This window comes from Euprymna scolopes, chromosome 19, assembly GCF_053919585.1.
Source record: "Euprymna scolopes isolate OS-2025 chromosome 19, ASM5391958v1, whole genome shotgun sequence".
NCBI lineage: Eukaryota > Metazoa > Mollusca > Cephalopoda > Sepiida > Sepiolidae > Euprymna > Euprymna scolopes.
This window is the reverse complement of record NC_136500.1, coordinates 101,199,994-101,434,993: the sequence shown is the minus strand read 5'-3', so window position 1 is coordinate 101,434,993 and position 235,000 is coordinate 101,199,994. Positions and strand designations below refer to the sequence as shown.

Sequence of the window (235,000 nt, the reverse complement as noted above, 5' to 3'; positions counted from 1 at the left end):
GAGGTAGCCCCTTTGAGTCGCTGGCTGCTGCACCCAATAGTGGTGACAGAGATCACTGGTCCTCACCCATCTCCTAAATCTATCACTTGCTTGCTGCAAGACCTATACCCTTGGTACTGGTCTCAGCAGGCCTGCTTTACCTTGTGAGGGGACGGTGTTGGTACAGCATCGCTAAGCAATGTGTTCACTAAACTGAACTAACCGTTAGAGTCAAGGACCAAGAAATACTGGTATGGTATCCAGCTTCACAGGAAGCGTACCAGGGTGGATCAGGCCCTTAATGTTGGCTCACAACTGATCTAGGAGATGGAACACTCTTACAAGAAAATCCTGCGATCGTTTTATCATCTAACGTGTTGCACATGTGTGCACCTGTACAGACCATGTTAATCCCATTGAGAGAGTGTGCTTTGTTCAGCACAAGCAATGACCACTTAAAACAAATCAAAGTGCCGGTTGTTCAGTGAACAATTTTCACTCATTTAAGCCGAAGGTTTGGTACATCGATATGTGCTTTCTTTCTTTTTTTTTAACTAATAATCAATTAATAAAACCCTGTGGCGATGGTGGGATTGTGATGGGAACAGGTGAAGGATGTTCCTAGCATGAACATTGCACATAGGTAGTTGAAGGTAGATGGCCGTTTTTCACAACACCCGCAAGTAATTGTGTGACTCGTGTCCTCCTTTCATAACAAAGCAGCCCTTTATAAGATGGCACTGCTTTCCTCTTCATTGGGAGGGGTCTATAAAAGTTGACCTAAAAATTGTTTACTTGCTCATGTCCCTGTCATCAGGTGCAGATGTCTGGGCATCCAATATTTGCACCCAAATCAAGAATAGAAACAAAATACTTGGAACGAATATGTTCATTGCGACTTGGAATGTAAGAACACTCCAGGATAACAAAACGAACCCTGAACGAAAAACCGCTATCATAGCACGTGTGTTAAGGTATCATAGAATTTCTGTTGCAGCTCTTTCTGAAACTCGGTTTGCTGATACAGGACAGCTAGAGGAAGTTGAAGGTGGATACACTCATTATTGGATTGGAAAACCAAGTTCTGAGAAACGTGAATCTGGTGTTGGTTTTGCCATCAGGGCTGATATTGCCAAAAATCTTGAGTCCTTGCCCGTTGGTATAAATGACAGACTTATATCCTTGCGCATTGCAGTAGGAAAGGACAAATATACCACATTTTGAGTTGCTATGCACCTACACTTAATTCGTCTGATGAGCTAGAGAGGTTTTACTCCTCTTTACGCGAACAAATCAACAAGGTCTACAATACAGGATAAGCTGTTTGTCTTGGGTGACTTCAATGCTCGTGTGGGTAGTGATACACAATTCTGGAGAAATGTCATTGGTTCACATGGAATTGGTAAAGTCAACTCAAATGGTGTTCTCTTATTGTCTCTTTGCATTGAATTCGATCTTTTGCTCACTAATACAATGTTTCAGCTGCCTAATTGCAAGAAAGCCAGTTGGAAACACCCTCGGTCTAATCATTATCATCTCATTGATTATGTCATTGTACGTCGTTCTGATAGACAAGATATAAATCTTACACGTTTTTACAGCATCGGGGAATGTTGGTCAGACCATAAATTGATCTGCTCCACAGTCAGGATGAAAACCAAGCGCCCTGTTTGAAACCAACGTAACTCTTCCATCAAGAGAATTGATGTAGGCAAGTTGAAAGTTAAGGAGATAATGCACTCATTTCAAAAGGCTACTGATGAAAAGCTGTCCTCCGTTGTATGTGCGAATGATATTGAGGCATCTTGGAGAGAGTTTAAAACTGCAGTGCATGACTCTGCTAAAGAGTCATTAGGATATGTTCGAAGGAAAAACCAAGATTGGTTTGATGAAAATGATCCAACTATCGTCCCACTGCTCAATAACATGCATTAAACCCATCAAGTATGGATTACTGACAAAAATTCTTCAGTGAAACACAAGGCTTTCAGAATGGCCAAAAGGTTGGCACAATCTCGGCTCCGGAAAATGAAAAAAAACTGGTGGAAGCAGAAAGCTGAGGCCTTACAAGATGCAGCAGATAGGTGCGATTTTAAATCATTCTACCAAAACCTCAAGGGGGTGTTTGGTCCCATTTTAAGGGAGACATCTCCAATATTTTCGTCGGATGGCATTCTCCTCACTGATAAGAAAGAAATTACTAAGTGCTGGGCTGAACACTTTACAAATGTTTTAAACAAAGAATCGACAGTGGATCGAGGAGTGATTGACGGTATTCCTCAGAGGCCAACCATCGAGGCGCTTGTTGATACTCCATCCATGTCGGAGATTGAATGGGCTGTGAAGCGACTTTCAAATGGTAAGGCTCTAGGTGATGGCGGCATACCTGCAGAAATATACAAATGTGGAAGCCAACTGTTAATCAGGAAACTAAGTGCCCGGTTTTCATTAATATGGGAACTTGGTACCGTGCCACAACAGTTCAAATACGCATCAATTATTCACCTGTTTAAGCACAAAGAAAATAAGTGTGAGTGTGATAACCATAGAGGAATTTCTCTTTTGTCTGTTGCTGGTAAGATTCTAGCTTGTGTAATCCTAAACAGACTCAATGGTTCAATCTGTAAAACTGTGCTCCCAGAAACCCAGTGTGGTTTTAGGGCAGGAAGAGGTACTGTGGACACGATCTTCAGCCTTCGGCAACTACAGGAGAAAGCGAGGGAGCAGAATAAGGACTTGTTTGTCACATTCGTTGATCTCACAAAGGCATTTTATACCGTCTGTAGGGATGCCCTGTGGACTGTTTTGAGGAGGCTTGGTATTCCGGACAAGATGTTGAATGTGATTGTCTCCTTTCACTGGGGAATGGTGGCAACAGTACGATCTGGCTGTGAACAAAGTGAACCATTTGAAGTGTCAAATGGAACTAAGCAAGGATGTGTCCTTGCTCCAATCCTATTTGCTCTTTTCTTTTCGGTGATGCTTGAGACAGCTTTCAGGAACACCTCAGGAGGCATAGGTGTTGAGTATCGATCAAGTGCAGGATTATTTAACCAGCAACGGTTCAAGGTCAAAATCAAGACTTCTGTGCAGACTGTTCTTGACCTCCTTTATGCTGATGACTGTGCTCTTGTCACCCATAGTCTTGATGACATGCAGAACATTCTCAACAGTTTTTCTGGTTCATGTAAGGCCTTCGGTCTTACAATTAGCATAAAAAAGACTGAACTTATTCACCAGCCCAAACCAAACACTACGTCCTCTTCACAACCAGTGGTATATGTTGATGGTAAAGCTTTGAAAACAGTATCTTCTTTTACATACCTCGGCTCTGTTGTGTCTGATGATGCTAAATTTGAAAAGAACATCCAATGTAGAATTAATAAAGCTTTGGTAGGTTGCGACACAGACTCTGGAACAGCCACGATGTGTCTCTTAAAGTAAAGGTGGCAGTCTACAAATCTGTTGTTCTGCCTACTCTTCTGTATGGTCCCGAAACGTGGACCTTGTATCGCAAGCATATAAATCAGCTTCACTCCTTCCATATGAGATTCTGCGTTTTATCTGCAATGTTGGATGACAGGATTGTGTTCCGAATAGTGAATTACTGGAGAGATGTGAAATCACTGGTATTGAATCATTTTTGATCAGGATACAAATGCGGTGGTCGGGTCATCTTGTAAGAATGGATGACTCAAGAGTTCCTAAGAAACTTTTTTATGGGCAACTGACAAATTCTGTCCGTCCAATAGGGCGTCCCCTGCTTCGTTACAAAGATAAACTAAAAGACAACCTGAAACGTTGTGGAATTTCTCTGAGTTCCTGGGAGAGTGCAGCAGAGGATCGCAGAAAATGGAGGAAGACGTGTTTCCTGGGATCCAAAGAATTTGAACATAACCGCCTTTGGCATAGGGACACCCTTCGTGCAAATATGAAGGCAAAACACAAGAAACATCCACCTAAAAATGAATATGTATGCCATTGTGGTTTCAGAGTATGCAGCAAAGCAGGGTTATCTGTTCATTCGAGAAGGCATCTTTGACCTACGAGCATATGAAAGTTCAACATCTGCGGAGGAGTGTGCTGGACGTCTACAGGATTGCAATTACGCATGTGGTGTCACAGATCTTGAGAGCTGCTGAAGATTGCATACTGAACCCTCATTCATCGTCTTCGATGAGAGAATCCAGTTAATAAAATATGTTAAAAAAACCCTTTGAAAAGGAGTTAAAACACATTGTATTTTAAAAAGGAATATATATATATATATATATATATATATAATTATATATTAAAAAGGAATATATATATATATATATATATATATAATTTCAAATGTATTGAGTAAAAAACAATATTTATTTCAAAGTGCACAATACATCAATATAGCTTTTATAATTAAAATTATATAAACATAAGGAAAAGCTCTACACGGATGAATCTACGTTTCAATGTTGTTAACAGTCTTGTCAGACCTTACACAAAATAAATTTTACCTTAATATAAAAAATAAATAAAATAATAATAATTCATAAATACACAAATAAATAAACTAGTATAAACTAAAGTGTAAGCAGATATATCACATCCAGATTAAAACTAGGTCACTAACTAACATAAAGAAAAGAGGACTTCCTCTACAAAAATCGAATAAAGAAAAAGGTCACGTGAACCTCTGCCTGATAAACACGTGATAAACAAAGATTCCATGCAAGAGCTTAAAAAATCCTCAGGAACATTCTATGTAGTTTATTTGTCATATATATTTTCCAAGCTTACTACACAAATACATATACATATATATGATAGCCATAATTTGTTCTTTTTTTTTATTATTTTTTTTTATTACATTTTCACCCCAAACAAGGCACATTGCCACTTTGTTGTAAGGGGCTGCTATCAGGGATATAGGCATCAGGGGTACTGTGTAGGGAGTTGGGCAGCAAGATGTCGGTTCACGTTGCACTTGAACTTCTGCATGTCAGTACAGTTGGGGAAGCAGGAACCCGGAAGGGAATTACAAAGTCTAGCTGTCCTGGGGAAGAAACTACTGGAGTAGAAGGCTTTCTTACATCTAGGGATTTCTACTGTGAAGAGTGCTGCTTGTCTGGGTTGTCGGGGGTATTTACGTTGATGGGCACAAGTGCTTGCAGTTCGTCAGAGCATTCACCGTTAAAGTAGACCTTTGAAAATGAATTAGCTTTATCGCAATTGCCGTTTACCATTGATTTCTCACTGGCAGCGATCATTGGCCTTCATTGAAATTTAAGTGGCAATAAGTCTCCTCAAGATCTCAGTCCCTTTTGTATTTAGCCAGTAGAGGGCAGGTTATCGATTTCTCTTTACGATCTTTCCATCTTCCTTGACCCTTTGCCTATTTGGTGTGGTATCAGTCGTACTGACTCTTCTATTGCAGTGTCTATTTGTTCAATTAGCATTTGTTGCTCATATAGAATAGTTGCCGCCATCAAAGATTTTCGGGTTTGTATTACTATACACATAGATTCGAAAAAGTTGTCAAAAAACAAATATATAACAAATAAATGTTATCAAAGGCAAGATAAGTTACTTTTCTACCTAACTGGATAACATTTTACTGTTTTTATTAAATGTAACGTATTTATTCGGCTCGAAAAACAGTGTTTACCGATGTATTGGAAAAATGCAAATTGCGGCATGCTCGCTGTTTGTTATGGCTTGCAATAAGCCACAAAGAAAAGAGTTTAAACAACCACGTAAAAAGGTTACAACTGAAAAGAGTAGTAAACGTTACCAGGCAGGCGAGGGTCACTCTGGTGTTTAATCCACACTTGGGATCAAAAGGACTATGGTTTATATAATCGATAGAACAGTCCATTTGGAGGATAATTCCCCCACAACACCCCCTCTCAAGCTGATTTTCGTGGTTGTGAAAATCGGTATTTCTTCCTTTTGGGGCAGACCACCAAGGGGTCTGTGCGCTTCCTCTTTCTGCCAGAGCATCTTGGTTCTGACATCCCTTTTGGAGGGTCTATGTCAAAACAGTCATACACAGTTTCAATCACCTCACTGCCGTCCTGCGGTGGTTCTTCTTGATCATTGTAGAAGCGTTTCCTGATTTGGTTCAGGTGCCTCTTATGTTGGAACTTTGGGCCCTGAATGATGTATGTAACATCACCGATTCTTCGTAAGATCGTGCCCTGTTCCCAAAAGAAACGTTATTTCTAAAATGTCTAAAATACATGTTATCTCCGCTCTTAAACCGTTTTGTTGGCATTGTAGAGGTTCTGTTGTGTACTATGTGTTTGGGTAGCAGTTTATCAAATACGGATTTTATTTTCCGTCCAAACATGATTTCTGCTGGGGATCCCACATCTGGCCTGTTCGGATTTCTCGTGATTCTGTAAACCTGCAGAAATTGCTTCAGCCTTTTCTGTCGGTGTACTGGACGCCTTTTTTAATGCCCTTTTAAGCATATCGACGAAGTGTTCGGCCTAGCCGTTGCTTCTGGCATGGTACTGGGGTGTCGTAATATGCTTGACTTAATACGTCTCGCAGAATTCTCTGAACTCTGTCGAGGTGAACTATGTAGCGTTGTCGCTAACCAGACAGTCTACAACCCCAAAGTGAGCAAACAATTCCAATAAAAAATTTGTTGTTGCCATGGTCGGTTTTTTGCATCTTAGTACCTCTAGCCATTTAGAGTAAGAGTCAACTACTATCAGGTAGTAAAAATCCTCCACAGGTCCCGCATAATCGATGTGGATCCCCGACCATGGTTGGCCAAGGTTTATATGTTATTGTTGGTGCTTTTGCAGCCAAAGCACAGCCTTTGCATCTGTTCACCATGTCGGTATTATCTTGGTCAATAAACAAAACTTCTCATTAGGCTTTTCATTCTGTCGATTCCTGGATACCTCATGTGAAAATCCATGAGAATTCTTTTTTGAAGGATTTGGGGGATGACAACCCTTTCACCGTATAACAGTATTTCGTCGCAACCAGAAAACATATCTGAACTGGTGTCACCTAGTGCTAATTTCTGTTTTGTGGTTTGAATGAAATTGTCATTTAGGGATTCTGACTTAATTTCCTGAAGTGTGACCGGCAGTTCGCGGATAATATTGTTTATCATGGTTTTTACATCACTATTAATACATAGTGCCGCGATTACTGAATCTTCAAGAGGTTCCATTTTGGCAGGAATCAGTCTTGATAGACCATCTGCATAGGCGAGTTGTTTTGAGGGGAGAAATTCAATTGTAAAATTATAGTTCAGCAGAATAGTTCCCCATCTTAATAGTCGGTTCACAGTGAATGTTGGAAGTCCTTTTTTTATTCAAAAATGGATATCAACGGGTTATGGTCGGTTTGTAGAAAAAAATGTCTTCCATACAAGAACTGGTGGAATTTTGAAACTGCAAAAAACTCGATCTGAGAATAATTCTTTTCTGCTGGCAAGAGAGTCTGTGATGCGGAAGCAATAGGCTGTTTTGAGCCATTCGGCATGCACGCCCCGACGCCATATTGATTAGCGTCGCTAGCTACTATTATGTCCAACTGCGGGTTGAAATGCGCTAGGAATAGTTTTGAAGTCAGGATTTTTTTTATTTCTTGGAATGATGTCTGACAATCTTCTGTCCACCTTATCCTTTTTCAGCAATTCATTAAGTGGTGCGCACAATTTGTGCATATTTAGGATGAACCCCTGGTAATAATTTGCCAAACCTAAAAAACTCTGCAATTGAGTTATGTTTACTAGTGCCGGCATTTCTTTAACAGCGGTCGCCCTATCTCGGTCTGGGCGTCTGCCATCTTTATCGATTATATGACCCAGGTATTTAATTGTTTGTAAAAAGAATTCGCATTTATCTGCTTTGATCTTAAATCCATAATCTTGTATTTGACTGAATACTTGTCTGATATGTTTTCATGTTCCTCCCTGCTTTTGCTCGCTATGATAATGTCATCAAGATATGCGATTGCGGTGTCCAAGCCGGACAGCATAGTATCCATTACTTGCTGGAATATTGCCGGTGCCACCTTGATACCAAATGCGAGTCTTTCGTATCTGTACAAACCCCGATGAGTGTTAATACAGAGGAGGTTAGCGCTTTTGTCGTTTACCGGAATCTGTAGGTAAGTGTCGCTTAGGTCGATCTTAGAAAAAAATTTGCTGCCATTTAATTTCGTGAACACTTCTTCTGGACTAGGTAATGGATAGTGAAAATCGTCTAAGGAGCCGTTGAGTCCGGTTGCGAAGTCGGCGCAAACACGAATTTCCTCGGACCTTTTCTTTACGTAAACTGCCAGAGCAGCCCACTTACTATATTCAATTTTAGCCAGTATACCGATGCTTTCTAATCTGTCTAGTTCCTGATTTATTTTGTTCAGGGAAGCGAACGGGACATTACGTTTCTTTTTAAACACCGGTTGTGTGCCAGGTTTCAACTTAAAATCTGCGGCCATTTTTGTACATCTCCCCAGGCCAGGAGTAAATACGTTTGTGAATTCTTTTTTAAAACAAATAATCCGTTTCTGCTAGGCGGGTATCTATTTTCTTGCAGAATCTGGATATAGGAAGATCCCAGAGACGAAACTCCTCCATGCTGTCAGAACCGAACAGGTTCTCACTATCTTTTAGCACATACAATCTTAGTTTTTTTTGTTTTCCCCCATAAAATGACGTTTGTAATTAATTCACCTTCAAAATTAATTATATTACAATTAACGGCCGTCGCCGTTCTGTTAGTTTTTAACATAGTCGGCTTTCGTAATATTTTCCACGTTTTGAGATTTATTATTGAAAGATCCGATCCACTGTCTAATTGGAATTTAATAGCCTTGCCGAAAATGTTAACCGTTACATATTTGCGTAGGCTTTCATCTACGACGTCCTTAGTTCTGGTTTGATGTACACGCCCTCTATTCTGAGTTTTCCTACAGTGCAAACATTTATGACCGATCTTATTGCATAAATGGCATCTTTTTGTTAAAAAAATGGGCAATCCCTTACCCAATGTATTCCACCACATCTAAAACAAGGGCTCAGTGCTTTTAGTTTTTCTGAGTTTCGGTGGTTAGTGTCTGTGTGCCATTTCGACGGTTTTTTTCATAATTACTTTTTTATATTCGCGATGCCTGCTTCGATATTTCTTGCATCTTTTTTATAATTTCTACTTTTTGACAATCCTCAGTCAATTTTTGAAGTGTTAAGTTCGGTTCATTTTCTAATTTTATAAGGACTCTGCGCCTGATTTCCGCTTCTTTTCCAGAGGTAAACCCTTGCGCAAACACAAGACATTTAAAATTGTCTGCTGTTAGTTCAGACAACTTAAAGTCATCACAGTGTTTTTTCACTACAGCTGCGTAGGTGTCAAAATCGTCATTATCGTCTTTTACCACATTCAAACATCTTCAATGCTTATCGAAAATAGACGTTTTCGGTGAGAAAAGTTCTGTTAACAAATTTATCATCTTATTGAATGATAAATCTGCTGTTTTCCGAGGCAAGATGTAATCCACGAATTTATCATGCTCAGCTATTTCCAATTTTCGTAGTAGAAGTCTGGTTTTCTTTTGATCAGACCAGTTTCTGCAGTCAATATTAAAAAAAATCTTTATAACGCCGAAAATATAATGCGAATGATTTTTCCCCTTCCTCGTATTTAAAAATTGTCTATTGCGGTCCATATTGTATTCTTAGAAAATGCTGAATTGCTTTCCACGTTCGCATTATTCTTAAAAATTTCTGTAAGCAATTCCTCTGGTCGTAATTGACGTTCGGCTAACTGTTTTTGAACTTCTAATTGATATTCAGCTAACTGTTTTTGAACTTCCTTTTGCTGTTCCTCGAATCGTATTTGACGTTCAGTCCAGTGTTTTTCGGATTGTAACTGACGCTTTGCGGCATCGATATGCAACTTGGTCAAATGTTCCAATGCTACTTTCAATTCGTCCATTTTGCTTTGTCAGCATTAGCAATTTCAAAACGTTTGCTGAATTTTACAAAACCGTTTTATTCTTTCTTATTTCTTTCTCCAGACAATAAAACGAACAGAAAAAACATATATAAAAAGTTCATTGTGTAAAGTTATATATATAAAAAGTTTATTGTGTAAAGAAAAAAAAATCAAGTGTATATTTTTCTCCAGAGAGAAAAAATAATAGCGCCGGATTTTAGCAGCGAAAACCACAAGTGACGAATTCTTTTTCCAAAAGTATAAAAATTTACCTTTCCAAGTCGCTACAAACCTTTTTCTTTTTGCAGAAGTACAGCGCTATCTTTGAAAGTCGTGACGAACTTTTTTTCTTTTCAACTCATTTTTTCCGTAATGATCTGCGTTTTATTTTATTATTTTTTTTTAGTTATCGTGAACCTTTCAGTTGCAAGTGTTATGTTAGACACTTTGTTACGCTTGAGTCCGACGTTGTTAGTATTTTTAGAATACTATTTCAATGCGAGTATTTTTTTTCAATGTCGTAACTGGTCTCGATTTTAGTATGCTCCTTGAATCCAATGTCGTCAGTGTTTAGTTTTTTAGAACACCGTTTTTAAACATGAGTACGTTCTCCGAATCCAATGTCGCCAGTGTTATGGCCTGCAATAAGTCACAAAGAAAACAGAACAACAGAATAGAGTTTAAACAATGTATTACTGGAACAACAACGTAAAAAGGTTACAACTGAAAAGAGTAGTAAACGTCACCGAGCAGGCGAGGGTCGCTCTGATGTTTAATCCACACCTGGGATCAAAAGGTTTATATAATCGATAGAACAGTCTATTTGGAGGGTGATCCCCCCACAACACTGTTGAACACGGTAAGTTTGAGAAAACAAGTTTAAACAAAAAAATTATACAAAATACTGTTAGAAACTCAATATATGTTACCGTGACACAGTAGGACATATATTCGATGGGTTTTAACACTATTTTGTATAATTTGTTTGTTCGAATTAATATTCCCAAACTACTGGGTTCAACAGCGAGCATGCCGCCATTTTACTTTTTAAAATATATCGATAAACATTGTATGATTTAAAAAAGTTTTAAAGTGAGTAAAACCACTAAAAACCTTTCCAGATAGGTAGAAGACTAACTTATCTTGCCTTTGATAACATTTATTTGTTAGGTATTTGTTTTTTAACCACTTTTTCGAATCTATGTGTATAGTAACACAGGTTCTGGAGAAATCTCTCTCTCTCTCTCTCGCTATTGTTTTTTTTAAATATAATTATCCACTGACAAATATATATATAATAAATTCGTATTCTTATCTATTTATCGTTGTTTCTTGATAATGACGTATTGTATTGTCATTGCAGATGACATCACACACAACATAGCAAATGGCATCATATATGTCATAAATCCTGTTTTTGTTTTTATTCAGTGTCATCACGTATGACGTCATAACATATATTTTATGCTATGACATAATTATAAGCAATAGATACACAATATGTGGATATATACACATATATACGTATGTATATATGTACATATATATACATATGTATATACATATGTACATAAATGTATACATATATACATCATACATAAAAATTTACCTTTCTAAGTCGAGACAAACCTTTTTCTTTTTGCAAAAGTACAGCGCCCTCTTTGAAAGTCGTGACGAACTTTTTTCTTTTAAACTCATTTTTTTTCCGTAATATACACTCACTATATATATGTATGTATATATATATATATATATATATATATTGTAATAAATCCGTATCCCTGTTCACAATGACGTCATAACATATATAGTTACATCATGTATTACGTCATTAATATGACGTAATATGCCACACATTACGTCATAGGATATGTCATATGACGTTAACATATAGCATAATTTATGACGTCACGTATTAGGGACTGCTTTCCCGGCAAATTTTTAGCCCTATATATGACATCATACATGACGTCATACATTATGTCATTTGACGTCATAGATGATGCAATATGCTATGGCGTCATATGGCGTCCTACTAACGCATTATATATGCTTTGACGTCATGGTGAACAGACAGGAATACGGATTTATAATATATAATATATGCAACCACGGTCAAAATGGATGTATATATTATGGAGCACCTATAAAAAACTTATATAATTGTTCAAACCTACACATTTATGTTAAAAAGAGTACAGTGAACATTTGAGAGCAAATGTAAAATATTTAACAGTAGATTGTAGTTTTTATTTGCTTTAAAGTCTCTTTCACGATTTATAGCTGAGTTTCATACAAAATGCATTATTATTTTTAAAGTGGTTCATTTACATACTAAAAGTTATTTAATTTTCTTCAGGTATTATTTAATTTCTACCAGTGCTATGATAGTATATTTAATTAAAAGTGCATTTAAAGAAGCAGCTTTTATAAATTAAAGCATTTTTTATAAATTAAAAAGGCACAGATTGTTGTTTTATCTGTTGAAGAATATTCTCAGGTAGAAATTCATAGGTAGATGGAATGTTAAAAAAACAGAGTTTAAACAACGATAAGAAGGTATAAGGAAACAAAGTATTTCAAAACTAGAAAAGGACGTGAAAAGTCTAGACAAATCTTTAAAAAGAGCATCCCTTTCAGATAAGAAGAAAAATTCTTCAGAGTTTGCTGCTGAACTTAGGGAGAATGCAATTAAAAACATATCAGCTCAAACAATGGGCAGAAGATTAATAGAAGCGAGATTAAAAGAATGTAAAGCAAGGAAGAAGCCATAATTGTTTCAGGCCAATAAGAAAAAAAAAAATGACTGGAATTTGCAAAGCTGTTAACTTATCTCAAAGTTTGGAAGAAACAATTGCAATTTTTATGTGAATACACATCAATAACATTTATTTAAAACTTGTAGCAAATTCTCATTTTTTTCATCAGATCTTTAGCACCCCCGGAGCGATTTATGTTTGCCGTAGGCATTTCATCCTAATCGTGTAGTTCAAATTTGGAGAAGTAAGCTGCATGGCTTCTTCAGGCACTGGACTGTTGTACACACGTGAGGGCAGAATGAACTCCAAGATTTATACTAACATGCTGGACTAGGTTTACCAAAACTCTTTGACTAAAATATTCCAAGTGATGTAATCTTCCAACAAGACAATGACTCATGCAATACATCAAAAGTTTCAACAGGTTGGTTTAAAAAAAAGGAATTACAGTGAGAAAGTAGCCCCTCAATCCCCAGACATAAATCCCATTGAAATTTTGTGGTCTCATCTAAGGAAAAGATTGAGAAAGCACAAATGTTCATCAAAAAACGAATTAGAGCCCAAACTTCATGAAGAGTGACAGAAAACCCATTATACCATCCGCAACAATTTGGTTAATGCAAAAAATGAATAAAAGCTGTTAGAAAGGCAAAAGGAGGGCATATCAAATATTAATTGTTGTTAGAATAGATTTATTAATCCGTTTACTTTATTATTCTTTACCTTTAAATATATAAGTTTGAATCATAATGTCGATTTTTCATTAGTGCTCCATAATTTTCGCCATGGCTGTATATATATATTTTTTTTTAACCGTTACTGCGAATCCTACTCTGTTGATAAAACTGAACTTCCGGTTCGATTCATTTCACAGCCACGAATTGACAAAAGATTTCATTTTCTGTTAACTCGATAAGTAAACAAAAAACAAAAAAAAAACATATTTCATTTGTTTATCTTCCAAATTTTTTAATTTACACATCTTTTCTTTATTATATAAGGTCAAAAAAAAAGTTTGTCGCTTGCTATGCTAAAACAAAGTTTTTTTTGTTTTTTATTTTTCTAATTTCAAATTATTGTGATGTTAAATTTGCAGCATATTTCAATTTAACTTTTATTATAAAATGTTTGAGTTTATGATTTGTTTCCTGCAAAAAAAAAAAAAAAAAAAAAAAATACCCTCTCTGAAAAAAACAGGCAAAACTAGCTGATAAAATATGTAAGCCTTCTGGGGAGCTAACCGCTTCAATATAATTCCAGAAACATATAGTGAGAAAACACGGAACATTTTATATATTGAATATACTATATTTATAATTTTTTTATTGTAGGATTCTGGAATTCTCGCGGGTTTTTTAAAATCTCAGTTGACAACATTGCATCATTAAAAACAAAACACAAAATGAATGCCGACGCTCAAAGTGTATACACATTTTGACTCCTCCCTTTACTTAAAAATGCACCAAAAACCAGGAAATTAACCAATTTTAATGAAAATTGCAGTATTTTTCAAATAATGATCGCAGAATATAATGAACTAATTATTTTTACTTAACTCTTAGTGAAAATGTTTTATTTTGTTTAAACAAAAAATACCTTTACTAAAGTTATGGTTTTCAGTAGTAAATAAAAAACGCAAGAATTTATTTTTGCTTTTTTTAAAGCATTGTAATTTGTAACAATAAAAAATAATTTTTACAGTAACATTACGAAAAAAGCCCCTAAAGTCCGTATTAATGAATTCGATATAACTCGAAGAAAAATGAATTCTCGCATACTATTCAGGAAATTAAAGATTCAATTAGATTCCTATTTCAGTCACTTAAATTATTTAGGGTGAAATGAGTTTAGGAATTTATAGCCAAACCTAAATATTTTTTTTTTGGTAAATATCCAGATACGCTACTACAGAACACCGACCACTCTAATTTGTTTGGGGGGGGGATGTGATTTATATTTTTCATGTTTTTATTCAATGTAACCTATTGAAAATCCCTATTTTTTAAATTATATATATATATATATATATATATATATATATATATATATATATATATTGTACTTTAACCTTACAATTGAAAGGTTTGTATTACTGTACACATAGATTCGAAAAAGTTGTCAAAAAACAAATATATAACAAATAAATGGTATCAAAAGCAAGATAAGTTACTTTTCTACCAAACTGGATATATTTTTCGTGTTTTTATTCAATGTAACATGTTTATTCAGCTCGAAAAACATACAGTGTTTACCGATGTATTGGAAAATTCAAGATGGCGTCTGATTCTCTCTTTAACACGGTAAGTTTGGGAAAAGGTGTTATAAATAAAAACCCAGATAAAATACTTTTAAAAACTCGCTCAATATATGTTACCGTGACATAGGTTGACATATATTCGGCGGTTTTTAATAGTATTTTGTATAGTTTTTTATTTATAACACCTTTTTCCAAACTTACCGTGTTAAAGAGAGAATCAGACGCCATCTTGAATTTTCCAATACATCGGTAAACACTGTATGTTTTTCGAGCTGAATAAATATGTTACATTGAATAAAAACACGAAAAATATATCCAGTTTGGTAGAAAAGTAACTTATCTTATAAGACTTTAATAACATTTATTTGTTATATATTTGTTTTTTGACAACTTTTTCGAATCTATGTGTACAGTAATACAAACCCGTTTTTTTTTGTCCGCGCTATTTTTTAAATAGTATTTCCAGGTTTAATTACAATGTTTTTTATTCAATTGTAAGGTTAAAATACACCCTCCCCTCCCCATGTTAAGAATGGCTTTTTAAATATTAACATTATTATTACAACACGGACCACTCTCTGCATGAGTACTGTACTTTCACCTAACAATTTAATAAACAAAACATGGTACTTATGCAGAGAAGGTACCGTGCTGAAATAACGCTATTAAGAAAGCCATTCTTAACATGGGAAAGGGAGAGTGTTCTGTAACTATTTTATATTTTCATCTAACAATTTAATAAACAAAAGATAGTACTTATGCAGAGAAGGTACCGTGCTGAAATAATACCGAAAGTCCCCATGTTAAGAAAGCTATTCTTAACATGGGGAGGGAGTTTTGCATCTATTCTATACTTTCACCTAACAATTTAATAAACAAAAATAGATAGTACGTATGCATAGAAAATACCGTGCTGAAATAATGTTATTTAGAAAGACATTCTTAACATGGGGATGGTATTTTGTAACTATTCTGTCCTTTCAACTAACAATTTAATAACAAAACATGGCACTTATGCAGAGAAGCTACCCCGCTGAAATAATGACGTTATTATTTAGAAAGCCATTCTTAACATGGGGATAGGGGTGTTTTGTAACTATTCTGGACTTTTACCTAACAATTTATTAAACAAAAGTTAAACTTAAAGCAGACAAGGAACAGTACTGAATCATTAACATTATTTAGAAAGTCATTCTTAACATGGGGAGGGAGGATGTTTTCTAACTATTCTGTACTTTCGGTGCTGATGCAGAGAGTGATCTGCGCTATTTTTTTAAATCACATTTCCACGTTTAATTAAAGTTTTATCATTAAGATCGCAAATTATAAAAATATATTTAATAAAATAAAAATATTTTTCATAACTGCGGGACTATTCGCCATTTCCGGTAGAAATTAGCCTTTCACGTGCACAACACGTGGACGACTTTCGAATTACAACAGTTAACTTTCTAATTAATAGATGGGTAAAAAAAAAAATCCCTATTTTTTAAATTATATATATTAAAAAACAAATATATAACAAATAAATGGTATCAAAAGCAAGATAAGTTACTTTTCTACCAAACTGGATATATTTTTCGTGTTTTTATTCAATGTAACATATTTATTCAGCTCGAAAAACATACAGTGTTTACCGATGTATTGGAAAATTCAAGATGGCGTCTGATTCTCTCTTTAACACGGTAAGTTTGGGAAAAAGGTGTTATAAATAAAAACCCAGATAAAATACTTTTAAAAACTCGCTCAATATATGTTACCGTGACATAGGTTGACATATATTCGGCGGTTTTTAATAGTATTTTGTATAGTTTTTTATTTATAACACCTTTTCCCAAACTTACCGTGTTAAAGAGAGAATCAGACGCCATCTTGAATTTTCCAATACATCGGTAAACACTGTATGTTTTTCGAGCTGAATAAATATGTTACATTGAATAAAAACACGAAAAATATATCCAGTTTGGTAGAAAAGTAACTTATCTTGCCTTTGATAACATTTATTTGTTATATATTTGTTTTTTGACAACTTTTTCGAATCTATGTGTACAGTAATACAAACTCACTATTTTCTCCCGGATTTTTGATAAAATTTCCATGTGTGCGTCTCACGTTTGGATATAACAAAAAAAGTTTTTGTAGATTTCGGTGTGCTGAAAACGAATCTGCAAACTGTTTCCGTCGCAAAATATAGTTTTTATGATATGAAGAAATAACTTTTTCGAAAAGTAGGCGATTACTTTTCCATGTAAATTTAACTTAAAATAAGCACCCACTTTCTAGCCAGCTGAGAGTGGGTGGGACTTTTCCCATGTTTATTGGCTAAACAGCTTTCGCTTATGCTCGCGCGTAACATAAACGAAGGCTACGGCTGTGAAATGGAAAATAGTCCCAGAGTTCAGGGGTTATTACCATGCAAAAGAAATCAAACAAAAACCTTTTTAGCCAAGAAACACACAGAAAAATGCCCCTCTCTCAGGTGGTCAGAAAGTGGGTGCTCATTCTAAGTTAAATTTACATTGAAAAGTGATCACCCACTTTTGGAAAAAGTAATTTCTTCATATCATGAAAACTTTCTTTTTGCGACGGAAACGGTTTGCAGATTCGTTTTTAGTACCCCGAAATCTACAATAAAATATTTCATTATATACGAACATGAGACGGGCCTTAAAGTAAAATAATACTGGATTTTTGGAGCAAATTTGTCATTTAGTTGTACAAATATCCTCAAACCAGGTAATCACTAAAAGGGACTCTTAAAAGTCGTCACCTGTATTGAGCAAAAGTTTAAAACCACTGATTATATGTCAGCCTACGTCACAGTAACATATATTGAGTGAGTTCCTAACAGTATTTTGTATAGTTTTTTAGTTTAAACTCATTTTCCCAAAATATCCCCAAACTTAATGTGTCTGATACAGTCTGCCGCCATTTGCATTTTTCAAATATACCGATAAACACTGCATGTTTCTGAACCGATTAAACATTATACATTACATAAAAACACTACAATCTTATCCAGTTAGGTAGAACATTTACTTTTCTTGCCTTTGATAACATTTACTTGTTATATATTTATTTTTTGACAACTTCTTTGTATCTGTGTTTAGTAATACAAACCCTTTTCATTTAATGTAACGTTTAGTCGTCTCGAAAAACTGTTTATCGGTGTATTTGAAAGATACAAATGGTGGCGGACACTGTGGATTACGTTAAGTTTGAAAAAGTGCGTTAAAACTAAAAAACTATACAAAATACTGTTACAAACCCACCGATTATATCAGCCTATGTCATGGTAACATATATTCGGTGGGTTTTTGACACTGTATTGTATAGTTTTTAGTTTTCAACTTACTTTCCCAAACTTAACTTAATCAACAGAGTCTGCAACCATTTCTGTTTTTCGAGCCGATTAAACATTTTACATTACATTAAAACACTAAACAATTATCCAGTTAGGTAGAAATATAACTTACCTTACCTTTCATTTATTTGTTTTTGACAACTTTTTCGAATCTGTGTATAGTAACCCTCCCCCCATCATTCAAATATCAATTACTAACTCACATTTTTGTATACAGAAAAAAAACAAAACATTTAGCGTTTCAACATTTTTGCTACGTTCAGCTTTATCCACTGATTGTTGGTCGAGCCCAAGCCATGATTGACGGTAATCCCAAGGATCAGGATCCATTTCCATTTCTGCAAGAGTAACATTTTTTTTCATTTTCGCTTTTTTTTTTACTTTTTGGAGTGGATTGCTGTACTAAGAATATAAGAAACATGCATTTTCTCTTTTTATTAGAATTTTCCATTACACCAAACTGAGCCACAGCAACGCGTGGCAGGGTACAGCTAGTATATATATATATATATATATATATATATATATATATATGATCTATGTATTTGTATAGCCGCAAGGATTATCTATTATGATTGTCATATACTTTCATTTACCCCATCATAAAATTTACAATTGTTCTATAGAACGTTTCTCAAGATTTTTTCACTTAATTCTGTTAGGAAGCTAAGTATGCCTTCCTCTACCTTGCACGTAGGTTGCTTTTATTCCCTTTACTGCTGGTGCATTCGTTTGTACTGAAGAAATCTCATAGTCTTCAACAGCGCTTTGGTGACATTCCGACCGCTGATTAATTCGCGGATACATACTATTTTCTGTTACCAGAGATTTGTTGACTTCAAATTGAGAAACGCGCGTAAAAGCTTTTATAAAGCTCTTTCTGAAGTTGTCACTCAAGAAGTTGTATAACAATGGATTCATCATGCTATTTGCAAATGTCAGTATGGTGCAAGCATTAAACAATAAAACCTCCCATAATTCAAGACGTCGGCGCTCTCTTAAAATAAGTGTAACTTGAAAAACCCAGTAAGGCAGCCAAAACATCATATAGACCCCAACAACTGTTAAAACCATCCTTGTAACTTTACGGTGGGACTTTTTTTTCTCTTTCGATTTTTTGAGTGGACCAACTGATTTCAATCGTATGATAACCATGGAGTAGAAAAAAGATATCAGTGGCACTGGTATCGTGTATGAAAGAAAAAAGCAGTACCAGACAAATACTTTATTGCCTTCTATTAGTTTGTTGCTTGGCCATGATATCGTACAAGTTTCACCCTTTCTTCCAGGACTGTGCACTGTTTTTGAATATAAAAATGTTGGCATCATAATCAATATGGATAACACCCAAATGATAATACAGAGAATGAAGGAATATTTTGGAGTTCGAAGTGTAACCGATTGGATAGGGTGGCACACAGCCATGTATCGGTCAGCGCTCATCACCGTAAGCGTAAATATACCAGTGAAATAGTTTATTGAGACAAGAATCATGTAGAGTTTACACATACCGTAACCAAAGGTCCAGTGTCCTAAAATGGTTGTAATTATCAAAAATGGCATGCTTAATAAAAATAGAACATCTGCCACGGCTAGATTAACAATGTACATGTTGGTAACAGTTTTCATTTTGGAGAACATAGTCACAACGTAAATAACCAAACAATTTCCTATCATCCCGATGACAAAAACTATAGCATAAAAAATGACCAAAACAATCGGAAGAATATGTAACAGCAAGCCTCTATTTCTTCGGAAGTGTGAAGTACCATTCAAAAAACTGTTCGCTGTATCATTTGTAATAGATTCACTGACATTCTTGAAGAATTCATTCCATGGTGTAAGTGTTGAGATCTTGATCTCTTCAAGAATTATTGACTTGTTAGTTATTAGTGCCATGGCGTTTGTGTACATAAATCGTAATGTTATACACTAACAAGGATAGAAAAGAATATCCTTTTCTCTGTCATTTATGGTGTATCAGTTGCTTCAATAATTGCTTATGTACAAGGCTCCACCATCAATCGAATTGTTTCAATGTAGCCGTAATAAAGATCAAAATATTAAAAAACGATTTCTCAAGAGTTATAATAGTCGCTGCCACTATTCGTTGTCATCGTTGATGCCAGTAATTATTATTGCTCTAGGGTCTTTTTACGTCTTCTGAAATCTGCAATAAATAAAAAACAAAATATTAAAAGTAATAGACAAGTCATAATAGTAATAAAATCATACACTTTACAAAACAAATGGCATTATGTTTTGGTCTTTTCCCATAAAAGTTGACATTTTGACATTTGGAAATACATATAAACTCTAAACGAGATTACGTTTTAAGCATTTAGTTGATAATAAATTATCACAATGCCAAGATTACGTTGAATAATAGATTTCATGATGTTTCGGAATTTGCACAAATTTAATAAAGCCATCATCTTAGAAACTGCATCAGAACAAAAATGACTTGGAAAATATATTATTACTGATGTTTTTCTGACCATCTTCATCAATATGGCATCCATCTTCATCCATATGGCTAAGCTATCTTCTTCACTGAAAAAATTTATGAAAAGCCAAATGGAGGAAATGTTATCGTGCATGCAAACCAGAAGTGTGTTTTATATGTTAGTAACGATCAAATATGAATATCTCGAAGTCTCCAATGTGCATTTGTGCCAGACATTCCAATAGAAACTCCATTTGAGAAACACAGTTTAAAGAGAGAAGGAGGAAAGAAGGAAAAAAAGCAAGATTAAAAAAAGCGAGAAGGAAAAGCGGGAAAGGAAATAAATAGAGGAAAACGTGGGTAGGCTAAGGAAAATCTCTGATGAGGTGATGAAAATATTTTACAGCCATCGATAAACGAAATGGATTTAATAGAATTGAATGATACGGTGCACATTCCTCATTTATTTTTTTCAATTCTTTTCAACTTTTTTCAACTTTTTTTCACTGTTTTTTCAATTTTTTTCCAATTTTTTTTCATTTTTTTTCAATTTTTTTCAATGGATTATTATCGATTGGACACTAAACTACCAAATTATCCAAAAAACAAAAAAAAACGAACAAACAAACAAAAAAGAAAACAAAAGAAAAAATGCAAAACATTCAAGATTTTAGGAGGTTCTCAATTTCTAATACAACATTCTACTAAATCGATCCCATATGTTGAAATAACTCAACGAGAACACGAAACTGAATTATTGCTCGTACAAATTCTGGAAAAAAGTCAAAGCTGTCTGAAAGTGATCGTAGAGCTCTTGTCAGGACTGTGAAATAAGAACACAAAACCATGGCGGCCAAAATTACAACAGAGCTTAACAATCATCTGGATAGTCCTATTTCGACAATAACTGTTCTTCAAGATTTCGTGGGAGTGCTGTCATCAGAAAACAACTTATAATTATTTTCCATTATTTTATCCAACCCCTATGTCAGCCCTTTTAAGAAACTCATTTCTTATCGTTGAACACTTTCAGTTGAATTAAAGTCGGTCAATTTAGCTCTTATGCACAGATCATCGTATAATGATTAGATTACTCTGACAGACGTTAAAAAGCATTTAAAAAATAAATGTTTAAATTTCAACAATATTTCTCGTTGTTAACAGTAGCCGAATGGATTAGGTGCTTGCTAATGAAGCCAGAAATGGCTTTTGTTATCGGTTGCGAATCTATCGACTGGTGTCGATTCCTGAAAGAATGAAACACTAGTCTCTGTAGGTATTTAATAATTATTATAGTATATATATATATATATATATATATATATATATATATATATATATATATATATATATATATACAGGATGGAATGATAAAAGTGTCAACCAAAAGAAAAAAAAACTAAAACTTTATTTTAAAACTTTTATTGAAAAAATCAATTCCGGTAACTCGATTTTGTTGTAGAACTGACATCTATTCAATGTAGCCGCCTTCATACTCTATACGGGCCCAGAACTGGGAGCATGTGGAACTTTTCCACAAGCACCGGTGAAAGCTTGGCAAATACTCGGCGGATGGCTGCGATCAGGCTGGCTTTGGTGTTGTGGGAGGTGATGTTCTCGATGTATGACTAAACGAAGTAGTCAATCAGGTTCACGTTTGAAGGGGGCAGTGAGAGAAGAGTGCAAAATTGTTACATTCCTTCTGAAGCCAAGCCTGCGGTGTCTTTGGACTTGTTGGCTGGCATCAAGTCCTGTTGCCACAACCAGATTTTGTCAGCAGCCACCTGCTTGCACCAGAGTATCACCACACACTTCAGTACATCCAGGTATACTTTGGTGTTGACTTTGAAGCCGACTTGGAAGATGTAAGATGGCATGATGTGGCTCTCACTTGAAAGCACACCAAAAACCATAACCATTGTCAAAAACTTTGTTTTCATCACCGTGGACACGTCCCTGTAATTCATGGCAATCCAGCGATGCATTTTGAGAGTGCTGGAAATGGTTCTGTTCTTGGAGATATGATTTGTACAGTGACGCATCTTCGATCTCGCTTGTTGAACATTATGTTACTTTCAAACATGATAGAAGGCTTTTTTTTTTACATGGTAGTCACCACTCATCAAGACCCGGAAGCCACTCGGGGATAAGGGTTATTGCATGTACAATGGGACAATATGGTAGTAATCGTTAGTAATGGAGATTTGATAAAGTGTTTTTCTTAAGGAGGCGGTTTATCAGGAATTTGTTTATGTTGGACTTGAAGACATCCAAGTTGTAGTCAGGTGGGAAACAGGCAAATGGAAGAAAGTTCCACAGGCATGCACTTCTAAGAAAGAAGCTTTGTTCATGGAATGTATGTTTTGATTTAGGCACAGATAAAGAATGGGGAAAATTATTGACAGTGGTTTCAGCTAGATGGGTGTTTTTCGTGAAAGATTGGCGAGGGGGGGACCAGAAATTGGAGCTCAGACGAGCACTGGCCATGGAAATAACGATAAAACAAAGACAGGTTCGCAACGTCTCTTCTGTGGGAGAGAAGTTGAAGGGAAGAGAAAAGAGCACCCCCCACTAAGCCACAAAGTCTATTTTGTACTCTGTCAAGGCAGGATAGGCTGTTTTTAGCAGCTCCTGCCCAGATGTGGCAGCAGTACTCCATCTCTTGGACGTACTTGGCTTTTATATAGATAGAGAATTGCATTTGCAGTGAGATATCTTCTGGAGCGGTAAAAGGATCCCACCATTTTCCCAGCAACTTTGGCAATAGACTTGATGTACGTGTTCCATTTCAGATCAGGAGTAAAGGTCAATCTCAGAAGCTTGTCAAAACATGGAGCCTCCCCAAGACGAGAACCGTCCATTTCAATTGATGCCAGATGGGGATCAGAGCATTGATGATGTAAAAATAGGAGCTTGGTTTTAGATGCATTAAAAGTAACCAGCCACCTCTTCCCCCACTGTACCATGCACTCAAGATCAGAGGAGAGAGAATCAGAGAGAACTTTGTCATTTACGATGTGTTGCCATAGATGGTAGTGTCATCAGCATAGATGTCAATGCATGATTTAAATATGTGTTTTGGGAGATCATTGATGTAGATCAGGAAGAGAATTGGGCCCAGGATGGACTCCTGAGGGACTCCAGCATTAATACTGTGGGTTTCTGATTTCTGCCCATCAACCACTACTCTTATGAGTCTATCAGAGAGAAATGATTTAATAATTGAGAAACATTTCTAGTTACACTGTAGCTGGAAATCTTGTGAAGCAGGCCTTTATGCCATATCTTATCGAAGGCCTTTGATATGTCAAGAGCAATTGCCCTAGAAAGGAAGCCTTTGTCGAGAGATTAACTAATCCTATGAGATAGCACATCTGCTGTAGATCTAGCAGAACAGAAACCATATTGTGTGTCACTAAGAACGTTATTTCTGCTGAGGTGATTGACTACTTCTTTATTTAATACTAGCAAAGATACCCGTGCTTCGCACGGAGCTTTGTTGCGCACTCGGGTACCAAAATCTGTGGGCACCTTTCCAGTAAGTTGATGTTGTAAGAGCAACGATTGCATAAGGTGATTAACATTTTAACTACCTCTTGTAGTGACTGAAATTCAATCAGGAACTTCACAAAACATTTTCATCAAAAAGGAAGGTTACTTGATGTTACATAGTAAATTTTTCATTGAAGTAATTTTCAACTCTTGCTTAAATTTTATCTTGCACATTCAATACTAAAAACTTACCACAATCAGATCATGTCAGTTTTTCCTCATATCCATTTCTCGAACTTTTCACTGAAGAGCCTCAGGGTAAACTACATTTCTGCTGCTTTGATTTGGAGCCAGAATGTAGAGTTTTTCTGAACTTCCTGTCCGGCTGATGGAGACGTAGAACATACCGTGACTGAAGCAGTCTGATGTCAAGTCTACGCCAATGGTGTTAAATGTCTGACCTTGACTTTTGTTTATGCTCATTGCAAAACACACCTTCACAGGAAATTGGAGTCTCCGGAATTTAAATGGAAGTTCTGAGTCCGATGGAACTAAGGGGATCCTTGGTAGTAGAACGGTTTCGCCTTTGTAGGGACCACAGGAAATGGTGGCCTCAAGTACATTGGTGTGCAATCTGGTGATAACACATCTGGTTCCGTTTGTTGTTTTTGGCGGTTCCAAGGATCGAAGAATCATGATTGGCGATCCAATTTTGAGATTTAAAATGTGTGGAGGCATTCCAGATATCTCCAAAGAGTTTAAAAACTCCACAGGGTAGTGAACAGCTTCATATTCATTAGTAGCCGAATCAACTGACTTGTATTGCTTTGTGTCTCCTGGAAATTCATCCATTATTGAATTGTTCAAATGATTCACATTGCTGTTTAATGGCGAAATAATAGCCCTCTCAGCAAGCCAATCCGGTGATTTTCCATTGTTTTGCAGGTCTGGGTACAATTTGTCTTTCAGTTGCTTCTGATTACCGACACATTTACCAAGCGCAGTTGGAATCTTAATTGTGTCAGGTGAAGAAGTGATAGGAAACTGACCATTACCGATTTGGAGAAGCAATTTTGAGAAGTCTGCTGCAGCTGTGTTATCAGAGATATAGGCTCTCATATTAGTAGTCAGTCTCTTCACTATAACGTGCCTCCAGAGATAGGATTGTTTCAAACTTGCATTGACAATGTTAGCCCTTGTGCCATTTTTAACCACTGGGAGGATTTGACGGAAATCACCGCAAAATAAGGTTGGAATGCCACCCATGGGATTCTTGTTTCCTGTGATGTCTTGCAGTGTTCGGTCAATTGCTTCATAAGCACTCTTGTGCGTCATTGGGGCTTCGTCTACAATGATTGCAGAGGTGTCTCTAATTACATTTGCCAAGGCTGAGTTACCAGTAATTTTGCAAACTGGCTGATCCATTCGATGAGTATCCAAGGGTACTTTAAAAGTGCTGTGAAGAGTGCGGTCACCTTGTAGTAGAGTAGCAGCAATGCCACTGAATGCTGTTGCAAGCACAATCTTTCTCATGGATCTAATCTTTGCAAGGATCAAATTGATTACAAAAGTCTTGCCCGCACCACCTGGAGCATCAAGAAACATCATGTTTTTGTTCATTTCACCTTGTGCTTCCAACATTGCCATGAATGAATTGTAAACTTCTCTTTGAGAATCGGTCAGTTTTTCTTGCATATTTTCTGCTTGTAGGGAAAGTTCTTCAAGATTATAAGTAACTTCACGTTGATACTCTCTCGCGAGTCTTTCATCTCTCCCTTGCGTTGGTGCAGGTAATCCATAGCTTGCCAATGGTTGACCGCACATAAGGAGAACTTTTTCTTCAATTAGACAAAGAGTTTTATTGTAGATGTCCTCATTAAAATCTGCTTCTGGATTGTTAACTTCTTGCCTGTATCTGTGAAGAATGTCTTCTGATATTACATCACGAAAAGCCATCCAGATCTCAAGAGGATTTCTTGGCTCACAGGCTGTTAAAATTATCACAAATAAGCTTCGCAAATTTGAAGGTGATTGAGTGGCACTTGCCTCTCCTATTGCTTGATGCAAGTGATGGTCATTTTCTAGAAGGCCTCGAGCAAGGCACGCTGCTCTGTATGTTTCAAACACCTGACCATTGTATGCTCGCAAATTTTGAAATGAAGTTGGACCAGCAACCTCATTGAGCAACAGGCATAAGAAATAACACTCCCCTGCTTTTGGACTAATCGTGTAGATTCTCCCAATGCATGGTGCCTTCCATACATCATCATTTTCAGTACCTTCAACTTGTACCCCACACATTCTTCTCATCCATTTCTTTGTCGATTTGTTCCAAGTGTAAAACTCAGGGACTTCTACGTATTTGAGACCCCTTGCAAAGTCATCCTCATGGCAGAGTTGAAAAAATGCTGTCAAAGTTGTGGCAGGCGGTGGACCTTGGGCTCGTTCCAGAGCAGTATCAGCTGAGAACATGACACGCTGCCCATTTTCAAGATGAACAGAAAGTTGTACAATTGGGGGGAAATGTTCATGGATGGGATGTTCCAATATCCTCCAGGCCGCCTCTGAACTGCCGACATACCTTGCATTCTGGAACTGCTGGATCTCATCCACAATGTGACTTTGTACTTGGCCTTGTTGGTTAGCTGCTCCATCAGTTCTTTGTAGTTCAAACACTGCTTGATCACATCCTTTATTCACGTATTTGAGGACATATTTGATGCTTTGGATCGAGCTGCAAATTTCTACGTTAATGTGAGCGTTGAACTGCTGAAGGAGGACCTTGTTGTACGGAACAATCCACTGGTTTGTTATTTCTTGATTAACATACCGACCATTTCTCTTCATCCTTATTGTACCAGTCTGGCCTCCATCTTCTGGTTTTCTTCGCCTGTACTTGGGGTAAGAGTCTTGGCCTTGCTCGGTACACTGAAGAAATTCTTTTGGGTATTTTTTGGAACATTTGTTGTCAATCATACATGGACAATTTGGATTAAATGGTCCACAAGGTCCATGCACCATATGTGCCATCACTTTAGCATGAAGATCAGGATCTTCCTCTTTGTCAGGGATCTCTGCAGATATGCAGAGATCCATTTTTTCTGGTAGAAGTTTGTCCTCTGGGGCCTGCCAGGTGAGGATGTGTGCATGCGGCAGTCCTCTTTTTTGATATTCAATACTGTACAGGAAAGCCCTCAACCTGCCAAATCCTCCCTTTTTAATAAATTCAAGTAACTTTTTTAGCTTCTGCCTGAAAACCCTGGCAACAATATCTGGACGATCCTGAGGGTCTTGCCCTTGAAGACAATTTTCTGTAATTTCTGTCCACTTTGGATTTGTTGTGAACGTGATGAAGAGGTCGGCTCGGCCCATTCGCCAAACATATGCCATGGCATCACTTTGACGCTCAAACATGTATCGAGGGCCTCCTGTATAAGTTGCCGGAAGTACAACTCGTTGACCAAACTGTTCTGGATTCCCATCCTCCCTAAGAATTGAATCTCTCAAGTTGCTATAATTGTCAGCTCTCAGGGTCTGTTGCTCACGCCTCAGGAACTGTAAACATTCTGTTTCAATCTTGCAGTACACATCCACCAGCCATTGTTGAAATAGCCTTCGGTACCAGAGAAAATAGTTTCCAGGCCGAGTCATTAAATGGTACGAATAAAATTGCTGTTGGGTAACTTTTCGCCCATTGGATGCCTTCATGTAGATGTTGTAAGATGGAGAACCATAGGGGTACATTAACGGGTACATTAAAGTATCGTAGAGGGGATGTAGTTCGGAGATCCATTTTAATGTATCATTTCTAAAACGCAAGACAATATCCCGGTTAGCTGTTGGTTCATTCTCCATTAATATTCCAATCTCATACGTTGTTGTTGGAGCATTGAATCGCCGTGGATGCTCTTCTTGCGGCCTTCGGTCTTCCCTTATGACAACTTTATGTTCTACCAAGTGTTCTTCTTCAATCCTCTCCTTTGTTGTTTTCAGCTGACAAATAAAGCTGTTGTTCTCATGTAAAAATTCAGTCAGACTTTGGAGAATGTCTCTATTGAGTCTACTGTCACGTCCCCGATTATGTAGTTCCTCTTCCAGACTATCCAAGAAGTAGACTTGAATAAACTTTGCTGTTTCATCTTCAGGTGGTAAAAGACTCCCAATCTGGTGGCAAACCTGGCCTCAAATTCTAAAAGAAGGATTCCACCCATGTACTGCCGCAATTTTGTGACCAAATGATGTCATTGCAAAACAATTGTTATAACTGCGTAGATTTTGCAGAAAATCTTTAGAGATGGGACCATTGCCGGAGAGCAAATCTTGAAGCAACTGAGGCAGTGGTGGAAAGCTATCAAGCACAACTTTGCCAGAAGAACAACAACAACCAGGGGTTTCTCCTTTAAATTTTACAGCTGAGCAATGTTGACATACTTTGTCCATTTTTCCTATATCAGCTGTAGTGAGAGAGTCATTTTTGTTGTAGAGCAATCCTTTTCTATTGCAGTGTTCTATTTCATGGTGTCTCAAAGCAGTCATTCGTTATCTAGCTGCCTCGTTTTCTGTCAATTGCTGGGGCAAAGTCATACTCTTTCTCCATGCAGCCTCTCGTTGTTGCCCTTGGTATAGGCGAAAGCTTCGTTGGGTTTCCGATTCATTCTGATGTTGTTGAGCCACTCTCAACTGACCTTGTGTACGTCTACTTACCTCATATAATTCATTCGATCGTAATATTGCTTCTCTTTCCAGTGCATATCTTTGCCTTTCTTGAATTTCATCTTGTGATGAATTTAACCGCCTTACAGCATGTCTAGTTCTGTCAGCTTCACGTTGGGGTTCTCTTTCCAAATCTGACAGTCTTGCTCTCCTTTCTCTTTGACGTATCCTGTTAAGTTCTAGACGTCTTTCTCTATCTGAATTGTTTTCATTGGAGCGAATTGCAGCAACTCTTAGTCTATTAGCTTCCAATCTTTCCATTCTTTCTTCCTCACTTTCGTTTCTACTTCGTTTGGGTGGCATAATTTCGGGTTTAAACGGAATTGTTTAACGATATTAATGATTGTAAATTAATTAAGCGTAAAGGAAATGTATACTAACTGAAATGGACGAACTATAAATAATATTTCTGAATAGTACAATTATATTGTACCTATTTACTATGCCTCCCCACGGGACAGAGTTAGACACCAGGATCGTTTTTTAACGTGGAGAAAAGGTACAAAAATAAAAATTGTCTCAGTCGTGAATGATTTCTCCTCCACCGAAAGAGAACAAGAAAATGAAGTGCAGCATCTGAAGAACAGATACTACACTTTGATCTTGACCAAAAGGAATGAATAAAAGCGACCTACGTGTGACTCATTACTTCCGGGTGTAAACGTCACAGTCTAAAAGTAATAATTAAAAAAAAAAGTAAATGTAAAATAAATGTAATACCAACTTAGGTTAACTAAGTAAACAGTACAATTAAAACAGTTCTATTAAAACAAATAATTACTAAGATCTAGGTAATTGTTAGTCTCATTGTTATGGTTTTAAAGAAAAAAATGTGTAAAAAAAGTTCTGCTTTTGTGAGTACGTGTATTTCTTTTAAATTACATAACCTTTTTATTTTATTATTTATATCTCTTTTAAATTTATATATTTTGTTAGTAAACTGGAAGAAATTCAGTTGAATAAAACCTTGTTCGTGTTCTTTACGTTAAACTCATATTTTTATAAAAGGTTCATCCGGTTTAAAGAAAGCACTAAGTTTAAATAAGACTGGAAATAACTAATTCAATATATAAATAGAAAAATGAAATAAATATAAGCTTTAAGTCTTAAGATAATCAAAATGTAATAAATTATTTGTAGTTCAACTCTATGATAAGACAGGCTTTCGAAATAGGCTCGACCAGAAAGATTAAATTGGAACGAAATTATAATCTCCGTGCCATTTTCAAAACAACCGCACAAAAGTAACGATATCCTGCAGTTGGTTAAATGACAATGGTTGTAAGAAAAATGTAAAAGAAAATGCGCTTATCTGTTTATTTTGACCTGTTTTATTTAATTAAAAAAAAATTGGCTATAACTGGAAGAGAGCGTTATGTTTTGGGGGTTGTTTAAAAAATAGAATGGAAATAAAGTTAGTTCCGTTTTAATTGTCTTTAATTGCGGCAAGCGCTAACAAAATCGAAAAATCACTGTTTACATTCGAAATGTTAACTTTTATAGGTTTACAGGTTTGCTGACAAGGATGGGGGTGTTTAATACAATTATTTTACTAAATTGATTTTTTTTCATTTAAAAATAAAATTATTTCTTTTTTAATAAAGTTTTATTTTAAAATATTTGTTTTTGTTTATTTATATAAAATTACGATAGTTGAATTGTATTCTTTCAATTATATTGGCAAGTAAAATATAAAAGATTAAAACGGAACGAAATTGAAATTTCCATTACATTTTCAATACAATCCCAAAACATAAAGCTTTCCTCGCCAATGAATTGTTTTGATAATATACGTAAAGTGAAATAAATCGAATATAAAATTAAATGAAAATATATTAAATAATTAAATGTTAAATAGATTTTGTAAATAGTACAGTTGAAATGATTAGAATATTTCCAATATGTAATAAGGTCGAGGTAATTAGTTAAAGAGATTAAATATAATGTGATATGCAAATGAGCATAAGTCATTCGATATGGGGGTGGTTTGTAGACTAGTATATAAAGAAATTAGGCAAAGATTCTTATGTCTCCTATAACAGAAACATCCTAAAATGGGTTCTAATGTTTCTCTACACGGAGAGATCTACCCTCTTACATCCTTTATATTTCGTTGATGATGGAGAGCTGTACACACAGACAGAAACACACGAACCCTATTACTTTATAAAAATATAGATGGATTCCAGCAGCTTACTCATGCCACACAGGAGACTTATTGGTCTGTACTGAGAGGGAGATGACTTATCACCTGAATTCTTAAATACAGGGCATACTGATGAGGTTTTCCAGGGTGTTGGCAATGCTTAAACAGTTTTATAAGTATGGGGACAAGTTCTGGTTGAAGCTTTTTCTATACTATAATTGGAATGCCGTCTGGGCCAGTTGCTTTACTGGAATCAAGGTTCTTGATTAGCTTAGCGACCTCACGTACATAGGAGAAAATATGGGCAGTTGATGGCCTTCGTCACATAGGATAGAATTAGCTGAAAAGTTCTTGGCAAGTAGTTTGGCCTTGTCTGATGCTGACTAAATGATCGTAGGTCCATTAATGATGGTTGGGATAGAACGCACGCTTTTGTTCAGGATTCTATTTGCCAAAACTGGTGGGAACCAAGCAACTGCTCAGCTACTTTGGATGTAACAGACTCTTGCATTTTTTATTACTCTTTTACAGTGGTTGCTGGCAGTCCTGAAAGCAGCTTTAGTCTCAGTACATCTATTACGTTGGTAGCTATGGAAAAAAGGGATTTCTGTGCGCCAAGTGTTTGTTAACATGCGCATTCATGTCTGGACTACCACAGCATGTAAAACATCTACTACATGCTTCATCCATGATGGATCAATGAGCGCGGAACAACTGTTGACCCGAATGTGAACAGTCATGATTGACAACAAAGACCCTGCAGAATTGGTCACCACCTCTGCCAGACGAACACCTTCAGAATCAAAAGCATATTAAGATGACAGAAAAGTTGCTCGCTACAGATGTGGTGGTCTCAATTCCATAGCAAAGGGCTGCTTACAAACGGCCATAAGAGGCGGGATAGTCGAATTGGCCTCATTGTGAGATATGTTGCTTCAGTTGTGGTCACAGTGAACATTGCAATGCCAAGGAAACATCGAATGGAAGGAGACAGGTTAGGATTAGGGTTAGTCTCTTCCCTGAGTAACTGAAGACCAAGAAACTCCCATCCATGAAAGTACATGTAAATGAACAAGAGTGTACGGCATTGATCGATTCCAGGTGCTCACTGATGACGGTACCTTTCCATGCCAGGGATGCCTATGAGCACAATCTTCTAAAGTGGCAGCGGAATAAATGGCTGTTGCCATATCCAGAAGACAAACTTTGCTGGCCAAAAGGTCTAATTCCCTTAATGACGCCAAGGCAAGAGCAGAACCAAAAGGTGCGTTTGGTGCTTCAGCTGCAAATTGATTTGTGAATCGTTGCCAATGCAGAAGTGTACACACAGCAAATGAAAAAGTGGCAATGATAAGGAATAAATGTGCTGCTTCTAGATCTGCAAAAGGCATATTGACAAAATGCTATGGCCGTTTCAAACAGTTATTTTTATGGACAAATGCTTTTGTTTCACATGGTTGGGATTTAGGCTGAATGTGGCGCCATTATAAACACTATCATATCTGAAGACCAAGAAACTCCCATCCAAAAGTGTCACATCAGCATATGTAGATGATATTTTCATTGATGGAAACCTAATTCCTGCATCGCAAATGCAACAAATTTTTGGGACTATGGTTTGGTTTCCAATGATCCGGCTTATCTGAAAAATAGAGCCAAAGTTCTTGGCTTAAAAGTCTATAAAAAAAATGGCACGATGGAAATGAGGAAGTAAAATTCCGGAAATCCCTGATGGATTTTCTCTCTGCAGAAACTTGTTGGTCATTTCTCCGTGCGTGGCTCAAGATGGCAGTTGCATTTATCAAACACATGGCAGCTGCAATAACAAACGAATCAAAAATGCTTTTCTCTGTCATTTATTGGCAGAGACTCTAAGCAGAGTATGATCTCATTAGAGGAAACTGGTGTATGGATGATAAAGAAATTACAGTTTTGGTGAATGTGAGTTGCATAACTACAGGAGTGGTATTGGAAATGAATCGGTCATTGAGTATGTGTGTTAGCTATATCCAACTAACATCAATCTAGCTGAACTTGGCACTGCTCTCAAAGGAGTTTATTTGGCTCTTCAGTAGAAGGTGACAATATTACACTTGGTCACTGATTCGACATGTGTGCACTTGTGGATTTCTGACACTTTAACTGGAAACGCACGTGTACATGAAGGCAGCTGGCAATATGCTAATTAGGTGATAGTTAGGAACCTTGCGATCACTGATGAAAGAATATGGATTGACCGTAAATCTAAAACTCATGAAGTGCTGTCAGAACCATGCAGAACATCTCACCAGAGTGCCGCACAGGTTGATGGATCTGCTCAAGGAAGCAAAAGAGCCGGGTTGCAGAATGGTAGAAGGATAACTGGACGAAGATCAGGTGGCTGACATCTATCATCAAATTGAACATCTAGGAGTGAAGCAGAATTTATACTTCACCAGGTCGGTTGATCCACACGTGTTCAAAGAAATTGCTAAAGCTATTGTGAGAGCTTGTGAAACCTATCGATCAATAGATCCAGCACTTGTTCTCTGGGAAAAGGAAAATCTCAGCAACTGGAGCAGATTAGCAATCGACATAACCCACCACAATGATGATCATTTTGTAACTATCATCGACTGCAGTCTCTCTAGATTTTCAATATGGCGGTGAATGTACCAACATTATGCAATCATTCTGAAAATTTGAGAATGTTTTCCTGAGCGATACTGACAGTCAATAATACTGCATTCACTAGTAAAGATTTTCGAGAAGTTATGAAGAATTTGGGCATGCATTTGTGGTTTTGATGTGCCTACTGGCTGAGTGGAAATGGAATTGTAGAATAATGTCATAAGACTGTTAAGAATATTGCGGCCTAAAAGAATTGCTTAATATTGGAGGCAGTTTACTGCGACAGCATCACACAGAAGGATAACATTTCCTCTTTCATCAGGCTGATGCACTACATAGATATCATATCAAAATAAAGGCGTTGAAGCTAAGCAGTTGCCTGAACCAGAGGTGACTGGAGCAAAGTATAGAAAAGGAGACATCATTTGGGTATAAAACCCACAAGGCAAGTGAATGGCAAAATATAGAACTGGTATGATCAACCTGCTGAAGTGATCAACCTGCTGTCTGTTAAAATTGATGGAATGCCTCGTCATATTAAAGACGTCCAAATAGTAATATGGACACAATTAGCAACGAATACGAATCCAAGGATAGTGAGCATTTAATCTATCTGAGTTCAAATCTGCTGCACAGTGGTTTTGATGCCAATAGACTCCCAACTGATGAAGTGTCTACTGAAACTCGAACTGCAGAGGAGAATATGCATGAGAGTGAAGCTTTCATTGTTCCTCTTGGAAGAAGTACCCGACAGTGCCGAATACTACCGACACCCCTGTTTGTGATCATGAGATTGGAGGAGTTTAGGGAAAATCGTGATTTACCCAACTGTGCTTGTGTGTGCTTTGTAGAGTTTGGTTGCCTAACAAAAATAAATTCAAAATGGCAACGCACAGTTGTTTTGTACTTGACGGTCACGCATGAGCAATGCAGACTCTAGTGACTAGAGACTAGGTTCATAAAAGGAGCCATAGAGGGAACTTAATTAAAAAATGCTTTATGCAGTCATGTGCCTGGTACAAGTATGCACTCCTTATTTTGGTGCCTTGTTGCTATCGCATACTATGAGTACAGGTTCTAGGTAAAATTGTGTTTCATGAGGACACTAGGTCTGTGATCTTCGGCATCTATCCTGAACCTTTTGTCAAATTTTCTTTTGTGCAGTGCCTTGATTATCTTTGCAAAGTTTTGTCCAATGAATGCTCCACTGCTATGTTGATTTTCTCACATAAGCTCTCAGAAGCATGATCTTGAAACTTGGAAATTCAATGTTGTTCACTGCAATATTGCATGAACTTTTGGCGCTTGCATGTATATCTTCTATTTCCACTGACGTTAGCTCATGTACCTTTTTAAAATGATTAGGATAAGGTGACAAGTATGATTGTCACTGAGCACCCCAAGTCAATCATTGTTATTGCCGAAATTTAATGTCCCTAAATGTCAACTGATACTCTTGTAAACGAGAGGTACGTCACTCTGTCCTGTTGAATATTCTATATATGATATGTTTTATAAATTACAGGCATAGATCTTGACATTATGCCGAAAATCATCTTCTTTTAAGTGAGTGCATGGAGTTTCCAGTTGATGATCTATTACTATGGTGGTGTGGGCCTGTGCTAGTGTTTCATTTTTGTTGGTCTGTTAATTGTTCTCAGTACTATGCTGCACTGCCTGTTTGGAATATATGGTTGCTGATATTTGTCTCATTCTATTTGGTGGGTATTCTTGCTTTTTAACCAGCTTGAATAGTCTTCTGATTTCGACTATACTAGGCTCTATGGGGCCGAGGTCTCGGACTGCACAATTCCCATATGCTACCGGCTTTGACACTAAAGAAAAGTTCAATTGAATCAATATTTTGTGGATCATTTGCAATGCGCTCAGCCATGTCTATCCATAGTTTTTACTATGTGTGGGGAAATGTTTTATTTTCTCGCTCATTAACATGGCATCCATTAAAAAATCAGCCAGAAGGTGAAAAAAGACTAAATCTGCGAAAATTAATGTTTATTTTTCCTTTCTATATTTGTCTTTGATGTAAACTGCTACCTATCTAATTGTATATGCCAACTTGCACTTTTTTTTTCAATGCAAATCTCATGCAAGGCTCAAGTGCCAGAAATGAGACATGTGCCACCATGCGCAAATAACAAATAGGCTTTCAATTTCTCGGAGGAAGATATGTCTGTGGAAAATTCCCTGTTTGGCCATTTTTAGGAATTCTTCCGCCAATTTCGGGCAAACTTTTTGCTCCGATCTCACATGAATGGAATATGTCTTGTTGGGTCGGTTATAAATTTATTCATAGTCTAGCTATAATGATCGAATAGTTGCATGATGGCTGCTGCTTTAAGGGGAAGCTATAATCCACTGAGCAATAACCTGCATTGCATTGTTTGATCCTATATCTGTTCCCGCGTTATGGCTTCTAATGTCTGTGATGGCTCTTAATTTTACTGTAACGTTGCAGCATTTTGATTCTTAATAAGGTTCAATAATTGTCCTTCTGTAATCCATGCTGACGAAATTTAATTCATACGTGTTTTTCGTCTCAAAAGGCTTTAGTTTACCATTTATTTCTTTTTATTTATTTATTTTGTGTCACGAACACTCGTTTCTTTCGTATCAAAATTATTTTTTGTTTGTGTAGAGGTGGAATCGAACCCAAGACGCCCAGTTACAAGACCGGAGTGGTCTTGGTGTCACACCTCCATAGAAGCAGACGCCCGCTTGCATAAGAGGCGAGAGCAGGCTACTTAAAAAAGACATTCATGGCAACGAGTGTGCTGGCCAACACTTTACATGGCGTCGCCAATATAGGAAACTACCTACAAACAACGTTGGAATATGGACGAACAAACACAGCAGACATTACTGCAATGGATCTCTAGAAGTGTAAGCCATGTTTAGTTTCAGAACAGTTTCTGATCATTCGTTGTTCTACACAAGTCCTGGAAGGTGACTGGTTTGCAGTATACAGAACAGGAGTTTGAATCCACAGAGCAAAAGATTCTTCTTGTGTTGAGATGGAGAAAACGTATGTGAAATAGCTACAGAAAGTTTAATATTCATGGAACAACTCTGGTTTCTGATTGGTTGGTAATTTCTATTCATAACAATACCAAAAACTATTTCTATATCTATTGGTAACAATACTCCTATTTTTATTTCTATTCATAACAATACACAATTTCTATCTCTATTCGTAACAATACACTATTCCTATATTCGTAACAATACCGCTATTTCTATTTCTATTTAAAACTATTTCTATTTCTATTCGTAACAATACACTATTTCTATTTCTATTCGTAACAATACACTATTCCTATATTCGTAACAATACCGCTATTTCTATTTCTATTTAAAACTATTTCTATTCCTATTCATAACAATACCCTTATTTCTATATCTATTCGTAACAATACTCATATTTTCATTTCTATTCATAACAATACACTACTCCTATTTCTATTTGTAACAATACCCCTATTTCTATTTCTATTTGTAACAATACACTATTTCTATTTCTATTTGTAACAATACACTATTTCTATTTCTATTTGTAACAATACACTATTTCTATTTATATTTGTAACAATATACTATTTCTATTTGTAGCAATGCCCCTATTTCTATTTATATTCGTAACAATACCATTATTTCTATTTCTATTCGTAACAATACCCACATTTCTATTTCTATTCGTAACAATACCCACATTTCTATTTCGATTCTTAACAATACGCTCTTTCTATTTCGATTCTTAACAATACGCTATTTCTATTTCCATTTATAATACCCCTATTTCTATTCATAACAATACCCCTATTTCTATTTCTATTCATAACAATACCCCTATTTCTATTCGTAACAATACCCCTATTTCTATTCTATTCGTAACAATACCCCTATTTCTGTTTCTATTCATAATAATACCCCATATTTCTATTTCTATTCATAACAATACCCCTATTTCTATTCTATTCGTAACAATACCCCTATTTCTATTTCTATTCATAACAATACCCCATATTTCTATTTCTATTCATAACAATACCCCTATTTCTATTTCGATTCATAACAATACCCCTATTTCTATTTCTATTCGTAACAATACCCCTATTTCTATTTCTATTCGTAACAATACCCCTATTTCTATTTCTATTCATAACAATACCCCTATTTCTATTTCTATTCGTAACAATACCCCATATTTCTATTTCTATTCGTAACAATACCCCTATTTCTGTTTCTATTCGTAACAATACCTGTATTTCTATTTCTTTCGTAACAATACTCCTATTTTCATTTCTATTCATAACAATACACTATTTCTATTTTTATTCTTAACAATACGATCTTTCTATCTCTATTCGTAACAAAATTCTTTTCTATTTCTATTCTGAACAGTACACTATTTCTTTTCCTATTCGTAACAATACACCCATTTCTATTTCTTTCGTAACAATACCCCTATTTCTATTCCTATTCATAACAATACCCCTATTCCTATTTCTATTCATAACAATACATTATTTCAATTTCTATTCGTAACAATACACTATTCCTATTTCTTTCGTAACAATACGCTATTTCTATTTCTATTCATAACAATACCCTTATTTCTATTTCTCTTCATAACAATACGCTATTTCTATTTCTATTCATGACAATACGCTATTTCTGTTTCTATTCGTAACAATACCCATATTGCTATTTCTATTCTTAACAATACCCAAATTCTATTTCTAGTCGTAACAATACCCCTATTTCTTTTTCCATTCATAACTATACCCCAATTTCTATTTCTATTCATAACAATACCCCAATTTCTATTTCTATTCATAACAATACCCCTATTTCTTTTTCCATTCATAACAATACCCCTATTTCTATTTCTATTCTTAACAATACACCCTTTCTATTTCTATTCATAACAATACTCCAATTTCTATTTCTAGTCATAACAATACACTATTTCTATTTCCATTCGTAACAATACCCCTATTTCTATTTCTATTCGTAACAATAATCTTATTTTTATTTCTATTCGTGACAATACCCTATTTCTATTCTGAACTATTGCTATTTCTATTCGTATCAATAACCCTATTTCTATTTCTAATCGTAATAATACCCCTATTTCTATTTCCAATCATAACAATAAGCTATTTCTATTTTTATTCATAACAATACGCTATTTCAATTTCTATTCATAACAATACCCCTATTTCTATTCGTAACAATACCCCTAATCCTATTTTTATTCATAACAATACGCTATTTCTATTTTTATTCATAACAATACCCCTATTTCAATTTCTATTCGTAACAATACCTCTATTTCTATTTCTAATCGTAACAATACCCCTATTCTAATCGTAACAATACCCCTATTTCTATTCATAACAATACGCTATTTCAATTTCTATTCATAACAATACCTCTATTTCTAATCGTAACAATACCCCTATTTCTATTCATAACAATACCCCTATTTCAATTTCTATTCGTAACAATACCTCTATTTCTATTTCTAATCGTAACAATACCCCTATTCCTAATCGTAACAATACCCCTATTTCTATTCATAACAATACGCTATTTCAATTTCTATTCGAAACAATACGCTATTTCTACTTGTATTCTTTACAATACTCCTATTTCCATTTCTATTCATAACAATACCCTATTTCTATTCATATTCGTAACAATACCCCTATTTCTATTTCTATTCGTAACAATAAACTATTTCTATTTCTATTCGTAACAATATTCCCATTTCTATTCGTAACAATACGCCATTTCTATTTCTATTCCTAACAATACGCTATTTCTGTTTCTATTTGTAACAACACCCATATTTCTATTCTTAACAATACCCCAATTTCTATTTCTATTCTCAACAGTACGCCTATTTCTATTTCTATTCGTAACAGTATTAGTTTATTATGATTTATTATCTCAACTGAGCATTTATTTTTTATGATAGAAATAGGTGTATACCTATTTCTATCATAAAAAATAAATGCTCAGTTGAGATAATACATCATAATAAACTAATACTCAGTTGAGATAATTAACTAAAATAAAGAAATGCTCAGTGGAGATAATAAATCATAATGAAGATATGCTCAGTTGAGATGATAAATAATAATAAAGTAATGCCCAGTTGAAATAATAAATCATAATAAGAGATGCTCAGTTGTGATCATAAATAATGAAAAATAAATGCTCAGTTCTGATGATGATAAAGAGATGCTCAGTTGATATAATCAATCATAATAAAGAAATGCTTAGTTGAGATAATAAACTAAAATAAAGAAATGCTCAGTTGAGATAAGAAATCATAATAGAGAAATTCTCAGTTGAGAATAAATAATAATAAAGCAATGCTCAGATGAGATTATAAATTCTAATAAAGCAATGCTCAGTTGCGATAATAAATAAAAATAAAGAGATGCTCAGTTGAGATAGTAAATCATAATAAAGAAATGCTCAGTTTAGATAATAAATCATAATAAGAAATGCTCAGTTGAGATAATAAATCATAATAAAGAGATGCTCCATTGTGATTATAAATCATAATAAATAAATCCTCAGTTTCGATGTTAAATCATAATAAAGAGATGCTCAGTCGAGATAATAAATCATAATACAGATATACTCAGTTGAGATTATAAATTATAATAAAGAGATGCTCAGTTGAGATAATAATAAATAAATGCTCAGTTGAGATAATAAACTAAAATAAAGAAATGCTCAATTAAGATAATAAATCATGATGCAGAAATGCTTAGTTGAGATAATAAATCATAATAAAAATGCTCAGTTGAGATGATAAATCATAATAAAGTGATGCCCAGTTGAGATCGTTATTCATAATAAAGAAATGCTCAGTTGAGATAATAAATCATAATAAAGAAATGCTCACTTGAGATAATAAATAATAATAAAGTAATGCCCAGTTGAAATAATAAATCATAATAAAGAAATGCTCACTTGAGATAATAAATAATAATAAAGAAATGCTCAGTTGAGATAATAAATCATAATAAAGAAATGCTCACTTGAGATAGCCCATTTTCTCTCTGAACTGCTTTGATGAATCTTGTTTCCTTGATAGCTGGAAAATTGCCTCTGTGGTACCAGTATAGCAGAATTCCAGTGAAAGATCTGACCTGTTCAATCATCGTTTGATCTGTCTTTGCCCTGTTCACTATAACCTTTGAGGCATTAATCAAACGAACGCTAACCCACACCTCATAAGACTTATTTTTCTTTGACTTACAGTCCATTCTACTACGGATATTTTAATTTTATCTCTGAACATATATAAACTGGATAAGACAAGGGAAGCTATGGAAATCGATTGACAAGGTCTGGCACAAAAGTCTTCTCATGAAACTTTAATCATACGGTATTATTGTTAAACAAACCTAGAAACAGATGATCAAGCCTTTATGTGCTTTAGACTAAACATGCAACACAATATTAGCTACTATTATTTTCTCTACCGCTCTCTCTCGACTCAGGACTGCTCCATAATAAACAAAGTATCTGACAGCATAGACACGGCACTGTCCCTCGACACTAGCGCACAAATACATGTGTTTGGTGACTTTAATGTCAACCACAAAAACTGGCTTGGATTCTCTACTCACACAGATGCAGCGGGAAGCACAACCCATAGCTTCGCTATATCTCACTCCCTATCACAAATTGTTACGTTTCCAACCCGTTTCCCTGACCAGAAAGAACAACACGCATCACTTCTAGATCTGTTTTTGACCACAGTTCCCGATGACTGCATAACGAAGGCCCACAGCCCACTCGGGAACGCTGATCATGCAGTGATAATGGTTGAAATCGCCCTAAACTCTAGACCCAAAACTGAAGAGCCAGTGCTCAAAACAACGAGATATTATAATAAGGCTGACTGGGAAGCCATCAGGGAACTAATTAGAGATGCTCCATGGAAAAATATTTTCTCTCTCCCTGCTGAACAATGTGCAAACGAGACCACTGACTGGTTCAAAACTGCAATCGAAGCGCATGTTCCCATGCGGAAATTTTATAGTAAGCCCCACTCTCCCCAATGGTTTACGTCGACTTGTGCAACTGCCATTGCTCAAAAGCAGCATGCATACCGTAGGTTTAACCGACATAAGTCCAGTTCAAACAGACTGAAGTATATAGAAGCTAGAAATAACGTTAAGAAAGAAATAGCGACAGCTAAGAGAGAATTTACGGAAACCACTAAAAAGCGCATCGAAGCACAAAAACTAGGAACTCGAGACTTCTGGAAAATCTACAACAGTGTAGTAAATAATGGGCAATCAACAATTCCCCCACTAACCAACAATCACGAGGTTGTCTCCTCAGCAACCGACAAGGCTAACATGCTTGCCAGTCGGTTTGCCTCAAACTCCACACTGGACCCTTCCAACCACCCCCTACCTGACTTTCCTATGCGGACAGACGCCACACTAGACGATCTGAAAACCATCCCTGCTCAGGTGCATGCTATCATAAAAAACCTTGACACCTCAAAAGCATGTGGACCCGATCTTATCCCAGCTGTGCTATTAAAAAAGTGCTCAGCCGAAGTAGCTCCAGTTCTCTCCAAACTCTACAACAAATGCCTTAATGAAGCTTGCTTTCCGGGCTGTTGGAAAACTGCTTCTGTTGTACCAGTATTCAAGAATTCTGGCGAAAGGACAGACCCATCAAATTATCGCCCCATTAGCCTCCTCCCACTTTTTGCCAAAATATTTGAGACCATAATTAACCATGCTCTAGTCCATCATCTTACAGATGCTAAACTACTGACTGACAAACAATATGGATTTAGACAAGCCCGTTCCACAGTAGACATCCTAACTGTGATCTCTGAACGTATATACCATTCACTGGACAAAGCGGGGGAGGGCAGAGCGGTAGCTCTAGATATATCTAAGGCTTTTGACAGGGTATGGCAGGAGGGTCTCCTCAGTAAAATCAGATCATACGGTATCACTGGTAGAATACTTAACATAATTAAATCCTTCTTAGATAAGAGAAAAATCCAGGTTGTCCTCGACGGTCGTACATCTAAACAATATGATATAAATGCGGGGGTGCCCCAGGGTTCTATCCTTGGACCTCTATTGTTCCTGATATTCATAAATGACCTCCCCGACAACATTGCCTCTGAGATGGGTATATATGCTGATGATACTACACTCTATGGCAGACACGACAGGAAGACGAATGAACACATTTCTAAAGAAATTGCAGAAACACTAGAGGAAGACCTCCAATCTGTAGTGGAATGGGGACAAAAGTGGTTGGTCGCGTTCAATGCTGCCAAGACTAAACTAGTTTCATTCAATAATTACAAGAAACCCTCTCTACCACCCATAGCAATGGCCAACGACTCTTTATCTGAGAGTCCATCTTTCAAACTCCTTGGCCTAACGTTCACAGGAAACATGAGTTGGAACAATTACATTGAAGGCATTGCCAGGGCCGCTGCAAGAAAGGTGGGCTCTCTCTACCGTGCTAGAAAACTTCTAACACCCGAAAGTATCCTGTACCTCTATAAGGCCACCATTCGCCCATGTATGGAGTATTGCTGCCACATCTGGGCTGGTGCATCTGCTACTAGTCTCTCGCTCCTTGACAAGGTTCAAAAGAGAGTCGCAAACCTGATAGGCCCTGAACTGGCATCTAAGCTTCAGCCTCTGTCCCATCGACGAAATGTTGCATCCCTCTGCCTTTTCTACAAGTATTTTAGTGGTGAATGCTCTGACGAACTGCAATCACTTGTGCCCCCACGACGTGAGCACCCTCGACAAACCCGACAGGCTGCTAAATCCCACCCCCACACTGTAGAGATCCCTAGATGTAAAAGATCTTTTTACTCCAATAGTTTCTTCCCCAGAACCGCTAGACTCTGGAATTCCATTCCAGGTCCCTGCTTCCCCAACAGTACTGACGTGCAGAAGTTCAAGTGTAACGTGAACCGACACCTTGCTGCCCAAATCACTACATAGTACCCCAGTAGTTGTTGCCCCTGATAGTAGCCCCCTACACCAAAGTGGCAATTTGCCTTGTTTGGGGTGAAAATGTAATAAAAAAAAAAAAAAAAAAAAAATTATTGGGTGAATACTAAATGTAATCAGATCCTTCTTAGACAAGAAAAACAAACAAACAAACAAAAAACAAACAAACAAAAACAAAAAACAGGATGCTCTCGATGGACGTACATTCAAGCAACATATAATATTAATGCAGGAGTGCCTGAGGGTGCGATCCTTGGACCTTTATTATCCTTGATATTCATAAACGACTTCCCGGATAACTTGCGTCTGAGATGGGCATATTTGCTGACGGAACCATATTCTATTATAGACATGAGGAAAAAGCAAATGTATACATATCCAAGGGTAGGTATCAGGAACCTTAACAACCTACCCTCGAAAAAGTTTCAGCAAAAACCTAACAGTCAGCCATGGTTCTCTCCAGAATGTGCCGCTGCCATTGCGCACAGAAATCACTTTTTCCACTGCTTCAAACGTAATAGATGTATGGAAACTAAAGCCGTTTTCAGGACTGCCAGCAACCATTGTAAGAAAGTAATAAGGAACGCAAGAGAGTTGTATGCTCAATCTGTTAAGTCCAAAGTAGCTGAGCAGCGGCTTGGTTCCCACCAGTTTTGGCAAATAGCAAACAGAATCCTGAACAGAAGCGTGTGCTCCATCCCAACTATTATCAATGGACCTGAGGTAATCTCGTCAGCATCAGACAAAGCTAAACTCTTTGTCAAGAACTTTGCAGCTAATTCTACCCTTTGCGACCAAGGCCGCCAACCCCCAATATTTCCTCCTGTATCAGAAAACACGCTATGTGATATACGTATATCTGTACGTGATGTTGCCAAGCTTATCAAAAACCTTGATTCCAGTAAAGCAACTGGCCCTGACGGTATTCCAATTATAGTACTCAAAAAACTTCAACCTGAACTAGCGCCCATACTTACAAAACTGTTTAAACGTTGTCTTAAGGAGAATAGTTTCCCATCTCCCTGGAAAATCTCATCAGTATGCCCTGTATTTAAGAATTCAGGTGATCGCTCATCCCCCTCTCAGTACAGGCCAATAAGTCTCCTGTGCGTCATGAGTAAGTTGCTAGAATCTGTGTTAAATACAGAAGTAATCAACCATCTCAACAAAAATAACCTTTTTAGTGACACTCAATATGGTTTCCGTTCTGCTAGATCTACAGCAGATGTGCTTACAGTTATATCACATAGGATTAGCAAATCTCTCGACGGTGGCAATCTTTCTAGAGCAATTGCTCTTGACATATCTAAAGCCTTTGATAGGGTATGGCATAAAGGTTTACTTCATAAGATCGCGAGCTATGGTATAGCTGGAAAAGTCTTCTCAATTATTAAATCATTTCTTTCTGATAGGTTCATAAGAGTAGTAGTTGAGGGGCAAAAATCAGAAGCTCACAGTATTAATGCTGGTGTCCCTCAGGGGTCCATCCTGGGCCCAACTCTTTTCCTGATCTACGTTAATGATCTTCCAAATCACATCCTTACATCATTTGTAGACATTTATGCTGACGACACTACCATTTATGGTAGCACATCTAAGACAGTAAACGACCAAGTTCTCTCCAATTCTCTCTCCTCTGATCTTGAGCACGTAGTACAATGGGGAAAGGAGTGGCTGGTTACTTTTAATGCATCTAAAACCAAGCTTCTCTCCTTACATCATCAACATTCTAATCCACATTTGGCATCAATTGAAATGAATGGCTCTCGTCTTCTGGAGGCCTCAAGTTTTGACAAGCTTCTGGGCTTGACCATTACTCCTGATCTTAAATGGAACACGTACATCAAATCTATTGCCAAGGCCGCTGGGAAAATGGTGGGATCTTTCTATCGATCCGGTAAATATCTCACTGCTGATGCTATTCTCTATCTATATAAGAGCCAGGTACGTCCAAGGATGGAATACTGTTGCCACATCTGGGCAGGAGCTGCTAGAAAGGACTTGTCCTGCCTTGATAGAGTTCAAAATAGACTTCGTAGCCTCGTAGGAGATGTCCTTTTCTCCTCCTTGCAACCTCTATCTCACAGAAGAGATGTTGCGAGTTTGTCTCTGATGTATCGTTATTTTCATGGAAAGTGTTCGACTGAGCTTAAATCTATGGTCCCCCCTCGCCAAACTTTCACAAGAAACACTCGTCTAGCTGTAAACACTATCAATAATTTCCCCCACTCTTTATCTGTGCCTAAACCTAAACGTAGATTCCATGAACAAAGCTTCTTTCTTAGAACTGCACGCCTGTGGAATTGTCTTCCGTTTTCCTGCTTTCCGGCTGACTACAATATGGTTGTGTTCAAGTCTAAAGTAAATAAGTTCTTGATGAGCCGTTCCATATAAGTTATCAAATTTACCAAATTTTCATTACTAATGATTACTATATTGTCCAATTTCTACTGTACACTCTTTAACCCTTATCCTTGAGTGGCCTCTGGGCCTTGATAATGTGGTGATGCCTTTGTAAAAAAAACAAAAAAACAAAAAAACCTTCAATCAGTAGTACATGAATGATAACAATCTTCTTTTTTTTTTTTTACAATAAACAAAACCTTCTCAACTACCAATAGCCATGACTAATAACACCTTGCCTCAAAGATCATCATTCAAATTCCTCGGCGCAATATTCACAGGCAACATGAAATAGAACAAGTACATTCAGGACATTGCTAAGGCAAGCTACAATTCACATATGCATGAAGTATTGTTGACATATATCTACCCTTGTTGGGGGGGGGTGCAAACGAGTGATGGGCCATGGTGGAGTCAAAGTGTATAGGTGTATGCGATAAGAGGACATGGCTTATCTTAATCAATGTCAGCGTAATATCAGCGACGTGAACCGGAAACAAAAATAATAAAAATGTCAGATTCGACATAATGGTGAAAACAAATTTTTACGTGCATAATCTCGTTTTATTTAACAATAAATCATTTTTTGTTTGTTTGTGTATGCGTGTGCCAATTCAACAAGCGAGAGAAAGATTAAATCATTAAATGTTTTAAGATGTTCATGCTTCTTGGGAACAGTGTCCTGGAAATACTTAAGGATTTTATGTATTTCTTAAAATAGAGTCTGATAGGACTGGAGTAAAAACTGTACAAAAAAAAAAAAAAAAAAAAAAAAGAGGGGCAAAAAGAAAAACTTCCCCCGACTGAGGCAATCATGTTTTTTGTTTGTTTTTGTTTTTTAAGAGAAAAATAGAAATAAAATTTGTTATATGAATTAGTTCCAGTAATGTGGTAATTTTGCTCCATAAATGTGTCGAATGTGACATAAGAGCATTTTTAGGAGAATTAATCCGTTGAGATTAGGAGGCTTTAGGTGCATGGTAGTAAGGAGACGGAGGCTTTAGGTCAATGCTAGTAAGGAGACGGAATCGAAACAGCACGTTGTTCATTTGTGGATTGAACGGAGGTCTAACTCAAAAGGTTTGGATTTCACGCGATTTTGGCCGGCTACAGCGAAGGCTGTTAGAAACAGATTCCTTGAGCGTTGATTGGATAGAAAATGGACACCCCGTCACGTGATATTGCCTTGCGCTACGTCCGCATGAAGAGGTATTGTTTTTTTACTTCGACAGAATCTGCGTGGGTGGATAGGATAAATGTACGTGTACCTGAAATGTTCTTTATCCATCCGTTTTAATGTCTCTGGGGTGCTACACCCTAATAGTTTATATTCCGTGTTTTTATTAACACAGAAGTTTCCCTTCTACTTATATTAGCAACACGAAAAAAGTTAATCATATAATCTTTAGGTACGTGCAAAATGAATGCCGATGCTGAAAATAAATAAACGTTTTGACCTTTACTTAAAAATTCACCCCCAAAATCAGGAAATTAACCATTTTTAATGAAATTTTCAGTATTTATCAAATAATGATCACAGAATATAATGAACCCATTATTTTTTATTTAAATCTTAGTGGAAATGTATAATTTTGTTTAAACAAAAAATACCTTTACTAAAGTTATGGTTTTCAGTAGTAAAAATATATATATATATATATATATATATATATATATATATATATATATATATATATATATATATATAAAATAAACAAACAAACAAACAAACAAACAAAAAAAAAACAGAATGAATTTATTTTTTGCTTTTTTTTATAAAAATAATGCATTGTAAATTATAACAATAAAAAAGATTTAATTTTTTTCAGGAACATTATGAAAAAAGCCCCTGAAGCTTGTATTAATGAATTCGATATAAATCGAAGAAAAAATAATTTCTTGAACTACCGATATTATCATTGATTTAAGCATTTTTTATTTCATATTTTCACACAAAAAATTATAATTGCAAAAAATATTTCTATATTTTTTTTAATTACAGATTTCGCATAATTTTTATATGTAATATTTTAATATTTTCCTTGTTTACATGAATGTGAAACTTTCGGCGTAACATAATTTTTGTATAATCTTGAACCATAATCAAAAAAAATTAATTTAAAAACAGGAACATAGAAAAATAATTAAATTAAAAAATGGTAAAAATGATACAAACGTTCAGGAGAGGAATGCACGGATGCACATTTGGGGGAAAAAGTAAACTAGCATCCCCTCCTTCTTCGGGACAAGATCAAAGTGTAGTATCTGTTCTTCAGATGCTGCAGTGCAGTAGTGGTGCAGTGCACTTCAATTTCTTGTTCTCTGTCAGTGGAGGAGAAATCCTTCACGACTGAGACAATTTTTATTTTTGTTCCTTTTTTCCACGTTAAAAAACGACCCTGGTGTCTAACTCTGTCCCGTGGGGAGACATTGTAAATAGGTACATAACTTCGTTTTCAGAGAGCCTTTCGACTGGCTGAAATTCCGTTTGTTGCGATTTTGCGAAAAGCAGAATCCCTCGATTTTTGAGCTAATGAAGCAATTTTTTGTACAAACAAGGTGTTTTTTTTGTTTTTTTTTTTTTTAATGTAATTCAATACCTTAGGACTTTACGTTCCTAATTATCTTTGAAATAGTCCCAGAAAATTAAGGATTTTTGCAATAAATTTATTTAACTTCAAAATTTAGCTTAATTGGTTAGCTCGCCGTGAAAACATTTTCCATAACTTATTTTTTTTTTTCACGTGTACAAATATTTGTTTCACGTATAAAAATATTTTTTCCTTCTAATCTTTCAAATACAAGAAAAAAGTAGTCGAAACCTAAAAGAAAATTATGATAAATCGGCTTTCAAAACTAGGTCCCTCGTCCAGTTTTGCCCGTGTCTAATAATCTTACATAAAGGGATGGCAATAATAATTGTTGGAAAGCGCTAAAAGACAAATAAACACACAAAGCAGACTAAAAAAAAAAGAAAAAGCAAAAAAAAAAAAAAAAATAAATAAAAAATACAAAAACGAAAAACCAAAAACCAAATACGCATGTGTTAATGCTAAAATATAAAACAGAACAAAACAATATGTACGCATTTTGGGGAAGTTAGTCGTTCGCAATATTATTAATATTATTTTTTTATTTTTTATTTTTGTTTTGACGAAAACATGAAGAATTAAATTTTAATGAAAGAAACATCTTTTTTTGGTATTATTATACAAACACCGTGACAGCGTTAGGGTTAGGGTTAAGATTAGGGTTAGGGTTAGGGTTAGGGTTTAGGGTTAGGGTTAGGGTTAGGGTTAGGGTTAGGGGTTAGGGTTAGGGGTAGGGTTAATTCGCTGTCACGGTGTTTGTATAGTTTTACCCTTTTTTATGCTGTTGTTATTAAATAAGTTTCTCGTTAAGGATGACACGCAGTGGGGTTAAATTTATAAAGGAAATAATTACCTCCTTGTTTGGGGGTTGCACAATTCTTTTTTTTTTTTTTTCCAACGATTTTCTTTTTGTATCAGGAGAGGGATACCCGCTTCTCAGTGAGAAGCGAAATTCAAATTCACTGCTATGGCGGCAGGAATTTCCCTCTGTGTCCGCTCGTTTTCCTGCTCGCTTCCTTCCCGAAAAAAACATTGCAACGCTTTTTTTTCTTACTTTCTTCCCTTCATAATAACCCTTCATTCTAGCAACAGGTTTCTTGTAATTTGGTTGGTTGTCGCCGTTCGAAATGAAGGTCTAACTCATGGGATGTTCCCCCAAACCGGTGTCAGGTTTCTGCCCTTTATTTTAGAGTCTCTGCTAATTTGTTTTATTACGTTCGTGGGCTGAATATGTGAATATAACAGGCTCCTGCTTGCTTCCCTGCCTATGCTAACATGCATATTTAAATGTAATGTGACCCCCCACCCCAGATCGCTCATCTACTTCCAAATGACAATATGCCTTATATGCGGTCCGTCCGGTGAACAAAAGGAACTTCCAACTCCTCACTTAGAATGCCCCCGTAGGCATGACCTCTAGGGACTGCCAAACGATTGTGAAGATTGGACCGCATTTTTCCGTGACGTCAGATTTGTGGTTAACTATACGAACTATGGAAAAGTAGAAGCGACTTAATGATTTTTTAAAAACCTTTGTTTATCTTGTTCATACTGCAATTAATAATTAATCTTTGTTATAATTGTGTTAGGTTTTAAGATTTACACAGTTTAATGATTAAAACATTTCTATATTAAATATGAGATACGCTTTTACTGAATGTTCTTTTGGTTACCTACGGGCTTCCATATTTTGTTCGATAAAAAGACGAACAAAACATGAGGAAGGTCAACAAAATGCTGATATTTGTGCAATAATGTTTTCAAATTGGTTTTAATCTGGCGATAAAATAGCTGACAAGAGTCATGTTTATATTAAAACTTAATAAAAAGAATTTAAACAATTAATTAAAAATCTGTATTGTAACGAAACATTTTGAAATAATGTAATTTTAATCGTTTTAATCTTTTAAAAATTAATTAATGTTTACAAAGTTTCTTTTTCTTGACAATTCAACTGATTATAGTATATATTAATGCGAAAAAAACGCTATTAAAAACATAATAATATTAAGTTTATATCAATTTTTAATTGCAACTTCAAGGTAAATTTTTTTCAATATGTGTATTTAAATTTTAAAAAAATAAATATATGTTACTTATTTGAACTCTTATGTTTCACAGTAAATAGAAATGTCGATAGATTTAGATATATTTTGTTCGAATTTCGAAAAAATAAATATGGGGACACGCACTAAAAAATATTTCCCCTCGTATATTTTACGAAAACTGCATTTTATAAGTAATTTCATTCTAAAATGGATTAGTATCGAAAATTTCACGAAAATCTGATCATTAGTTGATTTTTGCTAGATGTATTAAACACGGGTATGTTTTCACGTTCGAAATGTCTACTACATGGGAATGTTATTTTAAAGCGCTAATTATGTAAACACGATTTTCGTCTCGCAATTTCATTATTTTCGTTCGATGAAAAATTTTTTAAAAAATTATTACTGGTTTATTTTGCCCTTCTTCTTTTAAATGGTACAAAAGTTATATTGATAATATTAATTTATAATAAAGTTACATCGTGTTACATGTAGGGTGGGGTAATTCTGTGGTGAATTTTGGCAGTCCCTAATGATCTCTAATTCACAATGGCTCCTTACGTCTCAGTAGCAATTACTTTTGTTTGGAGTGTGCAATGTATGTAGGTACACAGGGGACGATAACAGGGGGAACACCGGCAAACGGGGGGTGCAGAAAGAGACAGCATGTAGATACTTGCGGTGGGCTCTCGGCTGAATAAAGTCTTAAAACAAACTCGGCGTTTGCGTTCTCAGTGAGAAACACTACATGGCGACAAGGATGAGATCATTTCTCATAAAGGGGAAAGTTATTTAAACTTTTTCTCCGAAAAACATCGCGTTTAATAGAAATTAAATAGCGACATATTTCTACCTGCACACACGCATTTTAAAAACATGACGTCTTATGGTAAAATCGACGAATTCTCACCGAGTGGAGGTGATTGGGACACATACTCAGAAAGATTGGAGTATTATTCCGAGGCTAACGGAATACAAGATCCAGGAAAGAAAAAGGCCGTCTGTTCTGTTTGTGGTCGTGAAACATTTTCTCTGTTGAAGGATCTCGTTATGCCGCACAGCTTAAGAGACAAAAGTTATGAGGAACTCTCATTCTCGTTAAAAGAGCACTGCAACCCAACACCGTCCGTAATTGTTGAGCGATTCAACTTTTACATGTGCCGCCAGGTCAGTCCATTTCGGATTTTATTGCTCATTTTAAAAAAATTACAAAGTTTTGTGAGTTTGGAAATACAATAGAAGAGATGTTGAGAGATTTGCTCGTTGTTGGATTGATGGATGACCGAATCCGTCGGCGACTGCTTTCCGAGAGGAAACTAACATTTTCTTATGCCCGACAGATAGCTCTTGCCATGGAAAGTGCAGACAGGAATGTTAGTGACATGGCAGCCTGTTCAACGTCCAATTTTACAATACAGACGAAAGTCAACCAGGTTGAACGGCCTACTCCACTACGGAGACAAAAACAAAGACCATGTTTCTGATGTAACGGAAAACATTACCCTGACTCCTGTCGTTTCAAAGAGGCAACGTGTAATTTTTGTCACAAAACCGGTCACATTTCGCCAGCCTGTTTGACCCGGAAGTACAACGACAGCTGGAAATTGTTAAACCCACAAGGTCACCAGTGAAGAACCAGTAGACGAAGATACAGACAGCGACTGCGCCTCGGTGCATAGGCTGTTTAACCTGCCAGCAAATAGCAAAACCGAGCCCCTGATGGTGTTGGTGGGCATAAATCGCCACAATGTCGAGATGGAGATTGACACCGGAGCTGCTGTTTCATTGATCAGCCGCAACGCATTTGATAAACTATGGTGTGAACCTGATAAGCCGGTACTTAATCCTATGTCACAGAAACTAGCAACCTACACGGGAGAAAGTATCACGCCGTGTGGTACGTGTCAAGTGTCGGTAGACTATGATGGCCGACAGTTTCGTCTGCCATTAGTGATTGTTCCTGGTTCTGGCCTGGACTTCTTGGTAGAAACTGGTTACAAGTAGTGCAACTCAGCTGGAAACGCATCCATCAGCTGAAAGCAGTAAATGCTACACCTGCAATTGAAGATATTATTGCAAAATACCCCGATGTTTTCAAGGATGAATTGGGCGCACTGAAGGTTTTCACAGCAAAACTTAGTGTTGACCCGAAAACAAAGCCCATATTCTGCAAGGCTCGACACGTGCCCTTTGCATTGCGTGAAAAGGTTGACAAGGAGCTGGATCGACTAGAGTCTCTGGATATTATCGAACCAGTACAATACTCAGAATGGGCTGTCCCTATAGTAGCAGTTGTCAAAACTGACCAAACAATACGGTTGTGTGGAGATTATAAAACTACAATAAACAAATGTTCAAATCTCGACCAGTACCCTATCCCCAGGATTGATGATTTGTATGCAAAATTGGTGCAGGGAAAGAAATTCACCAAGCTTGACTTGAGATCAGCGTTCTTGCAGGTTCTGTTAGAGGAAAACTCAAAGCAGTACCTTACAATCAATACACCACGGGGTCTCTACAGGTTCAACCACCTCAGTTTTGGAGTAAAATCAGCTCCTGGTATCTATCAACGCTGTATGGACAATTTGTTGGCAAATGAACCACATGTCGTATGCTATCAGGACGACATACTAATTACAGGATCATCAAACGCAGAACACTTGAGCACCCTTGACCGAGTGTTAGGGAAACTCTCAGAATCTGGTCTCCGCGTTCGTCTGGACAAGTGCAAGTTCATGGCACCCTCCATAACCTACTTAGATCATTGGATTGACTCCGAAGGCCTTCACCCTACAGCAGAAAAGATCCGTGCCATCCGGGATGTACCAGCCCCACGCAATGTGACCGAACTTAAGGCTTTCTTGGGCTTATTCCAGTTCTACGCTAGGTACATCCCCAATGTCGCAGATAAGTTGGGCCCCCTCTATTATCTACTGTGGAAAGGTGTCTCTTGGACGTGGGGCACCCCCCAATTAACAGCTTTTCAGCGAGTCAAAGATGCATTGCAGACCACAAATGTCCTGGTTCACTATGACCCGAAGAAGGAACTGGTACTGACCTGTGACGCCAGTCAATATGGTGTCGGAGCTGTTTTGTCGCACATCTTTGCCGACGGTTCAGAGAAACCTGTTGCTTTTGCTTCGAGAACAATGTCACCGGCTGAGAAAAATTATAGTCAGTTGGACAAGGAGGGACTGAGTATTATCTTTGGGGTTAAAAACTTTCATCACTACTTATTTGGATGTGCATTCCGTATCATTAGGGATCATAAGCCACTTATCAGCCTCTTTAGCCCAACAAAGCCAACATTGGACACCCTGCCACCAAGAATAATACGTTGGTCACTGTTGATGAGTGCTTACGATTACACGATAGAATATAGGCCTGGTTCACACATCGTCACTGCCGATGCAATGAGTCGTCTCCCCCTGCAGGAAGCGTTAGATGTCCCAACACCAGGCTGCATTATACATCTCATGGATCACCTGGACAATTCCACCGTTGACTCGACTGACATTTGTGCTCATACACGCAAAGATCCAATCCTCTCTAAGGTTGTTCAAGCCACACAACATGGAGGGTGCAATCTCCCACATGATGCTCCATATTTACCATTTCACGCTCGTAAAAACGAACTAAGTGTTGAAAGGAGGTGCCTGCTGTGGGGTTCACGAGTGGTAATTCCCCACCATCTCAGGCAGAGAGTGTTGGACGAGCTTCACCAATGCCACCCTGGCATAGTCAAGATGAAGGCCTTCGCCCGGACTTATGTATGGTGGCCTGGGATAGATGCTGACATCGAAAAAAAGGTGAACAACTGTTACCCTTGTCAGTGCTCCAGAAGCCTACCTGCTAAGGCACCACTACACCCCTGGGGATGGCCAGCTGAACCTTGGCAGCGGGTTCACGTTGATTATGCCGATTACAATGGCCAATACCTGCTTGTCATTACGGATGCACACTCAAAATGGGTTGATGTCTATACCACAAGTCCACAAGGCACCACAAGGCGCTGTTTTGCTACTCATGGTCTCCCGCACATTGTTGTCAGTGATAATGGCCCATGCTTCACCAGTTCAGAATTTGCAGAGTTCATGAAACGGAATGGTATCAGACACAAATTTGTCAGTCCACATCATCAGGCATCAAATGGTCTAGCCAAACGCTCAGTTGGGCTGGTTAAAAACGGTATTAAAAAAATGTTGGGAGGAACTCTGGAAACAAAGATATCCCGTTTTCTGCTGACATACCGGACAATGGGACCACCCTGGCAGAGTTGTTGACCACCCTGGCAGAGTTGTTGATAATGGGATCTACCCTGGTAGAGTTGTTGATGAAGCGAAGATTGCGCACCAATCTGGATCGTATGAAGCCCACCACCTCAAGTGTTGTATATAACAACCAAGAATGTCAAAAGTTTCACCATGACAAATCTGCCCAGATGCGTTCATTTGATGAAGACCAAGCAGTATTTGCACAGAACTTTGGTTCCGGACCCATGTGGTTGGCTGGTCACATTCTGGAAAGAGTATCTCCTTTATCCTTTCTAATCAGATTGCAGGATGGCTGGTTGGTTTGTCGTCATCAGGATCACATCAGGTCTCGCCGTTGTATCACCGAGCCAGCACCTCAATCCCCAAGTGAAAACAATCCAGAACACATTTTCACAGAACTAAACATGCCTCCAGATATGGCAACAGAAAATAACACACATCCACAGACTCCATTGACACATGAGAATTCGCCCGATTATGAGCAGCCAGATAGAGAAGTGAGTGAGCATACCCCACTAGCCCTGCCACAATGATCAGGCCATACAATAAGACCACCGAATCGTTTTAGTCCGGATTGACTAAAGATTGAACAATTACCTTTTATTTTTTCTTAACTTTAAAAAAAAAAAGTGGGGGGGGATTTCAATAGTCACATACTGAGGCAGAATAATCCTCAACCATAAGATATACATACATACATACATACATACATACATACATACATTTAAATAGACAAATGAGATTTATATTATTGATAACTATAAAGTGAGAAATATTCTCTCTCGGACATAGGTTTTTATCATTTATTTTCAGAAAATACAAAACTAAATAATTAAGCATAAGGCTAACTCAAAAAATGGGGAGGGAAGTCTGTGCGTATCTTAGTCACTATACTTTGTCTAAGGGATATTCCTAGCTAAAGTTCTCACTCAGAACAATCACCCCAAATGCTGTCTTTCCTAAATCAATTCGATTTTTCCTCCCCTTATAAAACAAAAAAACTTAATCGTTTTATATTTACACATAACCAAATTCAACAAAAGTAAAAAAATACAAAAACAACAACAACAACAACAACAACAACAACAACAAAAAACGATTTCATTGGTTGGGTGGTAGTGATTGGGGGGGGGGACATTAAAAAAAGAAAAAGGTTATTAGTAGGCCCCTCCCAGCCCTTGCTAGATGGCAGACCGTCCACTGTTTTCCGGCTTGATGAAGGCTGAAAGGGGATTGAAGAATTAAATTTGGGACAAAATAAAAGTTGGGAGGATGTCACTCCAAGTTTGAGGAAAGAGCCGAGCGCGAAAAAGGAATATAATGGGAGGGGGGCGGGCATGTTTGTGTACTCTATCAGGAGAGGAAGCTAAAGGGAAACAAAGCTTACCTTACTGAAACTGAGGTCCAGCAAGACTAGGAACCGCACATGCCATGCTTAGGCAGAGAATATATACTCTAACTTGACTCCTCTTCGTATGCACAAGTTCGCTGCCTTAATCCATCTTCTGTCGAAAGCCATGATCTTGACCTTCAACTGGTGTTTGAAGAATGCAACCAGATTCTTATCTGCCCTAGATTCAACCCCACGCTTCTCATTGTTTTGACGTCCATATCACCACTCTGGCTACGGCTAGGATTGCAAGAAATACTATTTGCTTCTCCTCATTCCATGACACCCTGACATTGTGCACGACCAGAGACACATTCAGCGGGTGAGGATGCTCAGGATCGATGCGAACCGTCACCTCGTTGACATACCTCCAATACCAGCAGAGCTTGCTGCTATTGAAGAAATCGTACTCCAGTGTTTCTTCTGCTGAGGTTGGGCAAACTCATTAGTTTGTCACTGCATTGTATGGCATTGAGGGGCAACGAATTTCAGGACAGTCGCCAGGTCAGGAAGAATTTGGAGTTGTTTATTAATCCCGAGCTTAGCGCCCAGTTCCACCAGGAGTGGATCTCCTCCTCCGACAACCTATGGCTTAGCGAGCGGATCGTCGGTAGCCCCTATGACTAATTTCTTTATACAGTGGTTTCGTGAAGCCCGTGGAATATCACTGGACCTAGATAGCCACGAGCGTGGCTTGGCATTCCCTGAGGAACTGCACGTCACTTAGCAGCCTTCAACGTGCCTGAATCATGTGGTCGAGGATGAGGTCAAGAAAGGTGGCCTTGCATACTTTTCTGTCAACGTTCAACTCAGGAAGGCCAGCCTTTCAGCATTGCAATGACACTTTAAGTCGGGCATTCCCAGACCTCCTTTACAAGGACATTGGATACAGACCTGTCTGCAAATCCAATGCCTCTCTAGAGCAGCTTGGACAGGTGGCGCCAGAGGCCCTTTAGGTGTTTTGCTGGCAGGGGAATTATAGACAGCCGCTAGAGGATGAGAGGAAAGACCAACTTTGATGCCATGCGGTGACCATGGCAGCTACCTCTGACTGTCCCTCCAACCAATTCTTTTTTAGAGACATGCTTTGAACAACACACCGAGAATCCTAATCGGGCCATCTGAAAGGCACCGGAAGATACCTCTCCATACACCTAACCACAAAATGACTGATTTGCTGTGGTTGATTTTGTCTCCTGTAACTGTTTCGTAGCGAGTGAGCACCTTTGCCCCCTTTAACTGTGCCTCCAACCAATTCTTTTTTTAGTAGGAAATCCATTTCGAACAACACGCCGAGGATCCAAACTGGGCCATCCATCCATCCATTCATCCATCTATCCAGCTACAAGGCGCCAGAAGGGATACCTAACTGCAGACCGACCGATTTTCTGCAGTTGATTTTGGCCCCTGTTTTGGGCGCCTCTGTCATCTTTTTGATGTCTCAGAAACACGACATGAAGATGGTGACTTTATCAGCAACTGAGGAGACTTTGGCTGGCGTTCCACTTGGCAGAGCTATTCATCAAATGAACAAACTTGTCTCCCCTATCCCTCAGCTTACGAAGAAGCGGCTCCAATGTAAAAGCATGGCGTACAGCCCTGATGGACCTACCGGGAGATAGCAAGGGGGCTTGAGAGCTTTCTGTTCACTTGCATTACAAAAGTTAGCGTGCAGTACAGAATGTGTAAGGTTTCCGAGTCGACTATCATCGTAGTCGTCGTTCTTCTACCGGTGCGTGCGTGCGTGCTCTATATATACTGCTAATCAGACGACGGTGTCACTCTTGTGTGTCCCGTCTTAATGGTCGTTCCTATTCTCTACATGCCCTCCCCCCACCATGTGACCACACTACCGTCGTTTTGTGGTCATGTGACTGGAGAATTCCGTGTAGTAGTGAGTTGGTCCTTGCATTTGAGGGGAAAGTGGCCTTGGTGCTCGTGTTACCCTCATGCTGCGTCGTGGGACCGGACTCGTCTGCATTGGCTTGTGGTTGATCGGATCTTGGTCCACCTCCATATCTGTTTCTGATGTGTCACAATCAGCTTCTTCCACCTCCATCATCTCATGCATGTTGCACGGTGGTTTGCTGTCCTCCCTTCTTGGTGTTTGGGGAGGTGGTTGATGGGGTTGTTGAGTGGGTGGATACTCCGGCGTATCCATGACCGGTTTGATTTTCCTGAGGAAGCGGCGATTGCGTAATGTGATCCTGCCGCTACCATCCAACCGTATCCTGTACTGCCTGTTACCCATTGTCTCGACGACTCTCCCAGTTTTCGCCCATTGTCGTGGATTTGATCCCTCCTGATTCTGCACCTGCATAGACTCGCCGACTCGGAGCTGTTGGAGGGGGCGGCTGTGTATGTCGTACTGTTCTTTGTTAAGTACGTGCCTTTTCGCCATCGCCCTCTCTCTCAAATCTCTGGTCTCTGTCCAACGCTTGTGGATGCAGTATTTTTTGCGAAGTGCGGGGAGATGGCCCCTTACTGTTCAACCATATAGCATTTCCACCGGCGACAATCCAAGGTCCTGACTGGGCGTATTCCTATGAGTCATCATCGCCCGTGCTGCCCGATCATGATGTAGGTATCCGTAGCCATCGACGCAGTCCATCAGCATTCTTTTGGCCGTTTTTACGGCCAGTTCAGCTCGGCCATTACTCTGGGGGTAATGTGCAGATGATATGCGCCTTTTTACGCCCCAGTCTTCTAGGAACGATTTGTATTCTAGTGAATCGAATGGTGGCCCTCCATCGGATGATATTTCCTCCGGCGCACCATACGTGCAAAACCAAACCCTCAGGGCGTTACACACCGCTGCAGCCCTTCCTGATGGTAGTGGTGCGACCTCAATCCAACCGGTATATCGGTCTGCGTATACCATGTAACTTTTCCCATGCATATCTAGCAAGTCAGTGACTGTCTTTTGAAATGGGAATTCCGGGTTTATGGGTGGCATTAATGGTTCCCTAGGCTGGGATGGGGCGATCGAATTGCCCTTGTTTGTCGGATGCTGGCGTCTAAACCAGGCCAAAATAACCGTTGTCTGGCGTTAGCCAACATACCATTCGCCCCTTGATGGGCGGAGTGTAATGCCTCTAACACCTCGGCTCTAAGCCGTTTTGGTATCAAAATTTTGTCCCCTTTTATGGGTACCCCTTCCAGACAATATAGTTGGTCTGCCATCGGCCAGAATTGCCGGATTTCTGGTGGTAGTTCGTGGCGTGACCTTGGGAACCCGTCTTGAATGTATGACGCCAACGTTCGGCACTCCTCATCGGTGGCTGCAGCTGCGACTATCCTATCCCAGGTGATCGCTCGGAACTTGGGGTCATGTGCGTATGCAGCTATGATGGATGCTTGTATACTCCCCTCGATTTGCTGGGAAGTGTCAGTGCCCTTTAGTCTGCTGTGTTTTGACGGCGCCGGGTATCGGGATGTGCAGTCCGGTGCTGCGTTGAGTTTCCCGGGAACATGCTTAATCTGGAACCTGTACATCAACGACCGCTCCTTGAATGAGAACAGGCGGGGATTTTTTATATTCTCCAGGATCTGATCCGAGAAAATTTTCACTAGGGTCCACGGTGACCAATAGGTCTGGGGATCCCAGGATGAACATCCTACAAGACTCCAAGCCATAAATCAGCGCTAGAGCCTCCCCCTCTATAGGGGAATAACGAGATTCTGCATCTTTCGTGAAGCGAGACCCGGCCAAAATCATCTTCCAGTGGTCCTTACCACAGTTGGGACCTAATTCCGTTGGGCATTGGCAATGCTTCTGGAACAGAAAATACCCAATGCCAACCTTACTGAAGTCGGTTGAAAGGCAGGTCGCTCTGTTCATATCGAAGGTTTTCACCCCTTCTTCGATTTTCTGAACGATATTCCTCTTCGACTCTTCGAAAAGTCTATTCAATGTGTCGTCCCAGTAAAATTTACGGTTTTTTGTCCGCAGCAACTCTCGAAAAGGGGCCATTATATCGGCCTGTGCAAATGTATACGACACCTGGTTAACTAAACCAAACCAGGACCTGATACCAGTAATGCTCGTTGGGGTCGGGAAATTGAGAATAGCCTCCGTCATTTTTTTAGTTGGCTTCACGCCGTCCGAGGTTATCACAAAGCCGGCAAATTCAACTTCATCGTCAGCAAATTGAAATTTGTCAGGGTTAAAGACTATCCCACTTTTACCACAATGGGTAATATAGTCCACAGTATGCCAGAAAGCCAATTCTAAGGACCTGTCCCATAGGAGTGTGTCGTCTATGCACCGGGTTTTTCGAGGCATGTCAACTGTGATGTCATCGAACCGGCGCGTGTACCCGTCCCCGGATGCGTGAAAACCCTGGGGAGCCCTGAGATACCGATAACGACCCCATTCCGTTATGAACGTGGTCGCGTCCCGGGCTTTTGGGGAGAGTGGCAGACTATGGTACTCATTCCATGCGTCCAAGACAGTCTTTTTGGTTTGGGCAGGCACTACGGACACCTGATTAAAAGGGGACGGTGTGTGATGAGTCTCTCTCATCGTTGCTGCATTCAATTTTTGTAGGTCTACCGTCCTTCTTGGTGACCCGTCTTTCTTTGGAGCGACTACCATCCTCGAACACCAGATCGTAGGTGTGCCTGCTGGTACCGGTTTGATAATACCCAATGCAACATCTCGATCCAAATCATACTTTACCCTTTTCTTCCAGTGATGAGGGACTGGAATGGGTGTGTGTATGGCTGATGGTTTCGCCCCCGGGGTAAAAGTTATATCCAGCGGCCTCCCTACCATGACTTGTAACGGTTGATGGGGGCAGGTGTTGAATGCGCTGGACTTAAAGTGTTCACGTAACCACTTCTCTAACCGTTCCCTATTATCTTCAGTGGGGGTAAACGGGATCCTCGCTGGCTTATCCGGGACGGATTCTCTTTTCGGACATCCACACGGTGCTGTTCCACTTTCTGAAGCCGATAAATTGGCCTTTGATACTCGATGCGGGAAGTCGCGATTGATTATTCCTAGGTCTTTGAGGGCCGATTCTGACAAGTAGAATCCTGACGTGTTTTCTGAAAGTAGACCACTTGTCGCGTTTCCTTCTGACCGAGCTTAATCTGAGTCAGGACCACCCCCTTGATATCTAGGGGTTCGTCTGTGATTCCCCGTATCCTGTGGGTGGTAGGTATCAGGATCCTGCTGGTGCACCCTAATATTTTCAATATTTCTGGGCCACTCGAACACGTCTGGGCACCGGTATCTGCAATGGCCTGGATGCGGTGTTTTCGACGGCTTACTCCCTTATCCAAAGCGCACCCGAATTTAGCCTGGGACTCTGGTATCAGGGACACATCGACCATTAATGAGGGTGGTGGCTCAGGGGGACTTCTCCTGAACCCACCACTGCTCCATGCAAGGTGTGGCACTGCTGCTATTCTACCTTTTTGATTGTAACATGCCGGTGCCGAAAATATTCGACTGACGTGTGGCATCGTTTGTTGACTCCGCCGTCGACCTCTCCTGTTTCCGGCACACTCTTTGTAAGTGGCCTGTGACGCCACAATTAAAACATTTTAGCCCTCTCGCCGGGCAGTTCTTCCGCCCTTTTAACCCACTGGGGTGTGAGGTCCTCCCACACCATTCACAAGGACTATTCTGAGGGGTTTTAAGCGGCTGCTCCTTCCGAGATGGTTTTTTCTCGGTTGTTAGTAGGCCAAAAGTCGAGTGTCCCTCTGAACCTCGTTGCAACTGAGGAGCAGACGTCTCTGTAGTTTCTAAACTAACCAGCCTGTGAAGCTTCTGCTCCACAGTGGTTAGAATATTTGCTTCGGCCAGCAATTTACACTGGTACTCCGCATTTGCCTGACAGCTACGAGTTGGCCAGCTACCATGTCCTCCGAATAGTTTACAGCTTGCCGGCAGTTCTCGTTGGGGCACAGAACTGTGAAATTGCAAAACCGTGCCTGGGACCGAAGCTTTGCCAAGAACTGTGCGGGTCCCTCCCCCGTCTGTTGTCTAATGTTATGAAATTTATGTCTATGCACCTCCGGGTGTAGACCTTTCACCGCAATGAACTGTATATGCCTTAAGAGTTGTTCCTCTGTGACAGAATTGAGGGTTCCAGGCCCAACTAAGTCAAATAAAAGTCTATTTACCTCATTTGAGCAGGCTGTCCTTAGTTCATTGCGGATTTCCACGGGGTCGGTAAGGCCGCACATTTGTTTGTATCAGGCCCACGAGTCGATGAAAAGCGCCCAGTCCGCATCGGTGAATCCATGTTCGATACGTGGCCGGTCTGGTTTCTTGGTGTTAGACCGACTCGAGGCGCTCCCTTCGCGAAGCTCATTGTTTTCTCTTTGCAGATTTATTAGTTGTTGAATCAACTGCATGTATTGGCCGTCCTCGTGTTGTCCTGACGCCATTATACTCCAAAAATCGTGCAAAAGAAATTATGTTGAAAAATAAATCCTGTTCGTAGCGCCATGTAAGGTTTCCGAGTCGACTATCGTCGTAATCGTCGTTCTTCTACCGGTGCGTGCGTGCGTGCTCTATATATACTGCTAATCAGACGACGGTGTCACTCTTGTGTGTCCCGTCTTAATGGTCGTTCCTATTCTCTACAGAATGGAGATCAATTTTCGGTGGAGATCCAAACCGGCTGTTTCTAGAACAGATGCCAGGAAAGCTATCGTCGACCACATCGAAAGCTTTGGACTGATCCAAATTGATTAGCGCGGCTTTCGTGTCATCTTCTATTATTTCCTTTAGAATCGTGCGGATCAGATACAGATTGTTCTAAATCGATCTCTTCTTCACATCGTGTTCAAGTTTGACCAGATCGCTCATAAGAGCCTGCAGCCGATTGGCTAAGATCCTAGGCAAAATCTAAAACTCTGTTTTTAGAAAAGTTATGGGCTTGTAATCATCTAATTCTTCCTCTTCCTCAACAATGTGATCGCTCCCTTGGTGACTTGACCCAGGATGGATTCATGATCAAACCAATGGCTGAACACAGTCATCAGATTTGTTATAAACATGGACGACAGTCTCAAATACAATTTGTATCGAGCCCCGATGATCTGTTTTAGCTCATATACTTCATTGCAGTCAGGACCCCCCATTGGGTCAATCTGCCTTCTCGAAGTGGGGAGAGTCGACCAAATAATCACTGAAATAGGCAGGGCCTTTGCATAAAACATTCCTCAAAATGTTCCCGAAACATTCGCAGACCTCCCGAGGTGCCAAGGTTCCCTCGTCCGTGTGTTTGACGCCTGAAATGTACTTATCAGAGTCACTCCTAGATTCTTCACAGCGCATTGGAGTTCATAGCTTCGTTGGATACCTTTCCTAGTCTAAATTCTTATATATATATATATATATATATATATATATATATATATATATATATATATATATATATATAAGAAACGTATACGATGAGAATAATGGAAATAGTATTCCGACGAAATAGAGAAATAAAAAGGAACAAACCGAGTTATGTGTTCATCAACGTTTCGTCTTTATTTCGAGACTTCCTCTGGAAGAAGTAAATTAAGAAAACAAAAAGATTTTTAATAGCGTCATATAGACCTTTATGTATTTTTTAAAAACTTGTGATGCAGTTAATATTCTCTCTGAGAAAAAAAAATCAGCAAAAAAAACAACCCCCCCCCCTGAAAAACAAGAACAACAAAAAAAAAAATCCAGACATCTTTTACTTACAACAATTTGCAACACATGAAAAAAACCCCAGGAATTCCATTTGTACAAACCTCATCAACTATAAGATAAATATTAAAAACAACAAAATATTTCCAAAATAAACCAGTTTCCAATGCAACATATACACTGTTCCTTGGCCAAATTGCTATCATAGATACGTTGGTGAAACCCAATGTAAATTAAAAAAAGAGGCTCAATGAACATAAAAGAGATATAAAAAATAGCAATTGTCTAAGTGCATTATTCTCTCATTCCTTGCATCATAATCATACTTTTGACTTCAAACAAGCAAAAATAGTTAAATTTATTTCAAATAAACCGCACCGGAGACTTCTTGAATCGGCGCTTATCGCAAATTTAAGCATAATTAAACAACGTGGAAGTTTCTATAATGTAGCGCCATTAACAAGTAAACTTTTATTAAAAGAACATAATTTAATTGTAGACATCGGTTAACCTTCTCACAGGATAGAAACACCTCCTATAATAATTAATACATATAATCTAAATCAATAAATTACATAACAAAAATACAATCATTTCATTTCAGTTACACCCTTATATTTCATTTTAACAGACATATTTTTTTCCAGAAAGAATATTAACTGCGTCATATTTTTTAAAGTTTGCGAATTTCGAGCCTTCAAGATTTTTTTTTAGCTATACGGAATAATTTCTACATATCATTGCAATTTCTTAAATTACAATAAATGTCACAATATAAACGAACAATTCGACTAAATGTACGCACAATCTTAATTCTACAAGGAACCCTAAAACAATAATGATTAAACTTTCCCTCCTCCTTTATTCACACTCGACTTCCTATTCTCTGTGTGCATGAATGCTACTTATACCACTCTATTCTATCTATCACCACCGCTATTCCTCATCTATCTTGCCAGTTACCCATATATCCTTTTCACACTCTGTTCTCTTCTCCCCTCCTTGCCTCGTTCCCCTGTTTTCCTCAGTAGTTATATGCATAAAATGGCAATCCTCTTTTTGATGAAACCTTTTTCTATCACAGAATATGGTCGCATTTGTAGTTTGTACATAATTGTAGAGTGAAGTACTATAATCGAAAACATTACAAAATAATATATACGGTTTTATTTATGTTTTATTTATTTTTATTTAGATTCAAACATAAAAAAATCTGATTGTAATGTAGCCATGACGGATGAAGAGGGCAGCTAGAATAGACCGTTGTCCTAATGAGATCGTCGTATATATGTACGTATGTTGTATTTATTAGTGAGTATATTAGGGAGTAGATATTTGATCGAAAAATATTTGTAGGAAAAATAAGCACGCATTAAATCAGTAATCAAGATGTGTCGTGAATAACGATCAGCATCCATCAATCTAATAAAGTGCATCTCTTAGAATATATATGAATGGAGAACACGATTGCGACTTAATCCATAAGAAATGTCTAAAGAATTTCAATAAAAGTGCAACTAATTTGTTTTTTTCAGTCATTAAAATGGACTTAACTGACAAAATAAATGATGTAAATCGAAAATTAAATTTTTCCCGTGTAAAACTGGAACACGAACCATGCTAGTTAATTACATTTTTATTGTGTTTATCATTGATTGCATATTCACCTCGAAAAAATAAAAAAAATTAATGACATTCTTGTAATCTTTTTTTTTTGTTTTAGATGATCTAATGTTTTGAGAAAACTATCTATGTTTCGCCTAAAACCACTTTGCCAGTGTGTCTTTTTAGTTTCCCAGGATGAATTAACCCAAATTATATATTATTTTCTATTATTTTTGCTGCTATTGATTGTTTCATATATTTTCTTCTTGTTGATATCATTTTTAAATAATACAGCATACGACAGAAAACTGTTTCAAGTATTTTATTTATATTTATTCTGCGAGTGTACAACCTTCATCGGATAGTGTTTTCTTGTTGTTTTTCGCTAGTGAGAACACATACACACATACACATGCATATATCTATATATATATATATAAATGTAAAGTTGGTTCGTTCTAAACAAATAAAACCATGTTTATACGTTACCAATTTATTTGAAATTTTCAGACAACCCATTTTTAGAGTCGAGGTATATTTTTATGTTATTAAAATAAATTTACCTAATTAAAATTAAAATATTAAATAAAATAAATATATTTATTTAATCGTTTCTGCGAATCTGTTCTGTTGATAAAACTGAACTTCCGGTTCGATTCATTTCACAGCCACGAATTGACGAAAGGTTTCATTTTCTGTTAACTCGATAAGTAAAAATAAAACAAAAAAAAAACGTATTTCATTTGTTTATCTTCCAAATTTTTTAATTTACACATCTTTTCTTTATTATATAAGGCCAAAAAAAAAAAAAAAGTTTGTTGCTTGCTTTTGAGTTTTTTTTTTGTTTTTCTATATAAGATTACTCATGCAGAGAGTGATCCGTGCTGAAATAATGTTATTATTTAAAAAGTCATTCTTAACATGGAGAGGTAAGGATGTTTTGTACCTATTCTGTACTTTAGCCTTACAATTGAATAAATAAATAAATAAAAAAACATCATAAAACGTTATTTAAACGTGGAAATATGATTTAAAAAATAGCGCGGATCGCTCTCTGCATTAGCACCATTTTTATTTATTGCGGACTATTATTCTCATCTTTATTAGTTGTTGTTTCACGAATTTTCGGCCAACTATTCCTCTGGCCTTCATGAAAAGAAGTCCTTTTATAAATGTTCAGTAACTTTTTCCTTTTATTATTCTTAAAGAGTAAAACTTTTCTTATTCATGAAAGGAGTTAAGCCTACGTAAATAAATAAATGTTTGTACACGTGACAAATTATCAATAAATGGTTTAGTTACTTTTTTAAAAAAATGTTTGTAAAAGTGCGAAAGGCGACGTTGTTGTACAAACATTACTCCCATGCTTAATTTCTATACTTATAGGTTTTTGGAATTTTTTTCACTGGATTATTATTGATTGGACACTAATTAAACATATTATTAAAAAAAAAAATGTAAAAAAGAAATCATTATTTCGACATTTGAAAGTGGTGCTCACTTTTTAGTTACAACGTTCTGATAAATCAGTCACCCATTTTGTAAGCAATAAAAACGCGGTATATCAAAACCATAGAAAGTAAAAATAATGAGTCTACCGCATTTGTAAGTCAGAAATATATTTGTTTCTCAAAGAAAAAAAAATAGAGAGAACAGGACTTTTTTTTATTGTTTTCATGAAAATAAAGTTTCGAGATTTTTAATTATTTTTTTTTTTTACTTATTTAGTCAGTTTGTGTTTTTTTTTTTTTTAAATTGTTTTTGTGAAAGGTGAGTTTTTTTTCAAAACTTTTGTTTTGTTTCTTTTTAATTTTTTTTAAAGTATTATAAATTTCACTAACATGCTGGAGAAATGTTTAATAATTTGGTATTTTTTTAGATTAGGTCCACCTCCACAATTTTCCTTTCAATGACGACATTTATAGGTTTCCGAGTATGCTGAACACGCAAATTGCATTGAAATTTTGCGGAAATAAATAGTTGTATTATGCATTGTATTCTTCGGCGGCCATCTTTTTACGTGCACACGCGCCATAAACAAATACACACACATAAAAAAGATGGCCGCCAAAGATTACAATGCATAATACAACTTTTTATATCTTGATAACTACTTATTTCTGCAAAATTTCGATGCGATTTTCGTATTCAGCATAGTCGAAAACCATTTCAAGTCGTCATTTAAAAGAAAATTGAGGAGGTGGAGGTGGACCTAATCTAAAAATTTACCAATAATTTTTAATCCCGTACGCCTCCCGATACATTGCTTCGTCAACATGCGACCATTTTATATCTCCCGAAGACACTTCCGTATTTAGAAAAAAATAAATAAATAAATAAAAAGTGACCGATTTACCAGAACGTGGTAACTAAAAAGTGAGTACCCCTTTCAAATGTTGAAATGATTTTTTTTTCAATTTTTTTTTATAATCTGGTTAGTGTTCAATCAATAATAATCCAGTGAAAAAATTTCAAAAACCTATTAGTATAGAAACTCCACCACGTAAGTAAATAAATAAAAAATGTTACGTGCGCATGCGTTAGCCTTCACTAGGGGGGTACTAAGGGAACGACCATTAAATAATTCTGCGGGTCGCTATGGAACTCAACGCCCAAGGAGTACCAAAATAGTTTTCATGATCTGAAGAAATCTGATGAGTTTGTTGACAAAGACTTTTCATATCTATCTGCGTAAGTATACTTTGATGATTATGTTTCAGTTTGAAAAAAATATGGTATAATAAAATTATGGGGTGTTCGTTTGTCCCTGACCTCCATAGAATGGAAATATGTCACAAAGTTTAACAAGGTTTTTTAATATAGATCCACAGAATTGTGATAAGTGTTTCAGTGTGAACAGGTATGGTATAATAAATTATGGGGGTTTTCTATATTATTTTTACTTTTATCATATTTTGATTTGGTTTTGATACCCCCAAATTCAACCCAAATTTACAACCCTTCCTTTTCATAACCTATCATACTTTCATAAATCAGAGTCCGTTTTCTGTAGGCTGTTTTTGAACCCAGTCAACGACGGGTACTTTTGCTAGTATATATATATATATATATATATATATATATATATATATATATATATATATATATATATATATATATATATGTGTGTGTGTGTGTGTGTGTGCGTGTGTGCCTCAATAACCGAAGAATACTTGTACAAAAGAAAAATAGCGAGAATTTTTCACATTCATCCCATAAATTAGATCTCTAAATTGAGACGAAAGTATATTGTTTTCAAACACTAAATGCGAGTACCTACACATGTAGATAGATTGCTGTCGGTGTTTTTGTCTATATTTGTACGTGCATCTTTTAGTTGGTGTGTAACTTTTTCTCGTACAGGAATATGTGCTTATGTGCCCATCTGACTAAATGATGAACGTTATATCTCAGTTCACATGCAGACATGCGAGCGCTTGTAGTTGTAATTGGTGTACATTCCTTTTTCTTTTTAGAAGTTAATAGGCTCTTTTCTTTTAAGCAGCTAAGTAGCTTCTCTCGATCATAGACAATGGTTAATCATAGTTTCACTCATGCCATTTTGTGCTAACAAATGTACACTTTTAGTGATGTTACAAATGAAAGTCAGAAATTCAACCAGGGAGCCGTGTATTGCATTTTTGCGGTATAACAAAAATAGATGAAAAGTGAAAAAAGAAAAAAAAAACAAAACAAAAAAAACGAGAAGAAATATTCAGGACAGTAATTAACGTGCATTCATTAGGCAAACAAAAAACAACTGTCGACAAAATAATAAAATATGAACTCAAATGCTGAAAGATGATTGTGGAAGAAAAAATTGAACGCCATCAGAATTTCTCTAATTTTAGACGAAATAATTTGTTAAAGAGTAAAAATAATAGAAATACGGATAAAATCGTTCAATAATTACCACAAGTTTAATTGCTGTAATGCATTTTTCTGGTAGATTTTTTTAGATATTCCCAAGAATATCTAAAAAAATCTACCAGAAAAATGCATTACAGCAATTAAACTTGTGGTAATTATTGAACGATTCCAAGATTCCAATATTTTTCTGATTCCAATACAATTACTGATTCCGTACTAAATTCCAAGTTCCGATACAATTACCGATTCTGATTCTTTATAAATCTCTAAATATTTAATTATAAACCGTAAAAACACATGTTAAATTTGCATATACTTTCTCAAACTTGTCGAACATGATCTAAAGATTTTACTGGTATTTTAAAATCAATAAATATTTATTATTTTATCATTATTACCAGATTTTGTTTTAAACTAAATCAAATAAAAAGTGACGATTAAAAGAATCGTTTTGGGTATCGGAAAATAGGCGCACATTCTTCCGATTCCGATACCGATTCCGATACTCAGAAAAGTTCCGATTTTTTCTGATTCCAGATTCCTATCAATCATCCTAACATAAACTTGGTAAACTTGTTTCACGAATACACCTGTAGTTTTTCTTTACGATCGAAGCATTATCATAACTGAACGATTTGAATTTCTATTTGCAACCTAAGGAATTCTATATATCTTTATTGGATGAGTGCCATGTTGATAAAGAAATGTAAAATCATGGGAGCAAACAAAATATTTACATTGATTCTTTGATAGAGACTTTGATGTACTATAAATGCTGAAAAAGAAGGCATAAAAATGTTTATATCAAGTGAAAATAAAGAAGTGATGTTTATACCTTGCAAAACTAACATTGGAACCTATTTTCATATATGTTTATACAATATCTGAACTCTCCATTTTGAAGCGTTCAGATAATTTACTGCGATAGTTTGAGTGCTAGCAAGTTTCCAAATGTTGCAACATTCTGTGATAACGAAACAAAATTTTCCTGTCATGAAGATTTAACTATAAAATTGGCTTTCTATAAAATTGGCTTTCTTTTATAATAAGTTTGATGGTGGTTGTTTAAGTATTCGATTGACACACCAATCGGTGAGATAAATGAGAAACAGCATTTCCATCGATTTGAATTCAAGGGAATGTTTGGAGGGGGCCGTACGAGTGTTACTATTCTTTTTTCAGCACGGCTTGAATGTTACACGGCATTTTTTTTAAGTAAGTTAAATACCGATCTAAGTCTGGATCAGAGACAAAGTGGAGAGTATTCATCCACATGTGAATTAATTTCATTTATTGCGAACTATTATCCTCATCTTTTAGTTGTTGTTTTACGACGTTTCGGCCAACTACTCCTCTGGCCTTCGTCAGGTGGTAACCGTATAATATGGTATAATACATATACACATGTGAATTGTTTCTCGTAGGCTGAAGATAAATTAGATATATTGTTTGATCAATAATTAAAATGTTCCAAGCAATATAGAGTCTTAGCTTTAACAAAATGTGCGATTTGAGTAAGGTCGCAATAAATAGTTACTGTGTTTGATCAAGTGAAATTCGGGCCTTTCCATTTCTAGGGTTTGCTTACACAAAAACTCAGCAACGAACAACAACTTTTAGATTTTAAGAACCTGACAGAAAGGAGGTACCTGAATTACATAAAAGATGTACGAAACTAACAAACTATGCAAGAGTTTTCATTTTTCTTGCTTTAAGGGTTGTATGGTGCAACGGACCCTAGTTAGGATCTTAGTTGCAGCCTAATGCGCGCTTGCAGAGTATCCGAGGGCTCTTTTGAGGATTTTTACAGTTTCCTTTATTGTCCCAATTGCCTGGGATGGATGCCAGATAGGTTGAAAGGTTGCTTTTCATCAGATCTGTTGCCCTGACCACTACTGATATTATGTCTATTTGGTTTAGCCTCAATGTTTGTTCTGAGCTAATTTTTGAGAGCGTAATATTTCGTCAGTTTTTCACTTTCGGCTCTATTAAGTCCGTAGTCATTAGCAACCGTGACATCGAGGATCTTTTATCTACTAAACAAAATATCGACATGCTTTATCTGGATCAGCAACGTCACAAATTACTCTGTTGCATTCTTGTTTAACACTTCATTCCTGCTATTTCAAAATTTTGCTCCAGACATTATTATTAAAACCATACCTGATTATTATTACAACAATAATGATTATTATAACAACAATACATGATTATTATTACAATCATACATGGTTATTATTACAACCATAATGATTATTATTATAACCATTCGTTATTATTATTACAACCATACATGATTAATATTATAATGATTATTATTATGACAATAATTATTATTATTCTAACTATTACAATCATACATGATTATTATTACCACCATAATGATTATAATTACAAAAATACATGATTATTATTACAATAATACATGATTATTATTATAAAAATTCATGAATATTATTACAATCATACGTGATTATTATTATAAAAATTCATGATTATTATTACAACAATATTGATTATTATTACAACTATACATGATAATTATTATAACCATTCAATATTATTATTACAACATAATGATTATTATTACAACCATACATGATTATTATTACAACAACACATAATTATTATAACAACCATACGTAATTATTATTATAACAATACACGATTATCAATACAACAATAATGATTATTATTACAACAATGCATGATAATTATTACAACAAAAATTACAACAATAATGATTATTATTACAAACATACATAATTATTATAGCAACCATACATGATTATTAATATAGCAACAATGATTATTATTACAACCATGCATTATTAATTGTACACTCACAATGATCATTATTAAAATTATACATGATTAATATTAATATCATAATGATTATTATTACCACCATACATTATTATAACATCCATAAATGGTTATTATTACAATAAAACACGATTATTAGATTAACCATACATGATTATTATTACAAACATATATTATTAATATAACAACCATACATAATTATTATAAAAATCATAATTAATATTATAAACACCATACATGATTATAAAACCAAGCACAATGTTTATTATTGCAACAATAAATTATTATTCGTACCACGATAATGATTATTATTGCAACCATACATGATTATTATTACTAAAATTCATGATTATTATTACAACAATTCATTATTATTATTATTACTATTATTATTATTATTATTATTATTATTATTAAAACTATACATTATTAATATAGCAATCATACATAATTATTATAAAACAATACGTTATTATTATTATTATTATTATTACGGGAACAATAATAATTATTAAAACAATACATGATTATTATCATGAGGATACATGATTATTATTACAATCATACATGAATATTATGATACCCATTCATAATTACTATTTCAATAAAATGATTATATATACAACCATAATGACTATTATTACAACCATAATAATTATTATTACAACCATAATGATTAATATTAAAATCATACATAATTATTATTACAACCACACAAGATTATTATTACACCATACATAATTATCATTACAACAATTGCTGATTATTATTACAATCATATGTGATTATTATTATAAATATAATGATTATTATTACAACCATAATGATTATTACTACAACCATAATGATTATTATAAAAACGATACATTATTATTATAACAACCATACATTATTATTATAACACCAATACATTATTATTATAACAACCATTCATTATTATTATAACAACAATTCATTATTATTATAACAACCATACATTATTATAATAACAACAATACATTATTATTATAGCAACAATACATTATTATTATAAAAGCAATACATTATTATTATTATAACAACCATTCATTATTATTTTAACAAACATGTCATTATTATTATAACAACAATTCATTATTATTATAACAACAATTCATTATTATTATTATAAAATCAACACATTATTATTATAACAACAATTCATTATAATAACAACCATTATTTATTATTATAAAAACAATTCATTATTAATATGACAACAATAAATTATTATTATAACTAGCATTCATTATTATTATACCAACAATTCATTATTATTATAACAACAATTCATTATTATTATAACAACAATTCATTATTATTATACCCACGATACATTATCATAACAACAATTCATTATTATTATAACAACAATTCATTATTATTATAACAACAATTCATTATTATTATAACAATCATTGATTATTATTATAACAAAAATACATTATTATTATAACAATCATTAATTATTATTAAAACAATCATTTATTATTATTATTATAACAACCATTTATTATTATTATAACAATCATTCATTATAATTATAGCAACCATTCATTGTTATTATAACAACAATACATTATTATTATAACAACAACACATTATTATGATCACAACCATTCATTATTATTATAACAACCATTCATTGTTATTATAACAACAATACATTCTTATTATGACAACCATTCATTATTATTATAACGACAATATATTATTATTATGACGACCATTCATTATTTTTACAACAATCATTCATTATTATTATAACAACCGTTCATTATTATTATAACAATCATTCATTATTATTATACCAACCATTCGTTATTATAATAACAACCATTCATTATTATTATAACAACCATTCATTATTATTATAACAACCATTCATTATTATTATAACAATCATTCATTATTATAATAACAACCATTCATTGTTATTATAACAACAATTCATTATTATTATAGCAACCATTAATTATTATTATAACAATCATTCATTATTATTATAACAAAAATTCATTATTATTATAACAACAATACATTATTATTATAACAACACTACATTATTAATATAACAACAATTCATTATTATTATAAAAACAATACATTTTTTTATAAAAACAATTCATTATTATTATAACAACCATTAAAAAACAAATAATTATTATTATAACAATCATTCATTATCATTATGACAACAATTCATTATTATTATAACAATCATTCATTATTATTATAACAACAATACATTATTATTATAACAACAATACATTATTCTTATAACAACCCTTCATGAATTTTATAACAACAATACATTATTATTATAACAATAAATTATTATTACAACAACAATACATTATTATTATAAAAACAATAAATTATTATTATAATAAAAATACATTATTATTACAACAATCATTAATTATTACTATAACAAAAATACATTATTATTATAACGACAATACATTATTATAGCAGAAAACATAATTATAACAACAATACATTATTATTATAACAAGCATTCATTATTATTATAACAACCATTCATTATTATTATAACAATAATACATTATTATTATAACAACAATTCATTATTATTATAACAACAATTAATAATTATTATTATAAAACAATTCATTATTATTATTATAACAACAATACAGTATTATTATAACAACAACACATTATTATTATAACAGCCATTAATCATTATCATAACAACAATACATTATTATTATAAAAACAATACTATATTATTATAACAACAATACTATATTATTGTAATAACAATTAATTTTTATTAAACAACAATTCATTATTATAATAACAACAATACATTATTATCATAACAACCATTCATTATTATTATAACAACAATACAATATATTATAACAAAATACATTATTATTATAAAAACAATATTATATTATTATAACAACAATACATTATTATTATAACAACCATTAATTATTATTATAACAACCATTAATTATTATTATAACAACCATACATAATTATTATAACAATAATACATGATTATTGTAACAACCATTCATTATTATTATAACAACCATTCATTATTATTATAACAACCATTCATTATTATTATAACAACAATACATTATCATAACAACAATAAATCATAATTATAACAACAATACTTTATTATTATAACAACAATTAATTATTACTATAACAACCATTCATTATTATTATAACAAAAATACATTATTATTATGACAACAATACATTATTATTATAACAGCCATTCATCATTATAATAACAACAATACATTATTATTATAACAACATTACTATATTATTATAACAACAATACTATATTATTATAATAACAATTAATTTTTATTATAACAACAATTAATTATTATTATAAAACAATCATTCATTATTATATTAACAAACATACCTTATTAATATAAAATCAATATATTATTATTATAAAAACAATACATTATTATTATAACAAAAAACCATTATTATGATACCAACAATAAATTATTATTATCACAACAACCATTATTTAATATTATAACAATCATTCATTATTATTATAACAGCCATTCATTATTATTATACCAACAATACATTATTATTGTTATAACAACAATACATTATTGTTATAACAAGCATTGATTATTATTATCACAACCATTGATTATTATTATAACAACTATTGATTATTATAACAACCATTCATTGATATTATAACAACAATTAATTATTATTATTACAGCCATTCATTATTATTATAACAACAATAAATTAACAACAAGTAATTATTATTATTATAAAATCAAAACATTATTATTATAACAACCATACATTATTATATTTACAACCATTCACTATTATTATAACAACCATTCATTATTATAATAACAACAATTAATTATTATTCTAAGAACAATTCATTATTATTTTAACAACAATTAATAATTATTATAACAATACGCTATTATTATAAAAACAATACATTATTAATATAAAAACAAGTAATTATTATTATAACAACTATACATTATTATTATAATCACCATTCATTATAAACTTAACAACCATTCATTATTATTATAACAACTATTCATTATTATTATAACAACCATTCATTATTATTATAACCACAATACATTATTATTATACCAACAATACATTATTATTACACCAACAATACATTATTATTATAACAACCATTCATTGTTATTATAAGAACAATACATCATTATTATAACAACAATACATTATTATTATAACAACAATTCATTATTATTTTAACAACAATTCATTATTATCATAACAACAATACATTATTATTATAACAATAATACATTATTGTTATAACAACAATACATTATTATTATAACAACAATACATTATTATTATAACCACGATAGATGATTATTATAACAACAATGCATTATTATTATAACAACAATATATTATTATTATAACAACAATACATTATTATTATAACAATCATTCATTATTATTACACAAAAAATACATTTTTATTATTATTATTATTATTATTATTATTATTATTATTATTATTATTATTATTATTATTATAACAATCATTCATTATTATTATAACAACAATACCTTAATATTATAACAATCGTGTATTATTATTATAACAATACCTTATTATTATAACAAGTATACATTATTATTATAACAACAATACATTATTATTATAACAATCATTCGTTAGTATCATAAGAACAATACATTAGTATTAAACGCACAATACATTGTTATTATAACAACGATACATTATTATTATAACAACAATACATTATTATTACAACAGCAATACATTATTATTAAACCAACAATACATTTTTTTATAACAATCATTCATTGTTATTATAACAATAATACATTATTATTGCACCAACAATACATTATTATTAACAAAACATTCATTAATATAAACACCGATACATACATTATTATTATAACGACAATACATTATAATTATAACAAAAATACATTAATGTAATAACAACAATACATTTATATTATAACAATAATTTATGATTATTATAACGACAATACATTATTATTTTAACAACAATACATTATTATTATAACAGCAATTAAGCATTGTTATAACACCAATACATTATTGTTATAACAATCATTCATTATAATTATAACAACCATTCATTATTATTATAACAACCATACATTATTATTATAACAACAATACAGTATTATTAAACCAACAATATATTATTATTATAACAACGATACATTATTATTATAACAATCGTTCAATATTATTATAACCACAATACAGTATTATTATAACAACAATACATTATCATTATAACAACAATACATTATTATTACACCAACAATACATTATTATTATTATAACAATAATTTAATAATTTTATAAGAACAATACATTATTATTATAACAATATTTCATTATTATTATAACAACAATACATTAATATTATAACAATCATTTATTATCATTAAACCAACAATGCATTATTATTATAACAAGGATACATTATTATTATAGCAACACTACATTATTATCATAACAACAATATATTAATATTATAACAACAATAAATTATTATTACACGGACAATACATTATTATTATAAAAACGATTTAATATTGTCATAACAACAAAAAATTATTATAACAACAATACATTATTATTAAACCAATAATTAATTATCATTATTACAACAATACATTATCATTACAACTACAATACATTATTAATATAACAACACTACCTCATTATAATAACAATCATTCATTATTATTATAACAACAACAATACATTATTATGATAAAAAAATATAATATTATTATTATAAAAACCATTCAATTGTATAATAACAACAATACATTATTATTATAACAACCATTCATTATTAGTATACCAACAATTCATTATTTTTATACAACAATACATTATTATTATAACAACAATACATTATTATTATAACAACCATTCATTATTATTATAACAACAATATATTATTATAATGAACAATACATGATTATTATAACAACCATTCATTATTGTTATAACAGCCATTCATTATTGTTATAACAACCAGTCATTACTATTATAAAAACCAGACATTATTGTTATAACAACCAGTCATTATTATTATAACAACAAGTCATTATTATTATAACAATCATTAATTATTATTAGAACAACAATACATTATTATTATTATAACAACAATTCATTATTATTATAATTAACAACCATTCATTTTTATTATAACAACCATTCAATATTATTATAACAACAATAAATAATTATTGTAACAAAAATTCATTTTTATTAGAACAGCAATCCTTTATTATTATAAAAGCCATTCATTATTAGTATAACAACCATTCATTATTATTATAATCACGATACATTACTATTATAACAACCATACATTATTAAAATAAAAACAATGCATTATTATTATAACAACAATACATTATTATTATAATAACAATACATTATTATTTGAACAACCACTCATTATTATTATGACAACAATACATAATTATTAAAACAAGAATACATTATTATTATAACAACAACATTATTATTATAACAACAATTCATTAATATTATAACAACCATTCATTATGATTATAAACACCAATACATTATTATTATAACAATAATATATTATTATTATAACTACAATTGATTATTTTTGTAACAATAATACATAATTGTTATAACAAAATACATTATTATTATTACAAAAAAATACATTATTATTATAACAACAATTCATTATTATTATAATAACAACAATTAATTATAATTATAACAACAATACATTGTAGTTATAACAACCATTCATTATAATTATAACAATAATACATTTTTATTATAACAACTATTCATTATAATTATAACAACAATATATTATTATTATAACAACAATACATTATTAATATAACAACAATACAGTATTATATCAAACATTCGTTATCATTATAACAACAATCCATTATTATTATAACAACAATACATTATTAATATATCAATCATTCGTTATTATTATAACAACAATACATAATTATTATAACAACAATACTTTATAATTTTAACAAACCATTCATTATTATTATAACAACAATACATTATTATTATACCAACTATACATTATTATTATAACAACAATACATTATTATTATAAACATAATACATTATGTTTATAACAACCATTCATTATTATTATAACAACAATATATTATGATTATAACAACCATTTATTATTATTATAACAACCATTGATTATCATTATAACAACCATTCATTATTATCATAATAACAAAACATTATTATTATGAGAAAAATACATTCATTATTATTATAACAACAATACATTATAATTATAACAACAATACATTATTATTTTAATAACCATTAATTATTATTATAACAACAATACAGTATTATTAAACCAACAATACATTATTATTATAACAACAATACATTATTATTATAACAATCGCTCAATATTATTATAACAATAATAGAGTATTATTATAACAACAATACATTATCATTATAACAACAATACATTATTATTACACCAACAATACATTATTATTATTATAACAATAATTTAATAATATTATAAGAACAATACATTATTATTATAACAATCATTCATTAATATTATAACAACCATTCATTATGATTAATTATTATTATAACAACAATACATTAATATTATAACAACAATACATTATTGCTATAACAAATATTCATTATTTTTATAACAACATTATAATTATATCAACAATACATTATTATTATAACACCCATTTATATAATTATAACAATAATACATTATTATTACAACAACCATTCATTATAATTATAACAACAATACATTATTATTATAACAAAAATACATTATTATTATTATTATAACAACAATAAATTATTATTATAACAAAATTCATTATTATCATTATAACAACAATACATTACTATTATAACAACAATGCATTATTATTATAACAACAATCGATTATTATTATAACAATCATTCATTATCATTATTATAACAACAATACATTATTATTATAACAACTATTCATTATAATTATGACAACAATATATTATTATTATAATAACAATTCATTATTATCATAACAAAATTCATTATTATTATAAAAAGAATATATTATGTTTGTAACAACCATTCATTATTATTATAACAACAATACATTATTATTATTATAATAATAATACATTACTATTATAACAACAATGCATTATTATAACAACAATCGATTATTATTATAACAACCATTCATTATAATAATTATAACAACAATACATTATTATTATTATAACAACCATTCATTATTATTATAACAAAAATACATTATTATTATAACAACCATTCACCATTATCATAACCACAATACATTATTATTATAACGACCATTGATTATTATTATAACAACAATACATTATTATTATAACAACCATTCAATTTTATTGTAAGAACGATACATTATTATTATTGTAACAACAATAAATTAGTATTATAACAACCATTCATTTTTATTATAACAACCATTCAATTGTATTATAACAACAATACATTATTATTATAACAACCATTCATTATTAGTATACCAACAATTCATTATTTTTATACAACAATACATTATTATTATAACAACAATACATTATTATTATTATTACAAACAATTATAACAACAATACATTATTATTATTACCACAATACATTATTATTATAACAACAATACATTATTATTATTATTACCACAATACATTATTATTATAACAACCATTCATTATTATTACCACAACAATTTATTATTATTATTATAGCCATTCATTATGATTATAACAACAATTCATTATTTTTGTAACAACAATTTATTATTATCATAATAACAAAACATTATTATTATAAGAAAAATACATTCATTATTATTATAACAAAAATACATTATAATTATAACAACACTACATTATGATTATAACAATCATTCATTATTATTATAAAAACAATACGTTAATATTATAACAGCCATTCATTATTATTATAACAACAATACATTATTATTATAACAACTATTCATTATTATTATAACAACAATACATTATTGTTTTAACAGATATTTATTATTATTATTACAACGATACATTATTATTATACCAACAATTCATTATTTCTATAACAACAATACATTATTATAATAACAATACATTATTATTATAACAATCATTCATTATTATGATATTGAATACATTATTACTATAAAAAACAATACATTATTATGATAACAACAATAGATTATTATTATAAAAAATATATTATTATTATAACAACAATACATGATTATTATAAGAACAATTTATTATTATTATAACAATCATTCATGATTATTATAACAACAATTCATTATTATTATAACAACAATACATTATTATAATAACAACAATACATTATTACTATAAGAACAATACATTATTATTATAAGAACAATACATTATGATAATAACAATCATTCATTATTATTATAACAACCAATCATTATTATAACAACAATACATTATTATTATTACAACAATTCATTATTATTATAACAACCAAACATTATTTTTTAAAATATAACGTATTGTTTTTTCACCATAGTGCGTAGTAACGGCGACGATAACGTATTGTCTATTCTCCATATTGAGTAATAACGGCGACAATAACGTATTGTTTATTCACAATATTGAGTAATAACGGCAACGATAACGTATTGTCTATTCTCCATATTGAGTAATAACGGCGAAGATAACGTATTGTTTATTCTCCATATTGAGTAATAACGGCGACGATAACGTATTGTTTATTCACCATATTGAGTAATAACGGTTACGATAACGTATTGTCTATTCTCCATATTGAGTAATAACGTCGAGGATAACATATTGTTTATTGCCCATATTGAGTAATAACGTCGACGATAACGTATTGTTTATTCTTCATATTGAGTATAACGGCGACGAGAACGTATTGTTTATTGTCCATCTTGAGTAATAATGGCGACGATAACGTATTGTTTCTTCTCCATATTGAGTAATAACGGTGACAATAACGTATTGCTTATTCGCCATATTTAGTAATAACGTCGACGATAACGTATTGTTTATTCGCCATGTTGAGTAATAACGTCGATGATAACGTATTGTCTATTCTCCATATTGAGTAATAACGGCGACGATAACCTATTGTTTATTCTCCATATTGCATAATAACGGCAACGATTACGTATTGTTTATTCTCCATATTGAGTAATAACAGCGATGAAAACGTATTGTTTTTTCCCCGTATTGAGTAATAACGGATACGATACCGCATTGTTTATTTTCCATATTGAGTAATAACGGCGATGATAACGTATTGTTTATTCTCAATTTTTCGTAATAACGGCGACGATAACCTATTTTGTATTCTTCATATTGAGTAATAACGGCGACGTTAACGTATTTTCTTGTCCCAATATTGAGTAATAACGGCGCCGTAAGCGTATTGTTTAGTCATCATATTAAGTAGTAACGGCGACGATAACCTATTATCTATTCACCATATTGAGTAATAACGGCAACGATAAGGTGTAGTTTATTCACAATATTGAGTAATAACGGCGATGATGACGTATTGTTCATTCATTATATTGAGTAATAACGGCGACGATAACGTATTGTTCATTCTCCATATTCCGTAATAACGGCGACGATAACGTGTAGTTTTTACTCCATATTTAGCTAAAAGGGCGAAGATAACGTATTGTTTATTCTCCATATTGAGTAATAACGGGGACCATAGCGTATTGTTTATTGCCCATATTGAGTAATAACGACGACGATAACGTATTGTTTATTCTCCATATTGAGTAATAAAGTCGACGTATACGTATTGTTTACTCTCCATATTGAGTAATAACAGCGACAATAACGTATTGTTTATTCTCCATATTGAGTAATAACGGCGACGATGAAGTATTGTCTATTCAACATATTGAGTAATAACGGCACCAATAACGTACTGTTTATTCTCATTATTGAGTAATAACGTCGACGATAACGTATTCTCTATTCTCCATATTGAGTAATAACGGTGACGATAACGTATTGTTTATTTTTCATATTGAGTAATAAGTGCGATGATAACGTATTGTCTATTCTCCATATTGAGTAATAACGGCGACGATAACGTATTGTTTATTCACAATATTGGGTAATAACGGCGACGATAACGCATTGTCTATTCTCCATATAGAGTAATAATGGCGACGATAACGTATTGTTTATTCTCCATATTGAGTAATAACGGCAACGATAACGTATTGTTTATTCACAATATTGAATAATAACGGCGACGATAACGTTTTATTTATTCTCCATATTGAGTAATAACAGCAATGATAACGTATTGTTTATTCTTCATATTGAGTAATTACGGCGACAATAACGTATTGTCTATTCTCCATATTGAGTAATAACGGTGATGATAACGTATTGTTTATTCTCCATATTGAGTAATAACGGCGACGATAACGTATTGTTGATTCTCCACATTGAGTAATAACGGCGACGATTACGTATTGTCTATTCTCAATATTGAGTAAAACCGGCGACGATAACGTATTGTCTATTCACCATATTGAGTAGTAACGGAGATGATAAAGTATTGTCTATTCACCATATTGAATAATAACGTCGACGATAACGTATTGTCTATTCTCCATATTGAGAAATAACGGCGATGATAACGTATTGTCTATTCACAATATTGAGTAATAAGGCGACGATAACGTATTGTCTATTCTCCATATTGAGTAATAACAGCGACGATAACGTATTTTCTATTCACCATATTGAGTAATAACGGCGATGATAACGTATTGTCTATTCACCATATTGAGTAATAACGGCGACGATAACGTATTGTCTATTCTTCATATTGAGTAATAACGGCTACGATAACGTATTGTTCATTCATTATATTGAGTAATAACGGCGACGATAACGTATTGTCTATTTACCATATTGAGTAATAACGGCGACGATAACGTATTGTGTATTCTCCATATTGAGTAATAACGGCGACGATAACGTATTGTCTATTCATTATATTCATTAATAACGGCGATGATAACGTATTGTTGATTCTCCATATTGAGTAATAAGGGCGACGATAACCTATTGTCTATTCACCATATTGAGTAATAACGGCGACGATAACATATTGTCTATTCACCATATTGAGTAATAACGTATTGTCTATTCTCAGGTATTGTCTATTCTCCATATTGTGTAATAACGTATTGTCTATTCTCACGTATTGTCTATACTTCATATTGTGTAATAACGGCAACGATAACGTATTGTTCATTCTCCATATGTAGTAATAACGGCGACGATAACATTGTTTATTCTCCATATTGACTAATAACGGCGACGATAACGTATTGTTTATTCTCCATATTGAGTAATAACGGCGACGATAATGTATTGTCTACTCACCATATGTAGTAATAACGGCGACGATAACGTATTGTCTATTCACCATATTGAGTAATAAGTGCGACGATAACGTATTGTCTGCTCACCATATTGAGTAATAACGGCGACGGTCACGTATTTTTTATTTTCCATATTGAGTTATAACGGCGACGATAACATATTGTCTGTTCACCATATTGAGTAATAACGGCGACGATAACGTATTGTCTACTCACCATATTGAGTAATAACGGCGACGATAACGTATTGTCTATTTACCATATTGAGTAATAACGGCGACGATAACATCTTGTCTACTCACCATATTGAGTAATAACGGCGACGATAACATATTGTTTATTCTCCATATTGAGTAATAACGACGACGATAATGTATTGTCTATTCTTCATATTGAGTAATAACGGCAACGATAACGTATTATCTATTCACCATATTGAGTAATAACGGCAACGATAACGTATTATCTATTCTTCATATTGAGCAATAATGGCGACGATAACGTATTATTTTTTCTCAATATTGAGTAATAACGGCGACGATAACGTATTGTTTATTCTCCATATTGAGTAATAACGGCGACAATAACGTATTGTCTATTCACTATATTCAGTAAAAACGGTGACGATAACTTATTCTTTATTCTCCGTATTGAGTAATAACGGCGACGATAAAGTATTGTTTATTCTCCATATTGAGTAATAATTGCAATGATAACGTATTGTCTATTCACCATATTCAGTAAAAACGGCTACGATAACGTATTCTTCATTCTCCGTATTGAGTAATAACGGCGACGATAACATGTTGTTTATTCCCCATATTGGATAATAATTGCGACGATAACATATTGTTTATTCTCCATATTGAGTAATAACGGCGACGATAACGTAGTATCTGTTAACCATATTGAGTAATAACGGCGACGATAACGTATTATCTATTCACCATATTGAGTAATAACGGCGACGATAACGTAATGTTTATTCTCCATATTGAGTAATAACGGCGACGATAACGTATTGTTTATTCTCCATATTGAGTAATAACGGCGACGATAACGTATTGTTTATTCTCCATATTGAGTAATAACGGCGACGATAACGTAATGTTTATTCTCCATATTGAGTAATAACGGCGACGATAACGTAATGTTTATTCTCCATATTGAGTAATAACGGCGACGATAACGTATTGTTTATTCTCCATATTGAGTAATAACGGCGACGATAACGTATTGTTTATTCTCCATATTGAGTAATAACGGCGACGATAACGTATTGTTTATTCTCCATATTGAGTAATAACGGCGACGATAACGTAATGTTTATTCTCCATATTGAGTAATAACGGCGACGATAACGTATTGTTTATTCTCCATATTGAGTAATAACGGCGACGATAACGTATTGTTTATTCTCCATATTGAGTAATAACGGCGACGATAACGTATTGTTTATTCTCGATATTGAGTAATAACGGCGACGATAACGTATTGTTTATTCTCCATATTGAGTAATAACGGCGACGATAACATAATGTTTATTCTCCATATTGAGTAATAACGGCGACGATAACGTATTGTTTATTCTCCATATTGAGTAATAACGCCGACGATAACGTATTGTTTATTCTCCATATTGAGTAATATAGGCGACGATAACGTATTGTTTATTCTCCATATTGCGTAATAACGGCGACGATAACGTATTGTTTATTCTCCATATTGAGTAATAACGGCGACGATAACGTATTGTTTATTCTCCATATTGAGTAATAACGGCGACGATAACGTATTGTTTATTCTCCATATTGAGTAATAACGGCGACGATAACGTAATGTTTATTCTCCATATTGAGTAATAACGGCGACGATAACGTATTGTTTATTCTCCATATTGCGTAATAACGGCGACGATAACGTATTGTTTATTCTCCATATTGAGTAATAACGGCGACGATAACGTATTGTTTATTCTCCATATTGAGTAATAACGGCGACGATAACGTATTGTTTATTCTCCATATTGAGTAATAACGGCGACGATAACGTAATGTTTATTCTCCATATTGAGTAATAACGGCGACGATAACGTAATGTTTATTCTCCATATTGAGTAATAACGGCGACGATAACGTATTGTTTATTCTCCATATTGAGTAATAACGGCGACGATAACGTATTGTTTATTCTCCATATTGAGTAATAACGGCGACGATAACGTATTGTTTATTCTCCATATTGAGTAATAACGGCGACGATAACGTAATGTTTATTCTCCATATTGAGTAATAACGGCGACGATAACGTATTGTTTATTCTCCATATTGAGTAATAACGGCGACGATAACGTATTGTTTATTCTCCATATTGAGTAATAACGGCGACGATAACGTATTGTTTATTCTCCATATTGAGTAATAACGGCGACGATAACGTATTGTTTATTCTCCATATTGAGTAATAACGGCGACGATAACGTAATGTTTATTCTCCATATTGAGTAATATAGGCGACGATAATGTATTGTTTATTCTCCATATTGAGTAATAACGGCGACGATAACGTATTGTTTATTCTCCATATTGAGTAATATAGGCGACGATAACGTATTGTTTATTCTCCATATTGCGTAATAACGGCGACGATAACGTATTGTTTATTCTCCATATTGAGTAATAACGGCGACGATAACGTATTGTTTATTCTCCATATTGAGTAATAACGGCGACGATAACGTATTGTTTATTCTCCATATTGAGTAATAACGGCGACGATAACGTATTGTTTATTCTCCATATTGAGTAATAACGGCGACGATAACGTATTGTTTATTCTCCATATTGAGTAATAACGGCGACGATAACGTAATGTTTATTCTCCATATTGAGTAATATAGGCGACGATAACGTATTGTTTATTCTCCATATTGCGTAATAACGGCGACGATAACGTATTGTTTATTCTCCATATTGAGTAATAACGGCGACGATAACGTATTGTTTATTCTCCATATTGAGTAATAACGGCGACGATAACGTAATGTTTATTCTCCATATTGAGTAATAACGGCGACGATAACGTATTGTTTATTCTCCATATTGAGTAATAACGGCGACGATAACGTATTGTTTATTCTCCATATTGAGTAATAACGGCGACGATAACGTATTGTTTATTCTCCATATTGAGTAATAACGGCGACGATAACGTAATGTTTATTCTCCATATTGAGTAATAACGGCGACGATAACGTATTGTTTATTCTCCATATTGAGTAATAACGGCGACGATAACGTATTGTTTATTCTCCATATTGAGTAATAACGGCGACGATAACGTATTGTTTATTCTCCATATTGAGTAATAACGGCGACGATAACGTAATGTTTATTCTCCATATTGAGTAATATAGGCGACGATAACGTATTGTTTATTCTCCATATTGAGTAATAACGGCGACGATAACGTATTGTTTATTCTCCATATTGAGTAATATAGGCGACGATAACGTATTGTTTATTCTCCATATTGCGTAATAACGGCGACGATAACGTATTGTTTATATTTCATATTGAGTAATAACGTCGAGGATAACATATTGTTTATTGCCCATATTGAGTAATAACGTCGACGATAACGTATTGTTTATTCTTCATATTGAGTATAACGGCGACGAGAACGTATTGTTTATTGTCCATCTTGAGTAATAATGGTGACGATAACGTATTGTTTCTTCTCCATATTGAGTAATAACGGTGACAATAACGTATTGTTTATTCACCATATTTAGTAATAACGTCGACGATAACGTATTGTTTATTCTCCATATTGAGTAATATAGGCGACGATAACGTATTGTTTATTCTCCATATTGCGTAATAACGGCGACGATAACGTATTGTTTATTCTCCATATTGAGTAATAACGGCGACGATAACGTATTGTTTATTCTCCATATTGAGTAATAACGGCGACGATAACGTATTGTTTATTCTCCATATTGAGTAATAACGGCGACGATAACGTAATGTTTATTCTCCATATTGAGTAATAACGGCGACGATAACGTATTGTTTATTCTCCATATTGCGTAATAACGGCGACGATAACGTATTGTTTATTCTCCATATTGAGTAATAACGGCGACGATAACGTATTGTTTATTCTCCATATTGAGTAATAACGGCGACGATAACGTATTGTTTATTCTCCATATTGAGTAATAACGGCGACGATAACGTAATGTTTATTCTCCATATTGAGTAATAACGGCGACGATAACGTAATGTTTATTCTCCATATTGAGTAATAACGGCGACGATAACGTATTGTTTATTCTCCATATTGAGTAATAACGGCGACGATAACGTATTGTTTATTCTCCATATTGAGTAATAACGGCGACGATAACGTATTGTTTATTCTCCATATTGAGTAATAACGGCGACGATAACGTAATGTTTATTCTCCATATTGAGTAATAACGGCGACGATAACGTATTGTTTATTCTCCATATTGAGTAATAACGGCGACGATAACGTATTGTTTATTCTCCATATTGAGTAATAACGGCGACGATAAAGTATTGTTTATTCTCCATATTGAGTAATAACGGCGACGATAACGTATTGTTTATTCTCCATATTGAGTAATAACGGCGACGATAACGTAATGTTTATTCTCCATATTGAGTAATATAGGCGACGATAATGTATTGTTTATTCTCCATATTGAGTAATAACGGCGACGATAACGTATTGTTTATTCTCCATATTGAGTAATATAGGCGACGATAACGTATTGTTTATTCTCCATATTGCGTAATAACGGCGACGATAACGTATTGTTTATTCTCCATATTGAGTAATAACGGCGACGATAACGTATTGTTTATTCTCCATATTGAGTAATAACGGCGACGATAACGTATTGTTTATTCTCCATATTGAGTAATAACGGCGACGATAACGTATTGTTTATTCTCCATATTGAGTAATAACGGCGACGATAACGTATTGTTTATTCTCCATATTGAGTAATAACGGCGACGATAACGTAATGTTTATTCTCCATATTGAGTAATATAGGCGACGATAACGTATTGTTTATTCTCCATATTGCGTAATAACGGCGACGATAACGTATTGTTTATTCTCCATATTGAGTAATAACGGCGACGATAACGTATTGTTTATTCTCCATATTGAGTAATAACGGCGACGATAACGTAATGTTTATTCTCCATATTGAGTAATAACGGCGACGATAACGTATTGTTTATTCTCCATATTGAGTAATAACGGCGACGATAACGTATTGTTTATTCTCCATATTGAGTAATAACGGCGACGATAACGTATTGTTTATTCTCCATATTGAGTAATAACGGCGACGATAACGTAATGTTTATTCTCCATATTGAGTAATAACGGCGACGATAACGTATTGTTTATTCTCCATATTGAGTAATAACGGCGACGATAACGTATTGTTTATTCTCCATATTGAGTAATAACGGCGACGATAACGTATTGTTTATTCTCCATATTGAGTAATAACGGCGACGATAACGTAATGTTTATTCTCCATATTGAGTAATATAGGCGACGATAACGTATTGTTTATTCTCCATATTGAGTAATAACGGCGACGATAACGTATTGTTTATTCTCCATATTGAGTAATATAGGCGACGATAACGTATTGTTTATTCTCCATATTGCGTTATAACGGCGACGATAACGTATTGTTTATATTTCATATTGAGTAATAACGTCGAGGATAACATATTGTTTATTGCCCATATTGAGTAATAACGTCGACGATAACGTATTGTTTATTCTTCATATTGAGTATAACGGCGACGAGAACGTATTGTTTATTGTCCATCTTGAGTAATAATGGTGACGATAACGTATTGTTTCTTCTCCATATTGAGTAATAACGGTGACAATAACGTATTGTTTATTCACCATATTTAGTAATAACGTCGACGATAACGTATTGTTTATTCGCCATGTTGAGTAATAACGGCGATGATAACGTATTGTCTATTCTCCATATTGAGTAATAACGGCGACGATAACGTATTGTCTATTCACCATATTGAGTAATAAAGGCGACGATAACGTATTTTTCATTCTCCATATGTAGTAATAACGGCGATGACACCGTATAGTTCATTTTCCATATTGAGTAATAACGGCGACGATAAAGTAATTGTTTATTCTCCATATTGAGTAATAAGGGCGACGATAACCTATTATCTATTCACCATATTGAGTAATAAGGGCGACGATAACGTATTGTTTATTCTCCATATTGAGTAATAACGGCGACGGTTACGTATTGTTTATTCAAAAAATGTGAAGATTAAAACTCGTTCCAGCAGTAAACCCTGTTTTTTTTTTTTTTTTTTTTTTTTTTTACATTTTCACCCAAAATAAGGCACATTGGCACTTTTGTGTAGGGGGCTACTATCAGGAGCAGCAAGATATCGGTTCACCTTACACTTGAACTTCTGCATGTCAGTACAGATAGGGAAGCAGGGACCTGGAATGGAATTCCAGAGTCTAGCAGTTTTGGGGAAGAAATATCTTTTACATCTAGCGACGTCTACTCTGTGAGGGTGGGATGTAGCTGCGTCTCGTCGATGGGACAGAGGCTGAAGCTTAGATGACACTTCAGGGCCTATCAGATTGGCAACTCTCTTTTGAACCTTGTCTAGGAGCGAGAGACTAGCAGCAGATGCACCAGCCCAAATGTGACAACAATACTCCATACATGGGCGAATGGTGGCCTTATAGAGGTACAGGATACTTTCAGGTGTCAGTAGTTTTCTAGCACGGTAGAGAGAGCCTACCTTTTTCGCAGCAGCCCTGGCATTGTTTTCAATATAATTGTTCCAACTCCTGTTTCCTGTGAACGTTAGGCCAAGTAGTTTGAAAGATGTACTCTCAGACAGGGAGTCACTGGCCATTGCTATTGGTGTCAGAGAAGGTTTCTTGTAATTATTGAAGGAAACCAGTTTAGTCTTGGCAGCACTGAAGGTGACCATCCATTTATGTCCCGATTCCACTACAGATTGGAGGACATCCTCTAGTGTTTTTGCCATTTCTTTAGTTATGTGTTCATTTGTTTTCCTGTCATGCCTGTTATAGAGCGTGGTGTCATCAGCATATATACCGATCTCAGAGGCAGTTTTGTCGGGGAGGTCATTAATAAATATTAGGAACAATAGAGGTCCAAGTATAGACCCCTGAGGCACTCCCGCATTTATATCACACTGTTTAGATGTACGACCGTCGAGGACAACCTGGATTTTTCTCCTATCTAAGAAGTATTTAATTATGTGTAGTATTCTACCAGTGATACCATATGATTTAATTTTCCTGAGGAGACCCTCATGCCCATACCCTGTCAAAAGCCTTAGATATATCTAGAGCTACCGTTTTTCCCTCCCCCGCTTTGTCCAGTGAATGGTATATATGTTCAGAGATTACAGTGAGCATGTCAGCTGTGGAACGGGCTTGTCTAAATCCATATTGTTTGTCAGTCAGAAGTTTAGCATCTGTAAGGTGTCGGACTAGAGCATGGTTAATTATGGTCTCAAATATTTTGGCGAAAAGTGGGAGGAGGCTAATGGGGCGATAATTTGATGGGTCAGTTCTTTCGCCAGAATACTTGAATACTGGTACAACAGAAGCAGTTTTCCAACAGCCCGGAAAGCATGATTCATTAAGGCATTTGTTGTAGAGTTTCGAGAGAACTGGAGCTTCTTCAGCTGAGCACTTTTTTAATAGCACAGCTGGGATGAGATCCACATGCCTTTGAAGTGTCAAGGTTTTTTATGATAGCGTGTACCTGAGCAGGGGTGATTTTTAGATCGTCTAGCGTGGCGTCTGTCCGCAAAGGAAAGTCAGGCAGGGGGTGGTTGAAAGGGTCCAGTGTGGAGTTCGAGGCAAACTGGCTGGCAAGCATATTAGCCTTGTCGGTTGCCAAGCAAACAACCTCGTGATTGTTGGTTAGCGGGGGAATTGTTGATTGCCCATTATTTACCACATTGTTGTAGATTTTCCAGAAGTCACGATTTCCTAGTTTTTGTGCTTTGATGCGTTTTTTAGTGATTTCAGTAAATTCTCTCTTAGCTGTTGCTATTTCTTTCTTAACGTTACGTCTAGCTTCTATATACTTCTGTTTGTTTGAACTGGACTTATGTCAGTTAAATCTGCAGTACGCATGCTGCCTTTGAGCAATGGCAGTTGCGCAAGTCGAAGTAAACCATTGGGGAGAGTGGGGCTTGCTATAAAATTTCTGCATGGGAACATGTGCTTCAATTGCTGTTCAGTGGTCTCATTTGCGCACTGTTCAACAGGAAGAGAAAAATATTTCCCCATGGGGCATCTCTGATAAGATCTCTGATGGCTTCCCAGTCAGCCTTTTTATAATATCTCGTTGTTTTGAGCACTGGCTCTTCAGTTTTGGGTCTAGAATTTAGGGCGATTTCTACCATTATCAGTGCATGGTCAGCGTTCCCGAGTGGGCTGTCAGCATTTGTTATACAATCCTCGGGAACTGTAGTCAGAAACAGATCTAGAAGTGATGCGTGTTGTTCTTGCTGGTCAGGGAAACGGGTTAGAAACGTAACCATTTGTGATAGAGAGTGAGATATAGCGAAACTATGTGTTGAGCTGCCCGCTGCATCTGTGTGAGTAGAGAATCCAAGCCAGTTTTTGTGGTGAACATTAAAGTCACCAAATATATGTTCTTGTGCGCTAATGTCGAGGGAGAGTGCTGTATCTATGCTGTCAGAGACTTTGTTTATTATGGTGCAGTCTTGGGTCGAGGGAGAGCTGCAGAGAAAATAAAAGTGGCTAATGTTATGTTGTATGTTTAGTCTAAAGCACATAAAGGCTTGATCGTCTGTTTCTAGGTTTGTTTCTCTTGTCAGGGTGAGGGTGTTACGAATGTAGACTCCAAGTCCGTGCATATGTCTGTCAGAGTCCTTACGACAGAGTGGGAAATAGCCAGGCATGTTAAAGTAGTTAGAGGGGATGGAGGAGTGTAGGTTAGTCTCGCTTAGTGCTAAGATATCCGAGGTATTTGTTAGGAGAAATGCTTCAACATCAGCTAAATTAGTTCTAAGCCCACGGATGTTAGTGAATGCAAGCCTCAAGGGAGGAGGCAAGTTGGCCTGGTTTAAGCTTATTTTTTTATTGTAATATCATCATGTTTTTAAAGAGTTTCAGTTAGGTGAGGGGGAGCTGAACAAGAGGTTATGCTAGGTATCAGACATGCAACACAAGTAGACCATTAGCTGACCTTTCTTCAAGTAGGACTATGGCCTCAGGAAAGCCCATCGGGGATGAGTGCAGGGTCCCTTTCCATGCGCGACATGGCACTACAAACATCCCGATATTATACAACTGTTGATGGAGCAGCCGCTCTAAGCGCTAACAAAGAGTTAGGGCGCCTGTAGTACCAGTCGGAAACAGCAACCAGGAACTGTCGATCCGGTACCCTCAGACCATCAGAAGATCACCCCAATCTAATTGCACAGGCATATGTGGTACTCAAGCACTCCCAAGTGCCCAGTTTTGAGGGGTGGGATGTGTCGGGAGTGGGGGAACGGCATTCATTGCCCTAGGCAAGAAACAAGATCTACCACCAAGTGCTTTGTCGATTCACTTGTGATAGTGTCTCTGCGCCTGACTAATAGGCAAAGAAGGAAATATGGAAGCCGGTGATAGACAGAGCCTATTTACTCCTTAAGCAATTTAGGTTTGCAGACCGGTAATTTGTTTGAGTCACCAGCTCTAGGAAGGTTGTCATCCAAGACTGGAGAGGCCTCCCTCCCCTTTGGTTTAGTTTCAGAGTTTTCCTTCTCCTAGACGGGTGATCTGGGAAGATCTACTGGGTCTATCAGCCGTGAGAGGGTTTTCTCCGCGCCTGGGTCCTAATCCAGGTATTTCTGCGACCCCGCGTGATTAGTTAATGTTACAGGGTTGGTTTGTAGAGGTTATATATCTAATGAATAGTTACACTCCTCAAAGTGATTTAGGGGCATGCAGTGGAAGCAGTTTTGTGGGGAGGCTTGTTAAAAAAGCGTTAGTGCGGATTAAGACTTTTACCTTTAGGTTTTTCCATTTTTTTTTTAACTTTATGTTAGTTTAGGTTCAGGATAACGTTATAGTTTGAGTAGGTATCAGGAATTGAGCTAAGAATTTTGCCCAGTCACTGTATATTTAGATTTACGAAGGTTAAGGTGTAGGTGCAGTGCACTCTGAGTGTAACTGGAAGTACATTTTCAGTCATGGCGTATTCCGTATGTATAATTAAGTAAATAGATATTTGGGCAAGTTTTCAGTAGATGCAAATAGATAGCAGTTGTGTTAGTGTTTCAACTATTGAGGGGAAATAATTTCATTTTTCATTTAAGAGTCATCGAGCGTTTTGCATGACAGGGAGTATCGGATTTGGTTTCGTATTGTTCGTTGCAAAACCATCTAGAAAGAGGCAGTTGTTATGTAATGAAGATCGCTTTGCATCCGAGTGCATACTTTGGCTGGTAAGTACCAAACTAGATAGGAATGAACTCTAATGCATGTCAGAGGTAGAAATGTATAGATGTTTAGTGATGACTGTTAGGCGGTTAGCATGTGAAAGTTAGGAGCTTGAATTAAGGATTCCACTACTAAGGCGTATGTATAATGTAGGGTTTTAGTGGCAGCTAGAGGGGGGCAGATTGTTAGCTTTCAAGGGTCGGGGTTATTAACTTACAGAATACAGTAAAGTTTCATTTGGATTTAGAGTTTACAGTATTGTTTTAGCTTGGGAGAAAGGAATAAAATCTTCCCTTCTTTTCCCCTATTTTGCATGCAGGTTAGTTATAGGCAGTCGTCTTGGAGGTAAAGAGAAACAATTACTTCGTCGTGATTCGAAATTAATATTTTTAGGCAGTCATTAAGGTTGGGGACAAAACATTGTATCTATTCAGAAAAAAGTCCTTGTGACGCAGCTAATATCACTGTAGATTTCAGTTACAATTATAGTAGCTATATCCAGAGGTTTGGTGGAGATACCAACGAGGCCACTTTATTAATACAAGCGAGCATATGGTAATTGTAGATATTAAGTATATTACTTAAATAAAGTTCTTCTCACTTCTACGGTAGAAAAAATAATTTAGCTGGTATTTTTTCTTTAAGAAATTTTGGCTTGTATAGCAATTTTTTTTTGCTGGATATAATGAACAAAAATTAAAACAAAAACAATACCAAAATAATTTGTGCTTACCGTGCTATTTTTTCTTTAGTAAATAAGTCTTAACAATAACACCATTTAGAAAGCCATTCTTAACATGTGAAACGTGGTCCTCGTTAACTACCTGTTTTGGAAATGCAGGATTTTGAGCTTTTTCACAAAAGAAACACCTTTGAGATTTATAAGCCACTGTTTTCGAGCAGAGTGAGCGGCAACAATAAAAATTGTTGAGAAATAAATGATTCTGAATTGAGCTTGTTCAAAAGTTCTGACGTGATCAAAGTTTCAGTGTTATATTTTCAAGTTATCTTTGTCAAATATTATGGCATGCATTTCGATAAGTATATTCATTTGGATCAATGTGAGATTTTATTAATAACGTGACGTTTCCGTTCGCAATGTGCATTCATAAAATATATTGGAAATTTTTGCTATTTTAAAAAAATAGATTTTAGATTAGAAACTAGATGACCTAAATACTTGAATCAATATCTTTCCTATAATCAAAGTAGGTAGAATATCGGAGGTTCGTACATGATTGTAAAATATGTACAAAGATATAATATACCAATATCCCGCTCGGGATTTTAATATATATCCCCTCTCATTACACACGCACACACACACACACACACACACACATATTTATATATTTAGTTTTTATGATTTGAAAAAGTTAATCTTCAAATATAGAATTTTTTTATTGTTTGAAAAAAAACAAAAAACAATTGAATAAAGCTATTTCTTTAATCCATGAGTTTTCGATGCTTATTCATCTCCTCAGATGAAAAATATTAGCAAATGTTTTTATTGGTTTACACATTTAATGCACTGAATGCATTATATTTACTTTACTGTATTTAAATGCAATTTGGTAGATTTAATGTACTGAATACATTTATTTTACTATACTGAAATTCATTATAGCTGTTTTAATGTACTGAATGCATCATATTAACGTCACTTTACTGAAATGCATTAAAGTAGATTAAATGTATTCAATGCATTATATTTAATTTACTGTACTGAAATGTATTATAGTAGATTTTATGTACTGACATTTTTAATTAACTTTCTTCCACAAAATTCAACATGCGATATTTTATGTTAGGCTAACAATTATTTATTGCAATATCTTAATATTGCAATAATAAATTAAGTGTGATTGCTAGCAGTCAATGGTAAATATGAGTCTTATGGTAAATACGACCAGGGGAGTTTTCTTCGAAAAATTCAGAACCGCTTTCTGTCAGACGACATCTCGTTCTGTCTAGTCGTTACCTCAGCAGCAGCACAGATTTATTTATTTTATTTTTATATTTAATTTACTGTACTGAAATTTTATATTTAAATTAGATTAAATTAGATTTTATGTAAAGATTGCATTATATTTGATTCAGTGTACAGAAATGCATTGATGTAGATTTTATATACTAAATGCATTATATTTAATTTACTGTACTAAAATGCATTATATGTATTGAATACATCATATTTAATTTACTGTCCTTAAATGCATTATTGCTAATTTTATATACTGAATGCATTATATTATATTTTATGTACTTAATGCATTATCATAGATTTTATCTACTGAATGCATCATATATGATGCATTATAGTGGATTTTATGTACTGAATGGATTATATTTAATTTACTGTAATGTGAAGCTTTATAGTAGATTTAATGTATTTAATGCATTACAGGGTGACCCCCTAAAAAAACAAAAGCTAAATGGAGGCCATCTAGAACATATGCTGTAGAACGGAGAAAAAAAGGCCAACACCCCTAGTGGTTTGATGTGATGTTTTGAATATAATAAACTAGTTATGACCAAAGTTTCATTTCATTCAGACAAAACACTAAGAAACGGGGCCTAATTAGAGTTGGGCCGTTTTTTTGGGGTGGGGGGTGGGGGGTCACCCTGTATGTATTATTGAAAGTATTAGAATTGTATAAAAATGAAGTAAATGTATTTTGAATGCATTCTCGTACAGAGCAAATAGATGAAAGTGTTACTTTAAAGATAACAACAGCCCAACTTCAATTTCAAACTTTATTGAAAATATTAATTCAGGTAATTTGATAATGCAGGAGAGCTGACATCTATTTAATGTAGCCGCCATCAGTCTCAATCATCGCCTAGATACGAGTCCTGAACTGGGGGTATGGTTTTTTCACAAACGCTGGCGGGAGTTCGGAGAATACTCGACGGATGGTGGCGATCAGGCTGGCTTTGGTGTTGTGGGAGGTCACGTTGGTGATCTTCTCAACGTATCATCAAACGAAGTAGTCAAGCGGGGCTAGGTCGTGGGAGGAGGAGGTGGCAGTGAGAGAAGGATACACAGTTGTAACACTCCTTCTGAAGCTGGATCTCTGTGGAGTCGGGGGCTGGCACTGAGTCCTTCTCCATAGCAAGCGTCTGCCAGCGGCCACATGATTGCACCAGAGTATCCCCACACTCTTCAGCATAGCCAGGTACACTTTGGTGTTGACTTTCAAGTCGACTTCGAAGATATGAGGTGGCATGATGTGGACCATACCAAAAACCATAATTGTGGCCGGAAACTTTGTTGAGCTTTGCCCTCAAGCGTTGAACCGTCCGGATATGAATTTTGAGGGTGCTGGCAATGGTCCTGTTTTCATAATTTGGATCGGTAGAGACCATGAGTTTTACAGCGATGCATCTCTGAACTCTCTTGTGAACATTGTGTCACTTTCAGACATGATAGACGGCTCCTATTGTTCCTAGGTTTTGTACACAACTGGCGAACTAGTATATCTGGTCTGCAACAAAAAAAAAAAAAGAAAACCGGTTTTCATCAAACGGAAATGAAATCATGTCGTCTTTACTAGAGCGTCAATTTTATCGTTCCAGACTGTATATTTAATGTACCGGATTATGAAATGCATTATGTTTCTGCATAATGCATTTCGGGACATTGAATATACAGTGTGGAACGATAAAATCAACGCTCTGATGACATGATTCCATTTAATACACTGCATGCATTAATGTACTGAAATGCATTAGAATGAATTTAATGTATTGTGAAAACTTAAGATACTTAATAAAACATAATCCATCCTAATCCATTAAATTGATGCATTCAGTACATTAAGATTTATTTCATACTAGACTACCCGTGACCCATTGTGTCAGTATGTTATATTAGCTATGGAATTAATGTATGAGCGTGACACATCTGACGAAAATAGTTTTTTTTTGTGACATAACAGAAACATTTCTATAAAAGTATATTAAAATGAAAAAAGAATATAGATAGATTTCTATGAGTCGTTCTGTTTACAGTGATGATTACAGTGATTATTGGCACGGTAAAATAAAAGTTAAATTTTGTCTAATAAATTCTAAAAAAGGGATTAAATTAAAGAAAATAACAAAGTATATTATGTATTTTTAACTGGCCTTTCCGATGCGGCAATCGGATTTAAAAAAAAATAAATAACAAAGGAACAACAAACATAATTGCAAAAAACCCTTGTTCAAAATTATTGGCACGGCTTTGTTTTTCTTTTAGTATCAGTATAATATCAATCAATTTCCGGTTTACGTGCTTTCTGAACTTTTTTATAGCCATATTATGCTTGTTTAACGCTAATTCAGTGAATAATTTTTTTCAGATAATTTTTAGATAGCGATTTATTTAAACTATTATAAGTGACTAAATTATAATTTTCAATCGCCATGGTTAAAACTAAGGAACACAGTGAAGACGTCAGGAAGCTTGTTGTAGCATGCCATACCAATGGGGAGGGCTATGATAAGATTTCAAAGAAGCTAAACCTTCCCAAATCCACTGTTAGAGCCATAATAAACAAGTTCAAATCGCAAGACCACGTTATGAGTTTAGAGGGTAGAGGGAGAAAAAGGATTCTTTCCCCAAGAGATGAACGGAAAATTGTTCGACAAGTAAAACAAAACCCAAGGATCTCTGTTGGGGAGATTGTTGATGAACAGAGCACCTCTGGAGTGAATATATCTCGACATACAGTTGGTAGAGTTTTGAAGAGAGCTGGTTTAAAAGCATGTCGTCCGAGAAAGACTCCCTTATTGAAGCCTATGCACCTGAAAGCAAGGCTAGCCTTTGCAAAACGTCATATTGATAAAGATGTTGTATTCTGGAAACGTGTTCTATGGACTGACGAAACGAAAATAGAGTTATTTGGCCATAATAAAGTGTCTTATATTAACAGAAAATCTGGCGAAGCTTTCCTGCCTAAGAACACCATACCCACAGTGAAGCACGGTGGAGGCAGTTTGATGTTTTGGGGATCCTTTGCTGCCTCTGGACCAGGGCGACTTGTTAAGGTCACAGGTAGCATAAAAAAGGAAGATTATGTTAAAATATTGGATGAAAACCTGAAAGACTCTGCTAAAGAGCTCTCACTTGGTCGTCGTTGGTGGTTCATGCAAGATAATGACCCAAAGCATTCGGCTAAACTGACTAAGAAATGGCTTGAGGACAATCATATTAATGTTTTGGAGTGGCCATCACAAAGCCCAGACCTTAATCCAATTGAAAATTTATGAAGAACATTAAAATTGAGGGTAATGCAAAGGAAGCCTAAGAATCTTATTCAATTGGAGGATTATTGTCAGGAAGAGTGGGCTAAAATTACTACTGAAGAGTGCAACAACTTGGTTGTAAACTATGAAAAGCGACTGAGGAAGGTAATCAAGGCCAAAGGCTATACAATTGATTATTAAATAAATCGTGCCAATAATTTTGAACAAGGGTTTTTTGCAATTATGTTTGTTGTTCCTTTGTTATTTATTTTTTCTAAAATCCGATTGCTGCATCGGAAAGGCCAGTTAAAAATACATAATATACTTTGTTATTTTCTTTAATTTAATCCCTTTTTTAGAATTTATTAGACAAAATTTAACTTTTATTTTACCGTGCCAATAAATATGATCATCACTGTATAATTGTTTATTTTTGAAAAACAGAAACAAACTTACAGCCATTGAATTATAAGTTGTTTACCATACTTATAGGTAAATGTGCACTGAACAGATGCCATAATATTTAAAGTTAAATTCAAAGTTTGATGTATCTTTTAATTTAAACGCGAAAAAAAAAACAAACAAAAAACAATTGAGACGCTGGAAACGCACACAGCAAAACAGTACGTTTTATTGTCGCGTTGATTATTTATTTGTAATGCAAATTAAAAAAAAATTATTTTCGGGTTATTTATTTATGTTGGTAGTGTAGAAGAAAATGTATGAATGTTTTTTAAGAAAGGTGTATTAGAAAATGGAGAATAAATAAAAATAAAAAAAGAAGGCAGTGTAAATCGTTCTTTCAACGGGTTAAAGTAAATTTATTTGTAAGAATATTGTGTTAAAATAACTTAAACGTAATACGGAAATGAACGATATAAAAAAAATGCCGAAAGTATTAACAATTCTTTATTTGGATAATTTAAACGAGAAAAATATTGGGACGTACACAATAAAACAATGCGTTTTATTGTCATGTTGATTATTTATTTGTAACGCAAATTAAAAAAAACATATTTTCTGGTTTAAATTGGTATTGTAGAAGAAAATGTATGAATGTTTTTAAGAATGGAGCATAAATAAAAGACCATTTTTTTAAAAAATGGAGCATAAATAAAAGAACATTTTTTTTAAAATGGAGAATAAATAAAAGGTCATTTTTTTTTAAATGGAGAATAAATAAAAGGTCATTTTTTTTTTAAATAGAGCATAAATAAAAGGAAAAGAATAAAAAAAATGGAGCATAAATAAAAGAAAAAGGAAGGCGGTAATGAAATCGCCGTTGTAAATTGCTCTTATGGTTGTCAACGGGTTAAAGTTGATTTATTTGAAAGAAAATTGCGACAGTATAGTTGTAATACAGAATAGTTGCAAAACAACCCAACCCTTCTCATGTTTAATAATAATTTCTACATAATAACGTTAATATTTCAGTGCGCAGGTCAAATTCTGCAAAAGTAGCGATTTGTGTTTATTTGTTTATGCTGTTATGGGTTTATGTTTATGCACGCATGCGCAACCGGAAGTCGTAAACAGTTACAAGGTCATTTGAGTTTTATAATCAGACTATAAGATTAACAAACATTACATTTTTTCGCTGTATCTTCACTTTTTAATTTCGTTATTTTAATTATTCAAATTAATAACATTTGCTCAGTGATATTAAAGTAAAAACTGGATTTAGCATATAAATGTTAATATAACATAACATATAGCATATAATGTGTTAAATATTTCTATAATTTATATAAAAATGGATATAACTTTTGCCTTATGCTAGACGTTTTGAAAATTTTTATGTGCGATTCTAGTTCGACATAAATTCGTTTGAATGACTTTTTGACCAGTTCGATTCTGCTAGATTGATTTGTTCGATTCCTAATATATAATGGATATTCAATTCCAAATAAGGTCTACTTGGCTTAATATTTTGCTTATCCTATTTCCATTTAATAGTATATACTGTGATGTGAGCACGACAATGTGTGGTTGCCCATAGGCAACCACACAGTTTGTTAAGTGTAAACTAATTCCAGGCATGCAAACATCGATTGATTTCTGCTATTAATAATAGAAATGAGCGAGAAAATATTGCAGAGTCGAATGATATTATAGATCTTCACATTGTGGTTAATGTATGATGATCTATGTGTATGTGTGTGCGTGTGAGCTTATGTATGCAATAACAAATTGCCAAATAATTAAATATGTATAAATGTGTATCTAGATACTCTTATTTAATAATGTGTGAACGTGATACACATTTTTAAAAATTATATACGAATTATATTTTCGAAGCTTAATCAATACGCTCATCACTTAATACGTTATTATTTGCACTATCTGAACAGATATTCGAGCATGCATCACTACAATCTCAATCACCATCGGATGAGCTGTATAATACTTTTGCTTGCAAAATTTCATCTAATATTGCGGGAGGGATATCGAGAACCAGTTACAGCGGAAGATATAAAACAGACATAAGTATAATAAAATGATTGAACACTTTTCTGTTTTAGTTGAAAACTTCCAGTTGAAGAAAGAAGGATTTATCACATCTTAATAAAATAAAGATTTAAAAATTTAAAGATCTATATCCAATACCAGACTACCCATAACCCGTTAGGTCAGTATATCTTATAGCTAGCTATGGAAGGGTGAGTATACATAATTAATGTATAAAAGTGCAAGTGAGTATACAGAATTTATGCAATTACGCAATTTCGCGCGTGCGCAAAAATTGAATGCACAAACGCGAAAACAATACGGAATGCATTGAATATTAAAGGTTTTTACATCATTGCCCTTAGATTAAAAAAATATATATCTATTATATAATCCGTTGAAAAAATTGATTAAAAAAAAAAAAAACGAAAAGAAACAATGCAAGGAGGGAATGTGCATTGTACAGGTAAAACCTAGTTTTTTTAATGTGTTAACGGCCTTCGAAATATAAGAAAATAATAATTTACTGATTAAGTTATATTAAATGGCGAGACCTTTTCAAAGTAAATCTTTAAAAACATGAAAAGTCCCCACGTTTTGAAGTGTTTCTACGTATTTTAAAAATGTTTGGAGCTTATGAACTCCTACCACCTGCTACCAAACTTGAAAAAATGCTAACGATTACATGTCTCCGTTTATCGCTACATGACCAAGAAGTGGGTGCCCATTTTACGTTAAATTTATTTAGGAAAGTGATCCCCGACTCTAAAATGTTAATTTTGTTTTTACTTTTAAAAAATTCTTCTTTAAAGACCGTTAAAACGTATTAGCAGAATAAGTAAATGTTGATTTTTTATTTATTTTTGAAAAATATGTAAATTAATCAAGTTTACATTACAAAAACAGTTTTGTTTTTTAGTTTGAAAACGATTCCAACTTACAATGAAAATATAATTCAAATAATCGTTTTAAATATTTGGGACGCTAAAACCGTAGATGTTTTTATCATCTTCGGTTTAAAAAAAGTTAGATGTTATTATGTGTTTGAAAACGATTTCAACATGCAATAAAAAATGCCGATTAAAAAAGCAGCAAAACCCGAAAAAAATTAACACACCTGCAATCGCACAATCCGACCTTTGCCCTCGTAGAAATGCAAGCAAATATATTTTTTAATCTATTTTGTGTAATACATAATTATAAAATTTACTTCGTATCAACATTCACTGGTAAATTATGAAAATTTTGTGTATTTTATTATTTTAAATGAAAAAATATATATATAAAACACTTAAGCGGAACTATTTTTATTTGTTACAATTCTTTAAAAAAAATATTTTCAGTTTTAGGAGTGTAGAAAAATATAATGTATAAATCTATTTAAAAAAAAGAAAGAATAAAATAAGAAAGACGATCTTGTAAATTGTCGATCAAAAAAAAAAAAAAAAAGAAAAAAAAGAAGCTTTTAGGACTTTGCTTTTATCGAAATCGGAAGCAAACGATTTTGAGTTTTAGAACAGATTCACCAATCATCTATGGCAAAGTGTTTTACATAAATGAAGGAAATAATAAAACTCGGACCGGGATCAAAGTGGAGTATCTGTTCTGCAGATGCTGCACTTAAGATAATTTGTACCAGTCAATGGAGGGGAAACCCTCTATACTGGGACAATTATTATTTTTGGTAACCAGTGCCCCCTTTTTGCCTACTTTTAGGGGAGCTGGTTTTTATCCCACATTAAAAACGGCCTTGTGCCTAATTTGCTTTGGTGGGGAAGCAAATAACTACACTACAATAAAACTACACACACACACACACACACACACACACACACACACACACACACACACTTCTACTTTCTCATCCGCACAATTTTCACTGCTCCCTCTAGCTTACACACACACACACACACACACACACACACACACACACACACACACACACACACACACACACAACCTTCATGACTTTGACTGTCATTCTTGAGTTTTAAAATGACAAAATCTTGAATGTAATTTTTTCAAAAATATTTGAATGACGTCGTGCCAAATGACCCAAAAATGCACCCAAGAAAAAAGGTTGTGTTTTTATATATTCTATGAACGAAAAATATCACATTGGAAAATATGCGTTGAATGCTTGAGTTTTTCTTAAAAAATATGACAATGATTATGTAGAAAGCAAATGTTTTAAATATACATTCCTATTCAGCGATCCAATTTTAGTTTATTGACTGCTTTATGTGAATTCAATGTACTTTGCAATATCTGCAGGTAATGAGAGAAATGTTACTTTTATCAAGGCTATTTTGGTTGAGTCTTTAAATGTTCTATCTTTATGGCATCCATCAAATCTATGTAAGTTTTAATTAATTTTATCTTTGCATCTAAATATTTTCTGAATCTGTTGATTAAAATAGAATACTATAAAGCTTTTGCCATGTTTTTATTTATCTTCAAATGGTAACTAAGACTTAGCATTTTAGGATCTGAGGTATTTATTAATGAGCACATTTTATCAATATTTACTTTTCAGGCGTTCATATATATTTTTTCACGACGTATTTGTAAAATCATATTTTACACTGATTCCACCTCAAAAGAGTTGAGTTGAAAGTAAGCTGTGTGATTGTTTACATTAAATTTTTTTGAAAATTTCACGTAACCTTTCCTTTTGATATCAATATTAATTTGCTTGTCGGTTAGGAAAAACGACGATATATATATATATATATATATATATATATATATATATATATATATATATATATATGTGTGTGTGTGTGTGTGTGTGTGTGTTATTTTTATTACCGATTTATCTGCTTAGTTACACATGTTTCGGTTACCGAATCGTATTAACGATCCAGCAACTTCATCAGACAATATAGAAACGTCTGTAATGTCTGATAAAGTTACTGAATCGTTAATATGATTCAGTAACCGAAACGTGTGTAACTAAGCAGATAAATCGGTAACAATAAATACCCCCATGTATATATATATATATATGTGTGTGTGTGTGTGTGTGTGTGTGTGTGTGTGTGTGTGTGTGTGTGTGTGTGTGTAAATGGTAGTTTGTTTGAAGCATTGCTGGTAAAGAAATATATGGGAGTTTTAAAAGCCAAACGCAATGCGGAAAGGACTGGAATCACAAGAGTAAAGAAAAACAAACAAACAAATAGACGGGTATGTTCCAGTAGAGAAATGTCTAACTGTTTATTCGTCTATCATTCCTCACCTTGTTGTATAATTAGTTTGCAACCAAGTTGTTGGCATGTCCGATGTATATAAATCCGTTGGTGGTATGATATTTTGATTAATTTCGGGAGACAGATAACCCCCTTTTCAAAAAGAAAACAAAAGTATATTCAAGATGGCTGAGGGGAACAGGACCGCAGATAGGATTAGGACCGCACTAAGATGTGACTAGTTAAAACCATAGGTAGCTGGGGGTAATTTTATTTTATTTAATTATTTTTTCTTTTTTTTTGTTATAGACATTTATTGCCTATGTATGTATAATATATATATATATATATATATATATATATATATATATATATATATATATATATATATATATATATTACATTGGAAAATATGCGTTGAATGCTTGAGTTTTTCGTAAAAAATATAACAATGATTATGTAGAAAGCAAAATGCTTTAAATATACGTTCCTAATCAGCGATCCAATTTTACTATATATATATATATATATATATATATATATATATATATATATATATATATATGTATATATATATATATATTTAATCTTGTTTAATTTGTTGTTATTATTATTATTATGATTATTATTATTATTGTTAATGTTTTATTTATATATACTTTTTCTATTAGGAGATATTTTTTATGGTGAAATTTGTTATCCCATTATGTTAATGTATTTTGTTTCTTCTTCTTCTTCATCTTGTTATTATAATAATAATATTCTTCTTCTATTTCTTCCTCTTCTTATTGTTATTGTTTCAAACTAGCGATGCAGCTAAGATTTTTTTCTGTTTTTTATTAAAGTATCGCAGTAAAAATTCACGTAGCGTATGGTGTAAGGGAGATAACCGTGTTTAACTTTATTTTATCTTTTTTATTATTTTTTACTAACTTGTTATAAATATATTTTTGTTGTTGTTTATGTTTTTATGTTCTATTTGTATTGGTGTGTACGGGGGCTAACTATTGTTTCAATACTGACCCCCACCTGATGTTCACCATAGAATACCAAAACAACTCTGGCTATCTCTCACTCCTTGATTTCAAACTTAGCATCAAGGAAAACGGCTCTATATGTACAGAATTCTACAGGAAACCAGCCTGTAGACATCTGTTTGTACACTTTAGATCCGCCTTACCCCTTTCTACGCACGCTCTCCATAAACAGCTATCCCAATTCTACCTTATCTTCACTCAAAAAAAAGAAAGAAACGCCAACGCCAACCTCTCTTTCTCAAGCTCCCCTTCTTCAACGATAGAATCTCCTCAGCTATCCGTAGAGCCATACACCATGAAAATCTAGACATACAACTTGTCAACACTGGCACCACCTTACGACAGCACCTTACCCGGAAACGCTCACCACATACACCCGACACTTGCCCCCTATCCAAATGCCCCATCCCAGATACAGGCTTATGTTTGCTCACCCACGTTGTCTATGACCTGCAATCCACTAAATGCAACAAATCCTGCATAAGGAGTACCACTAGAACACTACACCAACGCATTAAAGAACATGTAAACACTAGAATCTCCTCATTTCACAAACATATTATTTCATGCAACAGCACACAACGTAACATTCGCATTGGTATCCTTGCCTCAGTCAGAAACCTTGGACATCTTAGAATTGCTGAAGCACTCCTTATCTCCAAACACAAACCTTCCCTGAATAACAGGCTGGAACTGAGCTCTTCCTTTATTCTTTGACCTCTAATAGCAAGAGAACCCATGGTAACAACAATATACAGATTACAAAATATAACAAAATAAATATATAAATAAAATAATATATAATCTAATAAAAAATAAATATAAAAGAGAAAAAGAAAATGACCACACACAGTAACATATGCCTAGACAACGAGGTATATAGAATACAAAACATCCACAGGATACATTACGGTAAACTTAGAGATACAGACCAAAAAGCAAACGACATGAGTTAGAAGGTAGATAACAAGATACATATAATACACACACATGGACAAAATACATATGTTTATATACATATTTTTAGATTTCATATATGTAGACGTCAGAATATATCACTCTATGCATTAATAACACCAAACATATTCATATTTAAGAATCAGATTTTCGATCACCTCATATTATAAAAAACAGTAATAATAGATAAAACTAAATAAAATAAGAAAAAAAGGGATAAAAGGTAATGGAGACATGAGAGTAAATGAGAGAAGATTGGTTGAGGTAGACGTGAAAGAAGGATAGAGAAGATCAAGTTAACAAGTAACAAATGCGAAGAAATAAACACAGGAAAAAAGTAAATATCAATATACATGAATAAAGAAAGAATATTATAGCCACAAAGTATAAGAAAAATACATGAAATAAAGCCCTTGCACTTTAACACAAATAAAAACAGAAAATAAAAATATAAACAACGGCAATATATTTGTAACAAGTCAGAAAATTAAAAAAAAGGTAAAAGAAATAAAGTTGAACACAGTTATCTCCCTTATAATTTACCCGGAGCTTTACTGCGACACTATAATAAAAATAAATATTTACCTGCATAAACAAAGAAAACTTATTATAGCCACAAATAAAAGAAAAACAAAATACATGAAATTAAGCCCAGTTAGCCCCCTACACACCAATACAAATAAAAAAACAAAATAAAAACAGGGGTAAGTTATATATATATATATATATATATATATATATATATATATATATATATATATATATATATGTCATATGTCACACACACACATACACACACATATATATATATACATATATATATATACACACCAATACAAATAAAAAACAAAATAAAACAGGGGGAAGTTATATATATATATATATGTCATATGTCACACACACACATACACACACATATATATATATATACATATATATACATATATATATATATATATATATATATATATATATATATATATATATATATATATTGTCACAGGAAAACAGAGCATAATGAAGTGACCATTCCCCCTCTCTTTTTAAATTTTATTTTGAATATCTATCGGCCAGACACCTCCACCCCACTCCATTGCTATCGAGACATTCAGCAAAGAAATATCTACGCGTAAACCATAGAAACAAGTTAAACACCTCACCACCATCCCCTCACCAAGTCATTCGTCAAAAACACATGCCAAGGTCACGACGAGAAACCATCCAGAAACCCCACTTCCACCCCAAACGGAGCAGTGTGCGGAAAAAAGAGAAGGAAGAAAACCCCTTTTTTTCGCGGGAGTGCGTGCGAGGAAGAAGAAGCAGAGTGGCAGTTAAAAGAAAATGGAACTTGTCACATCGCCGAACGAATGTCGATAATAAAAATGCGACAGATACCAACCGATATGATTCGTTTGATAAATTGGAAGTTCACTCGACTTAATCATTATTCCTGGAGCCGAAAAGGAAACACAGACAAACTATGAAAACACATTGGCTTAGAGATATCGGAATGGAATGCATTCCCGAGTGGAGAGGACACGATGAACAACAGCAATGCGATTTATGCGAGGAAATAGCGAATCTCTAAACCGAGTCTTATTCCTGGAGTCGAAAAGGAAACTCATCAAAAATACGAAATTACCTTGGCTCGAGATACGGGAATGAGATATCCGAACGTCGAAACAAGCGAACAAGCGAGAAAGATAAACGAGGGAAGACAAGTGGACAAGCGAACCTCGAAGGATATCGACTCGCGCATCGGCGAGATGGGACTGTCTCACATTATAATATCGGAACATTGAATTTTATCGGATACCAAATCGGTTGAATGCACATCCTCACAGCTAAGTACTATTCAATATCCCCCTATCTCACAAATGTCAACTTGCTGGACTGAACTGTTTTTTTTTTTTTTTGAATAATTTCTACTGCCTCATATGACTCAACCATATTCCACGTGAAAAAAAAAGATAAGATAAAAAGAAAAGGGAAGGAAAAGAGGTTATGTTTATCTGAACAATTTTCTTTAGTGTTGCCCCCCTCCCACCTTTTGACCCAGTGAACACTGTCCGCATGTTTTCTTATTAGTATTGTTTCCTCTTAATATTTTGTCTTGATTATTGAATTTTTAACACACAATAAATGTCATGTGTATAAACAACCGTGTTCTTCCGTTATTCATTGCCTGGTATTTCGCCAACTGTGAATCCCATCAGAATATTCCACGACGGAATTACTGTCCAGAATCTGAGTAAGGTGCCACTTGATTGTGATAATTTTATGGCCGGTACGTGCATCTTTTTATTCTACGATACGTTTCATGGATTAATTCCCCTTTTGGGATTTCTCAACCGGGACGTATCGTCACAATATATATATATATATATATATATATATAACTCACCCTCCTTTGGTATAGTACTGTCTAAAATTAGCATATATATATATATATATATATATATATATATATATATATATATATATATATATATATATATATAAATACAAACATCCACCTCGACATCAAATACTGTTTTATTATTCTGTTAGTAGTATAGAGTAGGTATTTGATTGACATATTCTGACTGAACGAGAATCCACCAAAAACCCAGTATTAAAATCAGTCTTGAGAGATTCTCTTTCCTTGGCCGAGGACGGAGAGAGTGCCGTGCGACGGCGGAATAGTTACTACACTGCGATCCGATCTCGGAAGCAGAGAAAAACCCCACTACAGATTTCATCACCCACGAAGAGAGAGAGAGAGAGAGAGAGAGAGAGAGAGAGAGAGAGAGAGAGAAAGGAAGAGAGAGGAGGAGAAGAGAAACAGAGAACGAGGGAGTTGAAAAACGTTCGATCGACGTTAGCACCAAACACCTCCCACCTCCTCCAATATGAAGGCAAGTGACAGGACGTCCCTCGACAAGGCACGTAGTGACCGCGTTCGTGCCAAGAAGCAAAAGGAATCAGAATACGATTTCGTCAATTCTATTTTTAGAATCAAGGGGCGAAACAAATAAAGAAAAAAAAAATAATAATTCTCTCGTGTGCGAGTAGTTTTGACCAAAAGTCCGACCGCGTAAAACGTGTTTCTGGATAACCAAAGTGATATGTCACATTTCCGAAGTTGGCAAGGACGGAGAAAAAAAGATATCTAAATTAATCCCTCGATAAAGCTATTTTGGATAACCCAAAACGGATGCCGACAGGCATGTTTACAAAGAAAAGAAACAAATCAAAAATATCTGCGAAGTCATCGTTTGGAACTTATGTCTCCCACGCAGAACTGAAATGCGTCGCTCGGTGTTGAGAGATTGGATTTGGTGATTGAAACTTTCTTCCCTCACAAGAGAATTTATTTGGATTGACTGTAGCTATTGCAAATTGTCAAAAGAAAAGAATTGAACTATAAGTGAAAAAAAAAAACTTTACTTTCTTTCTCTGTCGAGCTGGAGATCGGACTTTTCCTCATGTGGACCAGTTGCTGCCGTATACCTTTTGTCTTTCTGTTATAGGATTCTCTTTCAGTTAGTATGTTAAAAATATTCCCCAATCTCATTAGCTTTGAATATATTTGTTAAATCTTTCTTTCCCCTTATCATTAATAAACTTAGTTTTATATGATTTGAAAGTGTTTGTTTCGTTATCACTTGCAAATCTTATTGTGTTCGATTTTTGTGTTTATTTTGTATCCGTATGCCTCACAGAAAATATTTGTTGTTTTATTTGTTTCAAACCTTTTTTGTATAAAAAAAAATGAAAATCGAGCACAATCTGGGACCTATGAACATACCCCTAATTTGTCTGCCTATGATAAGCGTTTGCTATCCATAAATGCCCATCAGTACCTCTGTGTTTGCATTTTATTGCATTTTATTGTTATATTTAAATATTGCCCCGGCCCGTATATATATATATATATATATATATATATATATATATATATATATATATATATATATATATATATATATATATATATATATACTCATAAACATAAGTACTGCTTAACTCTGTATCAGAGCGCTACAACCATTTAGTTTATAATCAACAATTCTACTTTCTGGCCCATGGGATCGGTACTCGTAAACGACCTCATCAAATGTCCATTCATATAAAGACCTGCCCATTGTTTTTACAGTGCTCGACCTGTTTGTTTATTTACAAACAAACAAACAGAGAGCTTCGCATTAACGCTAATTAAGCAACGGATGAAATCATTTTACGACAGTACTATACCAAAGGAGAGGGTGGAAATACATATAAACAGTTAATAATATCCATATTTTTTTAATAATTTAGGTTTCGTTTCTTTTCACTTTTATATAATTGCAATCCATTTTTGTAATTATGAATTTTCTAGTTATGAATCAGCTTATGTAAATCTGCGCTATGTTAAACTTAATTAGTTTCCCTAGGAATTTAAACTGCATTTTCATTTTACTTTTATTTTTTTTAATATAAAATACTCAAAGCTAACTGTATGTAGCCGGCATTGCCTGAGAATCTATTTGCCTCAGTCCTCTGTAAACTATGCTGTGATGTCATGTATCATGTCATGTGTGACGTAATCTGTTATGACGTCACGCCATATACATTATACATATTTAAACTATGACGTCATTGTGAACAAACAAACAGAGAGGAATATGGATTATATATATGCATATATATATATATATATATATATATATATATATATATATATATATATATATATATATATATATATAGTCTTATTTGTTGTAATCCGAATTTTACTGGGTTTATATAATTCAGTAATCGTTAATATACCAATAAATTGTAAGCCAAAAAGAGATGACTTAAACTATAAGCTACAAAATTATCATATTTCATAATTGAGCATTCATATATTGTTTTAACAAAAATCAAGACTTCAAAGAATGGGTTGATAGCAACAAATAGTGCATTTCATCGTTAGTTACAATTGTTTCAAGACTATTCGGACAAATCCAAATATTATATCGTTTGGAAATTTTCACAAGAACAGCCTTTCTTCTGACTTATTGAATAAAAACACTTTAACAATAAAACATTGGGGAAACAATTTCCCTTATAAGGAAAAGAAAAAAAGCGAAAGTGTTTTACCTCTATCACATCCTTGCAAAGTATTTATATATTTACCTATTTTCGTATCTCTATTTAAAAAAAAAATTCAAACAATATATCATAAAATGTTACCACTAATTACCTATGTCTATTTAATGTTTTATTAATACTATTCATTGATTTTCATATATATATATATATATATATATATATATATATATATATATATATATATATGTGTGTGTGTGTGTGTGTGTGTGTGTGTGTCTGGTATTCCATCGTGTTCGAGGAAGATATATATATATATATATATATATATATATATATATATAATCATAAGATATAATAAAAAAAGAAGAAGATATAATAAAAAAGAAGATATAATAAACAAAAGTGAGACCAAACAGTCAAGTAGAGTCAAGGAGGAACGGAAAGACCGAGGAGAGAGCACTGACCAGATCTGCGTTGGATAAGTGCGAAGAGAAACTGAGACCTTGGGGAGACTTATTGCTACTCAAATTCCAGTGAAGACCAATAACCGTTGCTAACGAGAAATGACTGGCAAGTAGCTGTTGGTATAATGCAAATTTATTTGCATTATCGAAAGAGGTGGAGAGTACTGGAAATCTGGGGAGACTTGTTATCACTCAGCTTTTAGGGAACACCACTGGCAAGGAGAGATCTTTGATGACCTGAGTGAAAGCACCTTGTGAGGCAATAATAATAATCTATGCGACATGGATATATGGGACACGGATAAATCCATCCAAGCATGAAGGCCTGATGTTTAATAATAATATTTTGGACGCCAAAGAAAAAGAAAAAGAGAAAGAAAACCTGTGTCTTAATGTGGGTCCGTTATTAATAACTATAAAAATTGTGGTTAGAAGCAAGAAAGAGAAGTCTTACCGTGGGTGCTCAGCGAGTGAGTACAGGCGAAGAAAAGGAAGAACAAACATGGCGGCCAGCATTTTTATTTCGTCCGTTCTCGCATAATCTCGTGTGTGCGTGAAGATGGAACCTATAAAACGATGTTCATTTCTGAGTGCTGGGAGATGATTCCCTGCCAGCCAAGAGAGAAGAGACAGAGGACTGTAGCGATAATTTTTCTTGAACATTCCGTTTGTGTATTTGAGGTGAACCCCCCCCCATTTTACGTCAAGCTATTTCGGCGATGGCCAACGCAGGTTTAAGCAATATGATTAAGCCTTTTAATGGCGACGGTGATGTGGTGGCGTGGCTTAAAAAAGTGGACCTTGTAGCAAGGATTCAGAAGCTGGATGATGTGGCCGCAGTAATACCACTGTTTCTGGAAGGGGACGCACTGGCCCTCTATTTGGAGCTCAGCGAGCGGGAACAGGGTGATGCAGACACCATCAAGGGTCGACTGATCGAAGCTTTCGCAGAGGGGCCTTTCGAGGCCTTTAATAAGTTGAAAGAGAAGAGGTGGACTGGTGAATCTGTGGATGTCTATGCGAATGAGATAAGGAGATTGGTTGAGTTGTCGGGCATCAGAGGACATGCCACGAGTCACGTAGTCAAGATGACTTTTGTTACCGGGTTCCCGGAAGAAATATCGAAAAGGTTGCAGCAGGTACCGGGGGTGGAAACGCTGGATGTGAGTGAGCTGCTTAGAACTGCGAAAATTTTAGTGAGTACCCAGCCCACGGAGCCTGGAGGAACAACAGCAACGGTACAGCAGGATGTGGGCAGGAATCTGCCAAACCCGGGGATCGCATGCTTCGAATGCGGGGGACCACACATGAGAAGAGACTGCAGGAAGTTCTTGCAACGGACAGTGTGTTACAAATTCAATCGAAGAGGCCATTTAGCGGTAAAATGCACAAGTTCGGGAAACTGGCGAGGGGAGGCCGACGCGCCAGCGGCCGCCCCGATTCGAGAATAGAGGCGCACCCGCACCAGATGCCCAAACAGAAGATTGCGGTGGAAGGACGGGAAATTATGGCCCTGATTGACACTGGCTGCACCACTACCATGGTGCACACTACCCTGGTCGGAAGATGGAAAGGGAAGGGTGAAGTAGTGGCATTCGATGGGTCGCGAGTGAAGTGTCGAGGGAAGAAGACCGTCACTATTGATATTGCTGAACGTCGGATGAGGGTCCATGCAATTGTCACTGATCGCCTGGTGCCTGGTGTCCAAGCCATCATTGGAATGGATGTCATATGCCGCCTTGGAGGTGTTATCATCACATGTGACAATGTGAGGTTCGGACTAGCTGAGTGCGCGGTGACGGAGAACGCTCCCAGAGGGATCAACAAGGCCGGGGAGGAAAGAAAATTGTCGATCAAAGATCAGGACTTCCGAGCCGAATTCGACGGAGAGCGGTGGACGGTGGAGTGGGCATGGAAACATCAAGCGCCATCGCTGACAAACAGGGTGGCGTGCTACACAAATTCGCTTAGAGGAGGGGCGAGAAAGGAGTTTGAGCAGGAAGTCGACCGATGGATTGAGGAAGGGATACTGATGCCTTGGACGGATGATGTGGAGTCGGGCATTTTGCCGTTGATGGCCGTTCTGCAAACAACTAAAAGGAAAGTAAGACCGGTCCTGGATTTCCGAGAGCTGAACGGCCATGTTAAGTGCCATACGGGAGGCGACACCGTAGATGTGTGCAGTGAGACCATTAGGGAATGGAGGCAGATGAATGGCGCATCTACATTGGTAGATCTAAAATCTGCCTATTTGCAACTCCATGTTGCCAAGTGTTGAATTGTGTAGTGGACTTTTGGTCAGCATTCAAGTTGTGGATAACTTGACAAAGACTAAAGTTACTTCTCATGAAAGAGGAGAACTATTTATGGCACAATGGGAGATTCCATTGTGCACACATGGGCCAGTCTATTCCTTGGATTGTGATTGGCTGAATCACCTGATTGGATATGCTTGTACATAAATACAAGCCCTCAGTCCAGCTCAATCTGATGTCTGTCTTGTGCATGAGCTGAACTCTTGGTAAGTGTTGCTGCTATTATTGTTGTTGTGTGTTATTGACTAACACAGTTCTTTTGATTATTCTACATCTCCCCTCTCCCCCCCACGAGTAGGCTGGGTTGTGTGAGAGGTGTATCTCTCTTTTAGGCCTAGTTTGTTGTGTGGTAGTAACCTAGAAAGAGCTCGGGGAATCCTTGATCGAAAGCGTGGGGATATATGTGTGGTTTGTTGTTGGGGTTTGGTTGCTGTGTATGTGCTATTACAGGGAAATAGTGGGATATGCCAGAATGTAGTATCGCTTGAGGGAATTGTTGGTCCTAGTGCTGCACTTGGTATTGGGGTTGGTGTAGGCTTAAGTTCGCATTTTCTGAGGAAACGGCGGTTCCTAAGTGTGATCCTTCCGGATCCGTTAACTCTGATTCCGTATTGTCGATCTGGTAGGGAACTGATGATTTTGCCCGTTGTGTTCCATCTGCGATTGACTGGATTTTGGATGGCTACAGTGTCACCAGCTTGTAATGGTGGAAGGTTGTGGGTATATTTATTGTATCTTTCTACTATTTTTGCATTGCGGTGGTGGAGCATTTCCTCGCGATGTTGTGCCGCTGACACCCATTCAGGATGAGGCTTGTAGAGGATTGGCTGTGATGGGATGGAGTCACGTAGTCGACGGTGAAGTAATAATTGGGCCGGTGATAGGCCAATGCTTTGGATTGGGGTATTCCGATACTGCAAGATGGCCCGGGCAACACTGTCATTGTCCAAGGAACCGTGGGGGCCTGTGTTTCCTTTCACAATCCTCTTTGCAGTTTTTACTGCGAGCTCTGCCCTGCCATTGGATTGGGGATACGCAACAGAAGATAATCTGTGCCTAACACACCATGTTTTCAGGAATTCTTGGAATGTGCTGGAAGTGAAAGGTGGGCCGCCATCGGTGCTGAGTTCTTCTGGGGCACCATATGTTTGGAACAGTTGTCGGCATATGGACATCAATTTGGTTGTAGTAGTGTGACCTGATTCTAGGCGGTATAAAATTAGCCAACCAGTTAGCCTATCTGCGCAGGCAAGGTATGTGTGATCTCCAATATAAAAAATATCCATGACGATTTGTTGGAATGGCCACTCTGGGGACCGTGTTAGAATGATAGGTTCCCTTGGTTGACTAGGTGCGATGGTTGAGCATACCATGCAATTCGCTCTAATACTGCGGATTGATGCATCCATCCCTGGCCAGTACACCGATTCGTTGGCACGTGCTTTCATGCCGACTACTCCTTGGTGTGCAGAATGCAGGCAGTGTAGGACCTTTTTTCGTTGTGTTTTGGGGATGACGATCCTTCGATCCAACAATACTAGACCATTGTCAGTGCTAAGGCGGTGCTTCACCTCCCAATACTCACGGATTTCGGGCGCAGTGAGATTACGTGTTTTTGGGAAGCCGTGCTGTATTGTGACTATTAATTTGTTATATTGTTGATCGCCACGACCTGCTGAACGAATTAGGTCTGGTGATATCATGGCTATATTACTGCTGTCCGCAAATGTTGCTATTAAGGCTGTTGACTCTGTTATGTTGCTTATGTTGTTTGACTCCAGTATATCCATTTGAGAGGGTTTTGTTGGAAATACATCGAGGAGGGCTTGCACCATCGCCACTGGGTGGCGGGAAACTGCATCAGGGCCTCTGTGCCACTTCCCGGGGCAGTGCTGTATGGTAAATCTGTATCTCAGGGTCTTTTCCTTTAGTCTAAAGAGCCGGGGGTTTTGGATCTTGCTCAGATCACGATCGCCAAATATCCCCTTCAGCGGTTCATGGTCTGTGACCACTATGATGTTTTGAGAACCCATGACGAACATACGGCATTTCTCCAATGCCCATGCTATTGCTGCTGCCTCACCCTCTATTGGTGCGTATCTGCGCTCAGCATCCGTGCAAAATCTGCTGCCGGCATATATCAGATGCCAACCTTCGGAACAGCAGATTGGGGCTTTTTCCATGGTACATTGGCAATGTTTTTGTAGGAGTAGGAAGCCCATTCCTTCTTTGCTCCAATCTGGAGCAAGGCAAGTTGCTCTGTCTTTGTCAAATGTTGCTACCCCCTTCTGGACTAGGTGAATTATAACTCGCTTGGAATCTTTGAATGCGTCTTCAAGGTTTTGATTCCAAGCAAATTTGGAGTTTTGTTTGACGAGGTCCCGAAAAGGCACCATAACTGGACCCAGTGAATATGCCCAGGCTACTTGGTTGACAAGCCCAAACCATGATTTGGCATCAGTAATTGTCCTTGGGACTGGAAAATCCTGTATCGCTTGTATCATGGACTCAGAAGGGGTCACTCCTGAAGAAGTTATCTGGAGGCCTCCAAATTGTACGACATCCTGACAGAATTGGAATTTGTCGGTGTTGAGCACAATTCCATTCTTAGCACATTGGAGCAGAAAATCGAAGGTATGATAAAAGGCTCCCTCAATGCTAGAGTCATATAGCAGGGTATCGTCTACTATCTTCACCTTGCGTGGGATATCTTTTATTATTTCATCGTATCTGCGAGTGTAAGCATCCCCAGATGCGACATATCCTTGAGGCATCCTAAGATACATGTATCTTCCCCACTCAGTTATGAAGGTGGTTAATGGTTGAGATTCTTTGTCTAAGAGAATCGAGTGGTATCCATCAACAGCGTCTAGGACTGTTTTCTTTGTTCTAGGTGGCACTTGCAGTGCCAACTGGAATGGCGACCCATTATGGTGGGTTTCTCGCTTGCATTGAGAGTTAAGGTGTTGGTAATCTATTGTTCTCCTTGGATTACCATTCTTTTTGGCAGTTATTACCATAGTACTGCACCAATCAGTAGGCATACCCACGGGTACTGGAGCTATGATACCTTTTTCTACATCCTTCCAAAGGGCTTGTCTTACTGGTTCCTTGAAGTGGAAGGGTACAGGAATTGGGTTATGCCTGGCTTTAGGGATTGCTCCCTCTTTGAGGTGAATGTGGGCAGCTGGGCCGGACATGGCTGGAAATATCCCATCTTTGTTGAATGTCGTTTTGGCAAACTTTTCTAGGAGCCAGCTCTTAAGTTTGCCTATGTTATCTTCTGTTGCAGGAAAAGGGAGGTTTTTGGGGCGATTTGGCAATTGATCTACACACTTTTTAGACTCGGTGTCTACCTCTTCATGTACGTCTGCTAAAGGGTTTGGAAAATGTTTGTGCAATATTCCCACATCGATGCAGGCTGCTCTGCTGAGATAAAGCCGTTGTATGCCCTTGCATATGTAGAGGGCTTGTTTAGTTGTTTTCCCTCTGACCACAAACTCAACTGGTAGCCAACCCTGACACATGAGTGTGAAACCTCCAACTGTTCGTACAATCTTTCTTGATTGGATAAGACTAATCTCTGTGAGGCCCATTTTGATTAAATGCTTTGGTCCCCCAAGACAAATGGCGGCACCACTGTCGGGAAAAACCTTTAGCGTTGTACTACAACTCCTAGGGATATTAACAGCTCGTCTGGGATCTGGTTTTGGTGAGAATGGGATTACTGATGCATTTATTTCAGTTAACAGATCACCTTCTGTAGTCATAATGGTGCCCCTCATTTGATCGAATGTGCCATGAGTATATTCATGGGAGCTTCTTGGTCTTCAAAACTCTTTATCACTGCCGGGCGATATTTCTTTGTCCGGCACACTGCTGAGAAATGGTTAAGTTTCCCACAAGTGTTGCACATTTGATTCCATGCCGGACATGTTAAATGGCGGGCACTTGTCCTTGGAGTACCGTGTTGGTGACTACCGCAGCCTATGCAGGTTTGACGGGGTTCTTTATCAGCAATGTTATCGTTGTGAGTAGCAGTAGAGCTAGTGCGAATATTGCCTCTGCTAGTCCGTACAGCACTTTGTTTTTTTTTTGCGATACATTGACATCCGGACTGTAGCTATGTCTGAGGTATCAGTAATTGCGGTTTGGTCCCGTAGTGCAGACTCAAATGCCTCAGCATGACAAATATTTTGGTTGAGAGTTTTTAGCAACCCTGCTTTTGCCAGTAGATCGGTCTGAAGCGTATCATTCGATATCCCTTTGATAAATTGGTCCTTGATGTAAATGTCGGACAGGTCGTGATCGCAGTTGGGGCATGAAAAATTACAGTCTATGGCCGTGGACCTAAGACGAACAAGGTAGTGTCGGATGGGTTCATCTTCATGCTGTGATATAGCTGCAAATGTCATCCGATGGACCATGGGATTTGATTTTTGAGTCACCAATGCTTCTGTTATCTCTAGCAGCTTGTCTGGGTTGGTGGTGAAGAACTTAGGGTACGTATTTACGATTGCGTTTTGAACGGATTCATCAGCGCAACTGTATAACTGGGCATTGGCCTGAGAAGTTGGCATGTTCGTTATTCTGGTGAATACTTCCCAGTCAATCCGAAATTTTCTGAATTGTTGAGGGGTCATTTCGAGATGAAGTTGGGGAGGCCTGGCAGCTGGTGCCTTAGCATAGGTGGTCTGGGTAGCGGGCTCCTTGGCTTGTCGAAGGATAGACAGAGCTTCTCCCATTGTTGTGATTCCCAATTCTCTTAGCATGGCTCGATCCATTACTTGAAGATTTTCTTTCCTCAGTTTTTCCTTCACAAAAGTTGCAGCGTAGCTCTTGGCGGAATCGGCAGCAATGCCTGCTTTGAGGAAATAGTCTTCCCAATCTTCTGTCTCGAATCCTGTTCGTAGCGCCATGTTGAATTGTGTAGTGGACTTTTGGTCAGCGTTCAAGTTGTGGATAACTTGAAAAAGACTAAAGTTACTTCTCATGAAAGAGGAGAACTATTTATGGCACAATGGGAGATTCCATTGTGCACACATGGGCCAGTCTATTCCTTGGATTGTGATTGGCTGAATCACCTGATTGGATATGCTTGTACATAAATACAAGCCCTCAGTCCAGCTCAATCTGATGTCTGTCTTGTGCATGAGCTGAACCCTTGGTAAGTGTTGCTGCTATTATTGTTGTTGTGTGTTATTGACTAACACAGTTCTTTTGATTATTCTACACCAAGAAGCTCTGGAAATATCAGTTAGTCAAGTACAAAGGCAAAACCTACTGCCTTACACGAGTAGGGTTCGTGTTAAATTCGGCACCCAAGATTATGTCAACTATCCTCAGGAAGATTCTGGAGACAATGGGAAAGGGAGATGGGGTAGTGAGCTCATACATAGACGACATTCTGATGAATGAAACTGTGGTAACTGCCAAGGAGGTGGTAGCTCATTTGAAGAAGTTCGGGTTGGTCACCAAAGAGCCGGAAAAATTAGACGGAGGGGCTGCTTTGGGCCTAAAACTGAAACGAGGTGCGTCAGGCGGCCTAGAGTTTCGCAGGGGAAACGAAATCCCACAACTGAAGCAGGAGCTCAACAGACGTGAACTTTTTTCCATATGTGGAAAGTTGATCGGACATTACCCCATTGCTAGCTGGCTTAGACCAGCATGCAGCTACATAAAGAGACACGCCGAAGGACAAGGATGGAATGATAAGGTGGGAGAAAGAACGGTTGCCATGATGGAAGAGCTCCTGAAAGAAGCAGAACGGCAAGACCCAGTCCGGGGAACCTGGAACATACCGCGAACATTGGATGGAGTCGTGTGGTGCGATGCGAGCAGCATTGCAACAGGGGTCGTTTTGGAAATTGGAGGAGTAGTTGCAGAAGATGCAGCCTGGTTGAGGAAAAAGAATGACGTCAGCCACATCAATGTGGCGGAATTAGACGCGACAATAAAAGGAGTCAATCTGGCCTTGAAATGGGGACTACGTGACATCTGCATCAAAACAGACTCCGCCACGGTGTTTGCTTGGCTAAAGTCTCTCATTTCAAGTGAAAAAAGGATAAAAACGAGAGGGGCTGCTGAGATGTTAGTGAAGCGCAGGCTTGGGGTGCTGGCTGAGCTGATGCAAGAGTTTTGTTTGAAGCTTCGCATAGACATGGTTGCTTCTGAAAAGAACCGAGCAGATGCTCTCACGAGAGTGAAGAAGAGTTGGCTGTTGCCGAAGAAAGATGTTGTTGCTGCATCAGATCTAGATGATGTTGGTGTGCGGGAACTGCACAATTTGCACCATATGGGGGTAGAGAGGACTTGGTACTTAGTGAAAAAAGTCGACCCAAGGATCACCAAGGAGCAGGTGAGGCAAGTGGTCAGGACATGCGACAGATGTCAGTCGATTGATCCTGCTCCAAGCACGCATGAAGCTGGCCAATTGGAGGTGAGTGGGACCTGGGAGAGACTGGCATGCGATGTCACCCATTACAGGGGTGGACTTTACCTTACCATGATTGACTGTGGGCCCGGGCGATTTGCCCTATGGAAGAAGCTACGTGGAGGAACAGGCAATGAAATAGCGGCAATCTTTGATGAGGTGTTTTTGGAGCGAGGCCCCGTGGAAGAGTTGTTAACCGACAACGGGACTGCGTTCAAGTCAGTAGCAATGACAGAAGTACTGAAGAAATGGAAGATCCAACAATTTTTCAGAGCTGCCTACAGACCTAGTGGCAACGGGATCGTAGAGAGAAACCACCACACCATAAAGGCAGTTGCGGAAAGAGGAGGCACCTCACCTGAGCAAGCCGTCTTCTGGTATAACATGTCGCCTAAACTGGGACAAGTACCAGAGACGGTCCCGCAACTGTCAATGTTTGCATATTCCTGGAGGCATCCCAGGGTGGAGCCGGCAAGCCGAGAAGTAGAGGCCACAGGGACAATTAAACTCGGGGACGAGGTATGGGTGAAGCCACCGGGGGCGCGCTGCACCACACAATGGAGTAGGGGTCGCGTAACTGGGAGGAACACTAGTAACAACACTGTGGTGGGAGGAGTCCCGAGGCACATTCTTGACGTCAGACCAGTTGAGGGCGAAGCAGTGGAGGGGAGTGTGCAGCCACAGGAGGAGGACGAGACACCTCAGAGGCCAAGTAGAGAGAGGCGACCGCCACAGTGGATGAGAGACTATGAAATGTGATCTTGAGATCAGGGAGGCATGTGGTTAGAAGCAAGAAAGAGAAGTCTTACCGTGGGTGCTCAGCGAGTGAGTACAGGCGAAGAAAAGGAAGAACAAACATGGCGGCCAGCATTTTTATTTCGTCCGTTCTCGCATAATCTCGTGTGTGCGTGAAGATGGAACCTATAAAACGATGTTCATTTCTGAGTGCCAAGAGAGAAGAGACAGAGGACTGTAGCGATAATCTTTCTTGAACATTCCGTTTGTGTATTTGAGGTGAACCCCCCCCCTCATTTTACGTCAAAAATGTAAACTTATTATCGCGTCAGTCGTCACCGATGAAAAATCTGGTTTATTCGTTCATTAAATTTAAATTTATTTACCGGTGTTAAACGGATTTTTTTATATCCTAATTCGGGAGACAACTTTATAAGGTCTGATCGGCTTTATAAAGTTGATCGGCCTAACAAATCTGATATTTTTCAATCACAATTCGAACAGATAATATTTTTATTTATATAATTTATTTAATATTATTCCTCTTCTATATATACTACTAGCAGGGGTGCCCGGCGTTGCTCGGGGTGTTTGGAGGTGTATGCTGTGCAAAAAAAGCAAAAAAACAAAAAAAAAATGGTTAATTTTTTAAAACTTTGACCCCTATTATGACCCCTTAAAATTTATAGTTTCGGGCTCAAATCACTTTATTAAGTTAGATCCAGGTTCAAGGAACCTATATCTAAAATTTCAAGTGTCTAGATCCAAAATTGTCGGAGGAGTTTGGTAGAGTTCTTAAAGGTCAAATCGTTGAAATTTGACCCCTTAACAGCCAAATTTCTGGCTGACACCCGTCACATCGATTTTCCCAAATCTCAGTACCCGGTATTTCAAATTTCGAGTCTATAGACTAAAAATTGACAGAGTTATTGCGTAGGGAAATGTACACAGACAGACAGACACACAGACACACACACAGACAGACAGACAGACACGTTCACTTTTATAGATATATAGATTAATAGTTCACATGCTTATATTCTCCTTCAAATATCCTAATCTAATATGGGTCGAGTGTAAATTTGTTTTAATTAGTCTGAAAAAAAAAAACTATCTCATATAAAATTTTTGATTATACTCATTAAAATTTTTTTCTAAAAAAGTAATCTATTAAATTGGACAAATTTAAAATTAAAATGAAAAAATGAAAATGCAAATCAAATTTAAACATTCCAAATTAAAATTAAAATTTAATATCTAATTAAAACATTTTAAACGTCATAGCCGTACTCTCTAATTGTATTTAATAGTATATTATCAATTTTCTCTGTCAAAATAAACCTCATAATTATCAATAAATATTTATATATTATAATAAGATCCTACTAGAAAACCTTAATTCTATAAAAATACAAATGAAAATTTACCTCTGCCAGAAAAGCTCACTTGTTATTAACAAGATATTTTAATAATTAAATAACGATACTTTCTAAAAATGATCTCTGTTTTATAATAAAGTAAAATGTATTCATATACAAAGCACTATAAAAAATAATAATATAATAAAATTATTAATAATATATAATTAGGTTATTGATATTATCATCTCTTTACAATTTCTTAACGATCCTAAACCCTTTTAAGGCTGGTAAATAATTTAAATTTAATGAATCATAAAACCTAAGTTTTTCATAGGTGACGCGATAAGCTTACATTATTATAATTATTAATAACAGACCCACATTAAGTATATACCAGGTTTTCTTTTTCTTTGGCGTCCTAAATATTAAAATTTAAGCATTTGAATTTTAAGTTTAAAAAAAAAACGAGATTTACACGAGATCTTTTAACATTAAATGTTATGTTTCTACTTCCAGTTTATATTACATATTATGCTTCCACTTTCGGTTATAGACAGATACGATAGATTGGCTGAAGAGAACTTGATATTTGGATCAAAAATAGTTTCCTAATATCAGGTTGAAAACCGACGGCACTGATTGCTTATATTATCTAAACTTCAGAAAATAAAATAGTATATATATATATATATATATATATATATATATATATATATATATATATATATATATATATATATATATATATATATATATGTATATATGTATATATATATATGTGTGTGTGTATGTGTGTGTGTGTGTTTGCGTGTATATATATATGCAAAAGTCGATAAGGAAAATTAGATAGATGAATAGATCGATATATATTTATCGATCTATTCATTTATTTATACAATTTTTCTTATCGACTAATATTTGCATATGCTTATATTTATTACTTTATTTACATTTTTCTACATTTATCAGTACATTACAACTTAGTCATTTTTCTCTTTCAATATATATATATATATATAGTGTATAAATATATATATATATATATATATATATATATATAAATTGTATAAATAAATGAATAGATCGATAAATATATATCGATCTATTCATCTATCTAATTTTCCTTATCGACTTTTGCATATGCTTTTGTAAGTTTATATTTATTACTTTATTCCATTTAATCGTATAGTTCTACATTTATGAGCACATGACTCCTTACATAGCTATTTCCCTTTATATATTCTATTGAGCATGCGTGATGTTTTATTCGACTTACTCTGCAAAAGTCAGCAGGTTTTTTTTTCAATTTTGTCACCTTACTAACAGTTTTCATTCATGGATATGCGAGTGGGTACAGAGAGAGTAACTAATTTGCATATTCCTTCGAAAAAAAAAAAAAAACGAGCGTTAATTATTTATATATTAAATATTATAATTAAGTATCCATTTTTTATGGTTTCATGATTAGCTTCATTTCACTATTACATGTATAGTTTATGTATAGTTTTAGCATTCTTTATAATTGCGTAGAATTTAAGATGACAATGTTGCCAGGACGTAAAATACGCATAATATTATATTTTTATTCATACAGAAACTGAAATATGTACATGAGGGTATTATGGTTTTCCTAAACAATTCGCTTCTTGTAAGAAAAAAAGGACACTCAAGCTGAAATCGAAACCAAAACCTAAAGATAGTAAGCCAAGTACGATAACTAATGGGCCAGTTTGACACGATCTTCAAATACTCTTCTTAACATAATTATTTTCTCATGTGAACAATTGACGCATGCACATTCGTTAAACAGTTGGCAGCAAATCAAGATATGATGACCATCATGTACAAATCCTTTAATTTTGACCTGTTACCAGCCCTTTTATCCGGATGAAAACCGATAAAAAATATCTGAATACTCAGACTGAGATCGAAACCAAAACCTAAAGACAATGAGCCCATATGGTAACCTTAGGCGAGTTTGCCACATCCCCCAAAATGTATGTTGTAAATCTACTTATTCTTAACACAAGGAAGCTGCCATGTTTCACGACCGCGCATGCTCAGTCGTGAAACAGTTCAGAAACGAATAAAAATCCGATGACCCCCCCCCCGTACCAATTTTTCAATTTTGACCACTTTGCAGCTTTTTTTTACGGCTGAAAACGTTTTCCACATGTCTGAATACACTATATACCTAATTTCAAGTTTGTAGACAAAAAATTCGTTGAGTATATAGGTTTGGAAATGTCATCACAAACAAACATACACAGACTCCAACTTTTATAAATATACTAGCATGTCGCTCAGCGTTGCCTGGTCCTAAAAAATGCGTAAATATTATATTTTAATTCATACAGAAACCGAGATATGTGCATGCTAGTATTATGTTTTTCTAAACAGTTCAATTCCTGTAAGTACCATCTATGGTAGCACATCTAAGACAGTAAACGACCAAGTTCTCTCCGATTCTCTCTCCTCTGATCTTGATCACGTTGTACAATGGGGAAAGGAGTGGCTGGTTACTTTTAATGCATCTAAAACCAAGCTTCTATCTTTACATCATCAACGTTCTGATCCCCATCTGGCATCAATTGAAATGAATGGCTCTCGTCTTCAGGAGGCCTCAAGTTTGGACAGGCTTCTGGGCTTAACCTTTACTCCTGATCTTAAATGGAATACGTACATCAAATCTGTTGCCAAGGCCGCTGGAAAAATGGTCGGATCGTTCTATCGATCCAGTAGATATCTCACTGCTGATGCAATTCTCTATCTATATAAGAGCCAGATACGTCCAAGGATGGAGTACTGTTGCCACATATGGACAGGAGCTGCTAGAAAAGACTTGTCCTGCCTTGATAGAGTTCAAAATAGACTTCGGGGCCTGGTGGGAGATGTCCTTTTCTCTTCGCTGCAACTCTATCTCACAGAAGAGATGTTGCGAGTTTGTCTCTGCTTTATCGTTATTTTCATGGAAAGTGTTCGACTGAGCTTCAATCTATGGTCCCCCCTCGCCAAACTTTCACAAGAAACACTAGACTAGCTGAAAACATTATCAATAATTTTCCCCACTCTTTATCTGTGCCTAAACCTAAACATAGATTCCATGATCAAAGCTTCTTCCTTAGAACTGCACGCCTGTGGAATTGTCTTCCGTTTTCCTGCTTTCCAGCTTTCTATAATATGGTTGTCTTCAAGTCCAACGTGAACAAGTTTCTGATGAGCTGTTCCACTTAAGTTAACAAATTTACCGAACTTCCATTACTATCGATTACTATAGTGTCCTTTTGACTACTCTACACTCTTTAACCCTTATCCTTGAGTGGCCTATCGGCCTTGATAAGTGGTGACGTCTATGTAAAAAAAAAAAAAAAGTAAAAAATTATACTCGAGCTGAGATTGAAACCAAAACAGCAAGTCAAATACGATACTCATTCGACCAGCGTGATACGATCGGTAAATTTCAAACGACTTATTCTTAACATAAGCACTGCGTAATTCGCATTCGTGAAACAGTTAGCAAACAGACAAAAATCTAATGAATCCAATTTTTCAATTTTGACCCCCCCCCCGCACTTATTTCCAGATAAACGGAATAAAAAGTTTTCTACGTATCTGACTACCAGATTTCGATTCTGTAGATAAAAAATTCGTTGAGTATATATGTTTGGAAGTGTCCTCTCACACAGAACTACACACATTCTCATTTTTATAGATATATAGACCGTCAATATTGTATTTTTATTAATACTATGAACGCGATTATTATGTTTTTTTTTTCTAGAGTTTTGAATTCTTGTAAGTAAAAAAAATTTAAAAAATACCCTAATTGAGATCGAAACCAAAACATTACGATAACCATTAGACCAGGCTTATTCCACAACCCATACATAACAAAGTTGTATTTTCTTTTTAAATAAAATGGGGTTTTAATATAAATTGCTATTTAAAACAAACAAAAAACAAATATATAGTATAGATATAAACGGCTATATGTTTGTCTCCATATTTTCAAACACTATTTTCCCCGAAACTAAAAGTCGCAGAGCGGTGCTAGTTCCTCAAATGATTGAACTGTTTTGCATTCATCTGCAAAAGATCTAGCTAATTTGCATATTCTTTTAAACACCATTATATTATTACGCTTATTGCTCCGTCCGTTATCATGCTGATTGCTGTGCATCCCTAAGAAAGGAAAGTGGAATATTCCAAAAAGTGGAATATTCCAAATAAACCTTGTCACCCTTGAAAAGGGAATTGAGATATTAAAAAAGAATTGGCGTCGCTGCTGAGGCAAAGCTAATAAAAATGATTTGTCTGTCTTGGCCTTTTGGCAAAAATCAAAGTGTAGTATCTGTTCTTCAGGTGTTACATTTCAATTTCTTCTATGGGCCAGTGGAAGAGAAATCCTTTACGACTAAAACATTTACGCATTACACATTACTTTATTTAATGTATATTTTTAACATTGGGGTGGGAAATATGAAGTCGGTTCCGGAAATGGCTGCAACCATTTACGTTTTGGACATTATTTATTTAATGTATATTTTTAACAGTAGGATGGGAGATAAGAAGTCGGTCCCGGAAATGGCTGAAAAAGTTTACGATTTATACATTACTTTATTTCATGTATATTTTCAACAGTGGGTTGGGGATTATAAGTCAGTTTCAGAAATGGCTGAAACAGTTTACTATTTAGACATTACATTATTTCATGTATATTTTTAGAAGTGGGTTTGGGATATAAAGTCGGTCCCAGAAATGGTTGAAACAGTTTACTATTTAGACATTACATTATTTCATGTATATTTTTAGCAGTGGGTTGGGGATATAAAGCCAGTCCTGGAAATGGCTGAAACAGTTTACGATTAAAAAATTACTTTATTTAATGTATATTTTCAACAGTGGGGTGACGGATATGAAGTCAGTCCCGGGATTGAATAAGATGTGCAAATATATACTATCAGAAAGCGTCGCTCAGTATTGAATGAAATAGGTGGAAAACATATAGTAGCAATATATCCAGCATCGCTCGGGATCGAATGAGATAGGTGAATGATATATATTAGCAGAATATGCGGCGTCACCAGGGATTAGATAAGATACGCGAAACATATATACTATGAGAATACCCAGAATTGATTGATTTGTTTGTAATGAAATAACCCACCCAGGAAATATATCAAAGTTATTATTTAAGTAAAGGGAAGCCACATAGTGGGTTAAAGTTATGAAAATTATTGTCAAAATTAGTAACATATCCAAGAATTATGAAAAATGATGAAATGTGAGTTACTTTACGTTTGTAATGATATAATAAGTCCAGACAATATATCAAATATATATCAATATATCAAATATAAGTAGGAGGGAGAGGCATAATGTGGGTTTTTAATTATAAACATTATTGTCGAAATTAGTAACATATTCAGGATTATGAACGATTAAATGTGAATTAATCGATTGTGTGTTTATAATAAAATAATCAGCTCAGGAAATATATCAAAGTAATTATGTTAGTAAGAGAGGGCGATGAGGATGGTTTAAATTATGAAAAATAATTGTCGAAATAAGTAATATATCCAAGAATTATGAAAAATGATAATATGTTATTTGATGCATTAGTGTGTTTGCAATGAAATAATCAGACCAGACAATACATCAAAGTTATTATTTTAGAAAGTGGGGCGATGATGTGGGTTAAAATGATAAAAAAATGATTGTCGACATTAGTAAATATATCAAAGAATTATGAAAAATGACAAAATGTGAGTTAATTGATTGGTGTGTTTGAAATGAAATAATCATCCCAGATAATATATCAAAGTTATTATTTTAGTAGTAGGGGATTGATAATGTGGGTTAAAAATATTAAAAATAATTGTCGAAATGAGTAACATATCCAAGAATTAAGAAAAATGATTAAGTGTGAGTTAATTGATAGTTGTGTTTTTTATGAAATAATCAGCCCAGATAATATATTTAAGTAATTTTTTAGTAAGAGAGGGTGACGAAGATGGTTTAAATTATAAAAAGTTATTGTCGAAATTAGTAACATATCCAAGAATTATGAAAAATGACGAAATGTGATTTAATTGATTGGTGTGTTTATAATAAAATAATCAGCCTAGACAATATATCAAAGTAGAGGGGAAGGAGATAAGGAGGGCTTAAATTATGAAAAATTATTGTCGAAATTAGTAAGATATGCAAGAATTATGAAAAAATGATGAAATATTAGATAATTGATTGGTGTGTTTGTAAGGAAATAATCAGCCTAGACAATATATCAAAGTTATTATTTAGTAAAGAGGGAAGGGCGAAAATGTGGGTTAAAATTATGAAAAATGATTGTCGAAAGTAACATATCCAAGAATTATGAAAAATGATTAAATGTGATTTCATGCATTAGTGTGTTTGTAATAAAATAATAAGCTCAGACAATATTTCAAAGTTATTATTTTATTAAGGAGGGGGCGATAATGTGGGTATAAATTATGAAAAATGATTGTCGAAATTAGTAACATACCCAAGAATTATGAAAAATGATGAAATGGAGGTTAATTGATTAGTGTTTGTTATAAAATGATCAGCCCAGCAAATGTATCAAAGTTATTAATTTAGTAAGGTTGAGCGACCACGTTGGTTTAAATAATAAAAAAATATTGTCGAAATTAGTAACATATCCAAGAATTACGAAAAATGAAATGTGAGTTGATTGATGTGTGTGTTTGTAATGAAATAATCAGCCTAGACAATATATCAAAGTTATTTTAGTAAGGTGTGCTATATAGTGAGTTTAAATGATGAAAAATTGTCAAAATTAGTACCACATCCAAGAAAATGATGAAAATTGAGTTAATTGATTGTTGTGTTTTTTTTTTTATAAAATAATCAGCCAATACAATATATCAGTTTTAATATTTTAGTAAAGGGAGGGGGCGATAATGGGTGAAATTATGAAAAATTATTGTCAAACATAGTAATATATTCAATAATTATGAAAAATGAAAAATATGAGTTAATTGACCGGTGTGTTCGTAATGAAATAATCAGCCCAGGAAATATATCAAAGCCATTATTTTAGTAAGGGGGCGATACAATTTTAATAAAAAAGTAGAATAATATGACTGTGCCTTCATTCATGCTGAACAGAACGCTCACAGCATGCCCAGCAACAATATATTACATATGAAAAATGCTGCTGTGGAATTTCCACAAGTCCCGCTAGTTCATTAATTAATTCCCTCATAGATTTTTTGGTTTTCTTATGGGATGATCATGTTTAGTTTACTATTACATGTAATTATATTCATGCAGATATTCTACATGATTTATACTTGCGTAATATTTGCGTAAAAAGGTTATAGTAAACACAAACCTCTTTCTATGTATATTTATATATATATTTGCTTCAAAAATTTGAATGCATGCGAACCTTTATATTTGGGTTTTAGCCTGGGAAAATCGGTGCAAAACGGTGGAAAAAATGGAATTGCCATGTGAAGCTCTACGACGGCAATACAAATATGCATGAGTAACGTAATAGCTATTGGTTCTTGTTTTAATTTTTAGCCTTGCAGCAAACATGTCTTCATAGTTGAGGCATTAACATGAAAGGAAAAGGTAAATCGTAAGCTAAACCTTTTGGTTTCGATTCTCGGCAGTGTCACATTTTTTTAACATTGTATATACAATGGACCCATAATGATATAATATAATAAATACAGAATTTGCATTAATCAAAATATCATAATTAAGCATATTTTATGACCACGCAATGCCACGTGATCCGCTAGTATATATATATATATATATATATATATATATATATATATATATATATATATATATATATATATATGGGTGTATATCTTAATAAGTAGATGTTCCAATATAACTGTGAACATAAATTCATTCATAAAATGTTAAAAACAAAATACCACAACTTAGAATAGTAATTAAAGTAATTAAAGTAGTTAATCCCCATAGAATTACCCTAGACTCCTCTCCAAACTCTACAATTATACCTACCTAGAACTATTATCTCACCCGAAAATTAACCATACAATCGTCTAGAACCCACATTCCCCTTTTCTACTTGTTAGAAATATAAACCAATATCCTCCTGAATACTTTAATAGTTTTTATACAACCAACTCACCTCTTTATTTATCAGACGTACCTCGTTCCCTCATAATATTCTGTCTCTTTAAGTACTCCACTTATCCATTATTTCTATATATTCTCTGATGTACTCTCTTCCCTCCCATACCCCTATACCCTCTCTTCCTTCTATATATATCCAACTACCTATCTTACACCCTCTATTCATTCCTCCACTTACCCTTACACTTTCATGGATCCAGTACATGGATCAAACTATCCCCAACTTTCATGGATCCATATACATGGATCCAACTATCCCCCACTCACTAACCACTAAAACTCTCCACATATACTGGTGTGCATCTATTGGAATTTGCATTGATATCTGTATGTATTTATATGTGCTTTTATATGGGTATGCCTGAAATACTATTATCTTTAACACACCTACTTACTTATCTATATGCATGTATATGTATCTCTGTATGTATATGTATATGTATGTGCAAGCATGAATGGATCTATATATATATATATATATATATGTTTATGTGTATTCATGTATGTGTTTGTATATGTACTGTACATGTATGGGTGTATGTACTCACGGGTCGTGTATGTATACATGGGTATATGTTTATGTATCTATATCTGTATATACATGTATATGTATGCATGTATATGGGTATATTTATGTATATGTATATGTATGCATGGGTGGACGTGTGTATGCGGGTATATCTATATCTGCATATATATGCGTGTGTGTGTGTGTGTTTGTATATGTGTATATATGGCTATATTTGCAATACACTGGACACTGAAAATAAGGTTAGACATAACCATTACCCAAAACACCATGTTAGACACCCACCCCATATATATAAACTTAACGGAACTACAAGAACCCCTGACTCATTATAACTTAACCACCACTTTCATAACTTTAAACTTTTAAACCTTCAGGCCCGCTATATCGGTCCAACCACATTTAAACTCCTAAACATTCTACTAACCATATAACTATCAATATAGCACAACCTAATTGTGAATACTCTAGCCTAATTAATAACTTTTACTACTTACATTCATATCTCCGATGCATATAATTTTAACCACTATATACACAAAAACTATTTAAAGAATAATAATTGATACCTAAACCTATTTACATCTTCACTGCATTTAATTTACAATCATCATTCTTCCTACCCTTCCTTCTATTATCTCTATCATTTTTACTTTTTAGTTTATTCTATTTTTATTTTTATCTCTATTTTTATTTAGATCCTTATATATTTTTTCACCTATGTAACCATCTACAATCAACTCAGTACTCCCATGTGTGTGTAGTCCTGTACCTGTATTGCTTGTACTCTGTGTGGATATATATGTGTATGTGCAAACTTATACCAATGCCTAACCCTTGTAACCCTGTCACATCTGACACCTAACATCAGACACCCCGAACTAGGAGATTAAACCATACAATCACCCCCAGCACAGTATCCTAGCCCCCCACCCCATCTATCTCTTCCGGAATCTAAACCTACCTAAACATTAGGACCTACGAGCCACTATAACCTAATCCCTACCTAATGAGCAAGGCAACTCCATACAGCCCTTTTTTCCCCCCTTTGTACTTTCTCTAAAATCGTTCTTCCAAATATAATAATAACCATTTCTGTAAGGTCTGATGAGGTTGCTGGATCGTAGATAAGGTTCGGCAACCGAAACATGTATAACAAAACAGATAAAACGGTAATCAAAAATAAAACATATACTTGCTCTGAAAGCACTCTCTGCAAGTTTTTATTAATTACCATTTTTGCTATATATATATATATATATATATATATATATATATATATATATATACGAGGGGCGTGCAATAAGTAATGCCCCTGACCCACTTCCCATAGTACTAGAGCAACGAAACTTGGCACAGTTATTAGTCTTTCTCTACATAGGAACCACCCAGAGTTATGCATTTCTCCCATCGTTTGATGCAGCTCTGGAGACTGTTTTTCTAGAACACCCCAGGTTGGTCCTGCAACCACGACATGACTTCAGAAATCAAGGCTGCATCATCTGGGAAACGCTTTCCTTTCAAAAACAACTTCATGGCTGGGAAGAGGTGAAAGTCAAAGGGTGCAAGGTCAGGAGAGTAGGGAGGATGGGGAAGGATTTCATAACCACACGCCCGTGCTTCTGATCTGGCAACATGTGAGTTGTGGACCGGAGCGTTGTCCTTCAGGAAGAGGGTACCTTTGCTGATCTTGCCCCGCCTCTTGATTTTGATAGCTTCCCTTAATTTCCTCAAAAGTGAAGCATAATAGGCTCCTGTAATTGTGGTACCTTTTGCCAGGAAATCTGTCATCACTACTCCGTTCTCGTCCCAGAAGACTGTGAGCATGACCTTGCCAGTGGAGTGCTGCACCCCTGCCTTCTTTGGAGGTGGTGAGTCCATGTGCTTCCACTGCATTGACTGGGTTTTGGTCTCTGGATCATAGTGATGGACCCAGGTTTCATCCTGTGTAATCAGTCTTTGGAAAGACTCATCTTCTTGGCACATCTCCAAATTCATCCTCGAGCACTCGACGCGTTGTCGCTTCTGGAATGGTGTGAGCAACCATCTGGCAGACACCTTATGCATATGCAAATGGTCATGAATGATAGTTTCCACAGACCCTGTAATAATCTTGACATCTTCGGCTATTTGGCGAATAGTAATGCGCCGATCTTCCAAAATATCAGCCTCAACTTGACGGACAGATGCCTCATCAATGGCAGAAGGGGGGCGACCAGGTCTGGGAACTGTTTCCACAGACTTCCGGCCATGTTTGAATTCACAATGCCAGCATTTTACAAGGTCATATGATGGGGCATTATCACCATGTTTCCTTCATTTCATCAAAAGTCTCCTGTGGTGTGCATCCTTTCAAATACAAAAACCGGATCACTGCTCGACATTCAACAGGCTCCATTTCACACCTGACTCAGTTCAAACAGTTGTAAAACAGAAACCACAATTATTTCAGAGCTGTAATTTGCCACATAACTCGTAGAGATAAAAATCATTGCACATGCAAAATTTCAGCAAGATCAGGCAACTGGAAGTGGGTCAGGGGTATTACTTATTGCACGCCCCTCGTATATATATATATATATATATATATATATATATATATATAACATATATATATAACATTTTTGATTATGTTTCTCTTCTATAATAAAGATTTGATTATATTCTTTTTATATAATAACGATTTGATTATGTTTCATTTATATAATAACGATTTTATTTTGTTTCTTTTATATAATAACGATTTGATTATGTTTTACTTATATAATAACGATTAGATTATGTTTCTTTTATATAATAACGATTTTATTTTGTTTCTTTTATATAATAACGATTTTATTTTGTTTCTTTTATATAATAACGATTATGTTTCTTTTATATAATAACGATTTTATTTTGTTTCTTTCATATAATAACGAGTTGATTATGTTAATTTAAATAATAACGAATTGATTATTTTTATGATATCGATTTGATAATGTTTCTTATGTAATAACGATTTAAGTATATTTCTTTATATAAGAACGGTTTGATTATGTTCTTTATATAAGAACGGTTTGGTTATTATCTTTATATAATAACGATTTGATCATGTTTTTTTTTATATAATAACCATTTTATTATGTATTTTTTTATATTATAAGTATGTGATTATGTTTCTTTTGTATATTAACGATTTGATTATATTTCATTTGTATAAGAACGGTTTGATTATGTTTCTTTACATAATACATATTTGATTATGATTGTTTATATAATAACGTTTTGATTATATTTCTTTTATATAATAACGATTTGATTATATTTCTTTTATATAAGAACGGTTTGATTATGTTACTTTTATAAAATAACGATTTGATTATGTTACTCTTGATTTGATTATGTTTCTCTTATATAACAACGATTTGATTTATTTTTTTTAATATAATAACGATTTGATTATATATTTTTATAATAAGTATGTGATTATGTCCATTGTATAATAACGATTTGATTATATTTCTTTTATATAGTAACAATTTGATTATGTTTCTTTTATATAATAAGGATTTGATTATATTTTTTATATAATAACGATTTGATTATATTTCTTTTATATAATAACGATGTGATTATGTTTCTTTTAAATAATAACGATTTGATTATGTTTCTTTTATATGTTTATATAATAACAATTTGTTATTTTTTATATAATAACACTTTTATTATGTTTCTTTATATAATAACGATTTGATTATATTTCTTTTTTATAATAACGATTAGACTATGTTTCGTTTATATAATAACGATTTGATTATTTTTTTAAAATATAATAACGATCTTATAATATTTCTTTCATATAACAACGATTATTATGTTTCTCTTATATGTTAAGGAACTGATTATGTTTTTTTATAACTAACGGTTTTATTATGTTTCTCTTATATAATAACGATTTGATTATTATTCTTGTATATAATTAGGATTTGATAATAATTCTTTTATATAATAACAGTTTGAGTATGTTTCTTTTATATAATAACGATTTGATTATGTTTCTTTTATATAATGACGAGTTGATTATTATTCTTGTATATAATTAGGATTTGATAATAATTCTTTTATACAATAACAGTTTGAGTATGTTTCTTTTATATAATAACGATTTGATTATGTTTCTTTTATATAATGACGAGTTGATATTTATTCTTGTATATAATTAGGATTTGATGATAATTCTTTTATACAATAACAGTTTGAGTATGTTTCTTTTATATAATAACGATTTGATTATGTTTCTTTTATATAATGACGAGTTGATATTTATTCTTGTATATAATTAGGATTTGATGATAATTCTTTTATACAATAACAGTTTGAGTATGTTTATTTTATATAATAACGATTTGATTATGTTTCTTTTATATAATGACGAGTTGATATGTATTCTTGTATATAATTAGGATTTGATGATAATTCTTTTATACAATAACAGTTTGAGTATGTTTCTTTTATATAATAACGATTTGATTATGTTTCTTTTATAAAATGACGAGTTGATTATTATTCTTGTATATAATTAGGATTTGATAATAATTCTTTTATATAATAACGATTTGATTATGTTTCTTTTATATAATAACGATTTGATTATGTTTCCTTGATATAATAACGATATGAGTATGTTTCTTTTATATAATAACGATTTGATTATGTTTCTTTTATATAATAACGAGTTTATTATGTTTCTTTTATCTAATAATGATTTGATTGTTTCTTTTAATAACGAATTGATTATGTTTCTTTATATAATAACGATTTGATTATGTTTCTTTATATAATAATGATTTAATTATGTTTCTTTATATAAAAACAATCGGATCATATTTTTTTATATAATAACGATTTGATTATATTTCCTTTATATAATATCAGTTTTATTATGTTTCTTTTATATAATAAGAGTTTATTTTGTTTCTTTTATATAATAACGATTTGCTTTTAATTCTTTTATATAAGAATGATTTGATTATATTTCTTTAATATAATAACAGTTTGAGTATGTTTCGTTTATATAAATTAACGATTTGATTATGGTTCGTATATATAAATAACGATTTGATTATGGTTCGTTTATATAATAACGATTTGATTATATTTATTTTTCATAATAACGATTTGATTATGTTTCTTTTATATAATAACGATTTGCTTATGCTTCTCTTATATAATAACGGTTTGATTATTTTTCTTTCATATAATAACGATTGGATAATATTTTTTTTATATAATAACGATTTGATTATGTTTCTTTTATATAATAACGATTTGATGTTTTTTTTATATAATAACGATTTGATTATGGTTCTTTATATATATATAACGATGTGATTATGTTTCTTTTATATGAGAACTATTTGATGTTTTTTTTTTATATAATAACGATTTGATTATGTTTCTTTTATATAATAACGATTTGATTATGTTTCTTTTATATAATAACTATTTGATTATGTTTCTTTTATATAATAACGGTTTGATTATTTTTCTTTGATATAATAACGATTTGATTATGTTTCTTATATATAATAACGATTTGATTATGTTTCTTTTATATAATAACGGTTTGATTATTTTTCTTTTATATAATAACGATTTGATTATGTTTCTTTTATATAATAACGATTTGATTATGTTTCTTTTATATAATAACGATTTGATTATGTTTCTCTTATATAATAACGGTTTGATTATTTTTCTTTCATATAATAACGATTTGATAATATTTTTTTAATATAATAACGATTTGATAATATTTTTTTTATATAATAACGATTTGATTATGTTTCTTTTATATAATAACGATTTGATGTTTTTTTATATAATAACGATTTGATTATGTTTCTCTTATATAATAACGATTTGATCATGTTTCTTTTATATAATAACTATTTTATTATGTTTCTTTTATATAATAACGATTCGATTATATTTTTCATATAATAACGATTAGATTATGTTTCTTTTATATAATAACGATTTGATTATGTTTTTTAAATATAATAACGATTTAATTATTTTTTTATATAACAACGAGTTGATTATATTTCTTTTATATAATAACGATTTTATAATGTTTCTTTTATATAATAACAATAGATTATATTTCTTTTATATACTAACGATTTGATTTTGTCTGTATTATATAATAAGGATTTGATTATTTTATTTATATAGGATTTGATTGTATTTCTTTTATATGGTAACGATTTGATTATTTTTATTTATATAATAACGATTGGATTATATTTCTTTTATGTAATTACGATTAGATTATGTTTTTTATATTATAACGATTTCATTATTTTTTTAATATAATAACGAGTTGATTATATTTGTTTAATATAATAACGATTTTATAATGTTTCTTTTATATAATAACAATATATTATGTTTCTTTTATATAATAACGATTGGATTTTGTTTGTTTTATATAATAACGATTTGATTATTTTATTTATATAGGATTTGATTATATTTCTTTTATATAATAACGATATGATTATTTTTTATTTATATAATAACGATTTTTTTAAATATTTTTTTATATAATAACGATTAGATTATATTTCTTTCATATAATAACATGTTTTACTTTTATATAATAACAATTTAATTATATTTTTTGTATAATCACTATTTGATTATGTTTCTTTTATATAATATCGATTTAATTATGATACTTTTATATAATAACGATTTGATTATATTTTTCATATAATAAGTCTTTGATTATGTTTCTTTTATATAATAACGATTTGATTATGTTTCTTTTGTATAATAACGATTTGATTATGTTAAAATATGAGTAAAATAAGATCGATGATAGGTAGGATTACGCAATATTTTTGATGAGTGTGGAATTAGCATTAAACATGAAATTAATTATATTGTGAACAAAGGGTTTTGTTGATGAACATCGTCTACAAGAATCGGATATAGTTACTCAAAATCAAGCAGCAGTATTTTCTTCTTTTTCTTCCATTTTTTTCTTTCATTCTACTTTTGGGCACTTGTGTATATTATTTTGGCCAGCGTTTTAGTTTTTGTTTTTAAAGAACGCCTGTTAGACCAGAGGGAAGCACAGCAAGAAGACCCTATGCGAAAATGTCAAAGTTTCACGTAATTTTTAAGTAAAAAAAACACAAATATACTAATGCAATATAATAATACAAAATAAAACGTTTATTATCAGAACATTTATTTAATTAAAATAAAATTAAGAAAGCTGTGTGATTTTATTTGCAGTTCCTTTCTTTATTAGGAAAGTTTTAAAAACAGTTCGTTTTCTGGAAAAGAAAAAAATCACGCATATTCCAATAATTACTGTAAACATCTAGTTATAAATAAAAAAATCATAGCATCTATTTTTTAATAAAGAAAATCATAACATCTAGTTATAAATAAAAAATCATAACATCTATTTATGCATAAAAATCATAAAATCTATTTATACATAAAAAAATAATAACATCTATTTTAAAATAAAAAATAATAACATACATTAATGTATAAAAAATCATAACATCTACTTAACAATAAATACATACTCACATCTATTAATAAATAAAACAAATCATAACATCTATTTTTTAATAAAGAAAATCATAACATCTAGTTATACACAAGCACACCAAAACATCTATTTACCAATAAACAATCATAACATCTATTTATAAAAAAACAAACCATATCATCTATTTATAAATAAAAAAAATCATAGCATCTATTTTAAAATAAAAAAAATCATAACATATATTTAAAAATTAAAAAAATTATAACATCTATTTTTTTAATAAAGAAAATCAAAACATCTAGTTATAAATAAAAACATCATAATATCTATTTATAAAAACATCATAACATCTATCTTAAAATACAAAATCATAACATCTATTTATTAATAAAGAAAATCATAACATCTATTTTTTAATAAAGAAAATCATAACATCTATTTTTAATGAAGAAAATCATAACATCTATTTTTTAATAAAGAAAATCATAACATCTATTTTTAATAAAGAAAATCATAACATCTATTTTTAAATAAAGAAAATCATAACATCTATTTTTTAATAAAGAAAATCATAACATCTATTTTTAAATAAAGAAAATCATAACATCTATTTTTAAATAAAGAAAATCATAACATCTATTTTTAAATAAAGAAAATCATAACATCTATTTTTAAATAAAGAAAATCATAACATCTATTTTTAAATAAAGAAAATCATAACATCTATTTTTAATAAAGAAAATCATAACATCTATTTTTTAATAAAGAAAATCATAACATCTATTTTTTAATAAAGAAAATCATAACATCTATTTTTAATAAAGAAAATCATAACATCTATTTTTAATGAAGAAAATCATAACATCTAGTTATAAATAAAGAATAATAACATATATTTATAAATAAACAAATCATACCATCTATTTTTTAATAAAGAAAATCATAACATCTATTTTTAAATAAAGAAAATCATAACATCTATTTTTTAATAAAGAAAATCATAACATCTATTTTTAAATAAAGAAAATCATAACATCTATTTTTAAATAAAGAAAATCATAACATCTATTTTTAAATAAAGAAACTCATAACATCTATTTTTAAATAAAGAAACTCATAACATCTATTTTTTAATAAAGAAAATCATAACATCTATTTTTTAATAAAGAAAATCATACCATCTATTTTTAATAAAGAAAATCATAACATCTAGTTATAAATAAAAAATAATAACATATATTTATAAATAAACAAATCATAACATCTATTTTTTAATAAAGAAAATCATAACATCTATTTTTAAAAAAACAAAATAATAACATCTATTTTTAAATAAAGAAAATCATAACATCTATTTTTTAATAAAGAAAATCATAACATCTATTTTTAAATAAAGAAAATCATAACATCTATTTTTAAATAAAGAAAATCATAACATCTATTTTTAATAAAGAAAATCATAACATCTATTTTTTAATAAAGAAAATCATAACATCTATTTTTAAATAAAGAAAATCATAACATCTATTTTTTAATAAAGAAAATCATAACATCTATTTTTAAATAAAGAAAATCATAACATCTATTTTTTAATAAAGAAAATCATAACATCTATTTTTTAATAAAGAAAATGATAACATCTATTTTTTATAAAGAAAATCATAACATCTATTTTTTAATAAAGAAAATCATAACATCTATTTTTTAATAAAGAAAATCATAACATCTATTTTTTAATAAAGAAAATCATGACATCTATTTTTTAATAAAGAAAATCATAACATCTATTTTTAAATAAAGAAAATCATAACATCTATTTTTTAATAAAGAAAATCATAAAATCTATTTTTAATAAAGAAAATCATAACATCTATTTTTAATAAAGAAAATCATAACATCTATTTTTAATAAAGAAAATCATAACATCTAGTTATAAATAAAAAATAATGACATATATTTATAAATAAACAAATCATAACATCTATTTTTTAATAAAGAAAATCATAACATCTATTTTTTAATAAAGAAAATCATAACATCTATTTTTAATAAAGAAAATCATAACATCTAGTTATAAATAAAAAATAATAACATATATTTATAAATAAACAAATCATAACATCTATTTTTTAATAAAGAAAATCATGACATCTATTTTTTAATAAAGAAAATCATAACATCTATTTTTTAATAAAGAAAATCATAACATCTATTTTTAATAAAGAAAATCATAACATCTAGTTATAAATAAAAAATCATAACATCTATTTTTAAATAAACAAATCATAACATCTATTTTTTAATAAAGAACATCATAACATCTATTTTTAAATAAAGAAAATCATAACATCTATTTTTAATGAAGAAAATCATAACATCTATTTTTAAATAAAGAAAATCATAACATCTATTTTTAATGGAGAAAATCATAACATCTATTTTAAATAAACAAATCATAACATCTATTTTTAAATCAAGAAAATCATAACATCTATTTTTTAATAAAGAAAATCATAACATCTATTTTTAAATAAAGAAAATGATAACATCTATTTTTAAATAAAGAAAATGATAACATCTATTTTTAATGAAGAAAATCATAACATCTATTTTTAAATAAAGAAAATCATAACATCTATTTTTAATAAAGAAAATCATAACATCTATTTTTAATAAAGAAAATCATAACATCTATTTTTAATGAAGAAAATCATAACATCTATTTTTAAATAAAGAAAATCATAACATCTATTTTTTAATGAAGAAAATCATAACATCTATTTTTAAATAAAGAAAATGATAACATCTATTTTTAAATAAAGAAAATCATAACATCTATTTTTTAATAAAGAAAATGATAACATCTATTTTTAAATAAAGAAAATCATAACATCTATTTTTTAATAAAGAAAATCATAACATCTATTTTTTAATAAAGAAAATCATAACATCTATTTTTTAATAAAGAAAATCATAACATCTATTTTTTAATAAAGAAAATCATAACATCTATTTTTAATAAAGAAAATCATAACATCTATTTTTAATAAAGAAAATCATAACATCTATTTTTAAATAAAGAAAATCATAACATCTATTTTTAAATAAAGAAAATCATAACATCTATTTTTAAATAAAGAAAATCATAACATCTATTTTTAAATAAAGAAAATCATAACATCTATTTTTTAATAAAGAAAATCATAACATCTATTTTTAAATAAAGAAAATCATAACATCTATTTTTAATGAAGAAAATCATAACATCTATTTTTTAATAAAGAAAATCATAACATCTATTTTTAATGAAGAAAATCATAACATCTATTTTTAATAAAGAAAATCATAACATCCATTTTTAAATAAAGAAAATCATAACATCTATTTTTAATGAAGAAAATCATAACATCTATTTTTAAATAAAGAAAATCATAACATCTATTTTTAAATAAAGAAAATCATAACATCTATTTTTAAATAAAGAAAATGATAACATCTATTTTTAAATAAAGAAAATCATAACATCTATTTTTTAATAAAGAAAATCATAACATCTATTTTTAATAAAGAAAATCATAACATCTATTTTTAATAAAGAAAATCATAACATCTATTTTTAAATAAAGAAAATCATAACATCTATTTTTAAATAAAGAAAATCATAACATCTATTTTTTAATAAAGAAAATCATAACATCTATTTTTAAATAAAGAAAATCATAACATCTATTTTTAATGAAGAAAATCATAATATCTATTTTTTAATAAAGAAAATCATAACATCTATTTTTAAATAAAGAAAATCATAACATCTATTTTTAAATAAAGAAAATCATAACATCTATTTTTAAATAAAGAAAATCATAACATCTATTTTTAATGAAGAAAATCATAACATCTATTTTTAATGAAGAAAATCATAACATCTATTTTTAAATAAAGAAAATCATAACATCTATTTTTAATGAAGAAAATCATAACATCTATTTTTAATAAAGAAAATCATAACATCTATTTTTAATGAAGAAAATCATAACATCTATTTTTAAATAAAGAAAATCATAACATCTATTTTTTAATGAAGAAAATCATAACATCTATTTTTAAATAAAGAAAATGATAACATCTATTTTTAAATAAAGAAAATCATAACATCTATTTTTAATAAAGAAAATCATAACATCTATTTTTAAATAAAGAAAATGATAACATCTATTTTTAAATAAAGAAAATCATAACATCTATTTTTAAATAAAGAAAATCATAACATCTATTTTTTAATAAAGAAAATCATAACATCTATTTTTTAATAAAGAAAATCATAACATCTATTTTTTAATAAAGAAAATCATAACATCTATTTTTAATAAAGAAAATCATAACATCTATTTTTAATAAAGAAAATCATAACATCTATTTTTAAATAAAGAAAATCATAACATCTATTTTTAAATAAAGAAAATCATAACATCTATTTTTAAATAAAGAAAATCATAACATCTATTTTTAAATAAAGAAAATCATAACATCTATTTTTTAATAAAGAAAATCATAACATCTATTTTTAAATAAAGAAAATCATAACATCTATTTTTAATGAAGAAAATCATAACATCTATTTTTTAATAAAGAAAATCATAACATCTATTTTTATTGAAAAAAATCATAACATCTATTTTTAATAAAGAAAATCATAACATCTATTTTTAAATAAAGAAAATGATAACATCTATTTTTAATGAAGAAAATCATAACATCTATTTTTAATAAAGAAAATCATAACATCTATTTTTAAATAAAGAAAATCATAACATCTATTTTTTAATAAAGAAAATCATAACATCTATTTTTTAATAAAGAAAATCATAACATCTATTTTTTAATAAAGAAAATCATAACATCTATTTTTAATAAAGAAAATCATAACATCTATTTTTAAATAAAGAAAATCATAACATCTATTTTTAAATAAAGAAAATCATAACATCTATTTTTTAATAAAGAAAATCATAACATCTATTTTTAAATAAAGAAAATCATAACATCTATTTTTAATGAAGAAAATCATAACATCTATTTTTAAATAAAGAAAATCATAACATCTATTTTTAAATAAAGAAAATCATAACATCTATTTTTAAATAAAGAAAATCATAACATCTATTTTTAAATAAAGAAAATCATAACATCTATTTTTAAATAAAGAAAATCATAACATCTATTTTTAAATAAAGAAAATCATAACATCTATTTTTAATAAAAAAAATCATAACATCTACTTTTAAATAAAGAAAATGATAACATCTATTTTTAAATAAAGAAAATCATAACATCTATTTTTTAATAAAGAAAATCATAACATCTATTTTTAATAAAGAAAATCATAACATCTATTTTTAATAAAGAAAATCATAACATCTATTTTTAAATAAAGAAAATCATAACATCTATTTTTAAATAAAGAAAATCATAACATCTATTTTTTAATAAAGAAAATGATAACATCTATTTTTAAATAAAGAAAATCATAACATCTATTTTTAATGAAGAAAATCATAACATCTATTTTTTAATAAAGAAAATCATAACATCTATTTTTAAATAAAGAAAATCATAACATCTATTTTTAAATAAAGAAAATCATAACATCTATTTTTAAATAAAGAAAATCATAACATCTATTTTTTAATAAAGAAAATCATAACATCTATTTTTAAATAAAGAAAATCATAACATCTATTTTTAATGAAGAAAATCATAACATCTATTTTTTAATAAAGAAAATCATAACATCTATTTTTAATGAAGAAAATCATAACATCTATTTTTTAATAAAGAAAATCATAACATCTATTTTTAATGAAGAAAATCATAACATCTATTTTTAAATAAAGAAAATGATAACATCTATTTTTAAATAAAGAAAATCATAACATCTATTTTTTAATAAAGAAAATCATAACATCTATTTTTAATAAAGAAAATCATAACATCTAGTTATAAATAAAAAATAATAACATATATTTATAAATAAACAAATCATAACATCTATCTATCTTCTATATAAATAAAATGAACTCATTTTTCCCGTCTGATTTTGACATTAATAGGATTAAAAATCAAGATATTTCATGCAAATATTATATGCACAAACGGCAGAACAATATCTGAGGTGTGTTATAGGCTTATTATTTCTCAAATTCCTCGATAATCTTAGATTTCTATACTTTTTCTGCTGAGAAGTTACGGCCAAAATCGGTTAAGATCAATGGAAGTGGTAAAATATGTTCTCTCTAATAAATTCCTCCTCCCCCTGCCACCACTTAACACCGTTTGGGGATTGTTCACAAGGAACAGTTGAGAAGAGAACACCGGTTTGGCTTCGTAGTTCTTTCATGTGAAGTCATTTAAAATAACTAAACTAAGCTGCAGTGCTCTGTGGCGTAGTGGTTAGCGTGCTGGACAATTCACATTATATTTTCACGTTCGCGCCGACCTACCGTAGTTGTTTTTTTTTTCCTAAACAACTGGAATGGACTTTTCTTGGTGGTCGAAGTGTTAACGTTGCAGATGTTTTTTTTTTTCACACTTTATTTTCCTACTTTACCTATGACTCCGGGTTTGATCCTTCCTACTTACCTACCATAACATTTTTTAACCCCCCCCGTCCCGGAAACAAACACTCGGGCAACGCCGGGTGCCCACGCTAGTTAAAAATAAAACAATCATGACATCTATTTATAAATAAAAAATCATAACATCTATTTTTAATAAAAAATCATAACATCAGTTTATAAATAAAAAATCATAATATCAGTTTATAAATAAAAAATAATAACATCTATTTATAAATAAAAAAATTATAATATCTATTTCTAAATAAAAAAATCATAACATCTATTTTAAAATAAAAAGCCATAACATCTAGTTATAAATGAAAAACTCATAACATCTATTTTTTAATAAAGAAAATAATGAACTCTACTCATAAATAAAAAAATCATACCATCTATTTATAAATAAATATTCCTAACATGTATTTATAAATAAAAAAAATCATAACATCTATTTCAAAATAAAAAAATCATAACATCTATTTCAAAATAAAAAAATCATAACATCTAGTAAAAAATAGATGTTATGATTTTTTTTATATAAAGAAAATCAAAACATTTAGTTATACATAAAAAGATCATAACATCTATTTATGAATAAAAAAATCATAATACCTATTTGAAAATAAAAAAAACCTCATAATCTATTTATGAATAACGAAATTCATAACATCTATTTCTAAATAAAAAATCATAACATCTATTTATAAATAAAAAATCATAACATCTATTTCAAAATGAAAAAATCATAACATCTATTTTTTAATAACGAAAATTATAACGTCTAGTTAGAAATAAAAAAAATCATATCATCTATTTATGAATAAAAACAATCATAACATCTATTTATTAATACAAAAATCATAACATCTATTTTTAAATAACAAACATCATAACATCTATTTATAAATAAAAAAAAATCAAAATTCTATTTTAAAATAAAAAAATCATAACATCTATTTTCTATGAAAGAAAATCGTAACATCTATTTTAAAATAAAAAAAATCATACCATCCGTTAAAAAAAAGAAATCATAAACTCTACTTATAAATACAAAAATCATAACATCTTTTTATATATAAAAATCATAACATCTATTTATATATAAAAAATCATAACGTCTATTCATAGATGAAAACAGAATCATATCTATTTATGAATAAAAAGATCATAACATCTATTTTAAAATAAAAATACTAACATTTATTTTACAATACAACAATCAAAACATCTATTTTTTTATAAAGAAAATCATAACATCAAATTATGAATAAAAAATCGTAACATCTACTTACGAAAAAGAATTACAACATCCATTTATAAATAAAACAATCATGACATCTATTTATGAATAAAATAATCATAACACCTATTCATAAAAAAAACATACCATCTATTTAAAAATTTTTTTAATAAAGCATATCATGACATCTATTTATGAATAAAAAAACATAACATCTATTTATAAATAAAAAATCATAACATCTATTTATAAATAAAAAAAATAACATCTATTTTAAAATGAAAAAAGACTAACATCTATTTTATAAAAAATCATAACATCTATTTTTTCATAGCATTTAGTTATAAATAAACAAATCATAACATCTATTTATGAATAAGAAAATCATAAAATCTATTTATAAATAAAAAATCATCACATCCATATTAAAATAAAAAATCATAACATCTATTTTTTAATAGGACATCAGGACATCTACTTATAAATACTTTTAATAGGACATCAGGACATCTACTTATAAATAAAAAAAATCATACCATCTACTTATAAATAAAAAATCATAACATCTATTTATAAACAAAAAAAAATGATAACATCTATTTACAAAAAAAAAATCATAACATCTATTTTTAAATAAAAATTGCTAACATCTATTTGTAAATAAACTAAATCATAACATCTATTTTAAAATAAACAATCATAACATCTATTTATTAATAAAGAAAATCATAACATCTAGTTATAAATAAAAAATGATAACATCTATTTATAAATAAAAAAACTCATACAATCTATTTACAAATAAAAACAAATCATAACATCTGTTTTTAAATAAAAAATCATAACATCTATTTATAAATAAAAAATCATAACATCTATTTATAAATACAAAAAATCATGACATCTATTTTTCTATTTAAAAAAATCATAACATCTATTTTTTAATAAAGAAAATCATAAGATCTATTTATATATAAAAAATCATAACATCTATTTATAAATAAAAAATCATAACATCTATTTATAAATAAAAAGAATCATAACATCTATTTATAGATAAAAAATCATAATATCTATTTATAAATAAAAAAATCATAACATCTATTTATACATAAAAAAATTATGAAATATATTTATAAATAAAAAAATTCATAACATCTTTTAATAAAGAAAATCATAACATCTATTTTAAAATAAAAAAATCTTAACATCTATTTTTTAATAAAGAAAATTATAACATCTAAATAAAAATAAAAAAAATCATAACATCTGTTCATAAAGAAAAAATCATAACATCTATTCATACATAAAATCATGACATCTATTAACAAATAAAAAAGTAAAACATCTATTTATAAGTAAAAAAATCATAACATCTATTTTAAAATAAAAAAACTTAACATCTATTTTTAATAAACAAAATCATAAAATCTAGTTATAAATAAAAAAAATCATTACATATATCTATAAATAAAAAATCATTACATCTATTTTTTAATAAAGAAAATCATAACATCTTGTTATACATAAAAAAATGATAACATCTATTAATACATAAAAAATCATTACATATATTTATACAAGAAATTTTATAAAAATAAAAAAATAATAACATCTATTTTAAAATAAAAAATACTAAAATCTATTTTAAAATAAAACAAACCTAACATCTATTTATAAATAAAAACATCATAACATCTGTTCATAAATAAAGAAAATCATAACGTATATTTTTAAATAAAAAATCATAACATCTATTTTAAAATAAAAAATTCTAACAACTTTTTTAAAATAAAAAATCATAAACTCTATTTTTTTATAAAGAAAATCATAACATCTAGTTATAAATAAAAAATCATAAAATCTATTTTAAAATAAAAAATACTTAAATCTATTTTAAAATAAAAGAATCATAACCTCTTTTTTAATAAAAGAAATCATAACATCTAGGTATAAATAAAAAATCATAATATCTATTTATAAATAAAAAAAATCATTACATGTATTTTTAATAAAGAAAATCATATCAACTTGTTATAATAAAAAATTATAACATCTACTTATAAATAAACAAAATCATAGCATCTATTTATAAATAAACAATCATAACATCTATTTATACATAAAAAAATTATAAAATCTATTTATAAATAAAAAATCATAACATCGTGTTTTAATGAAGACAATCATAACATCTATTTTAAAATAAAAAAATCATAACATCTATTTATTAATAAAGAAAATCATAAACTCTAGTTACAAATAAAAAATCATAAAATCTATTCATAAATAAAAAATCATAACAACTATTTATAAATAGAAAAAAATGAAAACATGTATTTATAAATAATAAATCATAATATCTATTTATAAATAAAAAATCATGACATCTATTTTAAAATAAAAATCACTAACAACTATTTTAAAGTAAAAAAAAATTATAACATCTATTTTTTAATGAAGAAAATCATGACATCTAGTTATAAATAGAAAAAAATTGAGAAGATCTATTTATAAATAAAAAATCATAACATCTATTTATAAATAACAACAATCATGACATCTATTTTAAAATAAAAAATACTAACATCTATTTTAAAATAAAAAATTATAACATCTATTTTTTAATAAAGAAAATCATAACATCTAGTTATGAATAAAAAAATCATAACATCTATTTATAAAAAAATCACAACCTCCATTTATAAATAAAAATAATCAGAACATCTATTTATGATTAAAAAAATCATAACATCTCTTAATAAATACAAAAAATCATAACATCTATTTATAAATAAAAAAGCATTACATCTATTTTTTAATAAAGAAAATCATGACATCTAGTTATAAATTATAATAAAAATTTTAACATCTATTTATAAATAACAAAACATAAAATCTATTTTAAAATAAAAAAAATCATAATATCTATTTTAAATAAAAAAATCATAACATCTAGTTATATATAAAAAATCATAAAATCTATTTATAAATAAAGCAAATAATAACATATATTTATGAATAAAAAAATCATAACATCTATTTATAAATAAAAAAATCAGAACATCTATTTTTTAATAAAGAACATCTAAACACATTGTTATAAATAAAAAAATCATAACATCTATTTATAAAAAATCTGAACATCAATTTATGAATAAAAAAAATCATAACATCTATTTATAAAAAAATCATAACATCTATTTTAAAATAAAAAATAATAACATCTTTTAATAAAGAATAATATATATATAATATAATAACATTTTTAATAAAGAACATCATAACATGTAGTTATACATAAAAGAATCATAATATCTATTTATACATAAAAGATTATAACATTTATTTATAAATATAAAAAATCATAACATCTGTCTTTTATTCAAGAAAATCATTACATCTATTTTAATATAAAAAATCATTAAATTTATTTATAAATAAAAAAATTATGAAATCTATTCATAAATAAAAAACAACATCTATTTATAAATAAAAAATCATAACATCTATTCATAAATAACAAATCATGACATCTATTTATAAATAAAAAAAAATCAAAACATGTATTTATACATAAAAAATTAAAACATCTATTTATAAAAAAAATCGTAACATCTATTTTTCAATAAAGAACATGATAACACCTATTGTAAAATAAAAAAAATCATAACACCTACTTAAAATTAAAGAAAATCATAAACTCTAGTTATAAATACAAAAATCATAACGTCTATATATATATATATATATATATAAAATCGAAACATCAATTCATAAGTAAAAAAATCATAACATCTATTTATAAATAAAAAAATCATAACATCTATTTAAAAATAAATAAATCATAACATCTATTTTAAATAAAAAAAAACTTCCATCTATTTTAAAATACAACGATCATAATATCTATTTTTAATGAAGAAAATCAAAACATCTTGTTATGAATAAAAAAATCATAACATCTATTGATAAAAAATAACAACATCCATTTATAAATAAAAAAAATCATAATGTCTATTTATAAAAAAATCATAACATCTATTTATAAATATAAAAAAGCATAACATCTATTTAAAATAAAAAATCACAACATCTATTTATTAATAAAGAAAATCATAACATCTCGTTATAAATAAAAAATCATAACATCTATTTATACATGAAAAAATCATAACATCTATTTATACATACAAAATTATAAAATCTAGTTATGAATAAAGAATCATAACATCTATTTATAAATAAAATAAATCATAACATCTATTTATAAATAAAAACATCATAACATCTATTCATAAATAAATAAAAACCATAACATTTATTTATAAAAAAATCATATCTATTTATAAATAAAAATTTTAACATCTATTTATAAATAAAAAAATCATAAAATCTATTTTAAAATAAAAAAATCATAATATCTATTTTAAAATAACAAAAATTTAAACATCTATTTTTTAATAGAGGAAATCATATACTCTACTTATATATAAAAAATCATAACATCTATTTATAAATAAAACGAATAATAACATATATTATTGAATAAAAACAATCATAAGATCTATTTATAAATAAAAAAATCATAACATCTATTTATAAAAAAATCAAAACATCCATTTATAAATAAAAAAAATCATAACATCTATTTATAAAAAAAATCATAACATCTATTTTAAAATAAAAAAAATCATAACATCTATTTTTTAATAAAGAACATCAGAACATCTATTTATACATAAAAATCATAATATCTATTTATACATAAAAAATAATAACATCTATTTATAAATAAAACAATCATAACATCTGTCTTTTAATAAAGAACATCATTACATCTATTTTAATATAAAAAATTATAACATCTATTTATAAATAAGAAAATCATGACATCTATTCTTAAATAAAAAACATAACATCTATTTATAAATAAAAAATCATAACATCTATTCATAAATAAAAAATCAGAACATCCATTTATAAATAAAAAAATCATAACATCTATTTAAAAAAACACTAACAACTATTTTAAAATAAAAAAAAACATAACATTTTTTTTAATAACAAAAATAATAACATCTAGTTATTAATAAAAAAATCATAACATCTATTTATTAATAAAATAACAACGTCCATTTATTAATAAAAATAATCATAGCATCTATTTATAAATAAAAAAATCATAAAATATATTTTTTAATAAAGAAAATCATAACACCTAGTTATAACTAAAAATATCATAACATCTATTTATAAATTAAAAATCATAACATCTATTTATAACAAAACATCATAACATCTTTTTTTAAATAAAAAAAATCATAACATGTATTTATACATACAAAATTATAAAATCTATTTACAAATAAAATAATTCAAACATCTATTTTTAATAAAGAAAATCATAACATCTATTTTAAAAACACAAAATCATAAAATCTATTTATAAACTAAAAATTATAACAAATATTTATAAATAACAACAAAAAATCTATTTTAAAATAAATAAATACTAACATCTAGTTATAAATAAACAAATCATTACATCTATTTTTTTTATAAAAGTATCATAACATCTAGTTAAAAATAAAAAAAATGATAACATCTATTTATAAAAAAATCACAACATCCGTTCATACATAAAAAATCATAACATCTATTTATAAATAAAAAATTATAACATCTAGTTATAAATAAAAAAAATCATAACATCTATTTATAAATAAAGAAATTATTACATGTATTTATAAATAAAAAATCATAACATCTATTTATAAACAACACATCATAACATCTATTTATAAATAAAACAAATCATAACATCTATTTATAAAAAATTATAACATCCATTTTAAAATATAAAATCATAACATCTATTTTAAAATAAAAAAATCATAACATCTATTTATAAATAAAATATGATAATATCTATTTATAAATAAAAAACATAACATCTATTTTTAAATAAAAAATACTAACATCTTATTTTAAATAAAAAATAATAACATCATTTTTTTTAAAAGGAAATAATAACATCTAGTTATAAATAAAAATAAATCATAACATCTATTTTTAAAAAAAATCACAACATCCGTTTATAAAAAAAATAATAACATCTATTTATAAATAAAAAAATAATAAGATCTATTTATAAATAAAAAAATCATAACATCTATATTACAATAAAAACTCATGACATCAATTTTTTAATAATATCATAACATCTAGTTATAAATAAAAAAATCATAACATCTATTTATAAAAAAACATAACATCTATTTTAAAATAAAAAAATCATAACATCTATTTTAAAATAAAAAAATCATAAAATCTATTTACAAATAAAAAAATCATAACATCTATCTTTTAATAAAGAAAATCATAACATCTATTTATAAATAAAAAAATCATAACATCTATTTTTTAATAAAGAAAATCATAACATTTAGTCATAAATAAAAAAATTCATAACATCTATTTATAAATAAAAAAATCATAACATCTATTTCTTAATAAAGAAAATCATAACATTTAGTTATAAATAATAAAATTCATAACATCTATTTATAAATAAAAAAATCAGAACATCTATTTATAAATAAAAAATCATAACATCTATTTATAAATAAAAAAGTCATAACATCTATTTTAAAATAAAAAAGTACTAACATCTATTTTAAAATAAAAAAAAATCATAACATCTATTTTTTAATAAACAAAACCATAACATCTAGTAATAAATAACAAAATCATAGCATCTAGTTATAAATAAAAAAAATCATAACATCTATTTATAAATAAAAAAATCATAACATATATTTTTTAATAAAGAAAATCATAACATCTAGTGATAAATAAAAAAAAATCATAAAATCTATTTATAAATAAAAAATCATAACATCTATTTATAATAATAAATCATAACATATATTCATTAAAAAAAACATAACATGTATTTATACATAAAAAATTATAAAATCTATTTACAAATAAAAAAATCATAACATCAATTTTTTAATAAAGAAAATCATAACATCTATTTTTTGATAATGAAAATGATAACATCTATTTGAAAATAAAAAATCATAACATCTATTTATGAATAAAAAAATCATAACATCTACTTATAAATAAAATATGATAACATCTATTTATAAATAAAGAAACATAAACTTTATTTTTAAATAAAAAAATACTTACATCTAATTTTAAATAAAAAATAATAACATGGATATTTTTATAAAGGAAATAATAACATCTAGTTATAAATAAAAAATAAATCATAACATCTATTTATAAAAAACTCACAACATCCGTTTTTAAATAAAAAATAATAACATATATTTATAAATAAAAAAATCATAACATCTAATTATAAATAAAAAAAATCATAACATCTATATTAATATAAAAACACATGACATGAATTTTTTTAATAAAGAAAATCATTACATCTAGTTAAAAATAAAAAAAGTCATAACATCTATTTATAAATACAACATCATAACATCTATTCATAAATAAAAAAATCATAACATCTAGTTTTAAATAAAAAAATCATAAGATCTACTTATGAATAAAAAAATCATAGCATCTATTTATAAATAAAAAAAATCATAAAATCTATTTATAAATAAAAAGATCATAACATCTATTTATAAATAAAAATAAATGATAACATCTATTCATAAAAAAGTCTTAACATCTATTTATACATAAAAATACATACATATATTTATACATGAAAATTATAAAATCTATTTATAAATAACAAAATCATAACATCTATTTTTTTATAAAGAAAATAATAACATCTATTTTAAAATAAAACATCATAACATCTATTTATTAATAAAGAACATCATAAACTCTAGTTATGAATAAAAATAATAACATCTAATTATAAATAAAAAAATCATAACATCTATTCATAAATAAAAAATCATAACATCTATTTATAAATAACAAATATCATAACATCTAGTTTTAAATAAAAAAAATCATAATATCTATTTTAAAATAAAAAATACTAACAACTATTTTAAAATAAAAAATCATAACATCTATTTTTTAATAAAGAAAATCATAACATCCAGTTATAAATAAAAAAAAAATCATAGCATCTATTTTAAATAAAATCACAACATCCATTTATGAATAAAAATAATCATAACATCTATTTATGAATAAAAAATCATAACATCTATTTATAAATAAAAAAATCATAACATCTATTTATAATAATAAATCATAAAATATATTTATAAATAAAAAAATCATAACATGTATTTATACATTAAAAAATTATAAAATCTATTTAAAAATAAAAAAATCATAACAATAATTTTTAATATAGAAAATCATAACATCTATGTTTTTATTTGAAAATAAAAAATCATAACATCTATTTATGAATAAAAAAATCATAACATCTATTTATAAATAAAATATGATAACATCTATTTATAAATAAAAAACATAACATCTATTTTTAAATAAAAAATACTAACATCTTATTTTAAATAAAAAATAATAACATCATTTCTTTTAAAAAGGAAATAATAACATCTAGGTATAAATAAAAATAAATCATAACATCTATTTATAAAAAAAATCACAACATCCGTTTATAAAAAAAATAATAACATCTATTTATAAATAAAAAAATAATAAGATCTATTTATGAATAAAAAAATCATAACATCTATATTAAAATAAAAACTCATGACATCAATTTTTTAATAATATCATAACATCTAGTTATAAATAAAAAAAATCATAACATCTATTTATAAAAAAAAACATAACATCTATTTTAAAATGAAAAAAATCATAACATCTATTTTAAAATAAAAAAATTATAACATCTATTTTAAAATAAAAAAATCATAACATCTATTTTAAAATAAAAAATCATAACATCATAACATAAAAAAATATAAAATCTATTTACAAATAAAAAAATCATAACATCTATCTTTTAATAAAGAAAATCATAACATCTATTTATAAATAAAAAAATCATAACATCTATTTTTTAATAAAGAAAATCATAACAATTAGTTATAAATAAAAAAGTCATAACATCTATTTTAAAATAAAAAAGTACTAACATCTATTTTAAAATAAAAAAAATCACAACATCTATTTTTTAATAAACAAAACCATAACATCTAGTTATAAATAAAAAAATCATAGCATCTAGTTATAAATAAAAAAATCATAACGTCAATTTATAAATAAAAAAAATCATAACATCTATTTATGAATAAAAAAAATCATAACATCTATTTATAAATAAAAAAATCATAACATCTATTTTTTAATAAAAAAAATCATAACATCTATTTATAAAAAAAATTTTTTTATTCTGCTTTAAATTGCCCCCCCCCCCCATTTTGGGGAGCCTGGCCCCCACACACATACACATTACAAACCAAACTCATACAAATGGTCACCCATCTGGTACTGGCCAGCCTCAGCTTAATAATACATTGAAATTTTCGTCACTGAAAAATAAGTTTTTTTGGCTTGTTTGGTCTTCCATAGTTTTCTTCTTATAAAACGCAAAAGTAAACAGAGTCGATCTCGACTCTACATTGACGCGAAATATCTAGTTACCTATATGAATAAGTGGAATTATTTGAAATTCAGGTACTTATATTATAATATTTTTGCATATTCTCTTAGAAAATCATCCTAAATCTTAGTTAGACAATAAATAAATAAATTAATTATTTCAAAAACCTTTTTTTTTTAAATATTTGAAAACTAAAAACTATACAATACAGTGTCAAAAACCCACCGAATATATGTTACCATGACATAAGCTGACATAATCGGTGGGTTTGTAACAGTATTTTGTATAGTTTTTTAGTTTTAACTCACTTTCTCAAACTTAACGTAATCCACAGTGTCCGCCACCATTTGTATCTTTCAATTACACCGATAAACAGTTTTTCGAGCCGACTAAACGTTACATTAAATGAAAAGGGTTTGTATTACTAAACACAGATACAAAGAAGTTGTCAAAAAATAAATATATAACAAATAAATGTTATCAAAGGCAAGAAAAGTAAGTGTTCTACCTAACTGGATAAGATTGTAGTGTTTTTATGTAATGTATAATGTTTAATCGGTTCAGAAACATGCAGTGTTTATCGGTATATTTGAAAAATACAAATGGCGGCAGACTGTATCAGACACATTAAGTTTGGGGATATTTTGGGAAAATGAGTTTAAACTAAAAAACTATACAAAATACTGTTAGGAACTCACTCAATATATGTTTCTTTGACGTAGGCTGACATATAATCAGTGGTTTTAAACTTTTGCTCAATACAGGTGATGACTTTTAAGAGTCCCTTTTAGTGATTACCTGGTTTGAGGATATTTGTACAACTAAATGACAAATCTGTCCAAAAAATCCAGTATTATTTTACTTTAAGGCCCGTCTCATGTTCGTATATAACGAAATATTTTATTGTAGATTTCGGGGTACTAAAAACGAATCTGCAAACCGTTTCCGTCGCAAAAAGAAAGTTTTCATGATATGAAGAAATTACTTTTTCCAAAAGTGGGTGATCACTATTCAATGTAAATTTAACTTAGAATGAGCACCCACTTTCTGACCACCTGAGAGAGGGGCATTTTTCTGTGTGTTTCTTGGCTAAAAAGGTTTTTGTTTGATTTCTTTTGCATGGTAATAACCCCTGAACTCTGGGACCATTTTCCATTTCACAGCCGTAGCCTTCGTTTATGCTACGCGCGAGCATAAGCGAAAGCTGTTTAGCCAATAAACATGGGAAAAGTCCTACCCTCTCTCAGCTGGCTAGAAAGTGGGTGCTTATTTTAAGTTAAATTTACATGGAAAAGTGATCGCCTACTTTTCGAAAAAGTAATTTCTTCATATCATAAAAACTATATTTTGCGACGGAAACAGTTTGCAGATTCGTTTTCAGCACACCGAAATCTGCAAAAACTTTTTTGTTATATCCAAACGTGAGACGCACGCATGGAAAATTTTTATCAAAAATCCGGGAGAAAATAGTGGGTTTGTATTACTGTACACATAGATTCGAAAAAGTTGTCAAAAAACAAATATATAACAAATAAATGTTATCAAAGGCAAGATAAGTTACTTTTCTACCAAACTGGATATATTTTTCGTGTTTTTATTCAATGTAACATATTTATTCAGCTCGAAAAACATACAGTGTTTACCGATGTATTAGAAAATTTAAAATGGCGTCTGATTCTCTCTTTAACACGGTAAGTTTGGGAAAAGGTGTTATAAATAAAAAACTATACAAAATACTATGAAAAACCCGCCGAATATATGTCAACCTATGTCACGGTAACATATATTGAGCGAGTTTTTAACAGTATTTTATCTGGGTTTTTATTTATAACACCTTTTCCCAAACTTACCGTGTTAAAGAGAGAATCAGACGCCATCTTGAATTTTCCAATACATCAGTAAACACTGTATGTTTTTCGAGCTGAATAAACATATTACATTGAATAAAAACACGAAAAATATATCCAGTTTGGTAGAAAAGTAACTTATCTTGCTTTTAATACCATTTATTTGTTATATATTTGTTTTTTGACAACTTTTTCGAATCTATGTGTACAGTAATACAAACCCTTCAATTATAAGGTTAAAGTACAATATATATATATATATATATATATATATATATATATATATATATATATATATATATATATATATATAATTTAAAAAATAGGGATTTTTTTTTTACCGATCTATTAATTAGAAAGTTAACTGTTGTAATTCGAAAGTCGTCCACGTGTTGTGCACGTGAAAGGCTAATTTCTACCGGAAATGGCGAATAGTCCCGCAGTTACGAAAAATATTTTTATTTTATTAAATATATTTTTATAATTTGCGATCTTAATGATAACACTTTAATTAAACGTGGAAATGCGATTTAAAAAAATAGCGCAGATCACTCTCTGCATCAGCACCGAAAGTACAGAATAGTTAGAAAACATCCTCCCTCCCCATGTTAAGAATGGCTTTTTAAATAATGTTAATGATTCAGTACTGTTCCTTGTCTGCTTTAAGTTTAACTTTTGTTTAATAAATTGTTAGATGAAAGTCCAGAATAGTTACAAAACACCCCTATCCCCCATGTTAAGAATGGCTTTCTAAATAATAACGTCATTATTTCAGCGGGGTAGCTTCTCTGCATAAGTGCCATGTTTTGTTATTAAATTGTTAGTTGAAAGGACAGAATAGTTACAAAATACCATCCCCATGTTAAGAATGTCTTTCTAAATAACATTATTTCAGCACGGTATTTTCTATGCATACGTACTATCTATTTTTGTTAGGTGAAAGTATAGAATAGATGCAAAACTCCCTCCCCATGTTAAGAATAGCTTTCTAAATAACGGTATTATTTCAGCATGGTACCTTCTCTGCATAAGTACTATCTTTTGTTTATTAAATTGTTAGGTGAAAATATAAATAGTTACAGAACACTTTCCATTTCCCATGTTAAGAATAGCGTTATTTCAGCACGGTACCTTCTCTGCATAAGTACCATGTTTTGTTTATTAAATTGTTAGGTGAAAGTACAGTACTCATGCAGAGAGAGCCGTGTTGTAATAATAACGTTAATATTTAAAAAGCCATTCTTAACATGGGGAGGGTGTATTTTAACCTTACAATTGAATAAAAAACATTGTAATTAAACCTGGAAATACGATTTAAAAAATAGCGCGGACAAAAAAAAAAAAACGGGTTTGTATTACTGTACACATAGATTCGAAAAATTTGTCAAAAAACAAATATATAACAAATAAATGTTATCAAAGGCAAGATAAGTTACTTTTCTACCAAACTGGATATATTTTTCGTGTTTTTATTCAATGTAACATATTTATTCAGCTCGAAAAACATACAGTGTTTACCGATATACTGGAAAATTCAAGATGGCGTCTGATTCTCTTTTTAACACGGTAAGTTTGGGAAAAGGTGTTATAAATAAAAAACTATACAAAATACTATGAAAAACCCGCCGAATATATGTCAACCTATGTCACGATAACATATATTGAGCGAGTTTTTATCAGTATTTTATCTGGGTTTTTAAACACTGTATGTTTTTCGAGCTGAATAAATATGTTACATTGAATAAAAACACGAAAAAGTATAAATCACATCCCCCCCCAAACAAATTAGAGTGGTCGGTGTTCTGTAGTAGCGTATCTGGATATTTACCAAAAATAAAATATTTAGGTTTGGCTATAAATTCCTAAACTCATTTCACCCTAAATAATTTAGGTGACTGAAATAGGAATCTAATTGAATCTTTAATTTCCTGAATAGTATGCGAGAATTCATTTTTCTTCGAGTTATATCGAATTCATTAATATGGACTTTAGGGGCTTTTTTCGTAATGTTACTGTAAAAATTATTTTTTATTGTTACAAATTACGATGCTTTAAAAAAAGCAAAAATAAATTCTTGCGTTTTTTATTCACTACTGAAAACCATAACTTTAGTAAAGGTATTTTTTGTTTAAACAAAATAAAACATTTAAGAGTTAAGTAAAAATAATTAGTTCATTATATTCTGCGATCATTATTTGAAAAATACTGCAATTTTCATTAAAATTGGTTAATTTCCTGATTTTTGGTGCATTTAAGTAAGTAAGTAAAGGGAGGAGTCAAAATGTGTATACACTTTGAGCGTCGGCATTACTTTTGTGTTTTTTTTTAGTGATGCAATGTTGTCAACTGAGATTTTAAAACACCCGCGAGATCAGGAGAATTCTACAATAAAAAAAATTATAAATATAGTATATTCAATATATAAAATGTTCCGTGTTTTCTCACTATATGTTTCTGGAATTATATTGAAGCGGTTAGCTCCCCAGAAGGCTTACATATTTTATCAGCTAGTTTTGCCTGTTTTTTTCAGAGAGAGTATTTTTTTTTTTTGCAGGAAACAAATCATAAACTCAAACTTTTTATAATAAAAGTTAAATTGAAATATACTGCAAATTAAACATCACAATAATTGTGCAACATATTTTGAAATTAGAAAAATAAAAAACAAAAAACTTTGTTTTAGCATAGCAAGCGACGAACTTTTTTTTTTGGCCTTATATAATAAAGAAAAGATGTGTAAATTAAAAAAAATGGAAGATAAACAAATGAAATATGTTTTTTTTTTGTTTTTTGTTTACTTATCGAGTTAACAGAAAATAAAATCTTTCGTCAATTCGTGGCTATGAAATGAATCGAACCGGAAGTTCAGTTTTATCAACAGAACAGATTCGCAGTAACGGTTAAAAAATATATTTATTGTATTTAATATTTTAATAATTCGCAAGGTAAATTTATTTTAATAACATAAAAACATACGTTGACTCTAAAGATTGGTAGTCGGAAAATTTCAAATAAATTGGTAACGTAGAAATATGGTTTTATTCGTTTAGAACGAACCAAATTTACATTTTTATATATATACTAGCTGTACCCTGCCACGCGTTGCTGTGGCTCAAATTGGCGCAATGGAAAAAGTTCTAAAATGAGAAAAAGCACGTTTCTTATAGGTTTAAATTTCCATTTTGCATGGGTACACAGTTTTTGTTGTTCCATTTTCTTAGCTGATATAGAGATTTTCTGGTTTGGTGACTCTTGAATATGTAACATAAATTGTCCATGTGAAAAAACAGTCAGTGTGTAACTGTAAGGCCCACAATTGTAAAGTTTGTTCCCTGTGCTTTGTTGATGGTTATTGCAAATGACAATAAAATTGGAAAGTGCAATTTGCTAAGGTGTAATGATGTATCCGGTGGAATCATTGGAATGCATGGAATGAAGATATATTCATCTGTGAAAGGTCCTGTTAAGATTGTTGTTTCTATGATATTGTTTGTTAAATTTTTTAGTGCAAGCTATGTGCCATTGCAAAGCTTGGATTGGTTTATATTTGACAACATGATAATTAGTACACCAAATTTCAGTTGCAATACATGCGGTGGCATCCCTGGCATCCCTGTTGGATAATTAACCACTTTATCTGCTTTCACAACAGTGTCGATGGATTTGTATTTGACTACCTCACTTGGAATTTTAAATTTAATTATAGCGTTAAGTTTATGGGCATCTTTGTATTGACCTGCAAGAATAGTTCATTCACTCAGTCAAATGGAATTCTTATAATTTGAATATCTGCAAAAACCTTTTAAACTAACTATTCTTTTGATGGAATAAAATTACAGAAATTACAGAAGTTAAAAGTCAAAGAATTTTGCCCTTAACTCTGATCAGCTGGATCTTTTTCGTACCCAATTTCCCACAAGTGATGCAAAATTTTTTGTGCAGATCGAACAGTCTGCAACTGGACATGCATATTTTGAGTTAAGTTTAATGTCTTCACATGGAACAAAAAGGTAGAGTATTTGAGGCAAGCATTTATTTCATCTGCTGGTGTTGATTGAAGAATAACAGGTAACATTTGTCTGAAATCTCCTGCAAGCAATATTACTGCATTCCCAAATGGTCTGACATTGCCACGCAAATCTTGCAAGGATCGACCAAGAGCCTCAAGTGATTTTTTGCGTACCATTGTGCATTCATCCTAAACAATAAGTTTGCATTTTTGCAATATTTTTCCCCATATTGGATGTTTTGCAGATGTCGACCATGAGATTTTTGAAAAATTGAATATTTTAAAGTAGAATAAATAATTCTTCTACTTGGCAGCAAGGTCGCAGGTATTTCTCATGCAGCAAGGGCTAAGGCTATGTCATTTTGTTACCAAATACCTGCCAAAATCAATTTAATTAGAAAGGTTTTACCAGTTACTTCTGGTGCTGTTCAAGGTAGCAGTAATTCCCAAATAACTTCTATTCTCACAGTCAGTAAATTAGGTGACTAAAATAGGATTTATCCATGTTTTGACAATGCCTTATTCACTGTAATTAATTTAGGAGACTAAAATAGGATGAGGGATTAGAGATGGACAGATAGAGAGGAAGATATATAGATAGAAAAGAGACAGTGAGAGGAAAATAGAGAAAGAGAAGGAGATAGCGAGATAAATGGATTGATAGATAAACAGAGAGAGGGAGAGAGTTAGAAACAGAGAGGGATGAAACAGAGGAAAGGAAAGAGATAGAGGGAGTTAGAGAGAGAAAGGAGCTCAAAGAGAGATGGAGAGGGTGATATAGAGAGAAAGATAGATTGAGAGAGGGAAAGGGAGAGATGGATAGAGAGAGATATTAAGAGAAGAAGAGAGAGGGGGAGAGAGGTGGAGAGAGGGGGAGAGAAACATAAGGTGAACTACACTTCAACGTTTTTTTCGTCGTTCAGTAGAGAAGAAATCTTTCGAGACTGAGGCAATTTTAATGTTTTGTTATTATCCAGAGTACCCCTTTTTTTTGGGGGGGGGAGGGGGCTAGATTTTCCTCGCATTAGAAACCGACCGGGTTATCTGTACTGTCACTTAATAAATTAATAAAAGAAAAACATATTGTAAAATTTTAATTTAACAGGAAAATACTATTTTAAAAAATAGCACGATAACATAAGTGCATAAGTGCCACTTTAGGTACTGCTTGGGCGTTGAGTTCCATGGCGACCAGCATAATTATTTAATGGTCGCTCCCTTAGCCCCCCCAGTCAAGGCTAATGCATGCGCACGTAACATTTTTTTATTTACTGACGTTGGCTTAGTAACTAAACGATTTATTGATAATTTCGTAACCCTTAAACGCATGCCGGAAGATTTAAATTGGTTCATTATTGTTGTAATGAAAAAAAAAAGTTTCATTCAACACAAAACCAAAAACACATATTAATGATAAATGATTTATTATTCTATTCATTGAAATTTACTAATTTTTAAATAAAAAAGTAAAAAAAAAAGTCAATAAAATATAGTTGCTTATGTGCGCATAAAAACTTTTTTTTTTTGTTTTTTTAGATTAGGTCCAACTTATAATCACCCCCTCCCCAACCTCCTCATCTTAAGAACAGCTTCCGGAATAAACACAACTTTTGGAGGGGGGGGCTATTTGCAAAATTTGACTGATATTTGTTGTCCGCATACCCACCCGAAAATACTATTAAAAAAAAAAAAAAAGGAGGGATTCAGTGCCCGTGAGAGAAGTAGATTTATTTATCAATAAAAGTTGCGGAGAAGTAAATTTATTCATCAATAAAAGTCGTCATTTAAAAAAGAAAATTGTGGAGGAGAACCTAAATGTAAATATTTACCCAAAAAATTATCCCGAAGTTTATTACAAAAACGTTTTGTTTTCGCACTATTCAACAATTTGTTCATCCGCGCATGTAAATTAAAAAATATTTGTAAAAGTGAGAAGTTATCAGTAAATGATTTAGTTTTTTTTAAAATTTATTTATTTTTTTTTTTTTTACATTAGGTCCACCTCCACAAATGTTAAGAACGGCTTTCAGAATAAACACCCTCAACGTTAACACCCTCAATGTTAACAACGGATTTCGGAATAAACACCATTTGGGGTGGGGGTGGAGGGATATTTAAAAAAAAAAGTCGATAAAAGTCGTCATTTAAAAAGAAATTTAAAATCAAATGTTTGTAAAAGTGAGAAATTATTAATAAATGTTTAGTAACATTTTTCGGTGCTAATGCAGAGAGTGATCCGCGCTATTTTTTAAATCGTGTTTTTTTTATCATTATTAAATTGCAAGTACAGAATAGGTACAAAACACCCTCCCCTCCCCATGTTAAGAATGGCTTTTTAAATAATAACGTTATTATTTCAGCATGGATCACTCTCTGTATGAGTACCCATTTTTCTTTTAATATTCATAAAAAGTAAAACTTTTTTCAAAATAAATAAATAAATAAATAAATGTTTGTAAATGTGACAAATAATCGTTTAGTTACGGCAACGTCAGTAAATAAAATATGTTACGTGCGGGGTGGGGTGGGAGACTAAGGGAGACACTATTATTTTTTCTACTGTTCGCCATGGAACTCAATGCCCAAGGAGTACCAAAATGTAATTTTTTTTTGTCAAATAAATAAATTTCAAGCAATTTTTGCAATAAATAATAGATAGCAACTTCCTTAATTTTACGACTCGCCCCAGCATATTATAAACACTCTAACTTCCCCATGTTAAAACTTTCGGAATGAACACCCTCAACCTCCCCATATAAAGAACGGCTTTCGAGGTTTATGGAAGGGCGTCTTTTTTTTTTTTTAATATGGGGGGGGGGTTAGGGTGTTTATAATACGTTGAGGCATGCCGTAAAAATGAAACAGTTTAGAAAAAGTTAAAACAAACTTTTTTATGTAAACAATGCCGTGAAAATAAACTAAACAATTAAAACGTAATGTTTCATGAGTGAAAAGCCTTAACATAAATAAAATTAAAAAATTGGTAAGTACATAAATGAATTTAAATCGTTAAAATATGGGATTATTTTTTTATTTTTATTTTTTTTTGTGTGCTAATGCAGAGAGTGATCCGCGCTATTTTTTTTTAAATCGTTTTCCACGTTTAATTAAAGTTTTATGATATGTTTTTATTCAATTGTAAGGTTAAAGTACAAAATAGGTACAAAACACCCTCCCTTCCCCATGTTAAGAATGGCTTTTTAAATAATAAGATTATTATTTCAGCGCGGCGGATCACTCTCTGCATCAGTAAGTTTTTTTTTTGTTTTTTTTACTTATCGAGTTAACAGAAAATGAAATCTTTCGTCAATTCGTGGCTGTGAAATGAATCCAACCGGAAGTTCAGTTTTATCAACAGAACAGATTCGCAGTAACGGTTAAAAAAAATATATTTATTTTATTTAATATTTTAATTTTAATAATTCGCGAGGTAAATTTATTTTAATAACATAAAACATACCTCGACTCTAAAAATAGGTTGTCTGAAAATTTCAAATAAATTGGTAACGTAGAAATATGGTTTTATTCGTTTAGAACGAACCAACTTTACATTTATATATATATATATATATATATATATATATATATATATATATATATATATATATATATATATATATATGCTAGTATATACTAGGATGGGTGCCCGTCGGCGTTGCCCGGGTATTTGGAGATGTATGTTGAGCAAAAAAAAAAAAAAAAAAAATTAAAGCACTCAATTGTGTAGGGAAATGTACACACACATACATACAGACAGACAGACACTTTCACTTTATATATATATATATATATATATATATATATATATATATATATATATATATATATACTAGCAAACGTATCCGTCGTTGACTGGGTTCAAAAAACAGCCTACAGAAAATGGACTCTGATTTATGAAAGTATGATAGATTATGAAAAGGAAGGGTTGTAAATTTGTGTTTAATTTGGGGGTATCAAAACCAAAGCAAAATATGATGAAAGTAAAAATAAAATAGATAAACCCCATAATTTATCATACCTTACCAATTCACACCGAAACACTTATCACTTTGGATCTATATTAAACAACCTTGTTAAACTTTGTGACATATTTCCATTCTATGGAGGTCAGGTGCGAACGAACACCCCATAATTTCATTATACCATATTTCTCCAAACTGAAACATAATTATCAAAGTATACTTATGCAGATAGATATGAAAAGTCTTTATTAAAGTCTGTGCCTATTTCCATTCTATGGAGGCCAGGCGCGAATGCAGACCCCACAATTTTATTATACCATCCCTATTTTAGTTAAAACATACTTATCAAAGTATTCTTATGTATATCTATATCAAAAACACTTGTAAACGTTTTTTTTTTAAATTTTTTAATTTCTTATTTCCATACTTTGTGGACCAGGCTCGAACGCAAACCCCACAATTTTAATGAATCACCGTTCTGCCAGATCAAACATACCCATTCCTGTGTCTCGGTACATCTTCTATCATTATATGTAATCAGTTTTTTAAAATAGTCAACCATATAGGAGCCTATTCGTGACCACACACACACACACACACAGCTTTATATATATATATATATATATATATATATATATATATATATATATATATATAAAAATGTAACTTTTGGTTCGTTCGCAATTAATAGTCTAAAAAACCACTGGACGGATGGCTTCCACGTTTTGGTATAATATGTTTACTATATCCATGTGTGTTTTTATATATTTCTTTTTAATTATAACATTATACTTAATTTTTCTATGATAAATAGGTGTTTTTCTTTGTATCGATACGACATTTTTTTTATTTAGGGACAATTATTTATTACCGCTTCCTGTCACGTGACCAGTGTTACAATTTAGCGGTTTTCCTGCTAGATCTGGAGATTTCGTTTGCAATCTAGCGGGGAATTCTAGAAAATCTGGAGATATTTGGCACCCACACATCCTCAATTTTAGATTAAAAAATCAAGAAAAGCGCTTGAAAATACTTTAAAACATAAAATAAACTCATTCAAGTAAGTAAAAAAAAGTAGCATTTATTGCCTTTGGTAACAATTATTTATTGATTATTTGTTTTGTTTTTCACCTTTTTTTGGCTAACCATTCTTAAATCTCGCTATAAAATCGATTTTTCCAAGTACATTGTAGGTGGGGGTGGTATTCCAACCTCCGAAGTTTACTTTAAAATACGATCTAAGCAACCCTGCTTTATTTAGAAGTATTTAGTCGAAAATTGTAAAAAGCAAGAAACAACAGAAAAAAAAAACTTATACCAATACAGTAGAATACCCGAAAAGCTATAAAAGTTGGCGCGTCGAATGTGAACGATGAGTTGGACGTAATGTAAAAATGTACCGAATTTAAAGGGGAACGAAATTCAAATTTCCGTTCCATTTTTACAACCGTAAAGCAGAGCATTCTATGCAAATTTTACCTAACTTACTGTATTAATGCTATTTTTTTTAAGCAAAAAAAAAAATTTAGGTTTGGCTATAAATTCCTAAACTCATTTCACCCTAAATAATTTAGGTGACTGAAATAGGAATCTAATTGAATCTTTAATTTCCTGAATAGTATGCGAGAATTCATTTTTCTTCGAGTTATATCGAATTCATTAATACGAACTTTAGGGGCTTTTTTCGTAATGTTACTGTAAAAATTATTTTTTGTTACAAATTACGATGCTTTATTTATATAAAAAAAGCAAAAATAAATTCTTGCGTTTTTTATTCACTACTGAAAACCATAACTTTAGTAAAGGTATTTTTTGTTTAAACAAAATAAAACATTTTCACTAAGAGTTAAGTAAAAATAATTAGTTCATTATATTCTGCGATCATTATTTGAAAAATACTGCAATTTTCATTAAAATTGGTTAATTTCCTGATTTTTGGTGAATTTTTAAGTAAAGGGAGGAGTCAAAATGTTTATACACTTTGAGCGTCGGCATTCATTTTGTGTGTACCTACCATTTTTCGATGAATATTTGATAGCAAAGCGACCACGTGTGGTTAATTTAAATTAAATTTCAATCACATGGTTACATTATCAATAATCATGTGATTAAACCCATTGAAAATTTACCGATATTGTAAACACATTCTGTTTACATTAAGCCTGTAAACCTAAATACTTTTAATATGCTAAAACAAATTTTTTTTGTTTTTAATTTTTCTAATTTCAATGTTACACCATTATTGTGATGTTTAATTTGCAGTAATTGCAGTAGTTTCAATTTAACTTTTATTATAAAAAGTTTTAGTTTATGATTTGTTTCCTACAAAAAAAAAACCCTCTCTGAAAAAAAAAACAGGCAAAACTAGCTGATAAAATATGTAAGCCTTCTGGAGAGCTAACCGCTTCAATATAATTCCAGAAACATATAGTGAGAAAACACGGAACATTTTATATATTGAATATACTATATTTATAATTTTTTTATGGTAGGAAGTTAAAATATGGAGTTGGAGGGGGGATTAGCGATTTTTGAAAATTTCAGACGATAAAAGTTAAAAATCTAGTGATTTTCTGGACATTTCTTTCTCCTGATCTCGCGGGTTTTTTTTTAAAATCTCAGTTGCCAACATTGCATCACTAAAAAACACTACAGGCTTAATGTAAACAGAATGTGTTTACAATATCGGTAAATTTTCAATGGGTTTAATCACATGATTATTGATAATGTAACCATGTGATTGAAATTTAATTTAAATTAACCACACGTGGTCGCTTTGCTATCAAATATTCATCGAAAAATGGTAAGTACACACAAAATGAATGCCGACGCTCAAAGTGTATAAACATTTTGACTCCTCCCTTTACTTAAAAATTCACCAAAAATCAGGAAATTAATCAATTTTAATGAAAATTGCAGTATTTTTCAAATAATGGTCGCAGAATATAATGAACTAATTATTTTTACTTAACTCTTAGTGAAAATGTTTTATTTTGTTTAAACAAAAAATACCTTTACTAAAGTTATGGTTTTCAGTAGTGAATAAAAAACGCAAGAATTTATTTTTGCTTTTTTATATAAATAAAGCATCGTAATTTGTAACAATAAAAAATAATTTTTACAGTAACATTACGAAAAAAGCCCCTAAAGTCCGTATTAATGAATTCGATATAACTCGAAGAAAAATGAATTCTCGCATACTATTCAGGAAATTAAAGATTCAATTAGATTCCTATTTCAGTCACCTAAATTATTTAGGGTGAAATGAGTAGGAATTTATAGCCAAACCTAAATTTTTTTTTTTTTGCTTAAAAAAAATAGCATTAATACAGTAAGTTAGGTAAAATTTGCATAGAATGCTCTGCTTTACGGTTGTAAAAATGGAACGGAAATTTGAATTTCGTTCCCCTTTAAATTCGGTACATTTTTACATTACGTCCAACTCATCGTTCACATTCGACGCGCCAACTTTTATAGCTTTTCGGGTATTCTGGCAAGGTTAGGGGTGTCTATTCCGAAAGCCGTTCTTAACATGGGTAGATTGGTAGGTTTGTCAGAAATTTCGTGAAAAATAGTGAATAATTCCACCCCGTCTTTCCAAGCTTATAACTCCTCGAAAAATCTAACTCAAGCCCTAATTTTTTTCCAATTAAAGGAGCAAGGACCAAGGTTTCATTAAAACAAAAGAAAAAAAAAACAAACAAACGACATGTTTTTTTAAAAAAAGGTTTTAACTTCGAACTTTACAGGTAAATTTCTAAAAAACACTACTTTTTTTGTTTTAAATTTGAATATATTATTTATTGACCTTTTCTCTTCAATTTGTGATATATAACTTTGGTGAATAAATTATTTACTTCTTAATAGACATTTCAAAATGGGAGGCGTGAATTATTCTACCCCCGTCTTTCCAAGCTTATAACTACTCGAAAAATGTAATTGAAGCCCTAAATTTGTTTTCAATTAAAGGAGCAAGGACCAAGGTTTTATAAAAAAAAACAAAAGAAAAACAAACAATGTGGTTTAAAAAAAAGGTTTTAAACTTCGAATTTTACAGGTAAATTTCTAAAAAACACTACTTTTTTGTTTTAAATTTGAATATATTACTTATTGACCTTTCCTCTTCAATTTGTGAAATATAAAACTTTGGTGAGTAAATTAATTATTTACTTTTTACTAGACACTTGAAAATGGGGGGGGGACGTGAATTAAAAAAAACGTTTGTCTAAAATATTATATTCGGTTTATTGGAAAGAGCATAAAATTTCACATTGACCCTGAAAATATCGTAAAAATAGAATCAATAGAAAAATTTTGATAGATTTTTAAAGTTTAAAAATTGAAAAATATTGAGTTCGTAAAATTCATTACTGTGTTTTAAAAACTAAAAACAAAAAAATATTTCTATTACTTTTAAAACAACTTTAATAGTTTATTTTGTAAGTATAATCCATAAAGAAAATAAACAACCCACTTTTAAAAGAGAAATTACGAGATTTTTATATTTTATTCGCAGTTTCATGATATGGGTGTAAAAAATTCCTACAAAAATTCTGATACATCTACTAGATTGGAGTGTTTATTCGTTGTAAACGTACCCGACAACCTATAAATGTCGACATTTCCAATGTGAATGGTAAGCTGGATTTATGTAAAAAATAACAAAAAGATATACCAAACTGACTTTTTCGTTTAAAAATGGAATTATTTCTCTTTCGTTATTAACTTAAAAAAAATTTTTTTTTTTTTTAATAAATATTTTGTGTTTTATATACATAAAGTACAATTGTTGAATGTTACTGTTTTGATTATATTCGTTTGGGGGGCACAATTAAAAAATTAAGAAAGATTAAAACGAAGCGACATTTAAGTTTCCGTTCCATTTTTGCAACAACCGTAAAACAGCGCATACTCAGCAAGTTTTATCGTAATTTATAAGCATAATATTGAAACACTAAATCAAAATTTTATTTTATTTTTTGCATAATTAATGATGGAAGTATTTTTCTTTTTATTTTCTTAACATCTTTAAAAAAAAAATAATTTGGTCATTCTCTTGAAAAAAAGAATCAAAATTTTCTCTACTTTCACATGTGTTCCATTTTAACAAACTGAGCCACAGCAATGCGTGGCCGGGTACAGCTAGTATATATATATATATATATATATATATATATATATATATATATATATATATATATATGCACTAAAGTATGGAAAATACTATTCTTTGATTTCATATAAATTCATATTAAAATATCGGGAAGTAGAATCGCAATCCTAAACCAGATTTTTCAGTCCGATATATTCTCAACTGAACAATTCGAACCTTTGTTAAGACAACTTTTAAAATAACATTCATAAGAAAAATTGCAACTCCGTTTGAAAGGATTCTGTCATCATGGATTTAAGTGATCGGAGATATTTGGCAAGGAAATATAAAGTTTCTAAACCTCTTTCCTTGGCATACATTGCGTTCAAATAGGATATATTTCAAATTTTTTAGGAGATTCAGCCCTCATAATCCCCTTATGAGGGCACAGAGATTTGTAATGTCATTGCCTTCCCCAGAAAATGCTAGTATATCTATAAAAGTGAAAGTGTCTGTCTGTCTATTTGTGTGTCTGTATGTGTACATTTCCCTACGCAATAACTCTGTCAATTTTTAACCAACAGACTCGAAATTTGATATAAAGGGTACTGAGATTTGGGAAAATCGATGTGATCGGTTTTCGGCCAGAAATTTGGTGATTAAGGGGTCAAAGTTAAACGATTTGAACTCCTCCGACAATTTTCGGTCTAAACACTTGAAATTTTAGATATAGGGTTCTTGGACATAGATCTAACTTAATAACTCGATTTGAGCCCAAAACAATAAATTTTCAGGGGTAATAATAGGAGTCAAAGTTTAAAAAATTGACCACTTTTTTTTTTTTGCTCAACATTCATCTCCAAATATCCGGGCAACGTCGGGCACCCATGCTAGTATATCTATAAAAGTGAAAGTGTCTGTCTGTCTATCTGTGTGTCTGTGTGTGTACATTTCCCTACGCAATAACTCTGTCAATTTTTAATCTACAGACTCGAAATTTGATATAAAGGGTAATATAAAAGTGAAAGTGTCTCTGTGTGTATCTGTGTGTCTGTGTGTGTAAATTTCCCTACACAATAACTCTGACAATTTTAAGTCTACAGACTCGAAATTTGATATATAGGGTACTGAGATTTGAGAACATTGATGTGATCGGTTTTCGGCCAGAAATTTGGCGATTAAGGGGTCAAAGTTCAACGATTTGACCTTTGAGAACTCTACCAAACTCCTCCGACAATTTTTGGTCTAAACACTTGAAATTTTAGATATAGATTCATTGGACATGAATCTAACTTAATAACTTGATTTGAGCCCAAAACAATAAATTTTAAGGGGTCATAATAGGGGTCAAAGTTAAAAAATTGACCACTTTTTTTTTTGCTCAATATACATATCCAAATACCCGGGCAACGCCGGGCACCCATGCTAGTATTATATATAGATGTATATTTCATAAAAATAAGTTATATTTCAAGTTTATTCCATTGATAATATAATAGTGCGCATGAGGATACTGGAAACTTCTATTGACTTTGTTGGTAGGTTTTACATAAGAATACATTTAGATTTTATGTTAAGAAACATAGGTTAGACGATCTCCTTTCGTTTCTATAACGAAACCGACAACTATCACACACACACAAACAAATTTATATAGCTTAAAATAATTATAGTATATGTTATAGTTAGCTATGGAATAGGGAGTATACAGAATTAATGTATAAAAGTGCAAATGAGTATACAGAATTAATGTATAAACGCGCAAAAATTGAATGCATGCGCGCAAGAAAACAAACATGGTGACCAATGAAAACATACGGTATATGTGTAATAAAAGTCTTAATATCATTACACTTAGATTTAATAAAAATTAATTTATAAATTTTATATTCGTCGAAAAAAATTGAAGAAGAAAAAAAAAAATGAAAAGAAAAAACTGCAAGTAGGTAGTGTACATTTGAGGTTCACCCTAGTTTTTTTGTGTGTTTTTATATAAGGAAATAATAATTAAGTAATAGTTAAGTTAACAGCGAGACCTTTTCAAAGCAAATCATTTCTAAAAAATGAAAAGTTCCCCGTCCACACCTTTTGAAGTGTTTCTACGTATTTTTTAAAAATGTTTGGAACTTATAACCCCCCACCCCATTCCCTTTTTCTGCTCACACACCTCCGCCACCAAACTTGTAAAATTACTAATGTTACATATCTCGCTACGTCGCCAAGAAACAGTCTCATTTTACGTTAAATTTACATAGGAAAGTAATCCCCCACACTATAATGTTAAATTTTAATAATTAAAAAAAAAAACAAACAATTCTTTAAAGGCCGTTGAACGTATTAGTAAAAAAAAGGTAGATTTTGATTTCTAGGGGGTAAACTACGCTGGGTTAAGTTGTAAAAAAAAAACCAAATATTTTTTTTTAAATTTGTAAAGTTTTTTTTTACATTAGAAAACCTTGTTTGTTTGTTTGTTTGTTTGAAAACAGTTCTAACTTACAATGCAAAATACAAATAAAATAATCGTAAATAAGTAAATTTGGATAATTTTTTTTAAATGAAGTTCTAGTTTTAATCAAGAACAACTTGGGCAAAGAAAATATTTTAAAAATATGTAGGTGAACCTGACCAATCGGCACCCCCTTCCAATTTTTCCTTTTTGTCTTTTTTCAACTATTTCCGCGGATTATTAGACACTAAGCTACCAGATTATTAAAAAAAATGAAATCACTATTTAAAAATTGGAAGGTGGTTCAGTTTCATCCATAAAGCGTCATAGTAAATTAATCCCCCATTCCCATAACCGATTTACATCTCCTACTTAACGTTATTTCCTTCAGCACCTTCTCGCCATTATTATTACTTTTTTTTTTTTTTTTTTTTTTTGCGATATTTCACTTTGAGAAATGTTCGGTCTGCACCGCACCGCGCACCGCCTCACCCCATCATTATTTTTTATTTTTCTATTTACGACTTTTAAAAAGGTGTTTATGCACTTAACGACCTGCACTATGTTTTAAATAGTATTTTAAAGTTAAAGTCAAGTTTTACAATATCTTCTTTAGCAAATTGTTAGATGAAAGTACAGAAAGTACAAAACACCCTACCCTCCCATGTTAATTAATAGGTTTCTAAATAATAATGTTATTATTTCAGCACGCGTCGTAAAATGCAAAAACACATTTTTTGGCTTTTTTTTTTTTTTTTTTTTTTTTTTTTACTTTTGTTAATTGATAAATTTCACCTATATCGTCTGTATGTATTAAGTGTTTGCACGAAACCAGAAATCCTGAACTGGACTCTTTAACCGGAAAGACGATTTAAACACCAAAGCAAGCAAGACGATTTGAGTCAAAACTCTCTCTCTCTCTCTCTCTCTCTCTCTCTCTCTCTCTCTATATATATATATATATATATATATATATATAGATATATATAGATATATATATATATATATATATATATATATATATATATATATATATATATATAAATATAAAATAACTACCTCAAATTATATATATATATATATAATATATAATTTGAGGTAGTTATTTTTCAGTGGTAAGGAAATCAGTAAAGTGTAACGAGGTTAATAGAAGAGAGCCCAATACCGAAGCAGAGCAAGGTATATTTTTTATTTATTTTTACATAAGCAGTAATAATGTGTTGCTACACAGTCATAAGCATGTTTCGGTCAGTTAGTTTTTGTAACTAGAGACCTATTCAGGCGATACAGCTAATATGGAAGCAGAGATTGTATATATATATATATATATATATATATATATATATATATATATATATATATATATATATATTTCAGAATGTGAGAGGTTATGTATAATTATTTCCACAGCCCAAAGAACGCCGCATCCCAAAAGAGCCACACCAGCCAACGAACCGGAAGTCTAAGACTCGAGTTTTGCCCTCATTTGGGCTCTCAGTCAGACATATCCGCACCCGAGATTTGAAACCCGATCATCCTGCATGCGAGGCAAGCACTCTACCAACTGAGCGAACGCCCCGCACACAAGAAATTCTATTAACTAGGCACCGCCAAAACTGGGGGGGGGGGCAGGTCAGTACTTTTTGACGGACCGTCTTTTTAAAAATCTACCAAAAATCAGGTAATTATCCGATCAATACGAAATTTTCAGCGATTATTAGGAGAAGAATGAACTTTATAACAGTGTACTTATTTTTCATAAACGATATTTATATATATATTTTTTTTTGATTACAAAACCCCCCCTTGTTTTGAAGTGGGAACAAATATGCTTAAAATAATCATCTGAAACTGAAATCAACATATTGTGTTGTTGTAAGGTTATTATTATAGATTCAAAAAAAAAAAAAAAAAAATTATTTGCATACCTTATTTTGACGTCTGAATATCAGAACTTCGATTGTGTTTAATTATCCCGCTTTTGAGTTTTGAAGTGTGAAATTCGGTGAATATGTTAAGTAAAATAATTAATTTAAGTTAAGCAAAACAAAAAAAAATTTTTTTTTAATATTTATACGAAAAAAGCTATTTTAAAATTTTTTATAAATAAATTAACAATTTTTTTTTAGCGAGCCGAATAATGCATGACCATTATTAAACAGGGCATGCTTTGAATAATCGATACCAAAAAAAAAAATTCGATAAATATTGTGCCCTTTGTGTTAAAAATAGCATCATTTTTTTCGATCCCGTTTGAAAACGTTTGCCGCCTTTCGACTACGGTGGACCAAACGCGCTGAAATAATTTTTTTTTATTCTGCTTTAAATTGCCCCCCCCCCATTTTGGGGAGCCTGGCCCCCACACACATACACATTAAAAACCAAACGCATACAAATGGTCACCCATCTGGTACTGGCCAGCCTCAGCTTAATGTATTAACATTGAAATTTTCGTCACTGAAAAATAAGTATATGGTACTGGCCAGCCTCAGCTCAATGTATTAACATTGAAATTTTCGTCACTGAAAAATAAGTTTTTTTGGCCTGTTTGGTCTTCCATAGTTTTCTCCTTATCAGACGCAAACGTAAACAGAGTCGCGAAATCGACGCGAAATCTGGTTAGCTATATGAATAAGTGGAATTATTTGAAATTCAGGTACTTATATTATAATATTTTTGCATATTCTCTTAGAAAATCATCCTAAATCTTAGTTAGACAATAAATAAATTAATTATTTCAAAAACCCTTTTTTTTAAATATTTTAGTACGTTTTTTGTGCAAGACAAAAAATGTCAATTGTTAACTTTTTGGGAAAATTTAACATTTAAAATTGAATTAAAAATAGTAGAAAAAGTTTTACATTATTCTGTTTTCTATATGATAAAATTCAGGGTTTTATCTTTCTGGAAAAAAAAAGTTACTCAGAAATAATGGATTTTAATAAATGTAATTTCGTTTTAAAAAACAACAACAACTTGATTTTGCGGCCATTTTTGGCGGTGCCTACAACCAACACAGATCAAGCAAGCTGCGACGAAATCAAGCTGTGGATAGAACTACTTCATCTCGACAAGGGGCGTGGTCATCCAACCAGCTGACCCTCAAACCCCTTGTCGAGATGAAGTAGGTATATTCCACAGCTTGATTGCGGTTGCTTGATCTGTGTTGGTTAGTAGAATTTCTTGTGTGCGGGCCGTTTGCCGTGGCTACCGAGAGTAAAGAAGGCCAATACATATGACAGCGTGACGTTATTATCAGATCAACTTGTAGGTATATGGTCTAGGCTATCAACAGCAGCTTCGTCTAGTTTTCAGTTTGTTGTTCCAAATTGCCGGGAAAATTATCCCAAATGCTCCAAAGTACATGCATTTTCTTTTCCTAAACTTTCTCAATTTGGATACGTGCCATTAGAAGGGAAAATTTTATTTAAACCAAATATAGTAAAGTAAGTAATGTTATTTGTTAATAATTAAACGTGTATTGAATTAGAATTGTATTCAAGTATTTTCATAACGTTTGATAACATTGTTAATATAAATTAAAGAAACAATACCATTTATTGCTAATACAGCAAATATTATATTGATATTTTTAATTGTCTATTTTCTTATAAGGCTAAAAAGTCTATCAGGAAGGTTGAAAATTTAATTTAATTTTGTTTTAGTTTTGAAAATAATAAACAAATAATTGTCAAAATGTCGTTTTAGTAATGAATAAAACCTTTCATTGAGTATTTCCGAATTATTTTGAAGTTCTATATGTTTTCTAAAGTCGGTTTGAAAATTATTCACCACGCGGCTATTAATGATATTAGCTGTGACTGAACGTTATATATTAACATTGATTGTTTGTTTTTAGAATTATAAACAAATAATTTTTACATGAGAATATTTCTCAAAAATATTTTTTAAAAATTTATTTACTCGCATCTCCACGAGGGCACAGTTAGACACAAGGTCGGTTTTTAATGTGAGAAAATCTAGTTCCCCAAAAAGGGGCATTCTGGATAGGAACAAAATAAAATGAAAAAAAAAATGTCTCACCGAGGACATAACAAATGAAGTGTAGCATCAGAACAGATACTACACTGTGATTATTATTGTAAATGTTTGTTTACTATCTTTTATTAGATTTTAGCAATAGTTTACATTATGGTATGAATGTTTTCTTTAATTATGTTTTTACGTATGTGAACATCATTTTCGGCCTAAGGATGTTATAAAGAAGTCAAGATTCGATGATAAACCATTGTGAAATAAACATGCAAGATGAGAACATTAGTCCGAATAATCTCTAAAGTTCCAAAAAATAACATTCAACCCATGTGATTTTTCTCTAAATTAAATTTAAAAAAATATTTCTGCAATAGTAACTTTTATTGTTTTTTGTATTTAAATTATTTGTTTGATTTCAATTTTTTGTATTTTATCGTTTGTTTTCATACTTAAAATTATTTATCGGTAGTTTTCACTTTTAAAATTATTCATCGTTGGTGTTTAATATGATTTTTATTCTTTGTTTCCTAAATTCATAATTTAGTTTTCTCAGTATTAAATTGTATATTGCTTTAAAATTACTTAATTTTACATAGATAATATTTATATTTTATATTGAACAAAGTTCAGTTTCAGTATTAATCGAACTGTGTTCTTTTTTCTTTTTAAAAATGTTTCATTGCTCTTTTTCAAATGGCCCTCATATAGTACTGCCATTCTGACAGTTTGACAAATCTTACCTACATTGCCTGCAGGCATTTTTCAGTTAACAGGCCTTCTTCTTACTCTCGGTGGCCGTGAGTTTGCTCTGGTAGAGTGCTTGCTCGAGTTTATATATATATATATATATATATATATATATATATATATATATATATATATATATATATATATATAGTTAGTTAGTTATCTCCATTGATATAAAGCGGTTATTGATATTTTACCAGTTCTAATAATACATGAACTTTTATTCAACGTTGTTATCGATTTGTTTGCATCAATAAATACAAACAATACAAAATAAAGTGCACTACTTACCTGTTGAGCATAATTTTCTGTCCGAATTGATTTAAAAAAAAAGTATCCTTTCCTGGAAGAGTCAAAATTGTCGATCAAAAATGCTAAAACATGCGTGAGAATGCATTTCCTTTTCCCTTTTCTTTCCGTTTTCCTGATTATTAAATGACCCGAAAAAAGCTTCAAGTTTCATCCCCTCCCCCCAATCTTGCCTAAACTTCATATAACTGTGGCAAGTTGTCAAGTGTCAACGAAAATAAAAATATCACAAAGAAATAGCCGTTTGTTTTTTTAGGTCAGTGTGTTTAAACAATATTCACTCCATTCAAAAAGAATTTGCATAAAAATTTGATCAAATCTTGGCAAGACTTAAATTTAAAATAAACGGATATTCGGAAAACTGTAAATAAAATGACTATTTATTTATTTTTGTATTTTTTTTATTTATCTTTTACGAAATTTGAATAGTTTGAGTTTTCTTATTTTTTGTAGTTAGTGAGAAGAGTCTAAACATATTGGTAAAATGTTATGAACTTATATTTATACATGTGTCTGAGTGGATATGTTGAAGTAAGTTTGTGCCGGTTAAACTGTTGGAAATGTGGGTGGTGCCTATGTACACCTGCGACTGGAAGAACGCACACGCCTTCTCAGTTTCCAGATGCGCGCTCCTCCGTGTAAACAATCGCTTATATTTAGGTTCGTGTGTGACGTCACTGTACACCATTCCCTTAAGTGTTTAAATATTTACATGACGTTAACGAGTGTTTTTCTTTTCCAATATCTTTTTATGGTCACGTATAAACAATAACTGAAAAAACACTGTCCAGGAAAAATACAATAATATTTGTACATTTCTACTCTAAGAATAAAGCTCTCACACATTCGAGCTAATAACTATTTTCTTTTTCAGTATATTCTTCGTTTAGAAGAGATGAAAGACCACTGTATGGAGAATATCGCATTTTGTGCGAAAACTTTTTGGATGCTCTTAAACTTGAAGAAATGTTTTGTGCTTTGTGTTTCAAAGAAAAATAAAAGAGGTAATTCTCGACAACAGGAACGTATATATACATGTTTTTTTTTTTTTTTTTATCAAATTATTAACTTGTGTTTATAAAATCTTAATTGTTTTTTTTAACCCTGGCTTGTAAAGTTGTTTTTCTGCTTTCAGTTCTTGCAATGAAAAGTCGACTTTGACGGGAATCGGTTTTAATCTTTTTTTTTTTTTTTTTTTTTTTTTTTTTTTGCCAAACAAATTAAAACAAATTCAATTAAAAATAAAACCCAAAAGCTTTCCTTAAACTTTTGGAAAGCCGATCTGAAACAACAATGATTTTAAAACATGATTCCCAAATGAACACGATTGATACACATACTACTGCAATATACGAATTTCAAAATTGCAATCTCTTCTGGTCATAGAAATCAATAGAACTCATAGTAGTAGGAGTAATCTTCTGCGTGCTGCTTGCTACATTTAGTAAAAGGAGGAAGCTAAAAACCTCGCGGAAAGAACAACTGGCCAGGTAAAAAGACGAAAGCGAAAAAGTAAAATAAGATCGATGTTAGGTAGAATTACGCAATATTTTGGATGAGTGTGGAATTAGCATGAAACATCAAATTAATTATATTGTGAACAAAGGGTTTTGTTGATGTCGTTTATAAGAATCGGATATAGTAAAGCGAAGCGTGTTATTCCAAATCAAACAATGTTTTTTCTTGCGCTATTCATTTTATTTTTTTAACTTGTTCTTCTATTTTACGCTATTGTTCTTTGGGATGTTTTTATTTTTTTTTTCCCTATTTTATTTTTATCTACTTATTTTTTGGCTCATTTTTCTTTATACTGGGATAATTTTTCTATCATATTTTTTTTTTTTATTCTAATCTTTCTTTATAATCTTTCGTTTTTTTTCTTCTCCTTGTTCTTATCCTTTTCTTGTTCTTGTACATTTTATTTTATCTTCTTTTTTTTCATTCTTCATAATTCTATATTGTTCCGTACTTTTTTTCATTCCATTCTTCTTCTTCTTTTTCTTCTTCTTCTTTTCATATTTTTCTTATTCCTTTTCTAATTCTTTTTGTTTATTTTTCATCTTCAATCTTGACCTTCTTTTTTCATCCCACTTCTGCCTAACCTTTTGTTTTTCTGAATCCTATTTTTCCCACGTTTTACCATTTTGTTCTTATTCTTCACCCTTTTTGATTCTTTAGTTTCATTCTAGTTCTTCTTTTTTCCTTTGCCCACTTTCTTCTTCTTCTTCCACTTCTTCTTCTTCTTCTTGTTCCACTCAGTGTTTTTATTCTATTTCGTACATGTTTTCTTCTTCTTCTTTCCCTTTCTTCTGTATTCATCCCTTTTCCTTTTTGCTTATTCTTTCTCCTTTTACTCTTTCGTCTTATTTTTCTATTCTTTCATAATTATTTTTCAGCTTCTTATTTTAATCCTATATATTTTTTTTATCTTATCGTCATATTCTTTTTCTATTTCTCTATTTCTTCTTTTTCTTTTTATTTATTCTGCATTTTCTCCTTCTATGATTGTTTATATTTGTCTTCTTTTCTTTTTCTTACCTTCATCATTCTATATTTTTTAATTCTATAATTTTGCATCTCATTTATGACTTCTTTTCTATCACTTATTCTAATTTTATAAAAAAAGACGAATAAAAAAGGTGAATAAAAAAGATGAAAAAAGACGAATCAAAAATATGAACAAAAATATATATAAAAATGAATAAAAAAGATGAACAAAAAAGATTAATAAAAAAGGTGAATAAAAAAGATGAACAAAAAAGATGATAAAAAAGATGAATGAAAATGATGAATGAAAAGATTCATAAAAATAAAAAGATGAATAAAAAAGATGAACAAAAAAGATGAACAAAAAAGATGAATAAAAACGATGAATAAAAAAGATGAATAAAACAGATGGAGAAAACAGATGAACAACAAAGATGAATAAAAAAGATGAATAAAAAAATGAACAAAAAAAGATGAATAAAAAAGATGAACAAAAAAGATGAATAAAAAAAATGAATGAAAAAGATGAACAAAAAAGATTAATAAAAAAGATGAATGAAAACGATGAATAAAAAAGATAAACACAAAAGATGAATAAAAAAGATGAACAAAAAAGAGGAACAAAAAAGATGAATAAAAAGATGAACAAAAAAGATGAACAAAAAAGATGAACAAAAAAGATTAATAAAAAAGATTAATTAAAAGATGAATAAAAAGATGAATAATTACCAAAAAAAGAGAAACAAAAAAGATAAATGAAAAAATGATCAAAAAAGATAAAAAAATGAACAAAAAAGATGGACAAAACAGATGAATAAAAAAGATTAAGAAAAAAGATGAATGAAAAAGATGCACAGGGCAGATGAACTAAAAATGAGAACAAAAAAGATTAACAAAAAAATTAATAAAAATATTATAAAAAAAACGAATAAAAAATTAATAAAAAAGATGAATAAAAAAGATGAACAAAAAAGATGAACAAAAAAGATGAATAAAAAAGATGAATAAAAAAGATGAACAAAAAAGATGAACAAAAAAGATGAATAAAAAAGATGAACAAAAAAGATGAACAAAAAAGGAATAAGAAAGAGGAATACAACGATGAGTAAAAAAGATTAATAAAAAAGGTGAAAAAAAAGATGAATAAAAAAGATGATTAAAAAAGATAAACAAAAAAGATTAATAAACAAGATGAATAAAAAGATTAATAAATAAGATGAATAAAAAGGATGAACAAAAAAGATGAATAAAAACGATTAATAATACAGGAATAAAAAAGATGAATAAAAAAGATGAATAAAAACGATGAATACAAAAGATGAATAAAAAATATGAAAACAAAAGATGAATAAAAAAGATTAATAAAAATATTATAAAAAAGATAAACAAAAAAGATGAATAAAAAGATGAACAAAAATAATGAATAAAAAAGATGAAAAAAAGGTGAACAAAAAAGATGACCAAAAAGATGAGCAAAGAAAAGGAATAAAAGAAATTAATGAAAAGATGAATAAAAAGATGAATAATTACAAAAAAAAGATGAACAAAAAAGATGAACAAAAAAAGGAATGAGAAAGATGAATACAACGATGAGTAAAAAAGATTAATAAAAAAGGTGGAAAAAGATGAAAAAAAAGATGATTAAAAAAGATAAACAAAAAAGATGAACAAAAAAGATGAACAAAAACGATGAATAAAAAGATGAATAAATAAGATGAATAAAAAAGATGAACAAAAAAGATGAATAAAAACGATTAATAATAAAGGAATAAAAAGATGAATAAAAAAAGATTAATAAAAAATATGAAAAACACAAGATGAATAAAAAAGATGAATAAAGAGATTAATTAAAAAGATAAACAAAAAGATTAATAAAAAGATGAATAAAAAAGATGAAAAAAAGGTGAATGAAAAAGATGACCAAAAAGATGACCAAAAAAAGGAATAAAAAGAATTAATGAAAAGATGAATAAAAAGATGAATAATTTCAAAAAAAAAAAAAGATGAACAAAAAAAAATGAATGAAAAAATCAACAAAAAAGATAAAAAAATGAACAAAAAAGATAAAAAAATGAACACAAAAGATAGACAACAAAGGTGAACAAAAAAGATGAATAAAAAAGATGAACAAAAACATGAATGAAATAGATGCACAGGACAGATGAACAAAAATGAAGAACAAAAAAGATTAACAAAAAAATGCATAAAAATATTATAAACAAGATGAATAAAAAATGAATAAAAAAGATGAATAAAAAAGATGAATAAAAAATGAATTAAAAAGATGAACAAAAAAGATGAACAAAAAGATGAATGAAACGATGAGTAAAAATGATGAATCAAAAAGATGAACAAAAAAGATGAACGAAAAAGATGAATAAAAAAGATTAAAAACAAAAGAGGAATAAAAAAATGAACAAAAGAGATGAAACAAAACGATTAATTAAAAAGATGAACAAAAAAGATGAATAAAAAAGTTGAATAAAAAAGATTAAAAAAAAGGAATAAAAAAGATGAATAAAAAGATGAACAAAAAAGATGAATAAAAAAGATGAACAAAAAAGATGAATAAAAAAGATGAATAAAAACGATGAATAAAAAAGATGAATGAAAATATGAAAAAAAAGATGAATAAAAAAGATGAATAAATAGATGTATAAAAAAGATGAACAAAAAAGATGAATGAAAAAGATGAATAAAAGGATGAACAAAAAAGATGAACAAAAAAGATGAATAAAAAATGGATGAAAAAGATGAATTATGAGATGAATAAAAAAAATGAATAAAAAGATGAAAAACGTTGAATAAAAAAGATGAACAAAAAAGATTAAGAAAAAAGATGAATACAAAAGATGAAAAAAAGATGAACAAAAAAGATTAACAAAAACATTAACAAAAAAGATGAGAAAATATTATAAAATACATCAATAAAAAGATGAATATTAAAATGAATAAAAAGATAAATAAAAAAGATCAACAAAAAAGATGAATAAAAAAGATTAACAAAAACGATGGACAACAAAGAAGAACAAAAAGATGAATAAAAATAGATGATTAAAAAAGATGAATAAAAAAAATGTAATAAAACAGATGAATAAAAAGATGACTAAAAAGATGAATAAAAAGATGATCAAAAAGATGAATAAAAACGATGAATAAAAAAGATGAACAAAGAAGATGAATAAAAAAGATGAATAACAAGATGAATAATTACCAAAAAAAGATGAACAAAAAAGATGAATGAAAAGATGTACTAAAAATAAACAAAAAAGATGAATTAAAAAGATGCACAGGACAGATGAACAAAAAAGAAGAACAAAAAAGATTAACAAAAAAAAATGAATAAAAATATTATAAAAAAGATCGATCAAAAATGAATGAAAAAGATGAATAAAAAAGATGAACAAAAAAGATGAACAAAAAAGATGAATGAAAAAGATGAATAAAAAAGATGACCAATAAGGAATATTAAAAAAGATGAATAAAACGATGAGTAAAAAAGATGAATAAAAAGATGAACAAAAAGATGAATAAAAAAGATGAATGAAAAAGATGAATAAAAAAGATGAGCAAAAAAGATGAACAAAAAGATGAATAAAAAAGATGAATGAAAAAGATGAACAAAAAAGATGAATAAAAAAGATGAATGAAAAAGATGAATAAAAAGATGAACAAAAAAGATGAATAAAAAAGATGAATGAAAAAGATGAACAAAAAAGATGAACAAAAAAGATGAATAAAAAAGATGAACAAAAAAGATGAATGAACAAGATGAATAAAAAAGATTAACAATAAGGAATAATAAAAAAGATGAATAAAACGATGAGTAAAAAAGATGAAAAAAAAGATGAAAAAAAGATGAACAAAAAAGATGAATAAAAAAGATGAACAAAAAAGATGAACAAAAAGGAATAATAAAAAGATGAATAAAACGATGAATAAAAAAGAGGAATAAAAAAGGTGATCAGAAAAGATGAATAATTACCAAAAAAAGATGAACAAAAAAGATGAATGAAAAGATGTACAAAAAAATTAACAAAAAAGATGAATGAAAAAGATGCGCAGGACAGATGAACAAAAAAGAATAAAAATATAAAATGATCGATCAAAAATGAATGAAAATATGAATAAAAAAGATTAACAAAAAAGATGAACAAAAAGATGAATGAAAAAGATGAATAAAAAAGATGACCAATAAGGAATAATAAAAAAGATGAATAAAACGATGAGTAAAAAAGATGAATAAAAAGATGAACAAAAAAGATGAATAAAAAAGATGAATGAAAAAGATGAATAAAAAAGATGAACAAAAAAGATGAACAAAAAAGATGAATAAAAAAGATGAACAAAAAAGATAAACAAAAAGGAATAATAAAAAGCTGAATAAACCGATGAGTAAAAAAGAGGAATAAAAAAGGTGATCAGAAAAATGAATAATTACCAAAAAAAGATGAACAAAAAAGATGAATGAAAAGATGTACAAAAAATTAACAAAAAGGATGAATGAAAAAGATGCACAGGACAGATGAACAAAAAAGAAGAACAAAAAAGATTAACAAAAAAAATGAATAAAAATATTATAAAAAAGATCGATCAAAAATGAATGAAAAAGATGAATAAAAAAGATGAACAAAAAAGATAAACAAAAAAGATGAATGAACAAGATGAATAAAAAAGATTAACAATAAGGAATAATAAAAAAGATGAATAAAACGATGAGCAAAAAAGATGAATAAAAAGATGAACAAAAAAGATTAATGAAAAAGATGAATAAAAAAGATGAATTGAAAAAGATGAACAAAAAAGATAAATCAAAAAGATGAATAAAAAAGATGAAAAACAAAAGACGATTAAAAAAGATGAATAAAAAAGGAATAAAAAGATGAATAAAAAAGATGAATAAAAACGATGTATGAAAAAGATGAACAAAAAAGATGAACAAAAAAGATGAATAAAAAAGATAAACAAAATAGATGAACAAAAAAATGAATTAAAAAGATGAATAAAACGATGAGCAAAAAAGATTGATAAAAAAGGTGAACAAAAACATGCATAAAAAAGATGATTAAAGAAGATGAACAAAAAAGATGAATAAAAAAGATGAATAAAAAGATGAATAAAAAAGATGAATAAAAAAATTATAAAAAAAGGAATTAAAAAGATTAATAAAAAAGATAAAAACCAAAAGATTAATAAAAAGATGAACAAAAAAGATGAATAAAAAATATGAATAAAAAATATGATTAAAAAAGATGAAAAAAAATATGAAAAACAAAACATTAATAAAAAAGATAAAAACCAAAAGATTAATAAAAAAGATGAACAAAAAAGATGAATAAAAATGATGAATGAAACGATGAGTAAAAAAGATAAATAAAACGATGAGTAAAAAAGTTGAAAAAAAAGGTGAAGAAAGAAGATGTATAAAAAAGATTAATTAAAAAAGATAGACAAAAAAGATGAATAAAAACGATGAACAAAAAAGATTAAAAACAAAAGAGGAATAAAAAAGATGAACAAAAAGATGATTAAAACCGATTAATAAAAGAGGAATAAAAAAGATGGATAAAAAAGATGAATAAAAAAGATGAATAAAAAAGATGAATTACAACGATGAATAAAAAAGATGAATAAAAAATATGAAAAACAAAAGATTAACAAAAAAGATGAATACAAAGATGAATAAAAAAGATTAACAAAAAAGATGAATAATAAAGATGAAAAACAAAAGATGAATAAAAACAATGAACAAAAAAGATGAATAAAAAGATTAATAAAAAAATCAACGAAAAAGATGAATAAAAAAATGAACAAAAAAGATGAACAAAAAAGATGAACAAAAAAGATGAATAAAAAAGATGAACAAAAAGATGAATAAAAAAGATTAACAAAAAGATTAACAAAAAAGATGAATGAAACAAATGAAAAAAATATTATAAAATAGATGAATAAAAAGATGAATAAAAAGATGAATGAAAAAAATGAACAAAAAAGATGAATAAAAAAGATGAACAAAAACAATGAACTTTTTGTTCATTGTTTTTGTTCATCTTTTTTGTTGAATGAATAAAAAGATGAATACAAAAAGATGATTGAAAAAGATGAATAAAAAATTGAATAAAAAAGATGAATAAACAGATGAACAAAAAAGATGAACAAAAAAGATTAACAAAAAGATTAATAAAAAGATTAATGAAATGATGTATAATTACCAAAAAAGATGAACAAAAAAGATGAATGAAAAGATGAACAAAAAAGATAAAAAAAATGAACAAAAATATGGACAACAAAGATGAACAAAAAAGATAAATAAAAAAGATGAACAAAAAAGATGAATGAAAAAATGCACAGGACAGATAGACAAAAAAGAAGAACAAAAAAGATTAACAAAAAACATGAATAAAAATATTATAAAAAAGATGAATAAAAATGACTAAAAAAGATGAATAAAAAAGATGAACAAAAAAGATGAACAAAAAGAATGAATACAAAAGATGAATAAAAAAGATGAACAAAAAGATGAATAAAAATATGAGTAAAAATATAAAAAAAAAGATGAACAAAAATATGAATTAAAAAGATGAATAAAAAAGATCAATAAAAAGATGGATAAAAATGATGAATAAAAAAGATGAATAAAACAGATGAATAAAAAAGATGAACATCGCCATTTTGTTTCTCTTGTAAACAGCTTAAGCTCGTCTCATTTTTTTTGCTTTTCATTTTTTTATTCATCTGTTTTAAACATCTTTTCAATCATCTTTATTGTTCATCTCTTTTATTCATCTTTTTTATTCATCCTTTATATCATCTTTTTTCATATATCTTTTTTGTTCATTTTTTATTTATCTTTTTTAATCATCTGTTTTAATCATCTTTTTATTCATCTTTTTATTCATCTTTTTTGTTCATCTTTTTTCATCTTTTGTATTCATCTTTTTTATTCATCTTTTTTTCATCGTTTTTGTTAATATTTTTTCATCTTTTTTATTCGTCTTTTTTAATAATCTTTTTATTTATCTTTTTATTCATCTTTTACTAATTTCATTTTATTTTTTTATTTTCCCCTTACTTGCTTCTCCTATTCTTCTACTTTTAAACTTATTCTTCTTTTCCTGCTTTTCTCCTTCTCCTTCTTCTATTACTACAACTACTACTACTACAACTACTACTACTACTACTACTACTACTACTACTACTGCTACATTACTTACATTAACTTTCTTCATTATTTCCTTCATTATTTTCTGTTTAAACCGTTCTTTAATTTTATTTTTTGTTCTTCTTATGTCAGTTTAATGTAAATACAATTAGCCACCAGTTTTAGTTTCTTTATCCATCCGACTACATCACCTTCTCCACTAAAAGGTGGTATCACATCTTTTCCCAATCTCAACATCCCAGATTCCATGATCTGTTCTTTGCCGAAATAGCTTGTGGTTAAATACAATGACCCCACAACTCAATCTTCACTCTTCAATCCTGCAGTCCAATGCACTTCTGACAGCAATTGCTTCTGCCAAACAAAAAAGACACCCTCTCTCCCAAATACAGGCTTTTTATAGGACAAAACCGTCCAAAGTTATTTGCATACTCTTCCCATGATCTCTAGTCTATAAATAGACGCAGTGGCCATTCTCTTCTTCTTCTTTCTTCTTTCACTCTCTGAAGCGGGCGTTGCCAGTGGTAAAAGGTTTGCACGATTTTTTTTTTTTTACTACATTTATATTAATCTATTTTTATATTGCTCGTGGATGGTGTTGCTTTCAACCCTCTAAAACTGCATTTTTCTTGATTTACCTTTCAACATTTATTACTATTTCTTTATTATTCACATTCTTCACGTGTTACCGCATTCTTTTCCATCGCCATTTTGTTTCTCTCGTAAACAACTTAAGCTTGTCTGGTTTTGTTTTGTTTTGCTTTTCACTTTACCACTTCCTATGTCTTACATGAGAACATTTGTTGAGCTCACATTTTTAGAAATCCACGTCGAAAATTGAAAACAACTTAACAAATATGTTTGCAGCTAATGTTTTTACATAACAACTATCTCTGCTGAAAACAGTTCACGGAACAAAACACTTTTTATAGACGTAGTAAGAGAAATAATTCTAAAAAAGAACGAAAATTAAATATATTACCATTATAAAATAAAGAGAGTTTAACTGAACATCTATATCGTAAAGCGTAGCCGTATCAAATGAGTCAACAATTGAATCAAATGTGTTAAACGATTTTAGATTTACTAATTTTTTGTCGTTTTGGAACTACGAGTAGGAAATATTATTGCAGCTTAGTTGGCTTTGCAGCACTTAAATGAACATATGTTGTTGGCAATGTTTTCTTAAGCATGTGCACAAGCACAACTGTGATAAATGCTGCTATTTTTTTATATTTGCGTATAAGTAGACATTGTTTAGTTGTATATATTAAAAGTTATCCAGGGAATAGTTCCAGAACGAATCGACCACTCTGTTCCAGGCACCCATTGTATTTACAGTTTATACTTACGTAAAATTAAGACGAAATGTCTTATTAAAACTGAAAAACAAAATCAATTCTCAGTCTGTGTCTTTTTACATAGAGAAAATCATTTGATAAATATTTATGGATTTACACACATATGTAACTCTTTTTCAGGATCATGAACTATCGTTTATACGTGGATGGCAATATATAAAATAAAACACAACACATGCAAACCATACATATATTCTTTTTACTCACGGATCAGCATTTGATGGTGAAGTGGTTCTTCCCGTTAAATTTGAAACATGTCTTCTCAAATGCAGGACATAACTCTTTACTCGATTCATGTCGCAACGCACATGCCCAACACTCTCTGTCACTTTGTTTTCTCTTAAGTTTAAAATCAACTCTGTTCACTTCCTCGGTTCTCAGGATTTTGAATTGTAGCATAGCGTTTTCTGACAGCTTAGATATATTTTTGCATCTTTGTAAATCTGTCTAATTTTTAGTAATTCCACTTGTGTATGGGATTATGTATGCCAAGAATTATCTCATCTCGCAATATTGATCAGACACGACTGGCACAAAAATTGCAAGTTTTTATCATCGTACAAAGCGATGTAATAAATGATTCAACAGTTTTTGATTTTCCCTGCTTCCTTGTATGAAAGACGTAAGGTTTGTATGTTTCGTTTGTTTTCCCTATAATCGATTGCTTAAATTATTTTCTGAGGTTTTCTCATCTTCAGGAATTAAAAATTGAAACCCATAATAGACGTTTAATACCTTGTCTCACAGCGTATGAAGCAAAAGCGCCGTTTTGTATTGTATCGGGTGTTTCGCCAGATGTAATAATCGCATTATTATACGATTTCAACTTAAAAATTTCCGATTTGCTGCTAAATTATTTACCGTACACTGGATAGTGGAGGTTTTATGCCAGCCACAAGCCCATTTTCTTTCTGCCATACCATTTTTGTCACTCCATGTGCGCGCGAATTAAAAAAAATAAAATAAACGTTACTTATCTGTGTTTGTCTTTCCAAGATACATTCCCCATTTACTCCTTTACGCTTAAAAAATATTTGATACCGCTGACAACATGTTTCATTATCGTTCGTGGATGACAATAGATAAAACATAACACAACACACGCAGAATTTCCTATAGTATACGTCTTTATTCAGTGATATCGATCAAGGCGGTGTAGACCGTTGCAACTTGTAGAACGAAAAAATTCCAACAACCACGCATTTATAAACTCACTGCTCAAACAGTACTGTTCGTAGCTAATTACTAAGGCAACTAATAAATAGCCAAGTTGTGACAAAAGATCAGAATCACGAACTAAGGGCGATAAATCGGTAAGAAAAACTCATGCGCAGAGGTTTAGTTGAATCTGTAAAACTTTCAATTTTTTTTGTTTATTTTTTTTTATCAACTTTTCACTTGTATTTCCATATTGCTACCCAAGCCTATGTTTAGTATTTGCATTATAGGAGATCATTTTATTGCAGAGAAAAAATGCCTTTCACAGCAAGTCTATCTTTGGTATGCTAAAAATATTAAATTTAAACAGTTTCATTTTAAACGCTCAATTCATCTTCCTTGGTACAAAATGTTAAATCCTTACATACTCATAAACATCTGTAATAATGTTTTTGCTTTCGTACTTTTTATTTCGAAATATTAAATCATAACCTATAAAGCGATTTGCTTATGAACATTTTTCATATTAGTTTCAAATCTTATCAATATATGAAGTAACCTATCTATATTAAGTATATATTTTATGTAAAACTCGACTCTAAAATTTAGTGTACTCGTAAAATATTCCAGCAATCGTTAATTTGGTATTTATTTTTTCATAATTACCGACTTCTTCACAGTAAGTGTTTGTTCTGGGGAAAATCAAGCTTCCTAAAAAGAGGTACTTCGTTTTAGAACAAAAATAAAAACTGTTTAGAAAGATAAAGGTTAGTATCATAACATATATTACACTTTGCTCCTAACTAAGAGGCTAAGGCAACGTGTAATATTTTGCATCCTTCTATAATACAGAGTCGAATACCGCCTTTCCTGCCGCCATAAAAACTGATTAGCATTTAATAAGTGAAAGAGCCAATATGAATAACAGTGATTGAAGCAAATAATCTTAAAAATGATGTCGATCTGTTCTACTTCAACGACGGAGATTAAACAGAAGTTCCTTTAACTTGTCCAATAAATCCAACCTTTGTTCGTGCGAAGACAGTGCTGGTCAACGAAACGTAATTTCCCATTTCATGAGTCATTCTTGTTAACCTGATTAGATCTATAAGTAATCTGTAAGTAATCGAACTAATGTAAAAGAAAAAAAATACAATTTCCCAATGAATTCCAGACTCTTCGACTTCATTTTTGATTCATATTGATGGAATGTGAAAAGAAATCTGTTCAAAGGAGTCCAGATAAATATCATGAGATTCAATTGTCAGTTTTCTTGATTAGCTAGATTTCCCGACATCGGAACAATAGCATAGAATTTTGGTAAAAATGTTTTGCATCAAAATATTAAATGAAAAATATCTTCCAGGAGAAATAATACATACACTTTATTAAACAAAAAATGGACACATCTTATTCGACGAAAATGTGTAAGTTACAATAATTAAACGAAAATGCACACACCTTATAATAATTCAACAAAAATGCACACACCTTATAATAATTCAACGAAAATGCACACACCTTATAATAATTCAACGAAAATGCACACACCTTATAATAATTCAACGAAAATGCACACACCTTATAATAATTCAATGAAAATGCACACACCTTATAATAATTCAGCAAAAATGCCCACACCTTATAATAATTCAACGAAATTCCCACACCTTATAATAATTCAACGAAAATGCACACACTTATAATAATTCAACGAAAATGCCCACACCTTATAATAATTCAACGAAAATGCACACACCTTATAATAATTCAACGAAAATGCACACACCTTATAATAATTCAACGAAAATGCCCACACCTTATAATAATTCAACGAAAATGCCCACACCTTATAATAATTCAACGAAATTCCCACACCTTATAATAATTCAACGAAAATGCACACACCTTATAATAATTTAACGAAAATGCCCACACCTTATAATAATTCAACGAAAATGCACACACCTTATAATAATTCAACGAAAATGCACACACCTTATAATAATTCAACGAAAATGCACACACCTTATAATAATTCAACGAAAATGCCCACACCTTATAATAATTCAACAAAAATGCACACACCTTATAATAATTCAACGAAAATGCCTACACCTTATAATAATTCAACGAAAATGCACACACCTTATAATAATTTAACGAAAATGCACACACCTTATAATAATTCAACGAAAATATGTACAGTAATGAGGTGAAAATTCATAATAATTTAGTAAAAATGCTAACATCTTATAATAATAAATAAGTCGACTTCTAATAAATTCAAAATCAAATGGATAAAATTACATCTTTTACCCCTTAAATAGTTTGAAATTAAACCTAAATATTTTTAGAAGGCATTAAAGACATAATGGTCAAAATATTCTAGACAAATTATGAAACACATTTTATTTTATAAAGATGTCAATACTTATGAAGCTTGAAGGCCACTCGAGGATAAGGGCTAATGAGTGTACGGTGGCCATCGGGGGGACAACAGCTTAGTAATTGTTAATGGTATAATGTTAATTAGGCATAATTTGATTATTTAAAGAGAGGGCTCAACAAGAACTTGTCAACGTCTATATTGATTTCATTACCATATTGAAAGAAAATAATATATATATATATATATATATATATATATATATATATATATATATATATATATATACTAGCTGTACCCTGCCACGCGTAGCTGTGGCTCAAATATGCACAATGGAAAAAATTCTAAAATGAGAAAAAGCATGTTTCTTATAGGTTTAAATTTCCATTTTGCATGGGTACACAGTTTTTGTTGTTCTATTTTCTTAGCTGATATAGAGATTTTCCGGTTTGGTGACTCTTGAATATGTAACATAAATTGTCCATGTGAAAAAACAGTCAGTGTGTAACTGTAAGGCCCACAATTGTAAAGATTGTTCCCTGTGCTTTGTTGATGGTTATTGCAAATGACAATAAAATTGGAAAGTGCAATTTGCTAAGGTGTAATGATGTATCCGGTGGAATCATAGGAATGCATGGAATGAAGATATATTCATCTGTGAAAGGTCCTGTTAAGATTGTTGTTTCTATGATATTGTTTGTTAATTTTTTTTACTGCAAGCCATTGCAAAGCTTGGATTGGTTTATATTTGACAACATTATAATTAGTACACACAATTTCAGTTACAATACATGCGGTGGCATCCCTGGCAAATATAACTGTTGGATAATTAACCACTTTATCTGCTTTCACAACAGTGTCGATGGATTTTTATTTGACTACCTCACTTGGAATTTTACATTTAATTATAGCGTTAAGTTCATGGGCATCTTTGTATTGACCTGCAAGAATAGTTCATTCACTTAGTCAAATGGAATTCTTATAATTTGAATATCTGCAAAAACCTTTTAAACTAACTATTCTTTTGATGGAATAAAATTACAGAAATTACAGAAGTTAAAAGTCAAAGAATTTTGCCCTTAACTCTGATCAGCTGGCACTTTTTCGTACCCAATTTCCCACAAGTGATGCAAAATTTTTTGTGCGGATCGAACAGTCTGCAACTGGACATGCATATTTTGAGTTAAGTTTAATGTCTTCACATGGAACAAAAAGGTAGAGTATTTGAGGCAAGCATTTATTTCATCTGCTGGTGTTGATTGAAGAATAACAGGTAACATTAGTCTGAAATCTCCTGCAAGCAATAATACTGCATTCCCAAATGGTCTGACATTGCCACGCAAATCTTGCAAGGATCGACCAAGAGCCTCAAGTGATTTTTTGCGTACCATTGTGCATTCATCCTAAACAATAAGTTTGCATTTTTGCAATATTTTTCCCCATATTGGATGTTTTGGAGATGTCGAACATGAGATTTTTGAAAAATTGAATATTTTAAAGTAGAATAAATAATTCTTCTACTTGGCAACAAGGTCGCAGGTATTCCTCATGCAGCAAGGGCTAAGGCTATGTCATTTTGTTACCAAATGGCTGCCAAAATCAATTTAATTAGAAAGGTTTTACCAGTTACTTCTGGTGCTGTTCAAGGTAGCAGTAATTTCCAAATAACTTCTATTCTCACAGTCAGTAAATTAGGTGACTAAAATAGGAATTATCCATGTTTTGACAATGCCTTATTCACTGTAATTAATTTAGGAGACTAAAATAGGATGAGGGATTAGAGATGGACAGATAGAGAGGAAGATATATAGATAGAAAAGAGACAGTGAGAGGAAAATAGAGAAAGAGAAGGAGATAGCGAGATAAATGGATTGATAGATAAACAGAGAGAGGGATGAGAGTTAGAAACAGAGAGGGATGAGACAGAGGAAAGGAAAGAGATAGAGGGAGTTAGAGAGAGAAAGGAGCTCAAAGAGAGATGGAGAGGGTGATATAGAGAGAAAGATAGATTGAGAGAGGGAAAGGGAGAGATGGATAGAGAGAGATATTAAGAGAGGAAGAGAGAGGGGGGAGAGAAACAGAAGGTGAACTACACTTCACCGTTTTTTTCGTCGTTCAGTAGAGAAGAAATCTTTCGAGACTGAGGCAATTTTGATGTTTTGTTATTATCCAGAGTACCCCTTTTTTTGGGGGGGGAGGGGGCTAGATTTTCCTCGCATTAGAAACCGACCGGGTTATCTGTACTTTCACTTAACAAATTAATAAAAGAAAACATATTGTAAAATTTGAATTTAACAGGAAAATACTATTTTAAAAAATAGCACGATAACATAAGTGCATAAGTGCCACTTTAGGTACTCCTTGGGCGTTGAGTTCCATGGCGACCAGCATAATTATTTAATGGTCGCTCCCTTAGCCCCCCCTAGTCAAGGCTAAAGCATGCGCACGTAACATTTTTTTTATTTACTGACGTAAATCGTTTAGTTACTAATAACTAAACGATTTATTGATAATTTCGTAACCCTTAAACGCATGCCGGAAGATTTAAATTGGTTCATTATTGTTGTAATGAAAAAAGAAAAAGTTTCATTCAACACAAAACCAAAAACACATATTAATGATAAATGATTTATTATTCTATTCATTGAAATTTACTAATTTTTAAATAAAAAAGTAAAAAAAAGTCAATAAAAAAAAATAGTTGCTTATGTGCGCATAAAAAACTTTTTTTTTTGTTTTGTTTATTTAGATTAGGTCCAACTTATAATCCCGTCCCCCAACCTCCTCATCTAAAGAACAGCTTCCGGAATAAACACCACTTTTAGAGGGGGGGGGCTATTTGCAAAATTTAACTGATATTTGTTGTCCGCATACCCACCCGAAAATACTATTTAAAAAAAAAGGAGGGATTCAGTGCCCGTGAGAGAAGTAGATAAAAGTTGCGGAGAAGTAAATTTATTTATCAATAAAAGTCGTCATTTAAAAAAGAAAATTGTGGAGGAGAACCTAAATGTAAATATTTACCCAAATAATTATCCCGAAGTTTATTACAAAAACGTTTTGTTTTCGCAATATTCAACAATTTGTTCATCCGCGCATGTAAATTAAAAAAACATTTGTAAAAGTGAGAAGTTATCAGTAAATGATTTAGTTTTTTTTTTTAAATTTATTTATTTATTTTTTTTTTTTACATTAGGTCCACCTCCACAAATGTTAAGAACGGCTTTCAGAATAAACACCTTCAACCTCTCCATGTTAACAACGGATTTCGGAATAAACACCATTTGGGGGGTGGGGGGATATTTAAAAAAAAAAGTCGATAAAAGTCGTCATTTAAAAAGAAATTTAAAATCAAATGTTTGTAAAAGTGAGAAATTATTAATAAATGTTTAGTAACATTTTTCGGTGCTAATGCAGAGAGTGATCCGCGCTATTTTTTAAATCGTGTTTTTTTTTATTCAATTGCAAGGTTAAAGTACAGAATATGTACAAAACACCCTCCCCTCCCCATGTTAAGAATGGCTTTTTAAATAATGTTATTATTTCAGCATGGATCACTCTCTGCATGAGTACCCATTTTTCTTTTAATATTCACCCTCAACCTCTCCATGTTAACAACGGATTTCGGAATAAACACCATTTGGGGGGGGGGGGATATTTAAAAAAAAAGTCGATAAAAGTCGTCATTTAAAAAGAAATTTAAAATCAAATGTTTGTAAAAGTGAGAAATTATTAATAAATGTTTAGTAACATTTTTCGGTGCTAATGCAGAGAGTGATCCGCGCTATTTTTTAAATCGTGTTTTTTTTTTATTCAATTGCAAGGTTAAAGTATAGAATAGGTACAAAACACCCTCCCCGATAAAGTCGATAAAAGTCGATAAAAGTCGTATGGGGGTCGCCTGGCCTTTTTTTGGGAACTGACTTCCTCCACAAATAATAAAAATAAAAATAAGAAATCTTATGTGCAACAGTGCAACACAAACGGAGGTTTATTTCTGGAATAGAAATAACAAACAATAACAAGTTAAAACATAGTTCTCAATATTTCAGAGTTCCTTTTTTTGAGTTCATATGAAAGATGGAGAGTCTCTGTTTTTGTGTTCTTTGAATGTTCAAATATGTAACATAGACAATATTAATGTTCGTCTGTTAAAAGAGAGTATTAATGCGCGGAGCAGTGGAAATGAAATAATTGATGTTTGCACGCGTGGTAAGTCCATATGAGAAAGCGTTGAATGAGTCGGAAGAGTTTAAAGAGACGAAAGAATGCTCGAAAGGCTAAGAGACTAAAGAGATAGATTTTGTGTTTGTGCATGTTTATATTCGATTTGATCGGCTCCAAACGAGCTCTAGAAAATCAGTTTTAAAATGTGTCCTAGGAGGAATTCCATTGGACGGAAGACATCACATGGGGTGCTTTCAACTACATACGCACCTTTGGTATATAAAGGTCATGCCGGAATTTGCGTGGGTGTCATTTTTCATTTTTTTAACGCGCCGAAACAATCAATTGCACTGCGCGCCTAAATTGTATTTAACGATTTCAAATTTGAATATTAAACTGTGCCAACTGGCACAGTCGTCATTTAAAAAGAAATTTAAAATCAAATGTTTGTAAAAGTGAGAAATTATTAATAAATGTTTAGTAACATTTTTCGGTGCTAATGCAGAGAGTGATCCGCGCTATTTTTTAAATCGTGTTTTTTTTTTTATTCAATTACAAGGTTAAAGTACAGAATAGGTACAAAACACCCTCCCCATGTTAAGAATGGCTTTTTAAATAATAACGTTATTATTTCAGCATGGATCACTCTCTGCATGAGTACCCATTTTTCTTTTAATATTCATAAAAAGTAAAACTTTTTTCAAAATAAATAAATAAATAAATGTTTGTAAATGTGACTAATAATAGTTTAGTTACGGCAACGTCAGTAAATAAAATATTTTACGTGCGGGGTGGGGTGGGAGACTAAGGGAGTCACTATTATTTTTTTCTACTGGTCGCCATGGAACTCAACGCCCAAGGAGTACCAAAATGTAATTTTTTTTTGTCAAATAAATAAATTTCAAGCAATTTTTGCAATAAATAATAGATAGCAACTTCCTTAATTTTACGACTCGCCCCAGCATATTATAAACACTCTAACTTCCCCATGTTAAAACTTTCGGAATGAACACCCTCAACCTCCCCATATTAAGAACGGCTTTCGAGGTTTATGGAAGGGCGTTTTTTTTTTTTTTTTTTTTTTTTTAACATGGAGGGGGGTTAGGGTGTTTATAATACGTTGAGGCATGTCGTAAAAATGAAACAGTTTAGAAAAAGTTAAAACAAACTTTTTTATGTAAACAATACCGTGAAAATAAACTAAACAATTAAAACGTAATGTTTCATGAGTGAAAAGCCTTAACATAAATAAAATTAAAAAATTGGTAAGTACATAAATAAATTTAAATTTTTAAAATATGGGATTATTTTTTCATTTTTATTTTTTTTTGTGTGCTAATGCAGAGAGTGATCCGCGCTATTTTTTAAAAATCGTTTTCCACGTTTAATTAAAGTTTTATGATATGTTTTTATTCAATTGTAAGGTTAAAGTACAGAATGGGTACAAAACACCCTCCCTTCCCCATGTTAAGAATGGCTTTTTAAATAATAACATTATTATTTCAGCACGGATCACTCTCTACATCAGTAAGTTTTTTTTTTTTTACTTATCGAGTTAACAGAAAATGAAATCTTTCGTCAATTCGTGGCTGTGAAATGAATCGAACCGGAAGTTCAGTTTTATCAACAGAACAGATTCGCAGAAACGGTTAAAAAAATATATTTATTTTATTTAATATTTTAATTTTAATAATTCGCGAGGTAAATTTATTTTAATAACATAAAAACATACCTCGACTCTAAAAATGGGTTGTCTGAAAATTTCAAATAAATTGGTAACGTAGAAATATGGTTTTATTCGTTTAGAACGAACCAACTTTACATTTATATATATATACTAGCTGTACCCTGCCACGCGTTGCAGTGGCTCTATTTGGTGTAATGGAAAAATTTAATAAAAGAGAAAATGCATGTTTCTTATATTAGTACAGCAATCCACTGCAAAAAGTGAAAAAGGCGAAACTGAAAAAAATGGTACTCTTGCAGAATTTGATCTGGATCCTCGAGAGTTTCTGTCAATCATTCATGTTTTGGACTTGACCAACAATCAGTGGATGAAGCCGAACGTAGCAAAAATGTTGAAACGCTAAATGCTTTTTTTTGTTGTTGTTGTTTTAAAAAATGTGAGTTAGTAATTAATATTTGGTTGATGGTGGGGGAGAGGGGTTACTATACACAGATTCGAAAAAGTCGTCCAAAAACAAACAAATGAAAGCAAAGGTAAGGTAATTTACATTTCTACCTAATTGGATAATTGTTTAGTGTTTTTATGTAATGTAAAATGTTTAATTGGCTCAAAAAACAGAAATTGTCGCGAATTCTGTTGAATACGTTAAGTTTGGGAAAGTAAGTTGAAAACTAAAAACTATACAAAACAGTGTCTGAAACTCACCGAACATATGTTACCATGACATAGGCTGGCATAATCGGTAGGTTTCTGACAGTATTTTTTATAGTTTTTTTTAGTTTTAACTCACTTTCTCTAACTTAAAGTAATCAACAGTGTCCACCACCATTTGTAGCTTTCAAATACACCAATAAACACTGTTTTTCGAGCCGACTAAACGTTACATTAAATGAAAAGGGTTTATATTACTAAACACAGATACAAAGAAGTTGTCAAAAAATAAATATATAACAAATAAATGTTATCAAAGGCAAGAAAAGTAAGTGTTCTACCTAACTGGATAAGATTTTAGTGTTTTTATGTAATGTATAATCGGTTCAAAAACATTCAATGTTTATCGGTATATCTGAAAAATACAAATGGCGGCAGACTGTATCGAACACGTTTAGTTTGGGGAAATTTTGGGAAAATGAGTTTAAACTAAAAAACTATACAAAATACTGTTAGGAACTCACTCAATATATGTTACCATGATGTAGGCTGGCATATAATCGGTGGTTTTAAACTTTTGCTCGATACAGGTGACGACTTTTAAAAATCCTATTTAGTGATTACCTGGTTTGAGGATATTTGTACAACTAAACGGCAAATCTGCTAAAAAAAATCCGGTATTATTTTACTTTAAGGCCCGTTTCACGTTCATATATAACGAAATATTTTATTGTAGATTTCGGTGTGCTAAAAATGAATCTGCAAACCGTTTACGTAGCAAAAAAAGTTTTCATGACATTCATGAAATTACTTTTTCGAAAAGTGGGTGATCACTTTTCAATCTAAATTTAACTTAGAATGAGCACCCACTTTCTGGCCACCTGAGAGAGGGGCATTTTTCTGTTTCTTGGCTAAAAAGTTTTTTGTTTGATTTCTTTTGCATGGTAATAACCCCTGAACTCTGGGACTATTTTCCATTTAACAGCCGTAGCCTTCGTTTACGCTATGCGTAAGCATAAACGAAAGCTGTTTAGTCAATAAACATGGGAAAAAATCCCCCCTCTCTCAGGTGGCTAGAAAGTGGGTGCTCATTTTAAGTTAAATTTACATGGAAAAGTGATCACCACTTTTTCGAAAAAGTAATTTCTTCATATCATAAAAACTATTTTTTTTGCGACGGAAACGGTTTGCAGATTCGTTTTTAGCACACCAAAATCTACAAAATTTTTTTTGTTATTTACGAACGTGAGACGCACAGCCCTTAATGGAAAATTATATCAAAAATCCGGGGGAAAATAGTTTTCAATAAAAACAGCAAATGAATTCGATAGAAAAAAAATGGATGCTATTTTTTTTTTCTTTCTGTGTGTTTCTTGGCTAAAAAGTCTTTTTGTTTGATTTCTTTTGCATGGTATTAACCCCTGAATTCTGGGACTATTCTCCATTTCACAGACGCAGCCTTTGTTTATGCTATGCGTGAGCATAAACGAAAACTGTTAAATATGCATTCGCGTACCAAACTGCCTTGTCAAAAAAACCTTTAAGCCAATAAACACGAAAATAAATGTCCCTTCCTCAGTGGCCAGAAAGTGGGTGCTCATTTTAAGTTAAATTTAGATGGAAAAGTGATCACCCACTTTTTGAAAACAAAAATTTCTTCAGATCATGAAAACTATTTTGGTACTCCTTGGGCGTTGAGTTCCATGGCGACCCGCAGAATTATTTAATGGTCGTTCCCTTAGTACCTCCCTAGTCAAGGCTAACGCATGTGCAAGTAACATTTTTTATTTATTTACTTATATGGTGGAGTTTCTATACTGATAGGTTTTTTGAAATTTTTTCACTGGATTATTATTGATTGAACACTAACCAGATTATGAAAAAAAATTGAAAAAAAAAAATCATTTCAACATTTGAAAGGGGTACTCACTTTTTAGTTACCACGTTCTGGTAAATCGGTCACTTTTTATTTATTTATTTATTTTTTTCTAAATACGGAAGTGTCTTCGGGAGATATAAAATGGTCGCATGTTGACGAAGCAATGTATCGGGAGGCGTACGGGATTAAAAATTATTGGTAAATTTTTAGATTAGGTCCACCTCCACCTCCTCAATTTTTTTTTAAATGACGACTTGAAATGGTTTTCGACTATGCTGAATACGAAAATCGCATCGAAATTTTGCAGAAATAAGTAGTTATCAAGATATAAAAAGATGTATTATGCATTGTAATCTTTGGCGGCCATCTTTTTTACGTGTGTGTATTTGTTTATGGCGCGTGTGCACGTAAAAAGATGGCCGCCGAAGAATACAATGCATAATACAACTATTTATTTCCGCAAAATTTCAATGCAATTTGCGTGTTCAGCATACTCGGAAACCTATAAATGTCGTCATTGAAAGGAAAATTGTGGAGGTGGACCTAATCTAAAAACATACCAAATTATTAAACATTTCTCCAGCATGTTAGTGAAATTTATAATACTTTAAAAAAAATTAAAAAAAAACAAAACAAAAGTTTTGAAAAAAAACTCACCTTTCAAAAAACAATTTAAAAAAAAAACACAAACTGACTAAATAAGTAAAAAAAAAAAATAATTAAAAATCTCGAAACTTTATTTTCATGAAAACAATAAAAAAGTCCTGTTCTCTCTCTTTTTTTTCTTTGAGAAACAAATATATTTCTGACTTACAAATGCGGTAGAGACTCATTATTTTTACTTTCTATGGTTTTGATATACCGCGTTTTTATTGCTTACAAAATGGGTGACTGATTTATCAGAACGTTGTAACTAAAAAGTGAGCACCACTTTCAAATGTCGAAATAATGATTTCTTTTTTACATTTTTTTTTTAATAATATGTTTAATTAGTGTCCAATCAATAATAATCCAGTGAAAAAAAATTCCAAAAACCTATAAGTATAGAAATTAAGCATGGGAGTATACAACAACGTCGCCTTTCGCACTTTTACAAACATTTTTTAAAAAAAGTAACTAAACCATTTATTGATAATTTGTCACGTGTATAAACATTTATTTATTTACGTAGGCTTAACTCCTTTCATGAATAAGAAAAGTTTTACTCTTTAAGAATAATAAAAGGAAAAAGTTACTGAACATTTATAAAAGGACTTCTTTTCATGAAGGCCAGAGGAATAGTTGGCCGAAAATTCGTGAAACAACAACTAATAAAGATGAGAATAATAGTCCGCAATAAATAAAAATGGTGCTAATGCAGAGAGCGATCCGCGCTATTTTTTAAATCATATTTCCACGTTTAAATAACGTTTTATGATGTTTTTTTATTTTTATTTATTCAATTGTAAGGTTAAAGTACAGAATAGGTACAAAACATCCTTACCTCCCCATGTTAAGAATGACTTTTTAAATAATAACATTATTTCAGCACGGATCACTCTCTGCATGAGTAATCTTATATAGAAAAACAAAAAAAAAAAACTCAAAAGCAAGCAACAAACTTTTTTTTTTGCCTTATATAATAAAGAAAAGATGTGTATATTAAAAAATTTGGAAGATAAACAAATGAAATATGTTTTTTTTTGTTTTATTTTTACTTATCGAGTTAACAGAAAATGAAACCTTTCGTCAATTCGTGGCTGTGAAATGAATCGAACCGGAAGTTCAGTTTTATCAACAGAACAGATTCGCAGAAACGATTAAATAAATATATTTATTTTATTTAATATTTTAATTTTAATTAGGTAAATTTATTTTAATAACATAAAAACATACCTCGACTCTAAAAATGGGTTGTCTGAAAATTTCAAATAAATTGGTAACGTATAAACATGGTTTTATTTGTTTAGAACGAACCAACTTTACATATATATATATATATATATATATATATATATATATATATATATATATATATATATATATATATATATATATATAATTAGCCACATACAGTACTGTTTCGCAGCTGATCAGTGCGGCTAGACAGGCAAATGCATTAAGCCAGGATCGAAACCCGACCGCGCCCAAATGAAAGTCAAGGCTTCTCACCATTGCGCTATATGGCTGCTGCTGTGTGTGTAATGAATTAACGATGATTTGACATCGTCCAAATGTCTATTTTATATTATAAAAGAAAAATCGTCTACTTTATATTATAAAAGAAAAATCGTCGTGCCTGGGTATTGAAACCGTATTTCCGGTGTACAGCTTCCGATTTAAAAAATTCTGCACATGCGTGATTAAATACAAACAAAGTCCTGAAAGTTTTTTTAGTCGACAATTGTTTCGCGTTTAAAATATAAAAATAAAAACAAAACGAAATCCCGCCTGCTTTTTGTTCATCGGTATTTTACAAATTTTCTTTGCATTTTCATTGCAAGTTGAAAGCGTTTTAAAACAAAAACAAAACAAATGTTTGCGATTTAATGTATTTTCTGTAATTGAAAGTTTAAAGACGACAAAATTACACAAATGAGCTTTCCCAGCCGTTGAAACAATATAAATGGAAGTTTTTTTTTAAATTTTATACTATATGAATTTTTTTATTTTTAATTTTAAACAATATAAACAGAACTTTTAAAACAAATATTGTTCACGAATGCGTTTGATTATACGAGGAAAGACATACGGTTTTAGCGTCCAAAATTTTTGAAAGGGTTATTTCGACTGTATTTTCATTACAAGTTGGAATCGTTTTCCAACATTTTAAAAATACGTAGAAACACTTCAACGCGTGTGTGTGGAATGAGCGATTTTTAAAAAAAAGATTTGCTTTGAAAAGTTCTCGCATTACCTCCTATTTTGAGGGGCAGTATAATATATATTCGTCTGTAAGAAAAAGATAATCCTGGGAGAGTGGTATAATGACATCCGTTTAATTATTACATTATCCTTTGAGAGGTAATGTAATATACGAGGGTCATTCCAAAAGTAAAGCCTCCTATTTTTTTATTAAAAAATTAAAGCGTTAAAGAGTTACGAAGACAAGAGTGGTACCATTAGCACGAGCGACTTTTTGTGCTCCAGGATATATTTTGATACATAGACACTACCATTCTTAATGCAGTTTTGTTAGCAATGTAGGATGCCTCATTCGTAAAAGTCCGAAGCTTTGTAACTCGCATCTCTGTTGTTAGAAATTATCTGAAGATTCTTTTCTGACTTGTACAGTAAAGACAACGGTTTGTTTTGAGAACAATCATCTTTTGGATAAAGGGTAGTGACAAATCAACAAATATGTACTTAATCAGTTCAGGTGCGGGGCTCAAAAAATAGTTGTTCTGGAAGATGTTCCTTTAGTTAAGTCTGTTTAGTAGTAAAGGTGAGGTAAATTATTTTCCTCCCGTACATGAAAGTTCTTTCACTTGAAAATTCTTTTTTATTTGAGATTATTACTCTCACGTAAAGTGTGCATAAACTACAATCAAATCAGGCAAATTACTAAGCACAACTCAGAAAAGTTCCATGAAGACTGCAATACATTTATTGAAATTCAATAAAAGTCATTTAATTTATCGGAAAAGTTATATATATAGAGATATTCATTTGTTAGTTAATGAATCCTCTTTTCTTTTCTTTTCTATAATAATTCTTACATAGAAATATTATGTTATATTTTGGTAAAAATAAAAGTATACTAAAGCAATGGATATAACCCAAATTAGGCTTTACCTCATAATTATACAAACTTTTGTCATATAGATGGTGTTCGACAATACTTTTTATCATATAGAAGCTTATGTTTTAGTGACAGTAAAAAGTTACTTTTTTACCGTAAAAAAATGTGTTTATATAAAATTCAGTACTAATTTCTGGTTATGTTATCCTTCATTATTTGATAGAACTTCTCGACAGCCTTATTGGTAGATAGTTTCATTTGAGGATTACTTGGAGGATAAGATATTGGCATTGGATATAGGTTAGAAATGGAGTGATACTCTATTGCTCCATTGCCTTGCTTAAGTTTGAAATCTCCTATTTTATTTTCAAATCCTATTACATTTTCTAGATTTAATTATAGATTTGATTAATATAATATCCACTACTTTTATTCTATTTTCCCATTTATTTTAGTAAATATTCCTACCTTGTTCTCTTTAATGGATTTCCACCATGTTTTTTATAATAAACTCTTCATTCCTACCTATTTCGAAATGGCTGAGTTTATTTTAGTATATTGCTACAACATTTATTTAGTATATTACTAGCTGAAGTACCCGGCGTTGCTAGGTTGTATTTGATATATTTGAATATTCCGTCCTCATACATAATTATCTTATTGATTAAACGAAACATTAATTCATAGTTGGCTTTTTTTCCAAATTCTCCTATGAAGTAGGAGCAACAGGTGCGTTTATTTTATTTTTGTCAGTAGCCCTTATTCTCTTTTCTAATTTATTTTTAGCATCTATTAGTCCTTCTTTCAAACTATCATGTAAGAATTGGAATGATTATTTTATATCCTAGTGCGTATCTGAAAACTGTTAAATCTCATTTTGCTTAAACTATTTAATGCACAATTAAAGATGACATTGTAAGCTATTCTTTTAATGAAATAATTAAAATTTAGTTTCAAGCAGAGTATATCTGAATACTGGTAAATGTACCTTTAGCATTAATTTTGAAGAGCATCAACATTTTGGGTGTGATTTCTAACAAGTGTGTAAATGTAGAGTTTTTCAGGATTTCCATTTTATGAGCAACCATCATACAACTGGCTGGGGAGAAAAGCAAGATGTTTGAAGATTAAGTCCAACAACCTTTCTCTTTAGGCTTTATTTAAAGGCATGGCAAAACTAATTTTTAGCGGGAATCATAAACGTTTTGACTGAAATGGCATGTCAGAAGGAATAAGGGGAATCCGAGGAATGACACAGTTTCACCTTTAAAATTTCCAGTTATTATGATGGGTCATAGAACATTAGTTTTCAAAGATTTTATTGCTAACCGTATGCCTTTACACAGCTTAGGTGGATCCAAATTTCTTAATAATATAACTGGAGCTCATTCCTTCAATATCAGATTATGATGTGGGATTCCAGGCAGTTGTAGTGAATTCTACAGGAAATTCTACTGTCTGATCTTCATTAATAACACAATCAATGGATTGATAACTCTTGTAAATGATTATAATTGATCATATCAACAGCATCATTTCTAGGGATCAAGTTTGCTCTTTCATGAAGCCATCCAACATTGCAGAATTTTTTTTTGCAATATCTGGGAAACCCCCAGTCATCTTGTCACCAACTGAATTTACCGTCTGGCCACATTGCAATTTGTACAATTGAAGATCTCTGTTCAATGTTATTGAACCATTGCCAATGAAAAGGAGGTGATTAGAGAAAAGTGCTGCAGACTGATCAGCAAATAAATGTGCCCTCATAATAATATTATCCAAACTGAAAACCAAATCCGTAGGTAAGCAGGACTCGGCGCCGGCTTACAAGTTCAAAGAGACCCAAGCCTGGCTTCAGAAGGAGTGCTACGACTTTCTACCATTCTCTCACCCCTCACCCCTCCTCCAACCTGAACTACTTCGTTTGGTAATACGTAGAGAATATCACCAGCATGACCTATCACAACACTAAAGTCAGCCTGATCATCGCCGTCCGTCAAGTATTCGCCGAGCTCACATCATGCTCTCTACCGATCCAACAGGACTATTGCCAGCACCCTTAAAATGCAAATCTGGACGGTTCAACGTGTGAGGACACAGCTCAACGAAGTTTCCGGCTACAGTAAGGGTCTTTGATGTGGTTTCAAGTGAGGGCCACATCATGCTACCTCACATCGTCGAAGTTGGCTTGAAAGTCAACACCAAAGTTTACCTGGATGTGCTGAAGGGTGTGCTGATCCGCTGGTGCAATCAGATGAGTGTGGTAGCAGGACTCGGCGTCGACCCACGAATTCAAAGAGACCCAGGTCTCGCTTTAGAAGGAGTGCTCCGATTTTGTGCCATTCTTTCAACTCCCCCTCTTTCTCTGGCCTGAACCCGCTAGACTACTTCTTTTGATCATACGTTGAGAGTATCGCAACATATTCCACAGTACCAAAGTCAGCCTGATCATTATCATCCGCCCAGTATTCGCCAAGATCCCGTTGGTGCTTGTGGAAAAGGCATGCTTCCAGTTCCGGACCCGTATCATGGCAGTGATTGAGGCTGAAGGCGGCTACATTGAATAGGTTAGCCTGGATTTCGTGCGTGACAGACACTCATAGCAGTTTGCGCCGTATACAGTAACTAAATTTAATCAAGTTACCTGATTTGATTTTTTCAATAAGTTTTGGTACTTGTGCATACTTTGAACCAGACGTAACTCAGCATCCGATCGGCTTTGCTCGGAACATGATGTCAACCGAGCAAGGGTTTTTTTTTTTAATGGCCAAGAAATTTGTACACCCAATTTTGTAAACAGCTCTCAATCTTCGTATGTCGAGTGTCAACCTTTAAAAATGTGCACTCAATGAGATGTGTGTGTGTGTGTGTGTGTGTGTGTGTGTGCCGGCAAGTAGAGAACTAATTGTTAATTAATGAAGAAGCTTCTAGTTCGCCCAGAATGGAATTTCTCCATTGTGCCACATTTGGAGACACGTGGACCATAAAATTTCCACAGAACTTTCCCTTTCAGGCTAAGAAGAGACTTAAAATGGCTAATTCTCTTTGCTTCTGTGCATTTTTATCTAATTTCTCGGCCATTTTAAAAAAGCCTTTTGTTTTTTCGTCGGTTATTATCTATAGTGTAGGAGGGAGGTAAATTCCAAAATCGACTGGGTTAGTGTTTGACAAGCTGTTTACGTAACTGGGTGCATAGTGGAAGGCCAGTCTTGCTGAAATACAAAAACGTGTGTGAAAACGTAAATTCTTTCACTCTCTCTTTCATTCTTTTTATCTCTTTATCAATGTAAAAAAAGAGGAATATTGAATGCTAATTTATTGTTTCAAACATTCGAAGCCAGGATTTTGTGCGTGACAGACGTTCATAGCAGTTTGCGTCGTCCACCATGGACGCCAGTCTATAATAACTGAATTTAGATACGCTTCGCTAGTGTTATTAAAACTAAGCACTCTCAAACCCGTAGAAAATGTTTAGACAAACACCAACCTAGACAATTCTCGAATTTACCTCCCTCATACACTCTAGATAGTAGCCGACGACAAAACAAAGAACTTTTGAAAACGACCAAGAAATTTTAAAACAAATGCACATGGGGTAAAGATTAATTGTCATCCCACCCCAAAAATGTCGAAAAATAATTGACAAGGAAAGTTTTACAAAAGGTCAATAAAATCAAATGACTATAAAAATAAACAGGGGACGATTAACGTTTTTTTTAATATTTTATTTAAAAAAGTGATAAAAAGAATTAACGTTTCAAAAACAAAAGTGAGTGAATAATTATTAAAATTAATTGAGAAAAGAAAAACAGAATTAACCATTATACCAGCAACCCAACCATATTATGACCTTTGCTAGTGAGAGCAAAGGTCACAAAAAGGTGGGGGGACGAAATGTGGCAAAATGAAGAAGCTCTCTTTTGGGGAGCTGCATAATTAAACTTTGTAGCTAACTTGTGCCCGACTGTGCTCGTGAGGAGTTATTATTTAAAATCATGATGGCTTCAGTAATTGTTGTTAACCAGGCATGATTCAAGAGTGGTGGTTGCTTATAATAAGTCAAAAATGATCTGAGAACACAGATGTTCAAAAAGTCCAACTTATACGCTGACATCATGTTTGCAAACAATGGCAATATTTTAGTGCCTTTGATTTTATAATGTATGCATGTTCTCTCTCTATCTCTCTCCCTTTGTTTGGTTTTTCTCTCTTTCTTAGCACTCTCTCTTTTAAAGAGAGAAGAATTACATTGAGCGGTTGAAGCTGACCTGCCAAACAAGACGGACGCTCATAGCAGTTTGCGCCGGATGCGACGGGTGTGGGTCTACAAAAACTGAATTTAAATATGCTTCACCAGTGTTAAGTGGTAATAATAAAATAATTTCATTTTAATAAAAAAAAATGCCTTTATCCGCTGTTTTGTACAAGCGTTAAATTTCAGCAAGAAGTCCCTGCTATTTACTCCCGACGATGGAAACGCTGCCTGTAATGACGCAAAGAAGACTCAAGAAGAAACCCATGCCAGCCGGTTATAATCGACACCATATCGACCCATTGGCGTTTCTATCGTTTTATCGAGTCTAAATCCCCGGGGAGTTAGTGGCCTGGAAGGACATAACAACAGCTTCAATAAACGTCCATACAACAAACCAAGTAACACTCCCCGTCAAACGATCGTGTCATGTTGATGAAACCAGGATACACTATGAGTTATCACAAAACACAACAGCGGCCCTAATCACTAACATTGGATCTATATTTAAAAAAAAAACTTGTTAAACTTGTTAAATTCTATGGAGGTCAGATGCGAACGAACAATCATAATTTTATTATGCCATATTTCTTCAAACTGAAACAATTATCAAAGATTATCGCAGATAGATATGAAAAGTCTTTGTTAAAGTCTGTGCCTATTTCCATTCTATGGAGGCCAGGCGCGAACGCAGACCACACAATTTTATTATACCATCCCTATTTAAGTTAAAACATACTTATCAAAATATTATTATGTACTATTAATATATCAAAAACACTTATAAACGTTTTTTTTTTTTTAAATTTTTAGATTTTTTATTGCCATACTTTGTGGACCAGGCGCGTATGCAGACCCTACAATTTTAATGAATCATTATTATGGCAGATCAAACATACCCATTCCTGTGTCTCGATAAATCTATCATTATATATGATCAGTTTTCTATAATAGTCAATTATATAGGAGCCTATTCGTGACCACACACACACACACACACACACACACACACACACACACACACACACACACACACACACACACACAGACGTTCAGCTTTATATATATATATATATAGAGAGAGAGAGAGAGAGGGAGAGAGAGAGAGAGAGAGAGAGAGAGAGAGAGAGAGGCATGACACTAATTGCCGACATCCATAACAAAAGATACCAGTAAAAACTAGTAAAGTAATATTTATTCATCGTTAATTTTACTTCTTTTGAAGAGGAAGGATCAGGGTTTAAATTGCATATAAACAATCTTTAAACATTTATTTTACACTAAACGGACGAAATTTGATTTGAACTTCACAAAATAACCAAAACATAAAAATGAAAACTTTATGGCGTCGCAGATATATAAAACACAGGTCTTAAAATATAGGAAAAATCTTAGTACAGATATATATTATATCTTTTAAAAGAGTTTGTTCAATCATTATTTCACAACAGTAAAAAACAATAAAAGTCTTACATTTGGCTTAAAATATTATGAAAAAGACATATATACATATATCCTGAAACATTACATATTTTAGCAGACAACACCTAAAACAATTAATTTCCAGTTTGATATGGAACGCGTTAACTGATAAAACTTTCTTTAATATTAATTTCCAATATTGTAATTAGTAGCCCGAAAATATAATATTTAAATTATCTTTTTTATTAAATTCCTCTTTATTTTAGGAAAGATGTATTTTGAATTCCTTTTTTTAAAAAAATCTTAACTAAATCCTTAAATTAACTTCATCAGAAAGTTATTTTCTATTCAAATTTTTTAACAATCACATTTTTATTTAATATTAACAAATTGTAAAATATGCTGTGCACAAACAAATTTAATTAACTCTTAAATCATAATTGTTTCAATTACTTGGGTTAGAAATTATACTTTGGTGCTGACAAAAGAAACGAGTAATGGTACGGTTTTTATCAACGAACAGATTACTGCGCAATTGGCCTTCTGTAGAAAAAATATCCACGTTCGATTTTTGTAGGGAAAATCTTGGCTTATCTGACTAGCATGGGTGTCACTTCAGGAAATAATATTAAAAAAAAAAAAACTTAAATGGCGATGTCGCTTTTGTATTTGACGATCACGTGTAAGTAATGCAAACTCTGTGCAAATTAGTTTATGCAAGATATATAAAACAGGCCGTAAAAGGAACGACCGGTGAGTTGAAAGACAGCGTGTTATGTGAACGAACGTGTGTATTATCAAGATTATTGAAGCTGACTCAAAAGATTGTAAGAGGGACAGAAGACAATTCTATAAAATTTATTGAAATCAATTTTTCCACAAGTACCTATTTCGGCTTTATATTACCTTTCGGCGATGGAGGGCAAGATTTCTGATGTCCGGTTGATTTCGGAGTTTAGTTGTGCTGCGAGTAGATTGTGTGTGAGCTTTGCACTATGAAAAATTTCGAACCCTGTTCTGTCATTAAGATTGCGAGGTGGAGCTCTGGCCATATACAGGCAACTTAGTACAGAACAGAAAGCAGAGGTAGAACAGACCAAGCAGGCTCATAACTGCATACGTTACTGATGCATTTAATGCATATGACCAGTTTGTCACTCGACAACTTCGCCCTGATGAGACAGTGGACAACTTTTTTGCTGAGCTGCGACGCCTGGCCCAGTTGGTAGGAGGACAGTTACCCAAATGTGCAAGTGCGAATTCGTTTCTGGGCTACCGCAACATGTAAGACATATATTACGTGCTTCATCCAGGATGGAAACGATGAGTGCGGAACAACTGTTGACTTGAATGAGAGCTGACAACGAACGTCCTGCAGAATTGGCTGCCGCCATTCCACCAGACGAACACATTCAGAACCAAAAGTGTGCAATGATGGTAGAAAATTTGTTTGTTACAGGTGCGGTGGTCTCAAACACTTGGCAAAAGCAGAATCGCCAAGAAAGACCGGACAGTCGGATACGCAAAGTCGATCGTCAGATATGTTGCTTCAGATGCAGTATCCTTGGACACATATCATTGCAATGCCAGAGAAACGCTGAAGAGGAGGAGGCATTAGCATTAATCTCTTCCCTGACCAACTGAACACTTAGAAGCCCCGCTGCATGATAGTACGTGTAGATGAGCAAGAGTAAACGGCATTGATCGATTCCGCAGACCCTAGTGAGGAAAGCTGTGCTGTTTGTCGCTTTTTAAAGCGAAATTCAACAGGAGTCCTAATAACTAACGGAGGATACGGCAGAATGAATGTAAAGGTTGGCCAAGTTCCAGCTGTCGACATTCAGGCGTTGACCATTGATAAACAGCTGTTGGAGCTTATTTCACGGAATCAGGCAAAGCACGCTTCGGATTTAAACAGATATGTTGGCATCTCGATCGACGAGCCAGACTTTAGATTGCAGTTACAAAGAATGGACTGTATCATAGAAATGGGCAAACGATCATTCCCCCAGTGAACTGAGTAACAGTGTGCGGGAATACACAATGCCTTATCATGCTAGGGATGTCTATGACAACGAGATTCAACAGTGGCTACAGAATGGCTGGTGCTAATATTCAGAAGAACTGGTCCCACCCAAGGGTCTAATTTCCTTAATGGCGATCGTGCAGAAGCAGAAGCAAGAGGAGCGTCCGGTGCTTGACTAGGTGTATCAGACTTTGGGGTGAATTTTTGACACACTTAACACAAAACTGCGAATAAAATATAAAAAAAACTTGTAATTTCTCTTTTTACAGTGGGTTGTTTATTTTTTTTTTACGGAATATACTTCCAAAATAAACTATTGAAGTTGTTTAAAAAAAATAATATAAATATTTTTTATTTTTTAAAAAACAGTGTTTACAAAGTGCCAGCGCGCGTTCATGCAGCAATTATTTACGTATGAAATCAATTGAATTTTACGATTATTTTTTTTTTCAATTTTTAAACTTTAAAAATCTATCAAAGTTTTTCTATTGGTTCAATTGTTACGATATTTTCAGGGTCAATGTGAAATTTTATGCTCTTTCCAATAAACCGTTATACTATTTTAGACAAACGTTTTTTTTTTAATTCACCCCCCCATTTTTAAATATCTTTGAATAATTAATTTATGTACCAAAGTTTTAGTTATCACAAAACGAGGATAAAAGATCAATAAATAAAATAATCTAATTTAAAACAAAAAAAAGAAGTGTTTTTTTTTTAAATTTACCTGTAAAATCCAAAGTGTAAAACCTTTTTTTTAAAAAAAAAACACATTGATTTTTTTTAAGTGAAAGCTCATGTTATGCTTAGATTGTCAAGTAAGTATCGGACGCTGACAACAATTTTTTTCTATTTCATTCAATGTTTTCTTTTTTTAGACATTTAAAAAAATTCATTCAATAAAGAAGAAATAAAATATATTAATCAAAATCTCATGTATTTCATTAAGAGAATAAAAAAAATCGGTAGAGTGGGGTTTTTTAAAGACAAAAACTGATAAGTGAATGTGTTCATTTTTCAAATAAGGTGGCCCCCAAATACTAATGTTGGTTAACAGCACACAATAGAAAGAGACATTAATTGTGGCGCTTTGAACCCACCGGAAGAAAATCAGACGTTTGTCTCCCTTTATTTGAACAGTGAAATACATCTGAGTTTGCGTTTTTTTTTATCCTTGTTTAAAAAAGTATTTTATTTCAAAAGAACATGGATATATAAGTATAAATATGGATAAATTCTTAACATTGAACAATGGAAGTACCCATTGAATAGTATGTTTTGTAGGTAAGTGATTTTTTGGAATTTTTATATATTTTTTATAATCGAAGTAAGTAAAATTTCGTTGATTTTCTTTAAATCTTTTTTAAAGAAAACCGATTAAAAAAAATTTGGTCTTTGCTCCTTTAATTGAAAATTAGGGTTTGAATTACATTTTTCAAGGAGTTATAGGCTTCAAAAGATAGTCAGTTGAATTATTCAAGTTCTTATCACGCATTTTTAATGGTGGCTTCTGATATACTTAGTGCTTGACCACCAGGAATTGAATTAGTAAATGTTTGTTAGTAAATGTTTTCACAGCCAATGCAGAAGTGTGCGCGCAGAAACTAAGTCAGAAGACAAGCAGTCTATGTGTCGCTTATGCGAAATACATACCTTCAAATCCATGTCAACAAGGCGCTGTAGCTATTTTAAACAGTTATTTTCAGCACCCAGCGCTTCTGTCTTACACGGTTGGGATTTGGGCTGAATGTAGCGCCACTTATTATTCTGTTACAGACGCTATCATATTTCAAGTATGGGATCAAAAGCACCACATCAGCATATGTTGATGATATTTTCATTAATGAAAGTGTAGTTCCTGCATCACGCGTACAACAACATTTTGAAACTATGGCTTGGTTTCCAAGGATCCGGTACGACTGAGAGACGGAGGCAGAGTTCTTGGCTTGCAACTCTGGGAAAAAGATGGCACTCTTCAATGGAAACAAGGAAGTCCAATTCTGGAAACCTGATCAATTGACCTTTCGGCGCATATTTTCTCTCTGCGGGAAACTCGTTGGTCACTTTTCCATATATAGATGACTCTGGGTGGCAGTTACATTTATCAAGCGCCTAGCAACCGCAATATCGAAAGGCTGGGATAACAGAATCATAAACACGTCTCTTTATCACATGTTGGCAGAAACTGTGAGCAAAGTACAAGAAGTGGATCCCGTTGGAGGAGCCTGGTGCATGGACGGCAAAGAGGTTACTGTCTTGGTGGATGCAAGTTGCATAGCAACAGGAGTGGCACTGGAGGTGAATGCAACGGTCATTGAGGTTGCATGTTGGCTACGTCCTACTAACAACGTTCAACACATCCATCTAGCTGAACTTGACATGTGTTGTGGTTGCAAGGTTGAACAATAATTAGTAAGGAAATACAATGAAGACGCAAACAACAAGATAACGCAATAATAAGTGTATTAAAGAAAAGGTATATTTACAATATGTACAAATGACGGTGTCGAGTCAGAGAGTCTTGGTGGGAGGATATGTACGCTCTTCGGCGTCACTTCCGGTGGCATTTGAGTAAGACACACCAAGGCCAAACTAGGCTTGTCATTTATAGTGTTATGTTATTCGCATATGCAAATAAGTGGTTGCCACCACAACACCCCCCTCCCAAGATTTGAAGTCACACAGATTTCAATATCTTTTTCTTTTTGGGTTTACCATTAATGGTTCATTCACTTTTCTTTTCCTACCTGATCTTCGGGGTTCAGGTGCATTTTGAGGCGGTTCCAAATTAAAAGATTCGTATATGATATCTATGGTGTCCTCCTCTTCGACTATTGTCGTATCATCATCATCTTGGAAATGACGTTTTTTTTATCTGATTTAGGTGCCTTTTATGTATATTCTGTGGACCTTTAATCATGTATGTACAATCACCAATGCGTTTATCCACTACTCCACATTCCCAGTAAGATGTGTTATTTCTGTAGCACTTAAAATATACTCGATCTCCCGAGTTATATTTCTTTCTTCTCGTGTGTGTAGTGTTTCGGATAATTGCCTGCCTTGGCAATAGTTTGTCAAACGCTGATTTTACCTTTCTGGCAAACATTAGATCAGCTGATGATATGTTTGATGGTGTACTAGGATGTGGTGTAATCCTATATACTTGCAAGAATTGTTGCAAAGCTTTTTCTGTTGGTGTTCCAATGGATTTCTTTAACGCTCGTTTTAGCGTGTCCACGAACCTTTCCGCGAGGCCGTTCGACCTTGGATGATACGGCGGAGTCGTGATGTGCTTCACTCGGAACGTGTCGCAAAATTCCTTAAACTCTGCGGATGTGAACTGCGTTCCGTTGTCAGTGACCAGTGTGTCTGGTACACCGAATCTTGCAAACAACTCGTGTAGGAACCGTATTGAGTTGTTCGTTGTTGGATTCCTGCAACGCATTACCTCCGGCCATTTTGTGAAACTATCCACTACAATTAAATAATAGTTTTCACCTACTGGACCAGCGAAGTCCATGTGGATTCTCGACCATGGTTGGTCGGTTTTCGGCCAAGGTTTGTGTACTATAGGTGGAGATTTTGCCGCTAACTGGCATCCTTTACATTTATCAATTGTTGTCGCTATGTCAGTGTCCATGTTACACCAGTACACGTAGCTTCTCATTAACGACTTCATTCGATTTATCCCCGGATGTCCTGTGTGGAAATCTCTTAACATCCTATTCTGCAATGTTTTGGGTATTACCACTCTCTCGCTGTACAGTAACACATCGTCACATATGGAGAAAACTTCCTGCACCTTTGTGTCCGTTATAATTTTCTCTTTTATGTCCTTTATATATTCGTCTTTCTCGGCTTCCCTTTTAATGTCCGACAAAGTTACGGGTAGTTCCTTAATGATGTTTGGTACCATATTTTTTACTTCAACATTTGTCCGAATTGCTGCAATGACTGATTCTTCCAGATTGTGTTTCTGTGGTATCAGTCTTGACAGTCCATCCGCATGGCAAATCTTTTTTGATGCTAGATGTTGTAGCTGGAAATCGTAATTAAGTAGTATTGTACCCCAGCGCAGCAATCTATTTGCGGTGTATACCGGCAATCCTTTTTTTGATCCATAGATCGTGACTAACGGTTTATGGTCGGTTTCAAGTATGAATTGTCTACCATATAAATATCGGTGAAATTTAGTCACGGCAAAGATTATGCTCAACGCTTCTTTTTCGATTTGTGAATATGCCCTTTCGGCTGGTATCAGCGTTCTCAAAGCGTGCGCTATTGGTTTTCTAGACCCATCCGGCATAATATGTTGAATGCATGCTCCTAAGCCGTAGGAGCTAGCGTCACTAGCGACGACTATTTTTAAGTTTGTGTCAAAGTGCGTTAAGAATAATTCGGATGTTAGTGCGCTCTTTATTTTGTCAAAAGCGGTTTGACATTCTTGCGTCCAGTTCCACGGTGTATCCTTTTTAAGCAGATTATTTAAGGGGACTCGCAAGTTATGCATTCCTTCAATAAAAGATTGGTAATAATTTGCGAGTCCTAAGAAACTCTGCAAGGTTGTTACATTATCGGGTGTTGGCATATTTTTTATTGCCGCAGATCTGTCTGGGTCTGGACGTCGTCCATGTTTGTTTATTATGTGTCCAAGATACTTAATCTCACTCATACAAAAGTCACATTTACTTTCTTTTACTTTAAAACCGAATTCTTGTATTCGAGTAAATACTTGTTTCAAATGTTCCTTATGTTCTTCTAGGGATTTTCTCCTGACAACAATGTCGTCCAGGTATGCACATGCGCACTCAATACCACTTAGCATGGTGTCCATCGCTTGCTGAAAGATGGCAGGCGCTACTTTGATGCTAAAAGGCAATCGGTTGTATTTGTATAATCCCTTATGCGTATTGATGCATAGTATTTTGGAGCAATTCTCCTCGACCGGTATTTGCAAATACGCGTCGCTCAAATCTATCTTGGAGAAGATATTACCCCCATTCAACTTCGTGAATATTTCCTCTGGGCTTGGTAGGGGGTAATGGTGATCTTTTAATAGGGAGTTGATCCCGGTCGAAAAGTCTGCGCACACTCTAACTTCGTCATTCTTTTTCTTTACGTATACGGTGGGGGCTGCCCACTCGCTGTGTTCTATTTTTGATAGAATTCCCGTCTGTTCCAATCTATTTAATTCTTTATCAATCTTTTCCAACCCAGCGAACGGAACATTTCGCTTTTTTCTAAAAATTGGGCTGGCGTTTTCTTTAAGTTCAAACGAGGCCTTGAATTTATTGCAGCGACCTAAGTTAGTCGTGAATGCCTCAGGAAATAATTCTTTTAAATCGTCTTTTATATTTACTGTTGTTGGAGAAGAACATTCTAATTTTTTAGAGAATGTATTGATTGGCTTATCCCATAGTCCGAATTTCTCAATTAAATCTATTCCAAACAGATTTTCACTATTTTTTAGTACGAATATTTTTAATTTCTTCGAAATCCCTTTCAATTTTATCGGGAGGACAACTTCTCCTTCAAATTTTATACCACCACCAGTTACCGTCCGGGCTGCTTTACTAGTTTTCATCATGGCCGGTTTTCCCAACTTTTTCCACGTATTCAGGTTTATTATAGAAACATCGGAGCCGGAGTCGAGTTGTAACTTTATTGATGTTTTAAATATTTCCACTTTTACGTATTTTCGCCGATCTTTGTCTAATTTTGTATTTGATTTTGTTTGCTGTACTCTCTTTCTGGTGTAATCTTTATATCTGCAGCAATCGCTTTTGTGTCCCACCTTCTTACAAATGTAGCATTTTTCTTCTTATAAGGACAATCTGATTCCCAATGCTTTTCTGCACATCTCTTACAGTTATATCTAGGAAGAGGCTTGTTATATTCTGTACTATATTTATTGTTATTATCTTTGGAATATCCCGTTCCATTGCTTTTCTTTGTAAAGTTCTTGGTTGGTGCGTATGGTTTTCTAACTTTTCTTACATATGCCACTCCGGATTCTTCTATATTTTTAAAATCCTTTTTTAGTGTAATGGCCCTTTCACAATCCTCTGCTAGTTTCTGGAGGGTTAAATCTTGCTCAGATTCCAGCTTAGACAACACTCGTCTGCGTGTTTCTGCATTTTTCGTGGAAACTAACCCTTGAGCGAAGATTAGACATTTAAAATCTTCTACCGTTAGTTCTGCAAGCTTAAAATTATCGCAGTTTTTATTGACAACTGATGCGTATGTCAAATAATCTTGGTTGTCCATCTTTCTTAGATTCATGCACAGCCATCTTTTATGAAAAAGAGATATATTTGGATTAAATAATTCTTTTAGTAATTTTACAGCTTCCATGAACTCTAATTCCGCAGTTTTTTTAGGTAATATGTAATCTACGAACTTGCTGTGTTCTGATGTACCCAATTTTCTGAGTAAGAGGCTCACTTTCTGACTATTTGGCCAATTTTTACAGTCCAGTTGAAAAACATCCTCGTATGTTGTGTAGTATGCTTCAAAATTCTTCTCTTCCTCAGGCACATAATGAAATGTGTCCATGCTATTAAAAATAGTTGTATGGGAGAAATTAACACTGTCGACATTTTCTCGATTACTCTTTAGTAGTTCCAGTGTTTTAACAAAACGTTCATCTTGTCTTTCTTCATATTCCAATTGTAGTTTCTTATGCCTTTCTTTCTGTTCCAATTGCAGTTTCTTATGCCTTTCTTCCTGTTCCAATTGCAGTTTTTTCTGCTTTAATTGTGCCATTTTCTGCTTTTCTTCTTGTTCCTGCTGCCATTTCAATAATCTGTCCTCTCTCTTTTCCTCGCGGTCAGCCTGTGCCTGTATTTGTGTTTGCAAAAGCTCGTTTTGTGTAGCTTGTCTGCGTTCATCCCGCTCAGCCTGTGCTTGTAAAAATTGCATGAACATTTTTGATAAGTCTTCCATGCTTTTTTTTTTTTTTTTTAGTGTGTAGTTAAAAAAAATATTGTACCATGTACCATATACACCGGTTTGGGTTACAACAAAAAAGCAAATTGCTGTAAGCTCCTGTTTTCAATAATAATATCGCTACTTGCAATAATATATTCTTTTTGCGAGTCACGCTGCAAAAAAAATAAAACAGGTTTATCTGGAATCACGAAATGGAATTGACTTTCCGTTTTTAGGCACTTACTAATAAGTAACTCTTTCCACAAAATAAAAGTTTTTTTTTTTTTAATCGAGTCACAATTGAATAAATGTATGCAGTACATTTAGTTCTTTGAGTTTTTTTTCTCTAGTATTTTAATAATTAAAATACCTCTTAAATTGAGATTACCTTTTTTTTCCGTGACGTTTTACTGTATTATCCGTTCAGTTACAACTTCAAGAAAAAAAAATCCTTTCCTTGAATTTTAGTTTTAGCTGTGGTATTTCCTTTTAGTACCGACGTCAACCAAAACATTAATTAAAAAGTCCTTTAGTTGTTGTTTTGTTTACGGAGAACAGTAATTAGAATCCACTGGTGAACTTTTTTTCGTAGGTTACTTCCTTGCTTTTCGTAATACGGGTCTGACCTGTCGTTTTTGCGACAGAACAAAGTTCGCTTTTCGTTTGCAAGTTGGTCCTTTAGTAAGATTTGTCGTGTAGCGACAAAACAAAAATTCACTTTTACATTCGTTTGCAAGTCGGATTCCCAGAAAACGGCGTAAATTGTCGCTTTTGCCACGTTAGAGTTTTTTTTTTCACTTGAGTTGAAACTTCTCTTTAGCGTAAAATCCGTTTGCTCGTCAACACTTTGCATTCCTTAAAAAAAATGGTCAACCTTTGCGTTGTACTTTTTTTTTTTAAATAGTTCTTCGTCAAACTGTTATATTTGACGCTTCATATCTCGTCGCCAACTGTTGTGGTTGCAAGGTTGAACAATAATTAGTAAGGAAATACAATGAAGACGCAAACAACAAGATAACGCAATAATAAGTGTATTAAAGAAAAGGTATATTTACAATATGTACAAATGACGGTGTCGAGTCAGAGAGTCTTGGTGGGAGGACATGTACGCTCTTCGGCGTCACTTCCGGTGGCATTTGAGTAAGACACACCAAGGCCAAACTAGGCTTGCCATTTATAGTGTTATGTTATTTGCATATGCAAATAAGTGGTTGCCACCACAACAACATGGAAGGAGTCAATTTGGCTCTTTCAGTGGGAAGCGAGTGTTACACTTTGTCACTTATTCGGTGTGAGTGCACCAGTGGATTTCTGACTGGAAAAGCATGTGTGAACATGAGAGCAACTGGTGAGATGCTCACCAGGCGATGGTTAGGAACCCCGCAATCGCTGGCGAAAGAATATGGATTGACCATCAATGTAAAACTTGTGAAGTCCTGCTAGAACCATGCAGATAGTCTCACCAGAGTACTGTGCAGGTGGGTAGATCTACTCAGGAAGGAAGAGAGCTGGTGTTTGGAAGTTGCGCAACAGTAGAACAACTGGATGAGAACCAAGTTGCTGACATTCATCATTAAAGTGGACATCCAGGTGTGAAACGAACTTTATATTTTGTCAGATCGGTTGACTTGCAAGTGTCCTAAGAGACTGACAAATCTTTTCTGAAAGCTTACGAAACCTGTCAATCTCCGGGACATGTTTGTTGGAAAAAAGGAAAACTCAGCGAGACGAACAACTGGAGTAGATTATCGATGGACATAACCCACCACAAGGGTAAGAATTTTCTAACCATTATCGACTGTGGCCCCTCTAGATTTGCAACATGGCGGCCACTGCGTTGGACAGATGCAACCACTGTTATCTAACAGTTGGAGAATATTTTTCTTGAGCAACGCCCGCCGATGGAAATACTGACCGACAACGCTACTGCTTTCACCAGTAACGAGTTTGGAAAATTTGCAAAAATTGGGACATCTGTTTCGTGTGGGAACGGGGTTGTAGAAAGAAGTCAAAGGACTACAGCCAGAAAAAAATGTTCAATATTGGAGGCGGTCTACAGCACAACGTCACCCCAAAGGATGACGTTTCACCTTCCACCACACCAGATGATGTGCTACATAGATATTATGTTCGAATCAAAGGTGTTGAAGCTAACTCACTGCTCACACTAGAAGTGATTGAAGGGAAGTATGAAAGAGGAGACGTCGTTTGGGTTAAAGATCCGAGTGGCAGGTGCACAACAAAATATAACATGGATCGTGTTACTGAAGTGATCTGTGAAACGTTAAAGATCTTCGATCAGTCATACAAACGCACTTATCAAATGATGAAAGGATAGTGAACAGCTAATCTATCCGCTTGACAGTGATTCCGATGCTAGTAACCTCCCAACTGATGACGTGTCTGTTGAAAGTGATGCTTGCGCCATTCCTCTTTGAAGAAGTACCCGACAAAGACAGATACTACCCCCTACCCTGTTTGTGATCATGAGATCGGGACGGGGGGAATCGTAGCTTACCTGATTTAGGTGATATCTTCATTCGCTTAAGAAAATAATTCCAGTATAGACTAATGGCCGTGAGAAATCAATGGCAAGAGGCTTTTGCGATGACGCAAATTTATTTGCAAATGCTATTGTTATATATTGTTCTTCATCTGTTTTCTCACTAGGGTTATCATTGAGAGGCACCATTTACATTTGGGTGTATTACATCAAAAGGATTCCGTGTGCGTATGATTGTCTCTAATATAAATGGTTGTGTGTTTGATTATCATAAAGGGAATCGTGTGTGTGACATGAATTTTCAAAACCTACCTCTGCTTCTTCGATGTTGGACCATCTGGAAATTTCTCATCCTGGAGGGAGACTTGATACCTGTTTGACGAAGATTTATCACTCCAAGACGATGAATGGGTTTTATAGTTTTTATTTCACTTTCCCCAGAGGTCCTGCAGAAAAGGTGGAAGTGAAATCGGCCTGTGTGGGGGGTCTTCTTCTACACACGTCAGCGTTCGTCTCCCCCCTCCCCAGTTTAAACTATATAAATATTTTTTAATTATTCACTATTCAAAAACAGCATCGATTAAAAAAAAAGTATTATTACAAGTAAGATTTTCTGTTTAAGTTTTAAGACCGAAAGAATAAAAATAATTTTGAAAGTCGTTTGAAATTACACATGTACAAATGTAAATAATTTTATGAATATGAAAAGTTTTTTGGATATTATTTTATTACAGTTTATCTATAGCTTTTTGTTTTAAATAAGTGTGTAGAAAATTAACGAAATTCATCAATTATTTGATTTTTGAAAGAATTGAAAAAATTGCGTTGTTTTCATTGTTTACATCAAAATATGTAGAAATAACTGATATTTATTTAGAATCTTTCTATTTTAAAATATTGCAAAAATTACAATGAATCAATTTTATTTTTCAAGTTTTTACTGGTATTATTTCTTATGAGGGTCGAAAATTCCGTCTATACTAATGTTTCACGTAATATATTAATATAGACGTCACATTTTTTAATCGATTTTCTATTTTCGTTTCCCAAATTATATCAAGTTGTGTTTTGTACTGTGAGAAATTCTGCAGAAATAAGCAGGCTCCTCATTGGACGGGTTTTCTTCCCACGATTTTGTTTGAACCATTCAGATTGCTTGTATTTACTAATTGCTACTCTTGGCACCAAATTTATCCTTTCAAATCACCAGATTTGACAAAGACACAGGCTGAAATGGATGTTCGAATTCTCACTTGAGGCTTGTCTCATTGAGATGTTTTAATGCCTTAATGTGGGGGTGAAATGTTATTATCATTTGCAAACACCAACACCCTTATGTTGGGCGAATTATTATATTATCACACGCTGTCGTGCTCTGTGAATCAATTGACTTTCATCATTACAATATAATGTCTGTCAGAGACAAAATTAAGGTCTACAGTTTGACCAGCCATTTGGACAGTTATCTACAGTGGACTCCTCGAGGCTACCGGAATTGTAGTCAACCATCTTGGAAGATATTACTCAACTCTTCAACATGATACAGTGTTCTTCCTCAGTGGAGTTTTGTACTCGGCTTTTCTCGAAGATGAACTATTTGGGGTGTTACCATCCCAAAATGGCAGATTGCTGAAGATGACGCATCTTTTGCAACTTGGATCTTTTTTACTTAAATAAAATTTCCGTTGAAGTTTAAAAGCTGAGCCTGTTGTAATTCTGATTGGTTTACTTTCATTCTGCCAGGGGCAAAAAACCTTATGAAAGAAATTCTCATAGTACAGTGCAAAATGATAAGGAAATTTGGTTTGAAATCAACTAGGAGTAATTTCGTTATTTACCCTTTTTTAAAATCAAATCGAATAATGGCACGCTGAAACCTCATTTATTAATAATAAAGTTTTATAAATTCGAAATTTTCACTAAGGAATGGGATGAATTCTAGACAAAATAATAAATTAACATTTGAAATAAAATTCACTTGGATGTATTTCGATTTCATTCATATTTATGATTATTACCATTTCACGTCTATTGGCCATTCTTTATGCAAACAAAACAAATTAAAACGTAGAATGGCGATTTAAAGTTTGTAAGCTTTTTAAGACATCAAATTGATTTAATTTAAAAAGTTTAAAACAAACATATTTTAGCAAGAAAGGAGTAGGAACAACAAATCTGAATAGAGGGTTAAGAATCCTTGGTTACGTAGTCTTCTCTGGCAGCACCAGGGTCTTCACAATTTTTTTTATAAGGACAATGTATATTTTCTATTTCCTATTTTCTAAGAAAATGTCTTTGTTCTCATCAAAATAATCATTTCTTTTACGACATGCAGATTAACATATTCTTATGTTTTATAATTTATGTTAGCAAATGAAAGGAAAAAAAGTGACTGAAAACAGAAGACAACATAAATCAATGCTAAACGTTTCTACTTTGAAAAAGTTATAAGCCCAATCGAAATGATAGTCAAAAGCTACAGTTAACTTCTGCAAATGCGATTTTGATGCAGCAGAGCATCAGGTCACAGAAGATGAAGAAAAAGGTAATTGTGAATATAATTAAAGTATTTTTGTAAGGCTTCTTAATGTAATTGGAGTTCGCTTTCATAGTTATTGATTATATAGATAAGTTCATATATTGCTTCGTCATGCAAATAGATTTCATTTTCCCGTACGATATTGATTACTCAGACGTCTTAAGTAAACCTTTATGCTAGTTACAACCCAGTATATTTTTTAATTAATACATACATTGCTGGTGTAAATATATACGCATACTCTCAGTGTTCAATCCATTTATTAGTGGAAAGAACGTGTTATTTTATTTGTTTTCTAGGCATAACATTCAAAGCAGTATACATAATAGCATCTACAGTAATATAGATATCTACTCTTTATAAAAGTATTTAGGCTTTTATAACCTTTTCATTTAATAGAATAATAAAGAAGGTTGTTGTAGTTTGCGTGTAATAATAGTTACATTTACTTTAAATATGCAAATATGATTTATTTTCATATAAAATTAAACATCATTAATAAAATAAATGTTTTCTAACATGCAAAAAGCATTGAGGTACTATGTACAATTTATAACATAATATCATATAAGATGGGTTACTAGTCCAGATATTCTTACACAGCAAACACTATTACTGGAGGAAGTTTACTTTTTATTTTTCAATGTGATACTAGTGCAATTAAATGCCTTACAAGTAATACTGCTGCAAACAAAAAAAACAAAAAAACAACTGACTGATGTTGACGATCTTGTCGACTCATAAGCAAATGAGATGTTTCTAATTTAAATAAAAAGGCCTGATTTTTCATACATAAACTCGATTTTGAATTTGGATGTTGGAGCAGAGAGTTTGGGCAGGGGTGTGTTCAGTTTTGGACTTTTGAAGTTCCAAGTTTTGACTACACTTTTTGATTTTTGGATTGTCGAATTTAATTCCACACGCTACTATCGAAGCTCATTACTCCAAATTCGACACTCTGCTGTCAAAATTCCCGGACATTTTTTAATTGAAAGTGACCCATAGGTAACAATCCATCAGAAAAAGTGCAGAATAGTTAACACGTGATTATTTAACCACAAATTATTTCGGCAAAACGAAGAAAATGGGCGAATGGGTAGGGTTAAGCAGTGATATTCTGAAGCCCTTTATTGAAGAAGGTAATGGGGTCATACTGCTTAATAAGCTGAAGTTCGTTGCAAAGCTGCAAAAATTGATGTAGCAACGTTTATTTGGATGCATGTCGAGTGGAATGCATTAGTGGCCTATTTAGAAATAGGCGAAAACGACTAGACTGATGCCAAGAGAAGATTAAAATTAACATTTTATAAGGATGTTTTTGACTCAGGAGAGTTACCTGAACTGGAGAATCAGTGGACGTATATGCAGCAGAAGTAAGACGACTAGTAGGATTGACTGGATATATGAGATGTCACCTTGTCAACAAGATGGTTAAACTGACTTTCTTGAGTAGTTTTCCTGACCACATCTCCATTGAATTGCAACGATTGACTGATATAGAAACTAACTTCTACCGTGAACAAGCCGAGGGGAGAGGAACAGGCAGTGAGGAGACAGAGTCGAAAATTTGCTGGAAATGCTTTCCCAGATTGTCGAGAATCGAGATGAGATATTATGTTTCTGGTATGGTCAGGTTGGGAACATTATTAATAAATACTTTTTATTCAGAGAAACGAGTAAATGGGTGCTAATGCATCAGTAGTCACCTCTTTAATTCTGAAAAGGTGTATGAGAGTTTGTTGTCACAGATAGTGGTCACCGTCAATGGGAAGAGGGCTAGAGCACTTGTTGATCAGTATCAACAAGTGCTCTAGCCCTCTTCCCATTCTGTACAACTCGTCACTCGTCACTACATGTCGCTGACTCTTGAACTGCAGCAAGTAATATAAGAACGGTAAATGGTAAAGTGCTGCAGAGAGATTGATGCCAAGATCATGGTACCATTATAACTCAGAGTGATTGTACTCGATAGACTCATCACGGGAATCGACATGATCCTAGGCCTTTATAGACCAGTTGGAAGGAGCTACAATTGCTAAAGCTCGGGTGAAGTTCGGTAAGCAGTACATGACTAAAATGGCAAGAAATATAACCAATAGGAATGCTCAATAAAATCCAGGTTATGTCATAGTGAGGATGATAACTATTGAGCCTATTTTAATGGTGACAAGTGAACGGTAGAATGACAATGAACCACAGTTAAACAGGGTTAACTGCTACAAACGCATTCTAAGAGGAAAGATAAAACTGCAGTTTGAGAAAGAAGTTGAGAAGTGGAGCGATGAAGAAATTCTAATTCACTCATAGCAATGATTCAACCTACCAGAAGTTTAACAAGTATGTGGTGTGTCACACCAAAGATGAAATTGATGTATGTGACAAAGTTATGGGAGAGTGGCGGAGAATGAAGCAACAATTCACGTATTTCAAATTCATGTGGACAAGAAGCTGTGGTACAGTACCAATTGGTCAAATATAAAAGTCAGATTTATTGTTTAGCCAGATTGGGATTTGGAGTAAATTTCACACCAAAACTTATGACTGTATTGAATAAAGATAATGCAATGAGAATGACCACCTCCACTTATATCGATGATATACTGGTGGATGAGCCAGAAGTGACTGCAAAAAGGATAAAAGATCATGTCAAGACGTATGAGATGACGGCTAAACCATCAAAGTCGCTAAGATATGGATTGGCCCTGAGATTTTAATCAATTACAGCGGAATAAGGCAGAAAACTTGATATTTGGATGAGGAAATGAAATCCCTGAAATCAAGGAAGGTCTAATCAAGTCAGAACCTTTCTTGATGTGTGGGAGAGTAGGTGGTCATTAGCCTGTGGTTGGATGATTGTGAACTGCATTTCCCTTCATTAAAAGGCAGACTGGTGTGGACCGATCAGAAGATGCAACTGACCAAGAGGTGCTGTATATATACAAGAGGTCATTGTTAAGTGAAAAGGGTAAACCCTGTAAAGGGACAGTGGCATATAAAATGGAGCTCAGAAGGGGTAATATAGAATGACGCTAGCAGCCTAGCATTAGTGGCTTTTTTAGAAATAGAAGTAACAGCTGAAGATTTTGCTTGAGAACGAAAAAAAGATGATAGTTCCCACATTAATATTGTAGAGCTCAATGCCATGATAAAGGACATCAATTTTGCTTTGAAATGGGGGCTGCGGACAGTGGATGTAGGAACGGACTCAGCAACAATAGTATCACGGATTAAATCAGAAATAACAGAAGCTAAGTGGATCAAAACGAAAGTAGCAGCTGAGTCCTCGACTGAAGCATGTGATTAGAAAATTCGGACTGAAGGTAATCGTCACGTTGGTTACATCATAGAAAAACAAAGCGAATGGACTGGCCATAGTGAAGAAGGCCTGCCTTGTGGGAAAACAGATGTGGCTTTGGTGTGCTGTGGGGTAGAAGATCTGAAGAATCTGCATAATATGCATTATTTTGAAAAGAATCTTGTATTTAGCAAATGAACCCTAACATAAAAATGGATGATGTTCAGGAGGAGGCAGAGTAATGTAGAGAGTAAACCCTGTACCATGAAAAGCATGAAAAGGGGGACGACATGTAACAGAGCAGCGATTGGCTATTGAATAGCATGAACCGTATTTAAGTATGTGACTGCGAGAGTAGCCATATGCCGAAAAATTATGAGCAAACAAAAAGGAGAAAAAGTTGCTGAAGAGGTGTTCATGGAATGTATGTCAGTGGATAATGGTATGTCTTTTCACTTAGAAGCTTTTAGAGTTCTGTGTGAGAAGTGGGGAGTTAAGTAATACTTTATTTCTGCATAGTGCCCAAGTGGCAACGGAATCATAGAGAGGCACCATTGAACTATAAAGGCTGATAAAGCAATTAATTAAATTTTGCAGAATATAACATGGTATAACATGGCACCAAAGACTGGCCAAGACGAATCATCAGAGCCATATCGATGTTTTTACATACAAATTGGCGATATCTTCAGGTCATAATAGAATATCTGCAAGTGGGAATCACAGTGGACGAGGGGATGTGGGTAAAGCCACATAATCCTCGCTGTACAACCCACTGCGGAAAAGGGATAATAACTGAAATATTCTCCAAGAACTAAGTGGCAGTTAATGGATTGTCACGTCACATCTTAGACATATGGAGAGTTTCTTTACCAGCAGAAGAGACAATCGATTATGTCACACCATAAAAAAGACGATCGGCTTGGATAATGGAATACAAGAATTATTATTTATCTTGAAGATCAAGGGGGCATGTGACTAAATGCTTTAAAATTAGTACACACCTGTTCGTTTAGCAGATATTACTGTCTGGTGCACCAAAAAAAAAAAAATAGCTGCTAATTCTCTTTATATGCTGACGATCTTGTCACTTCATATGCAAATGAGATGCTTCTGGTTTAAATTAATAAAATAGCTCTTTTCACAGATGGACACGATTTTAAATTTAGATGTTGGTGTAGAAAGTTTAGACAATCTATCAGAATAAGTGTAGAAAAGTTGACAATCTATCAGGAGAAGTGTAGAAAAGTTGACAATCTATCAGGAGAAGTGTTTGAATAGTTTACAATCTATCAGGAGAAGTGTAGAATAGTTTACAATCTATCAGAATAAGTGTAGAAAAGTTGACAATCTATCAGAATAAGTGTAGAAAAGTTGACAATCTATCAGGAGAAGTGTAGAATAGTTTACAATCTATCAGGAGAAGTGTAGAATAGTTTACAATCTATCAGGAGAAGTGTAGAAAAGTTGACAATCTATCAGGAGAAGTGTAGAAAAGTTGACAATCTATCAGGAGAAGTGTAGAAAAGTTTACAATCTATCAGGAGAAGTGTAGAATAGTTTACAATCTATCAGGAGAAGTGTAGAATAGTTTACAATCTATCAGGAGAAGTGTAGAATAGTTTACAATCTATCAGGAGAAGTGTAGAATAGTTTACAATCTATCAGGAGAAGTGTAGAATAGTTTACAATCTATCAGGAGAAGTGTAGAAAAGTTTACAATCTATCAGGAGAAGTGTAGAATAGTTTACAATCTATCAGGAGAAGTGTAGAAAAGTTGACAATCTATCAGGAGAAGTGTAGAAAAGTTGACAATCTATCAGGAGAAGTGTAGAATAGTTTACAATCTATCAGGAGAAGTGTAGAAAAGTTTACAATCTATCAGGAGAAGTGTAGAATAGTTTACAATCTATCAGGAGAAGTGTAGAATAGTTTACAATCTATCAGGAGAAGTGTAGAATAGTTTACAATCTATCAGAATAAGTGTAGAAAAGTTGACAATCTATCAGGAGAAGTGTAGAAAAGTTGACAATCTATCAGGAGAAGTGTAGAAAAGTTGACAATCTATCAGGAGAAGTGTAGAATAGTTTACAATCTATCAGGAGAAGTGTAGAAAAGTTTACAATCTATCAGGAGAAGTGTAGAATAGTTTACAATCTATCAGGAGAAGTGTAGAATAGTTTACAATCTATCAGGAGAAGTGTAGAATAGTTTACAATCTATCAGAATAAGTGTAGAAAAGTTGACAATCTATCAGGAGAAGTGTAGAAAAGTTGACAATCTATCAGGAGAAGTGTAGAATAGTTTACAATCTATCAGGAGAAGTGTAGAATAGTTTACAATCTATCAGGAGAAGTGTAGAAAAGTTGACAATCTATCAGGAGAAGTGTAGAAAAGTTGACAATCTATCAGGAGAAGTGTAGAAAAGTTGACAATCTATCAGGAGAAGTGTAGAATAGTTTACAATCTATCAGGAGAAGTGTAGAATAGTTTACAATCTATCAGGAGAAGTGTAGAATAGTTTACAATCTATCAGGAGAAGTGTAGAAAAGTTTACAATCTATCAGGAGAAGTGTAGAATAGTTTACAATCTATCAGGAGAAGTGTAGAAAAGTTTACAATCTATCAGGAGAAGTGTAGAATAGTTTACAATCTATCAGAATAAGTGTAGAAAAGTTGACAATCTATCAGGAGAAGTGTAGAAAAGTTGACAATCTATCAGGAGAAGTGTAGAAAAGTTTACAATCTATCAGGAGAAGTGTAGAATAGTTTACAATCTATCAGGAGAAGTGTAGAATAGTTTACAATCTATCAGGAGAAGTGTAGAATAGTTTACAATCTATCAGGAGAAGTGTAGAATAGTTTACAATCTATCAGGAGAAGTGTAGAAAAGTTTACAATCTATCAGGAGAAGTGTAGAAAAGTTGACAATCTATCAGGAGAAGTGTAGAAAAGTTGACAATCTATCAGGAGAAGTGTAGAATAGTTTACAATCTATCAGGAGAAGTGTAGAAAAGTTGACAATCTATCAGGAGAAGTGTAGAATAGTTTACAATCTATCAGGAGAAGTGTAGAATAGTTTACAATCTATCAGGAGAAGTGTAGAATAGTTTACAATCTATCAGGAGAAGTGTAGAATAGTTTACAATCTATCAGGAGAAGTGTAGAATAGTTTACAATCTATCAGAATAAGTGTAGAAAAGTTGACAATCTATCAGGAGAAGTGTAGAAAAGTTGACAATCTATCAGGAGAAGTGTAGAATAGTTTACAATCTATCAGGAGAAGTGTAGAATAGTTTACAATCTATCCAGGAGAAGTGTAGAAAAGTTGACAATCTATCAGGAGAAGTGTAGAATAGTTTACAATCTATCAGGAGAAGTGTAGAATAGTTTACAATCTATCAGGGGAAGTGTAGAATAGTTAACACTTGATTATTTTACATAAAAGATCTTACAAATGAAACTATGACCGTACTTAGCGAGATAAATTATTGGACATTAAATATCCATTGCAAACAATGGATCACCTATAACAAAAACTTGATAAAAAAATGACACAACATACGAAAAGTCATTCCACGGGCTAAGTTTTAAAAAGTTTAAGAGCAGGTGACACACGGGCCGTCACCAAAACAATGAAATTGTATAAAATCTAATTTGAAGTCACCCACTGAATTTTCGGATGAAGTTTGTTCATAGGCATTTTTACAAAGACGGAATCATTTATCTTGAGTAACAGGGTAAATGTACATAGTATATGACTGATAAATAATGAATGGAATACTGTCAAAGCATTTGATTTGAAAGTATTTTTCCGATAGTATGAAATGATTCTGTGATACGAGAATCGAGATGTTTTGTAAATATATCAATTTTCAGAATGGTTTATTGAAAATAATAAAGAGGTTCTTTAATTTGTTGTATTAACACAATTTGTGTACTCTAATCAGAATGTATTTTTCTTACTCATAATTAAAAGAATCTGAGTTATATGAAAAACGTTGTCAGTATGAAGAAGAGAAAACTCTAATCTGATTTTTATTTTTATTCAAATAAAAATAGTTATAAAATTATATTCTAATACTAATCCATATTCTAATACTAATCCATATTCTAATACTAATCCATATTCTAATACTAATCCATATACGTAACTATTCTTTTATTATGCATTGCCAGTACTCACGAAACGGAATTTTAAATGTCCTACTTGATTCTATGTATCAATTTTTTCTGATCAATATTTTTGCACTTTTACGTGAGACAACAATTTCATGTGTATATATGTGCATGTGTAGAAATTCAAACGATTTTCTCTGCCAAAGCGATTTTTCTAATTGAATTTGTAGATGTAACCTATTTCATTCAATGCAATCACGGAATATTGTGATTATAAATCATCAGAAGAAACCGATAAAAATGGTTCTGTTTTGACGAAGTTTTTCGCGGACGATTT

General features: G+C 32.2%; 1 protein-coding gene across 1 annotated transcript; it reads right to left on the bottom strand.

The window, feature by feature from the left end:
* Nucleotides 1-18,274: 18,274 nt before the first annotated feature.
* LOC145239857 (somatostatin receptor type 2-like) lies at nt 18,275-184,281 on the bottom strand. Its single transcript, XM_080103418.1, has 2 exons — nt 180,895-184,281; nt 18,275-20,470 (listed from the first exon to the last, which is right to left on the bottom strand). Exon 2 carries the CDS (start codon nt 20,212-20,214, stop codon nt 18,967-18,969), a length of 1,248 nt encoding a protein of 415 aa, XP_079959544.1. The 5' UTR covers nt 20,215-20,470; nt 180,895-184,281; the 3' UTR covers nt 18,275-18,966.
* Nucleotides 184,282-235,000: the final 50,719 nt, after the last annotated feature.

Excerpts from the sequence above, each read along its gene's own strand:
- LOC145239857 (XM_080103418.1), bottom strand. The coding sequence starts at position 20,214 with ATGTACACAAACGCCATGGCACTAATAACTAACAAGTCAATAATTCTT.